Raw genomic sequence first — 283,779 nt, 5'->3', positions numbered from 1 at the left:
GAACTGACAGTACTTGAATTTGCAGAACTAATGAGAATTTGCAAAGATCTTGGCTGTTGGTTAATGAAACCCTTCAGGGCAAAAGGCTGAGTCTGAATTTATGTGGGGAGATGGGAGGATCTGAGCTGCTTGCTGCAAGCACAAGCAAAGGTGCTTTCAGCCAGTTGTTTGGTGGCAGGGCAAGTTGCATTTCTGCTGTGTGCTCCCTGTGAGAAGCTGGGAAGGTGAACAGTGCCCAATAAACACCTCTGATGTCCCTTGTTTTCAGAAGGAGACAGCGTTTTGGAGTCTTATTTCCAGATGCCCAACTGGTCCCTGCACAAGTATCCGATTCTATTTTTTTTCCCTTTCTCTCTCCTTACCCTGCCTTGATTTTACATTCTGCCCATCTGCTGCAGCCTGTGGAGGGAGAACTGAGGCTGGTGGGGCTCAGTGCAGGTCCAGGGATTCACTGGGAGCTTCTCCTGGCATGGCTGGTGCCTTTATCATGCCTGATTATTTTTTCCCAGCCTTGTTTTTTAACACAGTTGTCCCATGGCACAACTCAAAGAGAATTAAACATCCCTTCTACTCCAAATGTTGGAAGTCATCGTGTCCTGATGGCCTGCAGTGAGGCCAGATGACTCCCGTATTGATCCATTAAACAGATACACAAGCCTTTGAGCCATCCTTGAGGATGGCTTTTGCAAGTTTGATTTTTTTTTTACGGGAAAATTGCCTTTATGCTAGGGTGCAGAGGAGCCTGGAGAGAAGCAGTGGGAAAAGCTAGTTCTCCTGGGAGATTCCCTCATTGGAAATCGTGTCTTTCCCCAGGCAGCAGCCAGCAGCTCCCGGTGGGTGCCTGCCCTTCCTCAGCCTGGTGGCAGACACAGGGTGGGCCACATTTGTGCCCTGGGACTGCTGCAGGAGGGGACTTTCATGATGCTTTTGCACGCCTCCTGGATGTGGTGCCAGGGGAACGTCGCACCAGGCGCTCCCACCTCACCAAAAAGCAACGTTCCTCCAGAGGGAGGGGAGGCAGTGGCTCACGGAGGCTGTAATCTTCTCATTCCTGAGCGTTGTATCCTTCGGAGGGGACCGAGGCCACATGAAAACTCCGTCTTGCCTGTGGTTAGCCACGAGCGACTGCTCCAGCCCCTTGTCAGACACACGCAGGAGTCAGAGCAGGGAACGATCACAGAAAATGCAGGATTATGTTGCTATGGGAGGGGGTGGAAAGAGCAGGCCGGTGCCATCACAGCCCTTTGCCTTGGAAAACGGGGAGTTTGTTTGCTTTATTTTTTTTTTTTCATTTTACGCTTTCTGTTTGGCTTCTGCCTCTGCTCTGGGAAGCCAAATTAGCTCATGGTCTGAGGCTCCAGAGCTGAACATAAGCAGAAGCAAGCTGACATTGGCTTGAAATAGAAGCAGAAATAGAGCTGTTTACCATCCTGTTTCTCTTTGACACTTTGAAGGAGCAGGAAACTCTTTCAGGGCATGAGCACTCACACGGCAGCCACCAAAAGCACATCCTTTACCCCCCCTGCTTCCCATGTAGTGGGTGCTTTATGGCTGCTGCTTGTACCCACTGCAAATGTTTGGGAGTTGCACGTCCCCAGCTGTGAACTGGGGGGAGTTTTAGTGCAAAATAGCCTGGGAAACTTTAAAATTCATCTGATTCTTTGCCCAAACACCTGTGGGTGCTATGTTGCTTCCCTTGACCAGAAACCAGGAACCCAAGTCTCAATGCTTTCCAGCCCGGACACCCTCACCGATGCACAATTTGCTCAGGGAATACGAAACAAAGATGGAAAAACAGTTCCCCAGCTGGCTGCCTCTGCCTCATTACCATCCCTTCCTGCTGGTGGCTCTATCTGGAAGCTGCTGCCCCTCTTGGCACTGCAGCCCACGTGGGGATGCAGAGTATTTTTAGCCAGGACAGTAATGATACGGTGGCAGATCCTCCCTGCAATTCTGTACAGCCTCCGAGTTTGGGGGATGATTTCAGCCATGGTGCTTGCACGCTAAATAGCAGGCAGGAGAAGAATGAGCTCTTGATTAAAATGTGTCTAGACAGCCTTCTGCATTTTTGAGTCCTAATTTAAAGGACGTAGGTAAGAAGGGATTTACATCATTTCCAAAACCCGATCTGCTGTTTCTGATGGTTGTGGGGCAGTTGTCATAACCAGCTCTCTCTTTTTTTTTTTTTTTTTCTGCAGTCTCAGGACATTTGGTGTCCCTAGCCCTGGACATATGTGGCTGTGGAAGAGCAGCGGCTTCCTTTTCTGTAATGAGGGGAAGTTGTCATCCTTAATGACCCAAAGCAAATGAAACCAGTAATGGCTGAAGTGTGGGGTGAAGAGGGAAGTGAGACTAAACAAATACTAAGTGGGATATTCTGGGCCATTTCATGACTTTTGAAGGCTTGGGGTGGCTATGTCTATGGAGAAGATTCATGGCTTTGTGTCATTTAAAATTCCCACTCCTGAGTTCGGGATCCAGCATCCAGCAAAGCCTCTGGAAGGAGAGGCTGCGTGCAGGAGTGACCGCCCCAGGGGACTGGATGTGGCAACGAAGCCTTTCCATTTGGCGACCAGCTTGTTCCAATCCCAGCCGTGCTGGCAGCGTCCTGAGGTTACAGCACGTTTGCTGCAGGCTGTGAGCTGCCACCAGCAGGACACGTTTTCCAGCAGCACCAGCAGGCTGAAACCAAGAGCAATTTACTCTGCCTGTAGGAAATCCCTCAGGATCCCAATCAGCCCCGTTCCAGGTAGCTGTTAACACACCCGTCACAGCACAAAGCCCCCCGATCAGTGGAGGCACTGGGTGCACATTTACTCCACTGCAATTACCGCTGGCACTCAGCTGGATTTGGAAATCAAGTTCCCCAAGAGCCCTATCAGGAAAACTTGAACAGACCAAAAGTTGAGCCTGCAGCTTCCAGCCACCAACTCAGGTCTGACAACGTGTTTTTAGCACTTGTACCACTCAGCCTCATGTTTGGTCACAAGGACTCGTGGCAGTGGAAACTCACTGTTAGATGCAGCTTGATTGAAGGACTGCACAGCCCCTGGCCTCTTGAATGCAGACACAGCCAGCAGCCGGGGTTAATTTTGTTGGGAAAAAAGAATTGAAACTCCTCAGACTCAACTAAGAACAAAAAAGGGACGTTCAGGTGTATTTTGCAGAGATCTAGAGCAAACAGGTTGCGGACTGTTTGGGCACCAAATTGCTTCTGCCAAGATCCATTTGTCCTGCAGAAGGACCTGACTCCGTGAGGCGCTGCTGCTGGGCAGGGCAGCATGCTGAGCGCTGCAGAAAGCAGCTTTCCCAGCAACTGGGGCTCTCTGCTCTGGGAACTGAACAAAGGAAGGGAGAAAATTAAGTTTAAATGAACTCCTAATAGGGCCTTAAGGAGAAAATCAGAGGATCTTTTTTGGTCCTGGCAGAGGACCTGATTTGCAGTCGCTGCCATGACCAGCAGTATTAAAAAGATGACAGGATAAGAAAAATGGAGACTTCTGTGCCTTTTCACATTCTCCGTCCTGTTACCCTTAATGGCTCTTTCTCCTTAAGAGGGACTTCATCCTATGAGTATGTCACCGGGACCTGGATGAGGATGGCATTGCACATCTGGAATAATGCTTTATGACAGCCCTGTGGAGGTGGGGGGACTTAATGAGAAACACAAGCTTGCAAAAGGTGGGTGGGAAAATGGGTTAGAGATACAGCAAAGTGGTTTGCATCCAGATCGCAGGAACATCTACCGAGTCAGTGTGCACTGATTTTTGAGCTAGGGGTGTTGTTGACTCCTTAATGACTTCTCCATCCACGGCCCATTAGGAGGTTGGATGTACTTAAGACGTGAGTCACTATTCTGACCCTTACAAGGCAGAAGAACCCAGGGGAAAGCATGAGCTGGGTCCTTATTACGTCTGCAGATGACTAACACCGGGCGCTTTCCAGCTGTGTCATCACAAGGGTATCATTGAAAACCAGCACCAAAGCCCTCCCAGTCTGTGCCACGGGGCGAGGTTTATTTTTGGATCTGGGTCTCACTTTCGAGGGCCACGATCCCTGCTCCCATCAGTACCCTAAGCCTCTTCCAGCTCGGGACTCCCTTGTTCTAGGATGGGATGGGAGCTCATTTTGCAGGCAGACGAGGCTTCCCACAGCTATTGTCCCGTGGCTGTCTGCATATTTCTGCCCTTCACTGTCCCTGCTCCCAGAGAGCATCTGATCCGAAGCTCTGTCATCCGAAAGCACACAAATTAAACTCTGAACTAAATAAAGAGAGACCCCCTCCCAACCTTTACTGAAATACTCTTTAAAAACAAATCCTTATATATTCTAAACTCAAAACCATCTGGGTTTCCAAGCCTCAGGAAATTACAACTCCCATTCTGGAAATAAAATACATGTTTGTCCATATATCACATTAATTAAAACCCATAATATGGAAAGGGGCCGGTAAAATGCTTTCCTGATGGCTGGCAGATTTGCATAGCAATTTCTCATATTACCCATTGCAAACATTACTATTATTATTATTATTTAAAGGGTCATATTTTCCTTCATGTCAGCCGAGTGTAGAAAGATAATGTGTTCTTTGGTGATCGGGAGGGGAAGGTTCCTGGTCTCAGAGCGCTCTGATTATTATTTCTGTGCATTGTCTTGCACATGAGGCGTGTCCCGAAGCCTCGCAGCCAGGCTGACTTGCTGGTTGTAGTGTGTGATTTTAGCAAGGAAGAGATTTTACACTGAATGATGACACTGGTAATTGAGAAAAACAAGCTCTGGCAGAATGAAGAAGACAGCAGATCTGTTTTCCAGCCTGCTACTGGGAGGCTGTGGCTGTGTCCCCCATTTCTGTCCCAAGGACCATTTCCCACCTGCAGTGGGTGGGGAAAGCCCACGAGGGCTGGAGTCTGCTCCATTCCTGCTCCTCCGAGCAAAGCCCTGAGCCCTGCTCCTGGCCCGTGAGCAGGACAGTAGGAAATGCCACATCAGAAGCATTCCAGCTACTGGGGAAAATGGTTTGGGGACTGGGAAAACTGCAGACTTCAGTTGTTCTTCGTGGCTTCTGCATTTTTTCCTAGTGAGGTACAGCGCACGGAAAACCGTCGTACACGATGTGGTCAGCGTTTTTACCATAAACAGAGCAGTTGCACATTGTTAAATTATTATTAGCTTAGCTACCAGTGGGAAGGTTGTCTTTGCCCCCTCCAGGACCAAACCAAACATCCACTGGTTGCACAAGCTCCTAGCCAGCCCAACACCCTTACAACATGCCCGGTCTCACATCTCCCCAGCCACCGACCCTTCTTCCCCCCCAGCTTGAGATGAAGTCTGAGAAGAAATCATTTGCAAAGAGATGAACTTGTGGATTCTGAGCAGAGTCCAAAATCTTTCAGACTTCAACATGAGCCTTCATTCACCACTTGTGTCAGCCCGTCCCAAGCTGAAGAGCTCCCTGCCAAAGGAAATCTGGACCCAAAGTTTGAATTCCAAACTCCGAAGCTGGCAATATTTGCATCGAGAAATCTGACAAAAAGAGGGAAGTTTTTCATGGCCATTTTTTTTTTTCTCCCTGGATACAGCTCGTGCCATTCATGCCAACAACAATACCTATTTTGTGAAAGAATTTTATGGTGCTTCACCAGGTCTAAGCTACAGAAAAAAAGGCATTACTTTACCAAGAATGAACTTGATGTTGTGTCTATAGAAGAAAGATGTACAAAATCCAACTCCTCATCCTCATCTTAGGAAAATCCATCAAAATGAAGCTTGGATGGCACGCAGCTGGTTATTCTCATCCTGATCCCTGAGTGCCCATCGTGGCCCCGGGGTGGAGGATTTCAGCCTGCAGAGCCCTGCCGCAGGCAGACAGCCAGGGAACGTGGCAGAGCTGTGCCGCAGGGACAGCCAGCACCGTGTCCTGGTGTCTGCCACGCTGGGAACACGTCCCACCTCCCAGCACCGGATCGCTGATCCCCAACCCCTCCTTAGCCTGTGTAGGGATTTCAGGGCTTTAATTCCTTCCGCAGCCCTTGCAGGCTTCATGCTCATCAATTAGCAGCTCGGCTATCGTCAGCCAAGTAACTGCACGCTCCATATGTGAAATGCATGAGGTCCTGTGACAGCTACCTCGTCTCACGAGGCAGGGGATGTCGGGAAAGACAAAACATCCCATTCCCTCTCCTCTCTTGTTGAAATAAATGTCATACACTGTGATCAGCCTCCGTGTACATGCACGCAGACAGCAGGAGAAAATCAAACATCAAAAGGGGGAAAAAAAAACACAACTAACAGGATATTGACATCAATAGGAGTTCTGTGAATGGAGATGGCAATCCGGCTGATAGAAGTTAAGGATGCCGTTAACCCATGAGCAGATCTGCTGCAGGCAGGGAGGGCAGGAGAGCTGCTGAGGCTCAGGGCTGCTCATTCTTACCTGGGCACCTGGGCTGCTCCTTTCTCTGGAATCTGGGGGGAATTTGACTCCCAAATTCCTTGGAAAGGTAGGCATGCAATGCCATGGGCTCCTTGGAAATTGTCAGTTCTCATTAATCACTGCTGTGGATCTAACAAGTCAGCTGGGGGGAAGCAGTTTATTTTGTCTTCCTCTCACCATAATTTTTCTGTTGTTCTTTTCCTCTCTGTCTGTTCCAGTGACAAGGCAAGAAAAGGATGACAAAGGGGAAAGAGAGGGAAGATGCAGGGCAAAACAATCTGTCAGGATTTTTAGGGGTGAGAAAATTTTAAAAAGTGCTAAAAGAAGTTCCTGGTGGAAAATTCCTGGCAGCTTTCATGTCACAGCCTCTGACCCTTGGGCAGCCCCAGCAGACACCCCTGGTGTATTCCCAGCAGTTGGGTCAGGGCGCTGGGCCTGGATGAAGCCACCCTTGCAGAAGCAAAGCTCACATTGGGAAATCAACCCCCAGATCCATTTCTGGGGACTGAGCAGCCAAATGGCTCGGGCACCCCAGCCTCAGCCCCATCCAAGACTGTGCCCCAAGGGGACATCACCCCGACTGCCAGCTGCCTGACACCTGGAAGGCAGCACATTCATATATATCCTTAAAAAAAAACCCAAAACCCCAACAGGATATTGACATCGATAGGAGTTGTGTGCACAGAGATGAAATATAAAATCAAAAGAAATATTTTCTTAACATCTTTTTGTTTGTTTACTTTAAGCAACAACCAGGCATGGAGTTTGTATTAAGGACTGGCTTTTCTTGCACATTTTTATCTGACAGAACAAAGGGATTTATTTCTGCAGTGAAGAAACAGCGAAATAACTTGTAAAGGCGCACTGTAATTCCATCTATTTGAAGTTGCTTCTAGCTCTGAAGCAGCCGCAGATAACTTAAGACGCTGCAAGTTCAGAAGGGATTTTTATCTCGCTGTTTGGGAAAGCATCGCCTTGACTTTATCGGTGCAATCTCAGCGTGAGGCTGTTGTTTAAATAACAGGAAGGGAGAGCAGCAGCCCTGGGTCCAAGTTTGCCCCAGGATTTGGGATGAAAGGCTGCCTGCCTGGCAGGGGACCCCTCTCCCCAGAGCAGCCCCATCCCACGTGGGAGAACTGGGGGGAGACCCCCAGGATGTGCTGTTTTCAAGGGTCTGCGCTTCCCTACCTCTTCAGGGGACCTCGGCTCAAAGTATAAAGAGAAGCCCTGATGGATGAAAACAAAATGACACTGTGCTGAGGTACCCTGGAGCACAGCAGGGTGAGCAGGTCCCGTCCCCACCAGCACCTGGTGCTGGCGCGTGATGCTCCGGCTGCTCAGCCCCTGCCAGTGCTTAACCAGCACCACTTGCCTGGCCTGAGCTGACCCAGCCAGTACCTGGAATTAATGAAGCAGAGAGGCCACGAAGGCAAAAGGTTGTTAGTTAACGTGTTTCAACCCCAAAACAAATTGGCCGTGGGCATTGGGGAGGGGAAGGGCAATTTGGGTGCGCTGCAGCCCTGGGACGGCGCTTGGCAGCTCTGGTCCCCTCTGCTGCTTGCATGGGTGGCTTCAGGGCATTGCTGCTTCTTAGCTTCAGTTTTTAGCTTGCATTTCTTCTCTGGCTTTATAGCCTGAATTTCTTCTCCTGCATTGTTGTAGCAGGATTAGGGCAAAGTTGGTAGCTGTATGATTTCCTGCTCAGGAGAGCAGGCAGCTCCCAGCCATTCAATGATGAAGATCTCAGCAAGAATTACAGTCGGGTTTGCATTTGGACTTTGCCAAAATCAGACCTTTTGGGACAGAATTTCACCCAGGAGAGGCTTCATGAGGCTGTGGGTGCTCAGCACTGGGCAGGATCAGAGACGGGCACATCACCAGCCTGCCTCTGCCGTTCGGACCTGGGACCCCGGCCACGCGGCGTAGCAGAGGGCCGATGACAAAGGACATATGGAGCTGTGTGCTTCAATGTACATTTTCAAAAAGCTATTTAGTGCATTCCATCGCACCGAGTAATGCGCTGGAAATGATCCAGGCTTGGGGATGCTTCTGTAAACACATCATCTCCTTCTGCTCTCCCACCTCTTTTGCTGCGAGGGGAAGGACGCGGCATTTCCCTCGCTTGCTCTGGAAGCCCGGGATGCTGCTCAGGACCTCTCTGGTCCATAAAAGCACCATCATTCCTTCTCCCTCCGCTTTGAAGTCGGTGTTGTCCACGTCAGAAAGCCTCGCAGTCAGCAGCGCTTCATATAGTCTGTGCCTTGAGGAGATGATTTCCTAGAAGCAGCCGTCTCCTTCTCCAGCTATGAAAACATTCCCAGTACATCCTGTATGCGCAGCTAATTATATGCAGCACACACGCCCATCAGAGTGTTTATTTCTAGCTTTTTATTTGTTTGAATTGTTACTAGAGATAGGTGACACTTTCTCACAAAGCCTTTTCTACGGGAAAATGCAGGTTCAAAGATGCCAGACTGCTTTGCAAGCGGGTATTGAGCCTACCTTCTTCATCACTTAGGAAAAAGTAAACTTTAAAAGTCGTTTTGAAACAGCAAGTTGGTAGAAACAAGCTCTAGATATATATATCCATAGAAACAGCGAGCAGATGTATAGGATAGGCTGAAAATATCAGATCTCTTAGGTTAGGATATTTTCTTAAAAAGAACAAATAAAGTGAAGCTTGGAATCGAACCTGGATGCTCTGTTCAAAGCCAGGCAGATGTATTCCAGCTGGGGAGGAGGAGGTATTCAAAACAAAGTCTGATTGTTTTCCAACAATGTCTAGATTGCCAAAAAGCCAAATTAGCATGGGTTGTTACAGCCTGATATTCAAATCCACCCTTAATTGAGCCCAAAGCTACAACAGTTACTTATTTCCCACAGAATTAAAACTCTGAGTTTAAATTTTACGGTGGGAGGTGTTAAGAGAAAGCTTTGCTGGGTTGTGATGGCCAGGAATTGGCCTCAGTCCCCGGGGTTAGGGGTTGCCCTGAGCAGTCTGCTGAAATTTCAGATTCAGCAGTAAACTCAGTCGAAAATGATTGCTTTTACAAAATAGCCTGCATCTGTAAAATGCAAATTTTTCCAAGAAAATATGTCTGTCTGGGGGAAAAATTCTGCTAAGAGGGCCGTCCAGCTTGGCCCCAAAAGAGACAGAAGGGGCAGAGCAGAGCCCCTGGGCCTGGCAGAGCTGGATGCTGAGTGCTGAGCCCCGGCTCGCTCCCGTGCTCCTACAGAAAGGCCACCGAGAGCCCAGCCCTTACGGCAGGGCGGATGGAGAGCAAATGTCATGACTGTGCCTTGCTGCCGCCTGCATTTCTTGCTTTCTCACTTCAGCAGTTCTCCTCGTGGTGAAGAGAGATTTCTCACAGCCATTAACTTACATTTTTTGATTGAGTTTTAAGAGCTTGTCCAATAAATTTGGACTTTCCCTACCTGTTTATGTCTCCGATCCAGCCCATCATATCCAGAAAGCACCTTTACTTAGCGAGTCTCCACTTTTTGTGTGTGTGCGTTGAGATTCTCAGTCTCTGGGCTATCAATTTCAAAGCAAAGCCAAATATAAGAGTTAATTGGGAGTTCCAGTGCAGAGCCCCCCCCTGCACACATACACGACCATCGCAGCTCTGAACTCTTGATCAAGTCATGCAGGGCGAGCAGTTGGTGCTGGTGCTGTGCCTTGGCTCCCTGCTCCTGTGATGGGCTGTGATCAATCTGCAGCCCTGACAACTTCCATCAGTGATTGCAGAGGTGAGTGTCAAGGGAGAGGGTGATTCCACTGGCCCCAAAAATTTGTAATTAACACAAAGTCTTCAGAAGTAATTTGTCCGCAGTATTTGTCTCTGTGCCAGTTACATGTGGAGCATCCCTGAGGCTCGGGATTTGCTGATGCAATCCTAAAGGAAGGGATAAATGAGGGGATGGACAGAAGGGATTATGGCTTCTTGGAAGAGGAGGTGCAAAAATGAATTCTCAAGGTGTAGATCATGGCCTGACTCTGCCTGGACATTTGCTTGCATCCAGACTATCTCTCCATCATCTGTGTTGCAAAAACATGTCCCACGTTCCCTTGCCTTCCTCCTTCCATCAGCATTTTGGGAGGGCACAGTGCCTTATGCCTCACCAGAAAGTAGCCTTCACCTGGCACCAGAGGTGAGTGATTTTCCAGGTAGTGCAATAAGCAGAGAACTGCACAAGCTCCACTCATTACTCTCTAGGATCCATTTAATTAGAATTGGAGGGAATGGAGAGTAAGTTAGGATCATAATTCTATTTTATTCTAAAATTTTTTGGAAGTCTTTGATTACATCCAAGCAGAGATGAGCATTCTGATCTATTTTACTCTCCTGCTGCAAGCACGAAACATTACTTTTTATAGATCTTCATCTTTTTTTCCCCAGAAATAAAGACGGAACATGTGCAATTAGAGCAAAACTCACGTGCCTGAATTGAGGGAAACATACCAATAAAGGCAGTTTGCATTCTGAGCAGTCTGGAGTTAAATTTAAGGGCTGGATCCATCTACCTCCAATTTTATTCTGAATGCTAATTAGAGTCTGAGGGCTCTTTGATTGAAGCAACAAGGAAAACACAGTGTGCACCACTTCTTCCAATTTCCTGAAAGCAGTAGGCATGAGATGTGGACGCTGTGTTTAATTTATGTTGTGAGAATCCCTCGCTGCATAATGCCTCTGTTTCCAGATATTATTAACAGGGCTGGAGTGTCCTTCCATGTGTGCTGGTGGAAAGTAACCATAAATCAAACATGCTTCTGGGATGATTGCAAAACCTCCGCGAAACTTGACTCACAGTCTAAAAATGTGCTTGTGGAATGGCTGTGGTTGCATCACGTAGGTGCTGCAAAGCAAGCACCACTCGGGGAACCTCCTCTCCCCACCCGTGCCTCCCTGCAGCATGATGCTGTACGTTTCCCCAGGGGGCTGGAGGATGCTGAAAGGGCATCTCGAGGAACAAGCAACGCTTGCTTGCTGCCTGTGCTTCCACTGCTGCTCGTCTTAGCAGCAAAAGGGTAACTGGAACGGGGATCAAAGAGGTTTGGTTCAGCTCCCGAGTGCCTTTGCTGCTGTTGAGGAGAATAAAAGAGAAGGGAAAGGAGAGGAGCAAACATCTGGAGGTGGCGCATGGCAGCGTGGCCTTCCCCTCCAGCGAGCAGTGTGCAGAGAGGAAATTGCCTTGTGGATAGCTGATACGGGTGTTTGCTCAGGGGGAGCACTGGGCCTGGGCAGGGAAGGGAAATTCCAGGGTGCCAAGTCAAACACAGGGAAAAGAATGCAGATTCTGCAAGAAAAACTGCACGGTGGAGAGAGGCACTGAACTGCTGGCCAGGAGCTGGGGATGGGCACTTGGGTGGTGGTCCATGGTCCTGGCACATCCCAGTATCCCAGTATCCCAATATCCTAACCTCCCAGCATCCCAGTATCCTGACCTTGGCATCCCAGTGCAGCCCTGGGCCCTGCGCACTCTCTGGTGCCGCGCTCAGGACCTCAGGCATAGCTGTTTTGTGTGGCCAGCTCCAATATCTTGTGGTTTTGTCCATTTTTGGAGCCTTTGTGAACCAGCTTCCAGCTTCTATTTGGTGTGAAACCAGTAGTAAAGGAAAAAGAAAGTAAAAAAAAAAAAAGTTTAAAAAAAAAAGCGAACCAATACATAACAACAGAGTTTTCTGTGACCCTCCTCTGGCCTCTGCTTACAAAAAATCCTGGCATCCGTAACGATCAGGCCTTTGATTGAATGACATTTTAATTTGGGATATATTGAAGCAGTATGTTTTCCGTGAACGGTCCCAGCACCAAAAGGGAAGAAGAGGCTCACAAGAACCTCTCCGGCTTCAGAGTCACAAGATGTGCCCCAGATGCCATCACGGCATCTTTGATAAGCAGGCCTGTTGATTTAAAATAGGGCAGGGGGGTGAGCTAATTGAAACCATCGTGTTATGATAACCAAATGTCCTATGTCTTTTGCATCTCCCATAGATGGCAACGCATATTGGAAAAAAAAAAAATAATAATGCTATGTCCGTTTTTGGGGAGAGATCAAAGGCTCTCCTGGAAAGAGGAGCCCAGTTGTCCCCTGCATGCATCTGGGCTGCAGACAGCTGCTGGGAAAGCCTGGTTCATTCATCCCCGGGGCAGAGGAATGCTGTCTGGGTGCTTTGGAAAGTGCAAGGGCTGGCTCAGGGAGGAGAAGGCTCCGTGTCAAGGGGGCTGCAGGACGGCAGCGTGGCTTTATGGCCGGTCATTCCCAGGTTTTGCCCTGCAGTGGGGTCCTCTGGCTGTATTTCAGCAGGAGGTGCACCTGGTGCTTCAGGACACAGGCTGTGGTTTGCAACAGGAGGTAGCAAACACAAAAAGCAGATTCCATGGCCTAGGGAGACCAGAGCTCCCTCTAATTCCTGGGGTAACCCAGGGTGAACAGCCTTCTCCAGACTAATCACTGCCTTTGGAGAAGTATCCCCCCAGGGGCCAAGGTTGAAAGCAGTTTGGCAGAGGTTTGTTTTCACCCAGGCCCTGCTCTCCGAGGCAGCTCTGCCCACTTCCAGCCTTCAGCTTGAATTTGGACTGGAGTCAGAGGATGGAGCGAAGCTGTCCCTGCAGCGAGGGGCATCCTGTCCGGGTGGATCAGGATCACTGCAGCCCTGCACCATGCACATCCCCGGGGGCTGCCCCGACACGCTGCTCTGCAGAACATCTGCTGCTGCCACCGCAGCGCCGGGGCCCTGCTCAGGGTCGGTGCTCTCCTGGCCTGGACAGGACCGGGCAGATATCTCATTTATTTATGAGTGAGCATTTCTCTGCAGGAAGGGAAATCACAGGCTGGAGGAGCTCACCTCTGTGCCTGCGAGAGGGAAGCATCGGATTTCCCCCAGCAGCCACAGAATAACCGCAGGCAAAGCTCGGATCACCAGCCATGCGACAAGCCCTTTTGCTCATCCCTGTGTAAATCTTGTCGCAGGAGAAATTAAAAATAACATTTACATAATTGGCATAAACTGGCACCGGAATGCAGAGGGGAAAGGAGAGCTTCATTACTCTGGTGCAGTTCAGAATCACTCTGGATGCCCACAAAGATGCCACTGTCCCTTGCTGGTGAAGATATTTCTGAGGAAAAAGGGGTGGATTTGGCTGATTTTGGAAGACACCCTATAGCACCAGATGGTACATATATGTGTTTTTTTTTATTCTCCAAGGAGGATGACCCGTGAGCCACCAAACAGGGCTTCATTGCTTTCTTCTGCATCCCCTGGCACATTTGTGAGCACAAAAACTCCACTTGTTTGCATTTATAATGAGGCATTTGGAAACACCTGCCAGTAGCTCAGCTTACCAACCAGACACAAAGCCCACTTTCACTTGCAGGCAGTTTAAATTGCAATTAAAATTACAGGCCATCTTCTCCTCATACTTACACGAGCAGAAACATGGCGTATGGCCTCTAGAAATCCAGAATAACTCAAAGCAGAACTTGTTCCTATGCCTTGTCAAACGGTATGCCGAATACAGAACATAACAATGAAAAAAAAGAAGAAGAAAAAAAAAAAAACACTTTATTAAATGCACAACACCAAGTGGATAGTTTTGCTAAACATTTATGAGATATTGGAAAATTCAGCTCCAGCCCTCATGTTTCATCAGCTGCAGCTAAATACTTCAGTGCAGATGGACAGAGCCCAGATGGCAACCTCGCCTGTGGAATTTGCCTCTGCCCTGGACCATATGCTGCTCAGAAGCAAAAAGGATGCAGAGTTTGCTTTGAAGCTTGGTCTTTGGTACTTTCTGGGCTGGCGGGTGCCACATGGGAGCTCAGACCTGCTCGTCGACACGCGGCTGCCCTGCAAACAGCCCTGGTGACATGGCAGGGACGTGGCACTAGCGGTCCCATGGGTGTGTGGTCGTGGGCCACGTCCTGCTGGCAGGAGGGCTGAGGATGTTTGGTGGGATTTTGTGGTACCATTACTGGACAGGGAATTAGGCAGAGGCAGGCGTCATCAGCAACACAGGCTTTTAGGTATGGAATAAGCAGGTTGGGGAAGGTTTCGTGGGTTGGGCTGAATGCTTTCTGCAGGAGCAGGAGGTTTTTTCTTTCTGGAGAATGTGAGAGCTGAGAAAGCATCTTCAGCAAAGGTGTTTGTAAGCCTGCAGCTGAATTGTCTTCTCTCTGCATGCAGGAATTACCCTCCTTTATGGCTTCCACGTTCCCATGAGATATCCTGCTGTAGGTACCAAGCTTTGGGTGAGCAATGTTCCCCAGGTGTGCATCAGTTTTATCAGCTCCTGCTTCACCAGCCAGCAACATTAGTGTGAGAGGAAGAGGAATTGGGCTCCTGGACACAACAATAATTACTGAGACCTAGACTGGGGCACTTGGGCAGTGAGGGCAGGGCCGGATCCTTCCCTTCCCACCTCACCCGCCTGCTCCCTGCTCCCTCCATCTCCCATTTCTGCAAGGCTCTGTGTATCCTCTCTGTAGCATTTGTTTTTCCTAGATATACACACATTTGTCCACAGCCACTTCTACAGCCAGAGATGTTCGTTTGGCATCCTGTGTGGAAAGTTTTAGACATCTGATCAGAATCTGTACGACCTTCTGGGGGTTGCTTGCCAGCTGAAGAAAAAAGCTAAGGCCAAAATTAAAAAGAAGCCTTTCCTTAATAAACATAAGCACTGCAAATATAAACACTTTAAAAAGCAATTAACAGCATTTAGAAAGTTTTGGTGAATCAATAAAGCATGAAGGTGAAAGAGTCAGGCAGAGGCAATGTTTGTGTCAAAACACACTTTGTGACTTTTTCCTCCCAATGCTCTCAGAGAGCTGGATTCAGAGAGCTGCCCCTCGATCTGTGGGTCTGATTTCCTACCCGCAGCTCACCCTCTTTGCCTTGGGCCTGACCCAGGGTCCTCCAAAATCCCTGTGACTGCCCGGGGCTGTGCTTCAGTGACTGCCCGGGGCTGTGCTTCACCCCGCAGGCAGGCAGCGAGCCCCTGCTCCCGGGCTCCTCAGCCTGTCCCCGGCATGGTGCCACAGCAAGGGGAACCCTTCTGCTTTCCCTGGGGTTTCCTAGCAGAGAACAAGTGTGGGGCTTTGGCTCCATGGGCAGGCTCCACGGGGCAGCTCCTCTGCTGTAGTACATCCTTCCAGCTGGGGGCTTGGGGCCCAGATGGCAGAAACAGCAGCTATGTGTTTGCTTGTTTGTTTAATTTATTTATTTTTAAGTTTTATTTTATTTTATTTTATTATTTATTTAATTTTTAATTTTTATTTTATTTTATTATTTATTTAATTTTTAATTTTTTATTTTATTTGTTGTTTTTATTTTATTTGTTGTTTTTATTTTATTTTATTTTATCGTATTGTATTTTACAGAATTTATTTGCTCTCACAAACATCTAGAGAACATTTTTCTCAGTCACCGACTAAAGCAGTTTTCCCCTCTCCTGCTCTCCCCCCCTTTCCCTTTCCTTGCACAGGGAAGAAGGGGTGTGTGGTGGGAGCGGGGCACACTGGCATGATGCTGTCCAGCCAAACCACATCCCAGCCTGTCCTTGGGCCAGGCACACCGATCTTGAACCTGGTCCCAGCAAGGGGCTGGGGAGGCCTGGGCTCTCCTTTGGGTAACCTGCCCCATCCACGGGGGCTTCTCCTTCTTCCAGGTGTTCCCAGGAGAGCTGCTGGGTCTGAGCTTTGTGTTAGTTGGTGTCTGGACAAAAGGGGGGCATGGATTTGGTACACAAGCTGCAGACTGGCAAGAGGGCATTCCCACTGCCTGCCCATGCAGAGTCTGTGGGAGAACAATGTATTTTTTTGCAGAATTTCTGCCTTTAGCAGAGGCAAGACAAAAGGCCAAGAAGCCGCCCCAGAGTCTCGCTGTGCTTCTTGTGGGCGTGGGAGTGGAAGGGAGGAGAAGTCGCAGCCTTGAGTCACCGCTGACCTTTGAAGAGAGTCCAGCCCGTGGCGAGGCTTTGGCCAGACATGAAAAAGTCCTTGCACAGTCACAGCCCTCTGCACGTCCAAGTGAGGATCCAGCACAGCTACTGCCCCTGCCTGCAGGTACCAGTGGGTGAAAGCTGGGGAAAGCTAAAGGTACAAATCCCCGCCTGGCTTCCCAGTATGTGGGCACCTCTCTGCTTTGCCATTCTCAGGGTGAACCCAGAGGAAGTCCAGGTTTCTTCCCCATGCTGGAAAACTTATCTTATGCTAAAATAAGCTCTTAGTCCCTTATAAAGATGGAAAGAATCCTATAAAGACAGGACTGCTCACAGCACGGACACACCACCGCAGCCTGGCTCTGCCTTGCCCATCGCTTAGCTCTGCGTATGCCTTGCTCCCATTCCTGCTTCCTCCTGCAAGAAGCCCATGGGCAGCCAGGCAAGGACGTTGCAGCGAGTTTTAGGGCCATGCCTGTTGTTCATGGTTCTGGGATTCGAAGCTCTGCCCACAAAGGGCAGCTGGGCTAGCAGCGCTGGCTGCTGGAAGAGCACAAGAGCCAGGGCAATGGCAGCTCTCTGGGTGGTCTCCACCATGGCAGGACGTTTTGTTACGCTCTGCATTTCCCTATGGGCAGAACCGGGGAGGCCTGACCCAGATACAGCTTCAGCTGAGCACAAGTTGCGTTCAGATGACACAGAATTAAGCTTATTTAGAGACCTAATTTAACTGTGCTGGGGCTGATCCTGCAGATGAAGAGGGTGCCTCACTCTCCCCCTAACAGGGCTTGGTGACCTCGTGAGCTCTTTCTATTTCTTTTTCGCTTTTTCCTCTCTTTTCTTTTTTTTTTTTTTTTTTTTTCTTTTTCCCCAAGGCACTCGGGGTTTGGCATGTCTGGACGTGCAGGTGCAGAGCGTACAGGAAGATTCGCTGGAAAATGACCGCGATCTGTGCAGAGGGGATTTGAGCGCCCTGCCCGCCGGCAGGAGGACTTTCCGGACTGCAGCAGCTGAACGTGCACAAAGCCCAGCGCTCTCCAAATCCCCTGCAGATGCTCTGGGGACAGCCAGGACCTGCTGCTCTCCCCTGCCAGCTGCTGTGGACCGGAGCAGCTCAAGGTGCCCGTCCCTCACCCCACCACGCAGCTCAGGCAGGAGCCAGGTCCTTGCACTCGCACACCCCCGGCACCCGAGCCCTTCCTCCAGGGCACGTGTCAAGAAGCCGCCTTCATTTTCCTGACATGCTTTTCCTGCTCCCAGGGCTGAATTAACACTAAATGAGACTCAGATTCCTCTGTGATTAAGGCTCTCTGTTCCCCATCAGCCTGCTATTGAACCTCCTCCTCAAGCATGAGGGAAGCTGCTGCTCCTCCTGCCCTTCCTCCAGCCCCATCGCCCCTCTCTCCCCTCCTCTCTGCCCATCCTCATCCCATTCCCCTTGGATCCCTCTTCCCGTTCCCCCTCTGCTGCCAGCACGGGCTGTGAGCGGAGGGCTGGCAGGTTTCTCCCATTGCTTCCAGTGCTCTTTGAACTGAGGACGGAGCACATGTTTTTCATGAATGAGAACGCAATCCGAAGCCATGCAAACAATAAAACAACAATCACACTTAATGAAGCAACCTGGAAAAAGTCGTTTGGGAACGGTCAGAAATATTTTTTCTCTCTTTTTCAGTTTTAGTCCTTTTCATCCTTTCCATCTCCCACGCTCTCCTGCTAACAAAGCTTGAAAAATCGCAAGAAAGGGTTGGCCCGCGGTGGCCCAAACAGAAGTGAAAAACCTCTCCAGGGGTTTAGTAAGTGCGTGCCTCCAGATCCCAGTGTTTTTTTGCAGCCTGTGGAAGGACAAGCATTTGTCTCCTCTGCTCTGACTCTAGTATACGTGTTCCTGGCTCCCATGGAGGCACCACCAGACAGCCCATGCCAAACAACGTGCCAGAAACCTGACCTCCTCGTGAACTTCGGGCCATATTTTCTAGTCCGTGCCCAGATCTTCGCAGGCAGGGCTGTCTGGCCAGTGGATTCTGGCCGTTTTGCATGGAAAATGAGCTGTGTCGGCATCCACGGCCCAGTGGCTTGCCAGCTGAGTCCCTAGGAGCACTTCACAGCCTCCTCCCTCCGTGCCCGATGCGTTGCCTTCGCCGATGGGGCTGCAACAAGGGGACCTGGGACCTAGACCCCGGGGGCCTGGGGCCAGCTGGCCACCCCCCTGCTTCCCACTGCAGCAACCGGCACGCAGCAGAACTCGGCGTTTTCCTTTTCCTTCTTTTCCTTCTTCCTTCTTCCAGAAAAGCTTGAAGTTTTGTTCACATTGTGCCCCATTTCCCCACATTTTCATGTGGTGATCCGTGCATGTCTCTCGCAGCAGCTGCTGCTTGCTTGGCTGGCGAAGGTCTAATTCGGGCTGGAGCTAACCCCAGTACCGCTCCTGACCCAAATTGATGCTTTCTGCCCCAGCCCACGGCAGTGTATGCTGATTTTAATGACCAGGGCACCAACGTCCAGCACTAAAGATTTGCATTCAGCTCCCTACTCAGGGCTGTAATTGAATTTTGTAGCCACCTCCACTTCGCCCCTTGGGTCAGCAGCATTTGTGGGGGCTCCCAAAGCTCATTTGGGAAGTCCCACTGCACAGCCCCTTCCCCTGAGGTACCCACAGGGTCAGGGACAACCTAGGTGATCTCAGACCTCTTTCCTGTTCCTTCTGTAGTTAATGCATCAAAGGAAGATCCCTGGTTAAGTGGTTCTCCGGTTACTCTATTAATGAGCCTTTTAATTAGTATCCTTTTTTTGCTAAGTAATTGCTCCAGCATTAGATCCTCTTGGGCAATGCAAATGAACTGGAAACAGGGTGTTGCAAGACAGTGGGGGAGCTGAATGTTTTTTAGCAGGATAAGGCTGGAGTCTTGTGCTCACGCAGCTCTTGTGCTCAGAGGGGCTGCCTTGGGGAAGGTGGCTCAGGGGTTAACGAGAGGGGGATGCCAGACGTCGGGTCCTTGGTAAAGATGCTCAGTCATGTATGTGGGATGAGGCTTTGGCCAAATGGACATCAGGCTCTTGGCTCATAGTGCTGCCTTTCTGGAGGCTCAGTAGAGATCCTGGCCTTCCCTCTTGCCTGCTGGCCACATCCTTTGATAACCGAAAAACAAAACGCACCTTCGCAAACAGGGACAGCAGGAAAAGGCTGATGGGCTTAATTCTGCCCAGGCTGGCTCCTCTCCAGGTTTTTTTGGGTTTGTCGCGTGCTCCACACTGCAGTTTTGTCATGGCTTCTTTTGAGGACTCTGCCTGTAGTGGTGTTCCCAGACTGGCAGAGGGCTGTGGTGCCTTGGCGGACCCCAGACTGCCAAAACAGCTTGCTAAAGCTTGCAAAGAAAAGCAGAAAAAGGGGTCTGAAGCCCCAGCAGGGAGCTGTGGCTGGCAGTGCTGCTGCAGGTGAAGATCGCCCCTTGCGTTTGGGAAGCTTCCAGCTCAGCTGAACGCTGCTGAAGCACAATAAATGGGCACTCTGTAGCAGCACTGCTCAAAGCTCTTCCCCCAGCACCGTGGGCCAATGTTTCCTCTGTTAATACAGTGGGGTCCCCACAAATCCCCTCCTCACCCCTTGCCTGGAGGTGGCATTCATGTGGCTGTTGCTGCCTTTTATCCTCCTCATCTTCAGGCAGAGCTCACAAGTGATGCTTTGTACAGGAGAAAGGAAAAAAAAAAAAAAAAAAAAAAAAAAAAGAAGTGTGCTGTAACACAGGAGAGAAAAAAAACCCTCATCTCACCCCTTGTGTTTTTCCTGGAAATGTCACCGCCTTTAATGCATCAAATAATTAGAATCACTTCTCCCCTTTTGTTTGCCTTGGCCCTTGCCGCTCGCGTTGACCAGGCCAACGTAAATCTGTGAGCACCGCAGGAATTTCAGCCCATTCTGCAGCGCTGGGCTCGGGGGGAGAAATGCCTGGAGCAGCCACCACCCCGGCTCTGCTCAACGTGTCCGAGTGGCCCTGGGCACAGCTGGGCACTGCCCTCCTTCACCAGGAGCCCTCACTGCAAACCGAGCGCTGGCTGCCGGGCACCAGCCTCTAAGAACCCCAAGACCTGGTACTGGGGTGGAGAAAACCAAGAGAGGAGTTTAAACGCGGGGGAGATTTCAGCTGGGAGAAGCCAGGAGCACGTGCTGGAGCTCGGAGCTGGCAGAGGGAGGAAGAGGAGCAGTGGGATTTACCCAGCAGCCAGCCTGCAGCAAGCAGCAGCTCGTGTCCTTTGCCTTGCACAGATGCTGCTTCATTTGTTTTGTCTGTCTTTTCCACCGAGGCAAAACAGCTCTGGGGATATGGAGGGAAAGCTGGCGAGCTGTGGGGTTTGGATCCGGGCCAGGCACTGCCTTGGGGAGGCACCTGGGGGTGCAGGGCCCTCAGGGAGGTCCCTGATGCTGAATTCTGGGGAGGAGAAGGCACAGCTGGTGCCCCTTTTGGTGCCAAAATTCCACATTTGTGTGCACCCTGAGTGGTAGGACTGAGCATGGTGCTGGAGGTTCAGGTGAGCAGATACCTCCCCGAAATCCCAACGGGAGGCTGAGGTCTTTGTCTTTGCAGCTGGGAGTGATGAGGAAAATCTCTTCTCCCCTGGGCGCTGGGGAACACTTCGAGGTGATGTGGTGACCTGCGAGAACAGGTCCCCTGCAAACGCTGGAGAACTGCCTGTCCTGGGCAAGGTGTGTATTGCACCACGAATCCTCGTGCAGAGGAACTCAGCACCCCCTTGGCACCTAATGTGATACAGCCCTGGAAGGACAGACAGACAGCAGGGCCAGCGACAGACCCCCGGGGGTGTGGGTGAGATCTGTGTGCTCGGCTCCTGCCTGCCCTGCAGCCACCCATGCTGGCTGCCAGCCTCAAGCACAGCTCTGGTAGGATCAATGTGTGTCAGTGGGTTATTAAATAAATGTACGGAGGATTAGCTGTGCTGTAGGTATAGACCCCTTTCAGATTTGCTAGGTTTCAGCAAGTATGTTTCCAATAATTGGCGAGTATTTTTAAGAAATGAATAAAACCTACGCTACTAGAGCTAGTCCTTCCCTTATTATAGGGCACTTATCGCATGCTCAAAAGCAGATGTCTTCAATATCTGAAGCAAAGGAAAGTAATATGGGAGATCTCTTCTTAAATGTGAATGTGTGTAGTCATAATCACAATTATGAACTGTCACGAAACACACACTAATGAAATAAAAAAGCCCTACTGGTAGCAACTTCACAATGGGACCTGGTTAAGAAATAAAGACAAATAAAGGAATTTCCCTCTAAACAATTTGAGATTTCACAAGACAGGAGAAGGATCAACTGGGTGAGATGTCTGCATCTCCAAGAAGAATTGCAGACAAAGAAAAAATGGATAGGGTGTCTCAGGGAGTGCTCAGACAGTCTGAAAGCCAGTCCTGCTCCTGATTCCTGGTGATTATATTCTTTCATAAAACTGAAATTGGGAAACTACCTGTCACTGCTGCTGCCGCCGTTGTCGTCGCAGAGGTATTTATGAGGCTGTATGCGGATGTGCTTGTGCAGAGTTGCGCTCGCCTGCTGATTTATGTGTACGGAGGCACACCACTGCCTTTTCTCCAGTGGGGAAATAATTGTCCACATTCTCGGTGAGGAAGACACGTGGTTTTCCAGAGATTTTTGTCTGAGAACGCAATCAGCTGAAGTCAGTCCTGCTCTCGGGGATCTGAGCAGAGCCCTTCAGCGTTACTCAAGGAACTATTTCCATGTAAGAGGGAATAAACGGGCCCTGGCTGTGTGCGTACATCCCTAATGATCTTCAAAATGCTTTGACCATGTTACCTCTTCCTCCTCACTGCACCACCCTGCAGCATATACAGAAAATAAACACGGAAAATAGGGCATCCACGACTTGCAGCGAGTCCAATTAAACCACAGAACAGATTCCCCAGGGATATAACACATCCCCAGTTGCTTGGAGAATTTACATTAAGACAGAGGCTGAGCTCGGAGCCGGCTGCATGCTGCGGGCTGGTCTCCTGGGAGCCACCACCAAGATTTGGGGTCTCCAGACCAGCTCTGGCCATGGATATGGCAGCTCATGGGGCACCACTGGATGCAGCTGCTCTGAGTTCAGCTTTGACTGGGATGATTTATGGGGCCAAGCAATTGAGACTCCATGGGTAGAGGTCAGCAAACCCTGGGCTCTTTGGGGAGTCTCGTGCTGCTTTGGGGCCGCAGCACTGCTCACAGCAGCTCCAGCTTTCCTCTGCAGTGGGGCAACACTGAGTCACTTGGGGTTTGGTTCAAATAGATAGCCCTGGTCCAGCTGCTGAGACGGGTTTCTCTCTAGCACGTTGCTAGTTTGCAACATCGTTTTGTCTCCAGCTGTTATTGGGCTGTTGCTGTAAGTATATTCACTCCTAATCCCTATTTTATAACAGAGGGAGAAAACACCCAGTGATTTTCCCTGCTGCCAGGTCCCAGGACATTGGCTCGCAGACTTTCCGAGCTGAATGTGCTGCCGGTGGACATCGCACAGCTCCACAGGTTTCAATACTGCTGTCACCAGCTGAGACTCTGTCCACAGCAATTTTGCTTTATTTTGTTTCTAAGCTGGTGCTTGAGCTTTTTGGCTCACAGACAGGTTTTTCCTTCCAAGATTTCAATGTTGGAGGACTGTTTCCCTAATCCCCAATAGTGTAAGATTATCTCTAGCCAACTATTAATCAAAATCAGAATGTAGTTCTGCTTGCTTGTGCTGTTGCACTTGAGCACATATAAAATCCTCGTTTTTCTCCGAAGAAACACAGTTGCTACTTTTCTAGTTTGCCTCTGGTTTCTTTAGCACTAGCCCTCAGACACAGGACAGCCACATTTCTCATCTGCCTTCAGCCTTCACCAGTCTTCCTTAAGTACTCAGCATCATACCTGGATGCCACATGGACCAAGGGATGTGTTAAAAATATGGGTAACAAGCAAACACTGATTGGGGAAAAGCTTAAAACAAGCTAGAAAACAAAGAAACTGGCTGATTTTCTTCTTCCCCAGCGTACTCCTTTGAGTGCAGAAGAATGAATTGCCTTATAAAAACCTGGCATATTGAGAGGCAATTAGCTCTTGCGGTGACATGGGTTATGGAGCAGAAGATGGATTTTTATAGCATATACCATGCCTCCTCGAGCTCTCACAGTGAAGGGAATCAGATGCCTCTGACTTCGCAGGGGCTGTAGCTGGAACGGTGCCGTCTGCTTCAGCGGCGAGGTGTGCGAAGCTGCGCCTTTCAGGCACAGTTGGTGTATTGCAAAATGGGAGTCCCCAGGGACCCGAAAGGCACAGGAATCCACGCATGGGAGAGCTGGGCTCCCCCACTCACCTGGGTAAATAACAGCTCAGTCACGCTCAGTCACCTGGGCAGCGTCCTCTCCTGCTTCCCATCCCCTAGCTCATCACTATATCAGTTCCTAACCGTGCTTTCATGAAGAGCCTGGCACCAAAGGACTCGGGTTGGTGCTCAGGGGACCTCCTTGTCCTGTCCTGAGCTTTAGGCTGGGCACACTCCTTTCTGCACCCATTCCCATTCTGACTTGGTGCTGTTTAGTGACTCCTGGTTGTATAGGAAGCATTTTGCTGGGGTGAGGATTGTCTCTTATTACAGGTTGGTGCTGTGGATTTGGTGCTTGGGCAGCTGCCCTAAATAATAACAATTTATTTGTTTTGGTGACTGAAAGGTGCTCTCTGAACACTGTGTGTTGGAGACACCTCCAAAATGCAGCCAAACAAGCACCCTTCCTCCAATGCCAGCATCTCACCAGGGCTGCTTTGCACTGAGCGTGCTGGATAAATGGCACCCTGGAAAAATGACACTCCTGCAGCTCCCAAATCCTCAGTCAGGCACCCCTGATGGGGACTACCCTGCAGGAGGTACAGCAGGACCCAATCCTTTCAGATCCACTGCAGATCCCGTGACTGGTGAGTTCTTTCCAACCACAGTCTTCTGATGGGGCTTACATCAGCACCAGCTGCCTTTCTCTTTTAGCCTCCCTCCAGTCTAAAAAGCAGCCACATTTCCTGCAGCAAAGCGAAGCAGGGGAGCTGGTGTTCCTTTGCCATATCTAATTTCAGGCAGCTCTCTTCCTTAAGCTGGCCATGAACAAGCAAGGATAACGCAACGAGGATAACTTCCTTCAGAAATGATTCACCCATGCCGAGTCCTGATCTGCTGCTGTCGGAGGCTCTTTGCTCAACAGATTACAGCACGATGCCAGCTCTGGCTGGCAGACGACGCCAGAGTCGCAGCCATGAAACTGGATGTGATTTGCATTCGTCCCGCTCACCCCGCGAGCTGTTGCAGGGCTGGATGCTGCTCGCACTGGCACTTGCTGCCTGCTGAGGAATCCCGTGTTATCGCTGCTGTCATCTCCCAGGCTGCGTGTTATACAGAGAAGGAAAGCTGCCAGGTTGCTCTGAAAGCCAGTAGGTATTCTTGGAGTCAAAAAAAAAAATCAAAAAAAAAACCACACAAAACCAGCCTGGACCCAAAGCCGTTGTTTGAGCTCTGCTTGCTTTTGATTTCCTTGAGAATTGGATGCTCTGCTCCCTCTGTCCGCTTGCAAAAGTGAAGCCTGGATCGGGCCAGCTGCATCCTCAGCTTCGTATCAGGGGGCCTGATCCAGAGCTCAGCAAAGCCAAAGGACCAGCTCCCCTTGTCACCAGAGCTTTCTGGATCAGGCCCTGGACAAAATCCTGCGTCCTGGTGCTGAGCAGTGCCTGCTCTCTGCCTTCAGCAGCAGTGCTGGTGCTCGGGGAGCCCGCGGGACGTCCAGCACCAGCCTTGCCATAAAGGTCTGCAGATCCCACAGGGTGCACTTGGGCCTTCTGTTAGGGAAGTTTTACAAAAAAACTGGCTGAAAGTTGCATGTTGATGTGGAATGGTCCTGTAATAGCCTTGAGTGGGTGTGAGGAACCGGGGTCTGTGTGAGAGGGGACTTGGTTTATAAAGGCCCCGTCTGCCGCAAGCTCTGCTTCCTGGGTTTGCTGGCCAGCAATTATCCTCACTTGAGCTCTCCAGCTGAAATGAGCAGGGATGGCGTTTGCTTGTTGAAGTATGAAATGAAAATCTCCTCTTTGCCGAGGAAAGGCCAGACAAGCTCCAGCTCCGTCTGCGTGCTCTGAGCTGCGGCGTAACCTGGGCAAGAGCTTCGGGGAGGATTTCTATGGGGAGAGTGGCTTTTTTTTGTTATCGTGGAAGACAGAAAAATCCTGCTTACAAACTCAGATTTTCTAAAGCTGAGTGGCAATTCTGAATGGATAAGGAGTCTGTATAACTCTCCTGTTGTTGTGCATCCCTGTGTAGATCTGGCAAATTTAAACCGTGTGGTTTTTCATGGGAGGGGAACACAGACAGGCTCACCTGAAGCATTTATTAACAAGAACCTGCTGTGGTTTGGTAAGTGGAGAAGCTGCAGTTTGACAAGGGAACAGTTGGGGAAAGAAAAAAGTCATTACCAAAACTCTGATTAAAACGGACAGTACCTCAAGGTTCCCTTCAAATGCTGAAGCCAGCCTAAAACAGTGTTCTTGAAAATATTACATTAAAGTTAAAAAAGAAAAGACGTTTTTTGACGTAAATGGAAAGTGCAGCTCAGCAGAGAGACGGGGAAGCCGTAGCAAACGTTCTGCTGATTTTAACTGCAAGGGAGCAGGCTGCGTGCTTGCAGAGCACCGCAAGGCCGAGGTCCCGGGGTGGATTTGGAAGATCAGCTGCTGCCTCCATGGTGCCAAGCGATGATGCGGGGCTGGGAACGTTACAGCTCTGGATCAGCAGCTGGAGGCCTCTGAGGCCAGGATCCTGCTCAGGCCCCTTGTGACCTGTCAGCCCCTCTTGAACCTCTCTCGAATGATCCCATGCTGCGGAGTGCACCACCCTGTACAAATATGTATACAAATATATGTACATGCAGGTTTTTTGGCCAGAATGTATAAACTCTGTGATCTTTGCTGCTAGATCACTGGAGAAAGATCTCAATTAATAAAACTAAAATGTACCCAGTTTGCCCCTACTGCTCCGAAGGTGCCAGCCTTCTCCACCATGCATTCCCACAAGGCACGTGCGTGTCTCCACTCCCTTCAGCAGGCACCCACAGCACCCCAGCTTAGATTTCGGCACTGACTGCAAGGGTTCATTGTAAGTAACGTCAGGGTGAGTCCCTGAGATCATCCCAGTGCTTGTGTTCAGGGCCAGGAGGACAGCATGGAAACTGTGCCAGAAGAGGCCCAACTAGCCACAAAGGCTATCTCCAGTGGCTGTTGTTGTAAGCCTTTGTTTGTGTCCCTTCTAAACTCATTTTCTTTTCACTCCAGCATTGACTTGGATCCTGAATAGCTCTTCTCCCCATGTAGGGTTTACCCTGCAACCCCTTCCCGTTCCCCAGCTGTGCCTCCTCTGCTCTGCCTTGCTGGACTAAACAAGCTGAGCTGCTTTAGCAAGGGAAGCTCTTCATCTGCAGGTGAGTTATCTGTTCATCTTCTTCATTAAGGAAAATGGGAGGACTCCTTGTGGACCCTCAGTGCTGCATACACACGGTCAGAGAGAGATGCTGGAGTAAAATTTGTTGGGAATTAGACAAGCAAGATAAGGAGTGGTAGAAAAAAGACATTCACCCATTTTGCAGCCAAACCGCCCAAGCACAGAGCAATTAAATGGCTTGAAAAAGGTCATACGAAGAACATGTGGCAGGGCTGAGATTGAAACCCAGATCTGAGCATTAACCACGGGGCTGCCTCTCCTGTGAGAGCTGCTACAGCACAAGCAACAGCAGCTCCCCAGCTTTGTCCTGTTCCCAAATGAAATTGTAGAGTGGATGGGCGACCTTCGTGCTCCAGTCTGGAGAGCACTGAGCGGAGACAGGCTTGGAGCTGGTCTCCCTCTTCCAGGGGATCTCTGGGCTCTGCAGGCAGGAGGGCTGAGCTCCAGCAGGAAGGAGCCCATCTCCATCCCACGGGGGAACGTGGTCAGAACGACCATGCCAGCATTAGTGTGGTTGTGGCAGAGTGGGAGGCACAGCCCGATGTGCCAGGGCAGCGCTGAACCCTTCTCCGAGGACATGCTCCACCTTCACGTCTCACCTACGTCAGAATTACCTCATCTTCATAACGCCAGGAATTTCCAGCTGGCGCAGCCAAGCATTTAGCTGCTAAATTAAAGTTTCTACCTCTCCCCGGAGTGTTATTTTCTCTCGATTTTTTTTTTTTTTTTAATAAATTAATAATAAAGTATTGTGCTTGGGAGATGCAGTGGATTTGGCTCCAAGAGCGGCAGAGTGAAACAAGTACAAACATCGGCTTGTTTGTGTTCACGTCTGTCTCCAGAGCTGGGGTACCAGCAACCAGATCCTTTGCTTGGCACTCGCCAGAGCAGCTGGAAGGTGTGATGGATGTTTTTACAGAAAAGGAGCCTCCTCCTCCTCCCTGCTCATGGCATGGCACAGCCGCTCCTGCCGTTGGGCTGCGGGCGCTCCACGGTGGGGCACCCTCTCCCCGTGCATGCTGGTGAGTGCTCCCAGCATCTCTCAGGGGTGGGATTTCTTCAGTGCAGACCCACAGAATATTTCAAGCCTGGTATGTGCAAGGCAGCAAGGTCCCTGGGTTCCTTGCCAAACACCAGCAAAGTTCTCTTTGTGACAGAGACCCCCTGCAGTATGTCCCGTGCCGTGTCTCCAAAGGTAAATCCGATCCATCCCCTCCGTGAAGCCAAAGCTGGCAAGAAGCAAGGCAAGGCCTGGTGTCAGTGGCCAGCTATTATTCTAAAGGTGCCCTCCCCCCCAAAATAAATAAATAAATAAATAAATAAATAAATAAATAAAAATCTCTTGGAAAACAAGATCTCATCCATTCTCCTGTATGAGAGGTGACACGAAGCATTGCCTGCCCACAGCTGCTCCATCCCGCTCATGGTTGCAGCCCGGCGCAGCATCACCTGTGCAGGAGAGGAGGCTAACGTCGCTGGCTCTATGGGCTGCTTGTGCAACAGAGGGAGGCTCGGGAGGGTTAATAAACCCCCAAATTCACTGGGGTGGTGAGTGAAACATGCTGACACACAGAAAGAGGGGCTGGCCCCCGAGCACGGCAGATCTGTGCAGATGTTATCGTCTTACACCTGGGCAAGGGTCCATCGGGGCAGGACGTAAATAAAGCGGCCTGCTCTAGGCACGGCTCTGGTTTCTGTCCTGGTGTGAGCACTGATGCCAAGGGACATCCCACGGCTGTAAACACACAAGGAAAATCGCAAAGTCTGCAATCTGTGGGTTCGTTAGTCCGTGCAGCGCTTCATCCATTAACTTGGGACCTGGTTTTGTAATCGCCACGCAGATCTCCAGCTGGATGCTGATTTACAGCGGTGCCTTTCCCCCAGCATTTTGCTGCTCCAAAAGAGCTACGGGCTGCCTACGTAACGGGATGGCTTGGCACTGCAGCCATCTGCGGGCTGAGGTGCAGCAGGGGTTTAACGGCAAACAGCGAAATGGCTGAAAATGGCAGCGGGAAGGGACAGGGGATGCAATGGACAGACACTGCTGGAGCTGCAAAGCTGTGATGTGGCAGCACCGCAGGGCTGTTAGGCTCTGAAATGGTGCTGTAGGATGATTTATATGTATGATGGAGGAGGTATACGCTCTCTATGTATATGTATTACCAGCATTTGGCTGGAAATAAAACCCAATTCCACATTCACTTGCACCGCAGAGGGACTTAATGTGGGAATTAGCCACTGACTGACCCCGTTGCTCTCACTGGCAGGGGATCTTTGTGGGATCAGTCACTTTTACGCCCCACCAGGAGCCCTGCAGCAGAACGCCTGCTTGCCTGCACCAGGGCAGTTGGGGCAGCCCCTGCTCTGTGTTGTCCCGTCATGCTGGCAGAGATTATCTCTACTCTGGCACAGCTCTGAACTCTACCAAGATGGGGCCGGTAGGACAGGAAGGGAAGGTTTGCAGGAAACACCGTGGAAGAACCAAGCTCAGGGGGGAGAAAGGAGGGGAAAGAAAAAAAAAAAAAAAAAGAAAACAAGTAGCAGGCAGATGAAGTTTCACATTACGAAGGGCTGAGGTACCAGCTGAGCCCAGTTCTGGGTGATTGAGCAAGGCAGGAGCGGGTTTTATTAGGAGCTGAAGGTAGGAACCCTTTTCTTCGTTTTCCTGGGGTGATGCTGGGCTACGGCTGAGCTGGAGGATGAACACCAAGAGAGGGATTCCTCTGGATCCTGCTTCTGGAGGGCATTGCTTGTCTTCTGTGTGTGCTGACCCAAGAAACACCCTTCAGGAGGCCTCTCCTCAGCAGGCAATGAAGGTGGGAAATGCTCTTAGAGCTCCATATAAAATTTGGCCTGGTTTGGGGGATCCAGGGGACCTGTCCTGGTGTGCAGGAGGCTGTGGGTACAGCTGCCTGGCGAGGACCCCCCAGCTAGGAGTGAAGGCACAGGGAATGTTTTCTTACAGAGATTTCATCTTTTCTTTGTGTGCTCATCTAAAAAAAAAAAAAAAAAAAAAAAAAAGAAAGCCTGTATGGTTTTGATGTGGGCTAGGCTGGATATCATGGGTAATGACAGGCTAAAGTCCCTAAATAGCTCTGTAGGAACAGCTGGCTGAATATTATAGCTTGAATAAGACCAAGTCTGCTACTGGGTGATCTAGAAATTACAGACATACCCCTGCACGTCTATGGAGAGACTGAGAGAAGGGAGCTTAAAAAAAATAAGTGCTATTTATGTGTGTGAGCCTGGTATGATAGAGAGGCATTCATTTCAGTACACCTAGAATGTAGAATATTTGTAGTGCTGTCGTGCACTAGTAGCAGGCTGGTACAATATTTTGTATAGGATGAAAAGCTCTGAACCTAAAAGGCTCTCCCTTGTGACCCATGGGGAGGATGCTCCCTGGGCCCCCCTGCTTTTTGGGAGGTTTCTTTCTCCTTGCTCTGGGAGCACAGGCTGCTGAACTGGAAAACATTAACTTCTGTTGGAGTGGGGCTTGATTTAAAGGACAGCCTTCTCAGGGGTGAGAAGCAGCTTTGCAAATACATTAATGAGCTTTCCAATGGCTGGGCTTTATGTTCTCCTTCCTACTGATAGCAAAGGCGGCATGGTATCTTGGGTTGTGATATTTATTGCTCGCAGCTTAGTTTGATTCACTTGAACCTGAATTTCCAAGCCACATTAAAGTCAAGGGGTGTGAATCCACTTAAATTGAAACCAAATGACAGCTGGCTGGGATCCCTGGGAAGGGAAGCTGTGGAGCTATGCACGCTTCCCACTGAAGCTGATGGGGAAAGTGGTTTTATACCTTTGTCAGTGGGAAAGCTCCCATTAGCTGCTGGTGGCAAAATCAAGTTTCCAGTCAAAGTATATATCCAGTGTCTGTGCCTGTAAGCTTTGTATGTGTGTGCACGGGGACCTGAAATGATGAAAACTCATCTGAAGACTCAGCCTGGAAGCTGGTGCAGGTTGCTTAGGTCCAGGCTGAGCTGCTGTGGGCGTGTTCATTGAGGAGAGGAGACTGTTTTCAGCCTAGATAATTAAAAAGTAATTTGACATAACCACAGAATAGCATTCCAGGGACTAGAGGCACCATGTCTTCTTCCTCATTAATTAAAGATAATCCAAAATTACTGTCTTTAATTACTTGCAGAGAAGAGCTTAGTAGCTCTAACATGATGCAGTGTTTGAAGCTGAAAAATTCCTCAAGTCCCAGGACAATGTGAACCAGCATCCCCTCACAGTGCCACTAGGAGTAAATATCTTTATGAACAATTAAGATGTGTAATTCTGAGTTATTGAGGAGATGAGTTGGGGTGCCCATGGTATCAGGATGTTGTTTTGCAGTTCTGCTGGTGCTGAGATGCTCAGAGGGTTGGTTTGCTTTCTTCTCAAGTGTTTTGTGTTCTTAATCCATGTTGAATTAGTTCCAGCTATTAGCAATAATTGCCAGCTTCCACATGAAGATGAGCTGAGTACTGCAGAGCTGGTAGTTATGAGTTTATCCACAAATGCTTTTTAGGTGTTTCCATGTCCTTCTGTTTACGTGCAGGTGAGAAACTTTCATTATTTCATGCTATTTCTAAGTGCATGTAGAGGAGCACTAATGCAGAAATGCTTGGTCTGATCTAATTTTTTGCAGCTGTGTGCTTAAATTTTGAGCTTACCATGAGCATTTTTCCTCCTCATCCAGATCTCAGCAGGAACTAATCTTTTACCTGCTGGTTCTCAGCTGTCACCCATTTGCAGATTGAGTCAAAGCAGACTTGGAAGAAAGATATGGAAAAAAAGATGGGATAGCATCTCTGACTTCTGGGCAGTGTCCTCAGACCCAGAGATGGAATGGGGAGGTGGTGGGTGTCTGCTGGAGAGCCAGAGAGCTGGGGGTATGGGGCTGGCACTGGTGTGTGCTGGGGTAAAAAGGAAATAGGATGGCACTACTTGCAGTCTGTGTGACATCATTTGCCAAACAGGCCCCTGAAAATTGAGCTAAAAGCCTGGGAAGTTGGGGTATAGTCTTGAAGCTGGTGGAAAATATGCAGTTAAAAGCACTTTGAAGTACTGCTGAAAAGGTGAGAATTGAGCTCTTATGGGGTGCAGCTGCTGCTTGGCAGGCCCTGGGGTGTGTGGTGCTGAGCTCTGTGCCGGGGTCCTCATCCAGGAGCAGGGAGGGACAAAGGAAGAGCTGCTTTCCCTCCCAAATCCTGTTTGGGGTGTGATCTTATCCTTTTTGTCTCTACCCCCGATTCCCTGTAAAATAGGAACGAGGATTTTTATTTTCTTTTTTTAATGGGGCAATCATTTTCTTTCAAACAAAGCCTTTGGGTTCAGGCCTGGTCCCGTAAGACATACTTGAGGTTACACCATACAGCCCAGCTGGGCTTGTCTACTCTCCTGTGGCGTTCCCTTCCCTCTTCACTTTATAGATAGCTTATAGCCTCGTGGCTCCTGAGCTCATACTTTCCTATTGAGCTGCTTCACACTAAATCATCATTGACCATTACCACTCTTCCCTAGCTTCTTACTCTGATTTCATGTGGAAATAATTCTTTATTCTGGCATTATCTGAGCTTTCTGTACCTTTCAGTAAGTCTGGCATTGCAATGCCATAATTTAAGAAAGGGATGGGGGAGGCACAGAAGATGGTATAGAAACACGATGCAGCTCATCTCACTGCAGCAAGCTGTCCAAATGCACGCTTGCTGCACAAGAGATCAGACTGATACATTCATTTCAGAGCCAAGATGTGAGGATGTTTTGCTGCATGTTATGCAGGATTCAATGGAGCAGAGAGGGCTTAAAGCTCCCCCAGTCATTCTCTGCCTATGACAAACCGTGCCATCACGCTGCTGTAAGGCAGGAGCCACATACACTGTCCTTTTTATATAAAAAAGGGAAAAAGTACGAGCAAGGCTTTGAAAACCCATTTATAGCTCCCACTGCAGCTTGCATAAGTGTCACCTCGCAGTGTCTAGCCAGGAGACAACTGTCTGTAGCTGTGAGCCCAAAACCTGGGGCAGCTCCGGAGCCGTGCTGGTGGCGAACAGCCCCGTGTGCTCGCAGCCTTGGAGCTGGGCTCTCGCTGCATCAGCTCTTTCCATCGTGTGGGGGGGCCTGGGATGCAAGTCCTCCTCCTCCAGCAAGAGCAGGAACAAAAGTCACTCTTTAGCCCCTGCCAGCTAAATGGAAGAACTAATCAATCTGTCCTGCTCTGCTTGTTTAATGTTCCTCTTCTGCAGAGAAGTGAGACAGTTACTTACACTTTCCAATATGTTGGGACAGTCTTTTGGCCTCAAAATGCTCCAGAATAATGAAAAAGTCTATTTACAGTAGCAAAAGCTCAGTCTGCTCCCTCCTGGGATTAATTTACTACACTGGGATTTCTGAGAAGACTGTTTTCTGTCTCAAAACTAAGAGTGGCTTGGCAGCTGCTTATTAATGCCAGGTATTAGGCTTTCTCAAAGGTACCATGTGATTTATTTCTTAAAGAATTTTGTGAACCTTTCTGAAGGGGAAGGGGAGAATAAAAACCTTTCCTCCTGTGGTGACAGCAGCGTGGTAATGCTGCTCTTGGACCATGGATGCATTTGAGGGAGGAGAGCCCTGCTGGAGCTGCAGGCAGTGTCTGCACAAGGGGCAGGCTGCAGCTGGGCTGCCCCGATCCCCCTTTACCCAAGGGCTGCTGGTGTTCCCAGCCTGATGGGGAAGGGCTCAACCCCATCACTGTAGTGTCAGACCAGGCAAATAGACCCTGCTGTGGGGCTGGAGCAAGTGCATCCACTGTATTCACCTCACTTTGCAGGGCCTGATGGCTGGTCCATGTTTCAGGGAGCCAGGTTTGGACAAGGAACTGCTGGGACAATCTCAGCTTAAGCTGCCATTTCGGTTTCCAGTTTTGCTTTGTTTTCAGCAAAACATTGTTTGCATTGCTGTGCATTTGGGCATGCAGAAATGCAGCTGCTTCTGTCATTGTTGTGGAAGCTGGTTCAGGAGCAGTGGGACCCAGCAAGGTGCTCGTGTCCTGGGGGAGCTGTGCTGGAAACCTCCCAGGAGGGCTGGAGCTGCCCTGTGCTGAGGCTGTTGAACAATGTGCAGCAACAAATGGGTTATAGGCAATGAGTTTTGCACTCTGCCATCTGATGTTGTGGTGGGTAAGTGAAGAGGACAGCGCTGTGAGCACCAGACACATCTTATTATCTGGGACTGGCTAAATCTGTACCTTCTGGGGACTGGCTAAATCCACACCTTCCGGAGGCTGCTGTGTTTGTTACAGCTATGGTTTTGCTTTGCTGTTTAGCTGTGGAGGAGTACTCAGGGAGGTTCTGACACTTGATGCTGTATATCTATCTGCCCATGGTGTAGTGCTGTATCTCTGCCCCGTGAAAAATGAACAAACCCAAGTGCTACACTGAGAGGAGTACAAAGGAAGCAGGGTTTGTCTTCCTGCATTCCTCTCACCCCAAATGCAGGCTCTGGCCTTTCCCTTCTTGGCTCCCCAGCCCGTGCCTCCACGCACACGCTATCTTGCCAGTGCATTTACATTCTTTGAGCCGAAATCTGACTCGGAGCTCCCGCCGCAGCTTCGATTCACAAAATTCCAGGCTCACGTCACCGGAGTCAGTTAAGAAAATAAAAGCTCAGAAGAAATGAAAAAGCCAGCTGTGTATTGTAGTAGAAGTGCTGGGAGTCTGCTGTTCCAGGTCACAACTGTGATTTCACTTCTGTCTCGGGATGCCAGTTGGTGTACGGCAGTCCCGGAGCTATACGGAGGGGTTACAGGTTTCTTCGTTGCAGCCTATAGATTCTATAGCAAGACAGCTGACTTTCCATTACTGAGAGCCTCTGGACCCCAGAGGGTCCCTGAAGGCAATTATTCCTAAGGCTGACCAGCTCATAAATTTCACATTTCATTAAATTGGTTGCTCTTGTTTTAAAAACAACATCCCAGCTGTTCCTCGTGTCCACCTCAGGTCTAACAAGGAGGGAAAAAGCCAGATTTGTCCAACAGTCTCCCAGACTGTAGCTTTTTTCATACGATACCTTCCCATGCGCTAAAGCTCTGCTAGACTCGTTATGATGTCTTTGAGCTGCGAGATGTTTGGCAAGAAGAAATCCCTCTTTCTCTTGCGTCAAGAGAAAGCCATGGTATGTATGAGAAATGCAAATAGCTCGGCTAATTTGGGAAGGCAGCGGCGGAGATCATGGCCCGTGTCCCACGGAGTGGGGTTGCGCCTTGGCTGCGGCTCCTCGTGCAGCGTGGGTTGTCAGCTGGAGCTGCACTGCTGTCTAACCTCTGGACGGGATCAGTGATGAACATAGCACTGCCAAAAGCAATTCAGCTCCTAGGAGGCAGCTGATATACTGCGACATTCTTTTTCTTGCGGGAGATTTATTTTCTTACCAGATAGCCTCAAAATTCTCCTGTTGAACTCTTTTCTGGACGTGGAAGAAATACTTCTATTTGCGCACACGTTGAGGCACTCTGCCGGCTCACTAGAACTGCTTGCATTTCCAAATTTGCTTCCAGGATCGAAGTAGGCTGTGGAGAACAAGCATTTGTGATGGCACTTTCCTCCTCTTTCTGCCTTTCCCTGAAGCATAGCAGCAGTCTTGTCTGTCACCTCTAAATACTGAGGTTTTCCATTCTAGTTCCAGTGTGTGCAGGTTGGCTGCAGTGTAACCATGCATAAACTAGACATGATGGTGGAAACTGTGGCTGGGATGTTCAGCGACTTCTCAAAAGCCACAAAGCTGGATTTTTGCTGCCTGTTTGCTAACAATGCCCACAGATCATCTCCTGTTCACATTGCTGAGCTTTAAAAGAGACAGGAGTGATGGCTGTAGCTCTCCTCATCCCCAGGGCTATCGATGCCATCCCAGCATGCAGGGAACAAGGGAGCCCCTGTTTAACCTAATGATGATAACTGTATAGCCAGCGAGGGGATGAATGACCCCACGGAGCTAAATGCTTTTCAACCTCAGCACAATGCTGAAAATGTGCTGCTTTATTGTGGAGCCTCCAGTGTGCCTGTGAGAGGAGTGGTGATGTTCCCACCTGCTGCTGGGGAGGGTTAAACAGAGCCTTGGGAGGGAAGGCATCATTGCTGGGAGGAGAGGATACTATGATGGCCAGAGCACTCTTGTTTGCTCTCCTTGCCTCTCCCAGGACTGCCTGCAAGGAGGTAAATCACTGAGTGACAGCCCTCTGTTCTTCAGGGCTTTGTCTTCAAATGGCAGTGCTCTCATTGCACACCTTCAGAGTTGCTGGGACAAATTCTGCATCTAATCTCTGCAGGGTTTTTGTGCAAATGGCCCCAAATTTCTCTTGATTTTTTGCTGTGATGCCACTGATGTTAGGAAAACGCTGCCTCTGTTCTGTTGTATGTGTGTGTTTTGTGTGGGAATTGCCATCCGAGAGGATCTGCGTGTGAATTAACTGCTGTTATGCTTTGCTTTTTGACAAGCAAATGTGGATCTCCCTTCTGCTATTAAATGATACCTGGGCTGCCACAAGCTGAATGTCTTCTGTGAGCTGAGATGCTCACCGTCCCCGAAAGCTGAACTGTGAATTGCAAGATCGGATTCCTTCTGTGCTTGTGGGACTCCAGTAAATGAAAAGCCAGAGCAGGAAAAGCAGCATTCACAGCCTACCAAACTCCGTGTGTCAGAGTTGCTGCAACACTACAGACAAAAGCGTTTCCAGCCTGTCTGAAGAACTTGCTCAATGGTCCATGTGTAATCTACAGACTCTGAAAAATAGTCAGGTATTTAGGTGTTCCTCTGGGGATGCAAAAATGCAGGTGCTGAAGAGGCCAGCATATGGCTTGATTAGGAAATGATATAAGTAGCACATCTGGGAGGTTTCTAATATTAGGACACACTTCAGCTACTATAAAGTATGTTAAAATCTAAACTTTCTGTGATGTGACTGAGTAGCTTTCAGTATCATACTGCACAGGCACCCATAATTGACACATGCCTGTTCCCTGGAATTACTATTGAATTAAACCAAAGTATGTCTCACCTGAAAAGAGCCACTTCTGACTTTCTCCCTTGTCCTGCCTCAAAGTAGATGAAGTGAAAAGTCACTTGAAGGATGTTATTCAGAGCTTCCTGAGAATTATGTTTGCTTGTTTTGCTGTTGGCAAGCTTTGAATCTCTAGGACTAAAACTTGTGGATGTTTACCATTTACCTTCTGCAGCTGGGGAAGCCAGGTTTAAATCTGTGCTCCAGAACAGGTAGGCAGCAGGTCTCAAAACAAATATCTAACGTTGGTTTTTGCAGAGGAAGTGAGTGATCCACCAAAGAGCCAGTGCTAGGGCTGGGGAATAATTTAGACTTCTTTCCCAGGCCAACAATTTAGTTGAGAGGTGCTTTCCTTTAGCTGTCGTGGTGGGCTACCAGCCCACGGGAGCAATGTCTTGCTGCTGGAAGTCCTCAGCCTGGTCCCTGCTGATGTCTCCTAGTACCTGTTAGAGGCTAGACTGCTTCCTGCTGCCTTGGGACAAATTAGCAGAGGGTGTGGGAGAACTGGTGGCTTGATGGGCCTGCTTCTACTGCAGAGGCACTTTATAAGGAGCATGCAACTGGCCTTGGTGGGACAGGTGCTGCTCCTGCTGGCTGCTCTGTTTCCTTTCCTTGTCTCCTGGGAACCTGATTTCCTCCTCTCCCATCTGCTTTCCACATTTGCTGCCTGCTCAGTGTGGGTCAGAGCTGCTGTGCAGGGGCCCAAGCCCATGGGGGCTGCCCAGCAGAGCCCCTCCAGTGCTGGGAACTGGGGGCTGTGATGCTGTGCAGGGAGGCACGGGGGAGCACAACTCAGGCTTTCTGTGACTGGCTGTCTTTATTCAAATACCAATCTCAGCACCTTATTGTGCAGAAAAAATGGTGAAGCAAAGAAATAAACTCCACAGGGCAATGGGATTTCTTTGTCTGTAAGTAGTTCTTCTGATGTGCCTGGGTGTAACTAGGCAGAGGTCAGGTGCAGGAGCTTTAAGAAATAATTTTATTCTTTTTGTAAGTTTTAAAGTTGGACTAACTGTGTTCTTTTGATTGAGCGTCTGTCATATTATAGATGTTCTTGGAGAGTTGAGAGGAAAAGCAGCTTGAAAATTCATTAAGGAACTCTTCCGTGAACCTTGCGATTTCCAGTGGCATATCAAAAAAAATCAACTTAGAAAAGCAGCAAGTGTTTTAGGTGCCTGGCCAAGCAGCAAACATCCTCCAAGTCGTTTATTGCTAATCAGAGGCAGGAAAAACAGTTGCAATGAAAAGTGAAGTTACTTGGAAGTTGGAATGCCCTTTCATTTGAACACAAATAGTTTGTTTTCATCATTTTTCTCTGTGAATTGGACACATCTGTCTTAATTATAAAGACTTAGTATGTAAAAAATAGAGCATTTGGAGTAAAAGGTATTATCTTTCAGTGATGCAGTGTACACTAATGAATGCAGGAGTTAGTATGACATGCAGTATCTGTAGCCATTTATTCCAGGGGACTGGACTTCTGCAAGGCTGCTCCAGAATCAGTGGGATGCAGAAGGGTCGTAAGGACAGGGCAGCAATTTGTGGATTTTCTGACACTGTGGTGTCTTTACTACTGTTAGCTTCTTCTCAGTATCTTTAAATGTCAAAAGAAATCTGAGTATCTATTCCCTTTTGAGGGGAAAATGTGGTCCCAGAAGTGTAAGAAATGCGAAGAAAACAAGAGGTGAATGCTTCCATGACATAATGTGAGGGATGTGCCTTGCCAGTCCAAACTTGGCTGGCATATCGATGCAGTAAGCTGTATCCAGTAGGTAAGCAAATGGTGTCACCCTCTTCCCAGATCCCAAACAACCTCCTTAATGTGTAGGCAGCAGCCGCTGATCCTCATGGAACAAACATGTCCCCTTCCAGCAGGAGAGACAACACAGGGTCCTTTGATTCCTCCTAATTGCCTTTCAGTGTTTGTGGTCCAATTGTACAGTTTCTGCAGAAGTTCAGTAATTTTGGTCGCTGGCTTCCTCTCCTTGCTGACCTACAAATACCAGTTTTCAGGGAGAGATTTATGAGCGGCATAAAATTACCATCTTGTAAAAGCACAAATCATGGCTATAAATAGGGGTCTGGAATATGTGCAGGAGCCCCGAGGGAATAGTGGCTCTTGCTTTGTCTGCCCAGGATAGCCCTGCTAACCCAGGGTAAGGAGCCCAGTGCTCTGACTCTTGTAAACTGGATCAGAGCCAGCCAAACCTTCTCCTAATCCCCATCCTTGCGAGGATGGAAATAACATCTGGCCAGGCTGACAGTGGTCAGGCTGTATAGGAGCTGAGAGCTCTGAAAACTGAACCTCCTCAAGCCTCGTATGCATTTATCTTCCCTTGCAGAACATTAGCAGGCAGAGTTTGTTTTCAGTGAGTTATTTAGCAGAGAGGGGGATTAAGCCGAGGGCTAGCATTGATTAACCCCTGCATGTTGAGTTGTTTAACAGCGTAATGGATTAGTCATGTTTTCTGGTGACCTTTGTCAATTGAATCCTCCATCAGAAGTCTCTGCTGTCTTTTTAAACATACAGATGCTTAAAAGCGGAGTCTATGAAAAAACGTCCCTAAAGTGAGTAGCTGGCTTAGAGCATGGGACTGGGGCAAGTAGTCCTGGAATTCCTGATTTTTGGTTTGGTGTAGAGGTAAGCCATGGCACCCCACTTCTGTAGCTTGGCTACTTTATGTTGCCCATCAAATGAATCAAAGTGCTTGTGGGCTTCTCTATAACAGGCATGAGGCAGAAGTTGTCTAAATGGAAATGCATTGCTGGAAAAGGACTGAATTTTCTGTGGGACTTGGAAGACTGTAGAATGAGAGTCCAGCTTGGGACAGGAGTTAATGTCACCCTGGAAATTAAACCACTGTCAAGCTTAGTGATTAAGTAGTTGACTTTATTTAAAGGAAGGTATGGGGTAGAAATGCTGTGAGTGTAAATGTGTGAAGCTCCATTGCTTTTGAAGGAGCTATGTCAATTTAGATGATCTAGATGGCATTTCTGCTGCTGGGGGGAGGAAAAACTGCTCTGTGGGGCCAAACATGACCCCACGATGAGCATCTGTAGGAGACGGAGGAAAAAAGGGTGATGTCCCAAACCAGGAGAAGATGTCCCAGGCTGGTCCTGTCCTGGCCCCCACAGCACCACCAGCTTTAAGGGTACAGGGCAAGGGCTCCTTGTGGTACCCAAGGGCTATGGAGAGCCCTGACTTTGGCCAGCCTCAGGCCCAGTGGAATGTCTGGATGAGGGTTTCTCAGATCTTCCATTTCCTCAGCAGTGCCATGAAGCTGTTATACTTGACTTTACAAGCAAAATACCTTCCCGCTGCAGCCAGGAGTTTTCTGGGCTCATTTTGCTGTAGTACAAGTCAGGTCAAGAAGTTTGTTTGGTTTACTAAAGAAGATACTTCAGTTCAAACAAGACTTAATTCAGTGAAGCCCCATGGCCTCTGAAACTTGATCCCCTCTGGCCTCATGATTTATGAATACAAAGCTGGGGGGAAGTCTTGCTGGAAGAAAACAAGCTGTATGGAAAAAATAAAGGCATCGGAGCAGGTAGGTGTTAGAAACCCATCTGTGCAGAGGTGGCACAGCCAGGGGGTGTCATGAACTGCAAAGTGCTCTGCCCTCCTGGGGGGATTTAATCCTGTGGAGGGGAGCAGCTGAGGATGGTTTGGAGTAGGTGCCCTTCAGCAGAGGGGTTGGACTGGGGTCTCTACAGCCTTGTGCTTTTTGTTTTCCAAAAATGTGGACAGAACTGGAAGGAGAAAAAATCCCTAGTGGCACTGAGGTGGTTTGGTGGTGTTCGGAGGTGGGGCTGCACCAGGTGAGCAGCGATCAGGGCAGGGCCCAGCATCTTCCAGCCTCCCCTCCTGTTTCTGAAGCGCCCTGCCAAATTCCTGTTGTGAGCAGCACTAAAAAAGACAAAACATCTGGTCCTCATCAGGACCACAAATTTCTATGCTGGCTGAATCTCCTCCCCCAGTGTTAATTATACAGATACCGATGTGCTGATGTGCAGTTGTTGCCCATGTGCGTTGGATGCCTGCGTGTGCTGGGGGCTCCGTGCGTGTCTGCAGAGCCCCCAGCAAGCACAGTGCTGCTTCCCAGGGCTGGCAAAACCACGGGGAGTGACGGAGCTGATTGCATCCTGAAGTATTTGCTGTGTCACCGTACCCAACTTTTAACTCAGTTACAAACTGTAGGGCAAATATCAGGGTTCCTAGAGATCTCCTGGGTTGTTTAGGGACAGTGCTGCAAGTGAGAGCTGATGGTGTGTATGTGCATGGCTTGCTAGCTTGTTTTGTAAAAGTTATGGGTTAGTTATGGGTTAGTTGTAGCTCAGATACAAAGCACAGCAGACCACAGCCTGCCTGCTTCCTGTACCCTGACATGGTTTTGTGAGAATAGTTTTAATGCCTGAGGAAAGAGCAATTAGGGTTGATACTCTGCTGTGGTCTTTTTCTGCGTCAGATGCTTGAAGGGAGGTGAAATGCTAATGGAGTATTTTGTACCTCTTGAAAATGTGGCCAAAACACCTTGGACTTGTGCAGAAAGGTGTCTGAGGAAGAGACCAGCCAATGTGAAGTTTCAGATGGCTGCGAGGGTTGGTAACTAATCCAGCAGCTTGTGGATGCTACAGAAAGACACCAGCCCTGGAAAATCCCATCCCTCAAACCACTGAGGGTCTACAGTAGGGAATAGGGGGACTTGTGGGTGCTGCACCCTGGAGCCCAGCAGAAGTGAGGGGTCTGGCCCAGGTCTGCACCTCAGGCCAGGCTGTCTGGCTTGCCCCAGTGCTGCCCAAACTGGAAAAATCATCAGTGTGAAGAGGGAGTAAAATACAGCAGGGACTTGTGGAAAGGTGCTGATGTGTCTGAAAAGGTGACTTACTGGAAACACTGAACAGACAGAAGTAAAAATTAGTCATGTTAGAGACCACTTGGTAGCTGGATAGGATTCCTTGAGTGATTCATCCACAAAAATGACTGCTTTGCCTGACATTTTATTTCCCCTCTCTATTTAGAAAGTAGCTTAGACTTACCGAGACTGTGGCCCGTTGTCTGAATTGCTTTTTGATAGCTGGGTGGTGCGCATAGCATCCTCGTATTCTCATAATTTCTAAACCACTGCTTCAGCAAGGGGGGGGAAAGACGACAAAATTGAGGGCTTTGTCACTCCAGAAGCCCTCAGAGGAATGAACCTGTAATCTTGAGAAATCAAAGGGGAATCCAGGGAATGTTGCCTTGTCTCTTTAATGCAATAAAATTACAAATGGAAATGGCTGCCTGTAAATTGTGTCAGAGTTAATTGACAGAAATACTGGGGAAAAAGCTTTGGATGGAAGTCTCCAGGTTTGAAGCTGCTCGATTTCAGTGGAAGGACTAAAGAAAGGACCATCAGCTGGTGCAAACAAAACGTGCTGGGATGCTTATGTCAGTTACTAGATGTGGATAGAGTAATTCATAAATGATACCAATTTTGGGTGTGCTTGGACATGTAAAATGTTCACTTTCCCTATTGCTACTGGTCATAGGGACTAAAACCTACCTGTGATTTTTTTCACCAGCTCATGTGTGGGGAATAAACCTAGCAAATGCCATTGTTTGTCCTAAGGAGAGCATGTTTAACATGAACAGGAGGGCCTGCTGTGCTGCCTGGTGCTTGCCAGCAAAGGTCAGTGTCTGAGGCAGGGGAAGGCTGAACCAGCTTGCCCCATGGTGGGAGCAGGAGCACGGATTCTCAGTGCTGTGACCACACGTTCTTGTGAAATTCACGCAAATATTTTCAGGATTACCGGAACACAAACCATCAGCGGAGAAGATCTCTGGTCATCCAACCCACTCATGGCAGAGCAGGGTCGTTCCCAGCCATGTATAGCTTTGTCCAGACTGATTTGATGTGACTCAGGCGTTCAGATTTTTTGCCACTTCCTTTGGGCAAAAAAGCTACTTCTATGGCTGAGGAGACCTTGATGTAAGGATTATTTCCCTGGTATCTTAGACTGAATTTTATGGTACTTAATTTCCATCCAGTAATCTCATTTAAACCATGAACTGTACCTGGTTGGTGTTGTGCCCTCCCATATGCACAAGGAGTACGCTCAGGTGGCACAGACTGTAATCCCCAAAATTGGTAGGGTTTTCAGAGCTCTGGAACTGCTGTAATACAGGAAAAAAAGATAGCTTTAAGGATGTCTGCAGAGCAGAGCTGTGAGCGTGGATTGCCATGCTTACAAAATCTATTCCACATACTGTAGGTTAAAATTTACAACTTCCAATTTCTTAGGCAGTTTGATATCCCCAAATTTCCAGCAATTCATTTCAGGTTCAGGACTTTCCTGGGTCGGATTCCAGCACATCTTTAGGGGAGAGTTCATCTCGAAGAATCTTACTGTTGGTAGATGTGGTAGGAGAAAATGAAATGCAGACTTCTCCTCCATGCAACATGAAAGCTTGCTTGTACTTAGAAACCCCCAGTTCTGGTATTTAGCGATATCAAATAACTGCACGGACAAAAATAGCATGGTTGAACACACGAAGAAGCAGGTAATGAGGGAGGATGTGATGTGATCACAGTTGACATCTGCCCTGATTGGCATCACAGGTAATCTGAGGTAGCAAGGAGGGGAAGCACCTCGCTTCTAGAAAATGGGCTGTACCAGCAAAACTGCTCACCTGCATTCCTGGAATAGCAACGAGAAACCCAACAATTGCTGGGAGAAGTGACCCTGACAGGTGGTGGGTAAGGCAAACTTGTGACCACAGAGTGCAAGAAGTGGAGGTGCATGGAATGCAAGCTGTCACCTGCTCGTTTGATTCCTGTCAATCCCTTTTTATCCCCGGGGAAATTCTAAAGCATTTCTTATGGACAGGCTTGAAAAGAAACCCCACAGTGGCCTAGATGGGAATATTCCCAGCAGGCACACGAGCCTGGCCCCTGAAGCCAAATGCCATGGGAATTCTGGACCCGCGGGGAAGCCTTGCGGTTAGGGCTCACCTTTAATCTTCTGTCATGATTACGATGGACGATCTAGAGCTCAGAAATTAACTCTGCAGTCCTGTCTTCAACAAAGCCTTCTTTGGGGTCAGCGAGAGTGAGTAATTGAGGAGTATCTTCATTTTTTTGACCCTTGTGAAGATCACAGGGTAACTCATAGGTCCTTGTGCAGCCTCAGGGCTTAATGTAACACTTTCTGTAGCACCAAGGATTATCTGCCTGCAGTCTAGACAGATTATATAGGGTTTAGCCTGGGCTGTTGACCACAGATCATAGGGGCATTTAGAAATAAAACAGATATGGAAAGTGAATAGCAGCTCTCCTGCTGGCCTTCCAGCCTGGGCATGGAGAGAGGAACCAGACTGAAAGGTGAAGGTGAACTGAGTTCATCCTTCTCAACAGGCACAGCGGTGTGATTTCTGCCCTTCTGTGTTTAATATCAATGCATTTCAAACATACAAGGCTTGGAGTTAACACCAAACTCAGGAGAAGGCAACAACACTGGAAAAAGAGGAGGAGTGGAAAGTCTGTTCTCCTTATAATGCTATTTCCTCTATTAAACAAACCTCTTTGACTATGAAGCATTGAAACATACAAAAAAACAAGCCCCACCTTGTGCTGGCTGCTCTTTTCACTGATGGGGCTTGTCCTGGTGCCACCTCATGGCAAAAATCAGATTTAATTTCCACCAGAGCAGCTGAAGCTTGGACAAGCCGTCTGTCCAGCTCCGAGTGCTGGAGCTGTTTTGTAAAGGAATTGGCCCCCAAAGCCAAAACAGGTGTTTAACCACCAGAGCCATGTTTTTATTTTTGTTCTGAGATGAGATTTAACTGTAGGAAGAATTCACATTAATCTGATTTAATTAATTTTGTAGCTGCTATTGGACCATAAAGCTTTTCTGAATGGTGTTTCACCTGTATGTAGATGGATAGGTTGTTTTTTTTTTTTCAAATCTCTTAATTCAAAATGTCTCAGCACTAAGCTTGTATTTTTTTCTTAAGTCTTAAATTGAATTTAAGGAATCATTTCCATGGCAGCAGGTGTGAGATCATAGTTCAGGGTTATGACTTCAGCATAAAGCAATTCATAAAGGTTGGGTTGGGGTAGGGATGTGTTAAAGGCAGGTTATAAGATTAGGAATAGAGGAAAACTTTTTACAGATTGTGCTCTTCATGAATAACATTTGCAGTCATTGCTGATAGCAGTTGTCTTCCCTGATTATTTATGCAACAGCTCAAGCAATTCTAAGAAAGCCATTTTTCAATCTGTTCTCATCAGGTGTTCACAGGGTTTAACTGGTTATCAGTAAAATCTCATGTTTTTCTGACTATCCCAGTATTTACTTTCAAACTACAGAATGCTGTTGAGTTTTTTGGCTGAATGCTCGTGTTTGACTAGTTTCATAGTATATAAATGATTGCCAATTTCTGTTACCCATATACCTTGAGTCTTTTAAAGCTCACCAGCATCTCCCATCCTATAAATGATAGCTGAGCTCAAAATGCATTTAGTCTCAAATACTCGTATAAAAATATCTCCTGTTCCTTAAAGATCTCTGGCCACCTGCCCCTGCTGCAATCCATTCTGTTGGCTATAGAGATGTTACCCCAACTGGCTGCTGGAGGGATTTGGAGTTGGCATGAACCACCCCAACTTGTGTAAGCCTACTCGGAGCCCGCAGCAGCAGATAGATGATCCAGCCTGCTCCAGCTCAGAGGCTGGCTCTTGAAACTTGGCATGCAAATGCTGGAATTTTCCAGTTTGCTCTTACAAGCTTAATTCTGTGTTTCTCTGCTATTGTTGAGGAGGGGCAAACAGGTCTGTGCAAGCTTCTAAATCACCTGGAAAGCAACTGGAGACTGACTTGGACTGCTCGGCACAACTCCCTAGGCCAGGCTCTCAGCTGCTGCGTAAAGCAAAGTGGCTTCACATCTGGTGAAGGTCTAGGTTTGGGTGTTCTGGCTTTTGCTTTGGGAGCCCTTGAAGTATGGGTGGTAAATGAGCACTGCGCTGCTCTGACCTGCTTTTATTTCCTCATTTGCTGTGCTTTCAATGCACTAGATATCCCCCTCCTATTGCTGTATGCCTCTGAAAGTGAAGGTGACTTCAACTCTTTGAGGTTTTAGGTGGCAATGGGATTTTTACTTGCAGCTGGAAAAAAAAGGGTCTCATCCCAAAACAATGAGCTGCTTGTGTGGTCAGAAATGCCAGCAACATCTGGGGTGAGCAGATGAAGGGTCCTGGTGCTTATGTGGCTGAGGCTGAAATCAAACCCCACCTCTGTCACTGAGGCTGCCAGTGCCTTGAGAGGGCTCTCCAGCTTCTGGGCAGGGATGAGACATCCATAGAAATATTGTGGATGAAACTGCATTGTTTTGCTGCCACAACAAGTGTTATTGGGGAGAGGTCTCTGCAATCTTCAGGGTTTGCTGGTCCTTCTAGCTGTCATAGGTCCTCGTCTGTACTCCTGAGGTTCTCTCCATGTGACCGAAGGGGAGAGCGAACATCTTCCCTCTGTGATGTGCTGTTTGAGTTGTGGACTAGCTGCTCTGCTCCATGCCAGAGGCACCTGTGAGCCTGTGGGAAGGACTGTCTGTGAGTAGTTGGGGATGTTGGAGCAGGAGGTGCAGTGGTGATGGATGCTGCCCTGGTGTTTGCAGGGAAGCACAGGTGTTACTCGTACCGAAAGAACTCGCCTCCAGGCTCCTCCTGGGTACAGAGCCCAACTTAATTTGTCTCGCCAGCCTCCAGTCATCTGGTTCCTAATGAAAGGTGGGTACTGGAAGAGGCTTTCATCTGAGACGTGCCCGGGAGTGCCACTGGCACTGTACTCACCCTGCGCAGGGCTGCAGCCAGCACGTGCGAGCTGCGTGCCTCTTCCAGCTCCTGGCTCGGGCGTGCAGCCAGCGTGTGCCTCCCCTGCCTCCGGTGAGCAGCTCCATCAGCAAACAGCCTCCCGTGTGTAGCTTAGGCTGGGGCCTTTCCAGGTTTGTATGGAGGCTGGTGGGAGGGGAGGACATCCCAAGAGGTCTAGGTGAAGGGAAACGCTTCCTGCATCTCTTTCCTTGGAACTGTGAGATAGCCTCTTTAGGCTCCAAGCTGAGCGCACAGGCAGCACCTGTTTTTCCTTTGCTCCCTTGTACGGATCTGGTGGGATTTGGCCTCCTGTGTTTTTGGGTTTTTGATGTGCCAGCTGAGAGCAATTACCTGCCCAAGGAGCTTCTGGCAGCTCAAAGATCAATGCTGAGCAAATAGCTCAGTGTAACCCCTGTTGTACCGAGCCTTCCAGTGGATGTCCCAAAGCAGGGACAGGATAAGTGACTCCAAATCATGTGTTGTCCCTCTAATTATTGATGATAAGCAGGAACAGCCAGTGGCTATCCTGGCTCTTGCAGTGCTGAGTGCCAAACCCTTGGATGAGGAGGCTGATGTAGGCAGAGTGCTGAGTGCAGGTGCCAGCCATGGTTATTTCCCCTATGGACAATAAAGGGCCTCAAGGTGCTGCTCTGCAGGGGCTGGGATGCTTTGGTGGGGCTTAGGGCATGAGTCTGTAGGAGAAATCGCTGCGCCTTGAAATCTGGTGACCCCAGATACTCAAGTCACAGGACTAGGGACTTTTCAGCTGGGTGCGTGCTAGCAGTGGGCATCGTTCAGGTCAGCAGGTATCGGTGCTAGGAAGCACCTTAAGGGGAAGGCTGCGCCTGGTTGTTTTTCCCTTCCTGCTCTGATCTGGGGCTTACTGGGGGCTGCAGCGCTGTGTGCCCCCGGCCCTACAGTGCAAGGTTCAGCCTCTGCCAGGACCCTGGGGCCTGAGGGGTGGATGCAAAGTCTGCCTGGGTGCTGGGGTGTCACTTAGTGGTGCGCATCCCTTGGTGTTTGTCACTTCATGGTGCACGTCCCTTGCACCATTCCTCAGCGCTTGTCACTGGTGCAAGGGACACGCACTGTCCTTCGGTGTTGCTGGTGGTGCATGTCCCTTGCACCGTCCCTTGGTGTTTTTTCCCAAGCGAGCAGTGCTCGGTAGCTCCACAAAAAGACCAAGAGGAGCAGAGCAGTGCTGGGACCAGGGGGCGAGCAGCCCCGCTGCCTCTCCACCGCCCTCCTTGCAGCGCCAGCCTCCTTTTCACCAAATCCTTGCATTTTGCCCCTTCCAAACCCCTCGCCCCGAGAAACCCCAGGGCTGGGGGTGCTGCTAGGAGCCACCCAGCCGTGCTGAGCCCCCCCCCCCCCAATGTCCCGGACTGGGGCCGGGCCGGGCTGGGGGGCGGGCGGGGGGGCCGGGCCGACCCGGGCGGGGGGGCTGCTCCGCCCGGCCCTGATTTGCTGCTCGGCTCCCAGATTGACAAACTCTTGCCTTGGGTTTAAAAGAAGAAAAGGGAAGGAGGGGAGGGGGGGGGAAAGAGAAAAGAAAGTTTTGCGCCGCAGGAGCGAGGCAGGGGCCGGGGGCCAGAGCGGTGGAGCGAGCGCGGCGGAGCCCCCGAGAGCTTTTCGCCCATCCCATGGCTTTATAGGGCGGCTGCTCTCCGGGGGGGGTGGGTTGGCGGGGGGGGGTCCGAGCTGCTTTTTTTTTTTTTCCTGGTTTTTTTTTTTTTTTGCATTTTTTTTCTCCCTGAATTGTCCCGAGCTGGTACCCCGTTTTTTTTGGACCATGGATACGCACACGCGGTGGAAAAGGCGCAGTTGGATACGGAGCTGCCTGCTGCTGCTGCTGGGTGCCGTGTCCCTCGGCCGGGCAGGTAAGAGGCAGGGGGACCCCCCCGGGACCCTCTTCTTTAGGCTTTGGTGGGTGCCAGAAGCGAGCCGGGGCCGCTGCGCCCTGCGAGCGGGGCTTTTGTGCGGGGCGAAGCGCTCCTGGGCTGCATTCCGGGAAAAAAAAACCCTTCAGCTGCTCGGGTCTGAATGCCATTTGTCAGGGGGCCCGTAAAAGGGGAGGAAGAAAAAAAAAAAAAAAACACCCTTAAAACAATAGTTTATTCGTCTTTCTTAAAGAGTCTGCCTGTTGCTTTTTTGTGTCCTGCAGCAAAAAGCTGGGACGTGTTGGCGGAGGCTGCAGCTCTTTATATGGCCGGGCGTGGGGATGTGTTTAACCGAGCCTCTCTTCTTGCACAGCTCTCCTCCCCGAGGAGCAGAAACTTTTGTCCACAAGTAATCTGCTCTCCCCGCCGTACATCAAAGCCCAGATCTCTCACACACACACAAAAAAAAAAAAAAGCTGTGCAGAAGTTCCTGCTCGGCTCCTCAAGGCGCGCTCTGCCCTCTCGCCTCGCCAGCCCGAATTTTCCGGGTTTCTCCTTAAAATCGTGGCTCCTGAGCGGGGCAGGAGGAAGTGCAGAGAAGCACCAGATGTGGAGCAGCACTGGGCGTGCAGCGAGAGCCTGGAATGTCACTTGGACAGCCAGGCAGAAGCGGGGCTGAGCGCTCGGTTTCACCAGGCGAGCGCTCTGGTTTTGCAGAGCGCGTTTCCAGAGCTCTGCTTTCCAAATGTCTGCCGTCCCCAGGGTGGATGTGAAATGCCAGAGCAGGCTGGATGGAGACTTGTGGAGCTGCTCTAAGAGTTTTGTGTGCTCTCAGGGCGTTTGCTGAAGCTGCAGCAGGCACTTGGTATTGGTGCACCGAGCTCTTTTTGGACAGTCCTGCGAGGGGACGGCTAGCTTGTTGGCAAGGCTGCTTCTGAAATGTGAAAAGTTGGAGTCGTGCAGGGTAACTTGAGAAATGGAGTAGTGGTCTGAAGAGCAAAGAGCTGAGATGTCTGGGATTCAGCATTCATGCTCGATATTTGCGTGCTTGCTGTCTTCCCTGGGCAGCCCAGGCAGTGGGGATTGCGGGGCTGGTTCTTAGCAGGGTGAACACTTGTGGGACTCTGTGTGTAGCAGCGTGGTTGCAGACTATAGTTTCTGGGTTCCTAAAACTTCCTTAAGAAAGGTGGCATATGAGGAGTGCTTTCATTGCTGGTTTGCTTGCAGAGTTTGAACAAGATGGGGAAAATAAGTGCTGGTCAATGAATAAAAATCGCTGCCAGAAAAAGTTAACAGCAGTGGGACCTACTGCTAGAGTCTGTGTTGGGCTGCTAGAGCAGTTCTCTCTGAGAATACTGGGATGATATTAGCTCTTCTTGATTCCCTTTTTGTGCAGCCAGCTTGTCTGGCCACCCTGACTTTGTGTTAGTTGAAAACTGAACTACCTTCAGTCTCAACTATTTCAAAGGAAAGTTTATGAAGTTCTCTTTTTTCTTTTGTCTGTGGCTGTACTGATGTTTCAGTGGTTTCAGAGCATCCCTAGGCATATTGCCTGTCAGTGTGTATCCTTCAGACAGCTTCAGCATAGGACCTAGCTCCTTTTCAAGTTTGCAGGTAACTTTTCTGGCAGTCCTGGGTCCAGCCCTGGGCGGCAGCTGCAGGAAGCAGAGCTGTGCTCTGGCTGGAGCTAACGAGGTGATGGGTGGCTGGTGAACTTTTGTAGGGCCAGCCCGTTGCTCCAAGTAATGGCTCTTGTAGTGAAAGCTTTGAGTTTTCTTAATGAGCCTCCTAATAGGGCATCAAATAATTTAAATGAGGGAGGAGTCAGATTTGGACTGGTGATGGCATTGACTAATGCTTTTTATAGCCTTTTAATCTTTCCAAGTTTTCTTGGGTTTTATTTCAGCCAGGATTGTTTCAGTTTCAGTTCAGTTGGTTTCTGTGTGTGGAGAGGTGAAGCACTTCTGTGCTCATCCTCAGCAGCAGATCCATCAGGTGTCCCCAAAGAAAGGGAGAAGAACCCAGGACAGAAGGCTTCCAGGGAAAATAGAGAAATCCCAGTGTCAGGAATGGCACGAACTGAACTGCCTCTGAACACTGCCCTTCCAGCTCACATTTTCCCATATTTTAACAGATGATGTCACACAAATCCAACCCGCAAAGTTGGAGCCTGTCTATACTTTTACAAATGCCTATAAAATTGGATTGTTTTTTTGGGTGAAAACTTCTGGAAGCAGCAGTTTCCTTTAGTGGTAGAGAAGTGTAATAATACATGGCATGCTCTTCAGAAGAAATAAAAATGCTGGAAATTATGAAGTATCCAGTTACCATCTGTTGCTTCTCCCCTTGGCTCTTCCCCAGTCATCCAGAATGAGCTAAAGAATAATCCTTATCCAGCCAGTTAGAAGTCCTTTTGTTTCATATTTTGCCAATTGAAAGCGTTGATACTGTTTTACAAGAAGAAATATGACTTTAAGCTTGGAATTGATGGCGACTCTGATTTCCAGTGTAAAACCTGGATTATGCTGTCAGTGCATTGCCAGCTTGGAACAGGACTTTCAGTTAAAAGCAGCCCAGCTGTCAGCCATGCTCCGTCCAGGGGACAGGGTGCAGGCATTTGGCTTAGGTAATTTATTATTCTTCCATGTAAGCTGGGGTCAGGATGAAATGCCTCTGCAGGCCCTTCCCTTAGAGGCAGTTTTTGAAGGCTGCTCTGGCGCTCGCCTCCCTGCAGGGCTGGATGCAGGAGCTGGTTCCTGACCCATGATCGAGGAGCTGGCTCCCAGCAGAGCTAATGGGAGTGTTGGCTCTGTGGTCCAAAGCACAGCTGCATTGCTTGGGCCATGATTCTTTAGGGATTGGGTCCCTTTTCATTCCTGCTCTTAGGTTGTAGCTCTCTAAGGCAAAGTCTGTTGGAGATTACCGATCCTTTCTCATGTGCAAAAAGCAATGATAGCGTGGACCTCCTGCCTGCTGGCGTTGCTGTGTCAGAGCTCCACTACTGGATCCTGGCATGTAAAATGTCCTGTAAAAGCAAGAGTAAGCCAATAAAACTGGTGGTGTTCCTAGTGCATGCAGCTGTTCTGTCCTAGAATAAATAGGGGGGGACTGCAAAAAGGATGTGCATCCTTTTAAACGGGTACTGACCCCCGCCCCTCACTTTTTGTTGCTGAATGGGGATGGATTTCTCAGGTTCTTACCGTGCAGAATAGGATTCCCCAGTGTCTCATGGTTACCTGTAGCTGCATGATGTGTTGTGGGCTGTGGTGATGCCTGTCCCACCTTTGGGGGTGATGCAGTGCTGTGGTTCCTGCTCTGAACTCTGCCTCCTCTGCAGCAGGACAGTGATGTGCGGGTAGAGGTGTGAGCCTGGGAGCGAGCTCAATCTGGTGTAAAAACTCCATGAGACAATTGGAAGGTGATTAAGTTTAGTGTATATTACATGTTCTTAAGTCTGTCTCCAGCTTGATCACCGTGGTCTGCTTAGTGCCTGGGCTGGCTGTTGGCAGCTCCCAAGGGAACCTGTTGAAGTGCTGTTGCTGTCTGTGTGGCAGCAGTGCTGTCTGTGATGCTCAGCACAGCAGCTCTAATTTTAAAGTACCGTTTAGTTCCTTCAGAGCTCCAACACAAAAATATTTGCTGCTGTCAGCCCAGCCTGTTAATGGCAGGATGTCCTATCACCCAGCAGTGTGTCCCGGACTGCTTTTCCTCTGCCAGGGGCGATGGAGTGAGGTCCTGGTGCTGTTTGTGCCTCAAAGCTCCCCATCTGTCCCACAGCCCAGCTTCAGGGCATGGTTTCAGAGTATGTTCTCATAACTGCTTTGAATTAGATCTGTTCTTTAAGCCAAGACAAACTATTGCAGCAGATGCTAAAAAAGCAGAAGGCACTGCCGTGGCACATATCGCTAATGCAGAGGCGTTTGGGGAAGTACCATTTATAGATGCATTTTTAGGTAATGTGAGTTTTGTCTGGACTTCTGAAATAAATCAGGGAATGCTTTCCAGGAAACCACTCCTCAGTCTGAATTTTTCTTTGTCTGTAGCAGTAAAACAAATCAGCAAATGATTTTAAGTTACGTTTTCTACTTTTGTCTTATGCCCTGCTCCTTCAGGCTGCTATTTGGGTGCTGGGACTGCAGTGTGGTGTGGGGAACGCATTGCAGGGCTGCTCTTGGAGCAGGTGGGAGCTGCATGGCCAGCTGTACTGTGCAAACATGCGATTCCCAAACTTCAAAGAACTGCGTATAGCAATACTGGGAGTGCTTTCACAGAAGCAGGTTGAAGATCATGTGCTTTTTGGGCTGACAAACCTTATATGGGGGAATCAGGGAAAGGGGAACAGAGGAGCTGGTGTAGGTAGGGTGTGAGGTATCAGCGTGGTGCTGCTGTGGTTCCTTGTCGATGCAGCTGGAGGGTGGAGGGACCTAGGAAGGGCTGGGGGCAAGGAGCTGAGCCCGGGGCTGTTGGACAGCAGCAGACACTGCAGGTGTAGGGGTGGCTCTTGGCCTTGAAGGGCTTTCAAAGGGTTGAGCTTGTTTGCTGGCTTGCTGTTTGGCACCTGTGTTAGAGATGGTTAGCACGGTCTGTGTACACGGGTTTTTGGGTAGAGATGCCTGGTCCAAGTGAATTGGGAAGAACAAGTGCATTTTGAGCTCCTGTTCTGTTGCAGGGTGAATTGACTTTGAGGTGTAGCGGTCCCTATGGCTGTAGAAATCCCTGCTGCATTGCATGTGATGAAGTGCCAGATATATATTTGTATCCATGTGGCAACGTATGTGTTCACCCAATTTGCTTAGCAGGAACCTTATCCTTGGGAAGCAGCTATCCTATAAAACTAAGGAAACGTTAAATTTGGGTTTTGGTTGAAAACATGATTACTTCCCCTGTGTGAAAACAGGAGAATGGAAATTCCAGTTTAAAACAGGATCATTATTTAGGAAATACACTAGAAATGAACTACAAGTTACACCTCAAACTACATTCATGTGGAGGAAGACTCTTTCCAGTGTAGGCTTCCCCTCACGCCTGTAGGAAAGCCCTTACTCTGCAGGTCTGATGCAGTGATTGAGGACACTCTGGGAATGCTGAGGCCTTTCAGTCATCTGCTGGAACTGGGTCAAGTTAAATATCTTCACTATTTGCCCAACAGTGAGTGTCAGTGTCACCACAAAGGCATGCGCACACAATTGTGCTTCCGCAGCTCAGCCTGATGATCTGCAGGGTTCCCCGAGCTATTGACATTTTGAGCTGCTTTGGAATAGAGTTGCCATATGGAAGGCAACCGTCTGACCTGGATTCATGGCAGGTCTGTCCTGTACGAGCAGCAGGGCCTGGAAGTGGAGCTGTGCTGGGACCCCCTGTCTGCCCCAATGTGGGGGTCCCCCTTGGATCAGTGGTGGCTGGGGGAGCCCCAAGGGAGGACCCGTGCCACAAAAGGCACTGCTCCTGCTGTGCCTCTTGATCCCGAGCTTGATTTGTGCTGAGATGTGGACTTGGTTGTGTTCGTCTGGGTAAGGGCTGCTTAGTGCCGTTCTTGGTTCTTTTTTGCTTGGATTTCTCTGATTATGACCCCACCACCTTATCATTACAGAGCTGTCAGGAATAGCACTGCTTTTATTCCTTGCTTTTGGGAGAGTGACTTTCTGGAGAGGTTTTAGGAGACTTCAGGACAGGGAAACCTTCCAGATGAACACTGCTGTGCCTTCTGGAGAAAGCAGCGAGCCCCACGTCCACAGCAGGATGTGGTGTGGCGCCCTGTGGCAAACCAGGGGGAGCTCAAGTGTGTTTGTGGGGCTTGGTTTGGCCCTGGGGAAAGCTCTGCCCCTTGTGCAGAGTTAACTTCTGTCAGGAGCCGCTTTGTGCCTGTGGAGCAGACTGCTGGCGTGATTTACTCAGGGTTTTAAGCCTCCTGATACCCATCCTTTAGCAGAAAATTACCCCGAAGACCAAGCCATCAAGACTGCGGAGTAGATACTGGAGAATGAGGGAGTGGGGCTACTGCGTAAAACTATTCTGCTGGTGAGAGTTAAAGCCTTCTGCAAACTGCAGGCTCCTTGGACCAGTGGCAATGAACCAAACCTCTGAAAGTGGCTAGACTTTGAGCATCAGCAGGACATGTAGCAGTGTCCTGAGTTAGCCTCACCGGCTGTGGGTGCAAACCTCTGACCAAGGTAAGCAGGGTGCTGTCCTCAGACCCTTAAGATCTTCTACCTTCTGGTGTTACCTGCTTTTTTCCTTCAGCTGTTTAGGCAATGCACCCTTCCTTTGCCCTCCTGGCTTGCTTGAGAGAAGTTGCTGGGACCCTTTTCCAGCTGCAGCCTGGCTTTGGTGTATATCAAAGCTTTTCTTTTTTTTTATCCTTGGTAGCTCTGCTGAAGCTCACGCGGATATGTGCTGAGTTTGCAAACTGGCAGTTTTCCTTAAAATTGAGACCTTTGTGTGAAACAAACAAATCAAGAAAAACCCACTATGGGAAGAATGACTAAAACCGGAAAAAAAGTTGAGACATGAAAGAATGGAAAAATTGTAACAATCTCATGTTATGTGGAAAAAACTTAGGTTGGCAATGGGGTGTAATTAGCCATTGGGTTACTGTCGGCAGATTTCAAGGCTCTTGAAATGAAGCCTAGCACGGAGTGAACCATCCAAATGATGCCGTGGTTTCTCTGCGGACACGTCTGGAAAATCTTTGGAACTAAAATAAATGAACTACACAAAAGGCATTTTTGAGGTTGGTTGCTCTGAGTCTGGACTCTTCTCTCCAGAAGCCAGCAGGATTCTTTGCATCATCTGGAAGCTTTCACAATGTCAAGATGTCACTTCTGAAATTAGGAAAATGATAGTAATGTATTTACAATGCAGAAGCTTTTCTTCAAAGTTGTATAAGGAGCTGGAAAGAAAAAGGATGGCTTGGGGACTGAATGAGTGGAGTGAGCTACACCAGTGCTCGTTCCCAAGCTCTGTTGCAGCTTTTCAGCCCCTGGGCAAGTCCCTTGCATTTCTGATGCCCTGGGGCCTGATCCTCTCTCCCTGCACAGAACCTGGCCTCGAGTCACTGCTGTAACACAGAAGTAAGGCTGGATGCTGATATGCCAGCAAGACGCATTTGTTTTCAAGCACTGAAATATTCTGAGCCCTTTTTCATCCCCGTGCCTCAGGTTATGTTCTCAGTTGTGGTCTGAGTTGTCTGCTTGAAAAATGCTTTTCCTCTGTGGGCTGGTCTCTTCCTGTCTAGCAACACTACTAGTGCATCACACGCTGCAAATCCAAAAAGGTTTGGGTTTTTGTCTTCAGACTTTGAACAGACTGTTCTTACAGTTTAGATGATGGGGAGTAACATGGAGCATTATGCCCTTACATCTGCTGCTCTCGATGCTCTAAAGAATAGTCTGTAAGTGAAATCTGAAGGCGGTGGAGGGTCTGTTAGGCAGCCACACATGCTTTAGTTTACTGGGAAGAAAAGCTTCTGGAAGCTGGAGGGATGGAAATGGAAGCAGGGTGCTGGATAGTGAGGCTGGGGCACCCTGTGGGTGTTGTGTGCTAACCCTGGGCTGTAAGGTGAGTGGATGTCAGTCTGGCACTGCCTCGGAGCTGGAGATGTTCGGCTCTTGGTGCTATAAGAAAGCAATTCCAGTGTGTTGTTACTGAATATCCGCCCTCATACAGGCCCTGGGCTGAGTGCATTTGTCCCTAATGAGTCTGGTTTGATTTCTTGTGAAGTCCCCCATGCCTGATGCTGTATTCCTTGTGATGCTCAGCTCATGAGGCTCAGGGCCAACTTCCCATCTATCTGAACAGGGTCTGGCTTTCACCTAAGGGACCCAGGCACCCTATTTTCCTGGCAAGGGATGGGGTGTGTTTCAGGGGCTGTGCTCCCCTTAGGAAGCTGTGTCTTGCTGAGGATCTGGGTGACCTGTGGGGCTTCAGTGCATCTGGGTCTGTTGGCTCAGGCTGACCCTGCGTGCCATCCCTGCCTGCATCATGCTGTGCCTCTGCAGCCAGGGAGATGCTAATTCTTTCAGAGTAAATAAAGTAATAATTTTTTTTTCCTGGCTCAGCTTTTAAGCAAACTGTTGAAAGCCCTTTTCTTCGTGCTCTGCTTTGCTGCAGCTTGCGGAGGGTGGGGGAAGCTGCGGCTCTGTTGGAAACGCTGCACCAAGTCAATGAGGGGAAACTCCCGGAGAGGAGAGGTCACCGAGGGGTCTGCTGCAGCCCCTGCTTGGAGGGACTCTCAGGAAGTTTTAGTGGCCGGATTTAGTTTCATTCACACGTCAGCTGGGGTTTCTATTTTCTGTGTGGACATGCAGGAAAGCTGTGCTTCGGTTGAGAGCCTCGCCGGCCCCTTTTCCTCTTCCCTTCCTCCCTCCACCCCCTTTTCAGTTTCCAGGACAATACCTCGGTAAGAATTCCTTGCAGCTGAATTCCTGGAGGTGACACTGCCAGTTTCCCAGGATCTCTTGCACTTGTGCACCATTTTATATGGACTTCTGCCAGTAGGGTACGAGCTCCTTGGGCTGTACCCCTCCGCTGTGAAATAAGCAGTGGGGTTGCATGGTCTTGGAGGGGCTCATCCTGGATGTGCTGGAATGAGATGCGCACGCTGTGTGCCCTTGTATGCTGCAGGGTAGAGAGCTGGTCCGAGGGCTGCAGTTCACCAGCTGAATAATGAGCACATTGTTTGTATGCCCTTATTTCCAGCTTGCACCATTAAAAGTGAATAGAAAGGTCAAGGAGATGAGTCACGCTGAACACAAGTGTCATTCTGCTCAGAAGAAATGGAAAAAAAAGGAGCTTCCAAGCCAGGTGCTTCAGCTGGTGCCAGACAGCTCTGTTTCACTGTATTTTGAGAGTTACGAGATGAAATCTCAGCTGAAATCTGAAATGTTCGGGCACCTAAATGTTAGCAAGGGTCTGGAGCAGGGGTTCGGCAATTGTAGTTGCCAGGGGCTCAGAAACCAACTGCTGATGTAGGCTGTACACAGAAAAACCTGGATAATATTCTGGAAGCAGGCTTGTTGCTGCTGTACTGCTTCAGTGGCTTTGCAAAAACAAAGCTGGAGCTTGTTAGTAAGCTCCTCTTCTTCCTTGCCACTTCTAAATTAATGTGGTAACTCCTAATACTCAGGATGCTTTCCTCCAACACTTAGCAAGGCTAGCAGTGTTAAGATGCTGTCCTGGGACAATATCTCCTGAAAAACTGGCAAGAAAAGGCATGGACTTCAAGCAGTGGGTCCTGGCTTGGTTGCTGCACCATCTTGGAGGGAAGGAGCTGCAGCGTTAGAGCGGGGTGGTGGGATGTGTGAGTCCATAGGGTGCCTGGAAATCAGCGTGGGCACACCCTATAGTTTGCCCCCATCCCCCCTTTCCTGGCCTTAGTAAATGCCCTGTTATAAATTAAGCTTTTTTAATTTCCTGCCCAACAGATTGACTTGGTAAGCCCCAGGCAGCCGGTTAACCACACTGGCAGAGCACTGAAAATAGAAATGTGGCTCAGGGTTGCACTTGTGAAGGGGGGAGCGGTGGGCTGTGCATGGGTTAATGCCAAGTGGGTGGGATACGATGGGGAGTTGGCCAGTTTTCCTCTAATTGATACTGCTGGGGCAATTTCAGTAAAGGAGCAGCGGTGCCTAGGAGGCCAGAAAACAGAAGCTGGTTCAGCAGCTGTTAATGCTCATTTTAGGGGGATAGAATTTAAGTCCCGGGCTCTTGTACCTATGGGTTTCGCTTTTCACGTGGCTGAAATGCTCTCCTTGGGGATCATCAGCACTTGGGCTAATTGCTTTTTGCTGTCCTGGAAAGGAAGGACGTGTGGTGTGCTGTGGTGGGGGCAGTGGTGCTGGGGCACGCACCCTGCGTGTCGTCTGGTGCTCCTCTGGTGTTTTGGCAGAACACGAATCCTGAGAGGCTACGTAGAAATGTTTACATTTTTGATTTCTAGCCATTGGATTTTTCTGCTGTGAAATCATTTCTCTGGTGTAAAAACCGATATTCCTTCAGAAAAATAACGAAAGCCCTCGATTTGTCCTCCCCCCTCAAAGCATAGCGTTAGCAGGAAACTAAGCCAACCACTTGCCTGTCTAATGCGAGATGATTTCCACAAGCAACTTCTGAAGGATTTTGTCCAAGCTAGCTGAAAATTCAATATACATTCCATTTGATATCAAATGACGGGGAACGTGGGCTCTTCCCCTAATGATGTGATTTGACCTACAGGTGTAGTAAGGCAGGGAGGAGTTGATGGCTCACAGCTCTTGCATGGGAGGATGGTGCCTGGTTTGTGCATTGAAGCCTTGGCTCTGATGTGTTGATATCGCGTGGCAGCTGACCTCTGGAGGTGGATGAGGTGGGTGTAGGGGGGTGGTTGGCTGCTGGCAGGTAGGACACAGCTTCTAGGGCTGGCAGAGCTGCTCTGCACTCCCTGCTGTGACCCTGCTGGAGCTGCCATGTGGGAGAAGTGTGCTGCAGGGCAGGACCCGTGCTGGACGTGCCCGTCGGATGGTTTTCCCTAAAAGATGTGAGGCTGTCCATCCTCCAGTTACAGCATCTGTTCCCTGGCCGTGTGCTGCTCAGTGTCTCGCCTTGGAAAGCTGTCGATTCCTTGAAGGATAAGGAGTGCTTGCCTGGAGCCCCGTGGCTGCAGATGCTTCTCTTAATGAGGCTGGTGTTGTTTTTCTCTTGATCCCTTTGGGTCTTCTGCTTTTTGTAACAGGGAGGGCAGATCACAAAGAATCCCCTTGTCGTTTCTGTGATCCAAAAGCGACGTGAGGGTGGGAGGAGGAAGCAGCTTTCATCCTTGTCACTGCCTTTTGGCACACGTGGGAGAGTGCTCATATAGGAAAACTGCTCGGAATGTTCTCTTGCAAGGGTTTGCAGGGATCAGGAGAGGCATACCATCACGTCGTGTACGCTTGGGGAGAAAGTCCCTCTCTCTGCCTCTCTCAAATGTTTAAATTACAACAATCTGTCTTTCTGCCACTGTTGGATGCTTTCCCTCCTGACCTCAGGAGCTGGGACCAGGAGGAGGAGCGTCCAGCCCCCAGTGCTTCTAACTGGCTCTGGCTTTTCTAAAAACTTCACTTCTGATTCCCTGCAGGACGCAAAACAGAAAACAATATGGCCCATATCTGCTCTGGAAACACAGATTTTCCCTGTGCTCTTGTAATTACGAGAGAGATAACAGGAAGCAGTGAATCCTTCATGCACTGGAGGTTATAGTCCTACAAGAAGTATAGGAAGAAGGCAGCAGGCATGCTCAACCCTTCTGCCAGAGCCCGTCCAGAGGGTTAAGGCTTCTGCAAGGTCTCAACAACTTTTTTTCCTTTTTTCTCCTCAAACCACAGGTGCTCGCCCAGCAGGGTCTGACTGGGAGATGCTTGCTGGGAGCAGAGCTGAGAGTTAAGGGCCAGGCAGGATCAGCCCTTTGCTCTTCACATGGGACCCCACAACCAAGGAGCCCCACAGCTGCTGGCAAACAGCGGTGCCTTGCCCTGGGGGGTCGTGGACATGCTGTGCCATACCTGACCTCTGCACACAGCCTGCAGGGGTTTACTTTGAGGGTTGAAGTCACCCCCGCGTGCCAGCTAGGATCTCACTCTGACCTTTTGGTGTCCACACTGAGTTTTGCTGGGCAGAAGCAGGATTTTGGTGCTTGACTGCAAGTCCTGCTCTTGCAGCACGCTGTGCTGCTGCGGGCATCTGCCCATGTGGGACTGGGACCCTTGGGGACCGCTGGGACCCTTAGGGACATAGCTGCTGCTGACCTGGGAAATTAAGGCAGTGACTTAGAGGGCATCATTAGGCCTTGGCCAGATGGTCTAGGGCCCTACTAGCACTGGGGACACATCCAAGTGAGAACAGACTTGCTGCTAAAATGGGCACGATTCTAGCAGCCTAGAAATAGCTGAGTCTGCCTGAGCAAAGCTGGCCACTTCAGGGTGTGTGTCTATTTATTTTTTTTTCCAAGGATGAAGCAGAAACATCTGCTTTGCAGGGGTGGGGTGGGTGGATTTTGCCACATTATTCCAGGTAGTGGGCTGTAAGGAACGGACCTGGGGTGAGGTTTGGGGCCCGATGTACCTGCCCCTCTTGCTGTGACTTGGGTGGTTAGTGGTTGTTTGCTGATGGTGGTGAAGTGCAAATATAGTAAGTCTCCGTCAATGGTGGAAGGGCTAAAATATGTGGGAGATGAGAGCTTCTAGGAAACTTCAGATTAGGAGAATATCCCTGGACTGATTAAATGAACCAGCTTGGGGCTCTTTGCAGTTCACAGGACCCTCTGTATCCTATTGCAGAGGGGCCTCCATGCCCTTAAAGATCCCTGCTTTGGTACTGTGAAGCAGAAATTACTTTAACCTCCTTTGGGACAAAGATCTTCATCTGCATGTTGCTAATTTAAGATGTGAAGGGATAATCTGGTATGCATGCATGACTTCTCAGAAACAGATTAGTGCCTTCCTCAGTGGGCCATGACCATATGTCTATGCCCCAAAGCGGAAAGGCGAGGGGAGAGAGGGAAGTGCATTTATTTTTTTCCTTCTCCTGAAGGACCACTGTGCTTCTGTCCCTCTAGGAAAGGCTCTGGTTCATGTTGCAAGCTCCCCTCATTCCCCAGCTACAGGGTTAAGCTTCAGCTTTAGGATTGCAGGTCTGTGGCCTTAGGGTCACTTGGAAATCCCAGCTCCTGAGGATCTGTGAAATGAGTTTTCCTATGCTGAGGACCAAACCTGCAGATGTGCCACAAGCAATATTTGGGGGAACAGATCTGTCTCAATACCTTTATTTCCACCTCAGTGAGCAATGAAGAGCAGTGGCAGGGTGTCAGAGCAGGCAGGTATGTCATGTCTGCGCAATGTCAATCGACGCAGGATTAAATAAGGCATGTGGAAAATTCTTCTAGGAAGCAAAGCACGGTGAGAAATAATCACTGGAGAGCTCGGGAGGTGAAATAACCTGCTCGAGACAAGCAGCAGTCCTCATCTGTGCCCCTGGAAGTCATCCAAATGATGGATCAGCAACCTGGGAGGAAGTGGCATACTTGGCACGGGTGAGGCTCACAGGTCTGAGAACATCCCGCGGTGCTGAGGAAGCAGCTCTCTGACTGCACTCAGATGTTTTGTCGAGCGTGAAGTATCCCTGAGTGAATGAAAGGGAGGATGTGGGCAGGGAGCTGCTCTGTAAGGCAAAATTGTCTGTGCCCCTTGGAGAAAAGGGGTGAGGAGCCAGTGGTCACTGGAGGGGCTGCTGCTCCGCTGAGGTCTGGCTGATTTTTCTAAATGCTTGTGAAAACAGCAGAGTTTTATGGTTGCTTGGAATGGATATGGGTTAGCTTGACCCATAATATCCTGGGTTTTAGTATGAAACTTTGTTCTACTGTGTGCATGTAGCTATGCTCTTCACCTGGAACTTACCTGCATTGGTCCTGGTGGCTTTTGGCTTAAATGGGCAGAAGGATAAGAGGAGCCAGGATGGCACTGGCAAAGGGGAGAGTTCCTTCCAAGATCTCATGGGTTTGAGTCTTGTACATAGCTGGTATTTCCTAGAATGGCTGTCTTCATGTCAAAGTGAATGTTTTTCCCTTGCTTGCTCTGGAAAACATCTCCATGTATTTTTGAAGGGAAGAATGTAGTGCATCTTTGCTCTTCTGTAAGGATGCAATTTGTTTTCCCGTAGTTATGAAAAATCTGCCCTTCCTCTGAGCCATAGATGATGGCACGTAAAACGTACACAGATTGCTTTTAAGCTGTTGAATATACCCAATGCAAGGTACTTCATTCATAGCTTGTTTTCCTGATGGAGAAAACATCAAGCGTGTTCCACATATAGATCAGTCTTCCCAAAATACGCTGATAACTCTTTCTGGCATTTGTCTCGTCTCTGGTTTCCCAAATACTCTACATCATTTGGCTGCTGCTATTGCTCAACACACTTTTTGCTCATTTGTATGATGAGTGGTGCTGGGCTGCTGTACTTATCTGCATGGGTTGGTGCCTCGATGCATCGCTTGCCGCCTTGCTCTGTATATATGTAAAAATAGCAAACATTCCTTACACACGTTCACGAATGGATGCACAAGTGATTGGAAGTGTCAGCATGCACTTTTCCAGATGGTAGAAGCATGTTCCTTCATTTACTTCAAATGTCAAACTCAATAAAATTAATTACTACCAGACTTGAACTGAAGTGATAGTGATTCGTGTCTCAGTTCCCCCAGCGTGGGGTGAAGTCGCATGCTGTAAAGAAGCAACAGCCTTCAGGAGTTAAAATGCAATCTCTAGGCTGACTCCAGGCCCTTCTGTTGCTCTTGTCCTGTTTGTGGTTGAAGTGCCAGCATCCTGGAGCTTGCTGTGATATCTCTTGCTGCACTATAGTAAGCTCTAGATCTATCCTTAATCTTTTGTTTTTCTGCTTGTCTGCCAGAGGATGCCTTTTTTTCCCCACTTCGTGTGCTTTGAAGTTTGCAGGCTTCTCAGGGGTAGCAGTTTTGAAACTACCTAAGCGGGGCAGGGCTGTAGAGAAATTGTTCTTGTCAGATGTTGAAGTTTCAGGGATGGGGTGCTGGGTTTGGTGCCCAAGTTAGGGCAGTAAAGGACTGAATTCCAGCTTAGCAGCTTTGAGAGGATACCAAGAGCTCTCCTGACCTTTGGAAACCAGTCCAGATGAGTCTTGAGGCAGTCCCATAGAAATGAAATCTATGAAAATCTATAGAAATCAGTAACGGTGTGTTAGTTCCTGGTGGCTGTTGTCTCACTCCTGTGGTTGGTGGGCATCATGGCTGGCATCACGGCTGTCCTGCTTTTGAGAAGTGGGCAGAGCTCTGATGTTTGGCATTGCATGTACGCAACTGGCTCAGGTGCAGACCCAGGAGGCTTCATCCTCATCCAGATCCTTGGAAACAACACCATGCATCTGTTTGGAGTGTTTTGTTTCCACCCTGCGCTTAGTCTTATTGTCTGAAAGTCTTGTAAGGGATTTTCTAGGTGATTCCCTCTAATAATCCATTGCACCTCTAAAACACCACGGTTTCTTTTAGATCATGCCCTGCAGTATTTCTGGAAGTGAAGCACTGGTCTGCCGTTTACTTTGAGGAAATAGCTGTTATCAGAGAATTTCTAACGGTGGTTAACTTGGAATTCACACCCTTGAGGTCTCCATACCTCTCCAGCCTCTTATCCAGGCCTGACACTGCCTTAGTGGCCACTTTTCCCAGTCTCTCCCAACGCTATCTGTGAAGGCTCCCTTACCTCTGGTACCCAGAGAAATAAACAGCCCTGGCTCCTCTTGCCCTCTATTGTCTCTCTCCTTTGTGTTAAGTACAGTAATGCCTCCAAGCTACCCCGGGGCTCCTCGGTTCCCATGCCTCCCCATCCCTCTCACAAAGGACCTCTTTTCTCCCGGAGTTCTGGGTGTTGTGGCTTTGCAAACGTGCCAGCGACCCTTTGCTCGGTATGAAAATAGCCCCTGCCTTTTTGTAGCTGTCACTTATTTTTGCTCCTTTAATTAGACTTGATCCTGCCTGTATTTTTTCCCTTGACCCTTCTCTTTTTACTGCAGTATGTTTCCGAAAAGCCCTTTGGCTCCCTTTCTACCTGCGGGTACCCAGCTGTGCTGGCTCACGGGCTCCTCTTTGGGCTGAGCTGGAAGTTTAATTGCAAGGCTCCAAACTTTCCCAAATATTTCCCGCTTGTGTGTTGTAAGGCTCCCCCGGGATGGGACTGCACACTTGTAGTTCATTCAGAGTATTCTTCCATCTGTTTTTGCCTAAAGCTGGTGGCTATTTGTGTGACTCCCCCATATACTTGTCTCTGGGTATTTTAATGCTGGTGTGATTGACTTTCAAATATTCCTGCTCGGTGGCATCTTCACCCACCCCGTCTGGTTGCTTTTCAAGTGTTACATCCAGACAAAGAAGGACCTGGAAACTCTTCTCATGCACAAATTATCCTGTATTGAGGCTGTGGTTCCTCTGAGTGTAGGAGAAGGATCTTCTGCAAGAAATAGCATTGACTGCTGAAGTCTGACCAGAAATGTGCTGTTTTACACCATGTGGGGATCTGCCCTGTGCTACCTCCCTGATGCATAGCAAAGCTGTTTTCCCACCTCATCAATATCTCGTTAATCAAAGTCCTGTTCCTGGTGCTGATCGAAGCTTTGGCCTTTGCACAGGCACGGCATTGTCTGGGATAACATTTCCAGCTTGGTTTTCGGTGACCACCCTGGAAGTGTAAGGCTGGAGCAGCATCCCCTGGCCACCTGCCTGCCTTCCTTGTCCCAGCTGTGCTGCTGCTGGCTCTGTCAGCATGCTGATAAATCTCTCTGGGTCCAGCCTCACCCCCTGCCAAGCTTACTGACTTTTTCCCTCTGCCTTTAACTTTTTCAGCAGGCTGTGCTGCTGCTTGGAGGAGTTACCTGTGCTGGCTGCCACTACAAAGGGTGGATGCGATTAAGGCTAGCAATATTTCCGAATTTATCTTTGGGAGCTGGATATCTTTCTGGAGCATCCAAGTCTGTCACTTTGCTAAAGTTTGACTAAAGAGCAGTGGTAAAAATAATAATAATAAAAAAAAAATCCAGTTTAAGGCCTCAAAAGCACATGCTTAATTAACATTTAGTGCCTAATTTAGGTGATAAAGGAGAAGTTTATTGGATGGTCAAGTTGGTAATGTCTGATGTGCGGAGCTGCAGATGGACTGTCTCGATTCATCACTGATTCCTGTGACCTTGCTCCTTGTTCACTTGTGTTATCCTGCTTTTGGTAAAGAAAACAAGTATTGTAAGCCCTTAAAACAAATAAAAGGCGATGTCAAGGTAAATGTATTATACAGCAGAGAAAACCATTTAAAACGAGGCTAACGTGTCAGGGCATTGATTTCTCTGCAGCTTCTTACTTATCTGGTTTTTACCTGCTGTAACATAGCGGTGTGGGCTGTGCTTGTACTGTAGTCGGGTAGGGTGCACATCAGTACCAAGCTGCCTTTAGATGAGCTGTCCTGGATCAGTATTTGGAAGCCCAGTGCTTCCAGGGGCTTCAGAGCTTGGTGCAGAAGCTGGGTCTCATTGCTTGTAGAGCTCAGGGCACTGATGCTGCTGTTAGGTATCTGAGGAGCGTTGCTAGATCTTTCTTGGGGCTCTCAATATGCTGTGATTGCATTTCTGAGCATCATGCAAATGATGCTTGTTGTGCTGTGCTCCTATACAAATTTGCTTTCTGATTACCCCCCTCTTAGGGACAGCCTCCGCCAGCCTTATCACCTCGCCTTATTAAGTAAATTGCCACTGAACATATTGGGATTGTTTGAAAGCAATGTAATACACTTTCCTCGGTGGGAATAGGGCCTGGAAGAGTTGTGGGAACATATGGCTCTGCTAGGCTTCTGCATCAAACCTTAGCTCTGCTAAGCCATTTATTTACAAAGCTGCAGTTGTTTCCCTTTGGAGAATTCAGTTGTCTGATAGAAAATTGGTCCTTTAGTGCTACCAAATATCAAACAAGGCAAAGCCTGGGTTTTAATGGCCAGCCCATCAAGTGTTGCTCTTCTGTGGTTTATTGGCTTCAAATGGAGTTTTTCCCATATAGCTGTGGGTTTTTCTTGTTTTTTTCTTGGTCCTTGGAACTCAGACCAATTCTAGGAGCCTTTTTGGCACCATTTCAGGCTGGGGGGCACAGCAGAAAAGTGGCCTGCAGTGAGCTTAATCTTTTAGCATCTCTTTAACTTGCTATTTTTTGTCTCAAATGTGGGGAAGAGTATGTTTGGAATTAAAATAGCTTTTCACTGCTGCTGGCAATGAGACTCAATTTTCTTCATCTTTGATCCTTTCCTAAGGCAGCACCAAGAGTGCTATGTGTTTGTCATTGTCTGGTTCTTGGTAGACCTCTGGAACAGCTCAGATTTGGATGAATCATCATTTTCTGTGTGTAATCTGTGTATAACTTTATTGTTTGCTTATGCTTTATGCACCACGGTAACTACAATCTGAAAAGCAAGTTATTTGCCATTAACACAGGAGGGAAAACCTGCTTTGAATGGGTCCCTGCCTTGCTGTGCTTTCCTCTGCCAGCCCAAGGACAGTGATTCAAAGGATGCAATGCAGTAAAATTGCTTCTAAATGTGCAAAGGGTGGCCCCAGCTGCTCTGTGGAAGACACCAATCCCTCTGTTGTCCTCTGCCAGGAGCGTGCTTGTGCCTGCCTTTATGTTGCCCCTTCAGTTTGGTGCTTTTCTCCTGCCAAGGAGCTGCCAGATGCCAGAAGCATTTCCTGAAACCACTTGGGGGATACGTGTATTGGGATACGAAAATGCATTGTTACAGTGTCTGCAAATATTACAGGCCTGACTGATCAAAGTTGTGATTGAGCTCTTAAAACCTCTGAGTATGATTAAGGGATCATGCCATGAACCAATTCCAAGCAAACGAGAATAAGCTCAGCACTAGAACTCTCCCCCAGATGCTGAGGGGGAAAAATGTGTTTTTCTTTACAGATGTAAAAAAGATGTCCTGCAGACAAAGCTACACTGAGGGGCCAAAGCCCTTCTCTTACCTACAGAAAGCCTTTATGCAGCACCAGTCACCATGCTAGCTGAGTACTATGCAAGGAAATCATCAGCTGCTTTCAGTAGCTGGGAAGAAATGAGGAGAAGAATCTTTTCAGCTCCAGAACTTATTTTGTACCCTGTTGCTTGTGATGTGAAAGGAAGTCCTTGTGCTTTCTTTAACCCCTCAAACTTAGGGGCTTTAGAGCAGTGCTGTGTTGGCTGTGTGGAAGCTAGAGGAAACCCATCATATCTTCAGCAGTCACAAAATAATTCTTCTGTTTTTGAAGAAATCACTTTGGAATCCGAAGCTTCAAGTATCGTCTAATTCACACAGAAGTGTTTGACTCGAGGGTTTTATTGGAGCCTTGGGACTGGTTCACAGGAAGGTTACGTAGTATTTGTCTGCAGTTTTACTAGGAGGGAACACTGATTGCTTTCTTGCTCAAGTTAAATGGGCTCATGGTGAGCGGAGCTCTCCTTGCAGATACTGAGGGTCTCCTTTCCCTGGGCTCCCCAGGAGCATCTCACGTGGATGTTTGGATGAGCCACCAGCAATGGGTGCTGGTCCCAGCACCACCTCCTTCTGTGGGGGTGGCAGCTTCCAAATAAAACACAGGCTGGCTTTGGGGTCTTTCCTCTCTTCACATCTATCCTAGGGGTGGGAAGATCAACAGGAAGGGGGAGAAATCTCCTTTTACTGTTCCAGCTTAGCTTTATGGCCCCAGATAGCTTTGTTTCTGTTCCTTCTTTGCTGTGCTCTGATGGATTGTCTTGCTTTCAGTAACTTGAATCCCAGCTTTAAAGGCCTCAGGAGCACAGTAAACCTGAGAAAAGCAGAGGAAAGATATTCAGGATGTGAATTACATTCATCAGCCATCAGCTTGGTGGCATGATGTAGCAGTAGGGAGCAGGGGCTGAGGACAAAGCTGTGAGCTCCCTGTAGAGAAGCAGGCTGTGCTCCAGGTCTGGCCATGGCTCCCTCCAGCACGCTGCAGGAGAGGCTGTGATGGGGATGTTCTCTTTTCACCTCCTTTCTTAGAAAACCTGGAAAAGCTGGGGAATGATAGCTGGAGGGGTGGCCAGGCTGGGGGCTGGGATTGCAGGGACTCAGAGTCACCTCCTTTGCAGGGGTTCAAGAGCATGAAGGGGTTTGGGTGCTGAGCTCGACTATTAGAATCTGGGAAATGGGTGTCTGAGCCAGGCTACAGGAAAAGGGATGGTGTGGAAAAGTTTTCTAATAACAGGATTGAGAGGAGCCTGCGTGTGCATAGGTCCTGGGGCATCAGCTGCGTGGCTGGGGGAGCAGGCATGGGAAGGACTCAGTCTTGTGGCACCAAGAAGGGGTGTTCTTATCATCCACTTCATCAGTGTGCTTGGAGCTTTGCCTTAAAACTGGCTTGTGCGCATTTTCTTCTTGAAGACCACCACGAGTGCCTTGGCACGCGTTTATCTCAAGCTGCTGTGCTAAGTGGTGCCTTGCTTCTGGCCACATCAAGCTCGTGTGCTGGAGCTATGCTGGGCAGTCTGCATGCATCCAGGGGAAGACTAGTCCCAAAAGCTAGGATGTAAGGCAGAGATGTACAAAGAAGTGACTCCTCCAGGGTCATAGCGTAGTGCTGGTAATAGAGCTGAGAAAACTTGGCATTTGTGGGTATTTCTGCCAGGAGACCTCTTACCCTTTGCCCCTCCATCTTCTGCTTTCCCAGCATGCAGCCAGCCACAGAAGTTTTAGCTCCTCCATCCCCTGGTGTCTGCAGGAAGATGTTATGCCCTAGATATTATTCCCTTTTGACACTTCCCTCCCCTGGGCTCCCCCAGCAAGCAGGAGGTGACTGAAGCAGCACTCCTTGTCGGTGCTGCTGGAGGTGCTGCAGCGAGTTCTGTAACTGCCATTGGCCTCTAATTAGATGGCTAATGCCAAAGGAACAATAACAAAAGGCCTTCTTTAAAACAAACCGATGTGAATAATTATGTAAATATTTGTCTGGGCCAGTGTTAGAGTCCTGGGAAAGCTTTTTGGATGGTTTTCTTGGATATTTCTTGTTAGCTTTTATAGTAGCATATTTCAATTTAGCTGCTATCTTTGGGTTTGAGTTCTCCTTCGTGTATAATGGAAGACCCGAAATGACATTTCAGTTGCTAAATGCAGCGCACTTCCAAGAACAGTCAATGCAGAAATCATTGCAAGCAATTTAATGGAAAATATCTGAAAGGGGAAAAATGATTGTGCAGCGATGAGTGATCCGGTGACCTGAGCTTTCAAAAAATCAGTTCTTGTCCCTCTTGGTCACTGCCACAATATGCCCTGATGGCAGCTGTGGGTTTTAAGCAAAAAGCCGTGATTTTATAGGAATACTGCTCCATGATCAAAACCCCCTCACTTTTGAACTGGCTCCTGAAGTGGGATTTCTGTCTCCTGCTCCAGGTAGGGTGGTGCAGGGAGGGAAGAGGCTTTTGTAGGGTAATTAGCTCCTATTTGGCTCCTGATAGCTGTGTAATGGAGAGGCTGCTCTGAGTTAACGAGGGGGCTGATGGCTTGCCTTTCTCACCTCCTGACCCAGGGTCAGAGATCAGAAAGGTCAGTCAAGGCTGCACACTAATTTCGTGGTGTTGCACTAATGCTGCTTCCCTAGCTCAGCTCCTGGGGGTTAAAAACCCCAAATGCCGCTTCCAGCCTTTGGGGCTGTGGGGTGGGGGCATCCTGCTCATCTCACAGTGCTATGACTGCAAAGCCTCATTGTGTGCATCTCCTTAATTCAGGTGGAAGGGAAATATATAGCCTACTTATAGCCTACTTGTTTTTTTTTTTTGTTTGTTTGTTTTTTTTTTTGTGCTGAGATTATAAAGGAATGGGAGCCGGAGTGTTTTATTTGGATGAGCCTCTTTTTGTGCATGGTTGGCCATCAGCAGATTATATATTATTCTAACTAGTCCCTAAAAACTCAGTTGGCTTAACGTAAAATGTTGTTCCTTTCCCTACTGACAGTAACAAATTCATTTAACCACCTAATCAGGAATAAGATCTGCTGAATGAATATGGGTTGGAAGAGAGAAAAATCATCAGGGGCTAGCAATGTAAGTGAATTTCTCCTGCCTGCGTAGTTACTTTGTGGGCATCAAAGATGTTTTGTGGTGTTTGAGAACTGATGAAACTTTTGGCTCTGGGTTCATGGTTTAAAAAAAAAAAAAGTCTTTAAAAACCTTTTTCATCAAGTGAAGCAGAGTTTTGAAATTCGTCTTCCAGCTATACATTTCTGAGGAGGAAAATCAGATATAGATATAAAGGAAATGCTAACAGTTTATTGATTTAAACATCTAAAAAGAATAATTGGTTTCACATTTGTTTCAAAAATATCTACGTATTCAGTAGTGCTGGAAATAATTCAGTGGGCTCCTTAAAAATTCAATAAGACATTTGAAAATTAAAATTGCTTATGCTCAGTCCCATAAACTCTGTGGACAGCAAAACACCCACAGTGCATGAAAATGAGCTTTTAGCTCTGAAATGTTTGCTGTGGAAGCATCCCAGCTGGGCTACCTGTGCAGGGCGTGGGACGGTGCCCTGCAGCAAACCCTTGTGTGGTTTTGTTCCCTGTTTAAGTGGTGAGGTGATGCACTGGTGATTTGATGCTGGTTGCCAGCCCCAGCTGTAGCTGCGGTGTTTACCCTGGTGGAAATAATTGTAATTATGTGGTTGCTTGTGTCAGTGCTCCTGGATGGGCAGTCTGCTTGCTGTGCTAACGGAATTAAAGGGCTGGGCATGGCTACAAGAAGCCTATATAGAGAACGTTCCAGAATGGTGGATGTTCCCCCAAATCTTGTCCATTTTGTCTGCTCTCTCCAAGCTGTGTTGATCCGTCTTTGGGGAGCAAGGAGCTGGACTCTGTTCCTGTGGGTCCATCCCAATGTGTGATGTTCTGTGATCTGTCAGAATGCTGTCCCTCTGTACCTCTTGTCCCTTGTGTCCTTGTGCAACAGCAGCTCTGCCATGGCTACTGGACAGCCTGCTCCCTGGTACCTCTTTAGCATCTCCTGTTTTCCCCAGGTACCCCAGGAAAGCGCTGGGAGGGAGCAGAATTCTTTGCACTGCACTTGCAAAGAGTGTGAAAGTGGTCCCATTTCTCTTGGTACAGTTTCCTGTTTAGAAAGTGTCCGGTGAGCTTTTTCTGACCATGAAGACCCCAGGAGAGATGTGTTTTTTGCCATTCTGTGCAGATGTAGGCTGCTTATGTTCATCCTGGTTTAACTGCTTGCAGCCACTAGTGTGGGAGAGGAGGGGGAGAAGCCCTGCCCATGGCTTGTGCTGTTCCTAAACTGTCCTGGCAGATCTGCAGCCACCAAGGCTGACTGCAACGTGGATTAGCTGACCATCTCTGTATGATCTTATGCATGGAGGGTGAGACATTGCAGGAGTTGTCTGACTTGGACTTGGTTTCTAGCTATGTCATGGACCATTGCGTGGAGTAGATCCTTTTCCCTGTGCCTATACACTGAGTCCTTGTAATCCTCATACCCATCCAGAATACAGATGGGTTGAGGGACAGTAAGCCAACATGAAATAACCCAGAGGGCTACCAAGCATTATTTTAGCAGGAAAACTTTGTATTTGGGGAGTTCTGAGTGAGAAGTCACGCAGAGGGGGGTCATGGCCTTGATCCACATCTGCCTGACTTTGAGCAAGGCGATGCCCTTGTTCCTGGTTAACTTCCAGGTAGCTTTGGATGGCAAAGAGAGGAAGCAAGGTGCTCAGTGATGTGCTCTAGCATCCTGGAATGGCTGGGCAGCCCTGGCAGTGTGCTGTGGCAGCTGATGCAGGATCTCACGCCTGCTCTGATGGTGTTACAGCAGCTTTATGTTCTCCTCCCTCCCCATTCTGGGAGGTGAGCATTTCAACTTGTGTTCAGTGCAGGAGTGACCTCTCTGCACTGCACTAAAACTGGTTGCAAACTGTCTGACTTGAAAGCAGTGTTGGATCAGGCCCTAATTGCAGGCTGTAAAGAGCATTAATTAGTTGATCATTACAAAGTACTTTGAAAATGCAAATGTTGTCCAAGTGCCAGAGTGTCTGGCAACACGTTGGGCTCCTTGGAGCGGAGACAAAATGGTGAACTTGCCTTTCCCCTTAAAATACACCTGCCATGGGGCTTTGCTCCAGAGAGCTGCACAGAGCCCTCCCTGCTGAGCCCTGGGCAGTGCAGGGAAGTCAGTGTCTGTCCCCTAAGCCCCAGCCAGAAAATGATCACTGAGAAAAGCAGGAAAGTTTTTTTTTTTTTTTTTTTTTTTTCTTAAAACCTTCTTTTGCCTCAGGTGAGACCTGCAGCCTGGTTGGGTTGTCCTGGGCTGTGCAGAATGGTTATGGTGGAGTGTGACTTTGGGTCCCCAGGGGATGCTGATGTCCCCAGCCCCCAAAGCATCCTATTCTGCACGTGTGGTCCTGTGCTGACACAGAGCTCGTGCTCGTTGGGACAGCTTGGTGTGGGAGACATGCTGCCTGCAGCCCTCCTGCTGTGGAGCTGGGCTGTGTGCTCCCACAATCAGGTGCCTGCTGGTTCTTCCTTGTTTCCTGCAGAAAAGCACGAGGTGCTGGGCAGCTGGGGACATCTCTATCAGTATTTCTGCCCACCCTCAACCCAGAAAAGCTCAGTGCTGTGCTTGTGGAGCTGATTTCCAAAAGGCTGTGGTGAGGCTGTGCTCAGGCAGGTGACAGCTGCTTCAAGGTGACTTCTCTCTGATATGTGTGCACGTGTGGTGGTCCAGAGCCTTGTGAGGATCTAAATGTTTTTGTTTTTGTTTTTTTTGAATAAAGAAACAAACTGGGGAATTCCTGGGGGGTGAAAAGAAAGGTGTGGGTTCATCTTCACCGAACTTGCATCCATTCATGGTTGGCATTGAGAAACTGCTCCTAAAACCAAGCTCTTGGGCCTCCCCGTTAATCATTCGGAAGATGAAGTCATGCCCCATCACAGTTCCCGTTTGCAGATCTGCTGAGTGCATGCTTGTGGCCCTAATAATGCAGCTCTAACAACTCTGAGAGCTCGAGTCTGCCTGCCCTTACTGTGTGTAAAGGGCAAGGCTCTTGCCAGTAACCAAAATCCTGCTGGAAAGCTTCCCGAGATGTCACTGTGACCCAGAAACACTGGAGGGAAGTGGTGGGGAAGGGGAGAGCTTCCCCTTGCCCTGGGGAGCGGGGCTGGGCCTGGCGGGGCCGTGGGCAGGCCGGAATGCGTGGCATCCACAGCCCAGGCGTGCGAGCAGAGGCCGGGATGGCGAGGCCAGTGATTCACCTCTTTCCCTTGGCCCTGCTGTCAGGACAGACCCGTAAAAAGGCTTGGACACTGAACAGTGGTGCTGGGCCCTGACGTGGCCCGGGGGTGGGGGTGGCTGGGCTCATCCTTGTGCTCTGCCTTAAAAGGGTTGGTAATTTTTTTTTTTGGAGTGTTTTGCTTCAGCGGCCTCCTCTTTGGGGGCATATAGTTTAAAAAATAAATAAAAAATAAAAAATAAATAAAATGTAAATCCTAGTGATTTCTGCAGGGATGGGTGGGAGCTGGGATTGGGATTGTACGCCCTGGCTTGGTGCCCCACGGGGCTGCCCTTCTGGGGAGGCCACCACCGCCTTTCTCCTGTGCTCCTCTTTTCCCAGGATTTGTGGGAATTGGGATCAGCAGCTCCTCAGAGGGTGCAGAAATCCCTCCTGTAGGATGTTCCCTTGACGTGCTGTCAGCGTGCAGCAGCAGGTGCCCCCAGCATCCCCATGATGGGTATCACTGGGCTGCACTACTGGTGGTGGTGCTGGGCTCCCAGGAATTGCCCTGGCCAGAGCTTCCCCTGTCAGGAGATGGCTTGTCAGCATCCCAGACCCCTTCAGTACCCTTCACGCTTCAAATACCTCTGCTCATGGAGCCAACCCTGCAAAGCTGTGTTTTTTCTTCCTCTAGAGCAGAATCTGAAATCCTTCGTTCTTCAAAATGAATGGGATATTTGCTCCTCATCTTGAATGGGGCTGGGAGTTTCCCTGAAGTCTTAAATGCTCGCCTGTTTGCTCTGAATTGTCCTGAAGTTCTCTGTGTGGCATTTGCAGCGGAGATTATTTGCGTGGTTTAATTATATTCTGTGGAGGGAAGGCCTGCTCTCTGCTGCTGGCTGCTAACACCACAGCTTTGTTAGAAACCCAAATGATTGATTTTTTTTAAAAAAATGATTTATGCTGAAAGGAACAAAGATTATTTGATCCTCGGGTTTTAATGTAGTCTTGCAGAGCTGCTCTGATATCGGTTCTGGGTTTCTTTCTATCCCTTTTGGGATTATGTGTATGATCTTTTGAATCTGGTTCTGTATAATGGTTTCCTTTGTTCACAGTTGGGACTACTTGGGCCTTTAAAAAACCCCATAAGGGGACGACATGAGTCATTGGTGAAATATTCAGTTATCTAGAGCAATGTGAATTGACAGATTTGTTGCAGCTATTGGATCTGAGCTGATGTGTACCAGATGAGGATCTGACCCTGGACGTAGTCAGCATTTTTTGCTGTAGCGTGCCCCTTCCTAGGGAACGAACTTCCAGAGCTTCAATCCTGCAGTTCAGACTCCCTGATTATCCTTCTTAAAATGCCTTTCCTTTGTCCAAATGTCATTTTGTTTTATTGGGCTGCTAGCATGCTGAAGAATTCAAGGGGCTACTAATTCAATCCAAAGGGTGCTCGAACAATGGCAACTGGAGCTTAAGGTTATTTTTTTTGTTGTCTTAGCCTCTGCCATCTTGTTTGGATAGTTAATTATCTGAGGGCTGGAGCCCAAGTCCAACAGTGGTGAAAAGCATATAGATACGGAGCAAAAATTGTTGAAATTCTGCAGGCACGAAGCGGATGTTGCTAAGTGAAGCAGCTTCGTTCTCATCTGCATTTAGCTGTCTGGTATAGATATCAGTACAGGAGCATTTACCTTTTGGTGCTTGAATCATTCCTGCTATAATCATGGATATTTAAACCTCTGGGCAGGGGCTTGGGAACAAGAGAAACCCTGAACATGGTGGAACAGGCACCCATCCCCCTGAGCAGGTCTGGCTTTGGTGCTGCTGCTCCCTGTGCCTGTAAGGGCAGCCCCTTGGCTCGGGCTAGGAAATAATTAAGTGTTTTAGTGCTAACAAACAATTTTGGAAAAGCACTGGGTGGGGGAAAAGCCAAACTGGTGAAGATGGAAGACAAAGGGTTTGTTTGTGTTTTTCCCCAGCTGGCTTCCACGCTGGGCAGCAAGGTGCCCAGCGTGCTGCTCTGGTGCTGAGGTTCAGCTCTCTCAGAGGGACCTGGACCTTGGCTGGGTTTCCTGGGTCAGGATTAAAGCACACTGCTGCTGGGTCACAGCGGGCTCTTCCTGTCCCTGGTCGCTCCAGTGATGCTGTGCCAGCAGCTCCGACCTCTCACAGCTCAGGGACTTTTTGGGCTTCTGTTGGAAATCACTTTTTCTTTTTAAAAATAAGCTGTAATCTCTCCTCCATCTCTTCCCAGGAGGGCATTTTTACTGTGTGTTCAGGCAGCCCTGCAGAGCCCTCCTTCCCTGTTTGAGAAGATAAGTGAGACACTGGTGCTCTGCTTGATGCTGTTTCTGCAGGATATATTGACTCTATTAACTGGGGGAAATTCGGTAATAATGTCATGCTTGTCATCTGAGTACCTGTAAATCCTTATAAAATGCCTCGTAATCTCAAAACACAGATGCTGGTGATTTTCTAGCTTAAAGACGACAAAAATGAGATGGGAATATGAAGGCAAGGGTTCTCTGGCTTCGCTAAAGCCAGGGAGCCAAGTATCCATCCACCCTGTGTCCGTCACGTCACCTGGCACTAATGGCTCAGCCAAGGCTGTACAGGTGAACCAGTGACTTGTCTGCGTCCAGGTGCTGGATCTGTCCATGCTCAGGGCTGTATTCTGCTCTTGGTGTTAGTGGTGAGAACCCAGGGGCAATGTTTACATCTCTGAATACATCTCTGAATTTGTACAAGATAAAGGAGGCAACCTAAGGTAGCTGGTTAATCCTGGACAGTTGTGGGCAGGGGAACTGCAGTGCACCTCTTCCATTTTTCCAGTAAAACTGTTCCTCCTTTTCTTTAGGATTCAAGGTAATCTTCAAGGAGGCACTTTTCTGAAGTAATCCTTATTCACCTTGTTTGCTGTCACTACTTGCTGAGGGCTGAGATAGCCTGTTCATATGGGAAGGCTTCCCTTCCTAGGAAGCCTGGTTCTTTAGTGATGACACTCGAGTACAGATGCCCAGACTGGGTTCTGTATTAAATGCTAAAGCTGCAGAGGGCACCTGGAGTGAGTTGGGAACAGAAATGCTTATTCATTCTTCACCTTGTGATCTCAGATCTTTGGCAATAATTGCACGTAAGCTGTAGTATGACTAAGTGCTGTGTCATGAAGTCCTGAAAGTCTTTGGATGCCCTTCAACTGTTATGAAACCAGATATAGAAGAACGGTTCTTCACTGTTACAGGGTGGTGACCTCTTGTCCAGACATTCAAACATTGCAGTTGTTACACGAATGCAAAAATACATTGCCTGTGCACAAAAAAAAAAAGTATATTTCAGGAGTTTCAGATACAGGTGGGGATATCTTCACTTTGAAGGGTATTACAAGGTAAAGAGTTGGAGAAAGGGGGATTTTTTTGGCTCCTAAACTCTAGGAACATAGTGAAGATGCTGAAGACATGCAAGATGTTAGATATCACTGAAAAAGCTCCATAAGTACCCCAAGATGATAATAGTATTAAGTGAAAGGGGAAGGCTTTCTTAAACCTAGTTTTGGGCACAGCTGCGTGTATTTTTGCCATATGTTTGCTGTACACGTACTGCACTGCACAGTACTAAACTGCTGCTAAAGCCCTTTTCAACTTCTCCATTGAGGTCTTTTGGAAAAGCAAATGTATTTTCAGCAATGCCATACTTTTCTATAGCATCCCCTGCAGCTTTACTAGAAAATGTATAGAGATCTGTGAAAAGAAGTGGTTGATTTAGGAGCTAGTTTACAAGGGGTAAACTGGGTGCTGCAGGTACAGCACGGATTGCAATGACATGGAATCTGATTCTTGTGCCAGGTGTGCCCTGTTGTAAACTTGCAGGTGAGATGCAGCATTGCAGCACTGCAACTTGCTGGGATTTGCATGAGGGATCTCAATACCTGGTGGAGTTTTCTTGTTTTTTGTCTGAAGGTCTCTGCTGCTGGAGTCATGTTTTAGTTTTATTTTAACAAATGATCCTGAATGGTAGCTGGAAAAGCTTGAACATCACACTGGAAAAACTAGAAGGCAACTTACAAGATTTATAAAATTTCCTATACATAATTAAAAGGCCACTTTAAATAAAAAGGACTTATCCTCCTTTATATACTTGGAAAAAAAAACATTTAGACTTTATAATTTAGTGGAATCCATTCCATGCTCTTGTCAACCACCTTTTTTTTCCTTCTGCCTAGTGCCTGTTGGTGCCGCTCAGCGTGGCAGGGCCGGAGAAGCTGCAGCTGAGTGCCCCCCATGAAGCAGGGAGGCCGTGGATAATGCCTGTCACCAGTTGTGCCAGGCTGCAATAGCTTCACTCTTCAGCTCAGTGGCAGTTTTAAATACTACAGATTTCCTTGGGGATTTACTTAAATGCCTTGAAAAATGATGGGGGAGAATTGTTTCAAGGCTTGTTATTTGTAATTTGGTAATCCTTCAGACACCGGAATTGCAGATGCAGATACCCCCCCAGGTAATATTGTAAGCTACTCATGTATCCTGACACTTGGTAAAATGGTTTGGGGCCCATTCAGGAACATTGCTTCAGGTGTTGTTGTTATTATTACAGGCATAAATATGGCTTAGATTAATGACTTCTGGCGAAGGCTGCATCTGCTCAGATTTTCAGAGTGGTTTCTAGAAGCTGCAAGTTGATCTTGCACTGAGCTTCAGCAGCACCATTTCCATGGGTTGTTTTCTTTGGAGGTAGGATATAATGTCTTATTTTCCTGGTGATCCATCGTGCTTTCAAGAACATTAAGCTGGCAAACTACCAAGTGAGTGGTGAAAGGAGAGGAGCAGGGAACCAGTGCAGTGTGCGCTTCTCTGGGCTGGCACCTCTTCGCTCTTGTAGGAGTGAAGAAATAGTGAGGAATTTAGCTTCTGCAGGTGAGAAAGGAACAAAGTGCCTTGGCCAGAAAATGTTATTTTAGGAGGGTTTGGGTTTGGTATCAAGCCTGGTGGAAAAAGCAGCCCAGTTTCAGAAGAGCTCGCTGCAGTTCAGTCAATGTGGTGGAATCAGATCTGACTGCTTGTTCCATTTGGGCTGAATCCCTTTGGAGATCCTGTCCTCAGGGAATTTCCTTCCCTTTCCTTTCCATAGGCCCAATGGGCTCTGGCTGAGCTTGGGTATTGTGCCATGCAGGCAGAAAGTCTATGGGAAAGGCTGTTCTCCCCAAAAATTTCCAGCAAAAGTGTCTGCAGAGAATGTATGGGAAGCTTCCAGCAAGAGTAGGTAGCTCCTTTATTCTGCGATAGAGCAGGCAGTAGCCATGAGGCCTGAACCTGATTGCAATCTTATTCTTACTAGGATTTTTGTTAAACTTGCTAAATTAAACTGTTTAACCTTCGTATAACCTTTACGTGGTGCATGGAAAGTCTTTAACTGGCCTTCAGTGAAGTGTCTAAAAGTCTGGTTCTCCACCTTTCTGCTCTATGCAAGTGTAATGGCATTAAATAATCTTTGTTTATTGTTGCATGTGTCCTGAAGGCTCAGTATGGTTTAAGACCTCTTCCCCTCTTGTAATTTAACTTAAATAACAGGGAAAGGTGAGAATGAACATCCCAGTCGTGTTAGGAATGGGGCTTGCCCATGGTCACAAGTGCTTGGTGCACTGCAGTGTGCACCTTCAGATGTCAGGGATGCTCTGGTGTCCTTGACTTGATTCAAGACTTCTGCCCTGCTTCTGTGTCACACAGCTGAGCCTGACCAGTTTGTGTGGCTGCATTTGAGTGTGGCAGGGCCGAGCAGGAGCCTGTGTGCAGCCTGAAGCCAGTGGGCTTATTTCAGTGACTGCTACTTGATTTGCCTCCTTGTGATGTGTGAGAGGAGAAAGGCAGCTGGCTACTGCTGCCCGGAGGGTGGAGGTAAAGCTAAAACCTGCAGCCTCTAGCACAGGTTTTAACAGGTAATTAAAAAATTAGGAACCCAATTAACACAGATTGGTTTTGTGGTTAAAGCTCTTGTTAGACATGGAGGAATTAAGGGTTTAATTCCAGCTTTTCCCACTGCGGGCTCAATGTGTCATTCATCTCGGCTCTGTTAAAGGTGGGGAATGGTGCTCTGTCTCACTCAAGGGCTTTCCACTACTGGGGGCAGGCTTTTGGGACAGTCTCTGGCCCAAGATAGCCCTGATTTTGGTCTGATTTTACCTATTTATGGTTTGCTTCTTTGCCTACTGGGTTTATTGCCATCCTCTGGTGCAGCAGGGAAGGAGCTGCTGGTCTCCTCGGGCAGCCCTGTGCATCTCAAGCAAAAGAATGACCCAGTGTGTAATGTTGCATAGTAATGTTATTCATAAAACAGCAAAAAAAAAAAAAAAAAAAAAATGGAGCTTTCATATAGCAACAACTAAGTCAGCTCTTGGATGCGGGCCAAGCCCGGTGCAAGCTTGTAAGAAATACCCTGCAGGGCCTGGCCTTGGTCAGGCTGGTCTCTGTCCTTCTGCGGCTTCCGTCGCAGCTCCTAACAGGAGATTGCTGGGTTTAAATTTGGCTGAAAAAAAAATGAAGGGGAAATAAACTGGTTAACTGGGCATGAATAAGAGCTGCTCCTGTGTGAATTGCATCTTTCTAGAATGAGCTGGAGGCTTTCATGCTGCTTAAATCCTACTCAAATCCCACTCAGACCAGAGCTCTTAGTGCTGGAGAGCGCAGCAAAGGGTCCAAGCTGACTCCTCAGCTCCGTAGGAGTAAGCAGAGGTGATGCTCGTGCATGTCTCTAACAGAAGCACTCCTCTCCTGCTGTTCACCTGCACAGTCTGTTTCCTACTCTGAGTGGTGCCCACACTGTTGTTTTACTTTAATTTCTTGTGTTGAGCTAATCCATCACAGTTAGAGGTGTAGAGGATCTTCAAAACGAAGATGAATTGCGTGTTGTGTTAGGAGACGGAGAGCAGCAGAGGCTGGCAGGCAGATGCTTGAACCATCCTGCACAAAGGAGGAGCCCTGCACAGGGTGCTGGGCGCTGTGGTGCTGGGTGAGGGCGGTCAGAGGGCTGTGAGCAGGGGCTGGAGAGCAGAGCCTGCAACCTGCTGGTGGCTGCTGGAGGAGCTCCAGCTCTGAACTCACTGCCTTGCTGCAACTGCTGCAGGAACTTTTAGCAAGCAGCAGCCTTCTGACTTGAAAGTGGTATAATTCAATTAATGCATAGAGCTGGCAAAATCTGCCTTTTTTTTTTTTTTTTTTTGTCTTTGTGCTGTGCTTCCCCTCCGTGCACTGCACAGCTGCAGCAAGCAGCACTTACCCCATCCAGCACTGTACACTAATGCAAGATGCCCGCAACTGGCTCTAGTGCTCCGGGGCTGCTTTGCTGGGAGTGTTTGCCCAGTTCTGGTCACCCCAGCAGATGGGATTTTAGGAGATGGGATTTTGGGTGGTGGATTCTTCTGCAGCAGTTTCTGTTCCTGCAGCCAGCTCAGCCCCGCTGCAGGACGGCTGCGTGCAGCGCTGCGAGAGAGGCTCCAAATCCCCTGCAGCCTGCGCCTGGGGAGCGTGGCTGATGTCAGGAGTCTGGAATTCACATCCCCTCCCCCTGCCTCGCTGCCTTTTTCCCCTCTTCTCTGTAAATAAATTTTGGAGGCAGCTTGGTTCTGGCTGAGCTGAATCTCCCGGAGCAGAGGGAGGGAGCTGGAAACAGAGCTGGACTTACACTATAATCATTTTTGTTGCTTATAGGCAGCTTGGGCTCTGAGTACGTAGGAATTTCTGCATGAAATAAAGCATGGTTAAAGGCAGTGGGAAGATCCAAGCTGCAAAGACTGCTTAGACAAATGTCATCCATATTCTGTCTAACAAGAATGAGAAATGAGGAAATATCACAGCTGTATGCTTCTTGGCCCCGACTCTCTCAGCTGGTTTATTATCTGCTGTGTTGACTTGGATTTGCCATATGTTTGCAATCTCTCATTGAGGACCCAATTTCTCAGGATTGTGGAAACTTTTTAAAGCTGCCTAACAATGTACGTGAGTTTTCCATGCAAATATTAGGCAGATCTTCTTGGTAACCAAAACTTCATTTTTTTAAAAAGATCTGTTCTTATTTCTTTCCAGTGCTGGCCTTTTTGTGTTCAATGCTAACGTACATATCGTAGTCCATCCCTGTGGGTGAAGGCAGTGGTGTCTGGCACAGGCTTTTGGAAGACCCTCTTGCAAACCCTCTATTAGCAGCTGGCAATGAGCTTTGCACCCTTGGCCATCGGCGTGGCGAGATGTCCTGGGACACAGATGGAAGCTGGGGCAGCCAGCCCAGGGCTTGTCTGGGCTGTTGCAAACATCAGAGCACCTGATGCATGCTTGTCCTTGAGGATCTGAGGAATATCACTCTTCAGGGAAAATAATGGATCGTGTGGCAAAAGAACACAGCTGTGATGTATTGTCCAGGCGAGGCTAAATGAAGCTGTTGTGCAGGCGCTGGCTTTGGGCACTGCCAGGGGTTTGCTGAGTTGGCTGGTTTGTCTTCCTGACAGCACTTCGCTGCGAGTATCGGGTCGAAACTCAAAACAATTTATTTTTAAGCGTTTAAAGTCGGATCTGGTTACTCCACTTCTGGTGATGCCATCTCTTCTGACATGAGCAAGACCAGATTAGGAAACTAATGAGATGGCTCGCGCTGTTTAATTGCTGCTGGAGAGACCAAACTGCCTGGAGGTGACAGCCCTGGCTCTGCTGGCATGGGAGCACAGGGTGTGAGCAGCTCTGTTAGCTTTTAACTGGAGGCTTTTGCTGCTGCACACCTCAGTAAGGATGGGAGGCTGATGGGATGTGGTCATGGTGGGCTGCAGTGGCTGTGCTGTGCCCTGGCAAGTTCCTGGCAGAGGTAGCAGACTGCATGAGGCCACAAACCAGGATAAGCTTTTTTCAAGCTGGGGAGTAACTTTTTTTTTTTTTTTTCCCCTGTAAAGCTTGTGTTTTGTTGGCAAGCGCAACTGCACTCGTGTGCATTGCTGGTTGTGGGAATTCATAGGGGAATACCTGCTGAAGGGGGGAATTATTTGATAGCCCTCACCTGGGCTTGGTGCAGTTGCAGGGCAGGCACTCGGCTGCTGGTGGTGGAGTTGTGCTGTGTTCCTGCCCTAAATCTGCTTGCTTTGCCCTGGGCAGGTTAGGTGCTGTGCACAAAACCCTCCGAGGGTGTGAATCAGCCTGCAGGCAGCAGGAACCACCTGAGCACTGAAACATCACGCTGGTGTGGCTCTCTGACATAGCTCACTTGTAACCTGAAGCATGGCTGTGGGTTTACCTGATACTCTAGCTGCTGTGCATCACCATGCCCTTGTTTTGCATGGTACAAGCGTGCAATCCGTAAGGATACTTGCTCTCACATTTTCTTGTGTATCAACCAATTTAAGAATGGAAACATTTGCATCAGCAAATTTCTGGCAACTTCCTGATTTAAAGCCTTTCCCTGAGATCATGAATTTCCTCTGTGATACTTAATCTTCGTGGATGTGCTTGTGTGATGGGGATTGGGCAAAGACATCCAGAAAATATATAACTACGCCAGCTAATAAGATAGTATATTCTCCCTTCTCCCCTAGTGCAGACAACTGATCAACTGTTCTCTGCGTTGAATTAGTGTCTTTGACCAACAATACAGCATCCTAGCTTTGAAGCTGATATTAACATTGTATTTGCAGACGTATTGAAAACTTCTGTCATCTGTTATTTAAGGGGTGGAATGATTTGTGATGTAGGCTAATGATTTGGATGTGAAGTGCCAGTCCTGTTGCCTGTTAATTCTTATTTTCTTTTTTCTTTTTTGCAGCTGAACCTGCAGACCTCTTGAAGGTCCTAGATTTTCATAATTTACCTGATGGTATAACAAAAACAACAGGGTTTTGCACAAGCAGAAGATCTTCAAAAGAAGCAGATGTTGCTTATAGAGTAACAAAAGATGCTCAGCTTAGTGCACCGACAAAGCAGCTGTATCCTGGTGAGTATGCAGCTTTTTTTTTTTTTTTTTTGTTATGTGGAAATGCCTGATCCTTTTCTCAGTGTTTCTCCGGGCACATACAGGGCCTGGATCCTTCATTTTTTGTGCATGTATGCTCCCTAGGCAGGGAGTGACTCTGCTATTTTGGGAGAATGTAAGCTTTCAACCATCAAATAACACCAGAGTAAGTTCTTTTGTTGATGCATTTGAATATGGGGGCAGGTTTCACCGAGGGAGATGTGGCCACTGCCTACATCTATTCCTTCCTATATTAGAAACTTTCTACTGTCTCATTATCACACGGTGGCACCCAGCTGGGGAGAGAGACTTGGAAGACACGAAGGAATGCAGACCGTGTTTTGCTCTGTTTGTAGAGTGCCAAGCACAGTAGGGTCTTATTCTGCGGCTGTGGTGTCTCATAACACAAATAATCACCATATAAAAGTAATAGACTGCCCCCACAAGAACAGATGTCCCAAGAAAAGCTGTTTGAAGGAAATTGGAGGTTCATCAGAGCAAGCCACAGAGATGCAGGAGTTTACAACGCCATTGGAGGCCATGTGGGCTAAGGACTGTTCTGCTTGTTGCTTGGGATGTGCTGGAGACTTAATTTTTCAAGCCAAGGGTGATTAATGTGAAATGTGGTTTTAAGACTGGACATATCAGCAGACATGGAGAATTACTCACTGCATGAGAGCTTCAGTCTCAAACACATGGCCACCATGGAAGCTCTCCTTCCAGGAGTGCTGCTGTATCTCCATGGTATAAAAATAAGGGTGCAGGTGCTGAGAGCAGGTGTTGGAGGGCTTCCTAGGTTCAGTGGGGAACGTACCTTTGAAGGTTTAGCAACAAGGCACAAAGATGTACCTCATTTGTGAAGCAGCAGATGACTGAAGCAGAGCAGACAGACACATGCACACGCTCCTTTGGTGTTTGAGAGAATTAATGGTACAAAATCCATTAGCTAAATCAGAGGTAATGTGGCATGCCACTGCTAATGTTTTTTAATTAACGTGCTGCATCTATCAGAGCCAGTCTGTCGGTGGCCTCAATGAGGACTCTAAGGCTGGACTGCAAATGTGTTTGCAGCCTCTAGTTGCGTATCTCCCTCACTGCATGCATTATCGCTGAGGTTATTTTCAGACTTCATTATTGGCTTGTTTTGACAGTAAGCAGGTGAATTATATTCTGTGGTGAGCAGGAGTGCACCGTTCACCCTTCCAGCATCTTTTGTTTAAGATCTGAGATCCTGACACAAAGAGGAGGGTGGCATGGAGCTATAGGTGTGGTGTGCCTGGGCTGCGGGCTGACAGCTCGTGGCAGGGTCAGCACTAGTGGAGGAGCTGCTCATTTTTGTATCAAGCCCTGTTTTAGTGTCTGCTACGTTTATCACATGCCCGATGGCACCCCTCGGCCTGGTTGTGCCTTTGTCCCAGAGGAACGTCCCATGGATATGGATGGGGAGCAGTCATCCCAGGGATGGGCTGCAAGGGCCCTGCAGCAGCCCCTGTGTCAATGATCTTGTCCCAAGGCAGGATCAGCTCAATGTAGCCAGCACGCGTGTGCCTGCTGTCGTGCACTCTGGATCTGGAAGCATTCCCAGGCTTGGCCTGATGTGCTCAAGCTCAGAACTGCTTGAGGAATCTCTTCCAGTTCGGAGTATACAACCAGAGTTGGCTTAAGAGCTTTTCAGTGGTTGTAGCTGTGAAATCTGGTCTAAGGGCCTTTGTGGTGTGGAAAGCAGCAACAATGGTGACCCCAGAATAAAAAAAAAAAAAAAGCAAGGCTGGAGTCTCTTGGCTAATAACAGCCAAGACTGTATGCTGCCACCTCAGACAAGTTGACCCAGGAGCATGCAGAACTGAATTGGGGTCAAAGAACCCTGCTGTAGGAGATGTTCTTGCTTTTGACCCACCTTAATACTTGTACATCCTCTTCGAGTTCTTGGCTTGCACCTATGGTCTTTCATGGGTGAGAAGAGCTTGGATGGTGTTTCTGTGGTGTCATCAAGCAACTTTTCAATCAATTCACCTGGATAACTGGAGTAGCTGGAGTAGCTCTGTCCCTATTGAGTCTTCCAAAACATTCTGTCCTGCTGCTTGACAGGAGCTAGGAAGGGAAGAGCAGAGGGAAGAAGCACTGGTGCTTTCCATCAAATCCACAGAGGCTTTTTCAGCACATCTCTAACTAGATGTGACTGTAGCTCACCACCAAATGAATGAGAGGGGAGGTAAAGACAAAGTAATTGTAGGGCAGTGTGTTGGGGACATGTGGTTTTAGTACCCCATATTAACAGGTGGGATGGCTGTAGGATAACTTGCCCTCTCTGCTATCAAGCACCCTAGGCAAATGTACACTGTACACAGTATTTTGTGCTAATTAGAAATTGGTGTTTTTCTAAGATGGTAATTTTATTGGCTTTGCATTCTGCTTCTGCAGCCGCAGCCAACAAAGCAAGATATATCTATATATATATAAAGCCTGTCTGTTTTTCAAACCCACAAGAGTGAGAAAATCTGCTGAGATGCTCTTTGTCCTTGCTTTCTAAGTTCTGCTTCCCAGCAAAACTGTGCTCTTCCAGCAGAGGCAAGAAAGGCAAAATTTCAGTGGCAGCCAGCAAAATGTCATGTGCATTCCTTTAGCAAATTCTGTATTCTCTGCACTGCCTGTGGGTGTCTGCATATATATTCTGTATGTATTTAAGGGCTCAGAAATCTCTATTATAGCTTGGACAGTTATCTCTGAAGAAAAGGAGCCATTCCAAAATTGGAAGCTTTCTCAGATGAAGAAAAGGGCCAGAACTTGGTGACACTGAAGAGTTGTTTTCCTTTGAGAAGTGGCTATGGAAATGACACCGTCTTGCAGAGCAGATCTGTGTTGTGTTTGTATCGGGAGCTGGATCAGCTCACTGTTCTTGCTCACTTTTATTGCACAGCAAAAACGTTCCTGCCCTTCCCTTTACGCACCCTCCTGCAAAGCAGCGTAGTGAATTTAAAAGGACTTGGCCATGGGGTAAAGAAGCACTGAGCCAAATTCAGCATTGGTGTGGTGCTGTTAAGTAAAGAGGTGGATGCACAGCATCTCAGAACAAGCTTGCTTAAAATGGATTGAAAACGAAGGCTTAATCCCAAACCTATTGTTGGGAGTGACTCCCTTGTCTTTAAGGGGATTTGGGCCAGTTTCCACGTGCTTCATATGGTCATTGTCATGTATATGTCCTTGTGTATGTGGATTTGTTTTCATACTTTGTTCAATAGCCTGGGTCACTCCTGTGACAGTGAAGGCATTGTTATTTTGCCAGGACAGCAGAGCAGTAACAGTAATGTCAGCTATAATTCATCCGTTATGGTTATTTGGGTTGAGAAACTCACGTCACCATGGAGACATCTTAATAATAATGAAAAAAATTAAAAGCAGCTTTTTAATGAGTTGGCAGCTTGTTCAAGTTGAAAGGTACTGTATTGTGGATTCATAATGAAATTTTGGACATGAACTATTCTACATAAAAGGCCCAAAACTGTAGCCTGTAATTAGAACCAGGAAGGCGTATGGTCTTGATTCAGTGCTACAGGAGGATTTGTATACAGCAGGAGGGAGATAAAGCTCAGCTCATCCTATGGGAGGCACGAAAATCAGATGCCTGCCTTTGCCAAATATCTGGCCCTTTGTCCTAGGGGGGAAATCAGGCTATAATCACAGTACTTAATTATTGACAGAGTCCTCCATTCAGAATATGCTTTATGCTTCTTTCCAAATGCTATTTAACGAGGGTGAGGGATGTTAACTGGGTGTAAATGCAGTGTCTCCATAGGCATCCACAGGTGCCCCGTTCGGGTGCTGGTTGCAGTGCTGTCTGTAGCAGTGCTTGTTAGCTGAGCCTGCTGCTCAGCGGGCTTTCTCCTGCCTCCTCCTCTGCCCTGCTCTGTCATCCTGTGCTGGAAAGCTTAATGCATTTAAAGCACCAGTTAATAAAGTTTGAGCAACTCCCAGGCAGAAGAGGGTGATTTGTGAACTTCCTAGACTTCCTAGCTTTGCTGTGGTCAGAGAAACTCATGCCCTGGGTCCTGTACTCATGGCAAAATCCCCTAGGCAGCTCTGGGATGCCACCAAAGAAAAGCCTATGGGGCAGAGGAAACCTATTTGAAGCTTTTGGGCATTGAGCTTGACTTTTTTTTTTTTTTTTTATAGTTTATATGGCTGCAGATCTGCAGTTTAAAAAATGTGTTGCTCCTTTCCCCGTATGCTGCCAGCTGCCACATGCGTAGATGGTCACAGCACACGCACCACGCTGCCTGTGGTTGGGCCACCCCACTTTGCTCTGCTGTGCCTTGCTGTAAGATTTCCCAAGCAGATACCCAGTAGTACAATGCAATCCTTGTTTTTGAAAGTCTGGACCTTGGAGGAGAAATACTCCACAAGTCTCAAGCTGCTGAAATGCAGCATGTGAACAGGTTATGCCCTGTAGGTACCCTCATTTCCAACAGGTCCTGTCTCTGGTAATAATTTGATCAAGGAAGATCCTTTAGCAATGTTCCTGGTATTATTAAAGGTTCCTGTTTTGGATGTGCGTCCAGGCTTTTTGGTTTTTAATGATTCTGCATGAATGGCAGAAAAAAAAAAATAAAACCCAAAGAGCTGTATCCTGAACAGAGCGTGACTTAGTGATCTTCATGCCAGTGCAAAACTCTGCAAACCTTGCAAAAATAGAGATGGGTCTGCTTTCCTGAGTGGAGAGAAAGCTAGGAAAGTTGTTAGCTGCTTAATATGCAGACAAAATAGCATCTTCTACTGTTTGCCAGACTTAGCAGATATTTTTTTCTGTACCAACCCTGTAAGCCAAAGCCACAGAGTGCTCTGTTCTGGTCTAGAAGAGATGAAACCCGATGCAATTCCCATACTCCCTTACACACAATATTGAAGGGATTTATTTGCCTGGCATGGAATGCTTCATTTCCTCTCTCCTCTGGACATATTAAGTTAATTTGGAGATTGTGTGATAAATGAAATAGAGAAAGTTTTTGCCTTCTCTCCTAAATGCTCCAGGATACACAAAGGAAAGGTTTGGTGTGAATAGATTCAAACCAACAGCTCTTTTAGAACCTCTGCTTTCTCAGCATCATGTTCCCATCCCAGAACAGTAGATTCCTCACTTGTGATTTGCTTGGAAGTTCAAATGTGGTGTGACTTTTATATCTGTGGTATATTGCAATGAGGACTGGAAAAAGGCTTTCTGATCATTAATGGGACGATCCCCAGCGATGCCCAGGTCTGTGTCTGGATGCTCAATATGCCCTTTGGGTAGGTAGCCCTTGAGAGGCACTGCCCTGCTTTGGCTTTGCTCGTGCAATCTACTTTGGGTTGCAACATGTTCTGGCCTTGTATCAGTAGGCTTTGGGGGAAAAGATGGATCTTCAGCTGGCAACTAAATGCTTCCCAACATACGTTTTTAGGGTGCACACATCTGGAGGGGTAAACAGTAATCGGTGTTCTCCCCATAGGTCATTAGACAGCACTGTTTCTGTAGGGAATTGTTTTCAAGGAAACCTGACTAACCTCTCTGCTTTTCCACTCCAGCTTCCCCATTCCCAGAGGACTTCTCCATTCTAACCACTGTAAAAGCGAAGAAAGGAGGTCAGTCCTTCTTGATCTCAATTTACAATGAGCAAGGGATCCAGCAAATTGGTGTGGAGATGGGTAGATCTCCTGTATTCCTGTATGAAGACCATACAGGAAAGCCAGGCCCAGAAGACTATCCTCTCTTTAGAGGCATTAACCTAGCAGATGGCAAGTAAGTGAAATTTTGTGCACAAAGGGGAAAAACAGTACATTGTTTATATCAATACCAGCATGCATTGAACATGATGTAAAATAGGGGTCATATATAATGTATGTAGACAGCTTTGACTGCTGCTAAAAGTCCTCTTCCTGAACTGTACCCTTTTGGCAAATAAACACTGCATAAAAAAAAGGGTGAATCACATACTAGTCTGTGCAGACTGTCTGGTGTTTATAGGGACAGGAGCACTGATTGTTACAAAGGGCACTAAGAATCAACTTGGTCAAGAAAAAAAACACATTGAGTCCCTTGCAGGACCTGAGGAGGGTGGAAAGGGAACTTAGCAAGTTATTAGGGTGGTTCCCCTGCCTCTAGGTGAAGCAAGAAAAGGTGTTCTGCCTGATTTGGAGGGTGAAAATGAAACATCTGCCAGCACTGTCACTTCTATTTCAAATAAGTCTAGGGTCTGCCCAAGGCTGATTTTCATCAGTTTTCAGGCAATAGCTGTCTTGAAGGCTTCCAGGAACATTTTATGAAGGATTCATTGTTACTACAATTGTTGGCTTGTTCTCGGAAGTCCGAGGCTCTGTTTAACATCTGTGAATTGTTTTTGTAGGTGGCACAGAGTAGCTATCAGTGTGCAGAAGAAAAATGTCACTTTGATATTGGACTGTAAAAAGAAAATAACCAAGTTCTTGGACCGAAGTGACCATCCCATCATTGACGTCAATGGCATCATTGTATTTGGAACGAGGATATTAGATGAGGAAGTCTTTGAGGTAAGTCAAGACAACGAGCAGCTCTGGCAGCATTCCACAGAGCTGATGAGGAAGGCTCTGGCTGGGGGACTTACAGCTCATTTTTTGGGACTTGTCTTGCATTTTTGCATAGAAGAACTTTGTAATTTGTTACTTAAACTTTGAAGACTTCATTCTGACTAGGCAAATGCTTTCTGCACTATTTAGTGGGCTGCATAACTGTTGGAGTTAACTCCCCTGGTTCTCTGGTTTCACACCCTTGCTGGGGTTTTAGACCAGTCCCTACACGAACCTTGTAGGTCTGTGCCTCTTGTCTCTCAGCTCCGTTAGCATGGGAAGGGCTCCAACTTTGGGAAGTAACAGGATTTCATTCATCCCTGTGTTACAATTTAAATCATACTTGAAGGGCAGTGAACAGATGAAGGCATCTCCCTTACAACTCGTGGTACTCTGTGGGGTTCTCAGAACTCGCTCTTTTCCTGTGCCCTGGTCATTGATTCTTGGGTTCTTGCACCATGACATGAGTCTCCTTGACAGATTCTTTGGCAGCCCTGTCACCTCCCACACAGTGCCTGCTTTTTCAAAAGCAAACCAAAATCGTGACGGGCGGAATGTTCCCATGAGCTCTTGTGATTTAAGCAAAGAGATAGAGAATTATTTATAGACCAAGTACATATGGTAGAAGAGCTTTTCCTGTAGCTCAACAGATAGCTTAATATATGCATTTCACTAGCAATTTCAACTTCTGTGGTCTGCTGTACTTCTGAGGCTTTTGTGCACAATAATCTTGTCCCTGATCTTGCTTGCAAGCTAGAATTGCTTCCCCGAAATCAGCGCCAGTGCAATGGAGTGTAAATGAAGACCTATTGACTTCTCTATCTCTTTATTTATTGCGTTTGCACGGAGGAAGTGCTGTATCTCATGGGCCTCCTAACCCAGTACAGGGATGGGGAACATCTATCAGTGGTGGATAATTAGGGCTGTAGCGAAGCCAGCCTTTGTCTGCACTTCGCTGTCACTGGGAAAAGGAAAGTTCCAGTCTGTTTAACGTTACCAACATCTGGGAGCTGGCGCACTGTAAACACAGCAAGAATGCATGGACTAAGCACCGCTGCCAAAATCCCAGTTAGAAAGTTCGAACTGGGTTTCGAAATTGCATTAATAGACATTCCCTGGGAAGTCTAACAATTAAAATGGAAAGTAAAAGCTGGGTTTAATGGGCACTGGAGCATATCTTGCAAGTATTGGATGTTCTGTGGAAAACTGAGCAATTGCATTCGTTGCTGTATTTTAAATGAAGCCATTACGTAAAGTGATGAGCTTTTCTGAGCAATTTTTCTGAACCATTGGACCTAGGGATCTAGTAGATCTCCTTAAAGAAATTGTTGCATCCAAACTGAGTACGGAAACTAATTTAGGCTACTTCGTTTTGCTGCCACTTGGTGAGCAGAGTCTTCTGCTTTATAGAGAACAAAGACTCCTGGCCTTGTTGAAAATAATTTATCTAGGAGTATAAGCTCAGGGGACTTGTGAAACCTCTTAGATCCTGGGAGGTGGCATAAAATAGAGCAATTGTTCCCCTGCACTGGAGGCTGTTGCCTTGTCGTCAGCTTTGGGTACAAAACACAGCTCCGAGATCATTGCAGGCACTTCCTGAGAAACTCGCTGTGGTTATTCTACCAGAACTCGACAATTAACAAGTTTTTTTTCCTACAGCTTTCTCCTGCGTGTTGTAAACTATCAGTACATATTTTTTTTTAAAAAAGCAACCTCTTCCGTTCTGGTACTTATCCTCTTCTCTTTTGTCGTTCTCATCAAACAAAGAGGTTTTTCAACATACACTCTCATGCACACTAATCAAGATACCAGCAGCTTTAAACCGAATGTAATTAATAGGTTTCATGAAGGCAGTGGACTATATCCTAATTTCCTTCATATCTCGGCAACTTAATTTCCTTTAGCCCCTCCTTTCTTTTCTGCAATCTGCAAGCCTAAGCAGAAAAAGCCTAAGCAGAAACCGTGTAGAGCAAATTGTGGCTGAGGATGATGGGGAAGGTGTCAGCAGTAGGATTTCCAGGCACACGCAGCTCTCCCACAGTCAGTCCAGGAGCTATGCCCTGTGAACCTCAGCTAGTTAACGTGGTGATGATGAAGTTTTGAAGTCTTCTGTGGCCGTGGAGCTGCCTGGGTGTTGCGTGCCTGTCCCTGCTGCTGGGAGCTCCTCCAGCCCCGTTAACTGTGGGTGAGATGGGAGGCAGCGGCCGCGGGGGCTTAGGTTTTGTCTCAGCTGGGATCAACAAGATCCCTAAGTAGGGGGAATTCCCAACCTCCTTGCTTGGAATCTCATCAGGATTGGAACTAAATACAACCCCAAACACTTTTTGTTTTGAAAGTCAGAATTATTTAAACTTCAGGTCTAGCTGGGGTCACAGGGAAGCGGCTCTGCTGCATTTGTAGCGTGGGCACACGGACGGTGACTTCTCTGCTCGTGCCCTGCTGCAGAAAAAGCCCAGCAGGAAAAGTTAGAGGAGTTTCAAAATATTTCTCTAGCGCGACATTCTTCCAGTGGAAAAACGACTTCCTCTCATTAAAATTCAATTAGCTGGGAGGCTGTGTGGATCTCTGTGCGGCTCTGGGAACGCCGGGTCGGTTTGAAGAGGGGCCAAGCCGAGAGCCTAGGTTGTACAAGTTGAGTTTTGTGCTGAGCTCTTGTTCGGAACACAAGTTTACAAATGTCAGGATGAGCTCGGGCAGCGGCGGCTGGCTTCAAGCTGTGGCTGAGAGGACGCTGTTGTGAGGCAGCAAAGGGCCTTTTGCAGAGCAAGAGAGAGAAAGGACCAGCCCGTGGTGCAAGACAAACACTTTTCTCTCCGCCTGCAGGCTGTGGTAAGCAGAGTTCCTGCGGCTACAGCAACATTGGGAGGAAGTCAGAAGGCATGTGAAAGTATCTCATTTTTAGAGGGAATGACCGTTTCTTTTGCAGCATTTATGCATTAGGAAGCAATTTCTAGCAGTCTGTTTGTTACGCAGAGAAATAAAAGGAGAATGAAGGTTGGGAAGGGGACTTGCCCAGAAGGCTGAGCACTAAAGTCAGGGGGAACTTTCCAAAGAAATCAACCCTGAGATGTGCTGGGTGGTGGCTCCCTGCTCTTCTTTTAAGATGTCATCAACCACAGCTGCAGCTTTTTGGGATGCTTCGTGGGCTCCCATGGGAGGCACTTGTGACTGCTCCATGCACAACTCGTTGCTGGGTTCAGGCAGTGCCAGGGGTCTTGCTGAGCCTCGCTCCTTCCTAGCAGGTTGAGCAACATGGCTTGAATATTGCCCACCTCAATGCAGAGCCTGGCGAGGCTTTGTGTTTAGTAAAAGCAGTGTGCAGCCCCCTTAACCCCCCCCCCCAAGTGCTGTGTGGGACAGCATCTCCCCGGGGGCTGGCTCTTCCAGCCAGCCGTGGTGGTGGTGGTCCTGGGGAAAAAGCAGCTCAGACAGCTCTTGCCTGCAGAAATCATTCTGGTTTCGCAGGCGTGGGTTGAAACACAGTTCAGGTCCTGGCTCAGGAAGGTCGCTGGTGCTGTGTTTGTCCCAGAAATGGCTGTTAGAGCAGTGAAGAAAGAAATCCCATAACCTGCAGCTGGAGGGTCTTTATGAATGGAAAGTGCTGCATAACGTCTGGGGCGGGTACACATCCCATCTGTGCTGGGTGAGGTGAACTTAAGCCCTCTGCAATGCTGTTCTGGAGCATTTTGGTAATCCCCCAGAATAATTCCCCAGAAGCTTGGTTTCTGCAACAGCATGAGGCCCAGCCCTGTTTTACTGCTCAGCCTTCCTCTGTAGACCCTCACTTCACAGCGATGGGCTGATGAACAAAAAACAAATTTGTCTAGACCGTGCCGAAGTCCCAAATGTGCACTATTGTCCATATTTCTGCTGGAAGCTCCAGATTTGTGTTTTTCCAGATCTGCAGGAAGAAAACTGTGTGAGGCTGCAGTGACTAGGAAAAAAACAAAACAACAACAAAAAAAAGCCTGTATAGCACCTAGCTGGCAGAGCTCGAATTGGCATTGTTTAAAACTGTACTGCAAATACAGATACCTTTTTTTTTAAAAAATAAAATAAAATAAAATTGATGAGGATGCCCTTGTAACAACTGAGGACATTTCATGTTGATTATTCTTGCTTCAGCTGTTTCAAAAATTTGTAGGCCTGTTCCACCAGCTAAGTGGCATTTTGACCCTCTAAAAGCAATGTTGGGGTCTCGTCTGATGTTGGTGTAGAAGAAATTAAATTGGTTTTCCCATGAGTGGAAAAGTTCAGTGCATAACATTGCTTTTTACACCTGGCTTCTCTGGAAACAGGAGGAGCTAATTTGTCACTGTGTCATTGGTCTGGTTGGTCCTGTAAAAAACAAGTGGTTTCTTCTGATCCTGCCAAGCGAGGTGCAAAGCGAGAGGGTCTCAGACACCTGTGCGTGCCCTTGTGCCAAGGCAGTGAAACCAAGAGCAGACAGGAGGGTTTGCTGGTGGCGTGAGCCAAACGTTGCCCTGGGATGAGACGTGGTGCGCTGCACGGGGCTGGGCGATGCGAAAAGGATGGCACTCCCTGTTCGCTCTCTTCCTTTGTGGTTTTTTGAAGACCGCTAGCAAAATCAAGATATCGGAAATAGAAGGAAAGCAATTTGTGCCGGGGTGAGCCAGAAAGGCTGGGCGAGGTGCCAGAGGTGCTCTTAGGGCCGGGGAACGTTTCAAGGCGCAACAAGAGAAAGCAGAATTGACGCTCCAGTGCTCTTAGCTGAAACATTGGTGCCGTTCAGGTGCTCTGTTGCTTTTGGGCTGAAATGCTAGCTCCCTTTTCATCTCCTGCCTTGTTTACACTTAAAAACAATTATCACTGGGTCTGATAATCCCAGATTTCGTTTTGCTATCATCATGGCTTTCTCCCTCCCTGCCTCCCCGTGCTCTTGGCTTTTAGCATTTCCAGCTCTAGAAAAAGTTCATAGCTTTTACATTTCTGCACATTATTTTTTTCCAGACGGCTCCAAGGTTACAAGATTGGATCAATAAATTTTGTTCTAGCAAAAGGTATACAACTGAAAATAGGCTTCCTATCAATGAAAGTGCACCTTGCTGTAGTTTTTGGTGTTTGAGGACAGATTTAGGGCTCTACTTTTGCAGGCAGATCTGCTGTTAACAAGTCAAATAGCCTTGATCAGCTCTTGCAGGAGGATAACTGCACTACTAATACAATGGGCTTTGGGGAAAGCTGGATTGGTGGTACTGCAAAATTTGCAGGCTTTATCTTGTGGGGGAAAAACCTACTGTGGGAGCCTCAGCTCTGAATCTGATTCATGCCTAGATCCTCTTGTGTGAACGCAAACAGCAGTGGCAAGGCGTTGGAGCACATGGAAACATTTACTTCTTTACAGGAGAAGCAAGAAGCTCCCCAATCTCCTCAAACCAAATACATCTTAGTGGCTATGTGGAGCTCAGGGGGGCTTCTCGTGAGCATCGTGTCGGGCCCATCCTCTGCAAGATCTGGGTTTAGTCTGGAGGGGCAGGAAGGAACTGGCCGGAGCTTGTGCTTAGGTTAGTTGACCTTCGAAAAACACTTTGAAAATTAATTAGGGTTTTATACTAACCTGAATTTCTCTGTCGAGATGCGCTGCAGACACATGCTCCTGTGTATTTTCCCCTACCTCGGCAGACTGCTGAAAGAAGCTAGTTTACAGTCCTGGCTGCCTGCTTTCCTAGCCCTGCCAAATCTGATTTCACCTCTTTTGCTGTAGAGCCTTTCAGGGAGTGCAAAGAGTCGATGTTTTACACCACCAGCATATACTGTGGTGTGAGATGATGGAAAATAAAATGTCCTGAGCCAGCGTTTGGGTTCTTTATTGAAGATGTCTATAGCTTTCCCCAGTCTCCCAATAATTCTCCATTTAGTTGCTGGTTTTCTCGTCATTTTCTTCTGCTTTTGTTTTTTCAAAGGGATCCTCTTTAGTGAGATGGTGTACTTAAGACATATGGATTAAATCACAGAGCGAGGTTCTTCCAGAACAGCAATGCTGCCTAGAAAATGTCTTCAATTGCTGAAGATTATGCCTCTGGATGGCTTTGCAATTAATGGTGAGATTTTAGTGCCAGAGGCCAAGCAATGCAGTCAGTCTAATCAAAACCCAAATGTGATATTTGGCTCCAGTTGGCAAGGGCTTGCACTTGAGATCGTCTTACACAGGTGCCCAGGGATGTCATCTGGTTTTATCAGCGTGTCTGCAAATGCGTGCTTGAGCGGAGGGAGGGACAGAGCCCTGTCCAGAAGCAGAATTGCAAAACAGCTTGTAAAAGTTAGCCTGTGCTTCAGATAGCTTCATCTTGATCCGAAAGTGACACCGTGTCATACAATCCCTGTCTGACAGGTTCCTGTAAGAAGAGTAAAGATTTGGGTGGAAACATTGGATTAATTGTTTGCATGCACTTTGCTCAAACTTCTTGTTTTTCACTTAGACTTGCTGGGTAATTGGCAGCTCAGACATCTGGAGCGCAGTCAAGCTTTGTGACTGGGTCAGGGTTGCCTGTAATGATGTAGCTTTATTAGTCATAATTACAAAATACAAATATTTAATGTTTTTTTCATCTTTTTGTTGTTTGTTAGTGATGAATTCCATTTCATAAGCTGTAAAAAGAAACTGCTTGGCTTGTGTAGGTAATTACTGGAGCTTGCTGCTATCGAATGCCTTCTGGCCGATGGTTGCATCCAGTGCAAGGGGAGAGACGTGTTTCATTGTTCAAACAGGCCATAAAAGTGCTTTTATTGATGCTGAAGTTATGCAGTGCATCATTTATCTTTTAATATGGCCAAGCTACGCACCGGGCCCAGGAAGCTGTATGGCTTCGCTGCTTGCAGTTTGCCAGGAGCCAAGCCCCGGCTCTGCAGACAGAGCAGCAGAGTCCTGATAGCACAGGTTTGTTCTTGGGACTGTTAATTCTCTGTTAATGCTAGCTTCAAGGTAACACCTTTCTCTTACTGGTTGATTAATGATTGTGCTGGTTGGACTAGCCCATGCTGAGGTAGCTACAGTTTGCTGTCATGTACCTAAATGCAGAAACAGGATGGTCACCTGCAGATGGGGAAAGATATCCACTCAGGAGCAATTTTGTGAGGGCTCCCTCTTTGTTATTTGTCTGGAAAGCGTGGCGAATGATGAAGATATGGAGTAATTAGCAGTCATTAAAATCTAGTAATAAATACCCTGTGTAAGTGGTCGGTGAAGGAAACAGGACCCTGGGCTGGGGGACTGCTTGGCTTCCTTGCCTGCTCCTGGGCGGTGGCTGCAGTAGCAGCAGCATGACACAATTTTATTATTATTACAGTTCTAACAAGAGGCTTAGAGGCTAGTTTCCTTACTAGTAACTGCTGCAGGCTAATTGTTCTTGAGGTTTTGCTGTTTTGGAAGGTATCAGCAAGGTTGCCAGTTGGGGAGCAGAGGAGAATGGTCAGTGGGAAGGATGCTGAGCAGTGCCACGAGGGCTCCCCGTCCCTGCTGCTCTCCTGGGCCTTGGCACAACAGCCTGGTTTGGCCTGGAGAGGACAGGCAGGCTGTTGCCCAAGTTTCCCTGGCCTGAAGAACCTCCTGCAGGGAGCAGTGACCAGTTCAAACAGCTGACATGGAAAGCTGAGAGGCCTCTTGAAGGCGAAGCCCATCCTTCAGAGTAGTCCATCCACTGCAGGGATTGCGGGGTTTGGGGAGCAGAGCTGTCTGGCTGTTCCTGGCACTCACTTGGTAGTGTTTTGTGTTCAAATACTGGCAGGCAGTACCAGAGGCAGGCCTGTTACACGTGATGGATGCAGCTTGGTGCGCTGTCATTACTCCTCCAGCCCATGGCTTCAGCTGCAGCTCCCTTCCCCTGCTGGATAGCGGGAGGGAGGAGAAAGGGGGCTTGGTTTCTTCCATGGAAACTCTGAGGTGTAGAGGGCTGGTTGCAGAGCCCAGACAGGGTGAGGTAATGCTGGAAACCTGCTCCCCTCCGGTGACGACATGCCAAGGCGTACGGTGGCGTTGTGGACAAGGACGTCCCCTGGGAGCAGGCAGGGGGACGGGGCTCGGGGAGCAGAGGAGGCGCTGCGAAGGGACCCGGTGTGTGCGAGGTGCTGGAGAAAAGAGAGCAACTGGGATGCGTTGGGGAGTTTGGGAGAGATTACTTTCTGCAGCTTGAGCGAGGGGGAGAAGCCAAATAGTTGTGCTATTGGGGAGAAGTTTCCAGCTGAGCTTTACTGGCAGCGCTGCTGCGCAATATGTAAAAGTGATTACCGAGAGCAGCAAGAGCAGTGGCCGTGCCACCAGCCCGAATCAGGGCATGTTTCCCCTTTCCTGCTAATTTGGAGACCTCGTTCTGTGTGTGGGAGGTCACACCAATTAGTTTTATTTGCATAAAAGCAAATTTCTGGAGCAGAAGCCTGTTGGATGGGAGCGCGTTTCCTTCCACATACAAAAAGCCCGATTTGCATGGTTGCAGCAAATTGTTATAGGAAGCACGGGCTTGTCTGAGCCAAGCTCGGGGGAGAGCCCCTGCACGGAGGAGCAGGGCCATGGGCACTGAGCTCTGGTGTGCAGGGCAGGCAGGCAGCGGGCTTGTGTCCTGGGTGACCTGGCAGTGCTCAAAATGAGGTTTCTTTCTAATTTAGGACTTGATTGCTGTTGTCCTGCCTTTGCAGGATCCTGCTTTATATCCGTGACTTCTCTAAGTCAGATTTTTACATATGTAGCATCTCACTGCAGTAAGGAAGGAGTAAACCCAGCGTAGATGAGCCTGTCCTAACTAGAAGCCTCTATTAGCTGACTTTGCGTTCAACCCATTCCCTTGTCATTGAGGTACGAACAAATGAAACACATGTTCCTTACACATGGTGAGGCCTTTTTATTTTATTTTATTTTATTTTTTTTGAGGCAGTCTGGGCTGCGTGCCAAAGCCCAAAGGAAAATCCTAGCCCACTCCAGACATCCCCAGTGTGCAGGTGTACTACTTACTTCGACAGAGCCAAGCGGGATCGAATGTATATGTTCGCAATAAATACATCACCCCGGGGACGGGAGCTGGAAGAGGGTATTCCTAATGAGTTGTGCAGAATATTGGATGGGGTCTGTGTATTTGTGTGTGTGTGTGTGTGTTTTCTATTCCCTCCAAGAACACGGAAAAAAGTCTCTCACCGTGGGCTCATTGTTCTCCACACGTAGCCGCATGCTGGCCCCGGTTCAGGAGGTCAGGCCTGTTTGAACAAACAGTGCTCTGGCCACTGGAGTGAAATGTGTGGGGAGACGAGAGACATTGGTGGTGAATATTACATTCGTGCACTGTTCTCTGCTCTGGAATGTCTGCAAACACAGGAAGATTTTCCTGGGGCTTTGATGCCTCGCATAAGCAAATTTTATCTGCAAATGATGTTTACCCTTTTCCAGCTTGCTGCTCGGAATACTGAAATGCGAGCTGTGATGCTCAGCTACTGCTGGCCACGCTTGGCATGCCGCGTCCACTCCTGGTCTGTAACAGGGTTTGTTCTGATAACCACATTCCTGGGCTGAGCTTCACATCTGCTCTTCGGGCCATAGGGTGCCCAAACCCAGCTCTTGGGGTGAAAAGCTTGGGTAGTGGCAAAGAGCTGTGTTACGGGAGCTGAGCAAGATTGTTTCAGCACGAGGCTTTTTGGGATGGGAGATGCTGCACAGAGGTTCTCTTGCAGGAGAAAAAAACATCTCTTGGGACAGTCAACACTGTTCAAACATAATTGCCAAAGGTTGGGAATATGGAGAAGAGGTGCATGAACAGCTGAGGAAGGACAAGTAATTGAGTCTTCTGGGGAAAGAGGGAGGGGGAATGGTGTATGGACAAGAGGTATTGCACAGACCTGTGTGTGTTAGCTCCACTACCCATTTTCAGCTCTTTCCTAAGCATTACTTTCCTAGACATTGCTGTAATGCCCAAATGTGCAGAAATGTTGGGAAGCAGCAATAGGAACCTGCACTGCCGTTTCCTTCTGGGGTGGTCCCAGCAGATGCATCCTGCCGTCCCTGCTCCATGGTTTGGTGATCGCTGCTTGCCAAATGCAGAACACTTTCCCAACCAAAATTTGGTGTTAAGTTGAATTCTGAGTGTGTCAGCAGATATCCCCACGGCTAAGTGCGTAATCCCACTTACATCCTGAGATAGCTTTGGCAACCAGGTCTATTTTCCCCCCATTCCCTTTAATCCATAAAACCTGGATTCTGTATTTACCTCCTGGGGCAGAAAACATTCCAAGTCCTGATTAAAAGCCTCTGTGTACACAAAACCCTTGATCCTGAGCCACCTCGGTGCGGAGGGCTCGGCTAAAACCCCAGGGTGGATCTTGGGGTTGTGGCAGTGTGTGAATGGAAAACCCTTTGGCAGAGCTGAGAATGGCAGCTCAGCTTCCAGGTTAATCCAAGTATGAGGGGGGAAAAAAATGGGCTGGAAGCAAGGGGTATGCAGCTTAGGTACCTCCGTGCTCAGAAGAGCTCCAGCTGGTGTGGGATGGGAGCAGGAAGCCCTGATGTGCTGCTGGAAGCAAAGCCCCCCTTCGGTGATGGAAGTGAGCCCAGGGGAAGCTGGAGCTTTCCAAAGCTTTGGAGCTTGCCTGGGGTTTTGTGCTGGAGCTTGGAAGCAGTCGGAGTGGGGAGGAGAGAGGATGGGAAATCCAGGAAGGAGCATCAAGGGGCTGCACCTGGTTGCTCTTTCTGCCCCTGTAGCAAAGTTGAGAATTGTGCAGTGGAGCTGCCAAAAGTCCTGTGCGCTTGGACCTTCGTGGATGACCCTGACTGGGTGCTTGCTGGTGACTGTGGCTTGGTCTTTTGACTCTTTTTGTTCTCAACCAAAGTGGAGACTCTTCGCCACCTTCCCTTTGCCTCTCCCACCGTGGGTAGGGATGGAGACAAAGCGGAGGTGATTCTGGGTGCAGATCCTGGGCTCAGCACCTCCCAGGGCAATACTGCCACCCTGCTCAGGTAGGGCTAAGCAGAAATGAAGCAACTACCCCTACTCCAGCTCATTGTGGCTCCAACAGCGACTTCTCAAACACGTAGCTCGGGCCAGCAGCTCTGCTCCTCCATGACACATTTTCCACCGTGTGAGCGCCCCGCGCAACGCTCGCATATCCAGCTTGGTGTGGGCGGCGCAGCGAGCAGGAGCTGATCCCATTCCTCATTTTCCATAGACGAAAGGGAAATAAATCAACGTGAAACCGGAGCCAGGAAACAGCACCGCTCAGCACGGGGAGGCGGGGGAGAAGACACAAAAGAGCAGCGCCGCGATGTGCCGGGCTGCAGCCTGTAATGAGGGAGAATCTGTTTTTAAACTATCCCTTATGGTTCACACATATGTCATTGAAAAATAACTTCTATAGGAAAAAGCCAGCCCCTCGCTCGGTTATTAGTGGATTATTTGGGTTGGATGAAGAGGGGAAAGTTGGAACAGCGGGATCAGCACTTGGTAACCCGGTGACATCAGGAGATGGAGTTGGATGGGGGAAATGCAGCATGAAATGGAACGGGAAAGAAAATAGGGAGCTTGAGTATGTGGTCAGGGCTGCGAGACCACAAGAAGAAATTTGAAGGCTGGGCAGCCTTCGGCGGCCTCTCCTCTCTCTAATTTGGGTTTAAGTGGAGTTTTCAGAGGCTGCATGCAGAAATGTAGCTTGGATCAAAGGGTACTGCCCAGTGCTGACCCCTCAGGCTGTGGGGGACAGGGACATCAGCTGGGGCACGAGGGTGCCTGCTGTGAGGGAGGGACCCATGCGTGATGAGAAACGGGATCTGGAGAATGGAAATGGGACCTGGAGGGTGGGTGGGTTGGCAGGAGAGGGGGGTGAAGTGCTCGAGGAGCCATGCAAGGCAAGGGACATGGGGGGCTTGAGTTTCTTTCAGGGGTCCTGATCCACTTTTTAAGCTTAAAAACTGGCTTTATGGGCATGTGGAGTCATGTTTTTAGATCCAGTAAGCATGGGTTAAGGTAATCCAGCAGCACATGAGAACGGTGTGCATGGGTCTCTCTCACCAAAGGTCATCCTCCAAGCAAAATGCAGTCCCCCTGAGCGTGAACACGTACGCTTCAGAAAGACTTATCTGGAATACACGGGTTTCAAAATGAGGGTGTTATTGCAAAACTGCTGATTGTTTCATCTCTCAGCTTTATTAAGGGCTGGTTAAGGGGCTGGCAGATCATGACAGACAATGGCATCCATTCATTTTGCCCTATTCATTTCTCAGAGGCCTGGACTGGTCTTTTCCTTTTCTTTTTTTTTTTTTTCTCTCCTTCTCCCCTTAATTTCCATGCTGGACAGTGGAAGGCCAGGCTGGCACTGTCCTCCCATGATGGAAATGCCTCCCACAATGTGCAGGCTGTCAGCTCTCGCTTCTCCAGTGGCCTGGATTGCCAGTTCTGGGGGATGTTGCCTATGGAGTTGCCATCCTGGCAGTGCCAACCTGCACCCAGCCTCAACCACCACAGAGGCAGCGTTCATGAAAATCTCTCATTTCTTGCAGCAGTGCCTGACGTGAAGCCAAACTTCCCTGGTTCCAGTTGCATCCCAGTTCATCCCAGCAGCTGGCATTGGTGGGCTCCGAGCCCTGCCAATGCACTGTGAAGTTTTGTGACTATTGAGAGAAATGTTCTGAATTGTCCAATTTGCTGCTTGAAAGTGTTCAGGAGCGTAATCTGACTTGATGCTCCAATTAGGGAACAAGGCTGCACCACGTCTCAGCCAAATCGGCTCCTGTTTGAAAACCGCTGGGAGGAACTGCTTGAGAAACTTGTGCTGTGCACTTACTCATGCATTATTTTGCGAGCAGTTCGGAATAGCTACTGACTTCAAAAACAAATGTCTGAATTCTGTATAGATGCGTTAAAATGAGATCCCATCTCTCGAATAATCTACTGCCATGAAGTCACTCTTAGCTGGTGTTGATATTGCAGAGGAGCAGTGGTTGCAGCTATTAAAAAGAATACCTGTGAACTCAGTGCAATTTGTGAGCAGTTTTTAAAGCGTTCCTTTGAAAGTTATCCTATAGATTTGTGCTATTTATAGTTAAAGGTTTGTAATCTGGAATAAACCCACACCCCATAGTGGCTCTGCCATGAGGGTTGTGTCTGGGCTAGGAGTAAAAACAGTGGCAACGGAGCACATGGTGATTGTGGGACGTCTATTTTTAGGGATCAGTGGTGTAATTTGTCCGCACGGAGCGTGACATGTTGATTTGAAGTTACCAAATGAAGAGTTTGAAAGGAGAAATCACAGAGCGGCCAGCTGCCATGTGGTCAGATAGAGGGGGGGGGAAAATAGCTCCGTGGTTTGCTCTTAGTGTGTTTGCTGGTGAGCCAGTGATGATTACAAGCCTGTTGTGCAGATGGATGTCACAGAGTGAAGGCTCAGCCGAGGTCACCTCGGTGGCAGTGCCAGCCTGAACGTGACCAGTGCCTGATGACAGGTCCAACAAACCCTTGGGCTCTGCCCTGTGCCACCCCTCTGAGCTGCCAGGGGACCCAGCTAGCTGAGACCAGGAGATGTTGGGCTTTCTCCTCCACTCCTCTTGGATCTGGAAAATTGAGGAGGAGAGGTTGTCTGCTGTGTATAGGCAGAAACACAAGAACTGCTTATTTTGTGGTGCTTCAGCTCATCTTTTTCCAGTTGGTGCTGCAATTGGGACCGTCAGATGCTGTGAGATGAGTCAAGTCTGCAGTCCGTCTAATTTGTCTCGTGGTTGCTTCAAGCTTTTCCTATGGCAGGAACATCAGAGATATCTTGTTCTGAACACCCCTATTGCTGATCAGAAGTGGGCTCGTGCTGCACAGCCCCCCCCCTTCAGACAGTGAGCTTGTACGATGCCTTTCTTTTACCTGGCTGCCCGTTTCCATGACGTTTATAGGAATTTAATTATCTTGAGCCTTTTTCCTCTGTCAGATGTGATTGAAATCAGCCATCAGATTGGAGAGTTATTGAGATAGACAGACACACCTGTAGCTGCGCAGAGATCACACGTGGCTTGCTTTCAGGGGAAAACAGCCAAAAAAAAAAAAAAATGCTCTGCTGTCCTAATGAATTCATTAGAGGGGAATGCTTCCTCATGTGTTAGAGTTTAAACCTTCAGATTAAATAACTCAGCGGGGTTTCTGGTGTACACAAGAGGATGAGTAGTTGTTAGCGATGTAATTCCAGAGGTGGCCAGGAGGCTGGGTCATTTCTTTGAAGGTGTTTCTGCGCTGTACATGCAGGAGGTGTGCTCCAAACGCTTCCTCTAGGTAGGAACCCTATTAAAACAGACACTTCTGCTCCTTGTGCTGGCAGAAACGCAAGCACTGGATGCTGGGAGGCAAGGTATAAGATCCCACACAAGGAGTACACACACAGCAAGTCTGCCAAGGACCTCCACCAGGTCTGACCTTAACATCTCACATTCTCTAGGTGATGGCACGCGTGTGCCAAGTCCCTCTGCCAAGCTGGCCCTGCACACAGGGAGGCTGAAGCTGCTTCTCCCTCGTTCCAGCTCTTCTCAGAATCAGGTTTCCTACTTTTCAGTCAAAACTAGAGAGGGGGAAAAGAGATTCAGGCTATTTACCACGTTATGGGAGTTTTGGGGCAGCCAAAGAAAACTGAGTCAACTTGGAAGCGCTCTCTGCAGTCAGCTTTTTATCTTCTCTATTTTTTTTTTCTTACCCTGCCCCAGAAATAGAAAGAACACCTTTGCCCAGCCAGCAGCTCAAAAAAGAAGCCAGCAAAGGATTTATTTCTTCCAACCAGGATTGTACCATGGTCTAGAATGGATCACACTGCAAGGTTTCTATCCCAAAACTACGAGAACTTGTTGGGGCTTTGGTGACAGCCCCAGCAAACCAAGGGGCTCTGGCTGCTGTCAATTTTCTCTCCTCGGGAAGGCGTTAAACTGCAGGAGACCTGCAAGGGCTTCTTAAAAGAGAGAGGTGGCAGCTGGCCAGGAGAGCTACACCAGGCTCCTTGTGGAGGAGATGGATGCAGTTCTTCATCCCCCAGCCCCAAAGTCTCTGTGGAGCTGTGGCACCGAGGGTGTTGGCTTCCTGCACTGCTGGGGCTGAAATGGGGGCAGTGGAGGGGAACAGGAGCAGGTTGTGGGGCTTGGCTTTGCATCTGCTGCAGGTGGAAGTCTCGTGAAGATTGTTATTGCCTGATTTGGGTGACTGGTGAAGGGGGATAAATGGCACATACTCAACTGGCTTCACTCTGGCCTGGGTCAGTGCTTTAGGGACAGGGTTCAAGGCTGGTGGAGAGGTGCAGGGTGCCCCCTGGTAGGATCCATGCCTTTTCCCCGGATCAGGTCTGTCCCTGGGGGTGTTGTATGCTAGGTGCTGCAGCAAGCAGCGTGTTCTCTGCTCTGGGGAAATGCCCAGGTGCTCCTCAAACACCCCTCAGGAACCCTGCCTGCCAAGTCACAGCTTTCACAGGAAGAGGCTGGCGATGAGGATTAAGCCCTGGCCCCAGAAAAACCTCTAGGAACACCTCAGGCTTGGCTTTAGCAGGGTGCATGCCCCATGCTTCAAGTGGAAGCTAATTCCCTAGGAAGTCAGCATCTTCCAAGTATCCAAATCTTCCCTGGAAAACTCCTCTATCAGTGGAGGAGCTCTTTCAAGTCAGCAGGGTTTAACATCAGCATCCAGAGATACCTACTTTAAGTGCATGTGCTTAGGTGCACAGCACAGTTGTGTGATAGTGGCTGCAGATCCAGGCTTAGAGAGGCAAGCAGAGGGGCGATGGAAAAAGCTTTCTCATCACTTGTACGCTGACTGAAGTGGAAATAACCTGGAAAAGTCTCAAAGTCTCATGTTGCAGGGTAATTAGACCATTAGTTAAAATGTCTATACGGAGTGATAGATTTAGGGTTGCATATACAACTTTAAATCTGGTACTTCTAAAGTTTTGGAGTCTTGGCAGCTTTTTTTTTTTTAAAACAAAAAAAAACAAAGTGCATGTTCACAAGCAGGTTATTTAATTTTTTTTTAAAAAAAAAAAACAAAATCAGCTTTAGCCTTGTGGGCTCACATTGACATCTCAAGATTTTTTTAGCAATGATGAGATGTGCACATAGGGGCACCTGCATTTATGCATACGTATATGAACAGACATATATGAAATATCTATTATGGATAACTTAACCTGCAGCTGCTACTTCAGGGAGAAAATATTTACTTCGGTGTGATGAAACTTGAACTAGGAGTCATGCAGTTTAATAAAAACGTGTGGTTTGGATTCCTCATTCTTCCCATATGTTTCTAATCTGCTGAGGGGGGGTTGTTCTGACATCTGCTGAGAACATACAATTTACCCCAGAAAAAGCTGAAAAATGCTCACTTTGCAAATATAAAGACTGACCTTACAATAAGAAAATAAAATCTGAGAGTAATATCCTCTTTATTGGGGCAGAGAGAGGTTGGGACTGTCAGGGCTTTTCTTCTTTTCTTTTTCACCATTAAAAACCTGAGCTCTGCTATTATTTTTCCCTTCTTTGTGAAATAGCTACGGACACATCTCATATTATTTCTGCCTGTGTTACCACGGTGCTTGGCCAGGCTTTAGAGAAGGAGTGAGTATAAAGCAGCCTTTTGTAACACCACTCTCCCCGTCCCTCCTTCCTTCCAGGCTGGGGCTGCACAGTTTGAGGAAGCTGTTTGATAGCAATGCGCTTTCCGTGTCCCTAACTGCTTGTTTCACGCCCCAAAATCCTAGCAAATAGATGGCAGTTTGTTTAAAAGACATAAAACGCACAAAAATAGCAAAAGGAGCGGAGTATCTGGGCGCGGTGGCTGTTGATTTAAGGATATCTTTCTTTTTTTTTTTCTTTGTTTTTTTGGTGTTCTAGCAGCCTTTGTATTTGCTTTATTTTTTTCAAGTCAGCTTGGCTGCCTTTTCCTTTCCTGCAGTCCCTACTGCTTGGCGGCTGCTTCGCCCTGCCCACGCCACCCCATCGCAGCAGTTTTGAGAGGGACCTGGGTTAGCAGGAGGGCAGGGAGCCTGAAAAGGGAGAGAAAAACCAAAGCCTGCAGATATTCCCTCTCTGAGGACTTCAGCACACGATGGTGATGCTACCACGCTTGCAGCAGCTGCTGTAAGGCTGCCTTCATGGGGCGTGAGAAGAGCCAGCATCCGAGGAGCCGTTTCTCAGCGCGGCTTCCTCTGGGTGGGTCCGGCTCCCTGGTGCAATTAGCCCTAAGAGTTATTAAAAGTCCTCGTCAGCTTTGTGGTGCAGCCGCTGTCTGGCAGCTCGCGGCACCAGACATGAGTCAAGGGAAAGCTGGACGTGTCCCCGCTACGTGCATGGGGCTGCTGCTGCCTCCCGACCCGGGATGCTCCTACGGGATTCTCTCAGCTGCCATGGTCATCTTTATTTTTTTTAACCTCCAGCTTATTTTTTTTTTTCTGGAAAAAAGCCCACTGCTGCCAGCAGCCGTGCCTCTGGGGCAGCCTGGCTCTCTGGGTTTGGATGGGGTTTCTCTTCCTCAGAACCAAAACCAGCGAGCACTGCGGTGATGTAGGAGCCTTGCAGTGAATGCTTTGTGGGTTTGGTGCTGTCTGTGCTGCTGCCGGTGCCCCCTGCTCTCCAAGCTGCCTGTTTTTTGGGGTGGAGAGGAAAACAATCCTGATGTCCCTTAAATTCCTGGATCTTAGTTGAGCGGTAGGTTGCTAATCTGCCTTCTCTGGGATTTTCCACCCATTTGGTGGATTTTTGGGTAAAAACTCTTCTACAAGGTCTGGGCATTGGCTTTTAGCTGGGGAAGGCACGTCGCACTCTGGAAGCAATGCTCATTTTTGGCTTATAGGGCAAGCCACGGGGTAACTGCACGTGCGATGCGCACGTAGTGCTCCATCTGACCACCACAGCCCCTTCACAGGCAGCTGGGCTCAAGGTTGAGTAAGGTTACGTACAATTGCTGCTTTTTGGGACCTTTAAGCTGGTGATTAGACATCCCTTCTGAAAGAATGAGGGTTTCAATTAGGCGCCGTGCCGGGGGATGAATTGGTGCTGGCGTGGGAAGGCCGGAGCTCAACTTGGGCTCTTGCCTGTTGTTAAATGGCTCTTTGAGCATTGCCAGGCTTTATCCTTCTCATCCCATTCTCTTTGGGGTGTTGACTGTCCCTACAGGAGATGCTCTATGGGTGGGACGTGAGAACTATGGAGTCGGGTGGGCGAGGGGAGGGTGACTGGAAGGCTACTGGTAGAGGGATGGGACTGGGAAGGGAAAGGCTCTGGGCTGCCGGAGTTTGGGGAGGGTTCCACGGATGTCTCAGGAAGAAATTGGGGATGATTAATGGCCATGACAAACTCAGCCATTTGGAAAGGCAAGAAAATCTTTCGCCCATTACGAGTAGGAAACTCTCCGAAATAGCGGACGGCTCTGTCCGTTGCCTGTAGAGCACTGTTGTGTAAATAATCCATAGTGCTGATTAATGCTGTGTATGTTGTCTTTGGGAATTAGCTCCGCGCTGTCACTTAAGCAAAAATGGACTTTGGCACAAGCTCGGGCTCTGCGTTTGCTTCGGTGACTGCTGCGGGTGCTCGGCGCTGAGCCCGGGGCTGCAGGCGCTGGCTGAGGAGTGCTTACATTAGCTCGGGACGTTATTTACATTGCCTGGCTATTGGAGCTGAGGTCGGGGGGAAAAGAATAGTAGCCACTCAAAAATTAAGCTTCCTGTAGTGTCTCCCCCTCTGTTAATGACTTGGGTCCTTGACTGGTATTTGGGTTTTGGCAGAGTGACGGTTTATTTGGGGGAGCTTTCCAGAATTAGGAAAGCCATCTGGCTTTTGAGCTCTTGGAGAATCGCTTGTCCTTGTCTTCTGCTAAGGAGCTGTTGCTAAGCTGCTTGTGATTTGTATTGCTGTGTTAGGCTGAGATCTGTCATAACCAACGCCGTGTCGTGCTGTGGCCTGTGCAAGCACACAAGAAATCACAGAATCGTTATGGTTGGAAAAGCCCTCCGAGATTCTGGTCCCACCATCACCCTACTGCCACTGTCACCCAGTAAACCATGTCCATAATGCATCCTCTTGCTATGAAAAAAAAACATTTCTAAGAACCGACCTGGAGAGGGCTGACTCGAGCGTGCAGTGGTGTTCCCCTGCCCACCCTTCTGATAAGAGCAGCGAGTCCCTGCATCCCCCTGCGATGGGAAATCGGGCTCCTCCTGTAACTACAAAATATGAAAAATTGAAATTCCTAAGCAGGTTAACTACCTTAGAGCTAAAGGGCTTATCTTCTCGTTGCTGTGGTCAGGGAGGGAGGCACGCAGGCTGTTCAAATAATTTCTGTAGCTCTTGTTTGTAGATCGTTTGTTTTCAGAGTTTAACGTGGGGAACGCTAGCAGCTTCTCTTTGGGGTGGGGATGCAGAACTGGGCTGGATGTGGTGAGGGCTGGGTGTCCTGGGGTACCTCCTCACCAATGCAGAGCTGCAGTGAGAAAGAAGAACTATCATCAGCCCTTGAGAAAGGTATTTACTTGAAGCTGTACTTGGTTTTGGTGAAACTTCTATCCCTTTTCTGCAAAATTGAACTTGTTTTTTTACTAAAAAGGACTCAGAAGAGGCTCTTATCTGAGTGCCAAAAGCCAGGAGGGAGCCATTCTTGTGGTGACTCGAGCCCAGGAGGGGAAATAGCAGAGGTCTCGCAGCAAAACCGTCTGTCCATTCCTGCAGCCCCCTTTGCGCAGGACAGGGAAGCAAACATCCGGGTTGTCTGCATCCAAACCACCAAGTATTCGCAGCTGACTCATGGCTGTGTGCGAACCGAGCCCTTCCCTTTTTTAATTTTATTTATTTTTTACTGAGCCAGATCTCCAACTGCTTGCTTCCAACTTTGTAAACTTTAACAATCCAATTTTGTAGCGCAACATCTTTGGGGGCCTGGAGGATGCCCTTCGGGTGCCAGTCACTCAGGCTCGCCCAGCGAGAGCAGGTCAGGATGCAGGAACAGGGGGGACGAGGCTTTGCTTGACCCCATTGCTGCTGTTTGGGTTCTTCTCTGCAGCAGCTATGTTTAAAGGACAAATCCTTGGGTGATGCCAATACCACGGAGGATGCACTGACACCGAGCAGTCACCGTGTGTCCAACTGGGTGTCCTGCTGTACCAGCAAGGGGCCATGGTGAATTTTGGGTCATTTATTGCTTCTCTTTGTCACCAACCTCTCTACCATCACTTCTCCTCTGCACACATGGAGTCCTGCACGGGGCAGCCGTGGTGTCCTTAGCAGGAAACCTCTGTCCACGGACAAGTGCTAATGACAGCTTTTATCAAGTGGAACATCTGAGGCTGGCAGGCCATCTCCGAGACAGGGATTAGGGTTTTTAGAAACTTGCTGCTGGGATCTCAAAGCTTTCACTTCACCATAGGGTCCCGCTGATCTTAGGCCACTCTTAAGCCATCTGATGGGGTTTGCATTTATGAAAGCGGCGAGTTTGTTGTAGCAAAACTCAGTAACGTCCCAATTGCTTCTGATAATTAAGATTTTTTCAAGATACACATCCTGGGTTTGTGGCTTTCCAGTTTAGAAGTGGGAATTTTAAAAGCCTCATCAAGTAGCCGTTATTCTTCTATAGTGCAGTGTCCCTAAGACTTCTGCGGTAGTGCACTAAAACAACAGCCCGGTTAATTATCAGTGCGTTGCAGTGGGAGCCCTGAAGAATCCCAGTATTTATGGAGCTGCTGCCAATGCCAGATGAAGTCACTCCGATTATCCTCGCCAGCTGTTTGTTTTGTTGAACCACAGCAATTTCTCCAAGTTACTGAAGTTGATGTCATTGGAAGTGATGTGACATTTTTGCACACATATAGAATAAGTGTTAAAAAATGCTCCAGAAGAGCTTTTCCAGTCGTGTCTGGGAGCTGGCTGGGGAGTTGAGTTAAACTGGCTTGATGGAACTTAATCCATAAAGCAAATGAGTCATCAGGCATAAATGGCTTTACCATAAATGTCAAACAAATTCGTACTGGCCGTGACAGTTAGCACTTACATCTGTTTGGTGGAGCAAAAAAAAAAAGCCTCACAATTCACCATGGTTTTCATAAATGCGCTGTTCTGCCTCTGCCTCTTCCCAGGAAGTTCTAGGAATAAAGGTCAACGTTTGATTTATTTGCCTTTTTTAAAAAGTAGCTCTTCTGGCGGATGAAATATGGGTTATCTTCAGACAAAAGAAGAGATTTTTATAGGAGTAATAAATGGTCAAGTGATGCAGGTCTTGGATTACAGCGTGCCTGGATGGGCTTTTTTGGGCATCTGTGTCCAGAGGTGCCCCAGGTGTGCTGGGGGGGGGCTGGAGTTTGCGAGGCTCACGATTTTTTACAAAGCAATGCCAATGCATTACTGACTTGCTCCCCAGCTGAGATACCTCTTTATTTGAAACCTAAATAAGCTGGCAGGTAAAATCTTGGAGCCAGGCGGTGTCACAGGAAGCCCTCTCCTCTGCAAAGGCTTCATGGAAAATCTGTGGCTGCTGCGGGGTGGCGTGAAGGGGAGGGTGACTTTACGGTATCTTCAGTATCATGGCTCTGACTGAGAAAAAAAGATGCTGAAATAGGAAGGAGAGGGGCCGGGGTGCTTTGTGAGACCGTAACGGTGAGACAAATAGACCTGTAGTGGAGCGGGGCTGGCCGTGCCTCTTTTGGCCAGCAGTGGGGCTGGGGGCAGCTATCTCTCGGCGAAATTTATTAGCAGCAACACACTTGAAAGGACACAAAAGGCTCGCGAACCTCCCAGCACGGCTTGCTCCATTTAAAGGCAGCTTTTTAAATCAAAGAAATGGGGCTCTTGACAGCGGAGCTTTGTGCATCTTTTGTGCAGCTCAGATAGCGGGGCTTTTTATTACAGGCTAAATTAGCCCGTTTTATTGTTTTGCACTGAGGGATGAGGTCAGTTGATGGGGAATTTTGCTAACAAGGTTTCACTCCTGTCTGCTTTTTACGAGCGTTAACAGGGATGCCCACCAGCGCTGTGCACTTGCTGTTAATGAAACCAAGAGGAAGAATCTGGCAGCCCCTGAGCCCTCCTCCTGCCCCCACCACTGAGCTGCTCAACCCATGGCAGGGCACTGAGCTCGGATGTTCCCTGGGGCTCATTCTTCCAAATTCTGGTGCCCTGGTTTTCCTTCTGGTTTTGCGTGCTGGAACAAGAGAAGGATGGGCTTTGCTCTGCGGGGCGATGGGGTTTGAAAAGGAAGTGGGAGAATAGGAATCGTGTTGGGTGATGCTCATGGAGCGTGGTGAGCTCTGAAGGAGCTGTCTGATGCAGCTCACGCCTTCTCCTGGCACCCTTTCCAAGCCAGATTTATTCAGATACACACTGACTTCAAGTTCTCAACCCAGAGCTAGCAGAGGGAGCTTTGTTCTTCCTCCCCTGCTTACTGGGCTGATGCCATCCCTCGGTGTGTTGCTTTGGGTGAGTTTGGGGTGTCTGCTCTGGCTGCAAAGCCTGACCCTGGAGGTGCTGGGACTTGCAGCGATGTCCTGTGTACTCAGAGGAGCTGCCAGAGGATGCGCTGCTCCTGTTCTGCTGCTGGGAAGCAGGGCAGGATTGGGCCAGGATTTCTTCCCATGCATAGCTCAGGAGCTGCCGTCAGCTGAGACTAAAAGTGAACTCAGCTTTAGCAAATTCTCTCCTGCTTAATCTTTTGTGCTGTGTTTATCCAACGTGCCTTTCTTTGCTTTATCTGTTCCTCGTGAATACACCAGTTTAGTTCTGGTCACTTATAGGATACAGGCTATCAGCTCTCCTTGAGGTGTAAATCCAGGCTTATCAGGAAGAAAAAGCTTTCAGGCTTCCTTCCTTGCCTCTCAGAGACAAGCACTGAGTCTGCTTCTGCGACTGTTTTATTTCAGCTTATCCCAACAGCACCAGATACTCCACACATGCAAATGGGGGAGCTTTGCCTAATGGAGAAGGACATAAATGGCTTAACTTGGTCCTGAGCGAGGGCAGGGATGGTTGGGGTCCTGCACTCAGAAATAGCAGTTGCAAGGACATTCACATCATGAGCTTCAAGCAAATTGTCTTGCCCAGGTTGGGCATCCTCTGAAGGTACAATCGAAGGGGCAGGCTGCTCTGAGCTGCGTGGGGAGGCTGGGATGATGTTCCGTGGGGTGAGAAACCCCAACCCCTCAGCAGGTCACCCTGCAGGCGGTGGCCAGGGCTGGCTGGAAATGGGAGATGTTCCTTGAGACAAAAACATATTTTCCATTTTCCTGGTCCTGCATCCCCCTTTTTTTTGTGGTCATGCTGCGAAAAAAAAGCCAAAGCAACAATGACAAAACTGAACTCCGTGGAATTACTTTTAAAAAAATAATCTTTTTTTTTTTAATGGTAATTGAAGACCACTTTGCAGACATCTCTGTTAATTTTCTAAAGGTTATTCAGAGGAAGCAATGACTAACAAGCTTAAACCACGGCTGAATTTTAGGGTAACTCGCATAACATTTGAGGGATGTGCAGATACTACAGGGAGCTGTAGTATCCAGAGATGGAGGCTCTGGACTCTTGCAAACCTCCTTTCCTTGCAGATCACTGCCAGAAATGCAAACAGCACAGTTTTGGTGAGGTCTGAAGGTGGTGTTCGGGTGGCACTGTGCCACTGGGGGGCTGTCCCCCACCATGGACCTGCTGGTTCCTGCACCTGGAGCAAGCCCAGCTCGTATGCGTGAGGGCAGCCCTGGCCTCGTGCTTCAAAAACATCCTTTGGTTTTCCACAGAGCTCTGAGACGTTCTGGCCAGGCTCTAGTCTGAGCTTCTGGTTCCTATTACGTGCCCGAGTTGTCCTCTCAGTTCTGCTGTCATGCTCCTTTTTTATCCTCAGCGATATTTTTCTATTATTAAACCAGGCTTTTCCCCCTAATTAAAGCATCAGCTCTAAAAATCCAAGTAGTAAGGTTTTGTCTTATGTAACCGTCTACTGAATAAGCTGTATTTTTGGTGTTATGGATAAACAGTGCAGTGATTTTTTAGGAAATTTAAGAGCAATTTCTGCTCTGACCTTTGGCTGTGCAGGGTTTGCTGTGCAGGCCTGGTGTCTGGGGAGCTTGCAGTGCACCTGGCTTTCGAGCAGCCTCTGCAAACTCCCTCTATTTTTATTTTATTTTTGTTTCTCATTATCAGGTGTACTTCTAATCTCTCTGCATCTGCCACTGCTGCAGGTGGAAAATTGAGGTGAGGCAGGAGCTGGTGAGGAGCTGATCTCTTTTATGAGACAAGGTGATGGGGTGGGAAAAACAGGAGTGTTGAGGTTAACGAGCAGCTGGGGAAGCAGCCCAGCACTGGGGCTTGTGCTTTTTGGTTCTCTGTGGTGTTTCATCCTCTCACCTGCAGGCTCTGTGCACACCCTGACGCTGTGTTTTCTTCCCCGCAGGGTGACATCCAGCAGCTCCTGATCGTGGCGGACCCCCGAGCAGCCCACGATTACTGCGAGCACTACAGCCCCGACTGTGACACCGCCATCCCCGACTCACCCCAGTCCCAGGACCCCAACCAGGACGAATACGTGAGTGGAGGGGCACGAAGCCTGGGGAGACCCCTGGGGAAGATGGGATGGGGATGCTTTGGGGGCAGCGGCATCAAGCTCCATGCCACGCTCAGCTCCTTCATCCCATTTGCCCTACAGCTCCAGCACAAGGCAGCGGCCCAGACAGAGCTTTGTTTTTAGGATCCACCACTCCTGGCCTCTGCCTGCTTGGCTCTTGCCCCCAGGAGTTTCCCTTCCTTTCTGCACTCCTCCCATTTCCAGCAATGAATAGTTGCTTTGAGCTCAAAGCTCGCAGCAGAGAGAGCCTGAGCTGACTCCGAAGCACCGACCTTCCCAGGCAGGTCGAATCCTGTCCAAAACATGCACCTGTTCCTAAATTCCAATTTTTACTGTTAAACTTGAAAAGAGATTAAGCACTTCTTTTTATTAGCACTTTCTTGAAACAGGTGGCAAGGGCAGGAGAAGTGATTTTATTTTATTTTTTTGCCTGTGCATTTGCCATTTGAATTTCATTTTGGCAGAAATGTTCCCAGCTGATCTGTAATGATTTCTCCTGTACATGCTGCTGTGCTAGCTAGTTTTTTTTCTAAAGTCAGATTTATTTCTTCATGGAAAGAAATGGAAAAAACAACAACAAAACAAACAAAAACACTGATAGCATGCCTCTTTATTTCTGCTGCTCAGTTGGAAATGCCTGGACGTGGCTGATTTCCAGATGACCATCACCTGAATTTTACACATTTAGGAGAGGTCTTGAGCCCAGCTCACAGCAATTAAAGTGTCTGGCACCCTCAGCTGCTTCTCAGTTCCTTGGCTGCTGCTTCTGCCTGATCTGTAGGTGATCGTGTGCACGCTCTCTTTCAGCTGGTCTCGGAGTTGCAGGCTCCTGCCACATCCCCACTGAGCTGCAATGCCATCGCCCTGCTCCAGTTTGGGTTTAGGTTAAAAATCTGCTCTGGGGAGCAGCGCAGGGCTTGCAGCAGCGTGCGGCAGAGCACGGCAGCGACGTGCTGTAACTGTGCCACCAGTGCTGCTGGAGAAACAAAAAAGCAAAACAAAATAGACTCTATGGTCAAAATATATGGTAGTAGGAAAAAAATAAAGCTCTGCTTTTGGAGCCAGCGATGCAGCAAGAGCTGGCTTGTCGTAAGGCCCTGTGTAAGAATAACTCCTCCATGTGCCGGCGTCTGCTGCCAGCAAGAGCGATGGACTGGCAAAGAGATTTGCCATGCCTGGCTGTAACCAAACGTTTAGTTTGTATTTCATTTTGAAGAATGACTGACGCCTTGTGGAAAACCCTGAAAATATCTTGGTTTTGAAGCCCTTCCGCCTGCGGGTCATGGCAGATAGGAAATCACACACACACCATTAGTGCAATCAGAGTGAAAATTGCTGCCCTGCTTCTTCAAGTGTGCGTTCATCCCCCTCTGTGTGTCTGGGATGTGACCCGAGAGGGCTCAGCAATTGGACATATAATAAAAAATCACTTTTTTGTTTGATTATGCTATCATGGGTGACTATGATTATGCTATCAAGGTGGCTTCAGTTCTCTCTGCTAAGGTGGAAGATGCCCCACAGCTGAGAGATTGTTGGGAAGCTGAAATGACAGCAATTATCAAAGCAATCAGCCCAAAGGCAGGCTCTTGGTGAAGGTGTTGTAGAAGTTGATGAACAATAGGAAGGGAAAAATGATGCTGCACTGGTCTGCACCACGGCATGGCCTGCTGATGTGAAATAAACCTAGAAAGGGCTGCCAGGAGCGTGCTGGGTGCCACCAGCTTATTTTCTGCTTTGTGGTTTCTCTTTGCAGTACACTGATGGGGAGGGAGAAGGTGACACCTACTACTACGAGTACCCCTACTACGAAGACGTTGATGAAGCTGTAAAGCCTGAGGCACCCACCACCAAACCTGCACCCCCCGAAGTGGCTGCTGGAGAGCGACCTGAGACCAAGCAGGTACCGACACGGGGTCCTGGCAATGGGGTGGTTGGTAAAAACAGCACCGGTATCAAGAGATGAGCTGGGGGGTGGAGGATGGTGCAGAACACCCCTTCTATTTCTCTGGTTCTGGCATTTTAGCTGTGTTTCTCCCACAGGACTATCCTGCCCCCACACCATCACCTGACACAGGGAACCCCACGGGGCGGACGAAAGGGGACGCTGCGGTGGATGACCCCCTCGTGGACGAGTACAACTATGAGACCATCAACGAGGAGTACTTCACACCTCTCCCGTATGAAGACCTCAACTACAACGAAGAAGTAGACCCCCAGGGTGGACTCACCGAGAACGCCGTGGAAGCTGAGCTCCCCACGAGTACCGTCGTCACCTACAACGAGACCGATGTAAGTTTAATGAATGCTCTTTCCCTTCACTTTGTTTTTTATTACTTCTGATATTTCATAGCCCTAAGCAAAGGAGATGTGATAATCCATATGGTAAATCTGTAGGTGGCTTGGGCAGCTGTTGGAAGAGGACATTTCGTAAGAGATACTCTTACTTGAGATATTCCAAGGTGTGGAAAACAGATATTTAGGATTTGACTGGGGACAATTATCCTGGAAGAATCTGCTCTGGATTTTAAACTGTTACAGATGTCCACAGATCGACCTCTGTTTTGAATACAGATCTACTGAAAATGGGATCAGTCTGGATCCTAGAGCTGATATTCTCTGGAGTAACTGCATGTTTAGTTATTTAATATGCTTCAGCTGAAATATGTCATGCTTGAGACTGTTGTACCCTGAAGTCTTGCCCAGTTTTTGTTTTTATGTAGGAGTTTGGGTAGTCCAACGTTGGTCTCATCCTTAGATGATCCAGGAGCATCAGCAAGGGGAGTTAATAGTGGGATGATGTTTTGGGGTGGATTTGTTAGGACCTGGCAGAGTTTTGTGATTCCTCCTTGAGTGGAGAGGAATGGGACTGCAGCACTCAAGGCTTCCTGTGAGATGCTGAAAGGTGGCAAAAGAGGCCAAAACAACTGGAGCTGGACCCAAAAACTTGAATTCAGAGGCATTGGGGGGAAAATGTCTGTAAGAGCCAAGCAGCTGGAGCACGGCAGGAGGTGAGGGCCGGTGGGGCGATGGGATCGAGCCCAGCAGCTGGGGATGGAGCTGCCACGGAGGAGGCAGCTGGGCGGCCCAAAGCGATACGCAGAAACAGAAAAAGCCTCCAGCACGTCTGAGGGAAGTGAGCACCAACCTGAGGGAACCAAAGGATGGGAAACATTTTTTTTAGTTTCCTGACAAACAGCCAGAAATCTCTGGCTAAGATTGAACTTTCTAATAAAGAAGAATTGAAGATTGGATAGGGTGACCTTAAAAAAAATTGAGAGAGGAAATAAGAGGCTCAAGGGCCACGTTAGCACCTTTTCCTTTAGGAAAAGGAAATAAAAGAGGAGGATAGGTCAGGGAAACCCACTGCAAAGCTTTCTTTTGTGAAAACTGAGCCTGCTCTCAGCACAGCAGCTTACAGGTGAGGGCGTGCAAGATGTCTTGTCCCCAGATCTTGTCCCCAGAAACCCCAGAAGAGGTGGCATGTGAAAGGGGAAGGCTCCAGGAGTACTCCAGGGTGGGAGCCTACTCCAGTTTACCCAGTTGCTCCACTGAATCGCTCAGTGATGAGCAGAGAAAGGGACGCAACTTGCCCAGCTGAGGGAGATTTCCATGCACCAAGGCAAAGGCTAATGCAGCGTGACATGGCGCAGGCTCCCCAAAAGTGGCAGCCTGAGGTGCAGGGATCCCAGCAGAGGATGTGGGTTTCAGGTTCACACCTCAGTGTGGAAGGTCAGGGCCCCACCTGCAGCTGTGAACTCTTGAGGGAACAGAAACAGAACCCTTTAACCCAGTGGCCAAGCAAGCTGCCCACGAGCAGTGTGGAAGGGGGGATGTCTGGCACCGGAGTTCACCTGCAAGAGATTTGGGAAGAGAGCAATTCCTCCATCTGAATTTACAAGGTGACTCTGTCTTACACGAGTGGACCTTTCAGGGGGTGATGTGTGAGGTTTTGGAGGCAGGTGCAGTCTATTAACTCTCCTGGGCTTGAGCTTCATTATGGCTAATAACGCCGTGATAAATGCCAGTGAGCAGTTCTGAGATTGAGTAGGCAATACTCCTGTGAACAAAAGGAGCAGGGGACAGATATATTTTGTTCATTGCCCGCAATTCATCAGGCAGTTTACTTTGCTTGTCTAGATGCATATACCAAGGGCTTCCTATCTGCATCATGTTCTTAAAAGGGAAGGCTAAAAGGTGATTTACAAGAAGCTGTTATCAGCAAAGAATCGCAGTATTGTGCACAGTGATTTTTTGACCTCTTGTTTTCTTTTTCTGGGCTGTGTTCTGATTGTTAAAGGAGATTATTTTTATTTTTATTTTTTTCCCAAAAAATCTGCAAAATCTCAGCACAGAGAACTTTCCTTCTGCTCTGCACGGTTATTCAGAGTATTACCTCTTTCCATGCAAATTGATTTGGGGATATCAGAGTATCAAAACAGACTTTTTTGATGTTAATGTCGGGAAATGCAATTTGAAAAAAAGCTTGCTGTATTATCTCTAAGAGCTTTATAGAAAGATAAACAGGTTTTGAGGTTTCAAAGTGCAAACCCAGATAAAAGATTTTTAACAGGATAAGAGGTGTGATAGCACTAGATCCATTTGCATGGTACAAAGGAAAAATAATGCTCATTTTTCCAGGTTTTCTAAGCAAGAGTCACTATCAGGTTGTTAAAAAAAAAAAAAAAAAAAGTCCATAAACATAAGGTGCAAATTTTTGCTATGTCAAAAAATTGATCTAGAAGCAACTCAAGTCTATCAGTGATGCTATCAAAAACCATTTTCAAAAGTGTTCAGAGGCTGTTTAGGAAATGTGTCAAAATTTTATAAAAGAACCTGCAGCCAGCTTTTGGCCTTGCCCAGACTTTGGATTGAGAACCGTAACCGAAGTTTTCGTGTTAAATGTTGGCAAAGAAATTTGCTTTTAAAGTTTTCTACTCTATACCATGAACGGATAATTCACTAATGTTAGAATCAGGCAAAATCAGTTTCCAAATGGCTCTGAGAAGTTGGCAATGATACAGAAAAAAGATGGGGAGAGGGACAGGGTGTTGAGAGAGCATTATTTTCTAGCAGGGCCAGAACTATGAAATTCTGTGGTGTCCTTTTGGATTTTACCTCTGTTCCCAGTTTTTCAATGCTCTGATCCAAGAAAATATGAGACAGGATGATTTGTCATGATTTTTTCCCTGCTAATTAAATGATAAAGTGGGCAGGGCTAGGAAGTGATACGAAAGAGCCGAAATCTCTGTATGTTTGCCTTAGCACCAGGCTTATTCTTTAAACCCTCTTACATTTAGGTACAGATGCTCATGCTTATGGATTCTGAGCAGTTTGGGCACAGAAACAAGGTCTGGAAGCGGTGGTGGCATTTAAGTAGTTCTGAATTCATAGCAGTGAGGAGATGATTTCTCTGGGAAGCACTGGAAATAATTAAATTTCTGGACCATTTTGATTATTACCTGGATGGGGAAGAAACAAAATGATTATCAGCACATGTTCTTCTTTATGGTGCTCTTCAAACTGAAGGGTGCCAGAGACAGTTGCCCGCAAAGCTACAGAAAGGGCAAGGAGATGGACATAAGCAAGGAAATTCTGCTATTTATTTAATATCCTTGTTTATAGACCATAGTATCTGTTGCTGTGAAGATTCAGACAGGATTTAGGGATTAATGAATCAAATTTGTAAAAATTTCTGCTACCGCTCTTTGGAAAAGCACAACTGTCTTGGATCCCAGACAAAACAAACAGGAGGTTTTTGTATAAGCAAGCTTGGATTTTTCCACATTTCCTCCTGTAATTAGATTCTCATAATGACACGTTGCGTTTTTGACATGACTTTTTAGAATGAGACTGGATGTGATTTATTTTTTTGTGTGTGTGCTTAATAATCCAGCAACTCCAACATTCAGGCTGAGAGAGATGAGCAGGGTCTAGAGTTGGAAACTTCGCTTCCATGTTTCTTCAAGCCTCTGGAGCTTGTGGGGTTGTCCTGGCAGGAGCTCTTGCTCCGTGCTGCTTTGCTGCCCAGGCTGTTACACCCAGGGTTATGTCTGGGATTGATGGAGAAATGCCAGGGAAAGCCAGGGTACACATCGATGTGAACATCCTGCCATCAGAGAAGAGTCTTGCAGATCACTGGAGACCTTAAAACTCCAGATTTCAACTTTCCTGCTTTTTATTTGCAACTATTATTATAAAGCTACTTCACTTCCCCAAACCTACTGTCTACCCTGAGGTTTTCAGCATGTGCATCCTATAGAAGTTTGCATCCTGACGTGTTCCTCCTCTTGCTTTCAGAACCCTCAAGAAGGAGACGACCTGGATAAAGATTTCACCGAGGAAACAATAAAAGAATATGATGGGAATTACTACAACTACTACGACAGAACCGTGTCTCCTGACATTGGGCCGGGGATGCCTGCGAACCAGGACACCATCTACGAAGGGGTGAGTGCTTCTTCCATTGGATGTAAACGTAGTTCAAAACGTTTTTATTTAATGTTATTGAATGTTCCCACGGTGATATCATAGAGACGAGCACTGCAAAAGGCAGTGGTCCTATCCCATTTGGGTTCATCCACCTTGATGGACGTGCTTGCTGCACGGGAGATGGCTCCATGTCCTGGTTAGGTGGAGGTGCCCCATTTCTGCCCTACAAAAACCTGCTGTCCTCTGGTGGCAGAAAAATCCCCAGATCCTGCGTGGGGCCATGTTGGTGGTGTGAGCAATGTTCTCATCAACTCTTTACCCTTCTTCTTCTTTCCCGTGCTGCAGATTGGGGGTCCACGGGGTGAGAAAGGACAGAAGGGGGAGCCTGCGATTATTGAGCCGGTAAGGACGATCTCTGTTCTTTTTTCTTTTTATCTCCCAAGGAAAAAGGCATAAGGGGTGTGCTCTGTGTGATTTGGTGCTCTGTATTCTGCCGCGTAGCTGGGAGGAAAACTTCCCATGAAATAATTACTTGGTTCATTTTAATATAAAATCCTGTAATCTTTTTTTTTTTTTTTTTAATTTCACAAAGCAGCCTAAATTAGGAAGGAAGTGCAAAATTTCCCATGACATCTCTCATTCGCCGTAACAACCCAGGCCGTGTAAAATGGAAGTGCCTGGCAGAGGCCGTCCCCAGCTCTGTGGGATTTTGAGGACCTCTGCAGCTGGTGGCCAGGTCCCATCCTGACCTGAACCTATAGCTTGGGGCCGCCTTTAATGGTGCAGCTAATGGGGTCGGCTCTGTGGAAATAAAAGGGTTCCCACTGCACACGGGGTGGGAGCTGAGCGGAGAGGCTTGCACTTCCAGAGGAGCCCTGTGCTGTCCCAGGAGGGAAACTCAACACTTTCCTTCGTTACGATTCTGCCCTGGCCCACTCCCGAGGTGTTTTTTCTTTCTGAAGAACAATAAAAACTGCCCGTGCCCTTTGCAGTCTGCAGAAAATGTGGGTTTCCAAGTGAGCATCCCTCTGTAGGTGTGCACAGGGATGGAGGCTCGGCAGTCCCCAGCCCTGCTCGTGCTGGGACAGCCACTTTTGGCTCAGTTTGGGCAGTTAATGTGTGTCTGCCCCTCGCTGGGCACCACAGTGCCCCTGGACAGCAACAGGGGGCTTTGCATCCCTGCAGTCACCCCATCAACAGCGTCCCTGAAGGGCCAAGCACAGGCTCGCTGCACACCAGCAGCTCAATTAACCTAATTTCCCTTGGCAGAGGGCCCGTGCAGTGCCCAGCGTGGCAGCAGCACTTCCCATCACCCCCAGCCCCTCATTTTCATTTGCATTTTTCCTCCCTTTCCCTCTCGAGGAGACTTTGCCGGTGCCGGTGGGGCCATGGAGGAGCCGGGGGGGCAGCAGCAGGGCTCTGCAAGCCTCCCCGCATGCTTGATAAAAGCATCTCCGAGCCTTCCTTCCTCCGTTTCCCTTCTGGGTCCTGCTCTCGGGCTGCAAACAAAGGGCAGGGAGCGAGCGATGCGCTGAACCGCGGCGCGGGGAGGGTGGGGGGCGAGCAGAAAGACGCGGGGAAAGGCAGCCCCAGAAGCCTGCCCTCGGCCAGAACCAATCCGAAACGTTACAGAGCAAGCAAAATAGTTAAGTTTAATCATCCAGAAAGAATTTGGCTGCCTTTGCTATTTCAAAACACTGGAGCCACGTATAGCTTTTTGCCAGAAAGTAAACAAGACCAAATGCTGCCTCGCTCCTCTCTGCTCGGTTCCTCCTCGGCGGAGAGAGAAATTCACATTCGCCGTGCTCTTTATCTCCGTTTTGATCGGGGCTGCAGCAGAACAGGGGAAATAAAAACCAAGCAGGGAAGGCGGGTTCTGCTGAATTTTCTCAGCTTTTCATTCACGGCGCCCGGCCCTCAATCCTTGCTCGGTGCTGACGCTCGCTGGAGGCAGCAGGGCAGCACAGGAGTGGGGTGAGGATGGTCCTGCTTGGGGGCACGGGGATGTTGGGACCCCCCTCGTGTCCCAGTTATGGGGTGTCCTGCCCTGCCTGGCTGCTCCCAGAGCCTCCTCGTGTTTCTGCCCCTCGTGTTGCTGAGCCCGTTGTGTAAACAGCTGAGATCCCTTGCCGAGGAGACTCTCCAGATGTCCCTAAAGCTAGGGCTCAACGTAAACCGACAGATAAATACGGGGAGATGCCAAGGATGTTTGCGTTGTGAATTGGCTCCTTAGCCCAGACCCCGCCGTGCCGGGGAGCATCCTGCAGCCAGCCATGGAAAGCCCTGGTGCTGTGTGTGCTCAGGCCGTGATGATGCTGGCACCCAGCAGCTCCAAAAAAAAGCCCTGGGGGGGGGACAGAGGTGGGCTGTGGCTCTCAGCACCGGGCTGGAGACATCTACTAGCCTGGTGAAGGGAAGGGTTGGCATTGGTTTGTGTTTCGGAGCCTGCCACACCAAAATGTGCCATCGTTAGTCTGGGTGTCACCAGGGATGGGTCTGAGGGTGCCCCTGTGGGCTTGCTGGGAGCTTTGGGGTTTTCTGAGCAACATCCTCATCGGGGACTGAAAAGGAGCTGGTGCTTAGCATATGTCATTCCTGTGGAGAGCCTTCTTTATCGGCTTAGCTTGCCACATCTTGCTAGCCCACAGCAGCAAATAGCTCACTTAGTGAGGGTTGGGGCAGTGCTGTGTAAGGTTTCCCCCTAATTTACACCCAAAAGAGAGCTGTGGCTCCGTGGCGGTCAGTGACACTGCTCTCAGAATGGGGATGGAGCAAAGGCCAGGAGCTGTTCTCTTTACCCGCAAAGAACAACACAGGTGCTAGTAGAACATCTCCCAGATGCACCCAAATCTGCAGAAAGCGGATTTAAATGACGTGGTAATGGAGAGTACGGGTGTGAGGAGGGACAGAAAATAACGCTGGCCCTGCATTAATGGTGCCGAAACAGCACTAATGGAAGCAAGGCTGGCTCCTGCCAGCATGTTTGGTCTAATTTTTGCTCCTCTGGGGTTAGGCACTGTGGCTTTGGGGGCAGGCCTGGGTTTTCTTCTCCCCATTTCAGACCCGTTCAGCTCAGCCCTGTCTGCTCCCGTGGCTGCCGTGGGCTCAGCCGATGCTTTTAGCACCAGAGCCCAGCCAAGGGTGGCCCAAGACCAAGCGCTTGCTTCTCCCAGGCGAGCCCGTGGGGATCTGCAGGCTTTCCTAGGCTGCTTGCATCCCCTGGGAGTGATTTCCCCAGTTCCACAGAGGAGCTGGCAAGGGCTGAAAGCGCTTTGGCTCGAGTGAGGTGCCCACTGGGTGCATGGTCACTGGTCCCGAGATAAAAAGGCAGCGCTGGCTGTGGGGCTCTGCCCAGTACGGCATCCTGATGCCTGCTGGAAAACGTTTGCCTGGCGTATTGGGAGGATTTTTTCCTGCCTCTTACATACCAATGAGGGGAAAATGAAAAAAAACACACCACCTCTCAATTCTACTGAATGCATGATAGATCTGATTTAAAGTTATGACAAAATATTTAGATTAAAAGGAATGAAATAACATTATTCTACCATTTTGCCCACACAGTGATTTCCTAGGTACACAGAGTAAATCACGGTGTGCAGCCTGCTAGAAAAGTAATTTCAAAAAAAAAAAAAAAAAAAAAAGCACCTTGCAGTTTGATTATTAACTTTTTTTTAAAGCTGCTTGGGCTCAGAGACAGCTTCTTCCTGACAACGAGCCCTTCTCCCCCTGCAGCACAGCCGAGGTTTGTGTGCGCCCTGGGTTTGCTTGTCCTTGAGCTAAGGGAGAAGGGTTTTTTTTATGGAAGATGCCTCTGCGCTGTGGTGAGGCTTGGTGCTGGGGGAAAGGGCTGTTCTGCCAAGCCCTGCATGGTCCAGAAAAATGGCATTTGGCTTTTCAATGCGCAGGGGGTGTCACTGGGGGAGAATGGGAACTGCTCAGCTTCTGGGATGCCCAGACCCAGCAGCAAGACATGAAATACTTAAGGCCAGACAAAGCATTGGGTTTCCAGCCCTGATGTTGACGTGACTTGGAGGATGTGCTCTGCTAATCACTGTTTTTTTTTTCCTTCTTCTTATTTAGGGAATGCTTGTGGAGGGCCCCCCAGGTCCCGAAGGCCCGGCAGTAAGTGGCACTTTGTTTACGCCTCACTGGAGGGTGCGTGGTGCTGGATGTGTGCGTTGCAGGGAGCTGAGCAGAGGGCTCAGCGCCCATCTGTGCCCGGGATGTGTTGCTTCCATGTGCCATGCATGTGTACGGAGCGCTTTGGAGTCTGCTTTCTGGAGCAAAAATAAACAGAAAGCTCTAATTCTTTTCCTGTGCTTTCTATGAATGTTACAAATAATGCACATTTTCATTCAGTGGCTTATTTTTTTTATTTTTTTTCTCTCCTAGGGTCTTCCAGGACCTCCAGGACCAACTGGACCCGTGGGCCTAATGGGAGACCCTGGGGAGAGAGTGAGTACCCCTGTTTTTCTCCTCTTAGAAGCCTTTTGTCATTTTTTGTCTTCAAAGCGGGACTGTGGTGCCTTATTGGAACCCTAAATTCTGCTGGTTGCACGAGGCGTTTGATGGTGTTCCCTCTCTGAGTCCTTGGTCTTAACACCTCAGAGCTGGGTGAAGAGGATGTCAGCCCTAAAAGATGCTTGCGCCAGGGTAAAGGGCAGACCTTTGCACCCAGGGACAAGTGGCTGGGGACTAGCCACGGTAGTGAGCAGCACTAAGCACTTTTCTCCAGGCTAAAACCAAGACTAAAGCTGACAAACCCTCTCCTCTCTGCCTGCACCCTTTGGCATGTTATTAGTCATTAGGGCACAGGAGCTGGGCACTGGGAGAACAGGGTGAGCCAGCACACAAAACAGCCATGAGCACAGAAAAATGGAGCTCATTGTGATTCTGAATCCTCATTTCAGCTGGTGGTGCGGGTCCTGCAGCAGAGGGGTTGGTTTTGGCTGCATCCAGCACAGCCCCTGGTGTCGCACCACCATCCCGCTGTGTTTTTCACCCCTATTTTAGGGGCTGCTGAACTCAAGCCTCAGCTCAGCAAGAGGTGTGCAAGCATTAGGCATGCAGGAAAAGCTTGGCTTGTCCTCTCTGAACAAAACGAGCTGTAATGGGGCCAGGCAGTTGCACCAAGGCAAGTGTCCAGGGCCACGTCAGGCTCGAGGGCTGCTGCTGGGAGCAATTTTAGCGGGCGCTAGAAGTCCACCTAAAAATAAAAGCGGCCCTAAGGACAGGGCACTTTGTGGCCTGAGGCACAGAGTCTCAGTGACCAAAAGGGCAGAAAGCATGCCTACAGATGGCTCTTTGAAGGCAGGCTGGCTGGAGGTCTATTTTTCCAGCCTTTCTCTGGGAAAGCGGGGGCGGGAGGAGAGCAGCAGTGATGCTGATGGCAGGAGATGTGCCTGGATGCACCGCGTCCCGCAGCTGTCAGTGCTGTCACCCGGTGAATGCAGAATGCCTCGGCGATGGAGGGAGTGCTTATCAGCAAACACTCCTCAATCTGATGGCCAGGGCCTCAGCAGCTTTTCCTGGCAGATAACGCAGCAGGGTCTGACACACCACGGCGTCCTCAGCTGTTTTAGCAGCTGCTTTCTGAGTAGGGAATTGTCCTATCTGTCCCTGGGCTGCAGCAGGGATAGGATAGGGAGACCCAGACCCTCTGCATCTGCAGGGTTTCCTGCTCTGCTGGCTGAGTTTCTTGGATTTTGTCTGTACAGGATGGGAGAAGCTGCTCAGGCTCAAATGGGAAGGTCCATGCCGACAAAGGTGTTGTGCTGCTCTGATGCACATCTTAGCACAGCTAATTGCTGCGACTCCTGTTAAGGATTCATGTTGTAGCATTGCTGTTTGTCTTTTTTCCACTTTATTTTCTATTTCAGTTGCATAACCTAAGACCCAGAATGAACACGAGGGAGGATTTGTTCCGTTGCAGGGAATCAGAACGAGATTTCTGTGCTACGAAGGAGCTCAGTGTAGCTTTGTTTGTAATGCTTAAGCGATGCTGGAGGTTTGCATGGCTGCCTCTGCAGTAACTATCAGGTCTGCATCACATCCCCTGGGCTTTATTCCTCCTTACCCTTGCAGGCAGGCAGCACCAGTGGAAGCCCCTCAGGAAAGGGCTGAGCACATTTCCACCCTAGGATGGGATGAAGCACAATGTGAAAACTCCAGCTAGAACAGCTAAATGTTCTTCCTTAAATCCTCTGTAGCCAGGCTTTCTGCATTAAGTAGGGGCTGAGCTGGTTTTCACCAGTCTCTCCTACCCTCAGCTTTTAAAAGCTGTCGTCCCTTGCAGGAAAGGCTTGAGGTCACTCTGAAACAACACTCCTGGGTCTCTTTTATGCCCCACATCCCCCTGAGCTGTTGTCCTCCCCAGCACTGCCCTTATACCCTTCCTCTCCCACCCCTCGAGGTGGTTCTCCAGCCCACCCATTCACCAGGAAAAAAAAAAGCAAGAGATGGGGAACTGCATTTTGGTGCTCACTGAAAGCAACACCCCGTTGTTGTGGGATGTCCCCTGTGGCCTGGCTGCCATGCTTGGGGCACAGCAGGACCAGCTGCACTGCCACCTTTCCTGCCTGCTGGAGGATGAGGCAACCAGCTGGCTCCAAAGCTTCCTTGCTCACCTCCCAGCCTGAGGACGTGCATGTTGCAAAATGCAAGTGTTGGGAGAAATAAAACCATTGCTGGCCTGCACTGGAAGGTGTCTGGTGTGGTTTTCAGGTGTACTTGAGGAGATTGCTTAGGTGTTGGGGTCGTGTGGCAGTCAACCTGGCTCAGGCCCCATATTTTTAATTAAGGCTCTTGGTTGCCTTGCTGGTCCCGGGGGCCTTGGCTGGAGCTCGCTGGCTGCCGTGCTGCCACAACCCCCCGGAGCCCTTCTGTAAAGACCCTCGCTTCATTTACACTCCTGGTGTATTTATTGTTGTTTTTTTTTGATGGAACAGTAAAAACATTTCTTGTGGTTGTGACATGATTGAGAACGAGAGGCCCTGCCTGAGCTCCATCGATCGGTGTCTGCGAGCTCAGAAAGTCAATACGCAGCCACGAGCCCGCGGCTGGGTGCCAGGGCCACCGCTCCAAGGCTTGCTTAACCCTCAAGCCACCACAGATCTGGGTCTTCCTGCACTGCCCTGGCAAGGCTCTGCATCCTTCAGTGTTGGAGTTTGTAGGGGACCATCCACAGTTCATTTGGGCAAGGTCCCAGCAATGTTTTTGCAGCACAAATCTTGCAGCAGCCTAGGATTAGTCAACACAGCCCTTGGTAGTCTTCATTTGCCCTCACGTTCAGCCTCCATGGGTCCTACATGTTGTCCAGCTTGCTCTTCTACTCCCCTTGATGCTCTTCCCCTGCTCCTAACAATTATTTGTGTGCCAGGATGGGTGCTGACCCTGATGAGGAGGGAGGTAGCGCTTCTGCCGCTTGTCCACGCAGATGTTTGCTGGCCAGGCTCCTCCTGAATGGCCGTGCAAAGCCAACCAGCAGCAGACACACTGTCCCTGATGTTGTCATTACACACCCTGAAATTAAAGGCTTCATTTGCATTCTAGCCCAGACAGCACATCCTGCTTTTACAGAGTGTCCAGAACAGAATGTAATCCAACATATTGTGCATGGAGAAGTGATGAACTTGCACAGCCAGGAACTGAAACTGTATTAAAACACTCTTTTCAATTAGAGCAGCTCCTCTTTAATTTGTTTATTATTAACCCTGCGCATAGCTCATGAATTTACATGGCACTTATATGTGTACAGTGAGGAACATTTCTTATGCCAGCATCTGATAAGGACTTATTTGCAATCAGGCAGGTGCACTGAATTAATATACCAACAATATTCAGCTATGTTAATATTGGCCAACACTCATTTAGCTCTGTTTTATTCATCATGTCAGTTTGTTCATTTATCCCAGTTACTTTACAAAGCACAGAGGAGCTCGCATCACCAGCAAAGCTGCAGAGCAGCCTGTTTGTGGGAGGTAGCAGAGGGCTGATGGGGAGTTTCTTTCAAGTGGTGGGAAGAAGGAAATATGGCACTTAGGAGGCCAGAGAGCTGTTTTGTGGGTACTCCAGAATGGAATGAAGAAAAGGGGAGATTTTTATTTATATCTTTAATTTTAAACGAGATGGTCTGTAGCATTATAACAAATCTCACCCTGGTCGCTAACCCCATTGTGTGTTGGGAAATAAATGTGGGTGCCTTGGTGCTGCTGGGCTTCTGCTCAGCTTCCCTCCAGCTCTGAGCAAAAGCTGGTCTCAAAGCCATCATTACATTTCCCAAGCTCATGCAGTCCTAATGTCTCCATGGCCTTATTTCCACTGAGAATAGTTTTTCATCTCCAGAGTTTAATAGGATCCCTAAAATCCTTCCTGCAGTTCTGAAAGGCTCGAAGCTTTCAGGGTACCCTGTCTTCCATCAGACTGCAAGCGGTGCCTTACACAGAAAACCCTAAATGCTGTGAGAAAGATCTTTTCTCATGAAATTCTATGGCCAGGGTAGAAAAATAATCCTTGACTTGAAGCTCAAAACTGCAGGCTGGTGGGTGGGTCTGTGTGCCTGCTGCTGGGCACTGTTCTCAACACCCACCGTGTGTCTGTCCATCACTGTCTGCTATGTGACGATCATGAGAACTAACACAGATGTGAGTTTAAGCTTTCCCTTGAAATATTGCATTAGTGTTTGTGCTCAGCGTGGCATCTTGGAGCACTGTACCAAATTAAAGTTGAAGTTCCCATCCCTGGTTGCTGTATATCAGCAGATCTCTGTTTACATAATGAGAGTGACACAGATTTACACCAACGGAGGGTCTGATGTGCTGCATTTCTTAAAGGCATTCAGAGGTTTCTGCAACCCAGCCTCAATTTAAATTTACAAAGTGCTTTGTGGTTTGGATTTTTCCTCCATGTCACTGCCCCCCACTGCTCCACCCCGCAAGGAAAAGACCTCACGCACCCAACCTGAAACATAACAAGGCATTTTTGTAGAAAAACACCCCACCAACATTTGTCGGGCAGAGTACACAACAAGAGATAAACAAGCTCATTCCTGATCCGTCATACAGGGGACCAGAGCTAAAGGAGAGGGGAGAGAGGGAAGAAAGTTTATTATATAAAGACGAGCCTGGCCTAAATTATTTATCATGCTGCTGGTGCGGCAGATGGGGCTGCCCTCTGCACCTCACCAGCAGAGCCAGGGACTCCGGTGTCGGCCAGACTAAGTAAACACCAGGAATGTAACATCATGAGCTTGTCTTGAAAAATGGATGGGCTGGCGTGTCGCGCAGCCTTCCTTCGGCGCTGAGGGAGCCGTTGGGTGGTTTTGATGATAAATCAGGGGCTGCAGCTCTGGCTCGCTGCGGCGCTGGGAGCAGCGTTGTTATTCCGGGCCGGTTGCAGTGCGGAGCTGGGTGCCTGGCCCGCGGCACCGCGCCGCCCTGTGATTGTGGTGCAGGGCAGGGGAACAGCCCCGCGGGGTGGGGTGATGGTGGCTGTCGTTCCCCAGGGCTGGGCTCTAATTTAGGGCTCGGAACTTTGGCTCGAATGCTTTATGTTCCTTTTTAAGAGGGAGACGAGGAAGGAGATGGTAGGTTAAGGAAGGCAGGGAGGGTAAGGGAGGGAGGAAAGAGGTGCGAGGTGAAGCTGAGTCCGGTGCTCCTGCAGAAATGGGGAGCTGCATGGCTGAGACAAGATGTGGGGGAAGAAAACATCAGTTCCAGTATGGCCTGAGACCCTCAGCCCAAACCAAGGCAGATCTGAAGGATGTTTTTAGATTCCCCCTTCATAGAAATAGACCCAACGAGCACCCAGATCTGAAAGTAAAACAATGGGGCAAGGGAAACACTTCAACTACCGTTTCTAAATCCTCTGCTTTAGGGACTTTGTACCCTTTTGTCTTTCCCTCCTCCCTCTCCCAGCCTCACCCCCCTTCCTTTGCGTTGTGTGGTGAGCACGCATCTTCTCAGGACAAGGGCTGGCTCTTCTGTGTCCACAGGTGTCTGGGATTGTGGCAGGATTTTATTTTCCCTTTTGTTTGGTGTCTGGATGGGTTTGAGAGCTTCAGACAAATGGGAGAGAATACAAACTAATGTGGATGTTTATCGCTTGCCCTCCTAAGGGCTTTGGTCCTCCACAGATGACTTTATTGTTGGCATTTACCGACCAGGGGAGTGTCCAAGTCCTCAAACCTGAGCTTCTGGCCAGGCAGTTCTGTCTGCCTTGCCATGAAGAGAGCACCAGGGCTCCTGGGTCAAGATCAAGCCACTCTCAGCCCTTTAAGCTGGTGTGAAAATTGCAATTCTGCATGCTCACCGAGTGGTTGGATGTCATCCTCGTTTGTATGTAGGCTTGCTGGATGGTTGTGAAAAGTTGGGTTAACTTAAACTTATTGCCGAGTCCACAGCTGTGAGTGTGAATAATTTGTGGGCTGTCTTATGGAAATTGGCCATATTTGATTATTTATGGCTTCATCAATACATCTTTTATTACGTACTTGTTTCTTTAGTGTAAGTTAAAGATACTCAGCTGATGTTAATCAGCGCAGCTCTGTTGAGATCCTCGGAGTTTGGCTGATTTACAGCTGCTGACAGGATCACTTCGTTGTAGACAGAAGTAGCCTCACAGGACAAAAAAAAAAAAAGAAAAAAAAGACTGAAGAGAGAAAAATGGAATGACCCAGATGACTGAACATGCACGGAAATGTATTTATCTTTCCACATTTCTATTTCGCTGACCTGAGTTATGAAGTTTCATATACCTTTTTAATAGATTTTAAGAGACTCTACTAAACATTGATTCCATTGACTTGGAACAACGCAGAGGGTTTTATTGTTCACTCAAATATTGCTTATGGCAGACACTGAAAATATAGGGGCCAGGATGTAAGGAGAGGGAATTACTAAGAAAAACCATGTGCGCTTACAGATGTGCTTCCACAAAATTTGCCAGACCATCAGGATGCCAGCGTGCTCAACATGAGCTGTCAAGATAGGGAGCCTTTTGTGTCATAACACGCCTTTACAACCATAACTAAGATGGTGTTACAGAAGTTTATTTTTATTTCTCTTTCTTATAGGGACCACCTGGCCGTCCAGGTCTTCCAGGAGCAGATGGTTTACCAGGACCACCAGGGACAATGCTTATGTTGCCTGTAAGTACAAATATAGCCCCCAAAAAGGCATTTAAATGACTTGGGCTCCTTGGAGTTAAGTGGTGGAGGGTGAAAGTCATGAGGAAGCAACTAAAGACATCTCCAAGGGCCAAATTTTGGGCATTACCCTGCTTCTTAAGGTGAGGAACCTCTAATGGCTGTTCAAAGCAGTTCATCCAGGTTCTTACGGTTTTAGTATCTGGTCCCTTTTGACGACCAGTGGTTACTTTGCACTGTCTTTTTCCTTTACATGAAGCTAGCAAGTACCAAGTCAGTCTTCTTGATCCCGGGACACTAAGCGGGTGATTATATTTTGTGTCTCCTTTGATGTGAGAAAAAGCCCTCAGGAAACCAGCTGTTGAAAATGAGTGGTTAGGTACCAAAGGGAAAGAGGCTTTAGTGAAAAACCGCAGCACTCTTGTACGGGCTCCAAATCGCAGGGTGATATGTGTGTAGGTTACTGGCAGGGTGCCGAGGAGAGCCTGGGCCAAGTGCTCAACACGGAGCTTAGCTGGCCATTACAATACATTTGTTGGCCCCTACAGAAACCAACCGTAGGCCTATAAATTGTTTCTTTGGATCTGCTTGCCAAGTTCGTGTGGTCGTATACCTAGAGCCAACCAAGCAAGACGCAGAGGTGAAGTCGAGGTGAAAGAGCCTTCCAAGTAGGTTCTGCACTCTGCTGAGTTCCTCTTGCAAAACCCCAAACCACGTGCAATTAAGGAATTGGAGATGGAAGAGACAGAAGAAAACATTAAACAATTCCTTCCCTTTCAAGTTCAGGAAAATTAAAAATAATCATTATTTTTTTGAATCCTTTGCGTGTAAGGATCATGGCTTAAACATTAGGATGAGTTTCCCTGAAGTATGCTGCCATGCTTGGGAAAGGCAGCCTCGGTCCCATGGCCATGAGACAGCTCCAGCCCAATAACCTGATACAACCCCATCTCCACCAGCATCTGCACGGGGGCTCTCAGGCCTGTGAGAACTTCGGCGTTAGTTTTGAGCAGTGGTGCATGAGGTCTTTACAGTTCAAAGCCTGCAAGGCCTCCTATTGTGCATGCTTTGACCTGGCAGCGTTTGCTGTGTGGATACGTCCATGGGAAACAGTCCGTGTGCGCCGGCGAGCTGGGCGACCCGAGAGCGCGCTGCTTAATGGGGTGGTCTGGAAGGACACCGATGGGCCTGGGGCAGTCATGCTGAACAGAGCTATTTAGGAACCAGGCTAGCGTGAGTATGGAGACACAGCAACCCCGTGACCTGCTTTCTCTGTCTTGTTCCCATCAGTTCCGCTTTAGCGGAGGAGGAGATGCTGGCTCAAAAGGACCACTCGTTTCAGCCCAGGAGGCCCAAGCCCAAGCCATCCTGCAGCAGGCCAGGGTAAGTGAAGGGGAGCGGGGTGTCTCTTGCAGCAGGTCTGTGTTGATGAGGAAGACAAGATTAAACTTCTCAGAGGAGATGTCTCCATGTTTGCACCATCCATGCTGGTAACAGTCTCTTGACCTAGGTCTGAGGTGGGATTGCTGCGTGGCTTGAGGTGATGACACCTGGATGACTTGGCCTTTTATTGAGCACCAGCAACAGGCCAGGCTCTAAAAACTCAGTTTTAAATTACCTACGGACCTTGGAGATGGCCTTCTGCTGATGGAAGTAGACATAAACCTGCTGCAGCGTTCTGCTGTTTATGCTGACAGTTTTGAGAATCTATATGAAAAGTCGTGGCATATGCTGTAGGGGATTTCTTTCTTTCTTTCATTTTTTCCAGCAAATCTCACTCAATAATTAAATGTATGTCACAGATGTAAGCTGTTCCCAGCTCCATGAATCTCAGCAGGCAGCCTGCAATTTCCTTTAATATATTTATTGAAAATACATGATGAATATCTATACCATCTTTTTGTTTTGTTTTGTCAAATGACCTTATTGATTAGTGATCACATAATCCCCAGCCGTGTTTATTATTTAGGCACACTGGTGAAACAAGATGGGCCATGCACGTTCCCAGTACAGTTCCTGTTCCCTAGCTGGATGAGTATGTCAGTGTATAAGGCTCCATCCTCAGCTGTTCAAAATAAGACTTCATTTCCAGGCAGGACAGCTTTGAATTTTCCCTTCCATGAGTGCTTGTCTGAGGTTACATTTGATCATTAGCACGTTGAAAGCAGAAAAGCAGCAGGCACAATTATAGCAGAAGGGAAAACGTGAGGACCCCTTGAGTGCATTTCTGATTTATTTGCACCAGACTTGTCCAGGAAGGACCAGATCCTGGCTTTGAGCAGTAAAGGGGAAAATACAAGATGGTTTAGCAAGGCCAAAAATGAAAGGGGATGGCTTTGGGGCGCTTTGGTTCTCTTCCAGCCAAATGCAGCCATCAAAGGACATAGCTTAGCTGTGCTTCCCAGCGTCCAAAGCCCACGTCTGCCGGCAGCTGGGTCTCGTAGCTCAGATGCTGTTGATGGGCTAAAAAGCAATTCCTTTCACCCTTGAGTGAAATAAAGTCCTTTAGGATCTCCACCCAGTTGGGTGACACATGCCCTTTTGGGTTTATAATGAGGGCTTTGGCTCAGCTGGGACTATTTTGCTTTCCATCCAGCTCTCCTTTAACTAAGGAGTTCAATTTTTCTCATGTTCAGGCAGAGCACAGGGCCCTGATGCCACCAGCCACTGCATTTTCCTATCCATTAACCTTACTCTGAGAATGATATTGGTGGATTATGATTCTCGTGTTACCTCGTCAGTCTTAATTTCCAGGCTGCCTACAGTTTTTCCATCAGCATTTATTTTGCTGGGAAATTGCTTTTCTTGACCAGATGAACGTTTCATGAGAAGCATCTGCTTTCTCAGACCTTTTTGTTGTTGTTGTTGTTGTTTTCTTCTGCCTGTCAAAAATAGCGACTGATTTGAAAAAACAAAGTATCCCCCCCCCAAGAAAATTCTCTTTTCTCTTTTCTGTTTTTTTTTTTTTTTTTTTTGTGAGTGTGTGTGTGTTTTATTTGTTTAATTTTCAGTAAAACGTTGGGAAAAAATGAAAAAAATAACAAATCCTGGGCAATTTTTGGGCTGTGGATGAAAATTTGATAATTTCCATAAACAGAAAGATCCATTTCTTGACAAACATCAACCTATCATCAGGCAATTTCAGCTGAAAACCCTGATACTGAAGTGGACAGGGAGATAATTTTTTTTCTGTGGAGAAGTTACGGAATGTGGCAGGAATGAAAAAAGAGTCCTGCCGGGGGAAGTGCTTCTTTTTTTTTTTTTTTTTTTTTTTTTTTTGGGTGGTGTTGTTAATTGCATTATTAGGTTGACTTATTCCCTTAAAATTTGGCTTTCAGTAGACACTGAAAGTAGACACTGTCCCAGCCAGCAGTGTTCCGGAGCAGCTCCCTTTTAATGGGGAGTTGTAAAAAGATGCCACATAATCCAGCATTTGTGCAATATTTACACAATTCCAAGTTCAGTCACGGATAGATTTTAATTCCTGTTATACACAGATAATTACAACTCTTTTAAAGTGTCGAATTGTCACGAGGGAACAAATTGTCCAAGTGATGTTACGAACTGTGGACGGCCCCATTACCCTCCACAGAAATTACCGACTTGATGCATGGTTACATGACTCCTTAATTACTGAGCTAAACGCCCCCCATTGCAAATTGAATTGTTCTATTTGGAAGATGCTAAGTAGTAATTAAAAAAAAAAAAAAAGGAAAAAATCCTCCAAAATTAAACTGCTAGTTTCATAAAGAAAAAGCCCTCCTAAACCAGGATGTGAGCAAACCCCTGTAGCATGTTTGGGTAAAGTTTTGTCATTTACCTTCAGTAGATTATTGTTAAAAGTGCCCGTTGTATTCTGTTTGTGTGTATTTTTGGAAAAGGGTTCAAATGCAGGAAAATCTGTGCTCTCTATCTGCCATGGGTCTCAAGCGGGGTGTTTATAGGTATCTACCTGTATGGGGCTGCAGGCAGCTGGGCTGTAGGTCCATACATTCTCTCAGCAGACCGACACCAACCAGGGGTTTGGCCCATTTGTGGAAGCAAGAAGAAGTTGATCAGTTGATCAAATTTATTGAGAATATGGAAATAGCTGCAAGGATTCCTGGTTCTCAGAGCATGCAGGGAACATGCAGCTCGTGGTGCAGTGTGGCTGTGTCCCGTTGAGGCAGTGACACAGGGACACAACTAAAGCAGCATCTCTCTTTCTGTTTCAGCTGGCACTGCGAGGACCCGCGGGCCCAATGGGTCTGACCGGGCGGCCTGGCCCCATGGTGAGTAAAGAAGCAAGGAGAGAACGAAGCTGGCACTAGTTCAGCACCTGCTCTTGGTTACCTGCATGAATGCCTTCTCCTTAACGCCCTTTGGCTCTTCCCTCTGGTTCTGTTGTGGCAAAATGCAGTGAATCCCATTCTCTGCCCACAGGGACCCCCGGGCAGTGGAGGACTGAAGGGCGAAGCTGGAGAAATGGGGCCTCAGGTATGTATGGCAAGATCGGGGGGCTGAGGGGGCTTTGGGGAAATGCAGGTGTGGAGCAGCCAGCCTTGCTTCAGGGGCTGCTGTGGGGGAGCAGCTCAGAGCCTACAAATGCAAGCTGAAACCAGAAAGGTGTGGGAACATCTGTTCCACGTATAAATGTCCCTTCAAGTATCCAAGTGCAGATTCAAGGCATAATTCCAAGCCAGCAGCGTAAAATTCTGCAGGTGGTTCTCCTTTCCTGCAAAGGCATCCACAGAGGGGTCCTGAAGGCCCTCAATACCCCCAGGTCCCTCTGTGAGCACCCCAGAGGCATGATGTGAGGGGGGGTCCCGCAAGCTGCTGAGGGGCAGGGGGCTCCTTGGTGCGCCAGCCTCTTGCCTTCCCCATGGCCCCAGCCATTCCCTGGCCAGAAACGTTGGAAAAGAGATGTGGTGTGGGTGGCCTTGTAAATATGAGAAATGTTGGAGTGTGGGGAGTTCCTTATTGCTCACAAAATTGTCCTCCGGAGTCGTAAATCCTGCATCAAAGGGAAATTTTCTAATGGGGGGCAGGGATTTGTCTCCACCACCCTGAGCCCGTGACAAGCGCAGGGCTGCTCACAGGGTGAAGGCTTACATTTGGGTCTACACATGCAATTCCCATCCAGACATGCTCAATCCTGCATCTACCCGGTGTGTTTTGAACCCCGGGCTCTGCTCGAGGGGTTCACCCCCTGTTTTGTCACCCCGTTTTGTCACCCCTCTGACCCTCAGCACCCCAATGGGGCCTGGCTGGGGATGCCTGTGGGGCCGCTGCTCCGGCCAACTGCACGGGGTCCGTCTGTAATGCTGCTGGCTGACGGCGTTTCTTTCTCTCTCCTCATTGCATCACAGGGTCCACGAGGCATCCAGGGCCCTCCCGGCCCGGCAGGGAAGCCAGGCCGCAGGGTGAGTGTCCCGGGAGCGCTTCGTCCCGCGGCCAAAGCAATTCCTGAGCGCTGAGAGCATTGCACAAGCGTGGGCTGGCGGCCAGCCAGGGGCTGGTCCAGGCCTTCTCGGTCCAGCTGGGCAGACGCACGCGGGGATAAGAGCTTGGGGTAGGGAGGAGGGAGGATGGGAAGAGCTGCATGTCCATGCTTCCCATGTTTTAGTCCTCAGATTTTTGCTCCATGGTGCTGGGGTGGGAGCTGCAGGAGCACCCTGGGCTGCTTCGGGCAGTCCTGGTCTTTGCAGTGTGTGAGGACCTGGTCCCTGGGGGTATCTGAGCTGGCAGAAGCGGTGCTCACTTGCTCTGTTGACATTCCCATTGCACAAATGCTGATTTTTATTTTACGGAGTCCTCCAGCTCTTTCTGTAAGCTTACCAGAGGAAGAAATTAAGAAGTTTTTTGTGTGACTCACATCCGGCTTTCATAAACTTTTATCTCATTTCAATTTGTGAACATCGACATAGCATATCTTAAAGTGTAATGGAAGGTTATTTTTTCAAATTGATGACTGTATCCCAATGTCCATGCTGTGAACCAGCTTCCCTGCTGTTTGCCATACTCCAGCCCACCAGGCTGACCCAGGATGGTGCTGCAAGAACAGAGCAACATTTTCCCTTTGCCCAGGGAAGTTGCTGCCCAGCTGGCAAGCTTTAGCTTCAATAAAGCCTTGCTTAGCCACAGACCAAAGAGCAGATGTCTCCGCAGTCCTACTTTACCCCTTGTGTCTGACTTTGCTTCTCTCTGCTGCAGGGACGAGCTGGCAGTGATGGTGCCCGGGGAATGCCAGGCCAGACAGGACCAAAGGTAGCGTCACATCTTTGTGTGTTTTTGGAATTTGCATCAGCTGGTTAGCAAGCAGGAACGGGAGGACCCTTGCAGGAGGAGCCCTCTTTGCTTGGAGGAGGTGGCTGAAATGGTCCAGCAACTCCTGTGAAGATGTGGGCTCCACATTTGAGAGCTGAGGGAAATTAAACACACACCTAGAAGGCAGAACAGCAAGAGATTGTATTTTCTTTTCTTTCCCTTTTTTTTTTTTTTTTTTTTTTTTTGGTGCAACTTTATTAAATTGCTGGATCCCCTTAAGAATGAAACATGCTCCCTTGGCTGCAGTTGTAGAACAAATACTTCAGAATCCTAATTACAAAAAACAAACATGAATGAGCAGTTGGAAATATCCTGAAATATAACTACCAAAAAATACCTATTAAGTGGGTGAGGAAATGTAGAAGGCGTGGTGAGGAATTTTAATGCCTTGTATTTATCTTTGAGACAAAATCCTTTCATTCAGCTGTGATCTGCAGGTATTATCAAGCAAGGAAGGAGCTGTTCCACTGAAATTGAATGCAAAGAAAGTTTGCTCAGGGAATCATGTATTAAAGGTTTTAAGTACTTTATTATGTAGATACTTAAAGCTGGAAAAGATGGGGGGTTTTGATACAGAGACAGGAGGCTGCAAATCATTTATCCAGTAAAGTGCTTTAATGAGCATCAACTGCCCTCCAAGGAGTGTATGCCAGGGAAGAAGGGAAAACAGAATAATGAGCAGCTCTGGAAACGAGCTAAATCTGCTGTGAGCAGAGCCAGAGCAACGCCCCATGAGCTGACAAAAACGAAGGAGCCATCAGTTACCCAGGTGCATCTCCGTCAGCCTTGGCCAGGTCGATTTATCCTCCAAAATGCTCTGATGTAACCAACTTCTTCGTTCGTAGGTAAAAGGTTTGTGGAAGGAAGGAGTGGTGCTCGTTCCACTTACCACTAGTGTGTGCTGTGCCTTTTGACCAGGGGTTCCTCACTATACAAAGAAAATGGGACTTTCCTTTTTTATCTGTGCCAGGTGTTGTGTGACAACATCACCCGCAGTTTGCAGGTGTCTTTGGGACTTCCCTTTTCCAAAGAGCTGAGGCTTTCACAGACAGTCTGTCTCAGTGCATTCCTGCCCCTATTTCCCCCCAGAATACAGGGAATTGGAACAGGGCACAAATTCAGTGAGGAAAAGCAGCTGTGCAGAGGAGAAGCCCTGCTGTGCTTTGCTGGGTTTCACCAGGACCTGGCTGCATCCTAGCGCTGGGGGACCCACACTGGTCTGAGCCCCAGGAAACTCTCTGAACTACTGGGGTTTTAATTTTTCCTCCTCACACTTCAGCTTCCCAAAGAGTTGCCCGTTTCCTTCGGGAACATCTGCAGAGCTGGGCAGGGGACGTGAGGAGCGAGCAGCTGTGTGCTCAGTGTGTCCGCACGACTTCTGTTTTCCCAGCGTGGTGCCAAGCACAGAGCAACACGCCCGCCCTCCTAGCACAGCTCCTTATTTTGGGCTTGGCATCGTGCTCCCCAGCACGGCCAAAGCCCTGTTTGGCCAGGATTAGAGGGGTGTGTATGGGATGGGTTGTGGTGGAGGCCAAGGTGGTGTCTGGGGACCTGTCGGCAGGAATACTGGTGCCCAGCTGGCTACCAGCGGGTCATCATTTGTAATTCTGTGGAATAAAATGAAATAAATTGCACTAGAATAACCTGTCCAGAATTGAGATGCTTTAGATGATGGGACTCTGGAATTCACATGGAAAAATAATAAGTCTGTAGGTGCTGCAGGAAAAGGGAGGAGGTAAAATGGCTTTATTTGAGCATTTTTCTTTTTTTTTTTTAATCTATAACTTTGAAATCATCACTGGTCTGATGGGAGGTGAAGGCTGAATGTCTGAGGGAGAAAATCAATCCCTCCTTGACACAGAAAGGAAACAAATTGGAAAGATATTCAACAGCAGGTGGAAACGTGTACTAACCTGGCTTTTCTTTTAGGGTGACCGAGGGTTTGATGGCTTGGCTGGTTTGCCTGGTGAGAAGGGAAATAGAGTAAGTTATATTCCACTTGTTTCCTGGCTGCAGTCTGTAATGAAACCTTGGCAGGAGGACATGGCTGGGAGGAGGGCAGCTATTGCTGGGGATGAGCCAGAACAGTGCAACGAGAACAAGAGTGTCCTGAAGGATAATGTGGGATGTCACAGCATTGCTCCCAGGCACAGCACTCACATCCTGGGAAGCTGCAAAATCCTTCTGGGATTGCTTGAAAGTGGAGGGGGGGGGATCACTTTAATAAAATGCAGACTGAAAAATTAGAAGCAAAACCTGCTTTTAGTGCAGATGTGGATGGGAACTGCCAAAAACACAATGGGATAGTTCACTTTGGCTTATAATTAAACAATGGGGAAAAAAGCAAGAAGCTAGTTATTTTGGTAGGCTGCCTCCTCTCCCTGGAGAGAGCCACTGTCTCCCCAGTTAAACCATTAGTTTGTAAAGCTGGGGAGTTCTTGAGCAGCAGAGATCGCATTATGATTACAAGCTACAGAGGAAAGGGAAGACAGTGCCTGGGAGAGATGCTTAATTGGCGAGATGTGGGATAGTGGGATGCCTTGGGTGAAGGAATATCTGTGTGCAGAGCCCGAGTCCCCTTTTCTTGAAGGAGCCACAGTATCTGCTTGCTTCGCAGACCCCTAGTGAGATGTCACGAGTAAATCCTGTGCCTCATGCACAGGAAAGTGAGGATACGAGCATCCTCAGCACATGGTGCAGACAGAAAAGGCAAGCCTGTTGCTAGGTTTCTCGCTATTACCCAATGTTTTCCATTGCCAGACCGTGTCCACCTTCTCTGAGGATTTTCTGCCTTTCCTTCACAGGGCGAGCCAGGCCCCCACGGACCCCCAGGGGCTCCCGGAGAGGATGGGGAGAGGGTAAGTTTGTCTGTGTCTGCAGCAGTCCTTTGAATTCATAACTGAGCCCTGTAAACGAGAAGCAGATGTGATGGCAGCACCGGGCGCACGTTGCCTGCTGCCATCCCCTGCAGCAGCAGCAGCAGCAGCTCGTCCCTGCAGCGTGGTGCCACGGGATGAGAGTGACATGGGGCAGACAGAGCAAGATGGGAGGAAGAAAAGTGATGAGAAATGTGCATTTTAAGTATCTGGTCAAAAAACTCTGTTTTTGTTACAAAAAATCATGTCATCGACAATATGTGCTGCTTGTTTTCTAAGATACAGCAAATTGCAGCACGACTTGGGGAATAGGGAGTCCAGGTAGACATGGGAATCAAAGATTAAATTGTTCACTTTAACACCATGCAACAGTCGATAATCGCAAGGCCTTTAGCAAAGCTCAAACTAAGCGATACAGGCCTAGAAGAGATGGTTTAAGAGAAGAGATTGCAAATGCTGAATGTGTAGTTCTGGGAAGTGTGCGGTTCAGTTGGAGGAGTATGGATTTCCCAGGCTCTAATCCCCCTCCACAATGTTCTCTTTCCACCTTTGGCGATCTGTAAAGCACAGATAATAATGCCTTCCTGACCACAAAGTTGTGAGGATTAATTAGTCGTGGATGTAAAGGGCTTTTAAGTCGAAAAGACCTAAGTTGCGTCTTTGGGGGAAAGAACAAATTTCTGGAGAACTTTAATCCTAAAGAGAAAGAGAAACCATGTAAGGGGAAGAGAGGGCATAGCTGAGGGGAAGAGAATGCATTTTATCAGCAGCAGAGGAGGGTTTGCATGGGCTGGCTGCTAGGATTGATTTCCTGGGTGTGGGCGTGCTGGGTTGTGATACGGTGTCCCTGGGGGAGCCTCATGTGTTAGGTGGTTTAAAAATGACTTGGAGGAAGCACCATTGGTGGGCATCAACAAGAGGTGGGTGTGGAGGGATGAAGAATTACCCCTTTGATGCCTCTGGTTTATCTGAGGAGCCAGTGGGTTAATCTGGCTAAATCAAATTCCCCGGGCAGCGCTCCCATGCTCCCCTTCAGTAGGCACTAAATCTTGTGGTTATTGACTCACATGGCCCGAATTGTTCCTACAGTATCTTGGCTATTAGCAAAATCCATCTTTATAAACACTGACATGAATTATGAAGTATCCGTACAGCATTTCTAATCCTCGGTAAATTCTGCACACGCAGTATTAGTCTCGCGGCTTACGAGGTCTTCCTTATGCACGGCTACCCTTTTATTACTCCAGGGAAGCTGCTTTTCGGTGCGATTATTATTTAACAAGAATGAAACACCTGTGATGTGACTGAAATATAACTGCTTTGCTCTGTCTCTTTTGCTGCTTCCCTCTGTGCCTTCGCTGCCGAGCAGGGAGATGATGGAGAAGTTGGACCCCGAGGGCTGCCTGGAGAGCCTGTGAGTACCTCCTGGGGCTCGGCGTGCAGCAGCACTGCTTTGGTCAGGGGCTGGACATGATCAGGGTGCTTTAGGTGTCCCATGGGGCAGCTCCTGTGGTGCTAATCAAGACCCCCGAGTTCTTGCAGGGAACAGCTTCTCCTGCTTGAAGATCCAAGTGAATGGTTGGGAGTCTCTTTGCCTTAACAGCTCTCATCTACTTTTTTCACCAAGATGCCTACTGAGGAGAGAAGATGCTTTCTGATCTTGTATTACTGATGAGCAAACTTCTCGGTGATTCTATTTGCTCAGTGGCTAATATTTGAAATTTAAACCCTGTCATTTTAAAGGTAAAGCTTAGCTTAGGCTGGTCTCTCATTTTTCCTGCATGCATCCTCCATCTGGACTGTCTAGGAGTCAGGTAAGTGGGCTGGGGTGTGAAGTGTGCATGCTGAGTGTATGTGAAATGTGAGTTTTGTGAGTGTTAGTAGCAAACAGCACTGAGGAATGGTTTTGTCTGCTATTGCAGGGGCAATGGCAGCAATCAGCCATGCGGCTCATCACCTGCACCCCTAGTTTAGTGCAGTGTGAGTGATCCCATCTAAATCTTAGGATGCAGTCCTAGCAGAACTGAACACAAGGGGACATTTGCCATGACCTTAGTGGGGCTGGTGTTCTGTTCACAGCACACAGAACTTTATAAATCTGCAGAGTTTGTCAGTGTCTGGGCCTGCAGCTCCATATGCTGTTGCTAGTGCCGGAGCAGCCAGGCCAGGGCTAGCGAAGGGGACAGTTCCTATCAAGAGTAAGGTGAAAAGGAGATGCTCACGATTTGAACAAAAACCTCCTGAACAATCCCAACAAGTGTTTTGGGGGAGCGCCCCACCAAAAAGAAACAGCTGGGTTTTCAAATCAAGACTCTGAAGGCATTTTCTGTCCCCAGCACCAACTATTTCTGATTTTGTTGGCAACGATGAACTCTGTTTCTGGCTGACCGTAGATTTCTGTGTGTAGTACAGTCATTGGCTGCTCATAGTATCCCAAAAGCATTTCCTTTGTTATAAAAAGAACATTAACTATCTATCATTGGCCATCAGCTTTGCTTTCAAAATGTCTTATTTTGTTGTTGAGCGGCCCAGCATGGTGGCCCGAGAGTAATTGATGAGAACTGTTGGACACACTTCACATGAGAAAGGGAAGGCTTGGCATTTACGGACTCGTTGGAACTAAATTATAGACGAGATGTCTGATTAACTTCTGGGAAAGATTAATCAACCCAGCTATCTCCTCGGCACATGTCTAAGCAATAACTTATGGGTTATTAACTTCTTAAAAGCATTTATATGCTCAGGTAACAGAGTAACAAAAGAGGAACTTAAATGATGATCGTGCATGCAGGGAAGCTTATTTTTATAGCAGCCATACAAGAAAAAATATCAGTGATGGCCAGAGGAAAGGCTTAAATTGCATTATAGGAAACTTCTGGTCATAAATACACGTCCCAAATCTGCATGTTTTTACCTGCCCTGAGCCAAAATAGGGTCTTACCAAATTTAATCGTAACTGATACTAGTGGTGTGACTTAGAAATTCGTTCCTCTTCATCCTGCCTCATTTCCTTCCATAGCTGGTTTATACAAGCATCAGCCAAGGAGCTGGGGCTCAGGGTACAAAGCCCCAGCCCCTGCAGGACCCCGGTGGCTGGGAAGGGCCCCGTGCCCATGCATCCCGTTGGCCCTGCAAACTGCTTTTCTGCAGGAACAAAATCCCCGTGGCCTCTGAGATCAGAGCCTTTCATAATGCCTGCTCTTCTGTCCTCTAACATTTCATTTTAATTCCTCTGCGTCATAAAATGAGATGTGCAATATTTGGGCAGACAGATAAAACTGCCCATCAGTCAAGAACAGTTTTCCTTCGTGACAGTGAATGAACACCAGCCTTGTAAACGTCCAGGGTCCTTTTACCATCTCTAATTGAAGAAAGGGCCTGAATTTAAAAGATGAGCTTCCAGATCTGCATCTGAGCGCTCAGGTGGGCACACAAGCCCCCCTTCCTTTCCTTTTGCTGCAAACCCACCAGGTAGAGGGGCTGCTGGAGCGGGGTTTGCAAAGTCAGGAAAAGTACATTGAAGCATTAGCTGTCAGACTCACTCTCTCACATGGATACAGTTCTCCTGACACATCAATGCAATACTCAAATCTCCCCGATTTCCCTGAAGATGATGCTAGGTTTCATCTGGTGAGAAAGCTAGGAATGGCAAGGTGTGGTTTAAGAACCAAATGCCTTTGAAAATGCACTGTTATGCTGCAGGCTTAAAACCTTTTCCAGCCTTACTTCATTGTACAGATTGTCAATGACCAGAATTAAGTCTGGAGAGATTTAGAAATGCTAACCTTAATGATCCATTAGTGGAATAAGCTCGTTCTTCATGGCGCTCTCCGGCTGGAATGACTTGGCTGTGACACGTTTTGCATCATTGTGTGCATTACAGGGTAATCCAGGAATATGATTAAATTATTTAAAAATTAAAAAAAAGTGGCTGAAGTGGGCCTTCTTCCAATCCAAGGGATAACTGTATGCATGGATATTACCTCGACAAAAAGCATTTCAAGGGTGCATGCACACAGGATTTCTCTTACTGATTTTTTAACCCAGACAGCTGCTGTTACTGCAAAACCAGTAGGGTCGTGGCCAGCCCCGATGCTGTGCTGGGCAGAGCAGTGCCTGGCACCCATGGGGGAGCACGGGATGCACTAACCCTGCTTGTTTGCTCCAACAGGGACCCCGAGGACTGCTGGGACCAAAGGGGCCACCAGGACCACCAGGGCCACCGGTAAGTTCCCGGGGCTGCTGCCTTCCTGGGTCATCTCAGCCAAACCACCCTGCCCCAATTAGTCGTTCAAGCAGATGATGCATCTGCACGATTCTATATGTCTGTGCCATGAGAAGACGTGTTCATAAAAGTTGCTGCTCAAAGTTGCTGCCCTGTTTTCAGTGCTGTCACCTCTGCATGTGGCAGCCCAAAATTTGGCTCACCCGAGTAGAAGTTAATGCCTAGCTCAGCCTGGGAGGGCAGAATGAGAGCTATTAACGTGGTGGCTTTGCTATTAACTTTTGCCTATAGGGTGTTGAACCTTTAAAGCAATTTGTTCAGGTTTCAGGCAAAAGCCAAGGCAAGAACGTGCAGTTTTTATGCAGGAGGCAGCCACCCTATTTGTCGTGCACTGCTGGCCAGGGAAGTGCTGATGTAAGGGCTCCTTCTGCAAAGCACTGCAGCTCACTGAGGTCCCAGGATTTACAAACAGGACCCTGGACTGCTGCTAGAGCTGAGGGGGTCAGGGTTTTAATGGTGAGCGTGGTGAGGTCCTTAACCCCTCGTGGGATGTGGAGACATCCTCACTTTGAACTCCTAGTCTGCTGAAATTAAATGAGGCTTCAGGATCTGCTCCAAAACTGGTCTCACATGAGCATGCTGTTAAAAATGGATAACCTAATGTGCCCTAGAGCAAATGGGTGAATGCAGAAGCCCCAGCAGGAGGTCTGCATTGACCATCTACCACGTTACACCCTCACTGAAGATGATCAGGGCAGACATGACCCTGGCTGCCTTTTTTTGTGGCCCTCTGTTACAAGGGGGATTATTTTGTTGGCACAGGCTCCGTTTTGTTATTGAGGAAACCTCAGCCTTGGAGGCTTTGCTTTGTCCATAACACTGTTAAGAACAATCTGGGTCAAATCCTCGTTTTGGCACAGCCTTGTTGGCTTCACCTGAACAATGCATTCCTGTCCCGAGCGAGGTCTGTGTCCAGTTGTTCCTTCTCACGAGCTACTACCAGTCTGCTCGCTGTCGGAAGCAATCCGGCTGCAGTACGTAGCCAGGATTTCTTCATCTGGTGCTGATTCTGCTTTTTCAGGCAGGTTAAACCAGTGGGAAAATACCAAAATGACTCTTTAAAGTGTTAATTTTTGCTGGATTCATAGAATTGGCTGCTTAACAAAACACCTTTAGAAAATTGTTCCATTTCCACACGGTCTAAAGGGCCTCCTGATGTTTTCTTATTTTTATTGCATTTTCCCTGCTTTTGTGGTGCGAAATATGCAGATATTTTCTTAATGCTGTTTTTTCAATCCTTTCCCAGGGTGTGGCTGGTATGGATGGACAAACAGGTCCCAAGGGGAATGTGGTAAGTTTTCACTGCAAGTTTTACAGACGGTTCAGATATTATATAGAGAGAGCATATGTGAAGTGTAAAATGTACTCCATTAAGTTAGATTTGCTAATTGCTTTTTAGCCTGGTCTAGATTCCTATCAGGGCCTGTGAAAACCACCGAGAGTATCTTCCTACAGCAAACCAGCAAATGGCTGTTCATTTATTATAATTTCTGATGGAATTGCACATTATTTCCCCGTGAAAGATCAAACATTCTCATCAAGACGTGTGCTGTTCTAATGAACATCGGAGCACTGTAGTTTAACTGAGAGGGAAAAAAATCTTTGTATGCCTCCTCGTTGGCTCTACCAGGCTGAAGGGACTCCTGCAGAACAACCTGATCAGAGCTAGGCAGCACTAAAGCCCCTCACAGCTTGTTTGGGCAGCATGGCCATGCACAGAAGTGTGTGTGCAGTGAAATAACTTCACTCCTCCTGCCCCACCATGGAGTGAAGCTGTGTTCAATGCCCAGGAGCTCCTGGTTGCCAGCAGTTAGAGAAGGGTTTGAGATGCAAGAGGGATGATGCTGTTTTCCTGCTCTCAGCTCTGCCTTTGCCTCCTCACAGGGTCCTCAAGGTGAGCCGGGCCCCCCAGGCCAGCAGGGCAACCCAGGTGCTCAGGTAAGAGGGAAAAAACTGGAATGAAAAACCAGGAATGCTGGTTTGTAAGAAATAGATGGACCAGCAATAAGGAGATTTGCTGGGAATTGGCTCCATGTACGTTGCTGGCCCAAAATCTTCCTGAAAACGCTCCCAGTTTCAGATCCCTCCTGTTCTCACCTGGCTCTCGCTGCCACAGTACAAAGCCAAGCCCAGGTCCAAGCAGTCTCATCAGCCGAGCCACATGTTATGGCTCCTGTCTGACTTTCAGCATCCCCCATCCAGATGTTGGGAGCCAGAAGGGTAACGCAGATGTCCGAGTCCTGCTGTCAGCCTTCGGCACGGCTCCGCTCCCATCGTGGGGATGAACCTGGCTGCACACCGCGAGGCGGGATGGCTCCCCGGGGGAGAAAATGAAATTACAAAAATGAGGTTTTATCAGCTGGTGCAAGGCGTTTTGAGAATGAATGGAGCCGGGGAAATCCCCAGCCGTCGCAGGCACTAGAATGATGCTTGGCTGAGACATTGCCAAAATGCATTTGGAATGAATAACTCGTTCCTTAATGACCCTAGGTTTTTCTTTTCGCAGGGTCTTCCAGGTCCACAAGGCCCCATCGGTCCCCCAGGAGAGAAAGTAGGTTAAAATGCCACAGCTCTGACTTAAGACAACTGTTGCCATTAATATGCATTTGCTGCTTCAGCTGCTCCTTTGCCCCATATGCAACATCTGTTTGCAGCCGTGTCCATGAAAGTCTAATGTGTCTCATTCCAGACAGAAGAGAGACAAGAAAATGCAGTTTACCTCGAATTCATAATATTTGCATTCATTTCCTATTTTAACAGAAACATTCTGAAGGCAGCCGATGGCAAAACATTAGCAGAGGGCTGAAAATTGTCTCTTTCTGCGGGCTAAGTGCCTGGAAGTCTGATGGGGATGGTAATGGGAAGAGCTGGGGGTTGGATCGCTCTGCCGAGGTCTCCTCGTGCTGCCTCCTCCCCGCTCCCAACCCATGCCAGCTCTCTCTGATTTCCCATCGCTGTCGACGTGGAGTAGCTGCTGTCCTCATTCCCCCAGCAGTGCTGGGACCATCAGAGTTTAAGCAAGGGCATCGTTTTTGCCCATGCAGATGACAAAGCAGCTATTGTTGGGTGCTCGTTCAGCTCCCACAGGCAGGGGATCCATCCAGCACGCGTGCGGGAGAGCTCCCTGCTCGTGTTGGCAGCCCGCAGCGTGCTGAAATTATCGATCAGCAGGGGAAGAGTGAAGGAGCACATTAGCAATTCCAGCAGATAAAGGGCTCTCGGGTTTAGTGCTGAGTCACGCACTTGCAGCAGCAGTGGCGCTCCTCGATAGCGTGAGAAATCAGGGGGCTGCTTAATTACCGAAGCGACCACTTCCCCACGTTAAAGCAGCAAGGTGCAGTCAATGGGGGCAGCTCCACGCCTGATTTTCTCCCTTTGCCTGTTAATCTTCCTGCACTTGTCACCAAAGGGTGGGTATTTCCTAGCCTAGCAAGCCCCATGCTTTTACCTGCTCCCACCTATGCTTACGCGTGGTGCCTTTCTCAGGGCAGCCACTTGCTCCCAGCCCTGGGCTCTGTTCCCAGCCTCGTGCCCAAACGTCTCCCTCTGAGCTCTGCCAGGCCTGGGTAAGGTGCTGGCACTAATGCTGCACCTTCCTGGGATGCTGGAATCCCAGATTCCTTTCAGACTCCTTGCAAGTCATGGCAGCTTTCCCAATAAACCCACCTCCCTGCAGCCTTTCACGACTAAAGCAAGCAAAACTGGTGCTCTGGGGGCTCTGGCTATTGCAGCTGATGATTTTTCTGTTTGTTTTTAGGGGCCTCTGGGCAAACCCGGTCTTCCTGGCATGCCTGGTGCAGACGGTCCTCCGGTAAGTCATCCTCTCCCAGGTCTTTCCTTGGCACAGGGACTGCAGGGGTGATCCTGCACCCACCCATCCTTCCTGGGTGCACCGTGGGCTTGTGAAGTCTGTGAGCCTGCAGCCTGCCCACGTTTCACCTGGGCTGAGGGGTTTGAGTTGGCCCTGCTTTGAGCTTTGCTCAGCCTCACAGCGTAGCACAGGGCAATTCTTGCCATCTTTTTGGGCTTCTCTTTCCCCTCCTCCTGCTTCTCGTTTATGTTTTATGTAGGCTGGCAGCTCACCGAGGTAAGGATGGTCTCGTGTGTGTGTGTGTACTGCAGTGCTAGCACATGGTGGTCCTCATCTCGCTCAGGACCACTGGGCACTGCTGCAGAATGCTGATAAGAGGCTGAAATGGCATATCAGCACGATATTCTTGCAGCTTCCTCCTAATCCTTCTTTAAACAGCTTTCGCTCATTCCTCTAGAAGTTGGTGCTAAAATCTCTGGCCTTTAAAATTGATCTCGTTTTTGCACACCTCAGAGACACCTGATTTTACAAGTGACAAATGTGAAATAGTTACATCCCACTGATGCAAATGCAAAGCATGGCAAAAAAAAAAAAAAAAAATCCATTTCCCACCCTGGGATTATCATTCCTATGAGGGGCATTTCAAACATCCTTACCATTGTTAGCTGAGTCAATAGAGCAGCTAAAGCAAAGCCCAGAACATCTCCAAGGCTGTAGCTTTCGATGTGAAATTCCTGCAGCAGCCTCTAGGGAGCTTCAGCTGGAGAAGGCGCTGGGTCTGTTTCTGTGCAGGCTGAAGGCTGTGTGAGATCAGCAGGCTGAGCGTGCACGGCTGTGCCCAGACGCTGGCCCTTTGCCGCTGGTAGCCACGTCGTTTGCGAGCAGGGTGTAGGTTTGCAAGCATAAGGGTTGCTCTTCCCAAGGACAAAACCTGCCTGCGTGCCTTTTATAGAAATTGGTCTTGAAAGGCGTCTGCAAATCCCCGAGGGCCTGAAGCATCTCGCTGCAAGAGCCAACCAAGTTGCTCGTCAATTTTTGATCTCAGTAACAGTAATGGAGACGGGCATTTTGCAAACGGTGATGATTTAGTGTGGAGTGGACGGGTGCTTCTGAAGTCTTGTTGCACTTCCATTTTGCTTCCCCCGGGCTGCAGGCAGATGTCAGGAGCCGAAGGCAAGCGCTTATGCGCTCCCCCTTTGTGCACTGATGCTGTTGGTGCCGTTTAAAATCACAGGGCCAATTCAGATTGTATTTTCTCTGCATGTTATTGACGCATAGCTGACAGCTGTCATGTTGTTTCTTTATTAAACCAGCTTGTTTTATGAATTCCTGCTTGTCTGACATTGCTGTTATGAAGACTGATTATGGAAAATAGTCTTGTGATTTTACTTGTTACATTGCTCTATTTTGAGTATTAGAGGAGACTTCGTATGTAAAGAAACTACCGAGTGAAGAAGGTCTTAGTGGCCTTAGAGCAGCTGGATGTGCTCTCATCTTCTTTAAAAAAAAAAAAAAAAATGGGAGAAAAAAGAAAGTCCTGGGGAGTGCAGCGAGTGCCCTCACGGAGGGCTTATTGCTTTTGTTTGCATTGCCAGACAAAAATTCATCTTCTGACCCAGCTCCATCTCGGTTCCTGCAGTAGAAAAATCACCACTCAAAACTTCTCTCAAGGATTTCCCCAGTTTCTCACTAATCCTTCCTGTTATACCTGAGGCAATTCGCACCATCTTTTTTTTCTGCTGATTGAAATCCCAGCAAAAGGCTCCTAAAGGCTGTGAATGAGAATGTGGTGGAGGCTCTTGGCTGTTGGGTTATTCAGCATCAAATCCCCAGGGGAATGCTGGCCAGCAGCCAGCCAGCCAGCGTCTGACAGGGATGCAGGTTAGCTGGGGATTTGTCATGAGATCTTGTAACCAACCCCAGGAATTAGGAAATTAATGCGAGGGGCTCTGACCAGTCTGGGCATCTTGTGATCTTCACAAGTTTGTTAAATACAGAGGTAATTTTATCTTTTTTTTTTCCGTCTGCAAAATGTGTGTGCTGCTTGCTGCTGAATGCACTGAGATGTTCAAATATGAGAAAAATATTGCAGAATGGTTTGTGCTTGTCTGCCGAAAGGAGGTAAAGGGTAAGAAGGTTTAAACATCTAAGAACAGCAACACAGACCAAATGCAGTCCTCTTTCTTTTGGGAAATGCTGGCTTCAGAGGGCTTTTTGTATCAGTAAGAGCTTCCTGGAGAGCAACTGTTGTCTTGCAAATAAATCATAGCTGCCTGAGCGAGCTTGTTGGCTTCCGAAGCGTTCGGCATGCACTAAACCCATTTTTCTCTTCTGTTTGTCTCTTGTATTAATAGGGTCATCCTGGCAAGGAAGGTCCTCCTGGAGAGAAGGGGAGTCAGGTAGGTGTCAACAAGATCCTCATTACTGTTAAGTATCACAAAATACAAATTAAGAATTTAATATTAGCCTTAAAAGTGAAGATCCATTGCCAGGGCACCACGAAAGCGCTGCAGCCAGCTAGCTGCTGGAGCTGCTGCTTGTAGGAGGGCGAGATTTCGCTGTTACGGGTCATGGTTCTTCCCAAAATAAAACAAACTGTTGTCAAGAAGACGTTTGCCAGCACTAGAACTTGTGCTAGCAGAGCTGCGTTGAGCAGTTTCGCATTCTTGGCCAACACAGCAACGCTGCCAAGGCCGGGCAGGAGCGGGGTGCAAGCTGGGGACGAGTCTGTGTGCTGCACGGGGTTGGTTCTGCAGGGATATGCCGGGGGGACCGAGCTGCCAGGGCATGGATTGGGGACAAGCAAACCCCACTGAAACAACGCCAGAAGTTGAGCCCAGCTCGTCTGCTTGGGTCTCTCCATTGTGCTGTTTTTTACTCAGCTTTCTCCACGAGATCAGGGAAAGCGAGGTGCAGAAACAGCAAAGCACTCTTTCAGCATCTGTGACAACCCCAAAAATGCCCCAGGTTCAGGGGGGTGTTGTAAGATTTGCAGCTTATTCAGCCCTCAGATCTCCATTAAGGTGTTTGTAGTGGTTTTGTTGAAGCATTTTCTCTCTGGTGCTTTGGTGGCAGGAGAGGAGAGGGGGCAGTTGCGATTTTTCTGGTGATGCAGCGGTTGTTGCTCCTGAAATCCAGCACAACACCGTCCCTTCTGCCCTCCTTCCTGGCAAGCAGCACCCAGCTGATGTGAAAGCTGAAACTGTGCAGGGAAGCCTAAGCAGGCATAAATAAATACCCTTTGTGGCACAGGGGAATGCAGAAAATAACTCTTTTTGTATTCCTGGCCTTCCATTTTCTTCCCCTCCCCTTGGTTGAAGTCCCTCTCTAACAATATATTTGAGAATATTGCCGCGGGCTAGAGCCCTTGAATTATACGGGTGTCTGTCTGTCTGGGAGATTTACCGCCTGCGTTCCCTCTGCGTCCCATTCGGTTGAAAAACATTGCATTTGTCAAAAGTGTTTTACTGGAGCACAGCCCGGCTGCCTCGAAGTCCCCCAGCCCCGTGCAGAGCAGCGGCCGCAGCCCTGGCTGTGCCCCTTGTCCCGCTGCCATCCCTCATGGCCGAGAAATCAAAACCCTCACAGCTGCGGAATATGAGAAGCCAGGCAGTGGTGGTGGGGGGGGACATTTAGCAAACGTCAGGGAGTCAGCAGGTGGAGGTGCAGGGCCGGCACACGGCTTGTTGCTTGAGTTATTTCTCCAGCAGCCGTGATCTTGGGGCAGGGCTTGATGTTTGTGCAGGGTCTGGGCTCCACTGGGCTGTCAGGCTGGAAAAAGTGCCTGTCTCAGGCTGGAGGAAGTGAGAGAATAGTTGTTTAGCTGGCTGATTGAGGAGAATAAGAGCCAACTGGGCTTGATAAAGAGTGTGATTTATTGGCAGGCAGGACAGCGTGGTGGTGGGGTGGTGATGGAGCACCCGCAGGGCACCTGGTGGGTGCTGTGTCCGGCACAGCTCACGGCAGCGCTGGTGGTCGGCAGCTTTTGGTAGCAGGAAGGAGCTTTGTGAGCACCTCCCTGCCATGTCGCCAAGGCCAAAGGACAGCATCCAAGGCGTGTGCCTCGAGCAATAACTCCTCTGATCCGGTGATCATCGCCCTGAGCCGTGTCATGCCCAATCTGGGCTGGAGCGTTACTGCGAAACCAGGATGGTTTGGGAGCGGGGAGGCAGCAGAAGAGCATGTTCTTCTCTCTCAGACTTGTTCTTTTTTTCAATCCAAAACACAAGTCACTGATCTTATGTATAAATCCCTTTGTACCGAGTTGTTGCTCTGCCTTTCCTTCATCCTTTCCCATTGTGTGGATCTTTGCTGTTGGCTGAGCTGAGTGCACCTGCTCCAAGTGATGTTGCTGTAGCACTCGGTGCTATTTTGAGCTGTTTTCAGATGGTCACTGCCATTTCCGCCCAGTCTGAAGCAGCCAGATGGCTGGGATATTTGTTTTCCACACAATATCCTTACTGCTGCACCTTCGCATTGACTTGATGTGTTTTTATTTGCCTTTTTTTCACCCCAGGGTCCACCAGGTCCTCAGGGCCCCGTTGGTTATCCAGGACCACGTGGAGTCAAGGTAAGGAGGATGCCAAAACAGTGTCCCCCCTGTTGCTTGCTTAAAACTCCTTAAGAAGAAGCTTAAGACATCTCTGCCTCATGCTGGAGATGGACAAGGCCCTCTCAGTCACACCAAGCACCCTGAGGAAGGGTCCTCTGTGTGCTCTGGTCCTGCAGCCATACGGACAGTGAGGAACGGTAGGAGAGCATGCTTTTGGGGCACAATCTTGAACCCCCATGGGTAGCACATTACCTGCCCTGTGGCAGTGCCTCAGGGAAACCTGCAGAGCTTCCAGCCCACTGTGGAGGAAACAAATCCTTCTGGCAGGTCCAGAAGCTTTTACCTGCAAAGGAAGCATTGCTGGTGGGCACAGGTGCTTAGGGCCACCTTGGTGACACCCTGTTTGCTGCTTGATTCAGCCTCAGTCTTCTGTCTTCCCGCAGGCCACAAGGATTGCAGGTGCCCTGCTCTGCAACAACACCTTCTAGCATCCTTCAGTGCTTTGGAGAGATTTCTCTTTTAATTCTCTGTGAGCAGGGCTCAGTCCCATTCCAGTCGTTTCCAGTTTACAGCCAAAGTAAATCTCAGCCAGAATGTGAAGACTTTAACAAGGCTTGTTAATAAAACAAAATAGCCTATTACTAAAACAAAGCAAGCTTTTCATGCTCCTGATCCAAAACCTTGTCAGACGGCGCTTGTAGGTCTCAGTAATGTGCTCTTTCAGTAGATTGAATTCCAGCTCTTCCCTGCTCCTTGCTGCCTGCAGCGCTTGCACACCAGTAAGAAGGTGCTGGGTATTTTTCCCGATTCAGCTCTGGCTATTATGCCCCATCAAGATGTATTAGTTCAGGTGCAGTTGCATCTTGCTTCCCAAAGCTCCAATGAATCCGCAGGGATCTGTGCTAGATAGGTGACGAAAGGTGAATTTAAACCCTCTTAAAGCCCCTTGTATATTTTTTCAGTAGCACAAACCCATTTGCCGTTCTGCCTTCAAAATTTAAGCTGAATGTATTTAACCAAAGCAAGCTTTCATCTCAGTTCTTGCAAGGTTGCAGATTGAGACATAGTGGTCCATTAGGGAATGGTTTGCTGTTGTGTTTACCGCTAAAGTGGAACTGTTCCACATTACAGTGATCTACAGAAAGTATGTCATGCACCAAATCCATAGTGCGTACAGAAGGGGTTTTGCTTCCTACAAGCAGCATCCTATTAAATGAATGAATCTCCAGTTCTGAGAAAAATGCGTCTCATTGGGTTTGCAGCTATAAATAATTTTTAGATCTCGCCTCACTTACCAGAGCCCTGTTCTACTGCACAAATTTTGATGTACTTTTAATTATACTTTCTCTTGACATGCCTAAGGGAGACAAAAAAAAAAAAAAAAAAAAAAAAGTTAAAATGCCCTGCACAAAATATTCCTTTAAGAAAAATATCTTTGGCATTTTTATTTCAGGAGTTGCATTGCTCAGCTGGTGTGGATACCTTAGGGTGGCATTTTATCCCGAGAGGCAGGATAGATGAGGAGCCTGGAGGCTGGTGAGGTTAGGGCTGGTGGCAGAGCAGGGGCCAGATCCTGACCGCACTCAGCACCTCCATGGACTGATCGCCTTAGTGAAGCCCTGGAGGGTTTCTGCACCACATCTGCACAATGTCACATATGCCTGCACCAGTCACATTAGTTTTGTTTTGTTTCTTTTCTCCTTTCAGTGCCTAAATGATTTTTCTAAGCAAAAACCACACTGAAAGGTGATTTTTCCCTCTGATGGCCAGGGAGCACGCAGAGCTGGCTGCAGGCTGAGGACACGGTGTGCCAAGCAAGGCTTCTGTGCCAGGCATCGTCTGTGCTGCAGCATCTCTGCTTCTGGTCAGCAATCATGTTTGTGCAAACGCCTCCAGGAGACACTGAATCTCCTTTCAGTCAGCAGTTTGCTTCAGGCATGCTTGTTGTCATCTTTTTTTTTTTTTTTTTTTTTTTTTTTAACCTCTTTTTTTTCGTTGTTTGGGGTTTTATTCAGCATCACCGTGTCTGATTTATAACCTGGTGAAATTTCTCAGGGCGTGAAAATCCTGTTTGGGCACGTCCTTTGTCAGCAGTGGTAGCTCGGGAGTGAGCTGTGCCCCAAGCAGGTGATCCTGTGAGCTTTTCCCAGCCCTTGCAGAGCTCCATGTCCATCTTCCAGAGATGAATTCCAGCAAAGGTGGAGCCCTCTCTGGGGCTACCCTTGCAGGCCAAGCAGAAGCCTTGCAGGGCAAGCAGAAGCTGAATGGGTGCTTCAGGAGCAGCCTCAAACGTGTTTACTTGCTCTGCAAAAGGGGCCCCGTCAGGCAGGAGGAATGAAATCCAGGCTTTGCCGTTGATCTGAGGAGTGCCAGGGTTTCAGCTGACAGCAGGATGCTTTAAAAATAAAATAATACAGTGTGTGCACGGAGGTGAGAACCGTGGTGAAAAAAAGAAAAAACCAAGCTAAAACTTTGTGGGTGCTAGACAGGGCGCTGCAGAGCCACAGGGAAATCTCCTCGGTGTGCTCAGACTGAATTCCCAGCCCAGGTGCCCCTGCCCAGCTCCTGCACAGCCTTCCTCTGAATGCACAAGTGTACTCAGCACTCAGGAAATGTTTTTTGGGGTAAAATATATGCAGAAAACAAACTTTCCATCATGAGTTTTATCCCTGGGAACATGGTTCCAGGGGTTAGGCTTGGAAGAGGCAGAGACCACCAACCCCACCAGTCCCACTAAGAGGTTTCAGTCTCCAAGCACTCACAGCTGGAAATTAGCAGGTGATGTTCAATTAGCAATGCATTTCAGACTATCACAGTTTGCAAGATGCCATCGTCAATGTTGGAAGCAAAAATCACCGTTGTTAATGATTCTTAAGCTTACACATACCATGTAAAATCTCGTTTTGTCTTCTCCAAGGGAGCAGATGGTGTTCGCGGGTTGAAAGGCACCAAAGGTGAAAAGGTGAGTTAACACCCTGTGTTTGGATCAATCTTCTATAGCCTCTTAGTGTTTCAGCAAGACCCATCCTGCACAATGTGCTGTCTGTGAAATTCTCTTGCATGAGGGGAATTTTGTTAGAATTTTGTTTTATTTGCACTTGGGAGCAGTGCAGCCCCCAGGACCTGCTTGGGGCCGGGGCTGTCTGCTGCAGGCAGCCGTTACGGATAGCTCAGGTTCAGCTTTGGGATGATTTCCTCCTGACAAAATTAGCAGCTTGAGTTTTCTGGGCACGATTCCACGGAGATGAAGTTTTGTAGCATGTGGCAGCTGGGGAACTGCTGGACCCAGGGAGAACAGCACACGGGATGTGCTACCCAGCCTGGTCATTAGAGCAGCTTGCGAGACCCAAGTCAGTAAGAACGAGGACACAGTCTGTCTGTGTGTATGTCAAAGATGGAATGGGGTTCTCCCAAAGGAAGCAGAGAAAAATCTTGCCTGGTTCCAGCTCTAAACAGCTCTGTATTCCTTCATTCCCGCTCCCCCAAAGAATCAGCAAATCTAGGCATTTTAGCTAGGGAGTCCTGGCAGGGACCTTCCAGACTCGAAAGGTCTTTCTGGGAATGGTGTCCTCATTGCCTATGAAAGATTTGCTGGAGGATGAAATACATTATTGATTTGAGCTCTGCAATTAAACCTTCTTGGCTGAAAGAAATATTGCCACTGTCCTAGAGGTTCCCTTGAAGCATGGTGTAAAACATCTTCCATGAAAATAAAGCCAGTTGTACTTCAGAAATAATTGGTTCCCAGTACTGGCAAGGTGTTGTTACTCATATCGAGCCAGATTTGTGATATCCTGACTGGCAGCCAGTGCGGGATGTGAAGGAATACTTCCTTGGGATGCCTCTGGGACCTTGACAGCTGCAGCCTGCTTGGGCTTCCATGTGTGTGTCCTCGTGCCTGCTTGTGTGCACCCAGGGCTTACAGAAGCCAGGGACCTGACATTGTTCTCCTTGTGCAGGGGGCCCACAGCAAGACTAGGAAAATTTTTTTTATTTTTTTTTTTTCATTTATACACTTTGTCTGTTTTTTACCCTCTCTGTTTTTTAGGGTGAAGATGGCTTCCCTGGCTTTAAAGGTGACATGGGCATCAAGGGAGACCGGGTAAGAGCTTGTGACCGACAAGGTCTCGTAGTGCTCCTTCAAGCCCTGCAGACGTGGCACTAGGGCAGCAGGGCAGGCTCTGGTCAGGGTCTTTCTGGCACATCTGATCTCCAGGCAGGAATTTCATGTTCACATCAAGCACAGGGGTTATAAATTCCTAAATTTAGAGTCCCATCTTGATGGTAAACTAAAACTGATTAGTAAAAGAGGGCCAAGTCTTGCTGCTTTGACAGCTAAGAATCCTGCACAATCTAGCTGTGTCACATTTATTTCTATTTTCTCTTTTCTCCCAAAGTACTGCATCTCGGGTCTAGTAGGCATCTTTATTGGCTGCACCTGATGTGTCTCTATGCTATCAGCATGGGTTGTAAAGTTACTGGGAACACACTTTAACAGAACCCAGAGCAGTGCGGCGCAAGCTGCCAGGGGTGCAGGTTTACATCAGACTCTTATCTGTAGCAGCAGAGCTCGTTGTCTGGCTTCAGGGCTTTTAAAGACAGAGGAACACACACACACTGCCAGAAACCCCAGATCATGCTTGGATGTGAGCAGCAGCTGTAGCACAGGGCTTTGCAGTGTGTTTGTCCGTCCTTAGCATCCAGCTGTTGGGGACAAGGGGTTGTTCTTGTCCCATCTCTTCGAGTGGTTGCATTGCTTGGGGCTTGGTGTCCCCCCAGCTGAGGGAGAGCTCTGTGCTCATTTCTCCCCATGCTTAAAGGAAAAATGAATGCCTTGCGTGAAGTAAAAGTACAAATCAAATCTTCCATTTAAATCCCAGCATTTAAACGTGTAATTGGTGGGGTTCCTGGTTCACACTCCACGTGTCACCTTGGAGCTGGTGCTTCCACAGGCTTCAGCAGACCTCAAGGTGGCCTGCTGGGGAAGGGACGGCTGTCCTCACCTGGAGCCCACAGATCCAGCTCCCACCATCAAACTCTGTTTTATGATGATCTGTGTGATCTACAGCGAGCTCTGAAAGGACAAAGGCACCCAAAAGCCTCACAGAAAGATCTGTGGCTCACCTGGTGAGCGAGAAGGCCACAGCCCATATTCACAGCATGGAGACATCTCCTGCTGCCCACTGACAAAATGACTACTGTTGTTGTGTGTGCTGCAGCCCGCAGTGCTGTAACAATTCATGTTAATGGCTCCGTCTGCCCGTGTTCAGATTTCCTAATGATATTCAGCACAAAAGCTCCAGCCCGATCTCCAGTTGCCCATGGCTCAGGCCTCAATTAAACACTTCCCGGGGCCTGCTTGCACATCAAACCACGATTTGGGAGCTGGGAAGGGTGCGTTGCAATCAGAGCTAATGAAGGCTGTTTCGGTGGAGAAATGCTTCATGTAGATGGGATAATTGGGCCACCAGATAAGACAGCTGTAGTCAGAAATAATAGCCAAGCCATATGAGTGAGAGCTTGGTGCTCTGATAACGCTCTGCAATTTACTCGAGGACGGTCTCAGCTGAGCCACTTTCTCCAAGAGTTGAGTTTCTCCAACAGCTCCAGGGAGTATCTGATGGCGTGTATCGCTGTGTCAGTGCCCATCTTGTCATTTACAGGGGGAGATTGGGCCTCCTGGTCCACGGGGTGAGGATGGTCCTGAAGGCCCCAAAGGTCGCTCTGGCCCTAATGGAGATCCCGGTCCTCTTGGTCCTGCTGGAGAGAAGGTGAGTCTTTGGGATGGAGACACCCAAGTGGGTTTTACAGCAAAACACGCTGCTTTGGGGCTTTTTTTGTGGTGTGTGGACAGAGCGGCACCCAGCATGGGGCATAAGGGGTGGTTTTGGGGCAGAGGAATGAAGAGGAGGGGCAGGAGCTGTGTGTGAAGGCTGGTGTGTGCAATTCAATGTGAGTACCAGAGGGGTCCCAGAGGAGATGGAGTTACTGCAGTGATGTGAGTTGGGTGCATCGAGGTGTTGGTCTCTTTGGGATTATCTGCTTGGGTGCAAAGTCTTGGTAAAAAAAAAAAAAGAAAAAAAAAAAAAGATCAGGGAGGGAAACCGCCTAAGCAACCTTGGCTCTTGACTTCTACATGCTTAACTTCTCCCCTTTTAGCTGGTGCAAACCTGCAGCTGCTCTCAAGGCCTCCGTTGCCCCCACTGACCCACTTTCTTTTTGTGTTTCAGGGAAAACTCGGCGTGCCAGGACTGCCCGGCTACCCGGGCAGACAGGGCCCAAAGGTAACGGGGGGGTGCTGCAACGTGATGGGAGGAGATGCACAGGGATGGGGGCTGCAAAGTGTGCACAGCAGCCCCCTCCAGGGCATGCAGGACCACTAAGGCAGCAGATAAGGGCTCTGTGGGAGCTTTCGTGCTAGCAATAGGCATAAAGGTGCTTCTCCCGGTACTGGGCCTTGTATCTTCAAAGCTTTGAGCTACTTTAATTAATTAAGAAGAATAGCTAATGAATCAGGATCTCCCTGAAATTAAAATAGAACTGCTATTTACAGATTTGCAAACATCCTTTATATCCTACCTACACGCCCACCTTCATATGGGCCATTTTCAAATGCCCTTTTTAAATTAAAGCTGCAAATTCCACCCCATAGACTGAGGCTACAGCCCAGCTTTTACATGCCCTGGAGGCTTTGGGAACTTATGTTTTTGTTAACTTTTTTTTTTTTTCTTTTTAGAATCATATTTTATTATTCATGTTCATTGCTTAAAAAAAAAAAAGCAGTCTTGTTTAACACTGGAGACATAATTAACTGCAAGAGATTGTTTTCTGGTTGTGGTGTTGATAGTTTGTTTTTTTTTTAATTTGCCTTTTTTTTTCTGGGGTAATTTTTTTTTTTGCATTTTTTCAGCTAATTCATATTTTAAAAGCAGCAGCAGCTATTCTCCAGGCAATTACATCAGAAAGGAACAAGCCAGGAGTTAAATTTTCATGTGCAACATAGTGACTTAGGAGCTAAACACAAAAGCCTGCTGTTCCCCAGGCACCTGGTGCGAGCGTGGGCTTGGGCCTTTGCAGCGACTTCTAATGAGGCATGGACCTTTTTATTTTGGTTTGTTATTTTTGGAGAAAATTTGGCTTCTGAGGTCATTTCGGGTCTGTCTTCGATTTTGTTTTTGTTAGAGGAAGGTTTAAAAAAAAAAAAAAGCACCAGGAGCTGCAGACGTCAGCGAGTTCGGCCAGGGTTATTTCAGGCTAGCGGGCGCCTGGCACAGCCAGACAGAGCCACCCCGTCCAGTGTCCTGAACCCATCCGTCTCTTTTCTCTCCCCCAAAAGGGCTCAATCGGATTCCCAGGATTCCCAGGAGCCAACGGCGAGAAGGGCACACGGGTAAGAGCTGCTTTGGCTGGCTGCTTCGTTGATTTTTCCCTCCAGAGAGCAGCCCTTGGGCAGGACTGATGGTGGTAAAATCCCTTGCTGGCAGCTGTCACCTCCCGGTCCCCAGGGCAGGATGCTGCTGATGCCCATGGTGGGCACAAGTGACAGCACAGTGCACGCCTATTACACAGCAGAAAGCCTTCCCTCAAGATATTTCAAGAGATTTCTCTGAACCTGAATCCTTTCCTTGCTGCCAGACTTTGCTCGGGGCATGAAGAGCTTTTTAATTAATGGTAATTGTTAGAAATGGGTGAATCTATTCAGAAGCAGCCAGAACCATCTTAACCTAACTTGAGATTCAAAATACGTAGGTGAAAACACACTTAACATGTTTCTCCTTTTAATAAGTGGAGCTGTTTTAAATTCCTAAACAGCCTCAAAATGTAGGGGCTCCATCCCCTGAACTCACCTCTACCTCTCACCCCCTGCTCAGCTTTGTGCTTGAATAGCAGGGAATTGTCTAAATACACCAGTGATCTTTTATTTTATTTTGTCATCCTCAAAATAAAATAATACAAGGTTGAGTTAGGGGATGGAAAGTACAAATGCAGTCATTTTCTTTGTGAGCTCTGGTCCCAGGGAAAAAATAGGGGGAGTAAGGAGAGTAAGTGAAATTAGTTTCCATTTTACTCTCATTTAAATACAAATGACTTCTAACAGACGTGTTTGATAGGAGCACAGAAAATACAAATCACTTTGCACTGCATTAATATTGTGCCACCGAAATTTGGTTTATATCCCTCTTTTTTTTTTTTTCCCACTGAGTAATTTTCATCTCATTCTGAACTACAAATCCCCTTCCCTCCACTCCCAGCCAGGCAGGAGAAGGGAGGCAGCTGCCACAGCAGCCTCAAATTTACTGTAGCTGTATAATTACCACCTGCCTTAACCAATATGCAAAAAAAAAAATCCTCGGGGTGCATTTCTGGGTGACATAAACCAGGGCATGGGCACTGCAGTGATAGGGAAACATGCTGCTGTGCAGCCCCTGAGCATCCTCACCCCTCCTGCTTCATCTGGCTGCATCTGATGGGATGTGGAGCCAGCCCGCTCGGACAGCAGGCTTCTTCGGGAGCACAGTGGGAGCTGGTTGTCTGTAAGAATGAGAAAAAATAATCAAGGATTAGGCTGGATTAATTCTAATTCTCTCCAGTGTTCGCTTGGACCATTTACACCACTCTGCACCTAGTCCAGCAGCTCGCCCTTGTTTTATTGCTATGTTTGTCTGCGTGGGAGAGAGAAACACTTCCATGGACAAATCTCTCCTTTTAGTAAAAGGAGCTCAGCTTGAAAAATTTATAAGGGTAGCAGAAATACAGATTTTCAATGACTGTTTTGGTATCCTTCTTTTTTTTCCTCCCAAGTATCTGATTTGAAATAAGTGAAAGCGATTATATAGAGAACAATAGACTGAGCTAGGATCACGCTGCACGAACCAAATGGAGACCATCAACTGAATTTAAGCCTCGTTGAGTTAGACTTGATAAATTACACTCTGCTTCTCCCGAGACCAGTAAATTTGCTACTTTATGAGCATGTCCACATGCAGTCAAGAAAGAGAGTTTGTAAGATTTGCTTCTCCAGTGCATTGTGGGGTAACCCAATTTGCAGCTGAAACAACCAAAAATCATTTCTGTTTGTCTTTTCTTTTTACAAGGTATTACTATTATGATACTCCACACGGTTGTTTACGTGTCCAGAATAATAAGAATCACAGGTTTTTCCTACAGTTGTCATCATCTAGGCATTGAAATAAGCTTTCCATCTCATTATTTCAACAACATGGATAGTTATTCTCCCCCTAAAATAATAATAAAAAAAAAAAAAAGGTGAAAATAAGGAAGCCCAAGCAGCATCAGCAGCCAGGCCAGCACCAGCAGCTGAATTTTGGTGCTGGCAGTGCAAAAGCTCCCCAAAGCTGAAACCACAGCTTTTGGCTGCACACAGGGGCTGGCAAAGTTAAGAATTAGGAAGAAAAGGGTGTCTTTGGTGTCTTTGGAAAGGAGTGCCCTGCAAAATATCCTGGTAGTTTCGGCAAGCGGCTCCCCGGTGCCCAGCTTCACCCAGCAGCCTGAGGCGAGTTTGGGTGGGCTGGCTCGGGCGCTTTCACAACCTGATCATGAAATCGATAGTTGGAAATGTGAGTAAGTGATCTTTATTTTTAGAGCTAATAATCCCCAGCCATTAGCATGGGATAATAGATCTCCCTGCACGCCCTGGCTGACAGAGCCTGGAGGGTGTGCAGGGGGGGAGCCAAAATCCAGGCCATTTATTTGGGTGCCTAAAAAATAATCTGAATTTAGATGCCTTTCCTTCGATATCCCTGTTTGAAAAATGTAGGCCTGTGTGCATTTACAGTGCTATATAAATTCTTAGCAGCAGTACACAGCGCTGTATGCATGATTAATGACAGCAATAAGCAGGGGAAAAATTTTGCTTAAAAATAGAATTGAGAAAGAAGGAAGGGAGTGTGGGGGGCTACCTGCAGGGAGGCTGCACTCTGCACCACCTGATCCAAATTCAGCCTCTTGTAGGGAAAGGAAAAACAGATGGAGTGCTTCAAAATGATTTTTTTGTAATTAATTAAAAAAGTATGCCAGTAGTGTTTATTAAATGGAACCGCAGAACGAGGAAGATTCAGCAGGGCTAATTTTAGCAGCTGGAAGAAAGTTGATTTAAAACTTTTCCAGCTCTTGTTTTATTTTTGCCCGGTTAATGAGTGCCAAATACGAGAAGGCAAGATTTTTAGATGATGGATTTGGGGCAGAAAATGGCAAATGATATTTTAAGCATCTGTGTTCCTTACATAGAAAATCCTTCTCTTCCTTCCTTTAACAGGTGATTGGTAAAAAATAGTAGGCTGCTGGTCCAAAGGAAGAAAGTCAAACCTATTGGCTTTTTTTTTTTTTTTTTTTTGATAATGACAGTAGCCAAAACAGCGTCCTCAGGTAGCAAGATCCGGGCTTTTACTTTTCTTTTAGGCGCATGGTAATGGAGCTTAGCATAATGCCAGATTTAGAACCCAGCCGTCTTTGTCTTTCTTCTGTCAGAATTAATCACAGTCCCCCATTACGGGGAACTGACTGCATCTGTCAGAGCTCATAAGCCTGCTGTTTTGTCGCTGCTGCAAAGCAATGTCTTAAATTACTTGTTTAGCACAAAGTTCACAAAGATGAGGAAAGATTTGTAAATATGTGGGGCAGCTTAATTGGCTTGTGTAGCGTAAAATAACTGCTCGGGTTAGGGTGCCTGCTCTGCTGCTGTCATTCTGCACATATTTAACGCAGGTCTTGCTGTGTGTGTGTGCATCAGCACATGCTCTGCGTGAGCTGGGAGAAGGGGAGGGCGAAGATCAGCAGGAAAGGGGGTTGTGGATTTTGGGGTGGCAGAGCAGAAGAGCTTTTGGCTGCCCCTGGTGTGTTTGCTGGCTTTTTAGGAGCCTGCGGGGTCCAAGGAGGTGGCCTCATCCTTGTGGTGTTTTTTGGGTACTTTTAGGAGACCGTCCCTCAGGTGTTAGATGCCATCTGGGCACTGGGGTTGCTGTTCAGATGTGTCCAAACATTACAAAAGACAACAAACGCAATAACCAAGAGCTATGAGTAAAACTGCTATTGTCTTTTTGATTGCAAATGAGAACTGAGGAGGTTTGGGGGGGCAGTTTGCGTGCGATAGGTCTCCGTTGTGCATTCCCCTGCTGCGAGCTCAGCCTGTGGCTGCTGCTGGCCCGTGACTCACCTGCGTTCCTTCTCCTTGCAGGGGACACCTGGCAAACCAGGTCCAAGGGGGCAGCGCGGTCCAACGGTAATCATTTTTTATCTTTTTTTATCACTTCTTGTGCATTTTGAAAGCTTGTTAATACCAGACGAGGTGTGCTCTGATTCATGTCCTACCTGGGCAGGGTCTGGCTCTTTATCTGGCCTTCAGCCTTAAAGCCAAGCAGAGGGGGCACTGATTTGGGGCTGGGGCTCACCAGTGGTTCTGGTTTGGAGCCATAACAAAATGGGATGTTCAGCCAGCACTGCCGAAGGCTCCTGGCATCCTGGTGCTGCTGGTGGGACTGCTCTTTGTCCTCGTGCAGCTCAGGTGCTTGAGCTCTTTGCCTATCACAGTGCAGTTCTTCTTGCTACCCAAAGCACTAAACCATCATCTTTTGTGTCTTTCCAAGGGTCCACGTGGGGAAAGAGGCCCTAGGGGAAGCACTGGGAAACCTGGCCCAAAGGTAAGGTTTGGGAGAGCCTATGATGGTAATTAGGAAGAGAACTACATCCTAAAAAGTGTCAGCATTAGAGACCATCTGCTTCATTGCCCTCCATTTCCCTTCTCTCCTTTCTCCATTGTATTTTGGAAGCTGAGCCCTCCTGATCTGCATTACCCAGCCAAATGCCTCGTAACCCAACTGAGAAGTCTGTGCACAGGTCCTAAAGATGCAATGGCTTTGTTTCAGCACGAAGCCTGACCTGAGGCCCCGTTTCACCCAGGGGTCACCCCATACCAGGGACCACCCCAACCCTGAACTCCACTGACGCTTCCCCCGAGCCCTGCACACCCTTGCACCATGCCGAGCCGCTTTGCATGCAAACTGCCGGCCAGCAATTGGCCATCAGACACAATAGTCCTTGTTCTGCCAGCCAACCCGGAGGCGTTCTCAGCTCTAGCACCTGCTGCAGAAATGGATGAAGTGACCATCAATTGCTGGGCGTGATGGAAGCAAAGCTGCCATAATGAGGCGCTGTCACCGCCGCACTGCCGGCGTTAAAAATAAATGCCTCGGCTTTGTATCGGCATGAATTTTTGATAAATACCTCGGCTTTGCTGCGGCATTTATCTCTCCGAGGGAGGCTGTTAGCTGGTGGAGATGTCCCGAGCCTGCTGATGTTATCTTCCCTGTGTTTTTATTAAGCAGTGTGGGGGGAATGAGCAGCTGCTCATTTTTTCGCTGGATGCTGTCCCTGATGGAGAATTATTGATAGAGAGGGGCTGGGGGGTGGGCTCTCACCCTGGGGTCGGTGCCATTTGAAATCTTTGTGCGAAGCAGCTGAAGTGGTGATGCATGTATTTTTAATGGTGTTTTGTTGTGTGTTTTTTTTGTTTATCCTTAAAAGGGCAACTCTGGTGGCGATGGCCCCCCAGGTCCTCCTGGCGAAAGGGTAAGGCAGCGCCGTGGGGCTGGGGCAGGGACCTACAACCTCTGCTGGTGTAACCCAGCAGAAGTGGGGGGTTCACAGCAAGGGGGTTTTCCTGCAGTAAGCACCCTACAAGTGCCCCATGAAGCAGAGAGGGCTGGGGAACTCCCTGCAGCCAGGATACGGGCTAAGAAAGTGCTTAGAAAAAAAAAAAACAGGTGAAAATTATTGGTGTGGAGAGAGGTTTCACAAGTCACACACAGCCCTCATGGCGCTTCTGAGCTCTCCAAGTGAGGCTCAAGTGGGCCTTTGGGTGTCCTGTGCCAACGGTGCTCCATGGGAAAAAGGAAAAGCCCCCCACTCTGTCTGTGCTGACGGCCATAGCCTGGTTTCTGGAGGAGTTGGATCCACCAGGACCTCTTCTGCTTTCTCCAGCCTACAGTGTGCTTGGTGGAAAACAGTGCAGCAATGGGACTTTTGTGACTGTAGTCTCAATATCTGCAATTTTTAAAAATTTTTCTTTTGCCTCTAAATTCTGTATGAAATTTCCCAGGCAGGAAACATGGAATTGGCCTTGTGCTTTGCACATTTTGATGGTTTTGGGTGAAGGGGCAGTTGCTGATGACACTGCAGCATTGCGAAGGGCAGAGGGTGCCTGCAGCACCAGCCCCAAAAGAGCCAGGCTCCTTCACATCCCTGCATGAGCTGGTAGCTCCTGGAGCCCTCAGCTGAGCTGGGATGGGAGAAGACCTATTTTTCATAGCTTTGGGAGGGAAAAGTGGCACTGAGAGGTGGAGGACCCTCTTTGCTCAGCTGGCCAGCATGCTTGGCTACATATGCCCTGTGGTTCTTACTTCTCCAAGGTTTTTTTTTTGAGGGATGGCCCCATGCAGTTGTGCCTTGCACTTCAATAGCATTTCTTTGTGGCAGAACGAGCCAGTTTTCCATTTCTTTGTGATCATCTACTGTTCACACAGAGCCGGTATTTCATAGTAAAGCATATACGTTCCTTAACCATGTGCTCTCTGCCTTGTTTTATGTCCAGGGACCACCAGGGCCTCAAGGACCAACTGGATTTCCCGGACCAAAAGGCCCCCCTGTGAGTAACTCTATTTCCAGAACATACAAAAACGTACATAAAGATTTTTTTTTCCAGCCAGCTGTAATTGCCTGTGCCATCTCAGTCTTAGCTGCTTCTCTGACAAGTGGTGACATGCCCAATAAAAGGCATTACTGAGCCATCATGATAATAACCCGGCGGTTTAAGATTTTAAATAGGCAAGTAAATTACAGCTGATTATAAATGTTCATTTCCTAATGACTCAATATCACTAGGATCTTTCACGGTTGCTCTGTTCTTTATTTTTCCTCTGTACACTGGGATGACAGCACAACAGAGTAACACGTCTGTCTCTGCAATTATTGTACACTGGTGGGGAGCCGCAGAAAAGTTTTTGGAGTGATTTCTTTCCCTGTGGTGACAGCTCGCTCAATGTCTGGATCTGTAATATAAACCTGTAAGATTTTTGGGGGGATGTATGGGAAAAGGACATATCTTTTAGGGTTCTGAGCACCCCCATTTCACTGTAAAATGGGTAGGAATTAATGCAAGGATGCAAGCAGGTTTGATACAGTCCTTTATCTTATTTTTACTACTGAGCACCTGGTCCTGGTCCTTCTCACCCTGGTTTTCTGCCATAGGGTCCTCCTGGGAAGGATGGATTGCCTGGTCACCCCGGACAGAGAGGAGAAACTGTAAGTAGCCAAAAATCCTGGGCAGATCATTAGTCCTGAGCCTCGTCTTGCTGGCTGGTTTCTCTAAACCCCTCCGTGCAGCTGGGGAGATGGGGCCGCCCGTTTGTTTCCCCCAGAGGTCTGCGTGTCCCCAGCTGCATGGGGTGGTCTACAGGAAGCAACCCTCTTCTGAGCAGGACGGCTCGGGCTAATGATGATTGGGGTGAAGGCTGTGCACCAAGCCCTCTTCCTGGCCCCGTAGTCGATTGTGGGGGGCACGTGGGTCATACACGAAGTGGATTTGAGCAGAGAAGCAGCGAGCAGTGCCGGAGCAGCTGGCTTTCTGCGTGCTGCAGGGGCAGCTCCTGGCTAGGTGGGAGGATGCTGGCTGGGTCAGCACCCCAGGACTCAGCGTGGTGCTTACTTTCTGAAATGGAGAAGGAGCTGGGGGTGATTTCCATGCATGTTGTGCACCCCAAGGACTCACCAGGGCACTGGTCCCTTTGTGCTCCGAGGAGGACGGAGGGGAAGGCTGTGCCTCTGCCCCACTCGTAGGACCACTGTGGGTGAATCTGTGCTTTCTTCCCCACTCCTCCCATTGGAAAAGTGCAGGTTTTAGGTCTCACAACTCTAGGTCTGTGATAACAGAGATCTTTTGTGTGAGACAGGCTCGCTCCTCAGCTAGGCAGCGCTCAGTTCTCTGCACGCAGCTGCCTTAGGTCAGGGGCAGTTTTACTGTCTCTGGAGCCCGCCATGGGTAGAAATAAACACTTTTGCCTTCTTTATGCACCATGAGGCCACCACCAAGAACTGTTGCACAGCAGAAAAGAGTTACAGCCCCGTTTTGGCAGTGCTTCTTTCAGGAGGAAGGCAACTCCTGGCCAAGATCTGTGGTGCAATGGTTTTGCTCTAGCTTGTCTGTCCATGCCAGTTACTGCAGCACGCTCACCTCTCAGCCCTGCCTTAGCACACCAGTCAGAGCATCTCTGCTGCGCTGCCTTTTAGCCAAAACTAATCACAAGGATCTCGCCAAGTTTTGCTTAAGGCCTCCCCCCAGGCAAATGTCCCTTGCTGCAACCCACGGAGCAGCTTCTGGCCGTTCAGGTACCTTACCGCGTCGTGCGCATACTGCTTTGTCAATTTTAAAAGGTTTTGTTGCACAGATGTAATCAGTGTTTCTCACCAAAGGAGAATGATGAGGCATGTGGAAGGTATGATGGCTGTCTTACGTCTCTGGTGGTCTGTTCTCTGCACCTTTTTGCTCGAAGGATACCCTAAGCAAAAATGACTGTTCTGCCGCGTATTTTTCTGCATGCAGTAATTAGTACCTCTCTGTTTGGCGTTTCTGGGGATGCTGATTCTTTTTCCTCGGCTGTTTACAATCCAGTTCATTTGCTGTTGGTACGTGCCTCTCCCCAGACTGCATGCTGCATGTTAGCAAATAGACTCCTTGTTCTGCGTTTATTTTATGGGAAGGAAACCCAACTTTCTCCACTCAGCTTCACGTTTTTCTTCACCACCTTTCCTAGCAAAACAGCATTGAGAAGGCTTTGCACATTGTGCGTTTTTCCCCCTCAACTTATCACACAACAGTTTAATTAACTTGTCTGGCATTTGCTAAGCAAGGCAATGCAAACACTGCTCAGTGCCACACCAGTTATTTATGCTCTGTCAGACTTTATGGCGATGGTTGTGGTATTTTGAGCGCACAGACCTCAGGTCAGGATTAACTTAAAGATGGAGAGAAGAGCTTTCACCTGCCAGAGTCTGATTGTGACACTTAGTCTTCCTTCATTGAGTTATCTCTAACATCCAGGACACCTAAGCTGAAATCAGAAAAGGCTGTAGAAATTTTACTTAAATCTGCTGTTATCAACTTCTGAGACCAGAATAAAAGACCAAATTCTCAAGTCTGCATGAATATGAGTGAAGAATGGGCTTTCAATCATTTCGGGTCTGAAAGCATTCCCTGATAGCTGCCTTCGGGAGTAACTTGCCTTTCTAAAACCTGTTAATCTTCACCACGAACAAGCAAAGATCACTTTCCCCTGAATCCTCTTGGGATGCATGCAGACACATGCAGAGACCCAGGTAGCAAAAGTCACTGTTTTGTCCTCCTGCCTTGCACAGTGCCAAAAAGAGGAGGTGAACATAAAAACAAATTAGATGTGTTTTCCACATCGGTAAGCTTGTTAGCGCACCCTGTACCTTCATGCAAGAAAACCTAACACCAGAAGACTGAATCAAGTCTGTGTGTCAAATAGCTCCCTTTATTTTGCTTTTCATTTAGGAGCAAACAGTCATGCTGAAGACGCCAAAATATTTGGCCATATTAGATATATTAAGATGGAATCTCTAAAAGACAAGAGAAAAAAAAAAAAACAACTAAAAGCTCTGTGCCCGTGGTTCAGACAGGATAAAAGGAAACTCCTTTCTTCAGATTAAAAAGAAAAGTCCCGCATGGAGGCACTTGAAGTATTTTTCTAAGATAAGAGCTTAAATTGTACATTCTTTTCCTAATAATGGCTTGCCATTTCCTCATCAATGACACGATATTTTCTGTGATCTGCAGACAGCTAGAGTAGCTTTGAGTAGTTTCTTAGCATGACATGGTACCGTCGGCTTGGGACTTATCTGCTCATCTTTTGTGGCAGTGAGAAATAGCCTGTATGCCCTAACTGACATTTCTCAAGCTTGTCAGCATGCTACAGTCAGAATGATAATTAATGTGCTTTTTAAAGAGTGGCTTAGGAGAACTAAACAATTGCAGTGGTGATAGTTCATTATTGCCACTCTTTAAATGTCATTATAAGTAGCTGTCGTGGAGACTTCGTTACTCATCATTTGACCATCCAGAGAGAAACACGTCTGTGATTTATTTCAGCAGACGTTGAGGAAGGAAATAAAACTGCAGGGCTGGGGACTGGTGCTGCCTGTGGTCACCCAGCCTCAGGGCTCCCTAGGAGTGAAGCTCAAACTGGGAACCGCTCTGGAACTGGGAGCAGGAGAAGGGAAATGGTGATGAAGAATTGCTCAGCATTAAGAGCAACAGCCATTAATAGCCATTTCCTCTGTAGGTTTTATGAGTGTAGCAATTATTATTATTTTTTTATATGGCCAGTCCTTCAGCCAAACCACAGTAGCTCCACCAAACCAGCAGAGCTGAGCTGACGATCTGATGGCCATCCACCAAAACACCCACTCATCCCTAAGGCAGCACCCAGAACCCTCCACTGGAGCTGAAAGGCTTTGATAGTTCCTTTTTCTACCATTCTCTTGCTCCCATAAATGTACAGATAGACATTTTACACCTTCTGTTTGATTTCTCCTTCCTTCTGCCTTCGGGTGCCCATCGCTCACGGTCAGCAGCTCTGCCAGGGAGGAGCAGGCAGCAGCTGGCCATGAGCCTCACAGGAGCACTCCATGGCAGAATCGTCACCTTTTTGTCTTCTCCCTTTTTCTAACAGGGTTTCCAAGGCAAGACCGGCCCTCCTGGCCCCCCTGGCGTTGTAGGCCCTCAGGTAAGGAACAAATATTGGTGCTTGCATCAGCCCCTTGTGGCTCATTTTCCTGGGTACAGCATACAGGTAGGGTAGGAGAGAACAGGATGGCATTTAGACAAGGTGTGTGAGCCCTGCCGGAGATGAGGTGGCTCCTGAGAACTTAACAGAGCTGCTCTGGTGTAAAACGGGTGCAGGATGGGAGACACAGACCAGCTGTGTGCAGCCTGACAGAAGGACCAAAGAGTTTGATGTGATTCAGAAGGGCTGTGCAACCTACCGGGCAATTGGAGCAGTAGGAGCATGATGCAAGAGTGGTGTGACATTTCGTTAGGAAGAAATGCATCCCTGTTTAACATGAAGTGCTGCCAGATTCTGTCGGAATTGTGCCTTTTTTTTTTTTAATTTTATTTCAGTTGCAATGAACTCAGTGCAATCTGGAAATAATAACTACGCGACCAGAATTTGTACCCCTTAAATACAAGCATGCAGGGCTCGTGCATCGGTTGTGTAGGTGGAGTCCTAGGCTGAGAAGGACTGGGGTTTGGTTGTTTTCTTCCCTGAATTGCCAGGGAGGTTGCTCTTTAATTACAAAGCAATTAATTTGTCCTCTTTAATGATAGTGTAAATTCTCTGATTTGTAAGTTCCATGATTAGGGGCAATTCCCCAACTGTGTCTGTCTTCTCAAGTGCAAATTAGGTTCCGTGGCAATTTCCTTTGGCTCGGCAGCGTGTAGTTAGTCTGATGTGTGGCTGCCGAGCGATCGCGGCGTTCTCCTTCTGCTTAGGCTAAGTGGCACCCTGCAGCGTGACACGAATCACAACCACGGTCCCAGTGGACCCCGACGTGCAGGGTTGTCGTAGCATTGTGCTCACAGCTTGTGTCCTCCTCCAAAACGGGCCGCTGGGGAACCTTCTGCTCCGGGCCTCGTGGCACACTCGTCACCATCAGTGCCCGTGTATGGCACAGCGGCAGGCAGCAACCGCCGTGTAGTACAAGCCTCATCCATTATTTATTCCCCATATTAGGGCAAATCAGCATGATTGTAGAATACTTAGGAATTTTTCAGTTAAAAAGACAACTAAGCGTAATAATTTGAGTGATGATCTCATTTATGTGAACGCTTTCTTTCCAATACCTCCTGTCTGTTCAGTGCAGTTTTGTCCTCTTCAGCACCAGAGATCCTTTAGGTGCCAAAGGAGGCATCTCTGTGGGGATTCCTGGTGACACTGCAGGGGACGGATGAGGGAAGAAGCATCTTCCATCCTGTAGCAGCCTAAAGGAGCAAACTGATGCCCTTCCTCCTCTATTTGCTCTGGTGACACCCACCGCCTTCTCCCTGCTCTCTGTCCTCAGGGTCCGACCGGTGAGACGGGTCCCATGGGTGAGCGGGGACACCCAGGTCCTCCAGGTCCCCCGGGTGAACAAGGTCTCCCTGGCCTCACTGGAAAGGAAGGGACCAAGGTAGGGATGAGCAGCCTGCTGGCTTCCCCTCCTTCCACTCCTGGACAGCTGCCCCTCTTGCAGAGGTGGAGAGGGATGATCCAGTAAAGAAATGATGTTTCACAGGGCTTCATCAAGGCTCTGGCACAGGGAGAGGAGCCGTGCCCCCATGGCATCTGCAGCTCCTTAGCTCTTTGTCCTTGTTGTTACAGGGGGACCCTGGTCCCGCTGGCCTCCCCGGGAAGGATGGACCCCCAGGCTTGCGAGGCTTCCCTGGAGAGCGAGGTCTCCCCGGCCCCATCGTAAGTCTCCGTCCTTCCAGCGGGAAGGACACCCCAGCAGCGCAGCACACAGCTCCCCAAATGACTCCATTTTCCCATCTTCTTCCCTCCAGGGTGCTCCAGGACTGAAAGGCAACGAAGGTCCCCCAGGCCCCCCCGGTCCAGCAGTGAGTATCGTTGCCCTCCCAGGCACCACCTAACACTTTTACAAGCTTGGCAAGCCAAAACAGAGGGTTAGTCACAGTGCAGTGCCTCCTCCGTTACTGTGCTAACTAATGGCTTTCTGGATATTGCTTTATTTTACAAGACACACATGTAATAGCTCAGTTATTTTATGGGGTTAGCTATGAACATACGTGACAAGCTGGGGGAACTGGGATGATCCAGGACATCCAGAATTTTGCTTTTAAGTCACCAGCTTCTCTTCTGAAAGTTGTTCCCACTTGAGATGTGTGCTCCGTGCAGCCCTTCTGGAAGAAAATACTCATCATCGAACCCTCCCGGCTGCGTTAACCATGAAGTGGTCACACACATGTTCCAAGCTGATAATGTGCCCCCAGGAACTGAGCTAGCTGCACCAGCCAGGGGAGAACTCAGTTTCAAGGATTTTAATTAAGATCTGCAGAACCCCTTGGGCTGATGGTGCCAAGCCACCGCATGGAACTCACCCCCTTTAGACGTGCTCATTTACTAAGTTCATGCATTTGCAGCGTCCTACTGCTGCATTTCTTTCTTCCTACATACAGATAACGCTCGATAACCCAGTAATGCTTGCTCCTTCCTTCTCCAAACAGGGCTCTCCTGGCGAGCGAGGCCCCGCGGGCTCAGCCGGCCCCATCGGCTTGCCAGGGCGACCTGGCCCCCAGGGACCTCCGGGACCTGCAGGTGAAAAGGGAGCCCCAGTAAGTACCAGTACACCAATTAACAGCTGTGGGTCACGTAGAACTAGAGCTGAGCATGGAGATAGTCCCCGGACTGGGTGTAAAAAAGGAAACAAGAAACAAATGCTGTGTGCTCCTGTGATGTGAGCATGCCAGTCATCTGCTGGAGCCCGCACAAAGATGCTGAGAGCAGCCGTGTACACTCTCCCATCTTTCAGTCCCTCGGCTCACACATGAGATGTCACCTGCAGGCAGCAGGGAGTGGGCAGGATGCCTCTGCTTGTCCCCAAGGAGCCCAGTGCCATGGCAGTCCCAAGGGGGAAGGCTGTGCCACGAATCTGTGCCCCAGGAGCGTTGCTGGAACCATCTCTGACGTCTGGGTTGCTTTGGTTCATGCCCAGGCTCAGCCTCAGATCCAGCAAAATGAGCAAATGCTGGCATCAGGGATTTCAGACTGCACGAGGACACTTGCACTGATTGATTGTTGTTATCAGAAGCGTTTATCAGGCAGTGTATTCCACATTTGCTGGCTTATTTGGAACTCCAACAGCTAGTCCAGAGGCAAGAATTTCTTGGTGAATCAGCTTTATGAACATCTGTCCTGCCAAGTATCTATATGATGTGTTATTGGATAGATGAATAGGCAATTTATGTGGCATCTAATTATTCAGAAGAGAGCATCCAGGATTCAGATGCAATTAAATTATGTACAAGGAAACTGAAAAATATCCACTGTTCAGTTCCTATAAACAAACAAATTTGAGTAAAGGCTCCAGGCTTGAGGAATACAAGAAGATGTTTAAGCAGGAGGCCAGCAGAGATTGCTTTATTTGCTTCATGTATTTTCTTTTGTCCAGAGGCTCAGGAGAGAGCTCAGGGCCATTATTTAGGGATTAGTCAGGGATGGAGCTGGGGCAGTCAGGACCAGCATCAGTAAGAACTGGTCTGTGGGAATAAAAATTAGTTGGAGACTTGTTTGTCATTCAGAGAGAGATGGCAGAGGGTTCAGATTAAATCTAATTGTATTGCTACAGCAGCGAAATTGCAGCTGTGATCTGGGTATTCGCCGTTTAGGTTTGTTTGTTCTTTATCTCTGGAGATAGAATTTTTGTCTTGTTCAGAGAGCGAGCACAGAGAGAGAGAGAGAGAGAGAGAGAGAGGGAGATCCAGGAAATATCATCTGGAAACATGTCTTGCTCTACGTGTCCATGCAGTTGAGGTCGTTTTCAGCTGCATAAAATGTTAATGGACTGCAATGGGTCGGTTGGAGGGTGGAGGTGAGCTCTGCCTGACCTGTCTGCTCTTTTTGCTTCCAGGGCGAGAAGGGTCCTCAAGGCCCAGCGGGTCGGGATGGCATCCAGGGCCCGGTGGGACTGCCGGGCCCAGCAGGTCCTGTCGGGCCCCCTGGCGAGGACGGAGACAAGGTGGGAGAAGTCCTCCTGCTGTATGGGGTCACTGGGGGGGAGTGGGGCCGCCTGTCCCAGTGCCACCGTGCCATCTGCTAAAACAGGGATGTTTTGTGGTGCTCACAGTCCTGCAATTCGAGCAGAGTCAGGTCTGGGAGAGAATCAGGCCAAATTTGCCAGCCAAACCACTTGCTGAAATCCAGTTAGCCTTCCCCGAGCCTGTAGCAGGTGGCCTGCCCTCAGGCGCTTGGCCTTTCCAAATTAATTACCTTTCCCACTCTCTCATTAAGCCCCTCTAGGACTGGAGGATTCTTCGAAAGCGTTAGCTGGGGTGTATCGCTCATCACCGCTAACGAGGCCTGCAGGATGTTGGGTCCTGCATCGTGCAGTGGCTTGGGAAAGTTTAATGATACAGTAGGGTTTGGTTACAGCCAAATCACTGGCCCTTTTCAGCATTTTTAGGGGGGTTCTGTGGGAATCAGCATCTTTTGGGTGAGCACATGGAAACTAACTGTGCCCCTTTGCTCCTGGCAGGGCGAGATCGGGGAGCCTGGCCAGAAGGGCAGCAAGGGTGACAAAGGGGAGCAGGTGAGTGCGCCGGGCATCGCCAGCACCTGCTCTTTGGAGGAACGTGTGGTGATGTTGTGTGGCTTGCTGGAAACAAAACGGTATCGTTTTAACTTCTTCTTGTCACTCCTTCCTCTTCTCCTTTGCTTCATCAAATACCCACATGGTGTAAAAAAAAAAGAGTGAGTGCTTGAAGTGTTTTTCTCTTCAGCCCGTGCTGTTAGAGCTCGGTGTTTGGCTGCGGTTACTTTTCTGGTTGCTTATAGCACACTGAAGCATCCTTTGTGTGCTCAGAGGCTGAGGGATGGAAAATAAATTGCACGTATGTATCTAGAGAGGACTGAGTGGTGTGATATTGCCTTGCTGGAGCAAAGATGCGTGACTGATGGCTAAAACCAAGTTCCCCTGTAAATGTACCGAAGGAAGAAGTTGGATTGCACTGGTTTTGGCTTCTTGGCCATGGAGGCAGGTAGCTGCACCCCCCAGGAGGGGATGCTGGAGGTTAATGGTGATCTGTCAGACATGTTATGCTACACAGAAACACACAGATGGCTTCCTTCTCTCCAGAAAGATTTCCAGCTTCCACCGCCCCCAGAAACTGTTTTGCAGAATGAGTTTAAGCACGTCCTTGGGCGCAGCGCTGCTGCACCAGCACTGGTGCACCAGGGACCCTGTCCACCCACTGCCCTCTTTCAGAGATTTATGCTGGTTTAATGGATGCTGTGCTTATTTTACAGGTGAGATTTTTCACCTCCTGCTCCTAAATGTGACATTGCACTTCTGTTTCACAACAGGGTCCACCAGGTCCTACTGGCCCCCAGGGTCCAATTGGTCAGCCAGGCCCAGCTGTGAGTATTGTTAGCAGGAATCCTGCTTCTTACCATAAAAAAAATATATATATATTTTGGGAAGCTCTGTAAAGAGTTGCAATTTCTGACTGGCACTGCTCATACCTGGTGCATGGGGATGAGCATTGCTGGCTGCAGCAGGAGGTGCTGGGGACGGGGCTGTGCACCCACCTTGTGCCCATGCTAAGCCACGTTAGACTTTTTCCTCATAGGGAGCTGATGGAGAGCCAGGTCCCAGAGGGCAGCAAGGCCTCTTTGGTCAGAAAGGTGATGAAGGACCTCGAGGTTTCCCTGGTCCCCCTGGCCCTGTGGGCCTGCAGGTAATTTGTAGCATCAAGGGAGTGCTGAAGGTCATGAAAGCTGGGGCCTCCACCAGAGATGTTCATGGCTAAAAATTATCCCTTCCTACATCTCCTCAGGGCCTGCCTGGACCACCCGGTGAGAAGGGAGAAACAGGTGATGTTGGGCAAATGGTAAGATGCTTTTCTCCTATTTTCATCACTGACATAAGTGTTTCTCCAAGAACATGTCTGAGGTTTGTCTCCCCTTTCCCCAGGGCCCGCCAGGCCCACCTGGGCCCAGAGGTCCGTCTGGACCACCAGGAGCAGACGGCCCCCAGGGTTCTCCCGGGGGAATTGGAAATCCTGGCGCAGTAGGAGAGAAGGTAAAGCATCCGCCCAAACCCAACTGAAGCCTGCAAGAAGTTTGCTACTTGTTTGGGGGCTTTGCTAATAAGGAGGTCTTCTGTGTTAAGATATCGATGTCTCAGGGTGATCATTTAAAATGGAAAAGGGAAATAAAAAAGCCTGTTGAGGAAGATAAGCCAGGTCTGCTTACTGGTCTACCTTGGATGCTGAATGCTCCCATTATGTGAGCATCACCCTTGATGTGCTCATGTGAAATGAGACCTCAAGAGGGCTCAGGTGAATGAGTGGCTCTGCAGACTGTGCCAATTCCCACAGTTGTGGTGGGCTCATTAGAGAATCTGTTTTGGAGCCTGAGCTGTATTTTCAGGTGATAAGGTGAGGATTAGGCCAGGTGAGTGGGGTGGTGATGGGGTAAATTCATGGCTGTGGGCATTTTGTTCATCCACCTGGTCTATAAATAGGTGCCATTTAAAAAGAGGCAGCTCCTCCCAACCTGAAGCATGCTTAATGCAGTCCTTGAGGTACTTATTCTAGTGATTTCTCCTCAATTAAGTAAACAGATCTATTGAGAGAGATATATGTTGTGTATTTTTGTTATTATAAGCCAAAAGATGGAAATGTGCCTGAACAGAAAATAGTGAGGTCTCCCTAGCATGTGGCGCGGCAGCACCCAGCCCGTGCCTTGCTGGGGCTCACAGCTCTCAGCAGGCCCGAGGGGTTCAGCACGTCAGCAGAAAGCTCAGCACCCTGCAGAAATACAACTGTAGGCTTCTTTTTTTCTCCCCTGCAGGGTGAACCTGGTGAATCTGGTGAGCCTGGTCTTCCCGGGGAGGTTGGCCTGCCGGTGAGTACGCTATGGGATGTGGCAGAGAGAGGATTTTTGTCCGTGGTACCCCCAGGGAGCTGGTGAAAGAGGTTTTCGGGAGGGATGGATGTGGATGGGGACTGAACCAGCTGGGTTCTTGGTTTGGGCGTCAGGCAGAGGCATTGCCATGGTACGGGGTATTTATAGGAGAGCGTTTAGTCACGGGATGCATGCTGCCCACAACAACAGGAAAACCATCAAATCTTTGTGGGAAGGGACTGCTAAATCACGTCCTTGTGCTTGGAGATACAAATAGAGAGTTCTGTTCAGAATTGATTAAAGGATAATTAGGGATCGGTAAGTTGGTTTACTGGATCATAGAAACATCCTTTTTTCCTTTACAGGGTCCTAAAGGTGAAAGAGGTGAAAAGGGTGAAGCAGGTCCCTCTGGTGCTGCTGGTCCACCTGGTCCCAAAGGTCCACCAGGTGATGATGGGCCCAAAGGCAGCCCTGTAAGTACCCCCTGCTGTCAAAATAGTGCTTCCTTGTCTTGCCCTGTGGAGATTTCCACATGCAGAGACGTTTTCCAGGGATTACTGTGGAAATTCTAAGTAGTTTACCAGCCAGAGAATTTCCCCTCTAATTAATATGTGCTATTAATCCATTCCTTTAGGGTGCTAATGAGGAAAAGACCCAAATGTACAATATCTTGCAGCGTTACTTGAATTGTTAGTCCTTTTTGCAGGCTGTCAGGAAACACACTTATGGAAAGGGCCTGCAATAGGATTACTTTGCATCTGAGCTTGTGCATTGCAAGGGTCCTCTGTACCAGAGCAAAGCTTCCAAGACAGCAGAGAGGAGATTTATGTGAATCTGGGAGCAGTACCTCCGGGGTCAGATCCCTGCTGATGCTAATTGCTGTAGCTCTATGGAAGCCAGCAGAGCTGGACTGATTTATACCAGATGACAATGGTACAGTATTTGTCTTGCCTGCTCCTTTGATGCTTGTTGGCTGAAGAAATTCATCATGCGATAAACAAAGATGGCATGAAACAGCAAAGGAGGCAGGGGAGTTAGTCATCTCTCTTAACAGATGGGGTTTGGGGAGAGTGCATTATTGGTTCAAACTTAGTGTCTGAGCACTGTTCTCAGAATCATTTGAAGTGCACAATAGGCATTATATGGAGGAGAGTGGTGGAATTGTTTTAGTCATTAAATGCTTTCAGAGGATCTTCAGGTGAAAAATGTTACACGTCGTGTAGTAAAGAAAAGCAAAACCTTCTAATCTGCACATTCTCCAAAGCTGAGAGGATTTCACTGTCACTTGTCACTATTTGTGAAAAACTAGATGAAATTCCCTGTGTAGATACTGGAGCTTTGTATAGCTTGGCTGCAGAGAACTGTAACAGGATGAAATTACTGAAGACACAAAACCGGGATGTGAACTGGGACTGGGTTTGAGGGTAGGAAATTGGGATTTTGCTCCACAGGGCATCTCCCCATGTTGCCAGTGGGGTGACAGGTACAGTGCTCTGCAGCTCTCCAGGTGCAACCTCTTACCTGGGGATCTCCCTCTTCTCTCTTCACAGGGTCCAGTTGGTTTCCCTGGTGACCCCGGTCCTCCTGGAGAACCTGGTCCAGCCGTAAGTGTTTGTCCCATAGAGGGATAATTAGGTTTTGTGAAATATGACTGTGTGCTGTTCATTCACCAGCAGCTCCTCTGGTCTTTACTTGGGGAAAGGGTGGGAAGTCCCACCATAAGACTGTTCTTCTGCCCACCCCGCAGCCTTTGGGGTGGTAGCAGTTCCTGTCCACGGTATTTGATACGGGAGGTTTGCTGATGCTGGCATTCCCAGCAAGAGATGGGAAGGGATGGTTCCTGGTGACATCAGGACATGCTGAACCACACCTGTTGGGTCTAACATTTTATTTAGCTCCATTTGTACCCTAAATATTCCTGCTTGCTTCCTTCTTCCATTTTAGGGTCAAGATGGTCCCCCTGGTGACAAAGGTGATGATGGCGAACCTGGTCAGACTGTGAGTAACTGGATGGAAGGGCTCTGTGTTCAGTCCCCAGTGTCTCTGTGCAGGTCCAAGGGCTTTAGCACAGAAAGATGTACAGCAACAAATTCCCAACAGCTTCCCCAGCCGCCTGCCCCGTCCCATCCCTTCCTGTCTGTGTCAGCCTGGCCACTGCCATCCATCCAGGCTGCTCAGCAATACATCCAAAAAGCAAAGCTTTAGTTTACAAAAAAAAAAACACAAAATCTAGCCTTTCGTTTTAAGCTCGCCATGCCTTATGGTATTACATGGTGGGAAGGGATAAAACAAGATACCACCTGCACCCCAAGGAAGTGCTGGGAGTTGTACTGGCCGCCCACACCCCGACTTAGCACAAACTCCAAATCTCAGCTGTAGTTTTGCACGCTTGCTTCTTCTTCCCATGTCTCGTGGTGCAGTAATGGCTTCTCCTCCACTCTCCATTTAGGGTTCCCCAGGTCCCACGGGAGAGCCAGGACCCTCCGGACCCCCAGGAAAAAGGGTAAGCTGATTGTTTAAAAATATTTTTCTGAATGTACTCGTGTTGATTTTTTTTTTTTAACCGATTTTATGACTCCGTCTAAAGTAAATGCCAGGCAGTAGCATGTATAAAAAAAAAATTGACATGCCATCCACAGCCATTGGAAATCAATGGGAAGTTGTCAACTAAATCTCATTGTTTTTTCAAAGGTTCCAACACCCAAAAGAAAATATAAATTTAAGGTGCTCCTTTACTTTCTCTCTCCTGGTAGAGACGAGAGATTTTTTTTTTATCAAGAAGCTAATTTATAAAGCCTTTCAGAGATATTTGTCTCCATGTTGTCTTCTTCTCTGGGACTGAAGCACTGTTTTGGTAATTCCACTAGGCTGTTGCAGATCAGGGTGATCTAACTGTGTTTTGCATCTATTTTGTGCTTTCTTTAGGGCCCTCCTGGTCCAGCTGGTCCCGAAGGAAGGCAAGGAGAGAAAGGAGCCAAGGTGAGAGCTGAATGGGATTTGTCTTCTACCATATCCTTCATGTGCCAAAGCTCTCACCCTCTGACATTGTTATTGAAAGACAGTCATTTGATTTTGCTGCGCTACAACAAAATAGCCTGAATCTGGGGCCGTTGGCCTCAAATTAAAGCGTATGTTTCATCTTTGAACAAACTCCGTGGAGTTGATTAGAGCTTGGTAAGGTCATGGGAATATTTTTCTTGCTTCGAAATGACAAAGTGCCATATTTGGCAATTTAATGTGTTGTGAATAATACGGCCTGCAGAGCCGTGCATCATATCCCAGGGCAAACACAGCATTATTGGACCGTGGCAGTTTCATTAGGGGTGGTGGGGAAACGGCAAGTGGGATTGCAAATTACAGATCTAATTGTTGTGGCAGGCACAGGAACGCTGGTGGAGGAGGATGTGCTCTGCTAGCACATCTCTCAGGACCGAACCAAAGGAAGCTTCACGCTCTGGAGGGCTCGCAGCAAAGAACCGTTCCTGCTGTAAATCAGCAGAAATAGGCAAGGCTGAAAAGTGAAGCTGTTTGGAGACTTGTCCCCAGCACATCAGGGATAGGGAAGCAGCAGGAAAATCAGCGAATGGAAAATTTTACATGCTATGCAGGGAATTGTGTTTGTTTGGTGACATCCTGCCAGCCACTTCTGCATCTCTGAGAAGATCACTTGATGGCCCGATGCAAATTAAACTGTGCTGTCTTTCCACACAGGGTGAAGCTGGTTTGGAAGGACCTCCTGGGAAGACAGGCCCAATCGGTCCCCAGGGTGCTCCAGGGAAACCCGGCCCTGATGGTCTTCGAGGAATTCCTGGTCCAGTCGTGAGTATTCCCCAAAGGAGCAGAGTCTGAGAACATTTCTGCTCAGGGCTGTGCTTTAGGGGCATTTGCTGTGGAAGGCAGCTTGTTCCCAGTGTAACATGCTGTCTGCAAGTGGGCAGAGAGCTTCTGTGCTGCAGTGCCTGACAGCAGGCAAAACACACTCAGTGGAAATAATGTGATGATGGATACCAGCTCCCAGCACCTTTTATCTGAGTGCTGGGTCTGTTCCGGGGCAACATTTCCTGGAGCTTGAAAGCCCCTTTTCCAGTGGAGATTGGAGCACGAGGGGGGTATAAACACATTTGTCCTTACCATCTTTAAGAAAACAGGGCAAATGTTCCCTGGCACAGTGGCAGGATGAGGATTTATGAATAATCTGAGTAACCCCAGCTGGGAGCACTGCTGTCATGAACGATGGCTTTGAGGGAATTGTGATGTTTTACAGGGTGAACAAGGTCTCCCCGGATCACCTGGCCCAGACGGTCCTCCAGGCCCAATGGTACGTCCAGACCATCACATCTGACGAGGTTTTGAAATGGGAGAGCGTGTTTTCCATAATCTCATTCTCCCCTTTGTTTTCCCTCCTGTCTCCCAAAGGGCCCACCTGGTTTGCCTGGCCTTAAAGGAGACTCTGGCCCTAAAGGTGAAAAGGTAAGAATCGGTGCACGACCTCGCTGATGTCTGTGTCTGTTTGCACCAGGCGATGCAAACACCCGTCTGCTTTAGGGCAGGAGTCTCCTTCCCACAGAAGGGTATGAAGTATATGTCCCATACAAAATGAGCAGGCACTTGGGTGCAGCAGTTCTGTTTCTGCATTTGTAGCATTTCCCGTTGCAAAAAGCTCGTCCTTTCACTGCTCTGCCGCTTCCAGGTGTCAAGGGTAGCTGCAAACTCCTGTCACCTTGCTTAGATATTTGTTTGTGTACCTGGAGATGTCTTTGATGGGTAGCTTTGGCGTTCGGTTACCTCTGGAGAGAGATCGTAATTAACATCTGCTATTTTCCCCTAGGGTCATCCAGGTTTAATTGGTCTTATTGGGCCACCGGGTGAGCAGGGAGAAAAGGGCGACAGAGGTCTCCCAGGCCCCCAGGGCTCAGCAGGACCCAAAGGAGAGCAGGTAAACGTCCCATAAGACCTTCATTAAACACGTTTTTGAGCTGGGCGGGGGTTGCTGCCTTTGAGCAAGTGCGGTATAGGAGAGATGGTCAAGCTCAGCAAGGGAGTCTTGCTAAATTTTTGAGGAATATTTGCTGTTTTCTATATTAATGTGGTTTATTCTACATGTGAAATGTAGAGGTGCTCCACAATGACCCATTTTAGTGGAAAGCAGTTTCTCAGGGCTTGTATGAAAAGAGTTGAATAGGCTTGGAGGGATGATAACATTAAATATGCATCAGGAGGACTGATTTTTAGAACTGTGTGCCTAAATGAGATTTCCCACTCACAACCTTCTCTGGATGCACACACTTAAAAAATAATAATAATATTAATTGATTTTTCAGATTTGAATGTCCTCCAAAATCAGGTGGTCAACTGTGAGCAGATGTTAATTGCATAGCAATAGGCCAGCATCACTGCATGCAAATCAGTGTTGTTCTGCTTTTATTTTTCAGGGTATCACAGGTCCTTCTGGACCAATTGGACCCCCAGGGCCACCAGGATTACCGGTATGTGACAAGTAATTATCTTTGAATTCCTGGGGAGCTCCGCAGCCCTTCTGGGGTCACCTTGGTGCTCCCAGATAACCCAGTTCGGCCCATCTGGCCTGACCTTGTTTGAGGATGCTGTGGGGAATTAGGATTGCCCAGCTGAGCCCATTAACAACACCTGAATGAGTTACAGGAGTACCCAGTGGGTGGAAGTCAGAGGGCATGCATGGACCTGTGGGAGGGATGCAGGCTGGTCCATCACCGATGTTTTTTGTCTGTTTGCAAATAAAAATAGCATCCAGCTCAAATGGATGTGAAAAGTATACACAAAAAGGGAAGTGAGTGTTAAAATTGCAGAACCTTGTGTAACAGTACTGTGTCTGTAAGGAGAGGCTGACTTCTCTGCTGACAAAGAAACTAACTCCCTTCTTCATTCTTCTCTACACAGGGTCCACCTGGTCCCAAAGGTGCTAAAGGATCATCAGTGAGTATAGACTTTGTTAAATGAAGAGGCTGAGGATCTCTTATTAAGTGCATAACCTGCTGCGACATCTCCCCATCAGTAGCATTAAAGCAATTAGCCAAAGATGACTGTAGCAAATACAGCCTTTTCAGGTTGTCCAAGCCCAGAAGTTATAATTGGGGAAGGTTTCTGTTCCATGCATTGTACTTCATTGAACATCAGTGTAGAAAAGATCATAAGGAGGAATCCAGTGCATAGTCCTTGGGAGAAAACCCGCTATTGTAAAGCAGAGGATATTAAAAATAGAAGCAAGAGGTAGCAAGCTGAAAAGCGAAGGTGAGAAATGCATCACTAAAGCAGGCTTTGTACTACAGATCATCTATTCAGGCAGCTAAAAATTCCTCCTGTGCAACTTCCTAAAGTCTTTTTTTCCATGCAGAATTAAATATTTTATCACTTTTAAGATTTTATTTGATTTATAAACCTGTTGAATTGATTTGGAGACCTCATACATTGAAATATCCTTCCTTTTCTGCAGAAGCTTGAGCAAAATTTGACTGCTTAATACCAAGCATTTGACAGACATTTTCTCTTACCAAGCATCAGAGAGTAAACAAAATAAACATTTTATTAGGGGGTAAGGGGGTAGGAGACTCTCTTTGTGTCCCTAAAGGGATAGGAAGATAGTTTTTGCTGCTAGAGACTATTAAAAGAAATAATGTAGTGCAGTATCAGTAACAAGTGTTGTTGTTTTTTTTTTTTCTTTTTTCTGAGTGATTTATGTTTTTCCATTGTTTCTCCACCTAGGGTCCAACAGGTCCAAAGGGTGAATCTGGTCTTCCTGGGCCCCCAGGGCCTCCTGTAAGTACAGCCCATCGCATGAAATGTGAAAGGAGGTTCTGATTTAACAGGTGTTGTAATGTAGATATCCAGGTAAAGATTTAGGATGTTGTGGGTCCTGCCAGGGGAAGAAAGGAGGCGAAGGGAGAAATTAGTAATGGGAGGAGGACAAGAGAAGATGAAACCCATGTTCGTGCCTCGTGGCTGGGGTTTTCATTAGCACCATCATGGGTGTTTTACCTGTCTTGTGGTACTGTTTGTCGGTGCTGGTGGCTGCTTTGGCCATTTCTTCTGTCTCTTCCCCCTTTGCAATGAGAAGTTACTTTCTTTCCCCTCAACTCAGGGTCCTCCTGGAGAAGTCATCCAGCCGCTGCCCATCCAGGCCTCCAAGAGGACCAGGCGAAACATCGATGCCAGCCAGCTGGTGGATGATGGAAATGCTGACAACTACATGGACTATGCAGATGGCATGGAGGAAATTTTTGGCTCACTGAATTCCTTGAAACTGGAAATTGAGCAAATGAAGCATCCGTTGGGCACTCAACATAACCCAGCTCGCACCTGCAAAGATCTGCAGCTCTGTCACCCGGATTTCCCAGACGGTGCGTCCTGGAACTGAGCAGGGACAGGGAATATGCTGTGGGTTTCCCACTAATAGTGAATAGTCAAGGGGAAAGATTTGGGGAACTTCTGGCCCTTGTGTCCCATGAGGATTGTAGCTTACCCACAGAGAAGAATGGGGATGTCTGATGCAAAAAAAAAAAAAAAAAAGCTATTCCTGAAAGGTGCTACTGTATCACCTGGAATCAGAACAAAAGGTCTCCAAAAAATAGTGGCCTGTGAATGAGATGAAATGTACCTACTAAGATGGTTGTTGAAGCGCCCATTGTCCTCCCTCCACAGTGCTGATTCTTTCTTCCCCTCTCTGCCCTGTCATGCATCCAGGTGAATACTGGGTTGATCCTAACCAAGGATGTTCCAGGGACTCTTTCAAAGTTTACTGTAATTTCACAGCTGGTGGAGAGACTTGCATCTTCCCGGATAAGAAGTCTGAAGGAGTAAGTCCGTACAACTTTATTTTTCTCCTATATCATGATGGTAAGAGGTTGTTTCCTAATGTGAATATTCACAGAGAATCCATATCAGGTGATTTGAACAGTAGCAAGTAAAAATCCAGAGCAGTTCTTTTGTTGTACAATGCTGGCTTTTAAAGTACTAAGGAATATGTTTACGAAGAGAATTTCTTTGAGTAAGTCAGTTTTAAACTTTGAAGATGTTTTCAGGCATGATAAATGCTAAAACCTTATTTTTTTCCTTTGCAAAGGCAGAACTGTGTTGGTGCAGGAGCTGTGGCTCCCCACATTTAATTCATTCCTTGTCTTCCCTCCTGCAGTGGGGCTGCCTCTCTGCCGTTGGTGTGCGCAAGCACCACTGCCTCCTCCGTCCTGGCTGTGCCTTCAGGCAGAGCAGATAAATGTTCACCTCCTGTAACTTTCCCTGCTGCTTCTCGGGGGTATCTGGTTTCCTAAATGGCTTCAGCCAGTCTCAGCACTGTTCCAGACACTGAAACACAAGATTGATTAAGTTAACATGTACTGATGTGCTTAGCTCACCCATACTCACGTTTTTTGCCCCATAGCCATGCACCTTATTCTGTGGAGCAGCTCTCCCTGCTCCCTGGGGACCAGCTCTAGCGCTGGCCAAGCTGAAAGTCTTTGTATAGCAGCCTGGGGGAGCGCTCCCAATGTCACAGTTGTGCTGCAGCTGGCACGAGGTGCAGATGAAGCTGTTCACTCCAGTGGAAGCCGTTCGCCTGCTGAATTTTATCCACCAGAAATATGTGCCAGTGCAGGGCAAATAACATAGAGCATAAATATTCCCTGATTTTTTTGTTAGGGCTGTTTAAATAGGAGATAGATTTATTCTCCTTTGCATTACCTTGCCATGGATCTCCTCAAAGTGTTGACAGCAAAAAAAAAAAAGTGGATTCTGCCCATGATCTTATAGCAGATTCATGCCCCACTGGCTCTGCCAGTGGCTGTTGGGCCTCACTTCATCCCCTGCCAACTGCTCTTCTGGACACAGGCTGTGATGCTCCCCAAATGCAAACTGTGCTACACTATTGCAGTAATGCCGTAATGAGAAAAAGGCTCAGCCTGCTGGTTTTCCATGGAGAGGGATGAAAACTGCTACCACAGCAGCATGAAGTGTTGGCTGAGTGGTTTTACTATAAGTCCTTGCAGGGCTTGACATCTCCCCTTTCAGTCCACCCCTAGCACAGTGGCAGCACACTGACCAGCTTTATGGTTCACAGACTGGAAAGGAAGGGATAATCCTGAGACACCTGCATAAAGTTTCTCCATTGTTTTTGGAGAGATTTATAGTAGAAGCGAGGGAGGTTTCAGAAAACCAGGAGAGCGCACGGCAGCTGCACTCCTTCCTTGTGCTCTGACTGCGAAAAGTGCTTCAGCTGCTCGGATGGTCACCCATAAAGGATGCTCTGACAGCACGTTTCTTGTCAAGGTCACCCCCTGCACTGCTCCAGGTGGCTGGAGCTCCATCACGTGCAATGGCCCGGCACCGATGGAGGAGGATGTGCAGCCTGTGCTGCCCCTTGTTGCTGTACAACTGCAGGAGGCAGATGGACGCTTTTCCTTAAGCGTGCTCTTTGCCTTTCCTAGCCCCACAGCATCTGGAATTGACATTGGAGTGACAGCAGCCTTGTCTGTTACCAGCACTTCTACTATTCATATTTCCTTTTTTTTCCCCTATGTCTTTCTTTTCAGCTCTCCTGCCAACAGACTGCACTGCCGGTTTGGCATCCAAAGTATCCGGAGTTAGTGATCATTAGCCCTTAGTGAAGGAGGCTGGTGCCAAGCAGTGGCATCTCCTTCTGCTCGAGAGGCTGCTGGCACCTTAGGGCTCTGCCGGCTGGTCTTGTTACTGATTTATAAGGATTAAGGAAACATTCTCTTTAAAAGAAGTCGGACATTTTCAATAAGACTTGCAGACTCTACTCATGGAACTGAATGTAACTTTTTTTCTTTCTTTTTTTTTCTTTTCTTTCTCTCTTCCCTCCTTGCCGTCCACAAACTAGGCTAGAATTACTTCTTGGCCAAAGGAAAACCCAGGCTCCTGGTTCAGTGAATTCAAGCGCGGTAAACTGGTAAGATGCATCTCAGTGCTTTCTGTTTTCTTTAACCCGTGTCATATTTTACAGAGTAAAATGGCTCGTTGGCCCAAAGAACAGCCTTCCACATGGTATAGTCAATACAAGCGGGGGTCTTTGGTAAGTGGCTAACCCTGGCCCTCTCGTCTGAATCAGAGCACGTTACCTGCTTTGGTATGGCCAGACCTGTTGCACTCTGCATGCTGGACTAATCGCCATCACAAGCTGCAGTTAAAACATTTAAGGTGGAATAATTGAAGCAAAAAAGAAGCAAAACCCAATATGGGTTTTGCCCCGAGCAGGCTGTACCCTGCAGGAGGGTGTTGCTGCCTCCTGAGCCATTCCCACTGTGACAAGGGCAAACTGGATGTCCCCATGCTGCGGTCCCCAGGGAGTGTAGCTCTATCTTCAGAGAACCCTTGTGTGGCTCCAGGCTGGACTGGGTCAGGTTGTCCCCAGGGGAAGAAAGGGGGGCTCCCACAGCACCAGCAGAGCCTGGGAGAGGTGAAGTCATTGAGTCAAACGAAGATTTCAAGCCGTGAGTGTGTGCCAAGCTTGGTAGCTTGGAATTTTACTGATTTTTTTTTTTCTCCTTTAAAAAAAATCCTTAATTGTGGCTCTTGTGAGGTCAAACAATGCTTGATGTCAGCAAGCAGCCAAGACAGCAACACGTAAAAGGGTTTTGTCCTGTAGCAGGTTTGTGGTGGATGGATTGCTCTCCCACAGAGCCCATCAGCAAGTGATTAGCACGATCCAGCTCTCCTTCGGAAACAGAAATCTCCCGCGTCTGTATCAATTCTTGTAGGATTAGCAGGATGCATGTAATGAGCTCAATCCAATCAGGAGGATTAGGGAAGGAGGAAATACTCAGCGGAGAGAAGCAGGTGGAGGTGCTGATGGCCCTGCTGCCCAGGGCAGAGGTTTTCTGCAGAACGTGCAAACTTCCACCTTAAAGAGCAAACGAAGGAAAACACTGCCTTGTTTTCCTAAGCCCCATTTCATCGCCACTAAACGTGTATGCTCTGATTCTGCCCACAAGAAGGATATGGCTTCTGCAGCTTTTCTGCACCATCCGGCAAGGCTGCAAAGCCAAGGCTTCAGCCTCATCGCTCCTTGGAGGGCAACTGCTCCTAGCTTAGTCACAGAGCACTTCATCAATTAATATTACAAGTGCCTTCATCTCTCCATTTTCTCTGCTTCTGTTTATTTCTTTCCAGTCTGTTTGTCAGCTACTTTAGAGGCTGAATGGCCAGTCTAGAGCTCAGGGCCCTTTTTCTAAATAGGAATTTCAGTGCCACTTGGAGCCCTTTGTCCCATCTTTCCATGTTGCCGTTTTCTTGCTTTTTACCTGTTTCATATTTTCCATTTGGAAAAAAGCCACCAGCACATAGAAGACCTTCCTAAGCAAACCACAGAACTGTTGAACACACCGGCCATAAATATGGAGTTTGTTTAAAACAAAAAAAGTAGCTCCATTTCACACCAATTTGTATTTGGAGCTATGAGATCAGTAAACGGGGAAGATGTTTGCCTGGATCAATTGAAGTCTGTGCAGGCTGGCAGGATGGGTGTCAGTGCCCCTTGGAGTGCTCTGCTCACCCCTAGAGCTTTTGTGCCCAGCCCAGCCCCAGCCTTTCTGGGGCTGAGCCCAGGGGATCCCAGAAACATGGGGAGGATTTCCATGGGGCTGTTTATGGGGCACCCCAAAGGAATCTCTGCTCGCACAAGGTGTGCAGTTGTGCCAAGGCCAAGTTGTGCCTTTCTTCTGAGAGCACTTGAAGTAAGATGGACAGAGTAAACATGAAATACAAAGAAACCATCTCGTTTTGATGCTTCCCCACTGTCATTAATCAATGACACAGAGTACCTGGAGTTAATTTCCCAGGATTTCTCATGAGGCAGCCAACCTGCATTTAGAGGGATAAGAGGGTTGCAGATGTTTTCTTTTGGACTCTGCTTTCCTCCCGTGTGCGTTACTCATGCACACCCCTAATTCCCAGTAGCTCTAACGAGACCTGCCATCTATCCCATCCTGTTATCCTTCAATGCCATATGGCACCTGCCACAGGCAAATACTGTCACACAGGAAAAAAAGGAAAAGATTGATTTTTGCAGAACCAGCCAAGCCTTGTGCGTGCAGCCAGTTCCCAGTGGCTCCAGTTGCAAATCTCGTGCAGCCTGCAGAGGCAGAACAGCAACTGAGACCCCTTAGCACACAACCAAGCTCCCAGGCCAAGCACTGATTTGAAATAAGAGCGCAAGGAAAAGCAAATCTTGCAGGTCGATGGGTAGCTGAGACGTTGAGTGCGTGCCAAGTAGCTGGCATTTTGTGTCCCTCTCCTTCCATGTCCTGGTGGTTTTCTGGTCTCTCTCCACCTGGCATGTGTGGCTCTCTCATGGTCAGTCATATTTAACTCTCAGGAGGACAGCGCAACGGTATCCTGACAACCGGTTGGTATACATTTCTTTACTTTTATGATCTTTTTACTCGTGATTTTGTCATGTGGTTACAAATTTGTTCTACTGTTTGCAGCTCGCGCCATAATTTGTTGTTTTATGGTACCTTGAAGAACTCTGCGTTGTTTCTGTGCTGTGTTTTTCCCCCAGTTGTTACTAAAGAAGTCAGCCGCCTGTAGACAGTTTCCAGCAGCAGCTCTGGCAGCTTGGCCATGGCTGGAGACACCACCCTGAGTACAGTCGGTCTGTACTTGTGGTCTGGCTGGCCCACTGAGCGTTTGCTTCCTTGGTGGGGCACAGGAGAGAGTCCTGGAAAGGCCCGAATCCTATGGGGCTGGAGGGGATTTCAGTAACTTGTTTTGCAGAAACGTATTTCCAGAAGCCGTTCTCCCTTGGGGGAGAAAAGGAGCCTGATGTGCAGATCGGAGCAAATCCCTGTGCAGGCACAGCTGTGTGGCTCTGTGTTTCATGCCATGCCCCAAGGGCAGCAAGCAGAGCTCCCTGTGGCTGATGCAGCCTCTCCAGCCAGGGCAGCACGCAGCCCCTGTTGGCAGGAAGAGGATTTCTATATAAAGGTTGCAAAGATTGTTTAAAAGACATTCTACTGGTATCTAGGAAAGATGAATGGGAAATGGCCCTGTGTGTGCAGAGCAAAATACCTACAGAGGTCAAAAATTGTGTCAAATGGGGCAGGAAAATAAAACCCTAAGCTCCTCCATAAGTCTTCATTCTTCTCTCTTCAAAAGCTGGAGAAATATGCTCAGTATCGGCTTTAATAACCATTGGACATATATCCCCAAATTTGCTCAGCACTGCACCCTTTTGCAACCAGGGCCAAAATCCCCTTTCCTTTCTCCTCCTGCCCCGTGTTAGCCTTGTTAGTTCAGCTCATGAACAGTTCCCAAACAGCAAAAGAACGAACCTGCCCTGGCAGCAGAAGGACCAGAGCATCCTTGTGCCGTGCAGCATGGCAGGAGCAGGATCCGTGCCCCGCTGGGGTGGGGAGGTCCAGGAGCAGAGGGCAGGATGCCCGTGAACATGGGGCTAAGGATGGGTGAGACTGGTGGTCCTTGGAGCCCCCCAGGTGGGTTGCATTGCCTCTCACTGCCCAGTGTTTCCCCTTCTCCACTTCCCACAGCTCTCCTACGTGGATTCGGATGGGAACCCCATCGGAGTGGTGCAGATGACTTTCCTCCGGCTCCTGAGCGCCTCAGCCCACCAGAACATCACCTACAACTGCTACCAGTCCGTAGCCTGGCACGACGCCACCACCGACAGCTACGACAAGGCCATCCGCTTCCTGGGCTCCAACGACGAGGAGATGTCCTACGACAACAACCCCTACATCCGAGCCGCCTTCGACGGCTGCGCGGTACGTGGGAAGCCCCCGCAGAAGGGATCTCTGAGCAAATCGCTTCCAAATTTTCCATGCCACGGGGTGGCCTTGAGGGTTATTCCCAGGGTGGGAGACTTCCAGCTTGCTATTCCCTGTGTTGTGGCTCAGCTCGAGGCCAGGGGAAGCTGCAGCACCTCTAGAAACCGCATTCATTGGGTTTGTTGCTGGCTTTGCATGAAGAAGGGACCTGTCTAAAATCACTGCTTGCTTTTAAACATTCCCTCCTGCCTTTGCTCTTACTCTGTTGACTCACATGGGGAGGTGTGAGTGATGACATCCAGGTGCAGGGGAATTCTGCAGGCTTTGATAATAATTTTGCAAGTGCTTTCAGGAAATCTTAGAGGCAAAGCATTATGTTGGGGTGGTGGTGGTGCTGCTGGTGGCACACTGCTGCGTGCAGCCTCAGGAGGGCTCTGGGTTGTGCTGGGTGCAGCTGCTCCTCAGCTCCTGGTGGGTGTCCCCGAGCTGCCAGAGGAGTCCAGCACAGCACTTGGTTTGCTGTGTGCCTGCTCTACATGAAAGCTGCCCGTGCCCTTGGCGAAGGATGAGCCAAGGCAGCCCCCAGTGCTCTTTGCCTTTGCAATGAGCAACGGCCAGATCTTCAATAGGGGCCCAACATCTTGCCTTTGCTTCCTCCTCCTCCTGTTGGGCACCTGATTTGGGACTGAGCTCTGAGCAATCTACCCTCAGGAGCTGAAAATTTGGCAAAGCAGGTGCCGCTTGTATTTATTTTGAGATCCAGTTTGCTGGTGCAAAAGCCTGCATAATTCTCACCCTCTGCAACTGCAGTGCTTGAAGCCCACGGGACTGAAAGATAGAGATGTTTGACAGCAAAAGCCCTCCACATAATTTGAGATGAAAGTGATTCTGTTCTGGCGCACACACATTTTTTACTGTAGGAGCAATGAGGAAAATCAAATTAGAATCACTTCTTTTAACACTCACGCAGAGAGGGAAAGGGCATTCATCCCTCTGCTGAAAACACTCAAAAGTCACATGGGGAAGTTTATCCTCAAGTACTTCAGGTCTCCTGCTAACACATCTTGTCCTCAGCAAAAAAAAAAAAAACCTTCCCCTCCCTTTTCTTTCTTAAGACTCGGGGAAGCTGCGAGATCACAGGTTGCAAATTTTAAGGCAGATGTGTCTGATGAAAATCCTTTCAGCTTAAGTGGTGCCGCTCAGGTGCCCTACATTCCTCTCCCTATTCTCTAATGAGGGATATTTGCATGGAAACAGGTCTGCCGCTCCTTTTGGTTTTATTTGCTTGGTCGCTTCACAATGAAGGCTGTAGCACAGGTTGCTGTCAGCATGACCAGTCTCCAAAAATCAAAGGCTGGGGCAAAGGCTGGATGAGCCCTGGAGTTGGTGCCCCCCGGGGCATGGAGCTGTGTCCTGGCTCCTTGGGCATCACTTTGGAGCTGCTGGGTCTCAGCCCCTTCCTTCCTGCCCCCTTCTGCAGGAGAAGTTCCTGCAGACTCTGAAAAGGAGGTAAAAATGCCAGGGGAGCTCATTGCATCATTAAGGGATCGATTTAGTGCAGAGCCACGTCCCCGTGAGATGCTCAGAGAGCCTTGTAGAAAGATGCTCTGCATCTCCTGCACTCCTCCACCATCTCCGTGACCTCAGCAGGTCATCCTTCCTGAAACACAGGCAAGATTTGATAAGATTGAGCCCTGCCAAGTGAAAAATTAGGCCTGCCTACCCAACACAGCACTGCCAGAGGTCCCGACAGGACCTGCGTGCTCACCATGATTGAGGTTGCCGCAGCCCACACTGGAGGAACTCCAGGGCTAATGTCTGGGCCATTATTTGGATGTGTTTTTCCTGATCTTACAGCCCTTTCTCAGTAGTTGTGCTATAGCCTATTCTTTTGAGACACACAAATCAGAGGGTAAGGTAGAGCCAAAAGCTGCTCCATAAATTCACTTGTTTGTGCAGCTTTGTATGCCCCCGGGTGCACTTCTGCTCCTCCAATAATTATTTATATTTCAGAAATAACTGTATGGCTAGCAGGCACGATAAAAAGACAACATCACCTTGTGAATTCCATCAAACTTTAAACGTGGGCTTTTCGGTAGCGCTCGGATAATAGTCAAACTAATATATTCAAATTAAATCGCTCACATTTGCTCAACAACCCATGCGTGTCCTCGGGGAGGCAACACAGCTATAGCACAGCCACAACAGTTTTACCAGGCTCCCGTTCCAGCTCTGAGATGTGCTGAAGGCAGCGTTTGTGCTTTCTGTCTGCATGGCAACAGCTGTTCTGCTCCAAAGTCCGTGCTCGGGCCACTCGTCCCCCTCAGGGTTTGCTCAGTGATCCCTAACCATCCTGCTTGAGAGCATATCTAGTGCGTTTGCAGGGTAAATGTTTGTGAGTTTTTTTGGTGCTGGATGCTTCTGAAATTGGCTCAGGAAATACCTGTGTGATACCATCTCCATGTTCCCAGCTGACCAGTGAATGCTCATTCGTGATAACTGGCTGGTGTGGGGTTGGAGGCATCACCAGAGCTCCTCTCTCTCCTCCTTTTCCCCTCCAGGCAAAGAAGGGCTATCAGAAGACTGTCCTGGAAATCAACACGCCCAAGGTTGAGCAAGTACCCATAGTCGACATCATGTTCAATGACTTCGGAGAAGCGTCACAGAAATTTGGATTCGAGGTGGGACCGGCTTGCTTCATGGGCTAAGAGCCACCTGAAAACTAGTCTCCAAATGAGCAACCTCGTAACCTCATTGCGCCATTTAATTAATTAAAAAGAAAAAAAGAAAAGAAAAGAAAAAAAAAAAAAAAGAAAAAAAGAATTCCTTGTCACATGCACGTTCTGAAACTGGACAGCGATGGGTTATTTTTTTTTTTTCCTTTTGTTTTGTTCCTCGTCTTGCCCGAGTTCCTCTGTGCCGCTGCACCCACACGAACCCAACCGCGAGGACCGTTCCCGCGACAGACCAGAATCGCATGACCTGAGGCCGCACGCGTGGCCCCAAGACCTGTCCCCGTGTCACCTCCCTCCCGCAGCCACCTCTGCACAGCCACCTGGGGGTCCGGAGATGGAAACACATGAAAGACTTCTTCTCGCCATGAGATGATACCAAGAGCTTGGCTGGAGGTTATCGTTTGTTTCTAAGAAAAAAATAATAATAATGGGGAAAAAAACAAACTTGAAACTCCTGCGTTCGGCTTGACGTTGAAACCGGGGCAGTCCTGGCTCTAATCCAAACCCTGCTGAAGTTCTTCATGGTCATCTCGTTGGCTTCTGTGAGATTTGGATCGGGTCTAGCAAGCAGATGTAATGGCCGTTTCCAGCATTCGTACTATCTCCCTTGAATCGCGTGATTCCACTTTTTACAAAATTTTCACCCACCCAATTCGGTTGCTAAAAGCCACGCCGGGCGTCTTCTTCCCCGTGTCTTAAAGGTGCTTATATTTTTGTATGTTTGTAAGTAAATATGTGTATTGTATATTATTTTAAGTGGTTAAACGTTCCTGGCTTCATAACATGCATGTGACCCTGTCCGTACGATGACAGCCCCGCCACGCGCGCCCTCCCTGGCGCTGCCCCATGCCCAGGGGCTGCGCCCAGGCACGAGGCTCTGTGGGGTGAGGACCCCCCAAGCCTCCCGGCCACTGCTGCCTTTGGAAGGATTCGCTCCAAAATAAGGAAAATAAAGCCACTTTTTGCTAAGATTCCTACAAAACGCCGACCTAAAAGCAGAATCCCATTTGCATCTCTGCCTTTTATACCCCTGCTTACCGTAATGTGCGTGTTTTAAGTTAATTCTTCTTGCCTCCTTTTTTCCTTCAGCATTCTTTTAAAATGTTTAAAAAAAAAAAAATCTATTCCCAGCGGCAGATTGCACTGGCAGGGGAAATCCATTTGTCCTCTCTGAATACCAAGTGTAAAGCATAACACAAAAAAAAAAAAAAGGAGAAAAAAAAGGTGCTTTTTATTTTTAAATGTTTTTCTGTGGTGCTATCTATTCGAGTAACATTTACACAACACTGGTTATACCCTGCCAGTGGCCAGTCTCCCACTGGCCTTTGCTTTAGCCACTTCCAACGCAGACTGCACGCTTTTGCTACAGTCTTTGATTATAAATGCATGCCACCTTCGTATTCGTTATGTAGAAGGTCTGCTCCTCTCTCTAATTGTATTACAGTAGCTTTTACAGCCCATGTAGAAAGTATTAAATGTGCTTACGCCTTTTTTTTTTTCCAAAAAAAAAAAATATTCATGCATTTTATATGGTGGTAATCACACCAGATTGTACTCAGTTGCTGAATGTTTGTGGTGCTAATTTATGTATTTGTTCGCTGTCCGGATGCGAGGACGAAGCTGCGTGTGCAATTCTCTTTGTCTGCCCATGGTTGCTGCCAGGATGGCTTTTTTTTTTTCTTTTTTCTTTTTTCTTTTTTTTTTCCATGCAGCATTTTTGGATCGCAACCAGCTGACACCACCTTCCTTCTCCGTTTGTTTGTTTGTTTTCTCCCTGGCCATTTCCTTGTTTAGATCTCTTGGCTGGCAAATAGATGTTGCAGGGTTTTTATTATTATTATTATTATTATTTGGCCTGGAGTATTACAGCAACGGTTGAGCCAAGGGGGGTCTGCCACCGTAAAGGAAAGGACATCACATTTACTGTGAAGAAGAGCCTATATATGATGTCTTTTCCCCCCTCCTTCCCTAGCAGAGGAGGGAGCGATGCCGAACCCGAGCCCGTGGTGCTGGCTCGAGGCGGCGGCGGGAGCTGCGACGCTGCGTGGTGCTTTTGGGTCTGCAAGAGCCGTGTCCATCCGTCTCCCTTCTTGTGTTGTGTTCTGTCTATTTTTTTTTCCCGCTGGGGGGAAAAAAAAAAAAAAAAGAAAAAGGTGCTATCCTAAAAACTGCAGACTCCAGCAGCAAAGCAGTGCAGTTGAGCATATGATGGTGTATCGCAGAATTCAGCTGCTCACCTTGGCGAGAGCCTTGTCTGGGAACAGTGGGAAGGTCAGGAAAGGTTGCACGTTCCTCTCTGCAACAGATAAGCCATATATCAATGTATGTACACACGTGTGCGTCTGTCTAGGTCATGTGATTCTGTTACGATGAATTTTCATCAAGGGAGCTTTTTTCTTCTTTTTTTTTTTTTTTTTTTTTCCTTTTATTTCCTTGCTTTAAGAAAAAAAAAAAAAAATCCTCTGTTGAATTCCACAGTGTTGTAATTGTACTGAGCTCCAAACTGTTCCGATTTCCCCAGACCACTTAGCTACGGTATATTGCAATAAAATTACTACTTGTATTTGCAGACATTCTTTTTGTGTAATTTTATTTCCCTCTTCCCTTAATATATGACTTGAACAAATGTTGATAAGAAAAATAAAACCTATGGAAAAAAAAAAATTTAGTACATAAGGCCCTTTTTAAAATATACTGTCAAATGACATATTGTACATTTCTTCAAAGTCCAATAAACATGTCATAAAATTTAAGTGTAATGCCCATAAGAGCTATTTTTAAATATTTTAAACCTGTGTAATAAAGGAATAAATGTAATAGATTTTTTCAATAAATCAAGTTTACTGTTTCCACCTAAACCAACATGATGTGAATGTCTTCTTGGAGTTGGTTGCAGCGGGATTTCCCCACGACCCCTCTGCACGGTGGCACGTGAAGAGTTCATCAGAGAAGCGGTGAAAGCACCTAAAGGTTACGCACCATAAAACACGAAAGCAAAGGCATCCGAGAGAGACCTTCCAGGAATCCTATTGCCCAGTGACAAACTCGGATCAACCCAGCTGTGCAAAGACATCGCCCAGGGACTTCGGCTGCTGGGATCAGGACGGGGGCCCCAGGCCACCACTCTTCAGTTCTCCACCCCAGGAGCAACATCCAAGGAGCCTGACTGTGCATCGAGGTGAATTCAGGAAACAAACCCCACTTCTGCAGCTTTCTGGGGAGCTTCTCAACCCCAAATTCCTGCCTCCACCTCCAGGTGCTGCTGGGGGACATGGGATGGGGCACTCCTTGCCCTGCCTCTCCGGGTTTCACTCCTGGGATGCACATGAAGATGACGGCTCCTCTGGAAACCAGTGTAAGAAATGGCATGTCCATATGTCAACACCACGATACTGGATTTGTGTTACTCTGCTTCTCAAGTGCTTCCTGCAGACACCATTTGCTGGTGCTGCTGGTTCACAGGTTCAGGAGACAGCACCTTAAAAGCTTGGTGTTTGCAGTGCAGCAGGTACGTACAGGAGAAATGTGTCCCACAGGCAAGCTGTGTCCTGTCAGCCCCCTCCCCCCTTCATCCTTGGCTGTAATTAGTGGTTAATCTCAGATTAAGAGAGCTGCTCAGATAAGCAGCAGTTCTTTATCCTACCTGTAAATTAGCTTGTAGGAGTCTGGGTAACCCTGGGATGTTACGGCCGAATCTCCATCCAAACGGACCCCAGAAATGCAGAGGTACCACAGCTAGGGTAAATATAAAAAAAAATAATAATAAAAGTAATAAAAAAAAAAAGCTTGAATTGCTTAGACCTGGCTAGAAAGATTTAACTTAATCCTGATGGTGTTTCAAGGAGACGCTCACCTTGTCTGATTGCTAGTTGGGGTTTGCAGCAGGTTGTTGTGGTTGCAGCAAACATTTCTCATGAATGCCTTGGGGTCTCGCTGCCGAGAGGAGCTTTGATCTGCTATTAGGAGAAAACAGAGATCTGAGCGAAGGATTGACTGTTCCTGGAGCTGCCAGTGCTGGAAGGCACAGCAGGTTTTCACCTCTTTTCTTACAACAAAGAGCCCGTGATTTGGTGCGAGAGCTACAGGGCAGTAACTCTGCCAAGTGCAATACGGAGGTAATTTTGGGACAATCCGCAACAGAAAGCAGCAGGTTGTTGGAACACCGAGACAGTTCAGTTTTTCTCCGTGCTCTGAGGTTCTCCTCGCCCTGCTCTGCACATTTGATCCCATCAGTGCAAACAGAAACCAGCACTGCTGGGGGCTGCTTTGTGCCCTCGCTGTCCCCAGAGAGCCGGGGCTTAACTCTGCGTGAGACCTGAAGAGCTTTCCCCTTCAGCTACCCAGGCTGACCCAGGAGCGAGGATGCGTACGTTTGCTCCCAGGCTGCTTCCTAAGGTAAAGCGTGAATGGGATGGGGACAGGGACGGGGGTGGTGGCACGAGGCAGGTGCTGCAGCACAGCGGGTGCTTGTGTCGGTCCCGTCTGCATGGGGCTAGGACACGCCGTGCTCACGCTATGCTCACTCCATGCTCACTCCATACTCACGGCCCGTTTGCTCGTTGCACGACGTGACAGCTTATGGGTGCAATGTGCCGTGCTCTATTATTATCTCTGGAAGCGACACTCCTCCCAGCTCCCTAAATACCACGTCTGCATGAGACTGGTAAAAATAAAAATGGCTAAAACAGAAGCGTTGGCTAGGGTTAAATTTAGAGAGCAGATCCTGGGGATTTATTCCCTGTGGTCTGAGTGAGTTTGGGCAACCAACCCAGAAGAAAACCTGTGAATGTGTGTTTTATACGAAGTGTTGGGCTTCCTTAGTGCGACTAAAGCTCTCCTGGAAAGAGTGAAACAGCAAGGGGAAGTGGGAGGCAGTCACTAGAAGGAGAGAGGAATAAGCTCTAGCACGAAGCGAATGCAAAGTGTTGGCTAGAGTGTGGCTTTAGTGCTGTAAAAGGCAAACTAGGATTATTTTCAGTGCTCAGCTGCTTTTTGTCCAGCATCTTCTCCCCAGCTAGGCCTGGTTTGGCTGCTTTTTTATTAACATCTCAATCAAATGAATTGAACTGATCTGACTCACAGCTCCAGGGGAAAAAATAATAATAATAATAATATATATATATATATAAAAGTCTCTCCATGGCTTGCTGTGAGAAGGGACAAGAGAGCTGGAGAGGCCTCCTGGCAGTTCTCTGCTACCTGTAAATTAAGCTGCAGTCTCCAGCGAAGCCGATTCAGTGCAGGTTGAAGGTTTGCCCTCCCCTTTCACACCTGGCATGGGAACTGTGCCGCTGCAAACTCACTGCTGGTTTTCCTTCCAGCAAGCACTCCACCAGACGTGCAGCTTCCCAATTATCTTAGTTTTCATGCAGGTGACCTGAGCAGGACAGACCCTTGGGGGTTTCAGATGTCCGGAAAGTCCTCTAGACTTTTTTCCAACAGTTTTGTGCCTTGGAATCAGGGAGCAGTTATTGGTTATCCTTAATCTGTGCCTCCACGTTCGTGGCACCACGTCCTCTGCTCCGCCTGGCGCTGTGCTGGTGGCAGGGCAGGATCTGTCCCCGCAGCCCCCTGCTGGTGCTGAGGGCTGGAGCTGAGCCCCTCAGGCACAGCCACCTCCTCTGCTCTCCTTTCCTGCTCCCACTTTGCTTCCTTTCTGCCCCGCCGCGTGGTGCAGGAGCAGCAGGCGGGCAGCAGAGCCTCAACGTGTAACTATCCATAAATCATCACTGCAGTGGGGCCTTCTGCTTCGTTTTCCTTTCTTCTGTCCTTCCCATCTATTTTTCTTACTTTAAGGCACGAGTGACTTCGCCGCTTGGCAGCCTTTGAAGCCAGCCTGGGCTGCTGCTCTCAGCATCTGCAGCAGCTGTTCCACCGGTGCTGCTCTCCTGCTGTTACAGTGGCACAAAACAACCGAGCTTTGGAGCCTTTCAAGGATTGATCCAAGGTCTGAATCCAATCAGGAGGCACTGCTGGCATTCGAGACCACAGAGCAGCCTTGGAAGGAATTTATTCTTGACCCATCCCTCCACCAGTGCTTCCAGCTGGGGGGGATTGCAGCCCCCTTGAATACAACCCTTGTACGTGTGTAAATGCAAGGAGAGCTCCAGTACCAGTGCCTTTGCTGGGCTTGTAATCAAGCTGCTGGGTTTGGGGCTCTCGCTGGATTTTCCCCGTGTCACAACACTGAGAGCTATTTTGCTTTTGATCCCCAAAGTGGGGGGAGTGTTAATGCGCTGTGGTTTTATTTATGGCACCTATCGCTGTTTCATTTATTCCTCGTAACTTCTGGCTGCAGATTTTTTCATCCTGGGGCATCGTGGCAGTGAAGTGATGTTCTCCAGAGGCACAAACTCAATAGTTCAGACAGGCCCTGTGTGCTTCTACCTTCCCAGCAAACAAAACTTAGCAATATATGCTTGTATTTAATGGGTTTTCTCAAATAGCCCGGAGCAAAACTAAACACCCCAAAGAAATCAAACGCATGAAAACCCTAAAGAAGGAGCTGTTTTTTCTTATTCAGAGAGAAGCCAACACACTTTTTTTTTTTTTTTTTTTTTTTTTAGGAGATGCATAACTAAGAGGGCTCTGAAGCGCTAAAATTACATCTTGTACAGCACAGGCTGTCACGCTCAGAGGCACCCCTGAATCACGGCTCGTCGCAGCCGAACGCAGAGAGCAAATGTGCCATCGTCGGGCCCTGCGCTGGGACACTGCGTTCTGGTGCTGGCTAATTATTAGTATGTTAATTTGACAATGAGACGTTCCTCTTCGCAGGAAATTTTCAGCACTGGGCTGGGCTTTTTCTCCAGCTGCTCCTTGGCTCTGTGGATTTTTTTTTGTCTCTGTTCCTCTGGGGCAAAGCCGGGGGCTGCACCCGAGGGGACCCTTCCCTAACACCCCAGAGTGGGTGATGGTGTAACTGTGCTGGACGAGCATCGTGCTGGTCCTAACAGCCTGTGTGACCATGGGGACATCCCTTAGAGTGGTCAAGTCATGGTCCCAGGTGCTGGGCTGCTCCTGAGGCCCCATCTCACCGAGAGCTGGAGAGTCCCTGTCTGCAGGACAGATCCTCGCCATGAGGGTGATGCTGAGTTTCAGGAGAAAGTGGGAGCAGCCACCCAAAAACCAAACGTCCTTTCTTGTGGTTTGCCTTTCAGGCAGGCTGATCAGAGACCCTGTTGAAACAGAAATCAAAAAGCTGCCGGACCTGAAGCATTAATTAAGACACACAACAGGGAGAGATGGGGAGAAGCACGGAGGGGAGCGCCTGTTTGTGAATTATTTGCTCTGAAAGGAAGCGTTTGTGAATTCGACACACATAGATCATTTTGGTGGCAAATGAAAGAAACTGAATCAAACGACCCGGGAAGTTTGTACACTGCCGTGGATTTAATTTTCAAACCTGCACCGTGCAAAGATTAACCTTGCTGAAGGGCATTAGCAGAGCAGGCAGAATGTGTAAAACTTAATCCCCGCTCCAAGTTTCTTCAGGAGGAAACACCAAGGAGAGACAAATGCAAGTTGTATGTAAATCTCTCTTCTTCCCCTCCCTCCCTGCTTCTCTCCAGGTCTACATTTTGGCTGCTTCACCTGCCGAAGCCTGCCTGCCCAGCAAAGCAGCACACCTGGACCACGAGCGGTTTTGCACAACGTAGCTGCTAATCAGTCCGTTATTGCTAATGAGCATTAATGTGGTTTTGAGCAGGAAGGTCTGTCCCTGAGCACAGCATGCTGCAGCAGCCCCCATCCCTTGCTCCTGCAGCCCTGGGTGCTTCGGAGCTCTGGGAGCCTCGCGGTCACCCTTTGCTGATGTCCGAGGAGCAAAGAAAATGCACGATGTAACCCGCAGCCTCAGTGCTCTGGGGATGAAATATGCCTTTGGAAAAGCCATTCAGTCCCAAATAGCCTCTCTCATCTCCAATCCTTATGGGTTTTACGCTGAGCTAATCACTCTTCTATCAGCAGCGCTACTGGCACGTTTATTACGTGCTGGGAGGGATTTCACCAGGCAGGGCCCCCGCAGGGTCACATCAGCCTGAGATGGCTCTGCTGGTGCTCCCCATTGCCTGCTCACAACAGCGGCCCTACAGAAACCCCTGTGGGTAATGGATGGCATCTCTGAGCCCATGCAGAACAGCCCTGGTGCCGCTGCCTCCTGCCCCGAGATGTTGGATTGCTGCAAGGGACACCGGTTTGCTGGGGGAATAAAAATGGGGCTCAAATGTACACCCTGAAACAGGTCAGAAAAGGGCCCAGAAATACTCCTGGCTTTTCTTCCACCTGCCACATAGAAACCCACCAAGGATTAATGAGTGTTTCCCCAGGGCCTGGAGAATTCCAAGAAGTACGACCGAGGGAGGTGTACAACTCACCTCCCCAGATTTTTCTCCCTTTTTCCTCTAATTTTTCCATTTGGTGTATGGCAACACACAGCCATCCTTATTGCTGCGTGGTGTGGTGTCTAATTAAATAAATGTTTCCACAAGGATTTGAGACCCTTGGTTGAAAGCCAGCTATTTGCTATTAGATCTTGTTAATAAGGTCAACGACGCTCCGGGAACAAAATATTTGTGTTAAGTGCTGTAGATGAGGTAACGGGGAGCCCACACACACCACCCACTGCAGCATCGCCCTTTCCAGCCGGCACACCACGTGGCTGTACGAAGCCGTTTGCTGCCCCGGGGTTTGTGCCGTGGAGCATCCCCATCTCCTCGGGGTCACACATGGCAGAGCACAAGGTTTTCCTGCTCCTCCCACGTGAGGAGAAAGGTCTGAGGAATAATTCACTTGCCACCTTGATTTTTTCCCTCCCTCCCCTCTAAAGATTGATAGCGCTTTGCCGTAAGGGGGAGAAAATCAAGTTGTGCTGATCTATGACCCGATACTATTTATTCTCATGGAGTCTCACCTGCAATTTGTTCGGCATCTCTGGAATTAAAATCCTTTTGCAATCTTCCTGGCTACTTGAAAATATGCCATTATTTCCCTCCCTCAGATGCCTCTTCCCTCCGATCAGGGCACAATCTTATCAATGCTGGGGATCCTGCTTTACATTCAGAGTGTTGTAGAAGTTTTGGACCATAAATAATGTCGCCGTGCAGCTCAGGCAGAATTATTTGGGGCTGTTTCTTTTTTTATTTTTTTTTTCTCTTTTCCTTCTTTCTCTCTTTCCCTTCCTATCTTTCTTTCTTCAGATCTTGGAATGGGTGATAAATTAATCATTTCTTCCCCCTTAGCAACCGCCAACGTACAATATGGAGCTGATTACTTCACACCTGTGGTTTAGACTTGGAGGTGACCCTGCAAATGGCAAAAAAAAAAAAAAAAAAAAAAAGGAGCTCATCATGTGGATCCTGTGCTGCGGGGAGGAGCAGAGCAGCCAGGAGCAGGGCTCAGCACATCAGTCCTGGAGAGCAGCTCACGGCCCCCGTGTCACCTCTCCATCCCCAGCACTCAGAGCGGGCACAGTTTTGCCTGCACCATGCAGGGGGCTTGAGCCTGGGTGCATTTCCTGAGCCTGTGCAGGATGGTTTCCCCTTTTTGCAGGGATTAATGCTGCTTGCAGGGGTTCATTGCACAGCATTTTTCTTCTGATTAGCAGTAGAAAGCAGCTGAGGACTGGGGGAGAAGAGCAATCAGACAGGGAAATGCCCAGTCCTCCTGGCTAGAAACCCATCTGTTAGCCAGGGCTTTGTGCATTTTAGCTTAGGAGCAGAGCCCTTGTGGCTCCGACCAAGTGAGAGGCACCAGGAGCCCCCTAACCTGCTGGTAAGAGGCTCAGAGCTGGTGCTGCGGGGCCATGCAGGAGGAGGTGCAGCCCTGGGTGCCTGGGGAAGCGGCTGGAAAGGACGGGCAGAGCCCCTTGGAAAGCATTTTCCTCTTCTTCCCTGCATCCCTCCCTTTAATTACAGAGCAAATTAAAATCTGAGATGAAAAAGAAAACCACCTGAAATGTCTGTCCCATGTCATTACCCACTTGAAAAGACTTTTCAGGGGCCGATCCACCCCCCTTCTCATGGCTGCCTTTCTATTTATTTTCTAAAAGTGAAAGATTTTGTGCTGTTTTGTTTCTAATTTTCTAGAGAGCTAATCGGATTGGCAAGCAGAGAAAGGAGCTTTCAAGAGAAGCAGCTGCTGACTAGCAGATAGCATAGAGAGCTGGGAGTGTAATCCGAGCTTTGCCCACAGCCTTATTAAGATCTAGATGCTTTATTGCAGACATATATCCGGCTGGATTTCACATTAGGTTTTGTGATTTCTCCCTTCCTCCCTCCCCTTCCCGACATTTTTTTTTCCCCATCATATAATTTTCTGCTTTTTGCTGGAGGAGTCTCGTTTAACTGGTACACGTGTTGCGCTGAGCAACGTCCTCAATTTAAATGGAAATTCTATCAATAACAAACTCACTATCTCGCCTCGCCTGGGAAAGGGCTTAGAAATACCATTCCGAGGTAAAAAGCCCCGAGCTTAAGCCCAGCGGTACAAGAACAGACACCACCCTGCTGCAAAGGCCAATTGCAGATAATAAACTGCCCATTTGCTCGCAGCCAAGGCACCGTAAATTCTCTGGATGAAATATGAGTTTGGTAATCAAGTCTGAAAATCAAATGAAGGTGGGAAGCAGCAGGGATCTCGTGATGTGGTGACTGGTACCGTGCATCGCGGCAGCCCTAAAGGTTTGGCTGAGGGCAGGGGCCAGGGCAGGGGCAAGGAACCAAAACCCAAAGCTACAAGAGCGAGAACGAACTGGGGGCAGGTGGGAGCAGCAGCCTTACCTCTGCTCACAGCACCTGCAAAGAGCGTGGGTTAAGTGATGGGGTCAAGGGCACAAAGAGGTTCATGTCCCAGTCTTTCACCCTCTCTAAGTCTGCAGCTTTTGCACCCCGTTCCCTTTGTCCCGTTTTCTCCCAATTCTTCCATTTTTTTTCAGTCCTGGCTGTACTCTCCCTGGGTCAGCGATCTTCCTGTGTCTCATAAAGCTACAGAAGCCCTGTAATGCATCCCCTACATGGTAGAGCCTAAATAGAACCATTAATGTAAATTGACACAGGATTGAAAAATATTCATCCCTTTTCTTGTAGGGAAGGGGGAGCACACCTAAAACAAAATATTCAGTTTCCCTTTCATCATCCAAAATTCCAGAAATCTCTAGAAACTGCTCGTTTCTGGATGGGAAACTTTTCAAAGTGAGAAACTTCAGCAGATCTCCATGTTGTTAAAAAGCCATTTTCTCCTAGAAGGGGTACTTTGGAGGAAATTTTTCAGCCAGCTGTAAAAATAAATCATCGAGTATTGCCGCCTTTGACTGACGAGATTTATAGGCGCTGTATGGATGATTTATAGAGAGGATCACGTGAAGAAGTTTTCTTGACTGCACTCAATAAAACCAAAGTCTGAGCCCTCTCCCCAGCTGCTGCAGAACCCCGATGCCCTACTGCCTGCTGCGGTGCCGAGTCCCATTGCACCAGGCGAGGCTTGAATCCTGAGTGCAGGATCAGCCCCATTTCTGGCACTGCCTTTGTACCGGGCTCGTCTCTGGGACACGGGTGATGCACGAGGAGGCGAGCAGCACAGGCTCGTGCACGTGCATCCCTCTGTTTTTAGAGGCAGGCTTCAAAAATCAGAGCGTTGGGAGGCGAATCACCTCCTGGTCGATATTCATCAATCAGGAGGATGTTCAGGAGGCCCGGCTGTGATGGGGCTTGTGTGGGATGCCACAAGGGATAAACATCTCTTTCAATTTGTGTCGGCTTTACTTGTGAATGCTTTTGCTGATGTCCAGAACGCCGGGTCCCCGTGGTGCCCAGCATCCCTCTGCTGGCCAGCAGCGAGCCCAGGCTGTGCCCCTGTGTGTGATGGGCTCTGCTTCATGCCCGTCCCTGTGGGTCATGCAGAGGGGAGAGGGCTCCAGGCTCCCCAGAGATGGGGAAGTTTCCTGCCCCTGTCCAGACCTGGGCTTTAGCTGTTCTCCTGAATCTGCTGAGGTTCATTTATGTGATGGAGCCTCTGCCCATATGCTTAAATACCAAAGAAACGCAGCCTTGTGACTGCCTGCTCGTTTGTGATGAATAATTTTGGCTGGCAGGCAGGCAGGCAGGGAAAGAGGAGCACTTTCTTTGCCATCCACAGCTCTCAGCCCCTGGGTGCGAAGTTTCCATGCCCATGCTTTCCGTGGAGCTCTCCGTTTGCTGCAGCCGCTTTTCCCTTTCAGCTTTGCTTTTCTCTTTCCACTCAGTGCAAAGTGCGAAGCTGCCGGCAACCCCCCAGTGCCTTCCTCAGAAATAGCTCGAGCAGCGCCTTTCTCCTCATGTCATAAATCACAGCAAGAAAAATGAAATTAGGGGAGCTTAGGAGAGGCACCAAGCCAGGGCCACTGCTGCATTCCCCGGTCCCGTAGCACGGCCAGCGCTCAGGTGGCAGCTCGGCCCTTTGCAGCAGATGTCTCCAAACCAGGATTGGTGCAGCAACGCCAGGATTGAGAAAATCACATGTAATCATCTTCTCTGTGTGTCTGAACTGAGGGTGTGTCAGACGAGGCTGGAGGAGCCACCTGTGTGACATTAAAGTGAAATAATTTGAGGAGTGGAGGAATCAATTTTATCTAAAGCTATTTTTCCCAGAGATGGAGGGAGAGAGTTTTTTGTCTTAGTGCCCATCCTCGGCCAGTAAGTGGTGGAAGCTCTGTGAAATATTGTACGAGAAAATGAGTTTCATTCACTAAACAGAGTTTGGGAGCGAGGGAAGGCGATGTGCTTCCTGAGCAGCACGGGAGCCAAAGGAAGCTCGGTGGCACCTTCAGTCTGTGCGTAGCATCTGCTGATATTTCCTTTTTGGCACCTACGAGGCATCTCTTATCCCTGCTGAATTTCTAAGCAGCCATGTCTGCTTATGGAAAACTCAAATCCGCCAAACAACAAATAAATGCCAGCCGTAAAATAGCACAAGTAGCAAAGCAGATTCTCCTGCGGAGGGAGCGGTGCCAGGAGCTGCGGGGAGCTCGGGGGGGGTTCAGGCAGGTTTGGTTTTGGAGCCAAATCTCCTTCCTCTGCTGCACGTGTGGCTGCACCAGCTGGAAGCACCGCATCGCCCCAGGGCAGCCCTTTCCACCCACCCAAAGAAGCGGTGTGATTTGCCAGAGTGGAGGGCTGAGGAAAGGTTAACACATTACTAAAAACTTCATTAGTGTGCTAACAGTCCGGAAACTTGTGCTAACAAGTGCTACACAAGAGCCACAACGGAAGGGAACAGCCACCAGAGGCTCTTCTCCCTCCCTGTCCTTCAGCATCTCACCTGTCTCCATCATCTGAGTCAGCCTTCCTCCCTGCTCCTCTTCATCAGCTCCCCACTGCCTGCCACCACTGGGAACCTTCCCCAGCTCCCATACCTGGCACACCAAATTATTCTTTCCCTCTGCTGTTTATCTGCTATTTATCCGTATCTATATCCCTGCCTCGTGCCCGCTGGGGCACCTGGAGAATCCCAGGGCTGGGGCCATGAAGACTTCAACCCCAAGAGGTGAAATTGCCAAAATAAAGCCTTGGCCTGATGGCCCAGTGCAGCTGGCCACATCAGCAGGATTTGAGCCATGCCTGAAAACCTGCAGGAGCATCCAGATGCTGATGGCCCGGAGCGTGTCCTCGCTGAGTACCGGTGTTAAGGAGGTTTAAACAAGCAAATAAATGGGCACAAAGGTGTTTGTAATGGGTCTGGTGGCTGACCTAGTGCCCAGTGCTGATCGCTTATGGAATTATTGACCTGATAGTTTGCTGCCTGAGAGTTTTGAAAATGCCAGGTGGGTGTTCATAAATCATAGAGTCCCACACATTTTTCTCTCCAGACTCAACCCGCTGCTGTGGCTGTGTAAATCACGATGTGCAGAGCCTTCATTGGATGCCATAAATCTCAGAGCTCTCACCTTCTTTATTTTCCTTTTGTCTTTAACAGAGCCCGAAGTAACTCAAAGTTCTGCTGTCAGAAAATTCACATTGGGCACTCTGTAAAGCAAAAAGGGCTTTTTTTTTTTTTTCTTTCTGTCTTTCATGGGCCTCTTTCCAAATTAGAGTGAATGAGACGATCATAAGGAGATAAGGAAAGGGTATTGAAAGAATGGTCCAAATTGTTTTAGAAATGGATCTCAGGGGGGAACACAGTTATAAAAATTAAGCCAATTAGATTGAATATGGCTTGTTTTCCCACTTCATGAAGAAGCACGCAGAGGCAGATAATTAAGGCCGGTGCAGATATAAAGATTAGTATTCCTGGCTGCGAAGCCCACAGTTTTAATTAGTCACTGGGTCTTTCTGCAGGGCCACGTTAATAGACAAAGACGTGGTGACCTTTTCCTTTTTTTTGTCAAGTTCATTACATCCCTGCTTATTGCCATGAAGCTTTATAGCTTTGTGCTTGCAGCTGCTTTTAAGGCAAGATGAAAGCCATAAGCGGGGGTCACCCCAAAGGTGCACCCAGCACCTCATCCCAAACCAGGACGTCCTTGGTTTTCTGTCTCCCCTTGCGCATGTCCTTTGTGCATCTCCGGCTGCTCAGAGCAGGGCAGTGAGAACCACAGAGGCTAAAGGCAGATGGGGACAGAGCTGCTGATGCTCTGGGATGCGTGCCTCGTATTTTCAAAGGCATCTTCCTGACTTTGTGCAAAAGTCACCGGGACTCAAGCTTTTAACACGAGTGGATGTCTGCGAAGGAGCCACCCTGCCTGCCTGACCTCCCTGCTGCTCTGCCTACAGGCACACACAGATTTCTCCTTTCCCTTTTCCACACGTGCTGCCACTTCCCTGTTATCTTCAGCCCCCTGTAAGAAAACGACCGTGAGACTTCTTAAGGAAACCTTAAGAAAGCAAAGGCGTCTTTAAAGTGCTGATAACTTCACCACCACGTCTTCAGCTTCTGGGCTGCACTGCATGAGCAGATTGCCTGCAAGCTCTTTGAAATACAAAAAGCAGCCATGAAATGTTAAATTTCACCCCGATCACACTGCTTTATTCTGGATGCAGAGTGCTATGCCTGGCGGAGGTGCAGGTGCCCCCCCCCAGTGCTGTCAGTGTGAGGGGTCCTGGGGATAAGACAGGAGCACATCATCCCTGTGCAAGGGCACCACGAGAGTCCAGGGGTGGATGGAGATTTAAGGGAAGGAGCTGAAGATGCTTCTCTGAAGGTTTATTTTAAAAGGACCAGCAAGAATATAAAAGATAAATTTATAGAAAATGACAGCAGGGTTTAAAATCCAAGGATGCTCTTGATGTCTGTTAAAACAGAAAGTCAGTCCTGGCCATAAGGGCATTACACCCCCTGACACAAGCAGGCATTCAGACACTTTTCATATAAAAGAGAAAAAAAAAATGGTTAGAAACATGGAATCACGGCCTGCTTTGGGTTGGCTGGGCCCTCAGAGCCCACCCAGTACCAGCGCAGCCCCCTGCTTTTGTCCCTAGGGCCCGAGGGGACAGAAGGGACATGAAGTCAGGGGACATCGTTGGCACAGATCCTGCTGGGATGGTCACGGAGAAAGCTTTCCTGTCTCCAGGATAAATTTGTTTTAGGAGTTGCATTTAGATGTGTGTGTGTGTGAGTGTGTGTAGGGCGACCTGGCTGCTTAGCAGACCATTAATCTCTGGGGTTTATTGATGCTCAAAGATTATTTGCAGGTCTTTGAAATGAAAGTATCTGCCTCATCCCTTTGTAACTGTGTCAATATCTCTACCAGGCTGGAGTAAATCAGCCGGACTGACTTTGAGAAGTCTCTGCTATTACACCAGGGTAAAACCCACGTAAATGAGATCAGAATCAAGTCCAAAACCTGGCAGTAAATGAACTGCAGCAGCAAAAGCAAGTTTAATGGATATGTACTGCAGTTTAATGGATATGTACAGCCCTTGTTTTATTGCTAGGTTTTAGTAGAATAGCATCCATTTAATTGACTTTGATAGAAGGGGGTCTCCTCAGTGCTGCAGACTAGGGCAAAACCGATCATGAATATAATTAAGGCATTTGCTTCCAACATGTGTTTGCTTTTCCTGTAACTCCTGCCCTGCAAGCATCGCTGCCTGCAGAGGGACGGTGGCCTCGGTCTGCCCCTGCCCTGCCAAGGAAAAGAGGGGAACGTTCCCACCCCCTCTGCTCTCCCCAGCCAAGCAGCTGGAGAAAAACTTCGTGGGAACCACACTCTTATCTCAAGCACAAACACTATGGGTGACAGTAGGGGTACTCTCAGCAAGCATTGCACTCCAGGCTTCTTTTGGGGCTGGGATGGGAATGATGAGCATCCCACCAAGCCCAGTGCTGGGATTTAGGAAGCCCCTCTCCCAGATGGCCCCTGCCACTCGCCGGGGGCACCTTGCTTTCCCCCTGAGCAGAGAAACTGTTCTGCTGCAGCTGGTGGCGAGCTCGCTGCTTTTCGCTGCCAAGCAGGGCCGTGCCTTTGGGTTCTTTTCATAAGAAAAATAAACTAAAAATAAAGGCCAAAATGTAGGACAATTATCACCCAATTAATTCCACTCCTGTCACCGTAACATTCTGTTCAACCTTATTCATTGTTACTTGATCTTCAGCTCTTTAATATTTCAGGTGACCTTTGGGGCTGGAGAGATGCTGCTGTTCCTCACCAGCAGCCATGAGCCAACTTGTGTATCAAGTCACAGCAGTACACCAACCCTCATTTATCATTCCATTTAAGGTGTCAGCAGAGCCATTATTCAAATGAATGGCCACACACGCAATCAATCTTTAATGAAACCATAATTGCATCTTCCACTCCACGAGACCTCTGCTTTTCTTAAAGGCATCTTGTGTATTAATTATTGAAAATGATTGTGTTTTACCAGCAGCAAGTTACAATTCACCAGCTGCCATCTTTCAAGAGAGTTTGAGTCGGGAAATTTTTGATTCTCTGTTTCGCTAGGGAATGGATGAACAGCAGATATTGTTCTTCTTTCTCTCACTTTAACATTTCTCATGATTAAAGGGGATTTTTGCATCTGCCAGAAGCACAGGCCCAAAGGGGTGCTTGGCAATGCAGAGGTAATGTGTGTGCATGACACTCAAGGTGACACTTTTGAATGTCCCTGTGCACGGGACCTCTGCTCTGTAACCTGTGGTGTTTGTGGCGAAGTTAATGAAAAGCCCCCAGAAAATGTTTTCAGGGTAGGAGACCGTAGAAAGTACTCAGACTTGCTGTATTTACCAGGATTTGAGAGGGTAGATCCAGAGACAGGTGGTAGTAAATGAAGGCCTTCACCAGGTGAAGCTCCTGATTGCTTTTGCCCCATAAAATGCCAGCAGCTGCTCCCTCCTTGTTCCTTGCAGACTGAGGGGGTGAGAAGTTCCCTGTGGATGCTTTGAAGTAGAGGTAAGCTAAAAGGTTTAGTGCTGGTAGCATTTGGAAACTGATAAATCCTGTTGATATTCAGGTTTTTATCGAACAACAGATATTTTCAGATGAACGCGGAGAACTGTTGTGAATTTATTGACCCTGAGATATTTCTCTTTCTGAAGGAGATTAATCAGAAAAATTCAACTGGCTGCTGTGCTGCTTGGTTTGGAGGTAAATTGCTCAGCAATGGAGCAGTATTGAAAAGGGAAAGCAATGGCTGTGTGCTGAGTGCTGCTGTTGTTCTTGGTGTAGCTCCTGTAGGTTACAGAAATAGCAGCAGGGCACTGCTCCTACTACACCTACAGATAAGCTAATATCAAGGAAGTTCCTATTTTTAGTTACTTTATTTTCTTAGCACTGTATTATTCTTTCTGCATATTTTCTTTGCTTTAATTGCAACTTTTCAGCAGTTATTACAACTGATTTTTTTTTGTCTTCTCCTTTTCTTCCTGCAATTACCAGCAGCCTTGTTGGAAAAGGATATTACATTGGCCTGATACCCTGAGCTATTTGCACTGATATCCCCACGGAGGAGAAGAGCTGGCTGGGAGAAGAAAATGAACAGTTCTATTTATGCAGCAAGTAAATGATCGTGGAGCAAGGTAAATATGCTAACAAAGAGCCTCTGTTTGCATCAGCTGTGACAAGGCTGTGTCTTGGGGAACAATCTCTCTTGTTAAGTTTCTCTCCAGTTCATATTGACTCTCCCTGCACTGCATTATGGCAGCTCTTGCATTGTATAACAGAACTGCTACAGATAAAGCAACCCATTGTGCAGGTAAAGCTTTGTGCTTGGTGCTATATGTGCTTTTTTCCCCTCTCCAGAACTGTTTTCCTTCGCTTCTCTCTATTCTTCTCTGCTCTCAGCTGTCCTGGGTCAAGGTGTCCCTGTACTGAATTGTACGAGCGCTGTGCTCAGTGCAGGAGACAAACCAGCTCTTAAGAAACAGCCCCAGCAGTCATCAGCACAGAAGCATGGGGAGGGTGCTGTGACCATCCCTTTCCTCCTCTGGGTCCTGCTGTAATTCTCCTCTGCCCACCAGCCCCTTCTTAATGCATCCTCCCATCCCTTAATGCCAATCTACAGCTACAAATGCCTCTGCCCTGCCCTTGGCCCTGGTCAGGGGGTCAGACTGGGATCTCTCTTGCCCCACCTGCACGTTCCTGCCCAACAGCAGCTCACCTGCCCTGTGTGATGCTGCAAGATGCTGGGCTCAGTCCCACAGGGATGCTTCTCGTTTTTTGAAGCTGTGTGCTGCAGAGCTGCAGGCAAGCACCATCTGCATGACCAGGGGTCCCTGTGAGGGCAGGAGGACACCAAGCTGGTTCTGCTGGAGCTGGGCTTGGTGCCACTGCTGGCTGTGACTATCAATGAGGTGTACAGGCACAGTCCCTTGGGGTCAGGGACAAGTGACCCATGTACCTTAACCCATCTTATTGTAGCTCTCCTTGTATTAACTCCTTATGCACAAAGGCAGCTCCCTGTGCTTTCCGTGAGCACCAAGTGGAGAAAATTCTGCCTCTGCTTGCATCTCCTTGGGGCTGGCTGGCTGAGCACAACATTGCAGATGAAGCACAGGGACAAAATTCCCAAAGGGGCATTGGCAAGCTGAGGGCATTAGCCCTGGAGTCCTTCAGCAAGGAAGGGAAGGAGGGGGGGAAAAAAAAAGCCTTAAACTGTTCTGCCAGCGCAGGATTAGTTAGTGCAAGGTTAAATCTCACTTCTTAAAAGGCTGGATTGCAGGGTGATAAATGACATGGCTTCCTGTATTGTTTGATAATTAATTGTTTGAATCCTGTTGTATTAAGGAGGGGGGAAACAGGAAGATAAAAGAAGAGGGATGCCCTGCTCCTTCTGTACACACTGAGCTCCATTCGTTGGGAAAGGATTTATAGTTTTCATCATAATTTAATTCTAAAACATATCACTTAATTAAGGGGATTTATTAAAATCCTCTGGCAGTGCCTTTTTATGATTAGCCCAGGACTCAGCCCTTGAATGTCATGGAGAAAATTCATCAATTGATTTGTTTAACTGCACAGGTCCCCCCTCCCTGCTCTGGCAGACTCTGTGGAAGGAAGAAATCTATAGTCAAAAGCTTTAAAAACAAAAAACAAACAAAAAAAAACTTAGAGATGGATTACTTTGCTGATCTCATCCCTTTTTTTTTTCCCCCCCTGCCTTTCCCTTCCCCCCATCTCCAGGACTGGTTTTCCAAGCCTTCATTAATGAGCTGATTAATAGTGACAATGGAGCTGTCATTTCGTCCACCAGAGATGAGCAGTGAGGCTGCCCTGGCTGCCAGCAGTGATGGGCACAGCGATGCCTCCTGCAGAGGATGCAGGAGATGTGCTCACATCAGGATGTGAATCGATCTGCCTTTCTGCAGGGCATCAGATCCTGCTTTTTGTATCAGCCCCAAATCAGTGAGATCCTGGAGGCTCTTTTTCCAAACACCTTTGAGGAGAAAAAAAAAAAAGGCTTGGGAATGTTTCTAGGCTCCTTGTAGTGCCTATAGGCTTGAAATATTGGAGGCAAATGAACACAACATGCGTTGTAGATGAGCCTCCTGATCCTTTAACCTTTCTGGGAAAGAGGGGTCTTGTTCAGGCCCCCAGAGGGGACTGTGGTGGGAGCACACCCAGCTGTGGGATCCAGCTCCTGTCACCAGCCCTGGTGCTGTCGTTTGTCTCCCCCGGAGTTATTCCCTTCCTGTTGGAACTTCTGATAAAACATCTTGAGAAGCACTCTTCTCTAAACCCATAAATCCTCCCGTAACCCAAACGGGGAGCTTGAGAGTCTTATTAAAAAACTCGTGAACGAGTTCAAACCTTCTCTGATGACATTGTGCTCGTAGCCTTTTAAGTCTTCCACTGTGAAAGCAGGAATTTCAGCACTGAGTTTGGCACTGCTCCCTGAGCTAACGTCTTGTGCTGAATACAAATCAGTGCTTAAGGGCTACATCTCTGGATCCTCGTGTTGGGCTTAAATGCAGTAAATCTTTGGATGTAGCTGTCTATTAGCCCTGTTTATTAGATCTGGAAGGACTAGCAGAGAGAGAAAAGAAGAAGAAGCCCACAGAGGGAATGCTTTTTCTGTTCTTTTTTTTTTTTTTTTTTTTTGCACTGTATGATGATGGGGACTGAAGGTGAAATATTGCTTTGTGAGAGGCATTTGCAATCTGACTGCACCGATCATTTAATTGGCCCCTACGTGTTAATAGTAGGCAATGCCAGCACTGGTTGAGAAGCTATTCTCCAAGCTAATCCCAGAAGTACAGGTTTGGTGCTTGGGGTGGAACATAGCAAGGCTCTGAAATTGTTTAAAAAGACACTTCCTAGAATTGTAATGGGTTTTGTCACCCTAAGCCTTTGTGACATCTTTTTGTTCATACTCCTGCCTTTCAGCCAGGTCCGTGATGCTCTCACAGGTCCCTCCTCTGGCAGCACCTCATGCACTGCAGTGTATTTTTTTCCTCCCACATCCTATGCTCCTAGACCATGGGAATGCTTCCTCCCACAGTGATGGAGTTTCCTCTGCCATGGTCCCAGTGGGATGCTCCAGCAGCTCCTTGGGAATCCCAGGGTGCTCGCAGCTTGCAGGACTTTGCCTCTTGAGTCCTGGGGAAACTGCTTACCCCAACGTTTTTTTTTTTTTTTTTTTTTTTCAATTAAAAAAAAAAAAAGGCTAATTCCACTTGGCCCTACGAAGTGTTTTTTCCATAGCTTTCAGCTCTCCCATCTTTCCTGTTGGGGAGTGAAGGTTGCCAGTGCAGCAGCTCATCTGCATTACTAAATATGAGATGTTGTCCTAAGGCTTATGAAGTGCTGTCAAAGGACTGAATTAAAATACAATGCCCCAAGTTGCTCTCAGTTTGTATTTAATTAAGGCATTTCATTCATCATTTATTTCTGCATTCCATCATCCATGGTAGTTTATCAAGGAAGAGAATAAAGGTTTCCTTCTGACAAAGATGCTGATAAGTGTTTTCAGAAGGCAACAGGCTTCTCTGGTGTCTGTACCCCTGATGATTTCTTTAAGCCATACATCTTTTTTTAATGACATGGGCAATTTTATATTTACTTTATCCTAAAGAGAGTCCTGCTAAGTTTACAAGAAAGAAAATGATTTCTTTTTTTTTTCCACCCCTCTCACAATGCTGGTTGCATGCTGCTCCCAACACTGGTGCCCAGTGCTACAGAGGGATGGAGAGCTGCATCGCCCTCCTGGACAGAATTAGTTGATGGTGAGGAAGAGACCATGATGGAGACTGCCTGGTGCCTCTTGCAGTGGCTACTGTGAGCCAGGAGCTCCCATCTTCCCTTAGGAAAAGTCCCTGTGCTGGATCTGGAGTCTTTCAAGTCTGGATACAAGGGTGATGGTATGCACTTGGACCCGTTCCTGTAAAAATTCATTCTGAAAAGAAGGGGTTTATATATATCCTCCCATCTCTCTTGCAGTTACCCAAATGTACCCTCTCAGCACAGATAATTAAAAATGAACACACATCCCCAAGGAGAGAGCTATTCTGAAGGCACCTCAGGTGTGACCAAGCATGCCTGTTTCTGTGTTTTACCCTTTGAGAGCTTCACAAATCAAAGAGAATCATTTTCAGACAGTGATGAATCGCTTATACTCCCATTTGTTTGCTTGGAGTCTTCCTTTAAGAGAATGTGAACATTTTTTGCTGGCTGTGAACGTGTGGGGGAGATGCTTCAGTCTTCCCGAGGTGTGAAGAGCAAGCACAGCACTGTGATGCTGCAGGGGGGGCGCATCCCTCCCGGGCTGTCTGTGACAGGGACACTTGGTGCTCTCTCAGCCCTGTGGGGTACTCAGCTTCCTATAAACGCTTCATCCCAGCTCAGCTATGCCCCCCTTGATTTATACAACCCCCTCTGCTTTGCCCCTGATCTGTATCCGACTTGTCTCCCTGGCTCTGCCTTCCCTGGGGTGATGGCTGGCACTCCAGTCCCTCGCTGGGGACGTGCAGGGTAATTCATCGCTGTTGGCAGGGAGGTGGAGGGGTTTTCATAACTGCGTGCACATGATCTGCTTTTTACACGGGTCTAAATCTGGATCGATGATCCGCCCTGTCCTCTGAAGTGCCGTATCACAGCTATGACATCTCGGAGCTGCCTTCGGTGTATCACTACAAACAGACTTGCCAGAGCGCTTCCACAGCTCCCATCCCTCCTAACAATGCATCATTTAGGGAAATTAAATCTGAAGTGCATATGTGACCGTCCTTCTGATGGTCACCAGGGGCTTTGCTGGAATAAATAAAGTTCTCTTCTGGTCTGGCTGGCTGGAGAGTTGCCTTTGCTCGGATCTTTCTGGCAGTGCTTACCATTTATCTGGGTCCAGGTTATGAAGCGAAGGATCTGTGCTGTGATGCCATTTGTTGTTGACAGCTGAAATCCTGGCTCCTCTTGATTGCGCCTGCATAGCTGCTGGTGACAAGTAGGAATTTTCTACTCCCCTTTGCCACGTGTGTGAGCAGGAGAAAGGCTTCCTGATCAAGGCTCACGCAGGGCTTCTCCTCTGGCAGAGCCATCCCAGCTGTGCCTTGTTTTTAGAGGCAGAGTAACGGGAGCAGGAGCAAGCTGGGAGAAGAGCTCTGCTCTGGCCCTGCAGCTGAAGATGCTCCTTCTGCTCTGGTCAAGGTCTGCTCTGCCCTGGCTCCTATTGTGTGGGTGAAAAATGACCAGGGAGGATAGAACAAGGGAAACTGGGTACCAGGAAAGTACCCAGACACTTGTGCAGTGATAACTTCTTTATTTTAAAATTGGAAATGTGTTGGTTCTTGTCCATGGCAGGGGGGTGAAAGTAGAGGATATTTAAGGTTCCTCCCATCCCAAGCCATTCTATGATTTTACGGTTCTGGGCTGTGACTGAACACACAGGGAGTGAGGAGAGCTAGAGAGGGGAGAAAACTGCTTCTTCTGTTCAATTTTAACTCCTTCCTCACTTCTTGTAGAAACGGTTAAAATGGTAAATGCAATTCCACAGTTTGGTGACTTGGGTGACAGCCTCAAGAGAGAAGCAGTGGAAAGGGCCCATTATGGTTATTTATTGCTTGCTATATGGACATGGTGGCACGCCTGCAGGACTCAACTTCCTCCCTGTCTTGGCATATCATCCTCTAGAACAGCAGCGCCTGGGCTGGGCCAAGCAGAGAGGTTTTATTGCTGCTCGCCTGAAAGTACCTGTTTGGAAGATGAATAAAAAGCACTCTTCACACTGCTGTCAGCTGGGCTCCTTTTAAGAGCAAGTTTTGCCCATTTAGTTCTGACACTTAATAAGAGCTGTAGCAGCAGAAGCCTTGTATTGAACTTGCTGCAATCGGCCCCTGCTCTGTGAACGCCGGTGTTAAGGAAGCACTTAAGCTAAGGCAGATGTTTATGTGAATTTGGGCGCAGAAGCTGCAAAATGCTTAGAGACAATACAGCGAAGCTTTCCTCCACAGCACAGCACTGAAATTCCTCTCTTTGGGGACAGGTCACATTTCATTTGGTAATTCAGTTTCCGAATACACAGAGTGCCTGCAACAATGTCCCAGCACACTATTAATTTGCACCATGACCCAACCACCTGAAAGGCACCTTTTTCAGGAAGAAATAGCCCATTTCCTTCATATTGTTGGATTTTCCTCCCTATTCCCATTGCCTTTTTTCTTGTTCTTAGACTTATCCACTGGTATTGATTGAAGGCAGGTTTTGAGACGCTGGCTATGGGTGAAGGCAGGTGAGGAAGGGCAGCACCAGGCTCAGCACCACGTGCAGCCTCTGTGCATGGTGTTCAGTCTCCAGCAATGATGGAAATGCTCTGTTTTCGGGGACAGGGTGAGAAACGCTGGAAGGGGAGGGCTGCAGAAGCCTTTGCTGCCCCTTGGCATGGGTGAGAGCACCCACCAGAGTTTTCAGTCGCACGACAAGCCCCATCGTAGCCCATCGTGCTGCAGGGATGCAGGAGTTCTGGATGGGATGCCCATGATGAAGGAAGCTGTGCAGGCTCAGCTCCAAGCTGCCCCATGCCAGGAGCATTGGTGCTACCACACCGGCACAGAGCTGGGCTAGCTGGCTTTAATTGCGCTAAGCCTCTGATTGATTTCTTTTTTTTCCTTGTAGCTCATTACCCGGCAAGTCATTTTAATTAACACCATCTAATATGGGTTGAGATGTATTTTGCAAATGTCAGCACTCTTTTTTTTTTTTTTTTTCTTTTTTTTCCCCTGTAGACCAAATGTGGAAAGTTACAAGAGGACAGTGCTAAATGATTTCAGTTGATTTAGCAGTGGTAAAGCAAGTCGTTAGCAAAGTGCTTTATGAAGCCATAAATGTCCTTTCCAAGTCCTTTATGAGATTCCTGGGGAAAATCTGTTTGTCACAGAAGATTATGCACTGCACTGCTCCTCACCTGATGAGCACACGGACGTGAGCAAACACTGGGCTTGTGCACCTCACCCTCACAGTGCTGCTGTTGTCAGAAGCTGATGGCAGTGCAGACCCCGTGCAGCTCCGTTCCCCCAAATTCTGCTGTTTGTGGGTACAACTGCAGGGAATTTCTCTGAGCCCCCTCCAGACCCTTCAAGTGTGAGGTGGTGCTTAATGAGGGTTGGTAATTACTAAGAGCAAGGCCACTGATTACCTGGGAGTTGGATAAAGTGCCTGACAAAGTCACTGAAAAAGCTGTGCAGGCAGAGCCTGTACAGGACTAGGCGAGCAGCCCTATAAAATATTCTCTCTCCACTCAAACCTCTGACAGCATTGCATCTTTCTTTCCACTTATGTTCAGAGAAGAAAAATTAAAATTTTGAAAAATTTGAGATTTGAAAATTTTGAAAAATTAAAAGAGAATAAAACCGGAGCATCTCTGTTAGGAAGCTGATACAGTTAAAGTCTGGAGCAGACGTTTCTGTAGCCCCACTGTAATGTAAACCAAGGGAAAAAACATGTTGAGAGTAAAGAATACGATGGAGGCAATGACCATGGACTGCCTTGTTCCCTAGAGTCTTATTTAGCTTAGTTTCGGAGGCAATGTACTAAGTGATTTGCTGTTTCCAACTCACTCTGAGCTGCCAGATCCAGCCCAATAAATAGCAGGCAAGTTTAGTGTACAAACAGCACATTCATAAACTGCAGGTTTGTGTAAATGCTCCTCCTCCTCCTCCTCATTACAGGGGCTCAACGGGCTGTGCAAAACCATTGAAGAATTTCATACAGTGCTGATCATGTCTAACAACACGTCTAGATATATATTTTGCAGCCCATGCCTCTTAGATGCCCGGCGTGCTGGGCCTGACCATGAAACGCGGCAGGTGCAGCGTTGTTGCCTCTCATCACCCACAGGCGCAAACTGACCTGTAATATTTCACAGCCATTCAGCAGGCAAGATTTAATGCAGACTTAAAGCACCAGGCCTGTTTTTTTCCCCCCTCTCCCTTACATTTGTACGATTTCACTGGCTCCAGTTCAAGCTTCATTAGGAACAGACTATTACGCACAACAGCCGCGGATGTACGGCTCGTAATGAGTGCTGGGGTTTGAAGGCTTCCTCCTACTCTGTGCCAGCGAACCAACCCTGTAAAGCTGGTACTACATCTTTTTTTTTATTCACTCTCTGTGAACAGTTTTTCTGTGGAAAGAGCCGTGGAGTTGTAGGGTGCTGGGCTGTGCCCATGGACGAACACAATGTGAGCCCCGGGCAGACCCCACATGGGCTCTGATGGGGCAGGGACACAGCCCTGGGGGCTGCCACCTCGTGTCACAGCCCCCTTACTGTGCAGCCAGCCCCTCCAGGAGGACCACCTGCAATACCCAGAGCTCAGCTTGGAAGCGGGTGATAATAAACGTTAGGGATTAGGATGAAATCCCAGAAATGCGCTACCTTCTGGTAGGCCAAAGGCTGTATGCCCAAGGGTTATAATTGCATTGAACTGGCTATTAGCATTGACAGTATCCCTTCCATAACTCTTTTCTCTCCTTCCCGTCCAGCAGCTGGCTTCATGCTGAGTTTCCTTGCTGGCACGTGCAGGCACAAGCAGCTCCTCGCTCTGTGCCTCCAGTGGGCATCTTGGCTGCTCGCTGAGGCTCAGTGGTGAGAATCCCACCCTGGAGATGTACTTGCCCTAAATAGAGGAGGCTCAGCTTTACCTTCCCATTGCTTCCTTAGGTGCACACATTTACACCTCCGGATTTCTACCGGTGGGTAAGGGGAAAGCCACATCGCCCCGAGAGCTTCACCAGTGCCTGCGATGCACATCTCCTCCTGGTCCCCAACATTTCTCCTCCATCCTGGCTGCCAGCTGGTGTGCTGATTTGGGGAGAGAAAAGGAGAAAAAAAGTGTCACGTGTACTTTGGGAGATCAAAACTCATACATCTGGGGGAGAGGTGGTAGCTTCCTTCAAGGAAAAATGTTCCCTGAGAGCTATAAAGAGATCTTTTCTCTGTTTTACTCCATGGCAATTACTTCCACGTGGCCAGCAGAAGGAGGATGATCAGTAAATATTTTAGGCTTTCAGTGAGCTCGGTTTATAGCTTGTCTTAGCATCAAGAGGAGAAGTGCAGACCCAGCACTGAAAGGTTTCCTTGCTGGCCTTTGTAATGCAAAACTGATTCCTTTGTGATAAAATGCAGGAGCCCAGAGTCTCTGCACCTGAAATCTCTGCAGAATTTGTTTTAGTAGCTGATGGGGGGGTCAGGTCCCACTGGCAATGTGGTAGGTAGGAAGACACTGAAATATCTGGCAATGGAAGTTCCTTTCTGGTCGGAGGTAGCTGCAGGCTGCAGCACCAGAGTGAAACAATGCACCGGTGCTAATTTAACCAGGATTGCTGATTCCTGCCAGGTCGGTGCAAGAACAGCCACATTTAGCAACCAGGAGCTGTTCTGCTATCACTGAACCCACTTTGCCCACTGGAAATTTGTGAGCTCTTGGCTAGAGTGGGGTGGGAGGGGAGCAGCAAGGGGATGACCCCACAGGGCAGCCCAAGCCAGAACCACGAGCCTTTAATCACTGGGGATGGCAGAGTGGAGGGATGAGCAGAGCAGACGAGCCTGAGCATGCTGTGGGCTTGTAAAACACCCTCAGGAAAGTGGTAAAATGTGGGCAGGTGCCCACCCTCGTCCAGGGGGTTTGACTCATCTCATCCTCGCAGCGTGGTGTTGGCATGTCCAAGACACGAGGGAGGTTGGAGAAATGCGTGTGAGGACAGACAAGGAGAAAAAAGAAAACTGGAGGAACTTTCTCCCAGCATCAGCACTTCGGGAGCTGTGGGTGAGACATGCAAATGAGATTGATTCATCGTTCTGAGGGGAGTTGGATGCATTTAATTTATTCTTAAGCGTCTCTGTAGCACTTACATAAAGCTGTGTGGATGTGTGCAATACATCCCTTCACCCCAAAACCCCAGGACAGGGAGGTCAGTAAGCAGGTTACAGGGTATTTACTGCAAGCCCACAACGTGCCCAGCTCTGCACTCCAGGTCTGGGGGTGCATCTGCTGCTCCCCAGCCCCAGCACTCCTGCGGATGAACACTTTGCTTTGCAGTCCTTTGATCTGGCTTGTGCTACATGGACTGGGACCTGGATCGGACCCAGCCTTCCCAGCACCTGGAAACTGGCTGCTGATGATGTGCAGAGCCCCAAGAGACCGGGGAGCAGCTCGGAGATGCTGGGGAGGGAGGGGGTTAAACCACCTTCCTCTGTGCAAAGCCTCCGCAGCTTTTCTCCTCATAGACAAGCCTGAGTCAGGTGTGATGAATAACTTTAACCACTCTTAATTAAGTACCAAGTCATTACCAAGGAGGCTGCAGAAGTCTGGTGGAAGAGAGGAGGCTTAGGATCTTCCTGCACCTTTTGGTTAGTGCAAGCATTTTGGTCCTTCCCCTCTAAGGCTAGGGTTGTTACCAAAGTATTTTTATTTTTTACTTGGCATTTAGAGAAGGTTGCCATTTCTCTGGGGTCCCTGTATCCAGACTTTGACTTCTCTGTACACGCAATCTCATTTTCTAGGGGTCAAGGTGAGGCAGATGTGCTGGATGTGGCTCTGGTAGGGAAGATGGGTCGGTGCTCACTGGCGGTGCTGAGCACCGTGGGGGGAAGCAGGGGGCGGCAGCAGCTGCTCTCCTCCTCCGACAGCACAGGGGATGCAAAACCAATGCACTACTCCTGCTTCTGGCTGTGAAGCCCTTGCTTTCCATAGCTTTTAATTCTGTGTATGTTTTTACCAAACCAGCGTAATTCCAGCTAGAAAAAGCTGGTGCTGTTTCAGGTGTCCCTGCGAGGGCTCATCGCCCGCTCGTGTTCTGCACAATCCTGAAGACTTGTTGACAAGATAACTATTTTTTTTTTTTTAATTTTATTTTGCTGTGGGGAGGAACAGTTTTCCCTTGTGCAAAATCACAGTCTTGACTCACTCTGCCATGCTTCCTCCTGTTTCTTCCATCTGCTCGTGCTTGGGCAGAGCTGGCAGCGCTGCCTGCCTTTTGCTTCCCCCCTTGGCCACCGCTCGCCCCCGTGCCGCAGCGAGCTCCGAGCGTCCTCCTGTGCCCATCTGCAAGGTCAAGCAAAGGTACCCAACGTCCTGGGGGAGTTTGCTCACCTTTGTACACACACAGAGCCCTGCGTGCTTTCAGCCAAGGGATTTGGGGTTTGTTTAGGGTTTTATTGCTGGGGTAACTGTGTGCTGCCAGCCTGGGTCCCCCTTTGGCTTCAGGCTCTGGGGCAGGCGTGGGGCTCTGCTGCCTTCTCCCCCCAAGCAGCTGGGTTGTTGAAATGAGCTGAGCCCCTGAGGGGTTGTGGGGATGGGTGCTGGCCACAGGGGGATCTGCTGGGGGTCAGAAAGCAGCCAGAGGGGCTTGCACCTGAATCTGTCCCTGGGCACCTCCAGCAGCTGCTCCCTGGTGGGGGCAAAACTCAGATTGTGGCAGTGCTGGAGCAGTGCCCTGGCAGCACGGCAATTCCTGGGCTCTGCTGGTCACCCAAAATCCTCTGAACCGGGCCCAGGCAAAGCAATCAAGAAGAAATTAGATTTAACAAATCCTTGCTGGGTGTTTTCCTCTTTTGTTCCTCTCTTTGTTTCTGAGCCATTAGCTGATTCATGGGTCACGCTTACCCACCTTTGCTCTGACACCGCTGAGGCTAACATGAGAGCTTTTAAAAAAGTGAAATATGTGAGACCCGAGTACCTACCTCTCCCTGAAGCTGTGGGCTTAACAAAATCTCTGAATATCGTATAACTCACGATTAACAGAGCAACAGTGATCAAAGCAGCTGTGGGCAAATCATTTAACCTCAAGGAAAGGCAGGTTTGGGCTGGGCATTAAGGAGAATTCCGGCTGAAAGAGGCGCAGGTGCTGGCAGGGATTGGAGGGGAGGGAAGGATGGGCAGGGCTGGGGTGGCAGCCAAGATCCCAGCCCTTTCACCTCCCTTATATTAAACCCTAACAACTCTCTATCCCTCTGTGTATGCAAGGTGAGCAGTCAGGGTGTGTTTAATGAGAAACAATTAAAATGGAGTGCTTCCTCCAGAGGAGAATCCAGCTGGGGTACTGGGGTGAAACTCCAGCTCGGTTGCGCCTGGCCATGGTGAGCAGAGGCAGGGGCAGCACCACCAACGGGGCAAAATCCTGCCCCAGCTGAGCTCTAGGTCTCTGCCTTTGTGGCTGTGCTGCCCTTTTCAGGTGCTCAGCCCCAGATCCTGATGGTTTTTGCTGTAAAAACCCATCCAAAAGCAGATGAGGGACCAGTCCCCGAGGCCTGAGCTTGATTTAATACTAATCGCTGCAAACATCCAAACTGTGGCTGGGGCTGGCTTTAATTAAAATGACAAAATAGGGGAGCCGTGGGGATGAATTACTGAAGGAAAATGTTATATTTCCCTATAGCTAGTTTAATTAAAAAAAAAAAAAAAAAGGCATCAGGCATGACGGGCCACCTTTGCTTTGTCAAAAGTGGCACAGGCAGGGCTGGCACGGATACAGCTGGCGGTGACACCCCAGGGGGGGCACATCACCCAAACCAGTCCCTGTGTTATTAAACCCTCATTGACAGCTTGGTTCCCCTCCAGTGCATCCACTTGACCAGCCTGGCTGCATTTTTTTCCCTCACTGCCCCTTTATTCGAGCCTGGGGGAGCGTTGGTTTAAGCAAATGACCTCTGAAGATGCTGCGGTTGGCCCCGCTGTCCTTTCCATTTGCATGGGCATGATTTTGATGAGCTGAAGGCTAGCGGAAAGTCTTTAATTTTGGATGGGAGGTGAGGGGGGGGGTCCCCTGGGTCTGGCTGTGCTGATGGGTGAGGTGAGGTGGAGTTTTCAGCCCTGCTCCTGCACAGACCCTACAACATCCCAGGAGGAAGCAGTAGATGTCTCGTACCCTCTGCACCACCCAGCAGCCCCCCGCTGCCCTCCCTGTGCAAGCAGGTGCATTTTCCAGACCCAAAGCCACCAGGGGCTGGTGGAGCCTTTGTTCTCCCTACTTGCCGGTAGAGCCCCACCGCCTCTTTCCACGGCTGCTTTTTGTTTCCTTTTCAGAGCAGCCAGTGTCTGTGGATAAACAATTCTTGACCTGCAGTTTGACACGCATCCAGCTGAACTCCAGCGCCTGATCTCTCTAGCTCCAGAGACTCCTGCTCTCCTTCTCCTATTAAAAATAGCACTCTCATAGCAAGCTTTTGCTTCTCACCCACCTATTGAGCTCCCAGGGTCACCGGGGCCCTCATTAAACGAGCCCCCATAGCACAGCCCATCTCCTGCTCTCCCCGGCTTTGGCAACCAGAGCACGCCGCCGCCGCTCGCCTCAGGTCTCTCCCGAAGCCCTAAGGCATTTTGATGTTTATTGATCGCTGATTTTCATCCATGGTGGTGGCCGAGGAGCTTTGTCTGGTGCTTGGATTAAAGAAAACTTCAGCATGAATCTACCAGCACGTCAGATGGCATGGGGCTCCTCGTGGCTCTTGTACCCCACCAAAGAATTAAGTCATCCCCCGTGTCGGTGCACGTGTGTCCGTGCAGATAACCGTGCCTGCAGATCACTCTGCAACCATGGTTACAGTCTTTTGGGGGCGAGGAAGGCTGGGGCAGGCTGTAGGGTTGGCTCTGTGCTTCAAAACACAAAGGGGAACCTGCCAGGGGTGGCCCTGTCCTGCTGGGAAGCTGGTGCTGAGGGCACGGGGCAGCTGCAGGGCTCGTTTTGTACGGAGGGCGAAGCCAACACCACGTGGAGCTGCGAGGGCTGGGTGATTCACCACGGGGACGGTGGTGCTGAGCCAGGTCGATAAGGAAGCCCGGCTTCCAAATGGAATTAAATAATTATTCTCACTTTCTTTGACTTCGGGAGGATCCTATTAAAGAAAAGAGCCTGGATTACCAGCTGGCTGACATTTTCCTCTGAGCCTGTCTCCAGATTGGATTTAGTTCTTTTATCTCCTAATCCCCAGAGCTTTTTAATGTAGAAAGTAATGGCATCCAAAGGCAAATTTAATTTTGACAAGTAATCTGACTTCCTTTCCTTTTCTGGAGTCGGGTTTTAATCCTGTTTGCTGTCTGAAGCTGCATTATGTGGATGTATTTAAAATCCTTACTACTCTAAAATCTTCCGTAGAGGGAGAAATATAAAGTGAAACTTTGCCAGCCTGGAAGCAAGGACTAGTTTTTTTGTCAAACACTTCAAAACATCTCCTGCTTGCAGCTGCTGGAGTTTTTAAGCCCTGCATTACGCTGAACTTTGCTCTGCGCTTCTGGGAAGAGCACATCAGCAAATACAGTTTTTTTGGTAAAAAACGAATTCAGTGCCTGGCCCTGCTCCCACTGAAATGTGGGGCTGAGCTGCCCGAGGATGGTGGTAGGAGAGGAGCAGGTTGTCAGCAGCTTGGTTGGGGAAAGTTCCCTTCCTGTTGCTCCATTGCAGGTGTCGGGACTGCTCATATGGTGAAGATTTTGGGTCTCATCCAGACATGTTGTTCATATCTGGTAGGTTGGGTCCAGAGCAGGGGAGCCCTCAGGGTGATGTCCCTCTGCCACCAGTGTGCTCCAGGGCTGAGGATGCTCCCTGCCGGGTGTCTGGAGCAGCATTTGGCATCAAACGTTGCGAATCCCCCTAAAACTAAATCACAGATTAAGGGTGCGATAATGGAGCTCCAAAGCTACTCATCTCAGCAGAGAAAATAGAAAATCACATTGTTATTATGTTTCTCCAGCTCTTTTGGTCCCACACAGTCACATCTAGGTGAAGATCAATGCCTGATCGTTGGCTATTTCCGACAGCAACATCACACCCCGTGCCACTGCCCTGCTCCGAGTGTACGGTTTCCCTGAAAATATCAACTGCAAATAGGGTCTTCTCCTCCTGAGAAAATCGGTAGTTATTGACTGGGGACTGTTTTCACTAAAGGCCGTAACACACAGAACGTCCCCGTCACTCCGCAGCCCCGCAGCTGATGGTTCATTATGCCAGCACGTAAACACCCGGCTCCTGCGGGTGCAAAATGTGCAGCTCGAGGCATTGATGGAATCTCGCTATTAAATAAAAAAATGAGCGTCTGTCTCGTTCTAGCCCTGTTTTAAAAAAAAAAAAACTCAGCAGAAGAAGGGATTATGTATAAATACATCTATTTGCAAATGTCAGCTTTGAAATAGGGAGGAAAACGCGCAGCGGGGCTGTGGGCCAGCGGAGGTGGAAATGGATTGGGTTTCACAGGGGGCTGCCAAGTGAAACAAGTGGGGGCTCTGCTCTGGGTGCAGGCGTGATGGAGGCAATCAGGGGAGCACAACCCACGGCTCTTGTGCTGATGGCTTCTCTGCAGAAATTTGGCATGCGAGCAGTGTTAAGTAATCAAGGGGCAAACTGGTGAAACCAATTTCTTTTGCAGTTCCTGTGTTTTCTTTCCCCCTCCTTCCCAAGACACTGATTCACCTTGCTCGGGAGCTGTTGGGGGAAAGGGATCCAGGGATGCAGCAGCAGGCTGGTTTGGTCAGGAACTAGGGCAAAACACTTGGGTAGGGTTTTTATTTGCAGCCGCTTTTCCCTGCCTGGCTCTGAGCTGTCTGGAGTAAGCAGCATTTTCCCAACCCCCTTTTTGACTATGAGCAGCCACACCTTGGCCATACGTCCACCCACATCCCTGCCTTATCATCAACACGCACCCCATAACCCTGGCACAGCCATAAACTGGAGGGTCATCACTTTGTAGCTGCTTTGAAGCCCTCCCTGCTGCACTACAAGGTTCTGAACCTTCGTGTCAATAATTATGATGCGCTCAGGAAATGCATCTTTCCAGGAAACAAAGATCAGCTCAGCCCAAGCACCACGTAAGCTTCATTTCTTTCACGTGGCAGACTATGTGGGCAGGAAATGTTGTCACTCTTTACCCTGCGGATGACTGATTCTGGACCTGACCAAGTGCAAGCAAGCACATCTCCATCTAAATGATCCGGTGAACAATCCAAATGATCTGACACCGAGAAAAAGGAGAGAGGGAAAACTCTCTCCCAGTGTTGCTGGGTGCACTTAATATTTTTCTTCCTGTTTTCAGCAGGGTGTTCCAGGTCAGACTGGGGAAGGCTGCAGATCAATGCACAGGTGACGTCTCTCTAGCAGGTGTTTTGTTACCAATAAACCAGGTTTGTGCCTTGGGATGATTCACTGCCACACCTGAATCCCTTTTATCAGCAGTGGGCCTGACCCACATCTTTTTGACCCCATTTTTTCCGAAGTTTTTTGAGTATATTTGAGTTCAGCCAACCCAGACCCATAACCAAACAGTCTCCCTGTGTGATGTGTTCATTTACCAGTGCCTTCGTTAGGCTGTGTCCACAGCCTGGAGGGAAGTGAGGATGTCAGGTTCTGCAGGAGGGATGCAGCTGATGGTACGTACCAGCTTTTTTCCAGTAATCTGCATAATACTGAAATACTTAAAGCTCATTATAGAAATAACACATATTTATATATATTATTGTTGTTGTTTTTGCAATAGATGGTGTTGCCATGAACTATTTTTTTTTTATCACACCTGATTTGTCACATCAAAACTCAAAGCTCCCAAAACACCATTGCCAACAGTAATCCAATGCGAAGTGTATGCAGGAATATTATGACGGATTTGTGAAGGTGACTTAGGAGAGTGGTAACTAAAATAACAATTCTGCCTTATAGCATCCCGGTTTGTATTCTCAGGAAAGGGAGCGGAGAGGATTTAAGCTATATTAAGATTTCAGCACATCTGCAGCAAGTGAAGAAGCGCTTCCACCAGAAATGTGAATGTCAATCTTGCCAAGGGAAAACACAGAGGAAATAAAGTCTCCTTGATAAAATGGATAGGAAATATAAACTATTTGCAAGTGTCATGAGCAGCCTCTTAGGCAAAAACGGAGTGCCAGCCCCACGCTCCCCATCCATCCAGCAGCTGTTTACCATGGGGTGTGTGTGTTTGTGGATGTTTCCTGGTCCAGGTTTACACTGTGGGTCTGGCTGCAATACTTTGTGCCACCCGGCTGGCAAACAGCATCCTATTCTTCCAAATATCTTTCCAAAATATCCTATCCAGTGGCAAACCCATCCTGCCCGTCTGCATTGCAGGACTCTGGTGAGGCTCTGAGGTTGGAGAGGATGCTGGCTTTAGGGACAGCCGGAGACGGAAGGGAGGCAGCCAGAAAAGAAATGCGATTGCAGCCAAGCCATATGTCTGTTTTCCCACTTCCCCCCTGTCTTTCGCTTTAATATTAAAGCAATAACAGTGTGTTATGCAGAAGTGAGAGATGCTTCTCAGGACTGGGCTTTTTCCATGTGCAGACCAAAGGGTGATGGGCAAAGCAGGAATGTCGCGGTGTGTCTGGGAGCCAGCGACTGGCATCTGAATCCAACCTCTGCATCCCAGCCTTGCAGGGAGAGCCTCAAAAGGAAGACAAGCAGCCTGCCTCCCCCTGCCTTGTTATTAATAACCAAAATTTGCATTCATATTAGCCTTCGGTAAAACCCTTCTAAGGACATGCTGAAGTCAGGCTTTACAAATTTCTGCAGGATCCCTTGGGAGCAGCAAAAGCCTCTGAAGAAGCAATATTTGGATGGGAAACTTATGTCCTCCAAGCTGGCAAGTTGTAACACCGACACAGCTCGTTCCTGCAGCTGCAAAGCTCTGCCTGCAAAAGGTGCAGAGCCCGTCCTGCCTTCCCCTCCTCCCCCCCTCGTTATTTAACAACTGGCCGTGATTTACACAGCTCATTAATGCAGCGGTAACACCGGCACAGGCATTCCCAAATAAACCAGAAGGTTTATACTTGACCTGGGCCCTCTGCTCGCTGCAGCTGCCCCAGAGGATTTGAAGAACAGTGATTTGAAGTGATTGCATCGGGTAAGGACGTTACACAATGCAAACACAAGTGGATGCCAGCATTTAATTTTTAAAAACCGCTGCTATGGGAGAGCCTTTGAGCCAGGGACAGCACCAGCCCAGCTCCCTTCACAGCCTCTGCCTCACCCCTGCAGACAGAAAAGCAAAGAGGAACCAGTTTCAAAGCAGAAAGGTTTTTTCAGGTGGCCTGGATGGGTTTGCTCCAAACTGTCCCCTTCCCCTTTACCCCATTGGGGTGTTGCCATCCCAAATGGGGGCAGTGACAATGTGGGGTGTCCCTGTGCTGCTCACCCCCTGGCAGCACAGACAAGCCCTCGGTGTGCTCCCAGCCAGCTTTCCAGCAGCAAACACATAAGGATCAGGGGCAAATGGTAACGGTGATTATTGGTCGCCCTTGGGTGAGGTTTTTATTGCTCTATTTTGGGTATTGCAGAGTGAGGGGAATAAAAGGAGAGGGTTTAAGCTGACGATTACACACTAAATGGCAGTGTTCCTGCTAATGTGCTGAGTGCCTACAAAGAGCTGCTAGTCAAACACCCATAAAGGTTTGCTCTGCTGATGTATATAACCTCCTGCCTTCTGCAAATGGCTTAACTCCATCGACTCCTTGCTCATTCCCAGGCAGGTGCTGAAATCCCAGGAGCTGGAGCACGGAGGACACAAGCCCAGGAGGGCCCCCTGGGGACAAGGCAAGTCCCTGAGGTCCCCTCCTGCCACTGGGACCACCAGGCTCAGAGGTGACCCGTGGTGAAAGGAAGCCTGTGAGAACAACTCCGGCAGAAGGCAAGCTTGCTGAACACACCAGGGAACAAGACAGTGAAACTGCTCCTGAATTCTCAGGTGACAAAAATTCCCTGGGGTACCCTCCGGATGTCTGTGAGAAAACCTTTCCCTTTGCAAAGAGGCTTCCAAAGGCAACAGGATGGGGACAGATCCTCCCAGGACCACAAACAGGTCTGATTCCAGGGATGCAGATTTCATCCTTGCCTTTGCCACCCCAGATGAGAGCTGGACCCCAGCAGGAGTGAACCCCCCAAAAGCCAGCACCTCTTTCTGCCCGTCCGACGGCCGCCCCCACTGACGGATCCTTCCTACTCCTGCCAAGGCCTTCTGTGCTCCACGCAGCTCTGCCCATCTGAACGCCTTCCAAGTATTTACATACAAAAGGAATTATTGCAGTTCCTCTTTCTGGCTCCCCGGGCTACAGGAACCATCTCTGGCCGGGTTGGCAGGCGGCAGCGCTTCCTGGGGAAGCAGGCGAAGCAGCCCCGATGCCTCTGTGCCAGCAACGCCCCCAGGATCTCTGGCACCATCCGAGGTGGAGAGGAAGAGAGATTTTAAGGATATTTCATTGGGATTGCAAAAAATAACAAAAAAGGGTTAAGTAGAGAAAGACCCAAGTTAAAGCCCTCAGGCTCGCTCCTTTGCTCCCAGTATGAAGGGACTGGTTGGAGCCTGGGATGGTGAAAGGCTTCTCTGACCTGATGTCTGTGCAAGGAGCTGAGACAGAGAGATGTCCCCGCTTCCCCCTGCAACTCTCCAAGCTGTCAGCAGTCCTGGGAGGACACTAACAGGAGGAGAAAAGTAGATCCTGGTGGGTCCCCATGGGGAGCAAGCCTGGGGAGCGCAGGGATTGTCTGCAGCAGCTTTTGGCTCGGGCTGGAAGGAAGCACAGAAGGCTTTGTGAAGGTTCAGAGCGAAGTGAGGACATGGAAGTTCTTCTCAAAATGCCCCTGTGGACCTATTAATCGCAATATTGGATTTTTTGTCTTTTCTAGCAGGTTCCTAGCAATAAGCACGCAGCCAGCTTGGCTGAGGGTTTGTTTATTTTCCAGCTAATGGAGCAGCAGGATCAATTCCAGCTAACAAATCTGGGAATATCAGAAAAATGATGTGCAATTCTCGTGGAGAACTTGTAGCGTACGCCTTGTAGGTGGTTATTAGCAGCAGCAGGATTAATGCAGTGATATGGCAGAGGGCTAGGAACGTCTCGCAGAAATGGAGACAAATCACAAAAAGCCCGTCACCGGCAAAGCAAGAGGAGCATGTTTGCCCTGTTGATTATTACCAGCCACTGACTAGACGGGGAAAATTGTGCTTGGAAACAAGGCAGCGCACATAAAAACCCAGCCACAAACGCTCCCTGCAGTAACTCTTCCCGCAGGACTCTAAGTGGTGCCTGAATGGTGCTCATCTGGCATCGCGCTGCAAATGAGTTCAAAACGCGACCGTCCAACCTGAGCAACCAGCACTTGTTACCAACCCCATTACGCTCTAAGTGGCACTTTAGCTTTGCTCCTTGCTCATCCACGTTGGGCTTGGGTTATTTAACACATGGGCTGCGTTGCACGTGGTCCAGCTGGAGCACAAACTGCCAGAAACCTGCGCATCCTTCCCGCTGCCTCGGCCAGTTTTCCCTCACCTCCGCCACGATGGACTCACCAGGAGAATTACGGATGTCAAATTTCTGGTGACTCTCTGTTGGTCGCATCTTTTTGGCCCCACGTACACGTGAGCCAACAGGCAGTGCTGGTTCGGGGCTGCCCAGCACACCCCACGCTGGGCTCTGGACCCTGTGGGTTTGCAGTTTGGGGTTGTAGGGCAGGACCCCAGGCAGCCCACCGCAGCCTTCTGCTGGGTACCTGCAGCCCCCCATGCCCATCCCTGAGGCAGCACAGCCCCCTCTGCCTACAGCTTGCTGCCCCAGAGGTGGGCTGCATCTCCCAGGGGAGGAAGGGCACAAAATCAGGAAAAGGAGAGGGAGGGAGCAGGCCGAGAACAAACAAAAAATACTGATATAAAATTCATGGAGTTTTTGTTTTCCAGTACCTTGTCTGGGCTTTCAGCAGCTTTCTGCGTTCCCTGTGAGCAGGTCACTGCCTGCCGTGCGCAAACTCTTCCCTTTTATCTTCTTGCCTTCTCCCTTATTTTTAAATATGCAAATACATCAGAGGAGCATTTCCAACTCCTGACTAGGCACAGATCTGAAGGGCCTTTGAGCTCCTGAAGGCCTGGCTCCAAAAACATAGAGATGCTGTGCGCTCTCTAGGCTGCACCCCCCTCCAAACCCTGCGTGCCTGCAGCTCCTGCCCCCCACTTGGCTCCATCTCAGGCAGGGATTTGCAGGAGGAAGGCACCGGGCTGAGGGTGTAGAGGGAATGCAAGGCTTTAACTTGAAAACACGGAGCGTGAGTCATAATTCTCGAGAAATGGAACAAAAAAAGGAGGAAAAAAAAAAAAAAAAAAGATGTGCCAGCTGGGAGGCATGGTGGTTTTGAAAATCTCTGATTGGCTCTGATTGAAGTATTTAGCTGCAGCGGGTCTGCTAGAAAAACCTGAATGAAGGCAAAGAGGTCCTCATTCAGCCGAACACACCCGGCTCTGTGTAATCGGGGATTTAGCGCTATAGAGGGACAAATCCAAGAAAGAAAAGGCCAGACAAACTCTGAAATTACAAGCGATTCCTCTGGGAGCAGCCAGTGTTGCATTTTCTCTCTGCATCCAACACCATGGCCAATATTTTTTGATTTACCCCAACGCTAATTATATTCTCTCTTGGGACAGCTTGGGCTGGCACCAGGTATCCCTGCGCCCTGCTGGGCTTTGTGCCCCCCATCTCTTCCCCAACAGCAGGCACCTCGTCAGGCTTCAAATAGAGTCATTCTTCATTGCACTCTGCTTGTTTGCCACTGGGAACTTGAAAAATGCTAAGTACCCAGGAGGAGCTTTCAGTTCTGACCCGATCCCCGGGCTGACCCACAGTGTACGGCTTAATAAGGCTGGTTTATGTGTGCCTTACCCTAAATCTAAAGGTCAGGGTTCTGGGGGCTGTAAATAATCAGTCTGCACAGATTGGGTCTTTTAAACCTCCTTTTAAATATTTATGACACTGCTTCCATGGCTGCAGGAGAATGTTGTAATAGTATTGTAAAAAAATAAAAAATAAAAAATAAAAAAATCCTTCTGTATCTAAAAGCTCAGCGTGAGCCATTTTCATATATTATGCATCACTAAGTGCTGTTTATGGCCACATTCAGTGGAGCCTGTGCTGTAACAAGACAGAGTTCACGCATGCAGGGCCATGCAGCACTTCTGCTGCAGCAGGTGCAGCAAACGGGTGTTATTTCAACATGCTAAACGTGATATTTTGCTGAAAAGTGCCAGAGAATTGCAAAACACTGCCTACGTCAGCTCCATTAAAAATATTGCATTTTCACGCTGCAGTTCGTTTCGATCACAGCTGTGCCCTGCTGCCTCTTAAAAGCTCTCAGTAAACCCAAGTGTTAATTGTGAGGAAAACATCTGCAAATAAGAGTTGGATGCAATTAACAGACCAGCCAAAGCTGTGGCCATATAGCACCTGTCTTGGTGTCTGGGACTGCCCTGATGCGATGCGATCGCCACCAGAATGGGAATCCAGTCTCTGCAGCTCAAACTCAGGGCCCGTGGGTCCAGCAGGGAGGTCAGCAAAGCGGAAATCGCTTGGAGACTTAATCTGCTTCTAATGAAGATTGAGATGGGCTTTTGGCTCCGTGCAGAGCTGCACAGTTCAGCCTGACTGATACCTCCTTCTGGATGCTATTGGAGAGTGGCCTTATTACCCTTAGCCCTCTAATTTTCAGAAGTCCTTACAATTCAGGGGAAAGAGCTGTGTCAGCTCCGTTTCCCAGGACTCGTGAACCTGTATCGTGACCTTCATCTCCCACGTGAAGTCATTTTGTGCAGAGCTAGGGGGAGCTCACCAGGTTTTCCCGTCCTGCTTTGAGATTGGCCTGCGAGCTCCAAAGAAGCAGGGGAATGATGGACAAGTGGATGGATGATGGGCACGCACGAGCATGCATACAGAGCAGGATCTCATAAGCTTCATTTCCTTAGGAAATCAGGTTTAAAATTAAGGCTAATCAGAGTTGAAAAACACTGCAGTTACCCTAAACCAAATGATACTATAATGTACTCAGTATATTACATTCTCAATAGCAAAGCAGCATCTGCTACATAAAATGAAATGTGTGTGTCACCATATGTAGGCAGCATAATGTGGACTCAAATTAAATAAAAACATTTCAGGGTATATGGTCCAATATGCAATCTGGGCCCTGGGAAATGCTGAGATTTACTCTAAAGTTCTTAGCAGTTGGCTAAAACGCTGAACCCAAAACAGTGCAAACTTGTTTTTTTAGCAACATAAGCTGTTGTCTGCACTTCCCTCCCAGCGAGCCAATATCACTTCTGGAAATTCAGGAGTACATTGTTTTTCTTTTTTTTTTTTTTTTTTTTTTTTTTTTTTCCCCCATTTGATTCATCTGGGCTTCTTTCATGAGGTTTCTTGCTGCTTTGTAGGAGCTGTGAATTACCTGAGCAAGCAGAGCCCTGAGCAGCAGCATCCGACTGGGGGCTGTACCCAGGGACACCATGGAGCTGCAGGAGGGCATGCACCTGCCAGCCCCATGAAGTCCTCAGCCTGTTATCTGTTATCTGTGTGTCACCAATAAATGGAAAGAGCCAAACTGCAAAATGACTTCACTGCCACCTTTTAGAGGAGCCTCTCAGAGAGCAAGTGGCTCCTCAAGAAAGCACGCACAATTTAGTGCTATTTCAGAAGTGAGCTGGCTGCTAAGCTGCACGAGGCTATCTTCCCGGTATGAATCGAGCTCACCGAGCCTCTGACGCCAGCTATTATCCTCCTTGACCCTGCCTGTTGATACAAAACCAGGGCAGAAAGTGCTGATTCTCTCCAGGTGTCAGAAACCCTGAGAACACCAGAGGTTTGGCCCGGCTGGGATGGCAGGACAAGTCTGTTGTCACCAAGTGCTGGTCTTCGTGTGGGTTCGAGGCTGCAGGGAAGCTCACGAGCCCTTCAAAGGCTGCTAATGTGGATTTTGTTTTCTTTCCATGAGATTGTGTCAGGTACAAAAGAAGAAAACACAAAGCCCTTTATGGTGCTGGGAAGGAAGGTGATGCCCAGCAGTTGTGGCCAGCTGGCTCAGAAAATTGTGCCCTTCAGAGCCTGCTTTGCCTGCCATGGGGTTTTATCTTCCTCGCTCAAGTCCTTGAATTATTTCAATAATGAAGAGGCCGGGAGAGGCATTGCTGTACTCTTTAAACGCAGTGAAACAAAATTTCCAACTGTGAGCTTTGGACCGAATTGTCTGATGAGGAAAAAATACAACTGTAAAGGAAAACAAAGGAAAAGGCAGTGCTTCTAAGGGAACTAGCTGTGCAACCACCTGGAAACTTTGGCTACACCTGTAAAAGCTCCAGGAAACCGCCAGGCCACAAAGGCGAAATATCTGCATGCAGTTTGCACCAGGAAAAGGGAATTCAGGACCAATTACAGGACTGCAACCAGCCTGATCCTGCCTGGGGCAATGCAGCCAGCAGCAGGCTTTGCCTCGGGACCATCCGAGACCTGGTGCAGCGAGGGGACAGGAGTCGGCCCCTCACCGAGATGGGAGGAGTAGGGCTGAGGAAGATCATGGTCATTAGTTTAATTAGGAAGCCCCCCAGGCTGAGGCAGATCCCACACAGACACACGAGACCCTCCCTGCTGCTAGGTTGGCAGCTGAAAGTGCCCAGTACAACCAAGCACCGAGCTCTTTTCCACTCCCCTTCCTACTCTTTGTCTCCTGCACCTCCCCGGTTCTTCAGCTGCTGGATTGTTTCTTGTCTCTGATGTAAAAGGCTGGTTCTTACCATTCCTGATGCACACTGCTGCTTTCTGACCTGTTCTCGCCTGGTCTCCCTGAAGCATTAGTGGATGGATTGAAGTCTGGCAGTGTCTGCTCCTCTACCCGCTTCTGAGCAGGAAGGTGAAGAGCTGCACAGAATGAGAGTTGTTTCCTGAAAATAAAATAATAATAATAATAATAATAATAATAATAATAATAATAATAATAATAAAAAGAAAGCCATTTTTTCAGATACGTATGTGTAACTGGCATTTCTTTCCTATCCCCTCTGTCCTTTGGGTGCATTTTGAATCCCCGGTGCTGAGACAACAAGTGAAAAGACATGGGATGTGGCCTTGCCTGACCTCAGATCAGCAGCCCAAGAGATCAGGTCCTCAGAGAAGGAGGTAAATCCATGCTATTTGCCTGAAACCAGCTGAAGTTGGCCCAAGGTTGCTTACAGCACTTCAGGGTATGGGCAGATACCAAGGCAGCTTTGCCAGTGTCAGTGTGGACACACACTTTGCAGCCGTGCTGTGAGCAGGCTGCGGCTGTGGGGCATGCAGGAAGGCTTTTGCTGAAGCCTCACATCTCCAGCTGCAACAGGGGGAGGCAGGAGCCCTGTTCCTGTTCGTGGTCCTTCTGACTGAGCCTATGTGGGACCTGGGGGTGTTATCACGGCTCTGAGCTCAACAGTTGCTTTTACCAGGTCTCCTTCATGACCGGTGCACTCTGTGCATCTGCAGCAGGTTGTCCTCAGCTGGTGAAGGTGAGGAGGGGACATCCCAGGAGGAGCTGGGCTCTGGCAGGAGGAGCTGGGCCCCCAAAACCAGCCCCCGAGAGCAGAGACCCAGCACAGCCCAGCTGGATCTGCACGGTGGCATGCGCCTGGCCCCAGAGCTGTCCTCGTCCAAGAGCTGGGAATGGGCACAGCTGCTGCTCATCGGGGTCCCTCAGCTCTGCACCTGGGGTCTGAATGCAAAACCTCCCAGGGAGAATCAGGAGGCACTACGGGGCCACTTTTTGAACATGTGTTCAGCCAAGGAGCGAAGCAAAGAGCAAACTCACACCTAGGAGGGGTTTGGAAGACCCAGATGAATTCTCCTCCCGTGCATTGACCGAACCGAATGCACAGCATCAGTTTGGTACCTCTGTTGGCAGCACACAAGGACAGGGGCAGGCAAGATGTTTCTGGACATCAGTAGCACATGGGCACATGTAGGATCATTTCTCAAGATGGAGAAAAAAAGAATAAACAACCTGTAAATACCTGTAACCCTGGGGCAACGGAACGTATATCCTGGCAATGTATGTGGGTTTTACTGTTCCATGACAATTTGCTTTGCTATTCATGAAAAAATATGTTGGTGCTGTTACCTTAGCAACTGCCGCATCACGTTATGGTGATGCTCTGCCCGAGGTACATGGAGCCCTGCCTTAAAGGAGCACATCCGTCTTTCCTGGTGCCTCTCCCCACAGAAAGGGAGCCTGGCTGAGCCAGCACCCTCGCCAGGGAAACCACAGAAGGCGGTGATGGAGCAGGAGGAAATGCGTTAATTTAGGTTTACTGCTTGGACCACAGCACTGTCTGGTCATGGCCCGGAGTCACTTTGGACTACGTGCTGTATAAAGTTGCAGCAAAAGGGGGTTATTTTCCCCCAGATGGTTCCACTTTGTAAAAAGAAGGAACAGGACAGCAGGTGGTCACAGGCAGGCTGGATGCGCAGCGTGGAACAGCTTCATCCAGCATCTCCACCTGTACTGTCCTTATTAACATCCCCTACAAGAGAGGGCCAATTTTCCAAGAAGCAACAGTTTTTGCTTCTTTTTTATTGATGTCAGTAAAAAACACCACCAGAGAAATTCCCCCCCAGACTCTGTAGCTGGGATCCCAAGGCAATTCCTAAGGGAAGAGGAGGAGAAATCCATCATGCAGGCAGTCACGGTGGCATCCCGGCTGCCAGAAGAAAGCATCCCGCGTTCATCATTGAGTTTGTCTGCATGAAATGGGCTGTTCAGGAGGATCACACGTGTATGATTTCCTCTGAGGATAGATTGCCTGCTCCTCGAGTATCAGACACTACGGAGCCCTCGCTGCCTGCTGACTGAGTGCTCCCCAAGGGGTCCTTGCAGCGAGTCCGCCCGTCACACGCGCTGAAGCCCCATGACAGTGATGCTCGTGCCAGGCATCTCTCCTCTATCCTCTGGCAGCTTTCTGACAAAGGGATCGATACTTTGGGTCTCTTTTGGAAGTCAATTTTCTCACTGGCAGCCCTTGTAGACCACCAACAAAACGTCAGCCGAGCCAGAGCCTTGGGAAGGGACAAGATAAATCCAGACTCCCTGAGGGTGCGAGTGGTGAGCAGGGGAGGAGACGGGAATGTTTTACAAATGTACCTACCTAAATGTGTCCGTGGAGCAGTCTCCTTGGGTTTTGTGTCATTTGGAGCTGTTGTCGAGCGTAGTTTGATTGCATGGCTCGGTGGGGGTATTTATCACTGGGTAGCACAGCCTCTCCTGTCTGCTTTATTTGCAGGGAGAAAGGGCAGCTGGCCCTCCCTGGTGCCCATCCAAGTCATGCCATCTCCCTTAGAGCCATTACTACTACATCTGTCCCGTGAACGTGGTGGCCTGCTTCCTCAGGGGGATTTTGGCTGTGCAAATTATTTGTGGCTGGTCCCAGAGTCGCTCATTGCTCTCCATCCCTCCTTGGTGTCACACACACGGCGGGGGGAGATAAAGACAAGGGGTGAAGGGCTGCTGGGGTCATCACAGCCAGCCTGGGGCTGCTGAGAGTCTCCAGAGCTTCATCCAAACCATCCCAAATTGAAGATGTCTCCTGTTCCACTGAGTTCACTTTCTTTTGTCCTCTGGCTGTATCAGGGCTACCAGAGCTCTTCCCCCCCACCCTGGTTTTGCGAATCCTCTAAAGCCCCCCAGGCTGGTGACCCTGGGGCAGCCCCCCTCTGCACGGGATGTCCCTTGGTATCCACACAGAGAAATGTGCAGGTGTGGAGCAGGCACCCACAGCGTGGAAAATATTTGTTTCCCTGTGGCTTTCTGCAGGAAAGGCCCTTTCAGGGAGCAGCACGCAGCTGGCTTGTCCTCAAGGAGCATTTTGACAGCCACACCTGCACTAAACGTTCCCCCTGGCACTCCTGACACCAATATTTCAAGGGAAAGGGCCCAAAAAAAAAGATGGGGAGGTGCCTTCAGTGAGCATATACAGGGGATGTGACAAATGAGTGCGAAATTAGGTCTTTTGAAAAAAATAGTCTGAAATGTGCCGTTCTGTAGGTAACAAAGCATCGCAGAAGCTATTTTCACCCCACCTGGAATAGCCTTCATCCCAGCGGGGAGGAAAAGCCGGATCCTAGCGAGCGAGAGGCACTTGGCTGCACGAGAGGTTTTAAAGAGAGCCGTAACAGCAGGCGAGAGGAGATGGCAGGACCAGGAAAGCTCACAGCAAGGGACACCGCCACTCTTTCAGGAGAAAATAGAAAGTTCTGTGCTTTAGATCCAGACCCAGCAAAGGGCAGAGAGAAGTAGGCCACGTGAATGAAGAGCCCTCTGCAGAGAAAGCCACGGACGTGGCTCTGCTACGCCTGTGAAGGGACCGAAGCAGCCCAAGCCCAGCTCCCAGGGGCAGGCAGGAGCTCAGTGGGACACCGGGGCAGTTTCAGCAGCCTCAAGTCAAGACTGGAAGAGGGAAATGTGTGTTTGTCCCCTCCAGATGTTGCTGCCAGCTCAGCCCTCCTGCAGAGCCCAGGACCACAGCCGCCCCCTGCCCACACCATGCCAGCACCCAGGGCAGGGGGGCAGCAGGCTCCAGGGAGCAGAGCACTGGCCAAAATTGTGACTTATTGATCCAGAAGCATTGTAATCTGCTCTCCTGCATTGCACAGCAGTTTCCTTGACTGCACTGTAATTCTGGAGGGGCCTGGATGCCTCTTTGGGAAGGGCTCCTGGCTCCGAGTTAACTGTGCCGAGCAGCGGAGGCACCGTGCCTCCAGCCGGGTGGTTTCACACTCTGATTATCCTCCCCCGAGGGAAAAACAGGGCCTAATTCTAACCAGAATTTTTCCGACTTCCAGTCCACACTGTGGACTCCAGCTTCACCTTTTTCTTTCTTTTTTTTTTTTTTTTTTATCAGATAAAAGAGCCTTCATGTACAGAAAGCTCCCCCCGGGCCGCCTCCTCGCAGCACTGCCTTTAGCTGGTGGGAGAGCTGGAGCTGCTTTAGTCTGGCGCCACGGGCAGGTTCTCCACACCCCGAAACGTTCACGGCTCTGAACCTTTTCCAACTTTCTGGAGGTATTTTTCAAAGTCTGGTTAAGGCACCGCAGGAATCAAAGGATCTGGGTTGTTCCCAGGCTCCTGGGCTGTGTCACACCGGGCCCGTTTTTCCCTTTCATTTCTCCTGGTTTCTGTGATTTACGTCCTGGGAGGGGAGCTCCGAGGGACAGGGCTGGAGGGTGGCTCTGCAGGGCCTCACCCTTGGGAGCCCAGAGCCTAAGTTCTACAACTAGGTTCTTGACATTGATTATGAAAGAGTGTAAAAGAGGAATAAATTAAGACAAATTACACAGCTGATGTTTTTGTCGTTTACCCAGCTGCAAGCCATGACTATTACCATGAAGGTCAATGAAGCTGGGTGTGTATAAAAGCAAAGGAGGGGGGGGGAAAAGAAAAGAGATGCCACTTTGGGAGCATGCTGTGGTTTTCATGGGAAAAATACCATTTCATAGTATTTTTGGTACCACTTGTCAGTAATTCTCTAGCCTTCCCCTGCCTTGGGCTAGGGCTGACCTGGGCAGGGCATCCTGATGGGATCCCAGTGGGGGCAGGTGATGCCCGAGGTAAAGTGCAAGGGAGGATGCATTCAGATCCTGTCGGGCAACTGATGCTTTTGGCCTCTGTGCGCTCCTCCTGCTAAAGTCAAGGGGAGCTTAATGCTCTTTAAAGGTCCTCCGTTTTTATGGGCTATAAAGCATTGACCTTAAAGGGAGGTGCTGGGGGAAGTATATTAAAGAGAGATCTATGTTGGATAGCCAGACATGCCAGCTTTCCCCCGGCTGCTCTCTGGAGTGCCTTTTTCTGAGCTCTTCCTAAACGAATCTCTTGATTTTCTTGATGCATGGTGCTGGTGAAACCCACAGCAGCCGTGCCCACAGCCCAGCTTTCCCCTGGCCATTTGCTGATGGCAACGCATTGAAGCTTTTCTCCATTATTTTCTTGGCTGTTTGTCCCTGCTGGACCTCAGCCCAGAGTTAGGGGGCTGCAAATACCCTGACTTCTGCCCCTGATGATCTGATGATCCCTGGATGTGGGAATGCCCTGTGTCAGCTCATCCCCACGGGGAGCCCATCACCCCCTCCTGCAGTGACTGGTGCCATGGGGCTGCAAAGAAAAAAAAAAAAAAAAAAAAAAAAAAAAAAAAAAAAAAACACAAAAAAAAAACCTTTGCAATGAGCAATCAAGGAAAGAAAATCCTCTTGTGGGGCCTCTGTTAATTGGGGGCTGGTAGCAAGGGATTTCTATTAACGCACTTGATGATCCTTAAGAGAAGTTCTGCACTGCATTTCTCACCTCTGAGGCAGGGAGGTGATGCTCAGCACCTGCAGTGCCAGGTCCTAAGAGACTTAATAGCATTTCTGAGGTCCTGGGAAAACCGTGGGCTGGAAAGCATTCAGAGGGCACGTGAGAGAGAAATGAGGGGTGCACAGCCCCTAGGGACCTTGGGGAGGGGAAGAGCCCCTAGGGGAGGGGAAGGGCACCACCAGCAGAGCCCTGGCAGGGCAGTGGGCGCAGAGGATGCTGAGCGAGAGCGCGGCCACCCCACTGCTGCCATGAGCTTGGGTCTGAGCCTCCCAGAGGTGTCCAGAGCCCTCCGGGAGGGTTTGATTTGGGCACACAGCTTCGCCTGGGGGTCTGGGACTTCGGGTACAGGAGCCCCTCTGCCCCGGGGTGCTGGCAGGGAGGGGGTTAACGCCCCCACCCCATCCCCGAGCCTCCCGCTCCCCGGCTGCCCGTTCCCCCTCTCCCTTTGCCGTGTTTAGTTAAATTTCCCCCGCCTTAGTTGATGTCACATCCTGTTCCACAGCCATCCCCTGCCAGTAGCCAGCCCTACCAATTCCTTTCCTTTCTTTTTTCTTTTTTTTTTTTTTTTTAATCCCTGTCCTCTCCCCATCACCCCCCCCTCCCCCTTTTCACGGCAAACTTTTGGCAATAGCAGGGATAATCGTTTCGTGCTCCGGTGAATTTCTCCTCGCAAATGTCTTTCGAGCAGGGGAGCCATTAAAAAAAAAAAAAAAAATTGCCAGAGAGCAGAGGAGAGAACCTGGGATCCCAATAAATATGCAAAGTGAAGGCTCTGCTAAGCAGATTTCTTGCATTGCTTCCTGGGGGTGCTGAGAGCCGCCTGGAAAAAAATCACCGATTTATTTCATTATTTTTTTTTTAATTGCATCTTGTCTCTATTATTATTTTTATTTTTAATTAAAACAACCCGTACAATAAAGGGGAGCGAGGAGGCAGCGAGGCGCTCGGCGATCGGCACAGGGAGGCTCGCCGGGAGGAGCGGAGGCGATCTGCATGCAAGGTGCCTAGAGCGGGGTGCGAGACATGCAACCGGCAAGCAAGCTCCTGACCCTCTTCTTTCTCATCCTGATGGGCACAGAACTCACTCAAGTAGGTTTCGCTCTTGCTTCTTCTCCTCCAACCTCCCCATCCCCACCTTTTTCTCCCCAACGCCATTTTCTGCTAAATCTCGAGAGCGCAAATAAAAAGAATTTATCCCCCTCGAGTAGGGGATTGCACCCTCAGGTCCACCCCCCCTTTTGCTGCAGCCCGTGCCCTGGGTGCACCTGCAGCGGGGCCGGGGGGGGGACAGGGTGGGGGTGTTGGCACAGGGGTTTGGGGAGGGAAGGAGAGGGGCTGCACGGGGTGGGGAAGGGGCAGGGGGCTCTCCCGCAGCCCCCCTGGGGGACACGGGGCCCTTCGGTGTCCCCCCGCAGCCCCACTCATGTTTGTGGGTCGGGGCGTGCTCCGTGGCCCCTCGCTGCCTGCGGCTTGGTGAAGTTTGGGGCTGCGTGTCCCGTGTCCCCACATGTCCCCGTGGTGTCCCCACGGGGACGTGCTGGGAGTGCCCTGTGGTGATCCCTGCCCATGCAGCTGCTGGCGTGGGGGCAGCTTTACCGGGTTTTAGGGGACGTTTAAGCACCCCTCAACGCTTCCATCTGTGACAGGCTTGTAGGGGAGAGAGAAGCATCCTATTTATTGCCCCCCTCTCAGCCCTCCCCTCTTTTTCCTCACCGGATTTTAATGCTCGCCTTTACTTTCCTGGCCCCTGCGCTGAGTGAGTAGTGGGGCTGGGGGGGGGAGGAAGGAGCAGGAGGGGAGGCACACGGCCACGTCCCTGGCAAGTGGAAATAAAAACTCCATTTGACTTCTTTAGCATCACTGGGGAGAGGGAGGCAGCGAGGTTGTGTTTTGTGGTTTTTTTGTGTTTTTTTTTTTTAATTTCCTACGGACAGTGGGAAATGAAGTAAAGTAATTGCAAGAGGATGCTCTAGATTGTGGGGTTAATTGTGGTGCTGCCTAGAAGCAAAGAAAAAGACGCTATAAATAGGGGAGGAATGGAGGCTTCTTAGTGTAGGAGCAATTAGCAGCTGGGCTCTCATCCTGGATGCTTTATGTAGATTATTTCTTCCTTTCTGCTGCTGACAATGCTCTCTCCTGTCGCTGCCCTAGTGCTGAAGTTTCTGTAGCTGAAGCCTTTGGGCTTTGCACCCTCGGAGTATTTCTGCTGCCCCCAGGATGAAACAGCTCGAGTAAGAGCTGCCTTAATTGCATGGAGCCCTCCGGAGAAGGGATGGGGGGGGAAATAATTCACCGGGGGGGGGGTGAGGGAAGACATCCAGGTTCTGGATGAAGGAAGGAGAGCTGGAAGTGAGTGCCCGAGAGAAGCCCATTGTGTGCGAGAGGAGGCACGCGGCAGTGCGCATGCGTCATGCCGGACAAAGCAGCCGCCGATCCCCCAGCATCGCTCAGAAATCAGCAAAAAGGGGGCTCAGCACCCGGCCCAGGGCATGGCCAGCTGTGTGGGGAAGCAAAGTGGTGCTGTGGGGACCACCCCTCGCCCTGCTGCCCCCCCCCAGCATCGCCGCCTGCCCCAGGGAGCGTGGCTGTGGTGTGGGGACCCCGCTGATGCACCCCTCTGGGTGCTGCCACCCCTCTTTTGGCTTTGTCAGTCCCCATTGCTCTGCTCCGGTGGTTCGTGCACGGATGCTGAGTTACCACCTCTCATGCTGAGGATGCCTCTGTGCCTGGTGACTTCCTCCTCCTCCTGCTTCCCTTTCCGTGAGCGCAGCGTGCCAACTTCTCACCCAACTTTAAAGCAGGGTGGGAGCGGCGACTGAACCCCCTGAGAGCAGAGCTGAGCACTGCTGGCTACCTCCCAGCCCTGCCCTGCCACCAGCAGAGGCTTGAAGCCCCTGCTGGAGTTGTGGCTTTGCCCAGCTGGATTTGGCCAGGGCACTTTCCTGGCTCGCAGGGGTAGCCAGGGCTCAGTGCCTGCAGGTAGCCACCTCCTGCCAGGCCCCATGGAGCAATCTCACCAACCTCGCCTGGCACTGCAGAGCCCTCACCGAGTTCTAGCATCTCATTTCAGTCGCACAGCTGCCAGATGCAATCCCCAAATACGCCTTTCAGCCCAGGCACCGCCCAGCTCCGTGTCTTCCACGTTTAGTTCGGGGCTGGGTTCACATCTCCATCACGTGCGTGGAGTCTCTGCCTGCCCCTACAGGGATCCCGTGCCGGGGGAGGATGGACTGAGGCTTGGGGGGAGAGGTTTTTGATTCAGGCAGCGTTCCCTGATGGTGCAGAAGCCACTGCTTTCCCTCCTTGCAGCAGCATGGGAAGGCCAGCATGCAAGAAGGGAAGAAATGGGGAGGGGGGTGGCTGTTTAAAGGGGCTGCAGGGGGCAAGCACGTGGCTGTCCTTCCAGCCAGCACCATGCTGGATGCCCGAAAAGCTCTTCTCATGGTGGGGAGGGCGTTATCTTCAATGTGTTGGCGCTTCAGCATCCTCTGATGATCCGCCTGGCTGGGAGGGAGGATGCCTGTGTCCTGAGAGCACAGAGGGGATGCACTCGCTGCAGGCTGCATCCCCAGCTCTGGGACCTGCCTGAGGTGGGTGGAAGGTCCCCCTTTGGGAAACAAGGGGAAGCGGCCCCTACACGCTCCCCTCCATCCTAACCCATTGCAGGAGCCCCCGCGTGCCCCCAGCAGGCAGTGCTGGGGGTGGGGGGAGCACAAGTGAGACCTGCAGGATGCTCTGGGATTCTTTCCCGTTGCCCAAAGCAGGGGTTTACTGGGGAAAGCAGGGGGCTTTCTGTCCTGGTCCTCTTCTCCAGGAGAGCCCAGGACAGCTCACTGGGTGGCTGTGAGCAAGCAGAGCCAACCTACGCTCTAAGGATTTGCCCCCCCACATTGCTTGTAACATGCAGGGCAGAGCTGCCAGAAGGATGGCGGGTGTGGGAAGCTGTAGCAAAAGCAGGGGGGCAGGATGCTGTCTGTCTGTCCACCCCATCATTTTGTCCCTCCTTATTCTGGCTGCCTTTGCTGATACACCTCCAGGGAAAGCTCTTTGTGTTCCTCAAAGTTTCATAGGGCAGCCGGCGCCCTGACGCTCCCATACCCAATAATCCCTGAAACCACAGGGGAAGAAATTGGTTCCTGGAGCGGGGAGGGATTAAACATTTAGGGCTTTGGCAAGACAAAAAGAAAAAGAATTTTGCCATTGATTTTCCTAGAAGCTTGCTGGGTCTCTCAGGGCTGTTTTGGGGGGAAGGAGGAAAGCTGCCAGCCCCACCAGGCTGGGGATGTGCCTGCATGTCCCATCCCCGGAGCTGCTGTGTCCCAGTGCCCCCTGCCCCGCTGTGGGACCCACAGGGACCTTCCCATGGCCAGACTCTTCCCCCCGCTGGCAGGGAGACACACGTGGAAGTGGCAGGATTAAGCTGCAAATCTGCAGCCTGTAGCAGGAGGCAGCTGCCTCATCTCATAAACCAATTTGTGTCTCATTTCGCCAACTTCGGCTTTAACCAATAAAAAAAAAAAAAAAAAAGAAAGGTAATTTCCAGCCCCGGGTTGTATTTATTGCTCAAGTTATCAGTCCTTGTAATCAGTATTAGCATCACTGAGGAAAGTAATACAAAACTAATTACGATCCGAATGAATTAGATGGATGCGGGCTGTAGGCTGCACCGGCTGTGGCAGCAGCGAACTCCTGGGTTATGAGTGATTCGTGGTGGCTCGGCTCTGCCCTGGGGAAGCCACAAACAAACGGGAGCAGGGCAGGGACAGGGACACCGAGGAGCATCCCTGTGGTGTGTGCTGCCCACAGGTGTCTCCATCGGGCTCTTTGGGAGACCTGGGTTGGAAAGGGGTACCCGAGAGGTTGATTTGGTCCTGCTGTTCCTCCTGAAGCTTGCACTTGGGGAAACTGAAGCACGGAGCCAAAGCTGTGCCTTAGCAGCAGCAGATCCTGACCACAAGGAAAGAGTGCCTCAAAATCCTGATTCTCCCTTTTATGTGGGCCATAGGCACCGCTCACTGCCACCGTCCCAGAGCTGAGCCCCGGTCCCTGCCTCCTGATGGCTCTGTCTGGGGTTTTGGCCCTGTGCAGCTTCTTCCCCTCTCAGGACCCACGTCCTGGCTTCCAGCCCCTTTTCCCATCCCAGCCAGGAGGCAGCATCCAAAATCAGCCAAAATTGGAAAAAAAAATCTGGGCGGATGGGCAGCAGGACGAGAGCATGGCCCAGCCCTCGGTCTAGGACTGTTCTGCCCAGAACAATGCCGTGTTTCCGAGCAAGCAGTGCACGGAGCAAGTTTTCGATGCACAGGCACTTTCTGGCTGGAGGCGTGCGGCTGACCCGGGGAGATACGCCAAAAAAAATCATCCTTCCTAACCAAAACATTGGAGTAACAGGAGCCCGCTGAAACCTGTGCCGACTTTAATGGGCTCAGCTCTCGCCCAGAGGCTCTGACGTGTGCTGGCACTCTGTTAGAGCACGGGTTTAATGTCAAGAGCAGCTTTAGCTAAACACAGATTTAGTGAAGTGAAGACCTGCAAAGGGGATTATTCGGTTGCAGTGTAACACAAAGAGCGTCTTCTTCCTGCAGAAGAGTGTTTCTGCTCGCCGTGGGACAACCAAAGGGAAATATCGCTGAGTGTTTTGTGTGCAGAAGGTGTCCCAGCTCCTGCAGGGACTCTCTGGAGCACGTTGGGTTGCCTGACCCCAAATGTGGCTGCTCTAGGGGCAAGGTGCAGCACTGGGAGCTGGCTGCCACCTGGGGCACTGGGGACACTGTTTCCAGAGCACTTCGGGGTCTTTAAGTGCTGTTCTCTTTCTTTGCTTTCCCCGTCTGTCCATCCAAAACCTGCCCATGATGGGAAGAGAACAGTCAGCTCTGTGCTGGTGCAGTGCTGAGATGGCAGCATCCAGCTCCAGGGCTGAGGCAAGCTGGTATGAGTGACAAAAACAGCCAAAAGTGAGAAAAACGGCCAAAAGGGCAAGGAAATGTGGACCTGGAGCTCTTCAGTGCCCATATATCGGTGCAGAGGGATTTTGGATACCCCCTGCCACAAGCAGAGGTGATGGGGAATGCGAGGGAAGGGGGAGAACTTTCACCAAGTTGAGGGAAGAGGAACATTGTCCTTGTCCCCTTAGCCCCTGAGTGCCAGGCAGAGAGCAGGGGGGCACACCGATGCCTCGTGTGATGCTGGGGTGGGCTCAGAGCCCTGACAGCTCCTTAACCTCAGCCCAATGGCCCTGCAGAGCTGCTCAGCATCCCCAGGGCTTTCTGCCGCTGGTGCCAGGGAGCTCAGCACCTCGCCCTGGCTCGCAGGGTGCTCTCCCCATCCTTGTGTGATGGCAGGCAGAGGGTGGGTCCCCTCCACCCTGCTGCTCACCCACCTGCACACAGTCCCCGTGGCTTTGCAGGAGCTGCGGCACCCGGAGGTGGGGCAGGAATAGGAACCAGAGGCTGCCGGGAGGGATGCCAGGGGTCAGCAAAGACCACCAGAGGTGGGTTCACAGCCCGTCCAGCATCTACAGAAACGAGTTCTGAAGAAAAGACCCTTAACCCAAGTGCCAAAGCAGAATCCCTGAGGTTACACAGCTCCAGAAAACTGCTGGGCCCTGGGAAGGTGCTGGGCCCTGCCCTGGGTGCTGTGGGCAACCAGCACAATGGGACCAGTCCCTGCTGTGGATGCCGGGTGCCAGCTGAGCTGAGCCAGCTGGGAGCAACAGCAAGAGCTGAGGCTGCTAAAATTTGGTGTATGCATCTGAAGGGAGCCCTCTTCGCTCCCCGTGCCGTCTGCGGAGCGCTCTGCTTGGGGTCTGCGGGCACCAGCTCCACTGAAGCTTGGTGGTGGCGGAGACTTCGGCACCTCTTCTCGGAACCAGCCAGGAGAGGGAGACAATGACCGCCGTGTGCACACGCACACACGTGCACACACATGCACACGCGTGGGGTTTCTGCGGACACTGACCCTCGTGGGTCTCCTTGCAGCACCCGCTCCCGTTTTGCGTTGCCCCAGGAAAACAAACCAAGCGGTGGAATTTTCCCCCAAGCAGCTCTTTCGGAAGACTCTCTTTTTTGCTTTTCTCTCTCTGTCCTTGCTCAGAAACCATGCGTGTGAGTAGCATCTTTTGTTCCCCAACTCTTCGTCCTCCCCTGCTGTTTGCTCGCTGCTGCCAGCAGCCCTCCTCTCCTCGGGGCACCCGCGAGGTGCACAGCAGCTCATGGGTCTTGCAGGGAGGGAGGGCACGGGGAGAACTCAGGAACATCAGGAGCCTTTTTTTCAAGGCGATGCCCTGGGTGATACAAAGCAAAGCGAGCAGGAGAAAGGTGAGCTCAACCAGCTTGGCAAACTGGCACTGAGGTGATTTCAGCAGATGTTACGGTGGGAAGTTGCTCTTTAAGGGCCGGATCCTGGAAGGCCCATCAGTGAATGCTGGGCTCCTACAGCAGGTTCGTGCCCTCACTGTTTTTTGTTGCCTTTGCTTTCTTTGGTTTTATTCTCGTGCTAGGCTCTTAAAACTGCGGAAGCCACTGGGGCAGGAAAGCGTTTTCCACATCTGCAGGTCATTTGCTTTTGGGCATGGAGGTGACCCAAGTCATTTTCCTGCTGCCCACGAGCTAGCACAGCCCGGGGTGACCAGCAGCATCTCCGAGCCCAGCAGCCAGCACCGCCTCTTGCCTCCGAAAACCTTTCATCCCTGAGAAAGGAGAAGGGAGGCATTTCTGGGGACCTCTTGTGGGCCAGGTCCTGCTTTGACCCCAATGTTGTGGGCTAAACTTGTGTGGCCTTGCCATGGAGAAGGGCCCTGGCTCTCTGCAGGCACAGCTGGGTCCTGAGGGCTCAGCACCACCCCGCTCAGCTATCAGTGCATCCAGGCACCGACCTTTCTGCAAAGGTGTGGGGGAACCGTGGGTCTCATGCTGTCCCTCCCTTAATGCCCCTTATGTTAGCAGCAAAGACTCCCAGGACCCTGCTTCTCTTGGCTATTTCACCAATACTGGAAGCAAAAGCAGCAAATTCAGACTGATTTCTCCCACGCTTCCAGAGGGCTCCACGCCAAGTGGCCGGAGCAGCACCGATGGTTGCTGAGGGTGGGCTGGGGAATTGCACGGGGGTCCTGGTGCTGGGCCCCTCCTTGCATGGCAGGGGCCAGTGGCTCTGAGCCCTGCTGTCCCCACCTGCAAAAGCTTTAATCATTGCATTTGAAGGGCACGTGAATGAAATCAGGTGTGTGTGGTGGAAACAAATGTTTCTTCAGTTCTGGTGGAATCCCCAGCAGGGCACAGGGGTGTTTTTTCCTTCAGTGAATACTACTTTAATTAATAATGGGTCCGTAGGTCTAAGTCCTTTGTATGTGTGTGGAGTAGACAAATACGAGGGACAAACTTTTCCTACAAACTCAGCTTCAAAATGAACATTGGGAGGATTTAAGCATAGCACTCCGGTGTTTTACACGGTATGAGATCAGCCACCAGGGTCTGAGCACAGCACGAGCACCTGCTCAGAGCAGCACAGGCCGAACTGAGGCAGAACAGGAGCTGTGATTTTTTTCTAAAATATCGAAGTCATGCAAGGCTTTTGCCTAAAGAACCTGATCCTGCAGAGCCTGAAACACCTCCTTGGTGTTGACCCCCTTCACAGGCACAACTCTGCACAAGCTGACAGCAGTTTTGCCATGGAAGGGATGCTCCAAAACCTGAGGAAGACCTGGGTCTGGGTGAAGCCTATTTCATGGGATCAAAGTAGTTTAGCTAATTCAGGAGCCCTGAGCAGGACAATTTCTGACGCGGCGGGCAGGAGTGGTTTTCTCACTGATTTCAGCACAGCAGATGGACCTGTCGGCTGGCTGCCTTACCGGGGTTAGCGCTGGTCTGTCCTGAACAGTGGGGAAAAGGGCAGGGGTGCCAGGATTGAGGGTGCTGGGCAGCGAGGAAAGGGAATTGCGCCCCAGATGCTGCAGCCCTGACATGCACCAGGCAGTGCCGCCCAGCTAACAGCATCCAATTCTGCTGCTGCGCTGCCGGAGGGGCAGGATCCGACCTGGCATCCGCGCTCACGCTCAAACTCATCTCTTTTTCTCCACCTGGTGGACTTGCTGAATGTACACTCAGTGCTTCCCTGAAACTCCCTCGCGCTCGCTGCTGAAACAGCTCCACTCTGCTGTCATCCATCCCTGGTCTCTCTGCCCAGAGCAGCAGTGCTGGGGGGCACTGGGGCAATCCCAAGCTAAGGGCAAGGTCCCCAGCCAGGGGCAAGGTGCCTTTAGGGACACGCCAGCTCTGCTGCAAATGCATTTTAGGACAGTTTCTTGCTTCCCCATTTGGGATTTGCTGCGCACACCAGTCTGGGCGCTGTATGGCAAGGAAATCCTGGGGGTTCACAGCTTTGGGGTGCCCCTCAGTGCTCTCACAGCTGTGACACCCACCACCCCCAGGAGCTGTGCCATGGGGGGAATGGTGCCAGAGGAGGCAGATTTGGACCTCGTCAGATCAGACCCCTACGGGTCCCAGCCAGGCTGGGGGTCTTTGTTGCAGGGCCGTGGTGGCTGCTTCATTGTGCTGAGGCCGGTGCTGTGCCGGTGGAGCAAGGGGCATCACTTTTATCCTCTGGAGAGGGCCAGGGGATCGACTTCACAATTCACTTTTCCCTGAGTGGTTAAGGTTTGCTTAGGGTGGGTGTGCAGGGTACCTCAGCTCTCTGCTGCCTGGGGAATTTTGGCTCTGAAGCCACGGGGACAGTTCTGCAAACCCCTTTGGGGGGGTCACAAATGAGTGCTGTTTCAGTCCAGAGGAGCTGCATGGGGCAAAGCCACCACCCTGTTCAGTCTAACAGCCCATGGGGTTTCTCATCGGGGTTTGCCTCCGAGCCACCCCAGGCACAGCAACCAGGTTTCTTCCAACTGCAGGACGTTTGGGGGATGTTTTGGGGGCACCCAGTGCTGTCCCACCTCCCCTGGCCATACAACCCTGCCTGCTGGGAGTGGGGCGAGAGCAGCACGAGGGGTGGCACTGCCAGCTGGAGGGCAGGCTGATTGCCTGGCATATTGGGGTTTAGCTCCTGCGTGGTGTGCCACGGGCTGAGGCTGCAGCGTGGCGAGGGGGCACGCAGGAACATGGGGGATGCTCCGATACACCACAACCCGCGGAGGGGGAAGGGGGCTGCGGGCCTGGAGACCACCAGGTGCCTCCCCTGGGTCCCACACCTCGTGGTTTGTCGGGGAGCCCCCTGCACCTGAGTATTCACGGGGGGGGGCACGGCTCCAGAGGGTTGCTCCTGGCTCCCCCCGGTGGCCAGCAGCTCCCTTTTGTCCCCCGGAGAAGCAGCCTCTCGGCCAGGGGAGGTCTTCCATAGGGTCCCCGAGGGGGCTGTGCGCCCTCCAGCCCCCCGGCCCCGCACCCTGGCCCCGCACTCCCCGCGCCCCCCCCCCCCCCCTTGGCAGCCGGCAGGGGGCACCGCAGCGCCGCGCCGCAGCGGGGAGCCGCCCCCCGGCCCCGGCACCCGCCCGCGACCCCCCCCCGGGCTCTTTTCCTCCCGCCTTCTCCCCCCCCCAGGTCTTTTCCTCTCTCCCCAGCTCCTTTTCCCCACCACCTCATCGTACCGGCTCCCCGGCTCTTTCCCCTTCCCCCCCCCAATTTTCCCCTTTCTCCCCAAATCTTTCCTCCTCTCCCCAACTCCTTTTCCCCGCTCCCCAAATCCATCCCCTTCTCCCCTGTTCTTTCCCCCCTCCCTAAACCTTTTCCTCTCCCCTTCCCCTGCCCCCCTCCCCAAAAGCAAATCTCTCGCCCTCCTCCAAATCCCCGCTCCCCCTTCCCCTCCCCAAACCCCTTCTCCCCTCCCCAAACCCCTTCTCCCCTCCCCAAATCCCTTCTCCCCTCCCTCTCCCTCTCTCCCCTCTGCCTCCCACCCGCCCTCCGCAGCCTCTCCGGCTGGCTGGGCTCTCCCCCCCCTCCCCTCCCCTCCCCTCCACCCACCCTGCCCCTCCCTCCCGGTCCCGTCCCTCCTCCTGCAGCCGCTCCGCTCCGGCTGGGGCGCGCCCGGTGGCGGCGGGCGCAGGGAGGCAGCCCCGCTCTGGGACCGGCTCCGGCACCGGCACCGCTTCCAGCACCGCTTCCAGCACCTTCAGCATCCTCGGTAGCCCCGGGCAGGGCCGTGGCGAGGTTCTGGACGATGGGCAGGCGGCGAGAGGCGGTGGCGGTGGTCGGGCGGCTGGCGCAGCCCGTCCCCAGCGGCATGGAGCCCGGCGCCGGTGCAGAATGAAGGGTGCGCGGCGCCCCCCCCCGCAGACATGTCTGTGCCTTTACTCAAGATTGGAGTGGTCCTCAGCACCATGGCCATGATCACCAACTGGATGTCGCAGACGCTGCCCTCCCTCGTGGGGCTCAACACCACCAAACTCACGGCGGCCTCGGGCGGCACCTTGGATCGCAGCACGGGAGTAAGTGCCGGGGGCCGGGAGGGGGCTGCGGGGGGGTCGGGGTCTGCCCGGAGCATCCCTGCCTCCGGGGGTGGCTGCGCCCCGGCTCTCGTCCCGCTCCTCCCTGGCCAACCTGTCCCTCCCCACCCGGGTGCCCCCCGGGTCGCCAAAATCTCTCCTTGGCTAAATCCCGCCCCGGGACCCCCCCCTCGGGCTGTCTGGGTTTGTCCTTGCCACCCCCCCCTCGGCAGACCCAGCGGGAGCCCCCTCGCTGCAAAGAGCAGCGCCCCCGGGGGGAGGCAGCGCTGCTGCCCCTCGGGTGATGGGGGCATCACCCAGGGGGGTGCTTTGCCAGTGCCCCCTCCCCCGTGCCGTGCAGACACGGTCAGGTCGGTTTGGGGTCGCAGGAGCTGGTAGGAGATGGGGGAGTGGGGTGGCGGTGTGGGAGGCGCCCCCAGTTCTGCTCTGGGGTTCATCCATCCCCAGCCCTGGGCAAACTGGGGGGGGGGCTTTGCCCTGCCTCCAGCCAGGGGATTGCAAAGTTTCCCTCGGCGCTGCTCCGCCGTCGCCTGGCGAAGCGGCTCGGGACAGCAGGTGCGAGTCCCGCAGGGTCTCGTTTGCTTCCCTGCCTTTAATCAATAGTCGTTAATGGGATGGAAAATGCAGCGGAGGAGTTGCGGTGTATTTCGGTCGTGCCTGATGCCTCCCGTCCCTGCTGTGCTGGAGGGCTGCTATGGTGGCTGGTCTTGCCACTTTGGAAATGGCTGAGGAAAACAACCCCTCTGCCTTGTCTTCCCGGAGCAGGAAAAAATGGGAATCTTTCGCCTCCAGGCTGCATGCTCGTGCCTTAGAAAAGAGCTAACGTATTTCAGCTCTGCTGTTCCAGGATGAGTATTTAATGTAGTGACTCTGCTGGTTGTGAATGAAGCTAGTTTTTTTTTTTTTTTCCGTGTTACCAGGGATGATGAGACCTTTTTTATTATTATTATTGTTATTATTTCTGGTTGCTTTTGCTAGAGAATCAAATTGTTTGTCTGTCTGCTAGCTGCCTCTCAGTGCGTGTCTGTCCACATGGGTATTTGCAAGGTTATTTGTAATGTATTAAAATTGTAGAAAGAACATTTCCCTTTCGGTTGGCAAAACAGTGGCACCTTCAAAGTGAGCGGAGGCTGAATTGTGATTAAATAATGTATTTTGCAAAGTGCTGCAAGATCAAAGGGAAATTAAGATCAGAGAGCTTTGGAGAGCACAAGGGGCACAAGGGGGGGGCTGGGGCATGTGCTGTGTTTGGGGCTGGGCTCCCTTTCTGCGCTGCGTCCTGGAAGCTCTGACGGAGGCTCCGATCCTGCATCCTTTCACTGCAGGCGTGTTTTGTGGGGCACAGCACCAGGGTTTCCCTGCCCGGGACCCACAGATTGTTTGGAGAGAAGTGGCTGTCCTGGTGAACCTGGCAGAGGACGGGGGAAACGTAACTCCCGGTATCTGCTTCCTCAGAAGAGCTGATTTTCCTGCCGCCGGCTCCAGGAGAGCTCTGCAGATGCTCATTGATCACTGCTCAGCGCTCAGCCAGGACACCGTACGCCCCCTGTTAGCTCGGGCACATCCTTCTCCCGGTGTCAAGGAGAAGATGAGTGCTCTGTAATGACAGCCGGGCAGCGGATTTCCCACCGGCTCGGCACCCCGCTGCACTCGGTGCCTTACAGCACGCTGCCCACCCCCTCTGCAGCACGCCTTTCCTCCTGTCCCTGCTTCCCCTTTGCATTGCCCTGTCTGCTTCAGCTCTTGCTCTCCCTTTCAGACCCTTCCTTTATTTGTCCCCAATCCATATTTTTGCATTACAAGTGAATTGTGCTGGCTGGGCCCTCGGAGGAGCTCCCTCCGCTTGCTGCACAACCCCAGTATCCTTCAGTCCGTGCTGCTTCCTCCCTCCTCTTCCTCGTTCATCTCCCCCACCCCTCCCTTCCTTGACTTAACCCATCTTTCCCTGTGTTAATTAGGTGTTGCCTACCAACCCAGAGGAAAGCTGGCAGGTCTACAGCTCTGCCCAGGATAGCGAGGGACGTTGTATATGCACAGTGGTGGCACCTCAACAGACGATGTGCTCGCGTGATGCCAGGACAAAGCAGCTGAGACAACTATTAGAAAAGGTAACGGCTGACCCGTTCTGGGCAAGGTGGTTTGGTTTGACATGGCACAGGGGGTAAAAACGTGAGAGAGTTGGGCTGAGCCTTCGTTTCCAGAAGGGACAGCCCCCTTGGGCCAGCCCTCCCGTGCTGTCGCTGTCCCCAGGTGTGCAGTGGGGAATAATCAGCCAGGAGGACGAATGTCTAAATATTTCTGAGGCACAGAGGAAAAGGGACCACGGCCTGAGGTCAGGTTAAAACTGCTGAGATCAAAGCAACGATATTGAATCACATCAGTTGTTTTCTTTTTTTTTTTTTTTTTTTTTATAAAAGGGTGTAACTTGCTTTTTTTTTTTTTTTTTCCATTACGTTAACACAAGCTGTTTGAAAGGATGAGTCTCAACAAGATGAGAGGAGAGAGAATTAAAAAACCAAAGCCCGTGCACTCTTAGCCGAGCTGATATTAAAAAAAAAAAAAAAAAGGTCGACTAGAACACTACGAGCTGTCAACATCAAATATTACAGAAATGACAGTTAGTGGTTTTCTTTCTAATGTTGACATCCACTTGATTAGTTTTTAATAGTCTGCTGTCCGAAGAGATCAAAGAATCTCATTAGGGAAACGCTCCTGATAACAAGAAATTTTCCGGATAATAGATTTCATTGAAGAAATGCCGTTTCATGCGAAATGGTCCTCTTCTCTTTAAAATATAAGTGGACTCGTGTGCTGGATGTGTAATTATCCTTTGTGCCCTAATGCTACGTTGGCATGTGTTGTGCATGACAAAATAACTTCCACCCTGATGCTCTCGGGAAGTTGATGTATTAGGAACTCATAACAGCATTAAACCTACACTTAACTGATTCTCCTACGTGATAAGGACAATAAACTCAGACAGAAAACACTTAGCCCTTAAACAGCTCTTCGGTATGTCATAGGCTTCTAAAAATAATCGCGCTCAAGCCTTTATTTCTCTAAGCAACACCGGCAATTGGTCCGGCAGCACATTTGTCTGAGAGGCAGCAGGCATTGTGCTAGCAGCTGCTGTGGCAGTCAGAGCCCGCTCGCGTTCCCAGAACTGCTCACATGCAGAAAACAAGTAGGGTTTGACCCAACGCCCTCTGCTAATGGGCAGGCGAGCAGGGCGCAGCAGCCCTGGGATACCAGCAGGTGCACTGCGGAGGGTGGAAATGCTCGGGGATTTTTTCCCTTGGGCAGCTCTCCGGCTGCGAGTGGATAAAGCGAGGGGGGAGCGGTACGTGAAGGCGTGCGTTCTGGGGATGTGCTACCTGCCTGCGGATCTGTCTGCATCTCACTCCTACGCTAACCCATATCAAACCCCCAAAATAAAGAGTGGGCTCTTGGTGCCAGACATCTGATCTCGATCAAGGCTGAAATGAAAATCCCTTTAGGGAAACGCAACTGCTGCGGAGAGCTCCCAGCTCCCCAGGAAGGATTTCAGACCTGGATGCTTCTTCCCCCAATCTGACGTTTTACCTCTAGTTTTGTGATGGGAAAACTCTCACCTCCGGATTTCTCTCCGCCAGCAGATGAAGAAGCATAATGTGTCAGCGAGGTAATTCTGTTTGGATTTTCAAAGCAGGAAACCTGGCACTCACCTACAGAAATAATAAGGCATTGCTTTCGTGAGCCAGAAGAAAGCTGCCTGTGTGTGTGTGTGTGTGTGTACACAAGGCAGTTACAGCATCCTCAGTGAAAATCTCCACACAGGGGCATCAGGGGCTGAAGGCAGTTTGAGGTCCCCAGCCGCCGAGACCCCAGCTCCCCACGGCACACGGGGCGTGCTGCTTGCAGGTGATTCCTGGGCACCCCATCAGTGTGAGGAGCAGCAGGTGCGAGTGAGCTAAGGTGATAAGAGAGGTCTGCTCGCCGCCGCACAGGCTGTTCAGGCCGCCTTCGGACACCGAGGTGCCTGAGCTCATCCTTGGCTGCCGTGCGCGGAGCCCTTCCTGCCTTCCGTGCGTCAGGTGCTGAGGCCAGATCCTGGGCTGCGTCCCAACCCAGCCATCACCGAAATCCTGTTCACGAACAGATTATGTTTTATCTTCAAATGGATTTTTTTTTTTTTTTTGGCCCTGTTATCTGGGAGGACTTCCTCCTCTGACAGTTAAACCACTTCTCGTTTCCTGCCAAGGCTTATTCTTTGCCAGCACTGAGTTCCAGCTTAAACAGTTCTTCTTGTTCCTTTGATACTCGCTCGGAGGTGTATTTAGAGAGGACAATGATCTGCTCAGCCTTCCACAATCCTTATAAAATGGACTTCTCTTGTAGTGATCCCTTGGCTGAGTCCCTCTCTCTGCCAATTTTTCCCATAGATCACAACAATCTCCCTCAAGATGTCTCAAGCTATCACTCCATCAGTTTGTCCAGCTACCCCAAGCTCAAGCTAAGCATTCATCCTACCTCAGACCCCCAAAATGGGCTCTGAACTGCCCTTCCTGAGCTCATCAGGACTGGTCTATGTTTCGAGATGACAAAGAAGTCATCCTGACTTTATGACAAGAACAGAACTGGAAGCTTTGCCTGTAACAGTTTTCTGTTTTATACGCTGAAGTGGGCTCTTTTCCCCAAGACAACCACAGGTATACATCTCTCATCAGCTTGATGGAAAATGAGGTTTCACGTCGAGAGTGCGTGCTCAGCCAGTGGGGGCAAAAAGCATTTTAGCTGCTATTTGAGGGTAGTAGCTAATGGATAAAGCAGAGGGAATCTGAGACAATATCCTCAGGTCTCAGTTCATTAGAGCACTTATGTACACGCTTAAGTTTAAGCTATGAGCAGTCTCATTGAAATCTAATCATGTGCCAAAGTACTTTGCTGGATCAAGGGCTTAATATGCTAATGAAGGAAAACAAGTAGATCTCCAGATGATGAAGCACGCATTACTGTCAGAGATTAGGAATGACGGAGATGGAGTTTTTACCAGTCTGGCCAGAATCCTGCCTGGTTGAAAACAATACAGGCAACAAATAGTGAGAGCCTGAACTTGTAAAACAGATCCCTAAAATAGCACGGCGGCTAATTTTAGATGTCTGAGTTGAGAGCCCTGCGAGGAGGCTAATTTCCTCTGCAGTCAGGGGAGAGGCAGGCTCCTCCAGAGGTGATTCAGAGCAGGAGCCTGTGCGAGCTGCTCTGATTCATTTCCCAGCACAGTCTGTTCTGCCTCTACACGATCCGGGAGCAGCGCCAGGAGCCCCCTGCTCAGCACCTGCAGGGCTGGGTTATGATCTCTGCTCATCTGATTGCTTGGCCTAAAGTTGGGGCTGGGCATTAGTAGACTAAATGAGATCGATTTTGTATGATCCCACCAAGTCGTTCCTATTCCAACCCGTTGAAACAATTCTGCTACGTAGATACGTCTTGACTCAAAGGAGGATAGACTGGATTAATGGGATAAGGGTATCTAACAGGAGGGATTGCAGACCAGTCAGGCTTGTATGAGGCCTTTCTTCTCTCTCCAAGGGGCACCTCCCAGTCCTGTGGAGGGTCTCAGCCTGACAAATACCTTCACCTCTGCTGAGGACGATTATTAGAGCCCCAGGGCAGTTGCGCAGGTCGTACAAAACATTTCCTCGCCCCTGGCCTTTGAAATACCAGTTGCCCATACATTTTTAATGGTTCCCTGTAATAGTTTTCTTGTCGGCGTGCATGAGCAATGGGCGTTTTGATCACTTTGGAGACGCGGACACAAAAGTTGGCATTTGACCTGCGCTGCTTTCAGCAGGCAGGCTGCTCGATGCACGCAGGTGTCCCAGCCTCTAAGGTAAGTCGCAGCAGCACCGTGTGGGCTGCTGGAGGAAACGCTGCCCTTACACCCTTCTTTCCCCATCTCAGCTTTCTGCGTTTTGCCCCATGAGGGACAGAGTTGGAGGGCTCTGGGAAGCATCTCACAGAGATCGTTTTGGCTCATATTTGTGTTTTGCTCAGATCCCCACAGAGGAAGAGGCTTGAACCAGGAGGCCTTTGATGCTAGGCACCGTGCAGCACCATGCATGGATGCCTGATTCATTTTAAACATGGGCATTATCCCCATTAATGCTGGCAGGGCCAGGGCATTTCCATGGGCACCTTGGCAATGGTGGTGGCACCGCACGGGGGCTGAGCCCCAGAATGTACCAAACATGGTAAACACAACCATTCCTGAAGCAAAGACCTTTAATTTTACCCATTGCTTAATGCTAAATATGTGCTTAGGTACTTGCCTAAGTCAGAGCTTCGTTTGCCCTCTCATAGCCTGAAAAATGAGAAGCAAATCTCTCAATAAGCGAGGGGACAGCCAGCCTTCCAAATCAGGTCATTTAGGCTATCATTTCCCCTGTTCCTTACACCTCTGCCATAAGCAGCTTTTTTCTCACAAGGAGCCTGGCCAAACCTTGCATCATTCCTTCAGCAGGGCCAGATGGGCACATGGGGGGATGCAAGAAAGCGCCCGGCACAGCACCCACCTGCAGGGCAGGGATGCACCCGTTATCCCTCAGCTCCGGGGCACCCCCAAATCCACAGCTGGATTCCTTGTGGCAGATGCTGCTTAAACCGTAGGGCTGTTTGGGTACCAAGCTTTACTAGCTGGGAGGAAAGTTTGCACTTAGGCAATCAGCGTCACTTATGCACGCAAAGAAACGATAACGTGCATCTCAGCAGAGGTGGTTCTCAGAGTCAGATGTGCTCCTGTTAAGCTAATAGGCTCTCCTTGTGCTGCACCAGGCACCGGGTGCTGTTCCAGACCGAAAGAGGCCGTTACCACTAATGCATCTCGTACTTGGCTACAGCCCTCATTTGCACACGGGATCGCTGAGTTATTCTCTGCAGCACAGCAGAATAAATGTTTCTGAAACCACTTTGCTCTGGTTTGGAGTGTGGGGTCATAATACGAGGAGATGCTGTTGATTAGCCAGTAAATAATGCATCTGCTGATTGCCCTTTAGCTTTGTTGACTCGGGGAAAATGTCAGCATCTGCATTCGGCCGCGAGCAGTGCTGCCCTGCTGCTGAATATGTGCCTCGTGCGTGACAAGTCCCTTCTCGTCTGACAGGTGCAAAACATGTCCCAGTCGATAGAGGTGTTGGACAGGCGGACTCAGAGAGACCTACAGTATGTGGAGAAGATGGAAAACCAGATGAGGGGACTGGAATCCAAATTCAAGCAAGTGGAAGAAAGCCACAAGCAGCACCTGGCAAGGCAGTTTAAGGTAGGTGTGCTTTCCAATCCGCTTAACCGAGCCGTGGCTGGCGATGCCGCGGGGCGCGCGCTGTGTCCCCAGCCCTGCTTTGCTGTGCTCGTGGCCACCCAGCCACCCTCCTGCCCAAAGCAGGGCTAGATCCAGGCTGTAGGATTGCTTCCTCTGCCACAGAGCATTTTTTCTGCAGGGTAAAAGCCTGAATCCCCATGTTCCCATACCCACAGGCTGGCGGTGCCCCAACAAGGCTGGGCTCCGTGCTGGGAGAGCCTGGGCAGGATGAGGCCAGGCAGAGCTGGGACTTCGTCCTGTCCCCATCCCCACCCCTGCCCGGCTCCACTTTTCCTTGGGAAGAGCCAAGAGTAGAGGCTTTGTGTATGTTTCTCTACATACCAGGCTCTCACCCCTTTGCTGCCCTCCTTGGTGAGGTTGCATCAGTGGGGCAATCAGTCAAGCAAACAACCCCCCCCCCCCAAAAAAAATCAATGTTTGGCTATTCATCTGTCGTCAGGCTGGCAAACTGAGCATCTTCAGGGGTGCAAACGTCCAGTTTTGAATCAGGATGTTGGCAGCAGAGCCTGGGCCTTCTGGTCACTGGTGTGCCTTTTGTCCTAGTGTCATGCAAATTAGGAGGAAAAAATCAGCCTTTTCAATGAAGCTGCCAATGCAGCAACTTTCAAGAACATGACCAAAATGAAATTGCCCAAAGGAGGCTGCCAGTACAATTTGTAATGTTACACTTCAGTAATATTTTGGATTAAGAACTAAGCACAAATTTGGAAGATTTCTAGTGAAATCTGGGGACCCGTCCCATTGATCCCCATCCTGCTGCCCAGCTGACTGGTGTTTTAAACCAGGTATTTCTTAATTGATACGCTAAATGCCGAAATACCAAGATTATGTGATAAAAAGCTAGGAGGAAGGCTCTTAAAACTTTCCACCAACTCTGCCTTCCCCGCTCCCCATCCCCAGGACCCTGTTTAGCTCCACAGCCAGGATGCCAGGCCCATTTCCCTGAGTGGAGCATGAGTTCCTTTTTTTTTTCTTTGCTCTTCACCATTCGGATGAGTTTAATCCTCCCCATCACCTGCCAGGGAACTTGCACCAAGGTAGCACGAGCCACTAAGAAAATAAATTCCCCACACGCAAGCCACAGGAGGGAAAGCCTTTCAACTTAAATAGGAGGCAAAGAAACAAGGCTGGGGCCAGTTTCTGATGCTGTCCCACCCCAGAGCTGCTTCACCAGGCAGGCAGAGGTCACAGCCTGCCCCTGCGCTGCTCTGGCTGGTGCAAGCAGCGCCAGGTATACCCTGTACACTGACATGCTTCATTAACGGGTAGGTGCATGCATATTTATGTCTACTCATTAGCTGCTGGAGCAAAGCATCCTTAACAAAATGCTGCATACTGTGCCTTTAAACAAGGCCTTCGTTTAATTAAAAACAAAAACGAAACAACAACAAGCCTTCGTTGCTGCAAAATAAATTTGGTAATGACTTGGATTTTTCTGTTCCTCATAGCAGGCCTGAAAACAGTGAGGAATTTTTGTATAATTTGCTGCCAAAGCATCATTTTAAGTAACAGCCACAGCATTTTGTTTCTGCTAATGCCAGCGTTAAAATATGAGTGGTTTGGAGATCTTGTGTTGTTTTTCGTTTTGTTTTGTTTTGTTTTGTTTTTTTCTCTTTAGTTCCGTATTTGTCTATGAATGGCTATCTATATAAGGCAGGTTAGTGAGCTAGATCCTCAACAGTATTTCATTTTCTTGCTTACAGGGCTAACTTAAAAGCAAGTTTTTTCAATGCTGCAGTGACTGAAGAAGCAGTTCACTCCCATGTAACCATGAAAAGAGGGCTACAGAGCATTTTGCACCATGCATTTATTTTTTTGATTATTTTCCAAATTAGCACCATATCTCACTAAGGAACCTTGAACCACACAACCGAGATCTTCCTTTGCATGCAATTGTAGATGCATTTCATGAATAGTTTGAAACCCTTGTCAATGCATATATATTATTTTATTTTATTTTTTGGAAAGAAAAAAAAAAAAAGAACTCTTTGTGTATGTGATCTGAAGCATGTAACCCTAAGATGTTGCATTCTAAAAATGACAAATAAAGGCCTTTCCCAAATATTTTGGTGTTCTGCAGCCTGTTTAATATGTTCTTTCCAATACATCATTTGGACCAAAATAATAATTTAAATAATTTTAATGATAATAATTTGGGGATATGAACATTGCACTCACGTAGGAAGCAACCAGGTCAAGGCAGAGTGTTGCAGATTTTTGCACGCATAGCACTGAACCAAGCTTATTTTAACCTTGCAGGCAATAAAAGCGAAAATGGAGGAACTTAGGCCTTTGATACCAGTGTTGGAAGAGTACAAAGCCGATGCAAAATTGGTATTGCAGTTTAAAGAGGAGGTCCAGAATCTGACGTCAGTTCTAAACGAACTCCAGGAAGAGATTGGCGCCTATGACTACGAAGAGCTTCAGAACAGAGTGTCAAATCTTGAAGAAAGGCTTCGTGCATGCATGCAAAAATTAGGTAGGCTCAGAACAACATGGTGGCACTGGCTAAACACCATCGATGTTAAAACACACGTCACGCCTGCAGACAGAGATGCTAGACCGGACATCTCCCGGTGCCTCGCCTGGCTGCGAGAGGAGCTCGCCCGGCCAGGCTCGATCCTGCAATTACCTGCGCTATAAGGAGCATCCGTCCTGGGAGTAGTCCTGCTGAGGATTACTTGCACGACTGATGTTGCTCATGGTGCAAGTGCTTCAGGATCAGGCCCGTAAGTAGGCATGTGACTCTTTGCAGCGTTTGCATAAGCGGGCGGTGAAATGCGGCAACACGCGGCCTCCTAAGCAACGCTTATGCACAGCAAACACATGCACCCGTTCTGCTTACGCATCGGTGGCCAACCCATTTGCTACCCAGACCTGGCACATTAGCAAATGTCTCTGCACCCCGCTTAAGCAGCAAGCGTGCAGGCGGGGACCCAGTTTTTCCTTTTTCCTTTTGCATCTTGCAAACCACTGTCGAGAAGAGCATGATGACGTAGCGGGCTCGCGGTCGGTGCAGACTGTGCAGGATGGGGCCCCTCCTCACCTCTTCCCTCCCCGAAAGAGCCGGGAACCCCTTGGGTCGTAGCAGTGCTAGCACCAGGGAGATGTCTCCGAGCCTTTTGGATGGCTTTGGCTGCCCAAGCCTGCCCCGAAGCCCGAGGGGTCCTGGCTGTAGCCAAAATCCACATCCTGCCCCCGGGCAGGGGGGAAGGAGGGTGCTGCCTCCTGCCACTGCAGGGCTCCCTGCCGCTCGTTGGCTTGATTTAATTTCTCCTTACGTTATTGACTTTCTCGTTAAGCAATTTAGGTAATCTAAACACATTAACTGCTCTGCAGTCTATTTTGGTAGCACATATGAAATTACACTCTCAGGTAACTTCAAGAAAGAGCTGATCTCTTCTCAGAACTGTGTACCCTTGGCAAGGTAACGTTTCCTTTCTCTCATGCCTCCGCTGTTGGAATTGCTTTTGCTTGTTTCTAGACACCTCCAAGCCCCTGCAAGCGGCCTCCTCCCTGCATTTCCCCTTATCAGCTACCTCTCCAGTGAAATTTTGGAGGGCAGGGCTGGGTTTGGTTGGGGGAGATGGTGCCCGACTATCCATTTGCTACATCCGTAGCCTTCAGCCCATCTCGAGAAGATGCTGATGATAGATAGGGGGAACAGCAGCAGGATCAGGGATTTGAATCTGGGCTGTGCAATTGCCTTCCTAGGGACAGGTCTTTAAATAAATCCCTCCCAGACCTCATAGCCCCTCTCCAGTGGGCTTTGATGGAGCTGCCCAGCCCAAGCTGGCTCCACCAGAGTCAGGGATGTTGTGATGATCCTCCCGCAGACCCTGGGCAGACTTTAAGAAATAAATCCCAGACCATTCAGGGCTTCAAGATAACCAAGTTTTGCTCTTGCACCGTTAGCCCCTTCTGCTCTGGGCTGTGTTGTTCTGGCTCATTGTGTCCCCCGATGCTCAGGTCTTCCAGCTGGGACAACCGGCCAGGTCACCAGCCCAGCTAAGTCTGAGGCAGCTGGGGTGCTGAGATCCTGTAGGCAGCCTTTTCCAGAAACTTTGGGGATTTTTTTTTTTTTGTATTTATTTCTTTGAGGTTTTATTTAGGCATTCTGGCTTTGCCCCTTCTTTTTTTTTTCCCCTTGCCTGTCTGCTCCCTCTGTGTCTGTGCCACCCAGAGCAGCTTTTTTGCCCTGGGGCTTTGCAGCCCCCCCAGCTGCTCGCAGAGACCAGCGCTGAGTCTTGCAAGGGCGCACCCGGGAGCGTTTGCTGCTCGCCTGGGAGGGTGATTTATTTGGTCATTTAGCAGCAAACAGCACAGACTGAATTTCCAATGTTGTTTATCACTCCGGAGTGTAAACCAGTGAAAATGGTAGTTAATTGAGTTAAATTCAGATAACAACCTCACAGACACTTTGCTGGCACACGATGAGACCCTGTTTGCTGAGGATTGTTGTTTGCTGCAAATTATCTGCTCCGAGGGATGCACTGGAGTCTCAAGCAGCATGTTTTAGCTTAAATTTGTTCCTGCATGGGCTAGCAGCACTGCTCATCTGGTGCGTGTTGGCCTGCTAGTGCTCAGGATACAGCTCGGAGCACCAAAAACAGGACCGGGGAGCACAGGACAAGGGAGGCAGAGGAGATGTGCCATGCTTCTGTCCCATTTGCCTCTCCCCATCCTCCAGGTAGCACTGATGCTCAACAGTGCAGCAGCATTTCCTTTAGACAAGGTCCTTTTTTGTATTTTGGGTTTCTTAAGCATTATTGATGGATCAATAGTGAAAACACTTCCTGACCCTGGCATGTGTGTGAAGGGAAAAAGAAATCAATAATGGCACGTTCAATCTGTTATTCTGTTTACATTCTTAAAGATCACTATTTATATTGGGATCTTAACGTTTCCATTAATGCTCCTGAGAGGAGCCTTCAAACAGGGGAAAGGCTGTCATTCCTCGAGTCAAGGGGGAATTCAATTCGTCTGCACTCCACAGGCTCACGTTTGCTGGAGGCACGAGCCTTCCCCAACTCCTGCAAAGAATCCCAGCCCACAATCCTGGTGCAGAGGTGGGGAAATAGCAAGCGTGTCCTTCCTTTTTGGAGAAGCAGGGTCCTGCCAGCCTGTCCACAATGTGTTTGGGATGGGGAGCTCCTGGCTGGGCAGCGCCAGGCAGTGCTGGTGGCGGTGCGGCGGCTGCGTTGGTGGAGAAATTGCTCCTGAGCTGCTAAACGTCACCGGGGGGGCTGGAGCTTAGGAAAAAAGATGGAGTGGGGGTGTGAGCATCCTGGGAGGATGGCAGCGCTCGATGTAACTGGCTGGAAGTTGTCTGCTGCTGCTGGAAAATTCCTGGTGTGGGTAGAGGAAGGGGCTGTGCGCAGCGGTGGCATCTCCTTGCTGCTCTCTGGGGCTGAAGGAAGGAGTCCTGGAGGGTCGCCCTGGGAGAGGCTGATCCATGCTGATGCCCAGGGATAGGGACACGCAGCCCCCTGTGGGCCCCAAATAGTGCTGGGGAAAGTGGAGTGAAAACAGACCCTCTGTGAGTGCCCCCAAATCCGTCAGTCCCAGCTTCCCCCGCATCGTGCACTCAGGCACGGCCACCAGAACAAGCTCCCCTCCTGCTCATTCATCCCTGAGCGAGCTGAGATGCTTGTAGCATTTCGGCAATCAAAAAGGGTCCCAGAAGGAAAATAAGCAGTGAGCAGAGCCTTTGCCTTTCTTGTGTTTCATGAAATATTGGAGACGGTCTGGGAGCCCTGCAAGAACACTGCAGAGCGCGGTGGAAGCAGCAGGGCTGTAAGCAGGACCCTCGCCCCGAGCTCAGGACCACAGGGCTGGTAACCCCATGAGAGCTGTGTGGACCTAGCTCACCGAGGGCCAGGAAGCACTTGGCTCCAGGACCCTTTTCAAACTTTTTCTCTTGTCTAAGTGCCTCTCGTAGATTTACTCCAAGACAGAAAACACCTCATCCTGTATAAGAGCAACCCTCTTGCACTGCTGAAGAGCTGTTGTGAATGTGCCTCCAGCTAAACGTGTATGAGATGTAGCCTCACTACGTTCAAACAACAGTAGTTTACCCTTATCAGCTGCTTCTGCTTTTTTTTCCTTTTTTTTTTTCTCCTTTTTTTTTTTTTTTTTTTTGATCAATGAGCTTTTATACAACCTTTCTCTCCAGGGAAATGGAAGGAAAGAGATAAAGTGACAGCAATGTAGGGCGGTGATAATGGAAGGCAGCACTGAGCAGATCTGTGATTAGAGGAAGGCTGGTCCTCTGCGATGGGAATTTACCAGAAATTAAGCAGTTATTATTTTAACCCATCACATCCCTTTGTCAATACCTTGCTTTCCTCCTGAGCTGAGAGGCTTTGAATGCATCAGCCGGGCAGAATTCCCCCTGCCATTCCCCTGTGAGGCCAGGGAAGCTCTCTGCTTTCTGGTGGGAGCTCTCTTTAGCTGCTTGGTGTCTGAAGGCTGTGGCAAGGCTGATGGTCCCTGTGGCCATGTCGTACTGGTGCAGATCAGGCAAATCTTCATTTGTTTTATGTCCCAGGCCAAGGTGGCCCCTTTGCCCCTCAGCTCAGAGCTGTGGTACGTGGATGTATCCCGTGGCCATAACCAGGAGCCCAGGGGACTGATGAGACCAGGCTAGGAGAAGGGCAGCCGGTGGGTAGTGCAGAGCTCCTGGGGCATGTTCTTGGTGACCGAGCAGAACCCTGTCCCAGTCTGGTCCAGCTCCCCGTGCCTTTCAGCAGCACCCTGCAGGCTCCCACCTACTGGCCCAGCCCTGGACATCCCGACCCAGCACCTGGAGCATCCTCTCCAGCCCAGCACCTTGACATTTCCCCTTCCTCAGCATCCCAGGAGCATCCTCATCCCAGGGGAGAAGCCAGAAACACCTGGTGAACTTCAGGGGCCGGTGTCCCCTTGCACTGCTGAACTTGGCAGGAGATGCTGCCGCCAGTCCGGCTCTGTGGGAATGTATCCAGATTTTAAATGCCTGCTCCCGTAGCAACAAAGCCTTCAGCACCGGCTGCAGCCCCTCCTGCCGCATCCAGCTTGGTCTCTTTGCCTGTCATTACATCGTGCACATATGCTGAGATGCTGGTGTTTTGGGAGACCAGAATGGCAGCTGGGCTGAAAAATGGGGAGATGAGCGTAAAGAGGACATCGGCGTAGGGCTGCCTGCAATGCTGAGGCTGTAGCTTTGCAGGTGTCTAGTCACGGGTGTCCCAAAAGGGACACTAGGTTCAGTGCCAGGGGGCAGATAGGTAGAAGGAAAATGAGCTGCCGTGGGCTGCCAGCATAGCAGGCTCACAGGGGAGAGGTGCTGCTGCCTCACCTGGTATTTATGGCTTTAAAAAGCAGCCAGGCGCTTAGCTGGACTTGCAGATGTGCTGACCTTAAGTTTAGGGGCATGAAACCTACGGGGTGAAGTGCTTCACAACCCGGCCCTTCATTCCGAGCCCCAGGGTGCTGTGTGGGTGCACATCCCCAGCGGAGCAATGCTGAGGCTGGGTCCCGGACGCTCCTGCACAGCCTCCATCCTCTGCTGTGCCCAACGTCCCCTTCTGGGGCTAGCAGGGTGGCCACGGTGGGCTGGTGGTCTCAGGTGTCTCCTGAGCAAGCAGACATGGCAGAGAGCAGAGAAGGTGGCAGCTAGAAGCTGGTAAATGCTCTTCTCTAGGAAGAGATTTATATTGCCTAGAATTTCCCACTTTTATTTTTTTCCTCCCCTGCATAACCCGTAACAAATGCGCGTTTCCAGCAGGGCTGGAATAGACACGTCTGTCTTTTTATCTTGGCTGCACCCACTCTATTACGGCAGAAACGAGCAGAGCTGTTCAGCTAATTTCTCCACCTGGCTGCTCGACCCTGGCTAACTCCTCTCATTTCCCATTCGAGCAGCGTGGCTGCTTCAGGAAAGCTTGTTTTCTTGGGGCAGTGTGATAAGGACACTTGTTATTAAGAGGCATGAAACAAACAAAAGCACCCGGCAGTTGTTCTCAGCCTAATTACCTCTAATTAAATAAAAACCAGCTTCAAATCAGCAGGGCACAGCACCCTGAGCTGGGGCCTGGCAGGCAGAGACCCGCTGTGAGAAGGCGCAGTCCTGGGCCACGGTGGGTGTTAGAAGTGGTGCTCACCAGCCTTGCACTCTTTTTCCAGCTTGTGGCAAGCTGACGGGAATCAGTGACCCCATCACAATTAAAACCTCGGGCTCCCGATTCGGATCGTGGATGACGGACCCGCTCGCTCCAGAGGGAGAGAACAAGGTAAGAGCGCGGCGGCGCCATCCCCGTGGTCCACCCCCTCCACCAAAGCCATAGAAAGCTCCTTAAATCCCAGCACCAAAGCCCTGGTAGTGCCCCTAGGTGCCTAATCCTCCTCGTGGGGCTCTGCCGACCTCCGCTGAGGGTGGGGAAGGGCAGGAGGATGAGGGGGGAGCAGCCCCATGCCGTGGTCCCTTCCCAGGGCAGGTGAACCTCAGTGAAGCCACTGTTTGCTTGGTCTTGGATGTGTCACCAGATCTGGGGATGGAAAATCAAATATTGGGTTTCTTGTCTGGAGTTGGAAGCCCAGAGGGAGCTGGGGCAAAGCAGAGGGGCCCATGGTCTTGATCCCTGCTGCTTTTTTGCTGCCTGTGTCCCCAGTACTGTCGTCGAACTCCATTTGTCCTCTGTCCCTCTGTCTTCCACCTGCAATGTTGTGAGGGTTTAACTGACTGCAGCGAGAGATTTGGTTTGGTCTTTTTTTTCCTTTTTTTTTTTTTTTTTTTTCATTCAGACCATTCAATTTTGATCCCAAAGAGGTAGGAGGCCAATAACTGGCTGAAAATCAATCCAGGCTTCCCATGACTGATGGAATGGAAAATATCTCGAGTGTTTGCTGAGGATTTGCAGGCAGCAAAACAAAACAGAAACCACAGACCTTGGCTGCATGGCAATTCCCTCCTGCGTGAAGCAGCCTTCATCAAAAGATAAAGGCGCTGGCAAGGGCTGTGTCGGGGCAGCTATTTTGGGAACTTGCCCTGCGATCGGCTTTCTGTAGCTAAGAGCGCACGAGGGATGCTCTGCAGAAACCGTCACTGGGGGTGGCTCCGTGTGCCTGGAGGTGTGCAGCGATGAAGCAGCAGTGACTTGGGATGCCAGGCTAGTTCCTTCCAGCAGCCAGCTTGGCTTCCCAGTACAATACCTCTTTATTTTACAATTATTAAACAAAGCATCACCCCATGAAATCCCAATTTGGAAGCAGAACGGGAAGGTTTTACCCACATCACACACTGTTTTCCTCATCAGAAGGGACGGAGTTGTCCCCTCCAGGCTGTGTCTGCTGCCTCCCTTGGCACTAACAGGGTTAGGCATGATTTATACGTCTGTAAAGGGAGAGTTGGGTTGCAGCTGAAGTACATTAATTACGTGCTAAAGATCTTCCCATGTCTTCAGAGAGTCTTATCTCAAAATGGATTTTTTTTTTTTTTTTTGCCCATGTCTTTTTCTGCAGTGTGTTTTGTTGTGAGAATACACAGTCAGTTTTCTCTGGACTGTATCTCAAGCTTCACAAGCGTGTGTGTGTGTATAATACATAAATCTACTGCAGATTTTATTACAAACACAATCACCCAAGTGAACTTCATTGGCTACCTGGCGGAGTGGGAAACCAGTGATGGGGAGACGCTGGCACTTTATCATATCCATCTTCCCTCGCCAGGCCCCGGGAGGTGTTTGGTGGTTTTCATGGTCATTTGTTCATGTCATGAAATCATTGAACACAACCAGGCACAATTGCAAGTCTCGCAGGAGCGGCGAGACAGCAGGTGGATGCTGAGCGCCGGGATTGATGTGTATTGGCAGGACAGTGCGGAGAAGGCTGCTCAGAGCCAGTCGGCACGACGAGGCGCTGCTGCCGATCAATCTCTGCTTCTCCAAAGCACAAAACATCGTCGGATCCTGCCACCTTGCAGCACCAGCCTGATAACAGGGGCTGCTCTTGTGGTCTTCTCTTTATCTCTCCAGAAACTGAGCACAATGCATTGCCACGTGGAGTTATTTAATGCCAAATAATGAAATGGGATTAGCTGAGATACAATCAGTTTTCAGGATTTTTTGTAATTTCCCAAGCTACTTTAGTTAAACACAGACTTTACATTAACCAAAGAGTGCTCTCCAGCATCATGTCCGGCAGCAGAAGCTCTCCCAGGTTGCAGGCACTTCTCTGCCGTGGGCTCAGGGATGCACGTGGTTTTCTCCTGGTGCTCTGGCAGCCATCCTTGATCCCACAGCAGAGGTGTGCAGCCCAGAGCAATTTGCCACAGGATTATTCTCCACCTCTGCAGTGTTTCTGGGGCAGTACTGAGGGAGCTCTGAAGTTTCCTAAAAAGTTTTTGCAGACCTCACTCGGCCTTTCAAAAACAGCAGCCCAAATGTGCATGCACGCACAGGCATGTGTAAATGTTTGTCTGCTGCTCTAATGGACCCTGGAGACGGCTGTATTGAGGCTCTGGTATGATCAGATTTTGCAAGGTGTTTGCAAAAGGAGCATGCACTACAACATTACCCCAATCTGTGTCCTTAAAGGCATTCCCCACTGCTATTTCATTTACCTCTTTACCTTCCCAAATGTTTTTTATAGAAAGCAGCTATCTCAACTTTAGGCAGCAAAGGCATACAGGATGTCTCTCACTGGATGGATATTTCTTCTTTCTTCTTTGCCTCTGAATTGATTTCAAATGACGAAAGCTTTTGTTTTTCTTTCTTTTTTTTTTTTTCTTTTTGTTTTTTAAGAAGTCTAGACACTGTCCCCAGTGAACCGGTGTTTAAGTCATGGTCTAAAATCTCTCCCCCATCTCCTGACAGCAACATTTTGATGTCTTTGTCTTTTGTATTTCAGCAGCCTCGGTGTAAGCTTTTGATGCAGAAGTGTATGATTTTTAAACCAATATGGACTTTGCCTGCATTTCCCTGACAATGAGCGATTACGTTCATTGCTTCTGCGTGCCAAATTAGCGGAGCTCTGCACAGCAGCTGCTATAATTTACTGAGTGCAGTTGTGATGGGGCTTAGAGGCAGCAGAGGCAGCATCAGTGTAATGTGCTGGGTTTAGCTAGAGAAAGATGCTGATTGCCCTCCAGAAGAACAGTGCCAGCCCCCAGGGAGATGCCAGCTTACCTCTGGGAAAGCTTCGCTCTTCACTTGATTTCTTGGCTGATTTGGGGTGGCAGCCTGAGGTTTATTTCTGGGCGCAGGTGGCAGGCTTTGGGCGCGTGGTTTTCCAGTGGGTGGCTCAATGAAGCCAGCCTCCTCGCAGATTTAGCACCCAGAACATTTTCTAGGGAAACATGTAAAGGTGAAGCACCTCTCCCTGGTGGAGGGCTCGGGCAGGTCTCTGCTCTTTCCTAACCCCAGGTTTTTCTGTTTCTCGACCAGGTCTGGTACATGGACAGCTACCACAACAACCGCTTTGTCCGCGAATACAAATCCATGGCAGATTTCATGAATACCGACAACTTTACCTCTCACCGTCTCCCTCACCCATGGTCAGGCACCGGTCAAGTGGTCTACAACGGCTCTATCTATTTCAACAAATACCAAAGCCACATAATTATCAGGTTTGACTTGAAAACAGAGACCATTCTCAAGACTCGCAGCCTGGATTATGCCGGCTACAACAACATGTACCACTACGCCTGGGGCGGCCACTCGGACATTGACCTCATGGTGGACGAGAACGGGCTGTGGGCCGTCTACGCCACCAACCAGAACGCGGGCAACATCGTCATCAGCAAGCTGGACCCCAACACCCTGCAGAGCCTCCAGACCTGGAACACCAGCTACCCGAAACGCAGTGCCGGGGAGGCCTTCATCATCTGCGGCACGCTCTACGTCACCAACGGCTACTCGGGAGGCACCAAGGTGCACTACGCCTACCAGACCAACGCCTCCACCTACGAGTACATCGACATCCCGTTCCAAAACAAGTACTCGCACATTTCCATGTTGGACTACAACCCCAAGGATCGGGCCCTCTATGCCTGGAACAACGGGCACCAAATACTTTACAATGTCACCCTCTTCCACGTCATCAGGTCTGATGAGTTGTAGTCCATCCTTGTTTAGAAACTGATTTAGGAAAAAATAAAATAAAAAGGAAAAAAGGGAGAAACGAATGAAAAAGAAATACTAATATCGAGGAAACACACTTTAAATAAGTAAATAAATAAACAGCTGCCAAAATTAAGACCAACGTCATGGAGGATTATTCAGCATAAACCTGACAGATCAGCATTACCTCTACATTTCTAGAAGTCTGGCCCTGTGTTATAGACTCATGACTAACCATGTACTTGCAGCTGGAACTGCACCTGAAGAACCACTTAAGTTTGGGGTTTTGTTTTGTTTCTGTTCCGATAGCAAACCTATAGTACATACTAAAGCAGTAAGGCAATGACTGTCGGAAGTTTATCCTTGGGAGACTCGCTCTCTTCTGTGTGTGGGTTGCATGGACATTTTCCGACATCGCGGTCAGCTGTGATGGATGTGTGATTTGTATTTCTAAGCAGAAAAGCTGACCCGTGAGGAGCTCTCGCTGTCTGAACAAGACCTATCACAGGTTAGTTTTATTCGCCTTCCATTGCAGCTACTGTCTCTCAACTGTGTTCTTGTCACTTAGATTAACTGTGCTGAGACCCGAAGTAGCTCATGGATCTGTGTCTTAGTAACTATTAAACACGATGGTTTAAGTATGTATTATGAACAAGTTGTTGTACCCATATTGTTTGAACTTATGTATTCAGCAAATATATTGTATAATGTATGTCTGTTATTTACCAGAGGTGGCAAAACTTTGTATGTCCAGTTTATGCAATGAATGTTGTAAATGCAATGATGTAGTTTGGATTAATAAATGATGGTTTTGTTTCTAAAAAGAAAAAAAGATCAGTGTTCACCCTTATACACAGGTAACCAATTTCATGTTGATAATTACAAGAATATTCTCTTACTGTTATAATATCTACATAGCATTATGGTGGTTGGAAATCGCTTCCGTGGAAATTCTGTGGCATCAGATTCCCATGGAAAGCTCTGTTTATGGAAGTGTGAAGGTAATTAATTTTTTTTAAGAGGAAAACTTTGTACTATCCACAGTTATCTAAGGAACAATAAAAATATTAGGAGACTTCCCTGCTTTGGTCATTGCGTGTTCTGTGTACGAGTGGCCAGGTGTATGGGGGCAGGATGCAGGAGGTATTGTGGGTTTTGGGGTGATGGTTGAGCAACCATCCTGACTTCCCTTATGTCTGGAATCAAGTATTACGGGATGCCCATCTGCAGCTGGGAAGCAGAGGCTGGAGGCTTTTGCTCTCTTCTCTGCAGGACTCTCTTCATGCTGCATGATGCAATTGGGTCGTTTTCCTTCTCAGGCACTTAAAACACTTCTCATCATGGTCTTGCTAGTCTTGCACTAGTAAAAGTCTTCCATCTCATGCAGCCAGCACTGCAATGCTTATTAAAACAAGCAACAGTTGCTGCTGGGGCCTGAGCACTCCACGCAATCATTCATCTTGTTTTTGCCAAGGCGGAGACTTCACGGCGTTGCAGACTGCTGCAGCACAGCAGCACGCACCTCGAGATGATCCAGGGCATTTTTCCAGCTGAACACTCCTAAAGCATTTAATATTTGGAACTGAGGATGCTGGATGCTAACATGCTCATCGCAACCACCTTTAACAAATCCCACACGTCTCTGCTATCCCCTTGCACGTTTCTAGCAGGGTTCCTTTTACCAGGAACCCGGCACCAAGTTGGGTCACTGCTGCCACTGCCCGGGGTCCCTGCAGGTGCCTGCAGGCAGAATAGTGCTTAGCATGTTCCCACGCTGCATGGGGAAAGGAAAGGCCTCATCCTGCCTTTGCCAAGGAGCCCCAGTGCTACTGCTCATGTGCAATTGGTATGCCTGGGAGCCCTGCAAACGGTGCAAAGGTGCCATTAGACCATTGCCTCTTTTTCTGAGCAGCCTGTTTTCATCGAAGTAGGATGTGAACAGCTATGTTTGCTGCTGAGGTTCAGACTTCAAGCTCAGCAGACTGGAGTGTTTGGGCCCTTAGAAGGAGAGAGGCTCGCCAATGTCCGGAAATGAAGTGTAAGCAACAGGTAATTGCTGCTAATTGTGTGTGCGGATTTCAACCTCTCGGCCTTTGCGGAAGGTCTCTGCTGGACTCTTCAGCAGGAGGAGAGGGGAAAGAAAGAAAAAAAAAGAAAAAGACATTAAGTGGTTCCCAGAGCTGGGTTAAACCATGAGCAATGAATGATCCTCCACGTGCAGATGTCTGAGCCAGTTATGTGGGTTTGAGATACTGCCCTGTGTCAGCACTGCTCCTCTTACTGAGATGTTGGCTGTATCCAGAATGGAACATCTCTGAGGACTCGTTTCTCTACTACGAATTATATTTCTAGTGCACTGGACCACCACATTTGTGGAGATCTTTAATATATAGCAGTGGTTTTCCTTCCAAGAAGTTAGAAAAGGGGGATAGACCCACAGTGTACTTGGCAGAAATATTGATTTTCAGTGTACAAGAGAAATCTGTCAAGCCAAAAACCTTTAAGGCACCTGCACTCACTTCTACTTAACAAATGTATTTCTTCAGTGCAAATTAATTTAAAGGGAACACAGCATGCTTATAATTTTTAGAGCTGGATGCAGCAGCTGCAGGACTCAGTGGGGCAGATGCTGATGCCTACAAGAGGGACTGAGCTTTTGCAGCAAGCTGAGCGTGCTCATGGCTCAGCTTCTGTGTGCGTAGGGTTGTTCCTCCTGCACAGTCTTTTTGAAGTGCTGAATCGCAGCCACCGTCAGCTGTAGGACACAAATGGCTGCTTTTTGGTGTTGCCTATTGTCCCAGCAACTGGGCTTTACAGACTCTGCTTCCTGCCCTTTTGCAAGCCATGGAGCTGAGTGCATCACGCTGAGCACCAGATGGGTCTTCTCGAGAACTTCTGTCGATGCTCACAGAGGTTGTCTGAGCCAATCTGTGCAGTTCCAGGGAGGTGCACGTGGCTGTTTTGGGTATACTGATGCGCATAGCAGGGCACCACCCAGACCTGCTAGCACCAAAGCACTGGCGGGCCTCTTTGTGCACCAAATTACCCAAAGTCAGTTTTGTCATTAAGCAAGATTTGAGGACAAAAGAACAAATTTGCTTGAAAACATTGATCTGCAAAAAATAAATTGAATTACAGAAAGGCAAAATAATGCTGTTTGCTTTAGGGCATAGCTACATTTAGACTCTAATTTTCCTAGTGCAATTCATTTAATACAAGACTCAACAGCACAAAATGTCCTTGAACACAACAAAGGCAGAGCAGCTCTTCTGTAACATGTACCCAAAGTTAATGAGATGAGAAAAGCGCTTTAAGGGGTGTACCTTTGTCCTATTTGCCTGTAGTGCAATATTCTATAAATGGATGCCATATGGTCATATAGTTAATGGTATGTATTACTTTTCAAGTGGATGAGCCATTCAAAGACAAGTACGTCCCAGAGGATTGCTTTCTATAGCCTATGACTTAATTATTTGGTGCACGAGGCTTGCTGGTCCAAATTTAGTCATGGGAGTCAGCGAGTTACTTCAGAAAAACATCTGACCGTACATTTGTATGTCTATTTATGTGTTGTTAATATTTTACAAGGGATTAATTTAAAAGCAGATTACAAGTTATTTGTGGGTGTTTCAGTTGGACAGAGAGGAGCCTTGTGCTCAGAGGGCTCCATAGCACCCAGGGTCTGCTCCCAGCCCTACGAGTCCTGGCAAGGAATCTGAGCAAACAACAGCAGCTTTAAGTTTGCCTGTCATGTTTCCTCTATTCTTTGTCCTTTGAGTCGGATGAGCACTGCTCTCCAGCTGGGGATGAATGGAGTGTATCTGCTCGTGGAGTCATGGGGCTGGCTTCCATTCCTGCAGTTCCCCCAGCCCTTTCTGTTCCTCACCCTGAGACAAGTCCTCCTCCCTGCAGCCACAGTCCTTGTCCTGGAGGACACTGGCACAGTTTTGGAGCATGGCGTGGCTCCTGCATGGCTACAGCCTTCTGGAAAGTGGCTTGGTGCTGGCCAGCACGGGCGCCAGCAACAGGCTCAGCACCTCCTAGGGGAGATTCACCCTGGGAATCCTGTGGTGCTCCAGGCTGCATCTGGTACAGGCATAACTGGCTTTGAGTGCACAGGGGAAGCTCCTATTCTGACACATGGGATCCCTACATACTTCCCCACCAGCAGCAAAGCCCATCGGGAGCAGCTATGAAATACAGCTGGGTGCTGCGATAGTGCATGGCCAGGCTGTCCCACTCCGTTATGTGCCGCTCACTCCACACCTGGCCTCCAACCCAGGCAGAAATACTGGCAGCTGCTGAGCATCGTCACAACACCAAGAGCTCAAAATTTTCCTTTCTTTCTTTGCTGTTCCTTCTCTGACCTTCATTAGTTCTGCAAGCACCGAATGCAGAGCCCATATGGAGACAGTTATCATAAAAAAATGAATCCTGGCCCCTTAATTAGCTCCTCATTATCTGGGAGTTCCATATTGAAGCATTAAGATGTTGCAAGCAATTTGGTGAGTTTCCAATTAAAACTTTTTGGAATTGTTGAGCCTTTTAATACTTTGTGTTTACAAATTACCTTGGACCTAGACAAATACACACATTTCCTTCATTAGGGATATATAGCTGAGGAGCTGATAGCTATTCATATTAAATCCTTGGGTTTAATAAAGTCATAAACTATGCCAATGACACTTTTTGTACCTAACACAATAGAGATAACTCTCTTTGAATGAGTGCAGAAGAGTAAGAATCATTAAGAGGGCAATTATGGGCTGATGTCCTAATAAGTCCACTTTTACTGCACCGTAACTATAAAAACAAATGTGCGCATCCCTCCTTATATCAATTTACCCTGGATAAGTCCCTGCCAGATGAGGGGAGGTGCTGAGCCCCTCTGTTTGTGCAGGGGCTGGCAGGAGTTAGCAAGGCTCAGCTCCTCCGGCAGCACGTTGCAGGATCGGGCCCGTCATGAATAAATAAAAGCCAGATGGGCATGGATTATATTCGCTGTATTGCGCAAGCTGTTCACCGGAGGAGTGCAGCTCCGAGACGTGAGTGCAGAAGAAAAATGGGTCTCTCCTGCAAGGCTCTGAGCTGTACAGACTTCACTTGGGTTCCTCGGGTGCGTCTGCTGCTGGTGGCCCAGAAAAGAGGGAGGTGGGCGGCCCAGGGCCGAGCTGTTCCCAGTCTCTGCGGAGCTGGTGCAGAGCAGGAGGAGGCAGTGCCGGAGCCACGGTGGCTCCCCTGTCCTGGGGTGAAGGCAGAGGGATTAAATGATTTGCTCAAAACCTCCTAAAAATGGGTCCCAAGCCATTTAGAAGAGACGTCTGTCTCCATATCTCACCCGGAGAGCATGCAGGAGGGACGTAGCCTGTCTGCAGCAGGCTTTAACCAAAACCTCAGCTGCGCCGAGCTTTAACCGACCGCAAACAGCTCCTTCCTCCTGCAAAGCAGTCCCCAGGCCCGGCAGGCTGAACAAGTTCACGGTCATTAAGAATCTTGTCTAATCACCCCAGGAAGGCTCTTGTCACCAAGGGGAGCCATCGAGGGATGTGGCTTTGGCAGGGGCAGAGCTGTGAGGAGAGTTCAGTGCCATGCACGACGAGCATCGCCTCGCCGTGCGCCGTGCTCTGGGCTTTTGTTCTCAGCCTGCGCCGAGGACTTCTGATAACGTGGTGCTTATGTTCTTTGGGATGTTGTAAAGCCGTGAGCTGATCTGGATTGAACATGTCATTTGTATTCCCACGCTGTTTTTTAAGCAAATCTGTCAAATAAAACCAAAAAAAGAACGAGAGGAGGAATGCAAAGGAGGGCTTACATAAGGCATTCGCCGCGCAGGCATCCACGGCCACTCCGGGCAGCGGCAGCTTCGTGATTTTGCTGTGCCCCCGGGGGAGGAATAAGGCAGCTGCACCCCAGCACAGGGAGCAGCATCCCAGAGCACCGGCCAGCACCCAGGCAGGGGCTCAGGACCATTTCTCCATTTACCCACAGGCTGTTTCTTCCCTGCTGGCCCCCAGTGTCCTCAGAGCTTTGGGGTGGCTTCGCAGTGAATCAGCTCCCTCTCGACAGGCCAGGGCTGAGCTCTGCTTCTCGCCTTCCTCCTGGCTTTTTTGATCTGGCTTTTAAAGACCTCATTGATTCCAGGAATTTTTTTTTATGCTTTTCTATGCATACTTTCCCATTTCTGAGGATCATTCTTTCTGAGAATCCAGCTACAAAGAAAAAAAAAGTGTCCACAGGCCAAGTAGCACCTCCAGCAGCAGTGTGGGTCCTCCCTCAGACACACATCGAGTCCCAGCAAGGCAGGCAAGGGACCTTGGGGAAAGGAAACATAAATCTGCCATCTGTGGCAATTTAGCATTTACCAGTCATATTGCACTAGGGCACTGTCACTTTGAATGAATGTTAAAGCGCTCCCTCTCTGCGGCCCAAGCAGTCTCCTTTTCCCATCAAATTGGCCATGGCATGCCATAATAAAATAGACATACTGTGGCTGCAAAGGGTCACTTGGAGGGGCTGACATTAGCTCAGGGAGGTCCCCTTGTGCAGGAGGCATTCAATTAAAGTTTTATTGCAATTCTGCAATGTGAAGCCGCAAGGGTGAGTCTCAAGAGCTGTGCTGGGATTTTAAATTAGCAGCTGAGCACTAATTGCCACTGATGCTGGCCATGAGCACAGGGCAGTCAGCCGTGCTCAGCTGCGGGAGCAAGGTTCAGGGAAGCACGGCGGTGGCACCAGGCTCCTGGTGGTGCTTCTCGTGACCAGCAGGATGAGGAGGCAGAAACACGGGGTGATCTCAGTGCAGGGATGGATGGAAGGATGCAGGCGGGGACGGGGCTTTCTGCAGAACCCTGGTGAGGGAGCACGCATGGATCTGGTGGCCCCAGGAGCCAGGGTTTGGACAGTGCTTGGGGAGCAAAGTGGGAAGTGAAAACTCAGATGAGTCCTGTAATCCAGGAGGGGTTTGCAGGAAGGAAAGGTGTGAGGTTAGGCTCAGCATCTTTGAGCACAAATATTTGTGCTCTCAAACAAGATTTCCTCTTGCAAACAGTGCTCAAGAGCTGGCAGCCTTCAGCTGCGGACCAACAGGCTGCATTGAAGAGCTCGGGCAAGAGCTGAGAAATGTCTCAGAACTTCCACATTTCTGCTTTCCTGTCATTTCCCCCGACAGAGCAGGCAGAATCAGCACAAATCCACTTTTCTGAACCCACATGCAGGTTTTTTGTTGCAGTGAGGAAAAGTCCAAGCTCAAATTCAAAACCCCACTCATGTCTGTGAGGGAAAGAAGCCCTGGGAAAGGCAGGGTGCTGAGCAGGTCCCACATTTCTGCAGAGCTTCCCGAAGTGCCCAACAGCTTCAGACACAAGCGCTGCTCAGGTGCAGGTGCCTGTAGCAGATCCATCACTGCTGGGAAGAGAGAGGGGAGGGAAAGCTGCTGCAAACAAGCAGGGCCCCGTGCCCAGATTTTAGCCATAACACTTTCTTTCAAAAACTCAATAAACCGGTGTTTTGCACAGGAAAAACTGTCAGACTTTTAATTACCCAACATCGTTACTGCGTTATGGTAATGAGAACGAGTGGAGGCTGCTCCGTGCCTGCCAGATGCTCGCACCCCGTGCAAAGCTCCCCCTCACCACCTTAGCGAGCAGCAGGCGAGCGCTGCCCATGCCCGGCTGGGAGCCAGGGCGAGCATCCCCAGCACGAGCAAATCGGGGACAGAGAACTGTAAAACGTTCCAGCCTCGGGCATAAAAATAGCCTCTGAAGTCAAAGCAGATGGGATAAAAGCTGCGTAAGGGCAGCCAGCCCTCGTGCACCAGGGCTCACGATGGTTGTCAGCTAAGGGTCAGGCAGAGATTTGTCCTAGGGGTGATGCTACCTAATGGGCTGTGGTAGGAGCTGCGCTGCCTTCTGCTGAAAGCACACAGCGGTCGCTGCTTCTGGAAGCAGGCTACCAGACCTGATAGTCCTCAGCGTTGTTCTAAGATGTTTTGCATTTTAAATATTAGATGCGGTGTTAATATTATAATTCCCATCTGTTAAATCAGTATTGGAAGTACGCTGCTAGGCCAAACACTCACACCCTGCCCTGATCCTCTTGGGAGCCCTCAGGTGCTCCTGAGGCTGCAGCTGTGCCATGGGAGCACTCCCAGGGGTGTCTCCAGTGCCACCACACAGCCAGCCAGGAACAGGAGCTGCGTGTAAGCAGAGGGGAGAAAAAGTACAAAACTGGGGAACTTGGATCACTTTACCCCATAGCAACAAGCCTGTTCAACAGGAGGAGCGTGTTCGCAGCAGATCCCTAAAAAAGGAGCTGTTAAAATAAACATTGGCATATCTCACACCTCCCTCTTCCCTGAAGGATGATCTCTGGAAGCACATGTGGACAAAGCAGGGAAGGGAAGAGAAGGAAAATCGTGATGGAAAGGAAGATTAGAGGTACTCTAATTAAGTGCTGAAATTAATCCTCTGTTGTCTTTCACTATGTAATATGTTTAATCATTACTGCTTCTCTGTTGTTCACTGATGAATCCAGCAGTCTCTTTCAGAGCATCTGGTCATATTATTCCCTTACTTAATGATAGCATAAAAAAATAAAAAATAAAAAATAAATAAAAAAAGTATTTTGTGTGAAATGTTTGCCCTAGATATGGAAACCATCCTGCAGGCAAGTGATGCAGAGGCCCTGCAGGCAGAGCCCGCAGCGCTGCTCACCCCTGTGCCTGCAGCCCTTGCAGCACCTGGAGCATCCCCAGCCCAAGGAGGAACTCCACCATCGGGACCAAAATCCCTGTCTGTACATCAGTGTGCTGTTAGCATGCTTATAGAGGTGAGCATTCACCACTGGAGGAGATAAAAGGCCTCTCTGAGAGCACCCTGCTAGCTCCCAGATGGCTGGGTTCAGGGTTTTCCCCCTTTCCGTGTGTTGCCTCCTTATATGGAAGGAGAAAAAATCCCATTTTTCTTCTTGATTCAGATTTCTGGAGGCTTTATGAGTCCGTGCTGTGCTCTCAGGCCCTCCGGAGGTGGAGGTGTCTGCGCTGAGACACCAATGGGCCCAAGCAGAGTCCTTTAAGTGTGTGTTGGTCTTCCAGGGAAAGCCAGGAAAATGCCAGTTTGGAGTCAGAATCACACTTGCATTAGCTTCCCTTACTCCTTCCCCTCTTTTTTTTTTTTCTTTTTTTTTTTTTTCCCTTCATCAGAGCAGCCCCAAACACCAACATGTCACCGTGACTGCAGAGTAACTGAAAATGTGACATGATTAGAGATCAGGACAATAATGAGACAGTTTGTCTTCCTTACACACACAACACTGGATGAGCTACTGGGAAATAAAAAAAGCTTCAATAAATCATATTGCCTCTGCCGTGGAAGTAATAACAGCAGCAGCCCCGGTGTGGTGCGAGGGCTGCTCTGACCCCAGCTCCCACAGCCGGTCCCTGCTCCGTCCCCATGCCTGTGGGCAGCTGGATGCAGGTGCAGGGGATGCTCAGACCCCTTTCCCTTGCCAAATCCCAATTTCTCCCTGAAGACGTGAATCTGAGGACTCTTTGCCCAAGCCTGGCCACATTTGGTGGAGCGTTGCCTGCAGTGAGCTTGGCTGCACGAGGAGCAAACTGCAACCCCCTGCAGCACCGTGCGGCGCAGGGCCCGCAGCCAGGTGAGCACGCGGGTGCCTTGTCTCCTCCGTCCCTGGGAGGCCACCACAGCCCAGCAGACGTGGGTGGCACGGCCCTTGCAGCCCCGTAAGGGACCTGCCTCCACCGGGCA

General features: G+C 49.1%; 2 protein-coding genes across 2 annotated transcripts; both read left to right on the top strand.

Moving 5' to 3' along the window:
* Positions 1–48,552: 48,552 nt before the first annotated feature.
* COL5A1 (collagen type V alpha 1 chain) lies at positions 48,553–195,086 on the top strand (the record flags this gene model as incomplete). Its single annotated transcript, XM_084299050.1, has 66 exons — positions 48,553–48,640; positions 83,206–83,373; positions 88,948–89,161; positions 89,766–89,928; positions 114,318–114,449; positions 116,242–116,388; positions 116,529–116,777; positions 120,786–120,935; positions 121,263–121,319; positions 125,001–125,042; positions 125,313–125,375; positions 131,992–132,066; positions 133,354–133,446; positions 136,278–136,334; positions 136,486–136,539; positions 137,412–137,465; positions 138,256–138,309; positions 140,299–140,352; positions 141,174–141,227; positions 142,615–142,659; positions 145,417–145,470; positions 146,777–146,821; positions 147,415–147,468; positions 148,037–148,081; positions 149,288–149,341; positions 151,696–151,740; positions 153,858–153,911; positions 156,811–156,855; positions 157,942–157,995; positions 159,557–159,664; positions 160,124–160,177; positions 161,230–161,283; positions 165,088–165,132; positions 165,497–165,550; positions 166,434–166,478; positions 167,500–167,553; positions 168,156–168,209; positions 171,656–171,709; positions 173,046–173,153; positions 173,345–173,434; positions 173,527–173,580; positions 174,208–174,315; positions 175,611–175,718; positions 176,235–176,288; positions 177,062–177,115; positions 177,328–177,435; positions 177,535–177,588; positions 177,672–177,779; positions 178,553–178,606; positions 178,972–179,079; positions 180,157–180,210; positions 180,551–180,604; positions 181,056–181,109; positions 181,532–181,585; positions 182,318–182,425; positions 182,871–182,924; positions 183,023–183,076; positions 183,435–183,542; positions 184,039–184,092; positions 184,523–184,558; positions 185,345–185,398; positions 185,721–185,979; positions 186,323–186,435; positions 188,475–188,543; positions 192,142–192,375; positions 194,940–195,086. The coding sequence occupies 66 exons, from the start codon at positions 48,553–48,555 to the stop codon at positions 195,084–195,086; spliced, it is 5,499 nt and encodes a 1,832-aa protein (XP_084155176.1).
* Positions 195,087–254,185: 59,099 nt separating this feature from the next.
* On the top strand, positions 254,186–275,090 carry OLFM1 (olfactomedin 1). The gene is made up of 6 exons (XM_084298830.1): positions 254,186–254,542; positions 256,519–256,668; positions 261,699–261,854; positions 264,174–264,393; positions 270,081–270,187; positions 273,338–275,090. The coding sequence occupies exons 1-6, from the start codon at positions 254,393–254,395 to the stop codon at positions 274,010–274,012; spliced, it is 1,458 nt and encodes a 485-aa protein (XP_084154956.1). The 5' UTR covers positions 254,186–254,392; the 3' UTR covers positions 274,013–275,090.
* The last annotated feature ends 8,689 nt before the right edge of the window (positions 275,091–283,779 follow it).

Source organism: Netta rufina (genome assembly GCF_964035555.1).
Source record: "Netta rufina genome assembly, chromosome: 20".
NCBI classification, from domain to species: Eukaryota; Metazoa; Chordata; class Aves; order Anseriformes; family Anatidae; genus Netta; species Netta rufina.
Note: the sequence above shows the minus strand (reverse complement) of the source record. Positions and strands in the feature narration are given on the sequence as shown.

Coding starts and splice junctions, on each gene's coding strand:
- OLFM1 (XM_084298830.1), top strand. CDS start 254,393: ATGTCTGTGCCTTTACTCAAGATTGGAGTGGTCCTCAGCACCATGGCC. Junction 256,669..261,698: donor TGAGACAACTATTAGAAAAG/GTAACGGCTGAC, acceptor CTCGTCTGACAG/GTGCAAAACATGTCCCAGTC. Junction 264,394..270,080: donor TGCATGCATGCAAAAATTAG/GTAGGCTCAGAA, acceptor CTCTTTTTCCAG/CTTGTGGCAAGCTGACGGGA.